The sequence below is a fragment of the Ursus arctos genome, unplaced genomic scaffold (genome assembly GCF_023065955.2).
Source record: "Ursus arctos isolate Adak ecotype North America unplaced genomic scaffold, UrsArc2.0 scaffold_4, whole genome shotgun sequence".
In the NCBI taxonomy this organism is placed as follows: Eukaryota; Metazoa; Chordata; class Mammalia; order Carnivora; family Ursidae; genus Ursus; species Ursus arctos.
This window is the reverse complement of record NW_026623056.1, coordinates 87110557-87398914: the sequence shown is the minus strand read 5'-3', so window position 1 is coordinate 87398914 and position 288358 is coordinate 87110557. Positions and strand designations below refer to the sequence as shown.

General features: G+C 41.4%; 1 protein-coding gene and 1 long non-coding RNA gene across 18 annotated transcripts; one reads left to right on the top strand and one right to left on the bottom strand.

Moving 5' to 3' along the window:
• The first annotated feature begins 64849 nt into the window (after window positions 1–64849).
• On the top strand, window positions 64850–78999 carry LOC123001924 (uncharacterized). Its single transcript, XR_008957347.1, has 4 exons — window positions 64850–66527; window positions 72354–72579; window positions 73126–73294; window positions 76242–78999. It is a non-coding gene; the product is annotated as an uncharacterized LOC123001924 (long non-coding RNA).
• A 14225-nt stretch (window positions 79000–93224) lies between these two features.
• Window positions 93225–238561, bottom strand: DYRK1A (dual specificity tyrosine phosphorylation regulated kinase 1A). 17 transcript variants are annotated; one of them, XM_057306773.1, is made up of 13 exons: window positions 237629–237671; window positions 206395–206522; window positions 186531–186616; window positions 133633–133829; window positions 126914–127006; window positions 124615–124803; window positions 120841–120988; window positions 116604–116890; window positions 113924–114070; window positions 111945–112085; window positions 102126–102432; window positions 101512–101636; window positions 93225–96521 (listed from the first exon to the last, which is right to left on the bottom strand). In XM_057306773.1, the coding sequence occupies exons 3-13, from the start codon at window positions 186538–186540 to the stop codon at window positions 95901–95903; spliced, it is 2265 nt and encodes a 754-aa protein (XP_057162756.1). In that variant the 5' UTR covers window positions 186541–186616; window positions 206395–206522; window positions 237629–237671; the 3' UTR covers window positions 93225–95900. The 17 variants fall into 17 exon arrangements, with proteins under 17 accessions (XP_057162756.1, XP_057162753.1, XP_026359785.1 ...); XM_057306770.1 differs by having other exon boundaries at window positions 126914–127033; window positions 237629–237652; XM_026504000.4 differs by lacking the exons at window positions 206395–206522; window positions 237629–237671 and adding exons at window positions 185021–185113; window positions 236784–237113 and having other exon boundaries at window positions 126914–127033.
• Between the last annotated feature and the right edge of the window lie 49797 nt (window positions 238562–288358).

The following is a 288358-nucleotide window of genomic DNA, read 5'->3' as shown; positions in this document are numbered from 1 at the left end:
AATACTAAATCAAGTAGAACATAATTAGGGAGGCAAAAAGCTTAAAGCACAAGATTTTAATTCAACTGTTTTATGTCAGGCATATCACTCTTTTCCACTATTAATTGGAAGGTTATTCATTGTATTTGCCTTTCCTAATAAAGTAGCACAACACTAAGGCCTGAAATACTTAATAAGGCCTAATAAAATATGAGTCATTCTGTAGCCATTTCCTGAGACAGAAACAAAATTATTCTGGAAATTCACTAGTTCAAAAGTCCAAAGCAGTACCTAAACTTCTGTAGTCTTTTTAATCCTGAATCTATAAGACTGAGGATAAACCTTAATCTGGTTTGAGGGCTGCATGTTATTTAGACATTCATCTTTCTACTGACCTGGAAGTTCTCATTCTTACCATCACACAGAACTGTTAGGAATTATTTAAACAAAACAAAGCCTAGCCACTCTTAGAACCAAATCATCAAGCTAGGGTGTCATTGTGCTGCATGTTGGCAGAAGTCCCCATCTGTTCCAGTTCCTGTATCCACTCCTGGAGAATAAAAGTCTTCTCAAAAAAAACAAGGCACAGACATATTTGACTTTCAACATTGTTCCGAGTTTTAAGAACTTGAGTTTTTGATAAAACGCTCACATTCTACAAAGAAATAAAATGTTTCGTTTTCAAGGTGCGTGAAATTCACTAATGCTGGGAGCAGGCAGGATTTGCATCTCCATTCTCAGGGATCTAAGCTGCCAACTAAAATTAGACAAGGACAGAACTCCACTCAAAATATTCTGAAAGCTAGAGGATGTCCCATATTTTATTGTTCTAAATTGACACTTGCTTGACTGAGTATTGACCCATGAACACTTATAGTATAGTAGGAAATTTCTTAGGCAGGTTGCTGTAAAGACCAAGAAATACTGACATCTTCCTCTGCCTTCCACAAGCCTACATAACCTCTCATGGCAACCAACTCTTACCATGTGACTACACTGTGCTGAGTGAATTGAACCACACAAAAGCCCTGTGAGCAAATGTTGACTCCCACTTTATAAATACACTGAGGCATAAAGAGAAATATTAACTTACTCTCGTTTTAGAAATAAGACAACCTAATAGGGAGGGTACAGCAACTGTTCTGAAAGAAAGCAGATCAGCTTCTGTGTAAGTAATCAGGAATGGTTTCCCGGGGAAGAGAGGGACATTTGTCCTGACATTCCTGGAGACTTGCTGGGATTTGGAAGATACAGACCCAGAAGAAAGTCTTCCTTTCAGTGTGAGGAACCAGCATGGGAGAGAGTCCAAAGAGCGACATACACAAATAAAGAGTGGGGGGTAGTGCCTAGGCCAACCTAGATGGGATGGGATGGCTTATTGTAGGATTTGATAAAATATTCATTTTGAAAACTGGTGCTAAATTGTAGAAGACTTGGGGTTTCAGGCTAAGGAAGACAAACTAAGGTAGGAATAGTAGGGTAGCATTTATTAATAAACCCACCATAGCATTTAAAAAGTTCTTAAATCCCCAGGATTGAGTTTTTTTAAATAATAACTTTCACTGGAAAAAAGCAAAACATCCTTAACAAAACTGTCAAGCACTTTGAAATGATTCAGTGCATCTGTGAAAAATAGAATAAATCATTGGTGAAATTTCAACAGCAATTAGTAGTAAACTACATGTCCAGCAAAATCATAAAACAAGGGTTGCTATAGGAGAGAATTATAGATATTAAACAACACATGAGCAAGATAAAGTTTCATTCAGCAAAACCTTTAGATGATCCTTTAGACATGAACAGAAAGATAATAAGAAAATTCATCTTTCAAAACATCCTACCAAGGCTTCTGACTTTTCCTTGTGATGAGTAACTAAGATTTGCTTCCGAAGTCAGTGTTGTCAACCTTCCCACCATGCTTTTTGGAAAGGAAAGCCAGGAAGGGCTCAAGTACTGGTTTGGCTCCTGACCCATCTTTTGGTCTTTTTGTACCTCCCTTTACTCAACTCCAAGTACATCTGTGCACGGACAATGAGACGAAAGCATGCTACATGCGAAAGCACAAATTATGTATTGAGAAATCACTACAATGCCAAATTTTTTTAGAGTAAAAAAATATATCTTTAAGAACTCGCTGTGTTAGGGAAACTGTTTACATACTGAGGTGTTCCTCTTTTTTTTGACTGGAACAATAAAAAAAAAATTTGATATGGCCTTGGTTTCTTCTTTGTGCGTGTGTGTGTGTGTGTGTGTCCAAAAAGTCAGACTTTTTTACAGGTGGGAATATAAATTGTTTTTGAAGCACCATATTCCGCCACAGGACCAGTCAGGATGTTGAACTTCCCACCATATAATCCAAGGAAAGTATCACAGGTTTGAAATGATCTCCTCTCGCTCTCTCCTCCCCTCTCTCTCCTTTTCCCTCTCTCTCTTCCTCCACACCTCCACCTCTCCCCAGGCTCTGCCTATGGCCAGATCCCAGCAATGAGTCAGCTCTGCTCCTTCCCACACCTGCCCATCCAAACAGGACCCATCTTATACCATATCCATTTGCCATTTGCACCTTGTGGAACTTTAAATAATGAAAGGGACCTATGGACTTTCAGGGCAGCTCATCTTACCACTTGCCATAGCTCAAAGTGTCTCGGTCTGAGGGCTTTAACAACATGATAAAGTCCAATGTTAAACTAAAGAAACATTCCTAAACATGAAACATTCATGTTCTCAGTCGTCCATTTTGCATGGAGTTGGCTTTGCCTGACCACAGCACCTCAGCTCCGGCTCCTCAACCAGAAGAAACCTGGTAGCATGGCCAGCCAGCTCTCTCCAGGGAGGCATGAATGCTGTCTCTGAGTCTAGCTGAGCTTTCAAGTGACGCTGATCACCAAACACCATGAGATGAACAAAAGAAGTGACATAAAAATATACCTAGGTTACATTCTTTCCCAGAGGCTGCCAGATATTGAGACAAGACAGGACACCATCACTCCTCATCCCACTTTTCCTAATGAGATCCCTGCCCAGTATCACTGTTGCGCCTGTTAGAGTTACTAATCCATCACCTGCATCCCTCTAGCCCTTTATGCATCTGTCCCACTTAGCACTCATTATGCCCAACAGAAACCCATGGAGATGCACCCATTCCTTCAGGCACCCAAAGGAAGAGCCCCCATCTGTGCTTCTTGCTGATTCCCCTGGAACCACTCCCCACATTACCCCAGAGCCATTGTCTAAAGCAACTCCCTGACTAAAGCCATACCTGGAGCCCTATCATCCACTCCAGTGGGTTTCAAACAAGCTGCAAAAACTTCCCTCTGAAGGAACTCTCAAGCAGAAGCTCAATATTTAAATCACACCAAAGCAAAGTTGCCCTGATACAGCAGGAATAGAGGTTCAGAAGCCTGCGCTTCAAGCCCAAGTGCCCTAGGGCCCCTGGTTAATAATCACAGGTTAATAATCACCACTGTGATTGGAGCACACATTAATAATCAGCACTGAGGAGCATTATGTCCAAACTCCTTGAATGGGCCTATAAGGAATGGCAGGTTCTGGGCCCAGGACCCTCTCCAGATCAATATTCCACCTCATTACACTCCTTATTAAATGTCCACATTCCCCTGACAGGACGCACCTTCCCAGGCCACCTAGACTCTGAAAACATTGTTCCTTCTTCATGGAATGTGAATCCAGAGCCACCAGAGGGGCTCAGACATGTTTCCCCAACTCCCCTGATCCCAGCTGGCTTCTGAAGCTAGGTCGTCAGAGCTCCTAAACTAGCACTGCACTGTGTTTTAACTCTTTCGTCTGTCTTACTCAGTAGACAATAAACTCCTCACAGCCAAAGATCATTTCATTCATCTTTGCCCCCGACACCTTCCACAAGGCTTGGCACTTAGTTGGTTCTCAATGCTTGTTTGTTGGAGGGATGGATGGATGGATGGATGGATGGATGGATGGATGGATGGATGAGTGGGTGAGTGGATGGATGAGTATGTGAGTAGTGGATGAGTGGTTGGGTGGGTGAATGGACAGGAAGATGGGTGGGCAGGTAGATGGATGGATGAGTGGGTGGGTGGATTAATGGACAGGCAGATGGATGAGCAGATGGGAGTGTAAATGGAGGAATGGAAAGAGTAGGACCTTCATAGTTTGCCATTCAAATGACTACAGCAGCCACTGAAACACCTATTATTGGTTCACAGTTGCATTATAGTTTGAAAGCTCACTCTTTGCTTGCTGGAATGATCTGGCACTTCCTTCCATCTATGGTTGAGTGGTTTCTTCTACCAAATCACATCATCTGACATCTTGACAAAACATGCTATACTGCTCACATCTCAGCACAGCCTTATGAGTGATTTCTACGAAAGTCATTAATTTACATTTTTTAAAGAAGTCCTCTTGTCTTATCATTATTCCTTACTGTGACCCAGCTATTTAAAACCAGCAGGCTATAATTCAGCCACCTAAGATCAGTATATACCCCCACAGATAGGCAAGTGCTTCCACATTCATCACTTGGGCAGGACCCATAAGATGGATGGACATTGTATCCAAGAGGACTCAGAAGAGTACAGTAGAGGGGGGACACTGAACATCCAGCATCTCTCACAGCTAATGCTTTCCTGAATGTCACTTTAGGCTTTCTTTAGCCAGCATAATGCACACATCTTTTCACAGGTTTTGCTCGCACAATATGATCTTTCTTCTCTTATAAAGAAATATATTATTTGGGGTCTTCTCAACAATTGCCTGAGCTACAATTTTCCTAAATCACAACTTCATGCTTCATTTTCTCAAAATGCTTAAGTCATGTCTAGAAAGAAGACTTCAGAGCTAACTTCCATCCCCAAAGGATGCTTTGAGCAGACCAGGCTCTTCCTCCCTGCACTCCAGCATGAAGGAATCCCAAAGACAAGAAAATGAGAAGACCAGCTCTTCAAACCATGCTTTTCCCTACCAGAGCGGGTAAACTGATGACAGCGCAGCCTTGTTGAAGGCCACAGTCAGTGCATTTTAAATCTCATTTCCAGCTTCTTTCCCACCAGGCTAGTCTCAAAAAACACTGTTTTTCCACTTTTACAGACTGAAGGCAAGCAGATGACTCCTCCCCTTTCTGGACTCACTGTATCATGGGCACACCCACAGCAATAACAACAGCCACTCATTAGCACATTAACATATAGGTTCAGGGTATTCCGTATACATTACCTTTCAACCTTACAGCCCTGCACAATCAGTAATAATAGTCCCATTTTCTAACTGAAAAAACAGGGGTGCAGAGATTATAATATTTAGTACAAAATTAGATTTTTGCGATTTGGTATTTGCTTGCTATAATTGCAAGCTACAATTATAATCACTCAATTATAATACTGAATTGAAAGTTATACTGTCAGTTACATATCAAACATTCTGAGATGATCCAGCATATTCGTCCATTCAGGTTGAGAGAAAGAAGCCAGCACCAGCCATCGTTACCCATGTGGTAACGGGGTCATTAGGATCCAGCCAGGAGGGGGCAGCAGAACATTAGCCAAGGAGTCAAGGCCAGCAGGGGCTCAACACTGGCTGACATTAGAGGAAACTAGCTGATGGGGTGTCCGTGACTTCTCAGCAGGGTGGCTCCACTAGCCCTGGTTGGGTCTCTCTCCAAGCTGGCCATGAAGTAGGACGTCCCAGAGCACTGTGTTACCAGGCAGAGATGGTACAGACAGACCAGGACATGAGCAGGTCTAAAGACCAAACTCCCAGCATGCCCACCCCTACTCCACTGCTACCCCACTTCTGGGCAGTGACTCCACTCTACATGGTCTTCCTCTCTGGGAGATATGCAGGGATTTCTTGGGACCGTCCACTGCACTGTAAGTCCCTGAGAGCTCAGCCTGTGCCTGTTTGGCTCCTCTTGTCTCAGTGGGCCTAGTAGGTACACACTTAGTAGGCATTTGCTAAGTGGCGAAACAAATGTTGAGACCTTGGGGGTGTGGATCATGTATGTTCATTGTTCCAAGTGCCCTGTTCATGCCCAAAGGCAGCAAGATCAGGGCCTCATCGGGACTAGCAAGATCGGGGCATAGGGATGGTATACCAGACCCCTCTCTTCACTTTTACCTGGAGAGCAGCTGAAATCTTGATCTACCATTTCATTGGGCATCTTTTGTTACAGCCTCCTCCCCAACCCAGCTGTGTGACCAGCCCTGTCTTGACTAAATGTCCCAGTTAATGCATCGCTCCATGTGAAGCCCCTCCAAACGTAGAGGCTTTACACAATCATTTATTTTGCTCATCATTTTGTGAGTCAGGAATCTGGGGAGGGTATGCCAGGATGGTGTGTCTCAGATCCTTGGGCCATCAGCTGGATGCCTCAGTTTCCTTAGCTTGTTTTGTCTCTAAGTGGCAGTTCATGGCCCAGGACATCCAAAGGACATGGGCTTTTCACAGTGTGGACCTCTCCAGGTGGCTCACCTCTCACAGGACAGCGTTTCCAAGAGGTGAGAAGCCCCAGCTGCTCAGTGAAGGGCAGCACCCGGAACTGAGCAATTCATCACCACACTGTGCTGGCCAGTCCCCACGCCTACCCTAGACTCGAGGAAGCCAAGACCCCATTCCACCATGGCGGAAGGGCAAGTTCATACACCACTGTGGTCATCTCAGAAAAACCCCAGCTGTCACATTGAAGGGCACAGTAATCCCTTCCACTCTGATGTTGGGCTTGCAAGGGTGCAGTGAAAGGTTTGACTCTCTCTGTCCGAGCTGAACATTGTCCCTGCCGCCTTCTACACCTGCCTGGGCAGCACTCACCAGGCCTCCTCCACTTCCTCCCCTGTGGTTCACATACCTCTTCTCAAACAAAAAATCACGACGAGAAAAACAGAACCTCATATTAATAACATTCCAGTTAGAGCAGTATAGTGGCTCCCTGATGACAGCACAACAGTCAAGATATCTGTTCCTGTCATTCCTGAGTTTCTACCTGTGTGGAAGCCACAACAACCTTGCCCTCGAAAAAGATATGCTCATAGGAGACGAACAACCAACTAATGGGCCTTAACAAGCCCTGGATGGGAGAAGCCCGAGATGAGAAATGCAGTCGGACAGCTGTTCAGGTGGCCCTAGGATGCAGCTTGACCAAGGTAATTGATGTCAAATGGAATCCAAACAAACAGTCTCTGGGGTCTTGTCCACACTTTGAAATGCAAAAGGGAGGCTGCCAGGGCCAAAGATCCAGGAAAAACAGATTAGGTGGAATTTACCCCACCACCCCCTGCCCCCTCTCCCTGATGAACCATATTGCCAGAAATTGGAGAATGAATACCTTGAGCTGTGCTTTCACCTACCATGGGCCAGGCCAAATGGGACACTTAGTCACCTGCAACTAACATATGTGTGCACGGAGAGATAGGCCTCTAAGACAAGTTCTGCCTCTAAGCATTGATGAGTTGCATAAGCCCATAAGGGCATACGAGCTCCTAAAAGGAAGGGAGCCTGGGCCATAATTATTTGCCAGAGCCTGGTCTCTGAGGAATGCCAAGACCCAGAAGCCTATTATGTGTGCACAAAGCAGGCAGCCTGAGATCCCCACAGAACCCAAGAGGGGTGCAGAGACGGATAACAGAGCTGAGAGGGGACAGAAGAGAAAGACCCGAGTGTGAGCCCCTCACCATTTCATCAGTTTATATATTGCGATTGTCTCAATGATCTTTTTGAATTAAAAATATTTTGCTTTTACCATGCTTTTTCTTCTTAATTTTTTTTTGTTTTTTTTTTTTTAAGATTTTTTTTATTTATTTATTTGACAGAGATAGAGACAGCTAGCGAGAGAGGGAACACAAGCAGGGGGAGTGGGAGAGGAAGAAGCAGGCTCATAGCGGAGGAGCCTGATGTGGGGCTCGAACCCGGAACGCCGGGATCACGCCCTGAGCCGAAGGCAGACGCTTTAACCGCTGTGCCACCCAGGCGCCCCTTTCTTCTTAATTTTTATCTTCTCAGGAACCACAGAACTCTGACCATGGCTTCAGTTCATTGTAGGCTGCTTGAAATGACAGAAAAAAGGAAGCTCTCAAAAGATATGTCTGCAAGAAGAGTCAGAGAGATGCCAAGGGGAGCAAAAAAGAACTCGGAGCTCCTTTGGTGCTGAAGGAGGGAAGTAGAGGGACACTCTCCTGTCCAGTCAGCATCAGTGGGCCTGTCTCAGAGCTGGAGGAAGGAGCTTCCAGGCCTCTGAGACTTGAATGTCTTGCTACCCCACGCTGACCCCAACACTAGCACCTGTAATAGGTTGCACAGTATTCCTGAGAAATGGATGTCCACCCAGAATCTCAGAATACGATCTTATTTGGAAACAGGGTCTTTGCAGATATAATTAGTTAAGGATCAAGATGACAGTATAAGGTGGGCTGTAAATTCAATGACTGGTATCCTTATAAGAAAAGGAAAAGACACACACCAAGAAGAACCAAGTGAAGGCAGAGGCAGAGACTGGAGGGATGCGGCCACAAGCCAAGGAGCCCACTGAGGTACCAGAAGCTGGAAGAGGCAGGAAGCATTCTCCCTTAGAACCTTCAGAGGAAGCGTGGGCCTGTCAACACCTTGATGTCAGACTTCTGCCCACCAGAGCTATGAGAGAGTACATTTCTGTTGTTTTAAGCTTCCCTCTCTGTGATGGTTTGTGACAGCAACCCAGGAAACTGAATACAAAGCCCAAACTCCCAACGTCAAATCAGCAAAGAAAGGAAAATTCAGAAACAGAACTACACACAGAGGCAGCAAAGATGGGGTTAGCCCCACTCCTGGGTCCAGGACCTAGCATGGTTTCCCTGATCTCAGGAGACACCAGGTCCATACTTCTCCCACCTGAACAGGAGCGATTTGATCTGTGTCTGGGCTCCACCGAGACGACATGGCTGTAGCATCCTGAACTGACAGCAAGGCGTCGGGACAATAATGGTCCATCTCTGTAGCTTTCCCTGACAGCCCCTGTCCCTCGTGTTTCATGGGGAATAAAGTAATGAAAGAGCTCATGTTACCTGTGCAGCCTCAACAGCAGGCGAGGTGGGAGCGGGTAGCACCCACGGTACGTGAGGATGAAGGCTCTGAGGGACGGAGCGACTTGCCCGCCTAGAGCCTCGGCCGGCGGCAAGCCCAGGGAAGGAATCACAGGGCACAAGGGCTTCAGGAATGTGGCATGACCCTCCAAAGGGGGTGTCCTGCATCACCTGGAGCACAATCTAAATGTCGACCAGTTCTATAGCACATGGCGGTCTCCACTGTTTGGCAAATAAAAGGCACTAAACTTTCCACACCACCATCGTTCAGCGTGAGATAATGAGAAGACCAGAAGGCCTGCCATGCTTGGAAGCACGTCATGAAAAAAGAGAAACGAGCCCACGGAGTGATACTTGTTCTTCCCGCGTGCCTTCGTGTTTAGTTACACTTTCCCAGTGCATTTTTAAAAAGAAAAAAAAAAAACAGCATTGAGATTCGTTACACCTTCCCTTCTGACTACACCCCATCCTCTAGGGGCCGCAGCCTGTCAGCAGGAAGCCCAAGCACGGGCTTAGGAAGGGCTTAGGAGGGGCTTTCTGCAGGAAGCAATGGCCCCCTTCTTATCCAAGATCTTAGGGGGCCCCATGAGGGAGAAGGGGATCTGGGGTCCTTCCTGAGTGCTTCATTCCTACGAGGAAGGAGGGCAAAGGGCATGCCTCCATCAGGAGGGAGGAAAGTCATCTAGATTTTGTGCCCCTGGGCACCGCGGGCAGAGCAGGTTCTGCTGGATTGCCGGACCAGCTCACCCTGCTTAGGTGGCATCAGCCTTCCAGATGTTTCCCAGGGGCTATGCAAAGGGCAGGCCTGGGGTTCAACCAGGTAAGTACCAGGGATCAACCTGGGCCTACACTTTGAGGGCTCCCCTGGGGGCAAGACCAGAGTTCACCTGGGGGCAGGACCAGGGAACATCTAGGGCAAGACCAAGGCTCATCCAGAATAAGACCAGGGCTTATTCCCCTGGAGCAGGACCAGGGCTCACTGGGGAGCAGGATCAGGGCTTACCCAGGGGCAGGGCCAGGGCTCACCAGGGGGCAAGACAAAGCCCAAAATAGTCTGGAAAACATACCAGGCTACCTATTGCTTGGCAGAGGACACTAACACATCCCTGACTTCGTCTAGTTATGTATGGCTCCTTTGTTTCCTAAAACCCTATAGAACCCTATAGCACACAGAGATCTAGAATTCTAAGGGCTTATACCAGGAGGACACAAGCCCATCTCTCATTTCATAGTTGAAGGCCAGAAGGAGATGCAGGTGGCCAAAAGTCAGAAGCAGGGACAGTCAGAAGCAGGACCTGGACCTCCTGCCCTGGGTCCACCAGCATGCTTGTGTGCACCTTGCACTCTCAGCCAGGATGACAGTGTTCTATGGCACCCGTGCACATCGATCCTGCCAGCTCTTTGAACACAAAGTTCAGGTGGCTCATGGCCCCGGAAAGAGGCCCAGCTGTCAGTGTCTGCTCTGAGTTTAGCAGGTCACCTGGGAATGCTGACCAGGGGGGAAAACCCTGGAGGACAGACACAGTGCAGTGGTGACACGCACCTGCTCTGGGCTCGGGGAGGAAGTAGGTTCACATCTGCCACACTCGGTTTATCTCTGGGCAAGTCACTCAACCTCCCTGAGCCTCGGCACCTCAGCAGAATCTGTATCAAGTTGTGTTGGCAGGATGGATGAGATACCATGAGCAAAAGCTTAGCTGAGTGCCAGGACCATACTTGTGTTCAACAATTATAGTCAAGAAATAGTATCATCAATTACCTTCCAAATTACTGCACTGGAAAAATCCAACTTGCCATCCTGTATTTCCACCTAAGATAACCTAAGCAGAGAACCCCAGAGAAGGGACAGAAAAGTGACCCACGGCTACTGCCTCATCCCAGTGCCTGCCTGCCATTACCCATGCTTCTACCCTCGTTGCCCAATGAAGACCAGGTCAAACCTTGACTTGGTGTCATTTTCCCCTGGCTACCCCCGCGCTGCCCCCGCATGCAGGGCTGGCCTCTGCACTCGCAGCACGGAGGAGGAAGGCTGCTCAACTCAAATTCAAAGGCAGATCCTTTTTTTTCTGACCCTTAAAAGTTTGGGAACACACCCCAGGAAGCTAACTAACCCCTTCTGGAATGAGCAAAAGGAGAAAGCAAATCCCACACCCTGACCTTCTAGCCTTCCTAGACTTTAATTTAATCATCAGCCTCCTGGAGGCCCTGCTTGGAACAAACAACTGCCTCTAAGTCTGGAGTGTTAAGTTCTTTTCTCATCCTTCCTTCAAAGAAAGTCATTTGGATGGAGAAAAACAAACTAGGCACATGACTGTGGTTAACACAGCAGGTTTCACCTGTGAGTGCCTGGTGTGTAGAGTGAAAACAGGAATCACCAGGCTTCCCACTGCCGGGCACTGAGCTCTGTGCTTCACGAACAGTCACTCATGGGATTCTGCACAACAGCTGATGAGCTAGGTTTACTTATCCCCATTTCCAAGATGAGATAACCGAGCTCAGAGGGTTTCGGGAACCAGTCCCAGGCCTCGAAGGTAGCATGTGGGGAGCCAAGAGTCTAGTCTACGTTCTGACCCAGCGTTCACACAAAGCAACCCAGGAGCCCTCCCCGTGTGTGTTCAGACCTCTCCAATATCTGAAACTAAGATTTCCATGCAACTGGTACCCATTTGCTGACAGAAAGTTCTGGAAGCTTTGAATGCCTGAATAGCAATAATTTATCTGTAAAATAATTGTTTCTGGTGGGTCTGGCTGTCAAAATGCCTGTCAGTCTCATCTGTCAGACCAAATTAAGAATGTCAGCATTATTAAGACTGGGAAAACTTCAAGCAGCAACTTCCAATTATTTCATTAGCAACCGTTTGCTGCTTATCACCTCCCCGAGACGAATATTTTGGGCATGATTGAAAGTTATCATTTCTTCCCCAAAGTTGCACTCATGTTTGCTTATTTAGCCCCTAAAATAAGCATATTACGCATATCAGGTTAAAAAGGACTGAGAATCTCACAGAAGAAGCACCCTTCTGCTTTCTAAGAGAGCTCTCTTCTCAGAGATGGGCCCCCCAGCCCTGCATGGATGGAGTATGAAACGGCAGGTATCTGAGAAATCAGAACGCTCAACATGTCATCACCAAGCTCAGTCCAGATTGCCCAAAGCCCCTGAAGCTAGCGGTGTTACGAGAGCCGGGGGTAGTGCATGGTTGTTCATCCCCAAAGAACCTGAAAGCAAAAGATCGAAGACTGCCCTGAGCACTGAACTGTGGTTTCAGCATGAGGGGGGAGCAGAGCAGAGCCCTTAGGACACCGGGCATCCTTACTGGGCATGACAGGGTCGAGCCAGTCTGCAGGATCCCCACATGGCCACCCCATCAGTCAGCTTGGCTAATTTTCACTGGGGGAAACTGAGGCCCAGAGAGGATGAATCCAGGGCAGAATTAGGACGCAGGGCTGTCTGGCTCTGAAGTCCACCTGCCCTCTGAGGCCAGGCGGAGGAGCTGGGGCTGTGACAGTCTTTACAGAAGGGGCTGCCATGCTCGTGCTGTGTGTTGAGACGATTCCTCTGAGCACAGAGGAGGCTGAGGTTGATGAAGCTGCGGGTAGACTCGCCGGGAGGTGGCGCCGCTGGCACAGGGCAGGAAAGCAGAGGCGGGAGACAGGGTGACACAGACCAGAGAAACAGGGGAGTGCGGTGACAGATGTGGTGGGTCTCCCAATGATTTGAGGTCAATTCAGGGCTGGCCAAAAGCTTGTGGAGCCTCTAACGTTTGAGACTCCATCTACGGGTTCCATTCGCCAGCCCTGCCTCTCGAACTTCTAAGTGCAAACCGCGTGTTCCCGTAAATCCTTGGCAGGCGTGTTGTTTCGGCTCTGTACAGGGAAAGCCTTCCTTGCATTGAGATGCAACTCGATGCTTCAGCTTTCGAAGAGAACCACACTGCACCCCTCAGCGGGTCCCCAGGGCACCAACCGCCCTGTAAGGCTGAGAGCCCATCAACACAGGAGACACTGGGGAAGTCTCCACGACTCGGCCAAACGGCAGCTAAAGACCATGGTCATCATACTACTCTGTGGCTTTCATGTTTTATTTTTAAATAGTTGATTTATGGAACTAAGTAAGTTTCCCCCTTTTGTCTTCACTGCCAGGAATTTCAGAGTTAAGGAGACAGTGAATTCAGTCTTTGGTGCATTCTTAGGGCCAGGAAGTAATTATTTCTCAGTCCTTTGATTAGATGTTTGTAATTGCCCTGTGGCCTGTGCACTTAACTTTGTAAGCTGTGTCCAAGGTTTTCTGAAAGCAGGCAAGGGATGCATTTCTAGAAAGATTAAATGCACCATCCCAGGCAGCTGCCTCTGTGCACTGAAGGGTACTGAGCAGGGAACTAGACACACAAAAGTGCCTACTGTCTAGTGGCCCCACCTCACAGAGTAAGGGCAAGGTCCTTGTGTGCTTTATATCATGTACTCCCCCCAAAAAAAGTTATGTTAAAGTGCTGACCTGTGAATGTGACCTCATATGGAAATAGGATCTTTGCAGATGGAATCAGGATATAAACTAGGATGAAGGTATACTGGAGTAGGGTGGGCTCCTAATCCCATAGGACTGGTGCCCTTATAGAAGAGATTCACAGACACACAGAGAGAGGAGCTCATGTGATAACAAAGACCTGCAGAGGGAAGGTGGCCATGAGACGCCGGAGCCAGAGACTGGACCGATGTGTCTACAAGCCGAGGGGAGTGGAGGACTGCTGATGACCACCAGAAGCGAGGAGAGAGAGCATGGTCCTGCCAACACCTTGATTTCAGGCCTCTAGTCTCCAAAACTGGAGGAGAATAAATTTCTGTTGTTTTAGGCCACCCAGTTTGTGTCCTTTGTTACAGCAACTCCAAGAAATTAATACAGTCCAACACCTCCATGAGCTCATTGGCCTCCTTGCTGCCCCTCACACCCCTGCAAAGCTCTCGGGCCTCCCACCTGCCTTGGCCGCTCTTCCTCTTGACAACCTCAGGATTTGCTCCCTCCTACTTTTCAGGTCTCAGCTCAGATAACACTTTTTAATAACAGCCCCCTGACCACCCTCTCTATATACAAAAGCCTACCCACTCTTGGCTCTCAATATTCTTCTCCATTACCTACCTATTATGAGCTGATTTGAGTCTCCCCCCACCCCCCCAAAAAAACTTACGTTGGAGTCCTAACCCCCGTTTACCTCAGAGAGTGACCTTATTTGGAGATAGGATCTTTACAGAGGTGATCAAGTTAAAAAGAGCTGATTAAGTGTAGCCCTAATCCAATATGACTGGTGTCCTTATAAAAGGCGAAACTTGGACAGAGACAGGTACAGAGAGGGGAGACAATGTGAAGACACAGGGAGAAGCCAGCCACCGACAAGCCAAGGGAAGGGGCCTGTAACAGTTCTCCCTCATAGCCCTCAGGAAGAATCATCCCTGTGGATCCCTTGATCTCAGACTTTGGGCCTCTAGAACTGCGAGACAAACATTTCTATTGGTTTAAGACACCTAGTCCGTAGAATTCGGTTAAGGCCGTCCTAGAAAACTAATATGCTCCCTGACTCGTTACATGCTTATTTAGTTTTTCTTTCCACCCTATTAGAATCTAAGCCCATATGGACAGGGACTTGTTATGTTTTATTCACCACCCAGTGTCTGGTGTGAAGCTGTTGTGCAATAAATATTTGCAGAATAAATGAGTGAATTTGTAAATTGCTCACTCTGTGACTGGCACCACACATACATGAGGTACCAACCTGAGGGCTGTTTTCCTCCTGATACCAAATACCTGGTATCTTTTCTGACACCACTTCTTTCATCATCCAACACCAACTGGGTGTCCAACAGTTCAACGCAATCTGACAGCATGTACCTGGTATTAGCGTCAGATCCCATGAGCTAAAGGGCTCAGTTCAAGACTGCTCCCCTGTTCAGACACAGAGCCTCCCTGCCTTCTCATGCTGTGTCACCCTCCCAACACCTCTATGTGCTCAGCAGTGTGGATGCTCCCTAAATCCCATTATTTAGGGGATTTCATGAAGATTCCATTATGTAGGCATGGTTGATTACATCACTGATTGATTGAACCTCCAGCCCCTCTTCCCTCCTTAGAGGTCTGGAAGTGAGGCTCTGCGTCTTTCTGCCCCCCTAACATCTCTCCTATTTGGCTGTTCCTGAGTTAAATCCTCTAGAACAAACTGGTAATCGTAAGTAAAGTGCCTTCCTCAGTTCTGTGAGTCATTCTGAAGGATTATCAAACCTGAGCAGTGGAGGTCTTGGGAACCTCTGATTTATACCCCTGTCAGAAGATTGGGGGGCCTGGGATTTGTGACTGATGTCTGAACTGTGGATGGCTGATGAATCAGTCAGAGGACTCAGTGCTCATTTCATGACCAGCACCATCCTGTAGCTGTTTCTCCACCAGTTGTGATTGGATTCTGCCAGTTGGAAAATAAGGAGCATTTCCCTCCAAGAGCATCTCACCTGCTCAAAATGATGCTAGAAATGAACCTACAAAGAATGTTGTAGGTCTGAGATATCTGCTCCTACCAAATTGCTCTCATAAGTTCTAAATCATAGAGCTCCGGACTGTATTAAGCATCATCCTGGGGGATCCCAGAAAGGTGGGGATTTGCCTGGGTCCTTTGTCTCTTTACAGGTTGAGAGGAAAACTGTATTAATATGGGTTCTCAAGAGAATCAGAACCCATATAGATAGATAGACTTATTATAGAAATTGGCTCACATGATCATGGAGGCCAAGTTCCACGATCTGCCATTTGCAAGCTGGAGAGTCAGGGAAGCCAATGGCATAATCCAATCTGAGTCCAAAGGCCTGAGAACCAGAGGAGTGGATGGTGTAACTCCAACTCTAAGTCCAAAGGCTGAGAACCAGGAGCACCAACGTCAAAGGCCAGGAGAAGATGGATGTCCCAACTCAAGGAGAGAACAGATTCAACCTTTCTCTCTCTTTTTGTTCTGTTCAGGACCTCTATGTATTAGATGATGCCCACCTGCATTGGTGAGGGCAATCTTCTTTACTCAGTCTGCTGATTCAAATGCTAATTTCTTCTGGAGACACACCCAGAAATGGTTTCTCTAGCTGTCTGGACATTCCTTAGCCCAGTCAGATTGACACATAAAATCAACCATCATAAGAACACAGCCCTATACCTGCTGTCCTGAGGGCCCTGCAGCCCTGGTTCTGGTTCCCCCAGCATCAGCAACTTGAAGTGCTGTTAAGTTTGGCCTCGGAGACCCCAGGGATGGAAGCACATCTCCTCCTGCCTCAGCATCACCTCCCATTTGAGTGAGCAGGGACCCCTCTCAGAATTGGTGGGCATCCCCTTGCTCTCTTGGTTACAGGTAACTTAGACATCCAGGGACAGCTTTGAAAAGAAGCGATGTTACACCGTACATAATAGTAAGTTGTTGTGATCATTATTATTGCTGCCATCTTTGTTTTTGTGCTAGCAAAATGGGTCTTACAAGGTTGTGCAGGTAACTGCAAATTAGGTTTTCCCATTAAAGATCCACAAGACACCTGCATCCTTAGAATCAGGAAGGAAGCAGAGCCTGTTGCCAAATCCTCACCCTCATCGCCTCTCCCCTTCTTCCCCTCTGCCCCTCTCAGTCACAGAGGCTCTAACTTCTGTGTGAACCATGTCTTCTGACACCTACTGATTAAAATGAGCATCTGTCACTGACTCAGGCCAACTGGTCTTAAGTTTGAAGAAGGTCTCAAAGTAGCAATCAAGCAAACAGAAACCTAGAGAAACACAGATCAAAGTGGCTTCAGGACCAGAACCTGTCACCACCAGTGTTCTCATACGACTCCTTCCTCCTGGGCAGGAGCATCACAGGCACAGGTACTGGAGCCCCACGAATGAGGACCTTGGGAGGCGACCTGGCAGGCCACAGGTGCTTTGAGAGTGGAACAGGTAGGAGTTTAAGAATGCCAAGGTCCATGGAAGGGGACAAGGTGAGGTTCAAGATCACCAGAGCATGAGCATAACGCCTGGGAGCTAAAATCAGGGAGCCTCTGGGGCAGGAAGTGCTGGGGAAATCCATAGACAACAAGAAACGTGTGGCTTAAGTTCTCCTGGAGAATTAAGTTCTCCTTAGTTAGAGAATTATAAAATAAAAGTTGAAACACACAATGTAGGTCATATGCTGATCTCATATAACAGGTCATATGTTCATCTCGAAGAATTTTGTCAATAATACTAAAAAATTTGTTGCTTTTATTCGTGAGGATGCCTTGCATTTGCTATATTTCAGGGGGCAATTTCTAAGAACTGGAAAAATGTATTTTACTTTCAGGAGGTCAAAGACATCCTGCCCTGAAGCAGGAGAGGAATATCACCTATGTTGGGCTGACAGATTCATTGGTTAGTAATGTATATGGAAACCAATAGAAGAGATAAACAAAATTCTTTAAAAAAATACTCAAACATAAATTCGGCAGGAAGGGAAGAAAAATGAAATAAAGAACAGATGGGACAAATAGCAAGATGCACAGTAAGATGATAGATTTAAACCCATTTATATCAATAAATATACATAAATGATCTAAACACTATAATTAGAAGTAAAGATTATCAACTTGATAAAATAAGCAGAACCCAACTATACGCTGTCCACAAAAAATGCATTTTAAAATATGGAGACACAAATAGGTAAACATAATAAAATGGGAAAAAATATGCCAAGCAAATACTAATCATGAAATAGCTGAAATGATTATATTAAAATTAGACATAGTAGATGTCAAGATGAGGAATATTACCTGAGATACAGAGAGAGATTTTATGAAGATAAAAGGACCAATTACTTAAGAAGCCGTAATGATATTAAATATGATCAATTACAAAGTTTAAAAATACATGAAGTAAAAATAAGAGAACTGAAGAAGAAATAGACAAATCTGCAATTATAGTTACATATTTCAAAATACTGACGCAAGAAGAAACAGAAAAAAATAAAAAAATATATATCATACTGAATTTATAGTTTAAGTTTTCACACATTGTTTGTCAATTATACCTCAATTTAAAAGAAAAAAAAAAGTCCTCACAAAGAAATTACTAGGTCCAGATGGTTTCACTAGTAAATTGTATCAAATAAAAATAAAATGCCAGTCTTTTTTAGCAATATAGGAGGAAACACTTCCCTACTCATTTTATGACAAAGATAAGATGAGAAAAGAAAACCACAGTACAATATCCCTCATAAAGTTAGATCCAAAAATCTGTAACAAAATAACACCAAATAGAATCCAGGAAAATATAGAAATAATAATACATCATGACCAATGGAGTTCATTCCAGGAATACAAGGTTGCTTTCCCCCTCATACTGGTAACAAAGCAAAGATGTTCACCCTGTTTCTTTCTTTTTTAATAATAATTTTTTATTATGTTACATTAGTCACCATACAGTACATCCTTAGTTTTTGATGTAATGTTTCATGATTCATTACTTGCGTATAACACCCAGTGCTCCATGCAATACGTGCCCTCCTTACTACCCATCACCGGCCTATCCCAATCTCCCATCCCTCTCCCCTCTGAAGCCCTCAGTTTGTTTCCCAGAGTCCACAGTCTCTCATGGTTCATTCTCCCTTCTGTTTTTTCTTTTTTCTTTTTTTATTTTCAGAGGTAGAATTTGTGATTCATCAGTTACATATAACATGCAGTGCTCATTACATTAAGTGCCCTCCTTGATGCCCATCACCCAATTGTCCCTTCCCCCACCCACCTCCCCTCCAGCAACCCTGTTTGTTTCCTAGAGTTCAGCATCTCTTATGGTTTGCCCCCTCTCAATTTTCATTTTTTTATTTTTCCTTCACTTCCCCTATGTTCATCTGGTTTTTTTTCTTAAATTCCACATATGAGTGAAATCATATGGTATTTGTCTTTCTCTGACTGACTTATTTCACTTAGCATAATGCCCTCTAGTTCCATCCACATAATTGCAAATGACAAGATTTCGTTCTTTTTGATGGCTGATATTCCATTGCATATATATACTCTTTCTCCATTCATCTGTCAATGGACATCTGGGCTCTTTCCACATTTTGGCTATTGTGGACACTGCTGCTATAAAGCTAGGATGACCCTTCAGAGATGTCCAGATGTAACATGGCAGCTGGGCTTTTCTATCCCTACACCTACCATTCATTGGGTCTAGGCTGCCACCAGGCTGAGGGTATATGGTTTAGCCAGGTGGCTCCCTTCCACTGAACGCGATGCCTGTGGAAGGTCTCAGCTGAGATCGATTAGCAACCAAACTCCTGACAAGTGAGAATGAGTGTTCAGTCACAAAGGGGGGATCTAAGTGGCACCCGCAGCATCACTGCAAGAAACATTTACTAAAGCTAAACACGTTCATGCCCTAGGAACTAGCATTTCCTCTCCTCATGCAACAAAAGACATGCACCAGAATGTTAATGGCAGCATTATTCATAATTGTCCAAAAACGGAAATTACCTGGATATTTTTAACAGTCAAATGGATTCATGAATGAAATATATGCATACAATGAAATATTAAATAGCAATGGGAAATTAACAACCACTGCTACACTCAATAATATAAATGAATCTCACAAAAATAACATTGATTGAAAGAAACCAGAAACCAAAATGTGTGTACTGTAAGATTTCATTCATTTAAAGTTCAAAACAGGACAAAATTACTCAGAAGTCTACATGGTAGTTAACTCTGGACTCTGACAGATCTTGGAAAGGTCTTGAATTGGGAGCTAGTTATATTCTAATTCCTTATCTGGGTGGTTATTACATGAGTGTTTTCACCTTGTAAAAAATCACTGGGCTCTATATTTATGATCTGTGCATTTTGTGTACCTATTAACTCAACTTAAAATTTTCACTAAAATCCTGTAAGTCATGGGCTGGGAGAAGATACTTGCAAACATATAACGGGAAAAAAAAGGATTCATATCTGGAATAAATAAGGAACTCTTGAGAATCAATAAGAAAAAATCCAATGGGAGTATAAAAGGCAAAAGATATGAACAGCGCACTCACAAGAGAGCAAAATACAGGGCCAAAAAGCATATAAAAAGATACCCAATATACATACTAACTAGGGAAATACAAATTAAAATACTGTGAAATATTTCGTAACTATCAACTTTGAAAATATTACAAAGTCTAACAACTCCAGTATCGTTGCAGTTGTAGAGCAATGGGGACTGCTTACACCATCGGGCAATTTGGTGAAGAGTAATTTGGTACAATTACCAAACTTAAAGATAATTTGGTACAATCTCTGTGGAAAGAAAAAACTTGCCCTTCGATCTACTTCTAGGAAAGTAATAGAAAAACTCTTGCAGAAGTTCCATAGGGAAAATGGCACAAGAAAGTTATTGCATTACTCGTTTAAAATAGAAAAAATATATCCAGTATGACATCGTATATTTTGAAAACATGCAAAAACATAGATTCATACGTGGATGTTAGTAGAATTTTTAAATGCCATTGAAGACAAACATCAAATTTGAGATGGTGGTTGCCTCTGGGTGGGGGAAGAGAAAGGCATCCTAGAAGGATACAGTGGGAGTTGTCCCAGCATTTGTGTTGTTTTGCTTCTTAAAGAAACAGGATGCAAACGTGGCAAAATGTTAACACTCAGTAGAGCTGGCCAGTAAATGTGCTGATTTTTTATGGACTTTTCTGTATATTTGAAATATTTCATATTTTAAGAAAACTATTCACCAACATGCCTACTAATCTGATGACTCTCTCAAGCAGAACTTCTCTTCTCAATCCCACCACTGCCACAGCACGTGCATACGTACTGTACCCCCTCCCATGTCTCACGTCTTGTGCTTTACGTGACCTGGGTCACTGCAAATGGGGAGAAAAGGATGAACAGATAACAGTCCTTCAGGCTTCTGCCTAGCAGAAGATAATATAAATTGTCTTCTCATCTCTTTTTGAAATGGGCTATCTCCCGCTGACCACTAGGTGGGACACCAGCTTGCCAGTTACTGAATAAATATAATGCATATAGAAGTCTTGAAACAGCCTCTGTTTCTGCAGAGAAGACCATACTCAGAAAGCTGTTAATGGAACAGCTTAGTGATGTGCTTCCGGTGTTTGGAAGCAGCTCTTCTTTGAATTTCTGCTGATGATATTTATTTTGGAGTGCAGTAAGTAATGTTTCTAATTTACACAAATTTAAACCTATATTCAATTAACTGGACTTTTCTTTGGTCCAGAATTGGATGTTTTGGCTAACTATGGTTGGGAAAAGGAAGAGAAAAATTGGAAAATGGCATTTATTTGGTGTCCATTATGTGCCAGGAAGCAAATTACAGCTTTATCTCATGTAACCCTCACACCCATCCTTCAAAAGGGGACATCATTTCACAGTTAACAAAGGAGGAAGCAAAGGCTCAGAGATATTAGGTGCCTCACCAACATCCCACAAGTAAACAGCAGACTAAAGGTTTGAACGCTTCCTCTCCGCCAACAAAGCTCCCTTTCTTTCTACCATGCTCCCTCTCCAGAAAGCCCTTGGACTGAAACTCTGAGTGGGGCTGGAGAGGAGAATGCAGAGAATATATTTAGTACAATTTAAACACTTTTAGGCATAGCTATAATAAGAACAGGTAATAAGAAAAAATAAAAAGTCAAACACCTCCTGGTTCTGCCTGAGCCAAGATCACAAAATGAAATAAAAATTATTGCAACTTATTCTTTCCACAAAATGAGTTTTTAAAGAAGTGAAATGTCTAGAGAACTATTCTTAGATACCAAAAGTGAAAACAGGGCCCTGGTATAATCTTTCAACACAGAGTTTGGTGAACTGGGAACAGATTCTCACAAGCAGTGAGAGATTCTCCCAAGCACTCTGTGTGTGTGTGTGTGTGTGTGTGTGTGAGAGAGAGAGAGAGAGAGAGAGAGAGAGAAAGAGAGAGAGAGAAAGAGAGAAGACAGAGAAAATTAGTTTGCTAACACTGCCATAACAAAGTACCCCAGACTGGGTGGTTTAAACAAAAGAAATTTTTCTCACAGATCTGAAGGCCAAGAGTATGAGATCAAGGGGGCAGCAGGGTTAGTTTCTTCTGAGGCTTCTCTCCTTGGCTTGTAGATGGCTGTTTTCTCCCTTTGTCTTCACATAGTCTTTTCTCTGTGTGTGCCTGTGTCCTAATCTTCTCTTCTATAAAGATACAGTCAGATTGGAGTAGGGCCCACCCATGTGACCTCATTTTAACTTAATTACCTCTTTAGAGAGTCTATCTCCAAATACAGTTACATTCTGAGGTACTGGGGATTAGGACTTCAGCACAATTTGGGGGAAACACAATTCAGCTCATAACAGAGAAAACACAAGATGTGAGAGAACCATAACAGGAGTTTTTTGTGGGGGAAGGTCCATACAAACAGTCACAGATGGTGACATGGCCTTGCCTAGCTACCAAACTGGGAGACAACCATCTTCTCTAGAATTTCCCAATTGACTGACATCAGAAGTGAACCATCACTGAATTCTTTTTTGTTGTTCTTTTATAATAATCCTTTAAAGATAACTATGACAAGGATTCTGGAGAAATTATAGGATATGATATTTTAATCCCCCCAAATTCCCACATAAAAAGAGACCGAGCAACTAGTATATCAAAATCAAAGACCTGGAAATCCTACAACAAAATAGGTCACAAGGTCTCCCAATGAATCTCACAAAATGAGCATGTAGGGTAAATCATCTACAGCCAAATGACCTGTGTGGTTGAGGATCTGAGTAGGAGGAAAGAGAGGGATTCCAACAGTCCAGAGAACAGGAAAACCACATTGATGACCCATATTCACTGAAAACATAGAGGTCCAAACTGAGAATAGTAAGATCCAATTCATGGGCAAGGCAAGGGGACCATGATACACTATTCTGGCCATGGTGGAGCAGTCTATAAACCATCAAAAATAGCATACTACAGCTTCCTTTCAAGACAAACTCCACAATGAGAAGAACAGGAATAAATGGTGCAGAGAAAAGAAAATCACAGAAAAAAAGTGGGGGAAGGGATCAGAAAGTCAGATCTCAGAAAATACAAGGCAATAATTTTTTCATCACTTTGCAAAAGCAGCAGAAGAGGGAGTGGTAGAGCCATGAAGCTAGAAAACCTATCATGACCTATCCTTCACTCCTACAAATACACAAACACTCATTTCAAAGAAAGAAAGAAAGAAAGAAAGAAAGAAAGAAAGAAAGAAAGAAAGAAAGAAAGAAAGAAAGAAAGAAAGGCGCCTGGGTGGCACAGCGGTTAAAGCGTCTGCCTTCGGCTCAGGGCGTGATCCTGGCGTTATGGGATCGAGTCCCACATCAGGCTCCTCCGCTATGAGCCTGTTTCTTCCTCTCCCACTCCCCCTGCTTGTGTTCCCTCTCTCGCTGGCTGTCTCTGTCTCTGTCAAATAAATAAATAAAATCTGAAAGAAAGAAAGAAAGAAAGAAAGAAAGAAAGAAAGAAAGAAAGAAAGAAAGAAAGAAAGAGGAAGAAAGAAAGGGAAAAAAAGAGAAGAGAAGAAAAGAGAAAAAAGAAAAGAAAGAGTAATAGAAAAGGATCATGGACAATTCTTATATAAATTTATTATAAGAGAAAAGAGAATAAGAATATAATACTGTCCCTACAGACAATGCAAGTATAATGAAAGATATGATATAAAAAGCAGATGCAAATGTAACTTCATATTTGAAATGAGATGAAAGGAATTAAGAAAATAATACATGTTATTAAAATATAACTTGGGTGTGCCTGGGTAGTCCCAGTCAATTAAGCGTCCAACTCTTGGTTCTGGCTCAAGTCATGATCTCAGTGTTGTGAGATCTAGCCCCATGTCAGGCTCCACCACTCAGTGCAGAGAGTCTGCTTGAGATTCTCTCTCCCTCTCCTTCTGCCCCTTCCCTCACTTGTGCTCTCTCTTTTTCTCTCTCTCACTCTCTCAAATAAATAAATAGATAAATAAATAAATAAAACCTTTTAAAATGTAACTTAAATCACCAATAGAAACATTCAGAAATACAAGATTTGAAAAGACAGATGACAGAACTCAGAACAGAATTAGACGTACAAGGGAAATTTTTCAGAAATAAAAACTAAATTAGAAGTCACATCAGAACCAATAAACAAAACAAATAATGGCTTAAAAGAAACTATGTAAAAGAGGGAATTTTAGAAAATCAAAAAGGGGGCGCCTGGGTGGCACAGCAGTTAAGCGTCTGCCTTCGGTTCAGGGCGTGATCCCGGCGTTATGGGATCAAGCCCCACATCAGGCTCCTCCGCTATGAGCCTGCTTCTTCCTCTCCCACTCGCCCTGCTTGTGTTCCCTCTCTCGCTGGCTGTCTCTATCTCTGTCGAATAAATAAAATCTTAAAAAAAAAAAAAAGAAAATCAAAAAGAAATGAATAGGTTCCACTTCCGGTTAGGATGTGAAAGATCATAAAAGACTAGCACTGAGCAATGAGAAAGCACTGGATAAGCTTTTACATTGTATTTTTCTTTAAAGTCATTGAAAAGCTGTAGATTCAAAGTTTAAATAAACTAAAATTTAGAGAGAGATTAGCGCATCTCAGGTGAGTGCAAACCAGTGGCCCCTTCCACTCCTGGGGCAAGTTGTTAAGCATGGGTGCATGGGTGGGCAGAAAATCAGTCTGCTACAGCCAGAGAATTGTTGGGGATAAAGGGAAGCTAACTGAGAATTTAACAGTTAATGTGTAGACTTGAATCCAAACAGAGTTGGACATCACTCGCTGCCAACTCTCTCCCACAGAAATTTCCTCAGTGAATGGCAGCCAGGAAGTCAAGAGATGACACAGAGGAAAGCAGAGAGGAATTCTGTGGTGTCATGGTGCTTAGATCTCACGGCCCTGCTAGAGGGAGGGTGATCCCATTCTCAAGACATTTGAAACCAGAGGTGAGCTTAATTAACTAGAGTAGCAACCCAAGTCCTAATTTGGCTCAACTAATGATTTGATTGTAGAGATCAGATCCTGATCCAAGATATCTGACTCACAAAAGGGCAAGCACTTCCTAGAAAAATTACTTCTCTCAGTCTCCACTACTCTGTTACATATAAACTGCAGTACTTAATGAAAAACAAACAAACAAACAACAACCTATGAGACATGTGAATAAGCCAGAAAATGTGCCCCACAATTAAAAGGAAAACAAATAGTCAATAGAAACAGGCCCACAGGTGACCCAGAACTGGCATGAACAAATAAAGACTTGAAATTTATTAATGAATAAGTGTAAACATTTTCAGTGGAAATATGGGCAAAATGGAAAAAAAATACCAAGAATTTCAGCAGAGAAGTGAAAACCCCCAAAAAGAACCAAATAGAAATTATAGAACTAAAAAATACAGTACCAAAGTAAAGAATTCAATGAGTGGGCTTAATGGCAGACTGAACAAAAAGTCTAGTGAGTTTACATCTAGTAGAAATGTCAGTAGAAATATGTCAGCATAAATTCTCTTAATTGAAACATAAAAAGAAAAAAGTATGAAAAAAGTGAGAGAAATGTGACACAATACAGAACAATCCAACATATACGTAATTGGAGTCCCAGAGGGGTGGGAGGGAGGGAGAGAGAGAGAGAGAGAATGAATCAGAATAATTATTGGAAAGATGCTAGCTGAAATTTGTTTCCAAAACTGATGAATGATATCAACACATGGACCCAAGAATTAGACCACCATCTCTGCCCACTTCTACTTGTCCTGTGTCACACTTCCCTTCATTACTGATAGAATTGGAGTGGCTGCAGCAATTTGGGGGATCTCACTAAGGGGGGTCGTGTTTCCCATTAGTTTGGGTTTAATAAAATAAATGTATGTGGTTCACAGTCACTTCCATGTAAAGTTCAGTTATTGTTAGCTAGTCTACTGCATAAACAATTTCCAGGAATACTCCACCTGCCCACTGTAACAACTCACCTGGCTTGGTGACACAAAGTTCACAATATCACAATATATTTGCCTTGTGCATCTCATTTCTTTAGTCTCCTAGGAGGAAAATCTGCCTGAACAAGACCTAAAGTTGTCAACTAGCATGATATTTTGCAAGAGTTATGTGTTTTCTTTTCAGGTTCGTTGATGGGGTATGTCAACCATACATATAAACTGGCTTCTCTTTGAAGAGTCTAATTATAGAGAGATGCCATTATAAATCTGTTCAAGCCTTGCAACTTGGATATAACAATATTACAAGTACTCTAATATATGTTTTTAAACATTCAAGAGAGAAACCCAAACACAATAGGAATTCAAAAAAAAATTATTCAAAAAATTAATGAAGCTTGAATATGCCATTTAACTGCAATTTGAAAAGATGTTTTGGAATGTTTCAATAAAACAAGCGAGAAATTATAGACCTCTTATATGATGTGTATGAAAAGGGCCTTTTTTGACACTTAAAAATTTGTTAAAGCATTGAGAGAAAGATGCATATAAAAATTAATAGAATATTTTTAAAGCTATACAGATGAAAATGAACAGAAATACTTCAGTATTGAATAGAGAATTTTAATAACAAAAAAGTTTAAGTTATACCAAAATAGTACATCATTAATACAAGTAAATTTATAACAGAAATAATAGACTTTTAATAATTTGATATCCAATTAATAAGAAGTGAATCACAAACACATTGTGACAAAATTTCGATTTCTTGCTTATACGACACTGAATACTGACACTAATAAAGACAGTCTAAAAGTCCTATAAAAGTTAGTCTAAAAATTCTGAGAGACTATTTTTATCAGTAACAGTATTCAGTGTCACGTAAGTAGTCCACATCACAACAAGGACATTGATGACCATCTGGTTAGTGACAGATGTCAATTCAAAGAATATTTAGGAAGAGTCATTCACAAGAAAACTTAAAATACCTTGAAATTGTAGAGCTCATGTGTAAAAGAAACTCAATAAATATTGTCCCATTTTAACAACAATCCTAAAACTTTACCTGACATTACCAATAATGAGTTGTAAAGCTAAAGCCAATCAATTGATCAATCTTTTCTCAACTGTCAATAATAAATATATGTTGGTCACAGATGCTAGAGGAAAGACTGCATTACCAATCTATTCCCTCTGTTTAAATATATTTTAAAATGTATTTTAACACCTTGTCATATGAGGAGGAAAGCAAAGAAAATGCAGCCCCAATAATACATAAAGAGAAAAAGAGGTGGTTCAGGCAGTTAATTAATAAAATGTTAGGATAAAAAGCTTTTGCACAGCAAAGGAAACAGTCAACAAAATAAAAGGCAACCTACTGAATGGGAGAAGATATTTGCGAATGACATAACAGATAAAGGGCTGGTATCCAAGATCTATAAAGAACTTATCAAACTCAACACCCAAAAAACAAATAATCCAGTCAAGAAATGGGCACAAGACATGAACAGACATTTCTCCAAAGAAGACATACAAATGCCAACAGACACATGAAAAAAAATATCAACATCGCTTGGCATCAGGGAAATACAAATCAACATTGCAATGAGCTACCACTTCACACCTGTCAGAATGGCTAAAATTAACAACTCAGGAAACAACAGATGTTGGCAAGGATGCAGAGAAAGGGGCACCCTCTTACACTGTTGGTGGGAATGCAAGCTGGTACAGCCACTCTGGAAAACACTATGGAGGTTCCTCAAAAAGTTAAAAACAGAGCTACCCTATGACCCAGCAATTGCACTACTGGGTATTTACCAAAGGATACAAACATAGTGATTTGAGGGGGCACATGCACCCCCAATGGTTATAGCAGCAATGTCCACAATAGCCAAACTATGGGAAGAGTCCACATCTATTGACAGATGTATGGATAAAGAAGATGTGGTGTACAATGGAATATTACTCAGCCATCAAAAAGAATGAAATCTTGACATTTGCAATTATGTGGATGGAACTAGAGGGTATTATGCTAAATGAAATAAGTCAGAGAAAGAAAAATACCATATGATTTCACTCATATGTGGAATTCAAGAAACAAAACAGATGAATATAGGGGAAGGGAAGGAAAAATAAAATAAGATGAAAACAGAGAGGGAGGCAAACCATAAGAGATGCTGAACTATAGGAAACAAACTGAGGGTTGCTGGAGGGGAGGGGGTCGGGAGGATGGGATAACTGGGCAATGGACATTAAGGAGGGCATGTGATATAAACAGCACTGGGTGTTAATATGCAACTCATGAATCACTAAATTCTACCCCTGAAACTGATAATACAGTATATGTTAACTAAATTGAAGTTACATTAAAATTTTTTTTAAAAAAGATAAACTAAAAGATATTTAAAAATAAAATAAAATATTAGGTTACTTTTCTGGACTTTTTAATGTGTATGTTATCTAATTTATAACTGAGGGTGATTTTTTTCTCTCCTATGTAAATATTTACTGTCATACCTAACTTACACTCATAACTTAATATTATTTGTTTTTAAAGTGGATCCCCCCAAATAATACAAGCTTCAGCTGGCCCAGGCTCCATGTGCATCAGCCATGCTCCCAGTGACAGTGGGGGGTAGGGAATGTGAGGACACACCCTCCTGCTTGTTCTAAATACATCACCAATGTCTCTTGTTTTTGTTTGCTGGTTTTCTTTTTTTTTTTAAGATTTTATTTATTTATTTATTTATTTGACAGAGAGAGAGCACAAGCAGGGGAAGGAGAGCAGCAGGCAGAGGGAGAGGGAGAAGCAGGCTCCCCGCTGAGCAGGGAGTCTGATGGCAGGACTTGATCCCAGCACCCTGGGATCATGGCCTGAGCTGAAGGCAGACACTTAACCCACTGAGCCACCCTGGCATCCCTGGTTTTCTTTTTATGATTTGTCTTTTTCCCTAAAGGGAGAGGTTCAGAAGGGGAGAATATTCAGTTGTCTCAAGTTTGCCAATATGGCTTCACTGTTTAATAATTAAAGCCGGGGGGTGGGGGGAGATGCCTGGGTGGCGCAGTCGTTAAGCGTCTGCCTTTGGCTCAGGGCGTGATCCCGGCGTTATGGGATTGAGCCCCACATCAGGCTCCTCTGCTAGGAGACTGCTTCTTCCTCTCCCACTCTCCCTGCTTATGCTCCCTCTCTCGCTGGCTGTCTCTGTCTCTGTCAAATAAATAAATAAATAAAATCTTTTTAAAAAATAATAATAATTAAAGCCAGGGGACAGGACTTTAGGCAAAACCATGTCCAATGATCAGATAGATTTTCAAATACAAATGTGGGACCGTGGGATTAGAACTACCAGGAGTGGTTTAAAACAATAGAGAAAATGTGAGTTGTTCTGTATAGCGCTCAGAGGGCACCATGGGGGAGGCTGGGGATGCGCATCCCCTTGAAGAAACACAGCGTGGGTACCCTATCGCGAGGTTACTCCTGGGACCATTGCTCTTTAATAGTGTCCATGATGGATAGTTTTCAAAACCATCTGTTTTGACAGCTGGGCCCACACATCAGAAGGTCTGCTGAAGAGATAAAGAGATGCTGGTATAATCCAACGAGACAATTCATCCAGAGAAAACCTGTGTTGGCGGGATGGCAGACACATCACTATTCCGTTGTGGAGGAACTGGTAACAAAAATCTGCGGAGGGCTCCCTCTGTGCCAGATGCTGTGCGAGGCATTTGATCAATGCATTATCTGATTTAGCCTTTGCCCAGACCTGAGAGGTGGGTATTATTGAGAGCCCACACGTGAGGAAAGAGGCCCTGAGAGATGCAGGCTGAAAGTTCAAAAGTTGGGACTGGACCACCCCCTGCCCGTGTTCCCTCTGCCACCCATTCCATCCTCTCCCCCAGTGCAAGTGTTGGGTGCATGCTGGGGTTTCTGCAAAACAATGCCATGTTCTTCCAGGCTGAGTAACAGACTTCCTCAGAAGCTGATTCAAGCAGCTGCACGACCAAAAGTCAAAAAGGAGTTGTGCCATAAGTGGAAAGGTAATTCCCTGGACTGAGAAGACAAGAAGTCTAGACTTCTAGAATGGGCCACTTGCCAGCTTGGACCTAATTTTCACTCCCTCAAATTCCCTTTCGCCATGAACCAAACACGAATCACCTCAGCCCACATTTATACAGACCTAAGAATGAGCCAGGCACCACTCCAAACCCTCACAACCTTATCATCATCCAATTTCACAGAGAGGGAAACTGAGGCATGGAGAGGTTAAGGAACTTGCCCATGGCCAGGATTTGAGCCCAGGCAAGCTGGACCTCAAGTCTTCACTCGCAGCCACTGTGCATATGCCTTATGTATCTGTGAGACAACTGAGGAAGGTGGTCCACATCAGTGCTTCCCAGAGCATGGTCTCTGGGCCAGCAGCACCCAGGAACTTGTTAGAAACACAAATTCTCGGGGCGCCTGGGTGGCACAGCGGTTAAGCGTCTGCCTTCGGCTCAGGGCGTGATCCCGGCGTTATGGGATCGAGCCCCACATCAGGCTCCTCTGCTATGAGCCTGCTTCTTCCTCTCCCACTCCCTCTGCTTGTGTTCCCTCTCTCGCTGGCTGTCTCTGTCTCTGTCAAATAAATAAAATAAAAAAATCTTAAAAAAAAAAAAAAAAGAAAAAGAAACACAAATTCTCAGGCTCCACCAGAGACTATCGGATCAGCAACTCTGGGGGCCTGGGATGGGACCCAGCAATCTGCCTTTAGCAAGACCTCTGGGAAATTCTGATGCTTGTTCAAGTTTGAGGACACTACTCTAAATGATCTCTAAGGTTCTTCCAAAGCTGAGCTAAGGAAAGAAGGGGGCAAAAGGCAGAGAAGTAGGAGATAAAACAGGACAACGAAGGGAGAAATGGACACGATGGGAACATATTTCATAAACACAGAGACATCTATCATGATGGGGACATTCTGCTCCAAGAAAAGCAGCCATGGGGGTCCCATGCACAAGCAGGAGTCTGAGAGGCGGATGTGAGCAGGACAGGAGAGCCAAGTATGCACAGATCAGGCCTCCAGTGAAACCTGGCTGACCTCACCACCCCCAACCTCTCTCGGTGCTGCCTTCATTGCTCTTGACAATCTCTACCCCAGGATGAAGGATACCAGTCATGTTAGTGAAAGTGACAGCATCCCTGAGTGGGAAGCATCCTGGGGACCATTTCACCCAGCAGGACCACTTCTAAAGCAGAGGGTAACGGTCATTCCACCACCAACCAGAAGGGCCCTGTGGAAAGACAGAACAAAAACTACATGTTCCCTAAGAGAAGTAAGCCAGATTGACCACAGAAGAGGTGACAGCTCCCCATGAGAGGGTCCAATGCCTGGGGCTTCCTGAGTGGGTGGCAAGAGCCTCCATGAAGGGACTTTGACAATGGGAGACAGAACAGGAGGACCCATGGGATAGATCCTCCCCACCTCCCTCCTGAAGGACAGTTCTGAGTCCATTCAGCCTCCCTGGAGGCAGTCCATAGGACCAACCAACCACCTGGCCTTTCTGGTGAAGCGAGGACAGAAGAGTAACAAACCATCTTGTCTGCTTGCCCTCTGCCCTGCTCAGTCCCGTTATCCCTCCCTCTGGCTTCTTGGGGATTTTCACGCACACACTCCAAAAAAAGTGGTGGTTCATTATATCTGCTCTTCAATTTAAAAAAGCATATATTGGGGCGCCTGGGTGACACAGTCAGTTAAGCATCTGACTCGTGATCTCAGGGTCACGAGATGGAGCCACGAGTCAGGGTCTGCGCTAGGTGTGGAGTGTGCTTGAGATTCTCTCTCTCCCTCTCCCTCCCCCACCCCGGCTCTAACAAATAAAAATTTAAAAATTTTTTTTTAAAAGTGTATCAAGAAAACTGAGCTGGGAGTCTAGAAATAAAGTGTAGCCAGATCTCAAACCAGTCATGGAGAGCGTGATGATCATGTCATCAGAAAACGGTCCCTTGCTGTCTTCAGCTGAAAGTGGAAAACGAAGTGCCCGCGTGCGACACAGGCTTGGGAAGAAAGGCCAGAGTTGTGGGGAGGCAGGAGCTAGCACAGACCGAGAGGAATGGCCAGGAGGGATCCCATAGCACGCGGGTGGGTTGGATTAGGATGGAATCTAGTGAGTGGTGAGCCAAGAGTCGTGCAAATCTGAATGTAAGCAATATAAAAGTGAGTTTCAAGCAAACGCTGACAATAGGTTCTGCTGCATATGACGGAAGACTGTCAAGAACAACTTATTCACAACTCTGGAAATTAACCAGACTTGCAACAATTCGAGGAGATTTCTTCAAGAAAAATGACTGAATTTAGGTAAGAAATGTGAGCTTTATAGCATTTTCCCTTGGTCCCTGGACACTTCCTCCTCTTCCCAGCAGGGCAGTGGGGGCATGGAGCTCCCCTCAAAGCCCCATTCCCAGACACTGTCCTGTCTGGAAGTTCCCTAGAAATCCCAGCGGCACACGTGACAAAGAACAGAGCCTACACGCTTAGTTCAGGGAAGTCAGTAAGCAAACACACCCCGGCTGCTGCCAACAGACCCTGGGAGATGCAATTTCCAGAGCCCCCACAACATAATATTTGCTATGTCCAGTTTTCAGCAAAAAGGTTATTAGATGTGTAAAGACACAGGAAATACGGCCCTCAGGGAAAAAAGTCAGAAACTGCCCCTGAGGAAGCCCAGATGTTGAACTTACAAAATAAAGATGCTAACTCAGCTGCTATTAATACATTCAAAGAGCTAAAGGAGGAGCACCTGGTGGTGCAGTTGGTTGAGCGTCTGACTTGATTTCGGCTCACGTCATGATCTCAGGGTTGTGGGATCAAGCCCTGCGTCAGGCTCCACGTTCAGCATGAAGTCTGCTCAAGAGTCTCTCTCTCCCTCTGCCCTCTGCTTCCTTTCCCAAAACAAATAAATAAAATCTACACAAACAAACCAAGAGCTAAGGGAGGCTGACTCGGAGAATGATAGGAAGGTGTAAGAACCATGTCACACCAAATAGATGATACTGATAAAGATAAAGGGGGATGAATATATTTCTGTACAGTACAGTAACTGCCACGAAAAATGGGTCAGTGGAGCTCAGGTCTGAAGACAGGTCAGTTGAAGTCACCCAGGCTGAGGAAGAGAAAGTTCTCCGTCAACTCGGGTGCTATGACAGAAGACTGCAGGCCAGGTGGCTTGAACAACAGATAATGAATTCTCACAGCTCTGAAGCCTGAAGTCCCAGGTCAGGGTGCCCACATGGTCGGGCTCTTGTTGAGAGCTCTTTTCCTAGTTACAGACAGCTGTTTTCTTGCTGTGTCCTCACAGGGCAGAGAAATCTGGTCCCCTCATTCCCTTATAAGGGCACCAATCCATCATGAGGCTCCACTCCCATGGCCTCATCTCAACCCAATTACCTCCCAAAGGCCCTATCTCCAAATACCATCACACTGATCATTAGGGCTTCAATATATGAATTTAGGGGGGTGGGGGAGACACAAACATTCAGTTCACAGAAGAAAGAAAAGAGAATTTTTTTAAATGAAGAGAGCCTCAGAGATTTGTGGGACACCCACAACTGTACCAACAGACACATAATGTGGCATATGTGCCAATGTGCCATATGTGCCATAAAACACCTGAAGGTGTTTTATGCCACAGGACATTTGCACTTACTGATCCTCTGCCTGAGTTGTTCTCCCTTACATAGCGTCAGCACTGCTCCCTCCCTTCCCTCTTCCAGGTCTCTGCTCAGATACCACCTCAACACTGAGGCCTTTCCTGAGCTCCTCACATGAAACAGCAACTCCCTATCCCTTCTCACCACTCACAGGTATTTCAGGGTTTTTTTAATTAATTTATGTATTTGACCACTCTCTCACACCACACACAAAGATAAACTCCAAATGGATGAAAGACCTCGAAGTGACACAGGAATCCATCAAAATCCTAGAGGAGAACATAGGCTGCAACCTCTTTGACATCGGCCACAGCAACTTTTTTCATGACACATCTCCAAAGGCAAGAGAAACAAAAGAAAAAATGAACTTGTGGGACTTCATCAAGATAAAAAGCTTCTGCACAGCCAAGGAAACAGTCAAAAAAAACTAAGAGGCAGCCCACAGAATGGGAGAAGATATTTGCAAATGACACTACAGATAAAAGATCAGTACCCAAGATCTACAAAGAACTTCTCAAACTCAATACACAGGAAACAAATAATCAAATCAAAAAATGGGCAGAAGATAGGAACAGACACTTTTCCAATGAAGACATACAAATGGCTAACAGACACATGAAAAAATGTTCAAAATCATTAGCCATCAGGGAAATTCAAATCAAGACCACATTGAGATACAACATTTTGCCAGTTAGAATGGCAAAAATTGACAAGGCAGGAAACAGCAAATGTTGAGAGGATATGGAGAAAGGGGATCCCTCTTACACTGTTGGTGGGAATGCAAGTTGGTACAGCCACTTTGGAAAACAGTGTGGAGGTCCCTTAAAAAGTTAAAAATTGAGCTACCCTATGATCCAGCAATTGTACTACTGGGTATTTACCCCCAAAGATACAGATGTATGAAGAGAAGGGCCATATGCACCCCAATGCTCATAGCAGCATTGTCCACAATAGCTCAATTGTGGAAGAAGCCGAGATGCCCTTCAACAGATGACTGGATTAAGAAGATGTGGTCCATATATACAATGGAATATTACTCAGCCATCAAAAAGAACGATTTCACAACATTTTCAGCAACATGGACGGGACGGGAGGAGATAATGCTAAGTGAAGTAAGTCAAGCAGAGAAAGACAATTACCGTATGGTTTCACTCATTTATGGAACGTAAGAAATAGGAAGATCGGTAGGAGAAGAAAGGGAAGAATGAAGGGGGGGTAAACAGAAGGGGGAATGAAACATGAAAGACTGTGGACTCTGGGAAACAAACTGAGGGCTTCAGAGAGGAGGGGTGTGGGGGATTGGGATAGGCCGGTGATGGGTATTAAGGAGGGCATGGATTGCATGGGGCACTGGGCGTTATACGCAAGTAATAAATCATGGAACATTACATCAAAAACTAGGGACATACCGTATGGTGACTAACATAACATAATAAAAAATTATTATTAAAAAATTAATTTATGTATTTGAGAGAGGGGGGAGGGAGAGAGAAAGAGTGAGCATGAGTAGGGGAGGGGCAGAGTGAGAAGGATAAGCAGACTCCCCACTGAGTGGGGAGCCTGATGCAAGGCTCCATCCCAGGACCCCGAGATCATGACCTGAGCCAAAGGCAGAGGCTTAACCGACTGAGTCACCCAGGCGCCCCAACCTACAGGTACTTCAAAATCCTCCTACACCACCTTGTTTTTCTCCATGGCCATCACTTATGTGATATTCTGTGCACCTACTTGTTTATTGGGTTGTGGTCCTCTCCCCCAACTGAAGGTCAGTTCCAGGAAGGCTGAGTGTTTGCTGTTGGGCTCACTGTCTCACTGCCAGCTCCCGGCATAGCCCTGCACCATAACAGATGTGCAACAAATATTTTTTGAATGAATGAACTCTGTCAGCCATACAAACGTCTATCTGCTTTGATCCAGCAAACTCACTCCTGGGAATTTTAGCAAGTAATTCAAGAAAAAGGTTACATGAATGCAAATGTCTGTTGCCATCAAATTGTGTTTGTCAGACCTCATTTTACCAACCACATAGGGAAAGCTAATTATTAAAAAAATCAGCATATGGAGTCAGGTTTTTAGGGAAGGTTCCTTGGAAAAAAGAGCTTTGAACAGAATCTTGAAGAGGTAGATTTGGTGAAGCAGAAGAAAGATCTGGGGGAGGAATGCGTCTGACAAAGGAACGAAATCCAGAAGATACTGGTCAGTCATCTGCATCGGGGGTCCCAGAGGGAGTGGAGTTCCAGAACCAGAGAGAAGCTGGTGGGTGAGAGAGCCCACCTGAAGTTCAGTGTGAACATGACTGAGCGCTTCTCTCAATAAATACTGGAGAATCCCAAAATATTATAAATGTAAAGTTTGCGTCTTACCACAGCTGTTTTAAAATACCTGCAAATGTGTGGAATATCTGAGATTTGCTCTTCCAGATCAGGAAAGTCATTCTGCACTTCCTGGCAGATGCTGTCAAACACACGCCCACCAGGGTTTCCGACACAGAACCTGTGCGGATAAGCAAGGGTGGGGCTTCCCCACCTGCAAGACACCTCCGCACTTATTAAGGGTCCCATATCAGATCATTTGGGGTTTGTCAGCGTGTTTGCAACTCTGTCAGAAAAGATTTGAGAGCAATCTCAACAGAAAGAACAAAAAGTCGTTCCTCTAGGTGAGAAAAGCCCTTTGACAGGTAAAACTCCCACAAAAAATATTTGAACACGTTAATAACAACAAAATTCTCAGGGCATGGGCTAAGTTGATCAAAGGACATTTAAGGGCCTCTGTCTTCGTGGGGGAGCAAATTAATTAGGCACACGTAAATCAGAGCAGTCACGTGAGTGTACCAGCACCCATACGTTCCCTCGGTACATCTTCCTGGGAACCTGTGTCGAATCAGGTCACAGACTTTGTGGCCCGCTGGAGCCCACAAGAACAGTTTCTGTGCTCAGCAGGTCTAGAGACGTAAAAGTTGTACAGGTCCCAAATCCCTTACCTGAGATTCTTGGGTGCTCTGTAATTCAGAATGTTTCAGATTTCTGGAAGACCCTGGCGCAGACCTTCTATTTATGGCAGTCCAGTGAAGTCCGCAGCAGCACCCTGTAATCAAGCACATTAGCATTTCCATAGCAAAACACAAACATTCATGCTAACTGAGATAAATGAAGCTATATGTAGCCCGAGTGCAGGTCAAGGATTTGCCACCAAACGAGCTTGCTGTGATGTTATGGAATGCTTCCTTTAAAACACAGAGCTTTCAAAAAAAAAAATAAAACAAAATCCAGAGCTTTCTGGACTTGAGAATTGTGAGTAAGGGGTGGTGGATTGTGGAAACGAGCTGTTTCCAGAAAGGCTTGAAACTACTGGAGACAATGTGTGTGATGCAGCAGAGTGAGGATCACGGGACCTCAGTTGCTCAGGCTCTCAGCCTCAGGCTCTGCATAACATTCACACATGACACACGTGTGACAGACCGAGGCAAAGAAACATCTTTGGTCGTGATCACCAGGAGGACCTTGGGTTTCCTCAGAATTGAACTGGAGAGAATGGGGGGGTGCGGCCGCAGGGTCTGGCGAGAAGATCAGGACCTGCTCAGGAGGGAGGCAGGTGGAGAGCAGCGGCAGATTTCAGTCTGGGAGACGACTAGAAGCCAGTTTTTGTGCAGTTTTGCTTTAGAGTTCGCAATTTCAGACCTTTCCTGCCTCCCCACAAAACCATCTGCCAACTCTCCATATCTCATTCATCTGTGACAGCATTGGATTTAACTCAGAGATGTACTGAACTGCTGAGATCCGCTTCAGGGTGAGTGTGAGCCAAGGCCAGAGTCGTCCAGCCAACAGCCAGGACACACCCACCCACCACCTGCACACCACATCAGTGACCGCAGTCTACAACTCAGTCTGACATTCACGACAGGAGCCCCTGGCTGCAGGGATGGTTTGCAAATATCCTTGGGAATGGGAGGGTGTGGTCTTGCTTCCCAGTGTAAGGATATCTAAATGAGTTTATCAACAACCACGCACAGGAAGCTGGGCCGTGTGGTTCAAGTGAGAGGCTAGTAACAGCAGTTACTGTGTAGCAGCTTCTGGGCACTTTACAAAGATTAACTCGCTAGTCCTCACAGCAGTCCTGCGAGGTGGACACTGTTATACTTCCATTTTACAGATGACAAAACTGAGGGGTAGAGAGGTTGAAAGACTTGGAGAGATGGGTGCTGGGATTTACACTCTGGCACCCATGTTAGTAACAAATACACTAAACGTGGTTCAAACACCTCCATTCGTGCACTTTCCAGCCCAAAGCTTCTGCCGGGCTTGCTGCCTGCACACTGATGGGTGACGGAGATAAAAGCTTATGAAAGACTAGTGGATTTTCAAAAATATTCAACAAAGAAAACAGTCCAGTTAACGTCTTCTACCTCTTCTTAGCAAACCCAAAAGTATGACATCCAAGTGATTTGGGATTTGCCAGTCTTAAGACTCTAACCACAGGAGAGTCCCTGAGTCCCTCTTCAGCACAAGCCTGGCCTTCTTTGCCGCTCCCTGGACCTTCCTTCAAACCCCACAGCCTTCACAGAATCTGCTCACAGTAGCAAAGGTGCTCCAGACCAAGCTCCTTGCAGAGATGCCAACACACAGTCCCCATCCTGAGCTCCCTAAGCGACCAGACACTGGGTGCTATGAGTGATCGCAAGCTGAACTGGCCATGCACGTCTAATTGGACCCTTTGGGGTTGATTTTGCAGCACCAATATTTGTAGTTGAGGATTTCCCCCACACGCACACACATACACACATGCATGCACAGACATAATCCCCTTCCCAAGTATAACAGAGCAAGTCTCAAATTCTGCTTCTCATACAGCCAAGGATCATCAAGCAGGGCCAAATAGCTTGCCACAACCTTATGCATAAACGCCATGACAATCCAGCGACCTGTCTTTTTAGGCGATCAGAAGACACTGTATGAAAGTCTCCTGAGGCTGCGTCTCGGCAGGATCCAGCTAAGCATACCAATGCGGATGGGAACTCTGGGGCCCAAGACTGTTGGGGGGGTCAAGTCTGGGCCCCAGGTCACGGCCAAGGGAGAACGGCCTACTTAAATCTAGTGAAAGCAGGGCAGTGTTCGTCAGCACTTCCTCCCAAGACAAGCCCTGTGACAGCCTGGAGCAGGGGTGGAAGCCGGATTTGCTACCTGACCCAGCCTCTTTCAGGCCCTATGATTCCTGGTAGAGCATTTAAGCTCGCTGCAGCCTCAGTTTCCCTGACAGTAAAATGGGGATGCACTGCTTACCCTCCAGGCCACCACAAGGACACCATGAGATAACACACAGCATGGGAAACAGCACCTCCTGCAGAGCTCGCGGTGAATGTGAGTGACTCGATTACCCAACATGCTCTAGTCCTTGCCTCGGGGAAGAGCTTCTTAACCTCAGCACGGCTGACTCTGGGGACCCAGTAATTCACTGCTGTGGGGGCTGCCCTGCATGTGGTAGGATGTCAAGCAGTGTCCCTGGCCTCTACCCTCTAGATGTCAGTAACATCCTCCCTCCCAAATATATTTGCAAATGACACTACAGATAAAGGACTGGTATCCAAGATCTACAAAGAACTTCTCAAACTCAATACCCGAGAAACAAATAAACAAATCAAAAAATGGGCAGAAGATAGGAACAGACACTTTTCCAATGAAGACATACAAATGGCTAACAGACACATGAAAAAATGTTCAAAATCATTAGCCATCAAGGAAATTCAAATCAAAACCACACTGAGATACCACCTTACGCCAGTTAGAATGGCAAAAATAGACAAGGCAAGAAACAACAATTGTTGGAGAGGATGTGGAGAAAGGGGCTCCCTCCTACATTGTTGGTGGGAATGCAAGTTGGTACAGCCACTCTGGAAAACAGTGTGGAGGTCCCTTAAAAAGTTAAAAATTGAGCTACCCTATGATCCAGCCATTGCACTACTGGGTGTTTACCCCAAAGATACAGACGTAGTAAAGAGAAGGGCCATATGCACCCCAATGTTCATAGCAGCAATGTCCACAATAGCTAAATCGTGGAAGGAGCCAAGATGCCCTTCAACAGATGACTGGATTAAGAAGTTGTGGTCCATATATACAATGGAATATTACTCAGCTATCAGAAAGAACGAGTTCTGGGGGCACCTGGGTGGCACAGCGGTTAAGCGTCTGCCTTCGGCTCAGGGCGTGATCCCGGCATTAGGGGATCGAGCCACACGTCAGGCTCCTCCGCTATGAGCCTGCTTCTTCCTCTCCCACTCCCCCTGCTAGTGTTCCCTGTCTCGCTGGCTGTCTCTCTCTCTGTCAAATAAATAAATAAAATCTTTAAAAAAAAAAAAAAAGAAAGAAAGAAAGAAAGAACGAGTTCTCAACATTTGCTACAACATGGACGGCACTGGAGGAGATAATGCTAAGTGAAATAAGTCAAGCAGAGAAAGACAACTATCATATGATTTCTCTCATCTATGGAACATAAGAACTAGGATGATCGGTAGGGGAAGAAAGGGATAAAGAAAGGGGGGGTAATCAGAAGGGGGAATGAACCATGAGATACTATGGACTATGAGAAACAAACTGAGGACCTCAGAGGGGAGGGGGGTGGGGGAATGGGATAGACCGGTGATGGGTAGTAAGGAGGGCACATATTGCATGGTGCACTGGGTGTTATACGCAACTAATGAATCATCGAGCCTTACATCGGAAACCGGGGATGTACTGTATGGTGACTAACATAATAAAAAATCATTATTAAAATAAATAAATAAATAAATAAATAAATAAATAAATAAATAAATAAAAAGATACTTCTATTAAAAAAAAAAAAATCCTCCCTCCCAGCTACAACAACCAAGCATGTCTCCAGACTTGGTAAGTGTCCCAGAGAAGGGGAAGGGAAATGCCCCCTGCTAATCCTTAAGAACCTCAAGGGACAGAAACCTCAGGGCCAAATGCAGTTGCAGACCTCCACTCCTGGGGAGCATGTGGTGCACAAGAGCAGAGAGCGGTGGGGAAGAAGGAAAACCTACCATCCCCAAGAAGTGGGACATTCGAGAGCAACTGGATTTGCTGAATGTGCCCGTCCTCATACTGCGCTTCTCTCCCTCAACTTGTACGTTCCCATGTATAATGATGGTATGGTGTTGAGCTTACATGGATACAGATTTCTGTCATTAATCTGTTATATCAAAGAGAAGGTAAACTATTTGTCTGTGAAAGGAACACATTGTATTTACTATCACCTGTTCAAGACAATGGAAGTGTACAGCTGTTGCCCAGGTGCTCAGGTGTGAAGCAGAGTGGACAGATCCAGAGGGGGCACAAAGGATCACCCTGGGAGGAAATGGGCCAGCGTTCCCATCCGAAATCAAATCAACCTCTGTGTGAATACCATCCACTTTCTTTTTTTTTTCTTTTTAAGATTTTATTTATTTGACAGAGAGACAGAGCACAAGCAGGGGGAGCAGCAGGCAGAGGGAGAGAGAGAAGCAGGCTCCCCGCTGAGCAGGGAGCCCCATGCAGGACTCAATGCCAGGACCCTGGGATCATGACCTGAGCCAAAAGCAGACGCTTAACCAACTGAGTCACCCAGGCATCCCTACCATCCACTTTTTAAAGCGACTGTTCTGGTCAGCCAGATAATGATAGAAGGGTATGCAAGAGAGAGGCAAGAAATAAAAGGGGGAAAGGGGCACCTGGGTGGTTCAGTCAGTTAAGCGTCCAACTCTTAGTTTCAGTTCAGGTCATGATCTCAGGGTCCTGGGATCGAGCCCTGCATCAGTCTCCATGCTCAGCAGGGGGTCTGCTTGAGATTATCTCTCTCCTTCTCCTCTGCACCTCCCCACCCCCCCCACACACACTCTCTCTCACTCTAAAAATAAACAAATAAATCTTTTTTTTTTTTTTTAAGAAATAAAAGGGGGAGAGCATGGGACAATAAAGGAATACACCAGAAAGCAGTATTTAGAGTTTGTCATTTGGACAAAGATTTTTTTTTTAAGTAGTCAATGACCCAGTGATTAGCTGCCATGCAGTGGGCAGCATGTCTGGCACCATGAAAAACACAAAAATGCATGAGGTCTGGATTCTGAATCAAGATGCCTGTTCAGACAACCACATGGGGCCCGAGGGACGATGCAACCAAATGCATCTGGGGACGATGCCACTGTGGAATATGAGCTGGATATTCAAGAACAGATATTCCAGTTAGTAAGTACCAGCATGAGCCAAGATATGAGGTCAGCTTGAGACAGAGCAAGCATCCTATGTCGGGGGCGGGGGCATAGAATGAACATGTGGAGAAGTTTTGAACATCAGTGTGCTGCTCATTACTGAGCTCTTGTCCCTCAGTTCCCGATGTACCTCCTGTCCTGGGCTTTGTGCTGCTGGGGCTGGAGGTCCGCAAACCACATTCCTGCTTTGCCAACTGCTCCCTGTGCCAACAAAGGGGGCGCTGGAGGGAGACTGCAAGGCTGGAGGAGGAGGCCAGGAAGGGCTGTTTCCTGTCTGCTTCCTGTTCCTGCCGGCCTCACCCCAACAGCCCTTCCTCATCCTGGCAAAGTCTGCTGTTGCTTCCCTTTGGACCCAGTTTGGGAGCTTTCAACCGGCAGAACCAGCCTTATTATGCACCCCATGAGAGACGCCAGCCCCGGCCTCAGGACCTCCTCCTTAGAGCCCTGAGGTTTACCTCCATGGGGCCCTCTGCCAATCTCCTAAAAGTTTTAATTGCAGTTTCTTTATTTTGTACCTCCAACTTAAGGGAAGAAGCACCTTCCTGCAGTTGTGTCCTCATAATATGGAATTTTTACCTTTCACTTGATCTTAGCCAAAAGTCCAAGAAGCAATTGAGTTTTTAACTTTCAATTACCTACTTTAATAAATAACACCTAGTTGACAGATCTTTATATTAAATTCTACTAAAATAGCTGCTTTGATTTCTGTTTCCTGGTTGGATCCTGACTAACAAAACCAAAAAGGAAATTAAATCTCTATGTGATGAGAACTCTTATTCCACAAATTTAGAAGTACAAGACTATCCTTTCATTCTTTCACTTAAAACAAATTAAATCCTACCCCATGTGTGTTCAACCCATCAGGCTAGATGTTATCAGGGCTCTGACTTCCAGCCCAGAGGCAAGTAAGGACCGAGGGAGGCTTACACAGCACCAGAACATTCATATGTGAGGATACTCTATGGTATGTACAACCTGGTCACTGAGATTCCTGCTGTCAACACACTAGCCTCATGGAAGCTCATGCTTTAGAATAAAGGCTAATCTGGTTAAAGAGTAAAGGCTACTCTAGATCTGAAACAACAAAGATTCCAAACAAGGAAAAAAATCTAGCCAAACTACAAGCCGATTAACCCCTTGCCAGAATAATGATCTGCACTATTCAAAGGAAGACAACAAAATCCAGATACTCAACAATGTAATATTCACAATCACAAATCACAGCAAATTAAAACCACAATGAGGTACCACCATATACCATTTAGAATAGTAAAAGTGAAAAACCTGACAATACCAAGTGTTGTGACATTGTCAGAAACCGTAACTCTCATACATTGCTGTTAAAATGTAGAACGGTACAACCATTTGGAAAAGTTGGACGGTTTCTTGTGAAGTTGCATTTACACCTACTGTATGACCCAAATGTCCCATTTCTAGGTATTTTTCCAAACAAAATGAAAAAATGCTTACAAAAAGATTCATCTTCATATGTTCCTAGTACACTTACTCATAATAGCCAAGAAATGGAAACAATTCAAATGTCCATCAATAGATGAATGGATAAACAAATTTTAGTGTATTTACCCAGCAAAAACTATTTCTGATACACAGAAGAAATTCACAAACATGCTGAGTGGAAGAAGTCGGGCACAGAAGAGCATCCTTAAGTTGACCCTTAAACAATGGAGGTTGGGATGCCACCCCCCAACACAGTCGAAAATCCATGTATAACTTTTGAATCCCCCAAAACTTAATTACTAATAGCCTACTGTTGATCGGAGTCTTTATTGGTAACATAGTCAATTAACACATACTTTGTATTGTTATATGTATTATATACCATATTCTTATAGTAAAGTAAGCTAGAGAAAAGAAAATATTATTGAGAAAATACATTTACAGTACTGTACCCTGTGGATAAGCAGGAAAACCAGTTTTCTAGGTACCGCAATAGGCCAGCTGCCACAACGTAACGGGAATGGAAATCACTAGAGTTTGGCAAACCGATGGATGTGCGAAGGAGCTCCAGAGACCACCTGGTCTTGGAAGCCCGGGTTCCTGGGTTCCTAAGAATGTTGGGGTGGGGGGAAGTCATTAACCAGAGAGACCCACTCAGAAGGACAGCCCAAATGTGGCAGAGAAGGGGAAGTATTTAGTCTGGAAAATTCTGAGCTCAAAGTGCCTACAGGACAACCAGGTGATGCCAAGCAGTGGCTGGGAATGTAAAACGCAGGAAGGACAACACATGTGGGTTTCTAAGTCTACTCGAATAAGCCTTGTTCTTTTATTCTAAGTGCCTCTGCACCTGCTGTTCCCTTTGCATGAAACTTTCCTTCTCCTCCACATCTATCAAGTCTACTTTGCCTAAAAGACCAGTTCAAATTGAACCATAAGAGTGGTCCTGGACTCCTGTAGGCAAAGTAAATAGCTTTGGCCCCCTCCCATCTTACTGTGCTAATTGGAGGTGAGTGGAAAGGCTGGACTGAGAAGGGCCTGAACTCGGGTCAGAGTGATCTGGATTTGAATCCCAACTGCCAATCATACCAGCGGTGTGATCCTCGATAATTCACAACGTCTTGAGTCTCGGAGTCCTCCTGGGTGAAATGGAGAGAACATCGAACTCATAAGGTCAAAAGACACTAACTGTGGTCGCTTGGCGGTGGAAGCGGTGACGTAGTCACTGTAATTGTTAAAGGACCTGTTTTCTCTCGCCCTCTAGACTGTGAGCCCCACTGGGCAGGGTCCCTGTTTTCTCCGGGTCTCCCTGAGTCCGGCGTTCACAACATGCTTGACGTACAAAGAGCACGAGGAAGATGTAGACGAGGGACAGCGCTCATGGGAATCCTGAGCGGTTTCCGCAGTAAATTCACTCAGAAGTCACATCTGTGATTCGGCAAACGCAGGAATGAGGCCAGCAGCAGCCTGCCACCTTCTGCCAGAAAGAAGAGTAATAACATCTGCAAGTGTGAGTCACTGTAGAGGTTTCACTGCAGATGCACCTTGGGGAATCCGGAGGCGGAGCCGAGAGCGGGAGGGGTCTTGAGGGCCGACCCATGTTCCCCAGGGCGGAACGAGACTGAAAGGCGACTTGGGCACAGTTCGGATACTGCGGGGAGGAGAAGATGGCCTCTGCGAGGATTTCCCTGAGAGGGTGCCCTGGGGGGCGGTGAGAACCCGCCTCAAGCACCACGACAGTGCGGACAGCGAGGATGTGACCCCGCGTGGCAGGCTTGCTTCCCTAGAGCACCTCTGGGGCCCTGGAGCCTTCTCCGGAAAGCCCCACTCCGGAGAGCTACCCTGCATGTTGCCGGGGACCAAAGAACAGAGTCCTGCAGGACGCTAAGCTCAGCACAGTTAAGGTATCCTGCGCCGGCCGGAGACCCATCAACTCGGAGACCGGCTGTGACGTGAATAGTGAGATGCCCTGGGCGACCCCACCCAAGTGCATGTGAGGATGCCTCTCCGCCAGCAGCGACACCTCCTCCCGAGAGGGAAGGCCCGCCCCCGGAGCGTGGCCCGCGAGCCACTGGCCAATCCGTGTCGCGAGGCTAGGTCACGTGGTCGCTGTCCAGGCCAGGGTTTTCCGGCGGCGAAAAGCCTCTGGCACCACGCCCTTGAAGATCTTCTCGCGAGAGCAGCCCAGACGGCTTGTCTTCTAATCGGTCCGACGCCTCCTGGCGCCGCGTTCCGGAACAGGGAGCTGCGAAGCTCTGTGGCTCCGGTGCGGAGTGCTGGAGGCGCCCGCCAGGACAGGACAGGGGCGTCGGAGCGACGGGCTGTAGCCGGCTTGGGCCTCCGCGCCAGGACAGCGGTGCTCGGCGGGGCCGCCTTGGCTTCTTGTCGCATCAGCCAGGCCCCGGAGACCCCGAGGCCCTGGATGTGCACTTCCCCGGGCCGGAAGCGGCGACCGGGTTAACAGGCGTCAGTGGGGGGCTCGGGTCCCGTGATTTCCCAGCTTCTCAGAGTCTTTGTCATCACTCCACCCACTGAAAATGTGAGGCACGGGAGAATATTCCAGCAGGAAATCCGGGGTCGACCTCATCTGAGAAGATGTGGTATGAGCGCAGATCGAGTTTGCGCATCGCACGAGTGCTCAAGCTCCTCCCCAGAAGGGTTCACCTATGCTTCAACTACCCTGCAGGGCGCGCTTTGTCCTCCCCATTTTAGAGATGAGGAAACAGGCTCTGACAGGTTTGTGGAACTTGCCCAGGGTTGCACAGAGCCAGGCTTTGCATCTCAGTATCTCAAACCGGAACAGTCGCTACTGCTTCTGAATGACCAGCCTCAGGACCCTGAGGTCTGGGGGGAAAGACTTGGCTACATGCCCCTGTGCACTGGTCAGGGAATGGGCTGCACACTTGATCCCCAGTCCCTGAGGTGCCAGCTGCTAAGCCTAACCTCAGGTGGCCAGCAGAAGACAGCCTGTCACCAGGACCCACCAGAGCCCCTTGCATGTTTCTGGCCTCCGCGCTGCCCCTGGTCCCAGCCTTCAAGCACCAGGGCCTTCCTGGCGTGGATCTGGAGGAAGGAGGAGGCACATGTGGACCCCAGCTGTAATGACCATGGCCATGAAAGGGCTACTTCTTTACCACGGTGCTGCCAGGAGTGAAAAAATGGGCTTCCTCAGATACACTTCTCTGAAGGAACTCCTAAGGAGATATTAAATTGTCCCAATTTATATTCATTCATATCAAATGAACATTTGTCTCAGGCCCAGCATGATACCTTCGTGGACCAAACGAATCTATTTCAGCCACCTCCAGGTGAGTCAGAGGCCACCACCACCACCACCACCATTTATGTTCCCAGGAAATGCCTGAAATTCTACCATTAGCAATTCTGTAAGATGAAGAATCATGCTGTCTAGATTCACAGATAGATGAAATGTTTTAACCCCTGAATTTCTGATAGGAGAGGAGGTAAATTAAAGCACTGGGTTCCTAGGGAGAGGGAAGAGAGGACACAAACAAAGGGGAAGGGGCTCCCTTCCCAGGAGGGACTCTGGTTAGGGATCTAAGAGGGATCTCTCCACTTAGTGCAGATCCCTCAGGAAGTTGTAAGACCTTGTGTGTCCCACTCACTTACTACTCCCCGAGCCTTAGAAGGGTGCTCTTCTGCCCTCTGTGAGTCTGAGACCAGATGAACTTCTGAATGCTCACAGCCACCTGTGGCCACATTCTGGGGATATGAATCCCAGCACTCTCTGCTAGCCAGACTTCCTCCGAGCGGCAGAAATGGGAACCCTTTCTGTTTCCCATTCCAAGAAGCAGAGCAAAGCCATATTCAGAAAATAATGAGAAAGAGCCATTAAGTCAAAGGAAAAAGGAAAACAAGCCAATAAATCAGCTGTGTATGGCACTACAGAGAGATTAAGAACCCCAAGGTGACATAAGCATTAAACATTATTATTAATGTGGGGAAACTTGATTCTAGTCACAGTGTTCTTTCCCCTCCCAGGCAGCATGCACCTCTACATGAATTAGGAAAAGGCATCCCTTCCTCAAGATATGTTATTGCTGTCTGCCAGAAGAAAACCTAGGATGACCTTAATGAGGATGGTGTCCCCGAAGTTGCTCAGTGCATGACATACACCACTGTACAGGGTGGCCTGGACTGCAAAGCACACTTGGATATCCTTCATGGGGGAGGGTCATACAGGCCACTGATCAGGCTGAGGCTCCCCAAGTGCCAAATACAGTTTACTTTGTGATCAGGAGCTAAGATAAAAGCCAGTGAGGTCTCACAGATGTCTGAGCAGCCCCAACATCTGTAGAGCTCAAAGACGTAGGGCTTCCTTTGGTGACGTCAGGGGCACTCACAATACATAGTCACACAGGGTTTGTGCACCCTGGCTTGTATGCAGCTGCTGCTTGCTATCACAGGACACTTAATATTGTAGGTACTGTAAGAGGACATAATTTATTAGGTTTGCTGTTTGCCGAAATAATCTCGGGCTCTTATTTGATGTTGATTTGGGTCAACTGGTCCAAATGCTATGTATTGTACTATAATTATGTTGTGTAGAATTATCTATTTTCAAAGGAGTAGTTTTTGAAACAGGAACAAGCCACATGGGGGTGATGGGGAGCGGTTATGGTTTTGTATGGCTTTTTACCCATCATCAGCCTTCTTGTGAAACAAAAGTCTGACAAGAGTGCTTTGTATTTTCTCAGATGATTAACACAGTTGACTACAGAAGTTTCAGAAAGTGCGTTTCTTGATGTATCCTTCGAAGGAAAGGATTATTTTAAAAGCAATTTTTCTACAGGTGAACAAAGAAAAAAGGTAAGGTCATATAAAATGAAGATAATGGGAAGGGGACTAACATCGGAGACAAGGTCTCCTAAAACCTCGTGACGGTGTTGTCCGTGTACTAAAGCATGTGCTGTATTTGGGTATGCAGTGAAAAGCAAGTGCAGTGGAGTAAAAAATAATTTTTTATTCAGCTCGCACTAGTCTATTCGAGAACAAATTTCTTGTTTGAGAAAACAACTGTTATGCTGTATGGTAGATTAATATTTTCCAAAATTGACCACTGTAATATTTCTGCTCTCACATGTTCTTCCCAGATGTTGCCATACTCCCTTTAGGGGATGGTGTCTCTTTCCACCTCCCCATGAAACTCAAAGGGCCTTTGAGAATAGAACTTGATGTCTAGAATGCAGCAGAAGCAATGTGGCCAGCTCCCGAGGCCAGGCCACAAAGGTGGTGGGGGCTCCACTCAGCGTCCTCAGTGTTCTGGAGTTTGTTCTCTCTCCCTGACCCCCTCCACACGCCTCTCCCCCCTCACCTCCCTCTCCTACCTCTCTCCTCCCCCCCCCCACACCTTGCTCTCTCTCTCCATCTCTGTTCTTTCCCCCTCTCTGCCTCTCTCTCTCCCTCTCCCAAGAAACCCAACACCTTGCTGTGAGGTGCGCAGAGGACAGCCTGGCCCTATAGGAGCCCAGGTCCGAGGGCTCTCAGAGGGAAGGCTCCAGGAGAAACACGTGAATAAGTTGCAGGACAGAGATTAAAGGCAACTAGAAGTCTGGGGAGAAAACGTTCTACAAGAAAAGGAATGAAATCTCAGTACATGAGTTGGCTCTGCAGGAAGCAATTATTGTTTTAATAACATACTGAGAGTACACGGGGAGGACGTGGGGTAAATAGAAATTCTCTTCTAATAATAGAAAATCAACAGATGATGTGAAAAAGAGGTGTCTCAGGAAATAACAGTATAAGCGCATATGGAAGTGCGGTTGACCGAGTCATGGTCTCCAAAGATGTCCAGGTCCTAATCCCTATAACCTGCGGGTATGTTACCTCACAAAAGGGGCTTTGCAGATGTGATGAAGTCAACGACCCTGAGGTGGGGAGGTGATCCCCAATCATCCCAGTGAACCCAGTGTAATCACAAGAATCCTTGAAAGATGGGAGAGTCAGAGAAGGGCCATGGAAGCGGAGACCCCAGGGACGTGCTTGTGGCTGTGACAATGGAAGCAGGGCCATGAGCCAAGGAATGCAGGCGGCCTCTGGAAGCCAGAAAAGGCAAGGACACAGCTTCTCCCCCGGAGCCTCTGGAAGGAACCAGCCCCGCCTACACCTCAGTGTTAGCCCAGTGACACTCATTTCAGACTTCTGACCTCCAGAACTGTAAGACAATAAATATGTGTTGTCTTAAGCCACTAAGTTTATGGTAATTTTAAAAGCAGCCACAGGAAACTAACACAGGAGGTAATGTCCAGAAGGAAGAGCAAGAAGGGTTGGAAGGGTGTCCTGGGAAGCGTGACCATGCGGGGAGAAAAGTGGCAGCAAGGACTGCTTCAGTCTATTACTCATCCATTGTGCGCCTCTGTTAGTTGGGTAAAAATTGTAGACTCAACAAGAGAGCCTCACATAGTAGTAACCTAGAGAGAGAAATAACGTGAGAAAACGGTCTGTGCTCGCTGTAGGGATGGAGCCTGAACCGTTAAGCCCATAGTGGTTCCACGTGCTCCTACTATGTGTACCCCCCAACCCCCCCCACACACACGAGGCATTCTGAGCAACTTTAAAAGATACTCAGGCCTCAGCGCGCAGAGGTCCGTCCACCCCACCTGCCTCCCAGCTCGGAAGACCCGGCACCAGGCAGCAGTGCCCGCGGGCACTGGGAGTCAGCAAAGACTGAGATGGGTTGGTCATCAGAACGAACTTCTGGAGCTGACCTTGAAGAATGGGAGGACTTTTGACGAGGGGAAGGAATAAGAAGACAAAAGCGGGGAGAAGGAAGTACGAACCATGTGTGTCGGGGAACACTGTGGAGACCAGCAGAAGGCTCCACATGGAAGGGATTCGCCCCGAGGACGAGGTATAGAGGCAGCATCCAATCCACAGCTGCAGATCTGCACACCTGTCATGTGCAGCTCGGCTTGCCAGGGACTCTGACATGGCTCAGGCTCATTCAGGGCATTACCTTGGAGATTGCCTGCTCGGGTGAGCAGGTCCCAATTTGAGTTCATGGCTCTTTCTCTGAGATACCTACCATCTACCGAGAATTCATTCAACTAACACTTCTAGGCCCCCAGAATCCTGTGATGAGCAGCACAGCCTGGGAGCCCCCTGGAGGCTCACGTTTCAGAAGGGGATTGGCGAGCGACTGCATTTATGCCAGAGGGCGCTGAGTGCTTGGAGGAAAAGGAAAGCAGGCAAGCGAAGAGGGTGTGCTGTTTCAGATGGTGGAACCAAGAAATAACTGGGAAAATGACATCTGAGCCAGAGGGCATGGCAGCTAGCTGCTTGGGACTTGTCTCAACTTACCTATAATGTCACCTTGGGTAAATCTCCACCAGAACCAAATGAGGTTCCTTCAAATCAGTCAGTAATACTAACAACAGCCCCATCACCACCAGAAATCATTCCAGATGTTTGCTCCCATTTGCGAAAGTTATGGCCCAGCTGCCCAACTCCACTTGCCACGAGCACTTACAGGCTGTTTGCCACACTGGGCTGGACAATCTCCAAGGACAGCCACAGACACATGGTGACCTTACGTATCAGGGCTCTGAGAACACGGCACGTGCAGGAGCTCACTGAACACACTGTGCTCCCACAGATCCTTCCCGGAGCCCCCACTCACTATATAAGGCTGTGCAGCCACACGCTCAGAGACATACAGTCATCAGCTCGGGTTTGCTGTTGCTATCTTTGGAAATAGTACACGTCTTTTGAGTCTCACTGAGGGCCCATCCACCTGTGGTTATCTTTTGGCAGGGCGTTAGCCTTATAAAGGCATGCACATGCCCATGCCACTCAGCAGAAGGAATTCGGGCATGTGGCCTTGGAGCTCTGAAATGATTCTCCCCTTTTCAGGGACTGTGGTGGTAAGACGGGGTTGAGAGTTCAACTCAACTTTCCGAGTTCAGCGGCCGTGGCTCCTAAATTCCACTGTGCTGAAAAATCAGTTAGGTGTGTATTGCAAATGCAGATCCCTAGACCCCAAGACCCAGAGGTTCCGATTCGGACAGTGAGTCCGAAGAGGAAGCTGGAATTCTGCAATTTACAGGCCCCCAGGAGCTTCAGATGCTGGTGGTCTACAAAGCACACTGTGAGAATCTGTTTTACAACCAAAACCTAGTGTTGGAGGCAAGTTTTTCGAGATGTCACCTCTAGGGCTACACATAGCTATAAAGAACACAGAACAGGGATGCCTGGGGTGGCTCAATCAGTTAAGCATCTGCCTTCGGCTCAGGTCATGATCCCAGGGCTCTGGGATGGAGTCCCACATCAGGCTTCTTGCTCAGCGGGGAGCCTGCTTCTCCCTCTCCCTCTGCCTGCTGCTCCCCCAGCTTGTGCTCTGTCTCTTTCTCTGACAAATAAATAAATAAAATCTTTTGTTTAAAAAAACTATGCTAAAAAAAAAAAACCCACACAGAACAGCTTCCTGTTAAAATCAAATCACAAAGTACAACCCTCCCCATCCCCCACTCTCCCCACAGTTTAAGCTGAGAAGAGGTCTAGACAGATGCTGGTAGAGAGGGGTGTATTTTTCCAACTTAGGTCCAGCGTTCCTAGGCTCTTCCCTCCAAGGTCTGCCTTCCCCTTGGAATGTTTGTCGTTGTTGTTTTTTAATCTGATTCCATTATGCCCACCAAACCAATCCCAGATCAAAGTCTCTTTCCTCTTATCTCCTGAGTATAACCAAAATTAGCTGATATTTGCAAAAGAATGTTAATAAAACACTGCAGAAAACTAGGAGAATCCTTATTGAAAATGCAAATAGCAATGAGCATTCAAGTTTTCAAAATGTAGGTTTCTGGTGCTAAGATGAGCCTTCCTCCCCACCGCTACTCCCACCCCCAGCGTCCTCGCCTCCTGCTGGCCTCCATCCCTCTCCAACGCAACCCTTCCCTCCTCTGAGAATGCACACAGGAAACAGAAAAATGGTTTCTTATCCACATGCACACCTCCCCACCCATGCTGGTGCCCCCGGGGGGCTCTGGTCTTCTGGCCCTCTGGGCTTCAGGCTCTGCAGAGATGATTTCGCGCACACCCCATTCATTGCACACCTGTCACTGCGTGGGTGAGCACGACATGCCTGCCACAACAATCCGCACACAGAGCAGCTACACGCGTGTTCCTGCAGAGCCACTCTGGTAGTCCATGGAATACAGCACAAACTTGAGAACTGGCCCCTTGGATTCACATCCAGTAAAAAATGTCAAGGTCTCCATCTAAGAAGTTCAAGTCTACTCTCCCCTTCACACTCTCTCAGGGATCCCCACTTCCAAGACCTGCCTGAATTCTTATCCTCAGAACTAGCTCTTCACCTGAAGGAAGAGACCATGGCCGCTGCGATGACTATGTTTGCATAACAAAAAAAGAGAAAGAAAATGAGTGTTGACATGATAAAATGTTTATTTGGATTACTGAATTAATTACTGGATTGGATTACTATGTAACGTCATATAATTCCCTAACATGAAATTGCACTTAGATGTTTAACGGATCACCTTCACTGAAAAGAATCAGATTCCATGGAATGGAGACTGCCCCGGAAAATCTGGGATGTGTGGTTGCCGTAGTAATTGATGCCTTCTAGAACAAATCCATGCTTGGCTAATTACAGCCTTCTATTTTTAAACTCATCTACATTCTTGTCCCCCACCCCACCATTTCTCACACTACTTCAGCAATAAAATACTATTACTGTTATCTGTACAGCCTGTGCTGATCTCAAAATAACTTGTTTCCAGTCAGCCCCTGCGTGAGGCAGAGGCGCTCGTTCCCCAAGCGCATGGAAGGCCAATCAGACACCTTAGAATGACCCCCGAACACTTCTCACGATAGGGATAAAACAGCAGCACCGGTCCCAGGCTAGAGCCTCCCTGTGGGGGTCTGGGGGCCGAGGTGAGGCCAGCTTGGCCGACTGCCCACCACGTCCCTGAGCCAGGCCCAGGAAGGCCCTTTGGTACAAGCCCCGGGGGGGAGAAGGATGGCAGGGAAGCACTGGGGCCGACCTGAAGGTCAGTCCGGAGCCTCTCGGACTATGTCAGCACATCACGCGGCCATATCAAAGCCCCAAACCTGCAGGCTGAGCAAAGCCTCCAGCAAGCCGCCTTCCACTCTCTGGCTTCCGACCCCAAGCCTGGCTGCCTGGGGTCCTGCTAACTCTGTCTGAGGCCTGTGCTTTCCGCAGCAAGGCTGGGGGTGCTGTGGAAATAGATGAAGACCACCCGGTGAGAGCTAGCAAAGGCTATTATCTATTCAGAGCGTGCTGTAGCAAGGGAATCCGCTACCACCACGGGCTCTGTTCCTTGCTAGGTCTCTTGTAATAAAGTACCACAAACCGAGTGCCTTAGACAAAACTGACGCTGTCACAGTTCTAGAGGGCAGCAGTCTGAGGTCACGGTATCTGAAGGGCCATGCTCCCTCTGAAGGTGCCAGGGAGACTCTATCTGTTTGGGCTTCTTGCCTAGCTTCTGGGGGCTTGGCACTCTTTCTTTGACGTTCCTTAACTTGTAAAAGCCCTCACCCAGGCCTCTGTCTTCATGTCCACATGGCATTCTCCCTGTGAGCACATCTGTGTCCAAATGTTCCCCTTTTATAAGGATACCAGTTATATTAGATGAAGGGCCCACTCTACTCCAGTATGACCTCATCTTAACTAATTACATCTGCAGGGATTTTATTTCCAAATAAGGTCATATTCTGAGGTACTGAGGATTAGGACGTCAACATATGAGTGTCCGGGGGACGCAACCCATAACACTTGCTCTGGCAGAGACTCAAAAGCAAGCAAAGCAGGGAGTGGGAAAGCTTTACAGTACACGAGAGGGAAGGCTCCATGTGGGCCCCGAGCAGAGGCTGTGAGCACAGGGAAGCTAACTAGAAGCAGGACGATTGGTCATGAGTGCATATTTAGCTTTCTCAGGTTGGTTGAATTGGAAGTAGAGGCAAAATTCTGGGAAGCTGGCAGTTATTGACCAAGTCCTGGCTGTTTTGGGCTCATTGCTTCAGAGGCTTTATATATATACCGTCTCTCCCCTGTCCATTTTCTGCGTTCATTCTCTCAGTGCACATGCTACCTCCTGGAGGCCTCAGGGTGCTTCTGGGGCTGGTGACCTCAAAAGATCTGCAGAGAGAGTCTGGAGCAGGTGGTCTGCAAGGCCCAGCACTGGAAAGGCTCAGTGCGCCCCAAGAGCAGACCCAGTGCAGACCTGCTCAGACCCTTACCCAGAGCAGAGGCCAAACACCCAGGGCACCCTTCTGCAATCTTCTCTTTCTCTCTCCACCAGGCTGGGCACAGCTGTGTAGTGGGAAAGTGTAGACACACTGACCCTAGAGCAACTGTCCTTAGGCTTTTAGGTCTTAGCACCCCATTCAGGACTCCAAAGAGCTTTTGTTTATGTGGGAGATAGCTATCAATATTTACCACATTAGAACTGAGAAATTTTTAAAATATTAAACCCATTACATGTTAATGTGAATAACTTATTTTTATGAAAAATAACTGTATTTTCCAAAAGAAAAAATTGCAAGGATGGCATGATTTTATTTTTGCAAATCTCTTCAATGTCTGGCTGAATAAAAGCCAGCTGGATTCTCATGTCTGCTTCTGCATTTAAACTATTATGTCACACATCATGTAGCCTCTGGAAAACCCCCATTACACTCATGTGAACAAAAGCTTATAACGTGGTAGAATTACCATGAAAAATATCTAGACCTTGCAGAGCCGCTGAAAGGGTCTCGGGGACCCCCAGAATCCCCAGGACCCTGACATAGACTCATGCTTAGGTACTGAATCAGGGATCGAGTCCACGGCAAGCCTGCAGGGAGAAGGGCCCCTGGAGATATGGGAGGAGGATTATAAGCCATCCCAGTCAAATAGACTCAAATCTCACAAATTAGGAAAATGCCCCAAACCTGAGTGAAGACATAAGAAGTTTTAGACCTGAGTTAAAGTCAAGCACTTTCAATATCTTAACTTCCCACTTGAAAATGCAAAGGCAAAAAGAGCAGAAATGAAAACAAATAATGTTTGTTAGTTCAATTTTCCTCCACTAGTTCCAAGATTATATGCAATTAGAAACTGATTTAACTGATGGATGCTGGGGGTGCAGCCACCCAGAGAACAGAGCCCTGTTTAGACCCACCGTGGCCCATGGAGCACAGGAATGTGAGCAGAAGATCAGCCGTGGAATAACCATGTGGGAGTGTCTTTCTTTTCCAGTCTTCTCTCCTCTTGGTCCAGCCTTCTCTCCTTCTTCTCAAATTCCTCTTGGCATTTTCTTTTTCCTTCCCCCTCCGACTCTAGTGTGTACCCCAAATTGTGGTTTGCCCTGACATTGGAGATGCATGAAGTAGCCAGCCACTTACTAGAGTAGATTAAAACTAGAGGCCTTCTTTAAAATGGTTGTTTCTATGTTATGTAAATTTTACCTCATTAAACAATATATGAATACCCTTATTTTAAGCCAAGCTTATTTTTGAAAATTTTTAATCCTACAAAAAGTATTACAGCCATTAGTTTAAATAGGGAAGAGTGATTTGGAACTTCTGAGTCCATAAAATATGACACAGGATATATGTGTTAATTTTTAAAGAAAAGTTAATGAATCACGTAATATTTCCAGAGATTATATTCCAGATTATTTTAAAACATAAAGAACAACTAATTAAGTATGGATCCAACCATAGAGAATCAGAGATACTCAACTCAATTGTCAAAATGCGGGCTCGTGTCTCCGGAAGTCACCTGCTTGACCAAACTTTCACTATTGAATGAATGAATGTCCAAGCAGGGCATTCATCTCTAGTCCAAAAGCACATAGAGATTCATAATGAATCACTGAGGAAAGTAGATATATACAAGGATAAAATTAGAAATTGGAAGTAATAGTCACCAATTGCTACAGTAACGCTGTGTAACAACCTCAACACCCAGTGTCTTCTCAATGAGTTTATCACGTGTTGCAGGTCCGTTGGGCTGTGGCTGATCCAGGCTGCAGTTTGGGTTGTGGTCTCTTCCCCATGTTCTTTGCATGATAAGTAACAGGAGCATAAGAGACATGAAAAACCACACAGGTACATTTAAGGCCTTCGCTTGCATCACATTGGCTAACATTCCTTCGGTCAAAGCCAGCCTACCTGACTGCACCCAACATCAATGGGTACCTTGTGTCCACAGTGAGAGGGGAATTGTTGCTGAACGATGATCCATCAACTTGGGGCAGAGAGGGCAGCTGAGATAAAATTTGTAGAGCAGTATCTTCCAGAAAACTTGAACAACATGTTGCTTTGATTTGAAGTCTGGTATGGAAGAGACCCTGTAGGGAAACAGTTCAATAAGATTCTTCTAAAATAATAGTATCTTGAAAAATGAGATTTATTTCTAACTCTGCATTTTGGAACACATATATGAAATTATATCAAATAGAAAGAATGTACTTTTTATATGAAAAACTCTAAATCAAGTCATCCTGCCTGAGGACAAATAGTGAATGTGGCCACCTTCACTTATTCATTTTTCATCCACACTTGAGTGTTATGGGGTGAAAGACATGTGCCAGGTGCTGTGCTGGGGCTGTGAGGGATACAAGGATGAAAAAGATGCCCTGCCAAAAGTACTTAGTCCAGTTCAAAAAAGAAGAAAGACATGTTCATAAATAACTGGAACTTGAGACACAAATGATAAATGCCAATTTTTAACACATAGATAAAATGCTCTGGGGGTTTAGCAGAGGGAGCATTACTTCCAGATGCTGAAAAATGATAATATCATGGTTGACAGGATTGCAAGAAACTCACAGAACATTCAAACCAGCAGATAATCAGTCCAAACTCTTTATTTTACAGAAGAGGAAACAGAGGCCCAGAGAGATGAAGTCAGGCATGTAGAGGGGGAGAACTTTTCCCTCCTTTCCTTCTAGGTTCTTTGGCTGGTCTAATAATTAAACTGATATAAGACAGGAGATATTGATAGGAGAAAATCAAACAAAGTTTAATAACATGTATACCTTCTGGTTACATGGGAGACACCCAGGAAAACTGAATAACTCTCCAAAGTGGCCAAAGCCATAACCTTAAATTCCATCTCCAGCTGAAGACAAAAGATGCTGGGGGCGGGGGGAGTCCATTGTGGGGGGTGACCAGGAAAAGCACAGTGAACAGGGTTAGGTTTTTATGCAGATTGAAGTCCCTGCCAACTCCACTGATTGAACAGTTTCTGGAGACTGTAGCCATCCCCCTCCTCCTGATACCAGGAAGGAGACACCTTACACATGGAGATTTCCCGCATACATGCAAATGTCTCTTTAAAAAGGGTAACTTCTGCTGGGTTTTCAGAGCTCCTCCCAGGTCAGCTGCTTCTCAAAAACAACCAGCCTAAAACAGTCCCAGTGCCAAAGAGGCACATTTGGGGGGGGGGGGGCGCATATTTTGCTCTCCTTCAGTCCCACCTTTGAAACTTTGAGGAATTTTCCAGTCCAGAAGCTGAGTGGATAGATTACTCCCTATCTCACTGAACCACTCAGTCCTGAGAACAGGTCAGTTCAGGTAAACAGTTGTGTCTCATTCCAGGAGGCCGTCCTAAAGGTGAGCTCCCAAAGCTAGGAGAAATCAGGTATTTAATAAGGCATTTCTATGGAAACAAAAGAAAAACAAACATTAATGATTGGAACAAATTATGTCAGTTTCTGAGCCCACAGGGCACCCAGTCAAGAACATTTCTAGATGTCAGGCTGGAAGCATCTTCAGATAGCAAGGGCAGGTAGTGGCAATTGGACAGGTCTTCTTGGAGAAGGGTTTGCAGTTTGAATGTCTCTGGTGATCCTTCTGATGGTCAAGAGGCATGATGATTTTCTAATAAGACCTGTCGCATTGATTCCTCTGAAGTTTATATCAAGTCGTTTATATTCAGTTGGCGGGACTCCAGGCAAAAGGGGAGTTTTTGTTCTTAGTGATTCCAAGTCAAAAGGTGGGAGAAACTTGGAAATGTTAGTTTGGAGATTTGTGGCCAGATATTTGAGGAAACTAGAAGAATTCAGAATCCAGTCCAGTTTAGAGGTAAATAACATAACCTCAAAGTAATGAACAGAATTGGAATTTAATATCCACCAGTTATATTAATAGTTCCTATTGAAACATATTTTTCTCTCTAAAATTACCCCATTTCTACAAAGACCATTACAGTAAAATTTGTTTGCAAAATTAGTCTAGTCTCAATAAATTTGACCTGATTACTTATGTAAGTCCAGCAAGAATAACAGTTAACCATATAGACTCTTAATCTGCTTCACTGGAACTTTTCGTAAGGAACCTTCAATGGGACTTTTAAAAGCCTCTCAAGGCCAGGAAGCCAAACCAAGGTCTTGCCAGACTTGCCTGCAATACTTATAGATTTGGGTGAATTCCTCTCTTCTTAAGGATCCCAAAATATCCTGAGGTTTCTGCACCTGCCATGAAGTGACCTTCCTCAAGCACCTGGCAAAACTGCTAGGAAGCCTGTAAGCAAGGTACTAGGCTGTTTTTAAGGGACTTTATTGGCTCCATAAAGTCAACTTTAGTTCCTTAAAGCTGTCTGGTCATATCTGAGTTTGTACATCTCTCTCAAATGTGACAGTCTAGTCAAAGCCTTGGTAATATAACCAATTTCCAATTGTGTCCTGTTACAGGGAGAACAGGTTCTAACAACTTATGCAAATAATTATATTCTTATAGTATAAGAATACTCACTGAGAGTTTCTGAATTCTGGAGAGATCTGGTAGGGGAAAAAAGAAAAATGTTTCATCTTTGTTCACAAAGGTATGTTTTATCAAGTTGCTCTAAGACATAGGCCACTAAATCAATGGTATGATCTTAAAGTTATCAGGTACCTGCATTCAAGAGTTCTTTCCATGAGTCTTCACTAAAGATGAAGCACTTTTGCAAAAACATCACAGTAAAACAATAACTGTAAATGGCAAAAGGTTTTTAAATGGCCATGGTTAAAGATTTGATGAGAGTTCATTATAATACAATTGACAAAGAAATTTGCTTATTCTGTAACATACAACATTTTAAAATAATAATAGAATTACAAGTGATAACATTGTACTGGGACGTATCAGAATTCTAGGAATTTTATAAAATTTCTGGAACACCGATGTGAATAACACATATCCACACAAACATCACAAACCATTATGAAACTGTACATAATTATCTGTTTTACCAAAGTGATAATAAAAGATTTCAAAGGCAAATACAGAAGGTTATATAGCTGTGAGCAAAACTTAGCTCTTAATATTGAAAAGACCCAGTTTTCTTCAGTAATCAGAGACCTGATGGTAAGGAGCACAGAAAATCATTTTTATAAAACACAAAATCTTTGCTTTTTTAGACGGATTACTTAAAAGGTAAAGAAAAACAATCTTTTATCAGGAGGAGATCAATGGTCCATGAAAAGTTAGTCTTTTTAGTAAATGAAAGAAAATCAAGTTTTAGCTTTACATAAATACACTACTGATTTTAAAGCTTAATTTTATAATCCTTATCATAAACTCATTACATTTTAGCCAACTTGACTAAACAAAGTAAAATTCTCTTTCTCTTCCCAACTTTCTATACTAGTTTTACTTTAGGACAATTTTACCTTCTTTGCCATTAACAAAAATGCATCTTCATATCTCATACATTTTCTTATCCAAAAACACATCTTACTTTCCTTGTATACGGAGTTGTTTTCCTTATTACTTCTAGTAGCTTTAATTACAAATGTTAGAATTCTTAACCCTTAGAAATTTTAATTTCTAGCAAAACTAACAAGTAAGCAGTAGTGAACAGCCTGTTACACCCACATTCTTTAGATTGGCAAATTTATGAATACATTTCATAATTTCTAGGAGCATATGCCTTTTTAAAAAATAGTACAGTCTTTCAGTGTGGCACAAGACATGTTTACTAACGGACCCAAATATTTTCAGTGCCTCTGTAATAAGAAGCCAAAAATAGATAAAATTATGTTCAGTAAATGATCTAGATATTCAATGAATTTCTCATCGTCTAATTTAACTCAGCACAACTTTAAATTTCCAAGTTACCAAAGAGAATTGAAATTATTTTTAAGTACATATACCATAAAATACAATTATTGCCAAAAAGTTCACCTAAAAACTCTTTTCCCACTTAGAGCTATCTCACTCATTTGTTCCCAATGATGATGCTTGGATTACTCACAAAAACTTCACAAGATATTAGACAAAGTCAGCCATCATCCCAAGTTATTCTTCTTGCTGACAAGTTTTGTAAGAGATAACATGAATTTGATTAAGTCAACATGGGTAGTTGTTTATCTGCATTACATTTAATGTCTTCACAAAGACAACTATTTTAATTACACTGACAAACTTCAACTAGCTTCCATTTACCAAAGATTACCCCACATCACATGAACTTGAGAAATGTTTGGCTTGTCTGTATTTCTGAGAGTTTTAGAGTACCCAGTCCTTAATTTATATAAGTGCTTGTTTGTCTTGAAGCCAATTGAAGAGAACACTTTACAAATGAATTTTGGCAGTACCATTCAGAGGTAGAGATGTCCCACATCCGTACCATACATATGTAGCCTCACATGAACATATAGACACAAATTTTATAGCTTCCATTTTAAAATTTTAACCATGAAATGGCTATAACAGGCAAAACTCACCCATTTATGAAGGAGCAGCTGGATTCAAACTGTGTTTCTGGCAAATGAAATAAATTAAGTTTACCTGTTTGGATGGCTAAAGCTTCCTCTACTAATATTTCTGGAGAAGACAGCTGAGATTTTTCATTAGCCCACTTTCCAAATATCTCCCTTTTTCTCTCTTTCTTCTGGTAAGAAACATCTCCCTAAAGTTTGAATTTCAAAAAGTGGCTCTTCGGTCCTAGACAGGATGGGGGTAGAAAGTCTACATCACAGAGGCACCTGGGTGGCTCAGTCGATTAAACTGCCACCTCTTGGTTTCAGCTCAGGTCATGATCTCTTGATCGTGGGACCCAGCCTGGTGGTGGGCTCTATGCTCAGCATGGAGTCTACTAGAGATTCTCTCTCCCTCTCCCTCTGCTCCTCCCTCTGCTCGTGTGTGTGCGCGTGTGCACACACATACTCTCTCTCTAAAATAAATAAAATCTAAATAAAATAAATAAAATCTTAAAAAAATAATATAAAATTATTCAAAAAAAGTCTACATCACAAAGGCACAGAGAAAGTATCCAGTTTTTCTCCAACAGAGAGTTTTGGGGGCATATTTGCCTATAATCAGGAGGTCTAGGATAATTTTAATTTTTCCTTCTTTTTCTTAAGTGCAGGACAATTCTCTTTCCAATGTCCCAATGTCTATAAGCATTCTGAGATGAATATGTGAGGTCTGGGGATTGGTAAAGATAGGTGGGATTGAATTGCTTCTAGAGCCCCATTTCAGATTTTGTAGAGATTTGCAAGACAAAGCAGTTGCTTCCAATTCCCCCCAAAATGGAGTGGTAGCCTGAATGATATCAAAAGAGTGATATGCCCATCCAACTACATTTCTTTTAATTTTTTCATTATCTCAGGGAGATTTCCAGCTAAGATAAAAATCAAAAAAAAATTTTTAATGTTCTAGAAATTCAGGGTTTAATGCATTGTCTTTAAAAAGCCTGTATAAAGTATTTAACAAAGGTTTTCATATGCTCTCCTCCTTTCTGAGTGCAAAATTCTACATTAGCCCAATTTATTTTAAGGGGGAAAGCCTCTAATATTGCTCCTATCAAGCCTTGAATATGAGCCTCCAGCTGAGCCATTTCCTGGTCATTTGTAGGAGGACCTGAGTGGCTCTGGCCATCTGTATCCTCTGTGAGGGAGGTTTGCCCCAGGGGGCCATCTGGCTTGCCAGATAACCATAGTGTAATCATGGGAGGAAAGAGCAATCCTTAGCAGCCAATCCAGGTCCAGGTGAATGGGGCTGTGAATGGCCAGTAATATTTCCAACTCCTTTCTGAATTTCGTAGGATCTTCTGAAAGTAGAGGTAAAAGGCTTTATAACTGAGAAGATCTGTTGCAGTCCAGGTGACATGAAGTTCAGATACATCCACCGAGAACACTGTATGGGAAGACCTGAAGCTGGCAGAGCCTGATTGCAGAGCCCTGGAAAGTGGGAGGGATTGTAACAGCAAAGCCAGCCCTACCACCCTTCTTGAGCGCTGCTGCTCAAGTCACTTCCTGGCCTTTAGTATTTACGAGAGTATCTGTATACCTTGAGCCTGGAGAGCAGGCTCTGCTCTCTAAATCTTACGAAGAAAGGGAGATCAAAACTGGCAGCCGGGTGTTTATGGATTTTCAGGGTATAAGGGAATTGCCTGAGGTGCTGGGGCTGGATTTGAGAGGGGTTTAGACGAGGGGCTCAGAGATTCAAAAGATCTCCTGGTGGGTCAAGGACAGGGATTTGGGAATAAAGGGGGTGTAAGGAGGGAGGAGAAGGGGATTTACCTTAGGTGTGGATGCTAATTTTTGTTCTAAGTCTCATTTCTGTTCCTGCATCTTTTTAAGGGCGTCCCTGAGGCTAGCTGCTATATTCTTTGTGTCCACTTTTAGTTTGGTCCTTCCATAGGTACCAATAAAACAATTGTTTAGGATAAGAGCTCTCTAGAAATTTTTTTTCAAATACAGAAGTTTGTCCAATAAAGATTCATCATCTTGCCTTTGACAAGTAGGATCATCTTTTTTTTTTTTTAAGATTTTATTTATTTATGTGACAGACAGCCAGCGAAAGAGAGAACACAGCAGGGGAGTGGGAGGGGAAGAAGCAGGCTCCCAGCAGAAGAGGCCGATGTGGGACTCGATCCCGGAACGCCGGGATCACACCCTGAGCCGAAGGCAGACGCTTAACGACTGCGCTACCCAGGCGCCCTATCTTTTTTTTTTTTTTTTAAGTAGGATCATCTTTTAATCTTGATAGCAACTGAAACCAATAAGCCTTTTAACCACTTAGCCTGAATGCAGGAGGCAGCCCAAAGGGGAGGGCAAAAGATGCAGCCCTTACAAGATCCAGCCAGTGAGTAAGATCCCAGCGTCAGCCTCAGAAAGCAAAGATGTCACAGGCAGTAAGAATGGTGTCTCACTAACAGTGTCTCCGGTGTCCCATGAGAATATGAGAGGCCTCCAGTCACAGACCCACTAATCTGTGACACCGGGCGGGCACCACTGGAGTGGGACTTTTCCAGCACCCAGCAAAGGTTGAGACAATGGACCCTTGCAGACAGGACGGCTATGACAAACTCCTCTGAGAGCTGATCTAGTCAGACAAAGAGAACTGATGCCAGCCAAAAGCCCAGGTTGTTACCTGGCTAACATCAGGAGTTCCCATGCCCCTCCTCTTTTCAGATCCAGTCGAGTCGACCGTCCACCAAATGCATCCCCTGGCTGGCAGAGACCAAAGAGAATATTCTCGCTGGTCACAAAGCCGAGCTCCCAAGACACAGAAAAAGACAAAAGGGAAACTTCACCCGGCTTCTCTTATATGCACATTAACAGCATTAGCGAAGCCTTGGGTCTCTTGGAGCCAAACTAAGAGCTCGGAGGGGTGTGCCTCTGGGTTGAGGATTGTGTGGTGTTTTATGGAGTGCCTCTTTGCCAGAAATTTCCTTGAGATTGCTGGGTGACCTAGTATCAATCTAACCCGTTCCATGACCAACTTATCCTAACATTAGGATCTTAGATTTGGATGGTACAGGCTCGAGCAGCTCTTAAGTGCTTGACTCTGCCCACCAATTTCGTGGCTTGGCTCCTAAGACATCCCTTAGCAACAGCTTTTACCTCACGTGCACGTTAACCCACAGCGAAGCTTGTCTAAGAGACCCCGGTCTGGTGAGGACCGTGAACCTGTCCGTCTGTGAAGCCGGCTCACACAGCAGGCCTGGTAGGGCCTAGGCCTGCGTTCTGCCCGATGGTTTTCCTCCTTACGACAAAAGACACAACAGACAAAAACAGTGACCATTTGTGTAAGGAATAGGATCAATAAATAAGACTTTTTTTTTTTAAGCAGAATTGCTAGACCCAAGGAACTAGTTGCACGAATATTTTCTCCTGCTAATCTAAATTTAGAAACAATGCTCTCACTGTGCTCACTTCCGCTGCACCCTTCAGGCAGGGGTCCAGGAGACTGACAAGGTCAGAGTCCTTGCCTTTGCCGGCTTTCCATCAGAGGCCCAGGATCTCTCAGCTGCAGCAGCCCCGCCCGTGAAAATCACATCTGGGTCACCAGAACTGTAGGGGTGGAAAAGGTTTCCCTCCTTCCCTGCTAGGTTCTTTGGCTGGTCTAATAATGAGGTTGATAGAAGACAGAGTAACAGGAAACAAAATTTCATAACATGTGGACCTTCTGGTTACATGGGAGACACCCAGGAAACTGGGTCTGAAAACTGAAGTCTGGAAACTGAAAATTCCATCTTCAGCTGAAGACAAAAGATGCTGGGGGAGGGGAGTCAGTTGTGTGGGGGGGGTGTGACCAGGAAAAGCACAGTGAACAGGGTTAGGTGTTATGCAGATTGAAGTCCCTGCCAACTCCACTGATTGAACGGTTTCTAGAGACGTAGCCACCCCCTTCTCCTGGTACCAGGAGGGAGACACCTTACACACGGAGATTCCCCGAATACATGCAAATATCACTTATAAAACGGTAACTTCTGGGTTTTCAGAGCTCCTCCCAGGACAGCTGCTTCTCAAAAACAACCAGCCTGAAATGATCCCTGTCCCAAAGAGGCACATCTCGGGAGGCACATTCCGCTCCGCTTCAGTGACATTCCTAAAATCACCCGGCCTGCAGTACAAGGGCCAGAATTCAAACTCCGTCTTCTACTCCTTCCATTGTTTTCTATGGCATCATTTCTGTGATCCCCGAAGCTGCTTTCCTGGCAACAGTTCAAGTCCATACAATGAAAAATGACACCGCTAAAGAGGATGGCATTTATAAGGTGGGAGGAGAGGCATGAAGAGCCAGAACGTGGTTAAATAAATACCAACCCGTCAGAAAACAACATAGAAAACATCAGCCGGAAATTTACAACCTGCAAGTATTTTCCCCTCCTTCTGCCATGTATATTCACCCAGACGCCTTGTTCTTGGACCGAAACACCCAGAAACACACCGGTCTTTTTTTGGCATGAGAAAGGGAGATGTTTTGAATGATGCAAGGTGTCTCTTGTTCTAAGAAACCTTTAAGGATGTGAGTTATGGGGCCTTTACTCCTGCCTTGGTTCCTTTAAATTATGCTCCTAGCTTGGCAAAGAACTCTTAACTGCCTGGCCCATTAATCAGGCCAAGCCATAAATTTCTTGCCTCGTTGCCCTGTGGAGAATCCGTCTGGAAGATGTTCATGCTGGAGTAGTTTGGGAAGCTCCCACAACATCGATGGCCTCGTCAGGTCAGCCACCCCCCTGCACTCCAGAACACAGGGGATGACGGGCAGGGCCACCCAGGACACACCCCTCGGCCCTCCGCTGTGGCCGTGTGGTCCCGACAAGCCACTTGACCACTCTGGGCTCCTTGTCTGCAAAATGGAAATAATCGTATTTCTCTTTCTGGATTGTGTTGAAGGTTAATGAGATAAAGCGTATGAGCCAGGTGATACTGCATCAGCTAATAACACCAGTACAACCAGAGCCGCGGCACAGCGTCCTTAGCCCCTTAGCCATTGCTCTTGCTCCACGGGAAAGGGCCCCCCCTTGCCGGCCTGGCTCCAGCGTCCACCTTTGTAATTCAGTGTGCTGCTTGAGGGCACCTGGCTGGCTCTGGCGGTAGAGCACGATCTCAGGGCTGTGAGTTCAAGCCCCACACGGCGCATGGAGCCTCCTTTTAAAAAGTTTAAAAAATTAAAAAATAAAAAGTGAGGCTCAAACAGGGAACCTCTGCGTCCTAATGGCTGAGGTAATGGTGGGCCCGGATTTGGCTGAAGTCCAAACCAATCCTGTCTCTTCCTGTCTCTCTGAAATGCAAACGAGGTAGAACACGCCACCCGGAGGACCAGGAAAATTGCAAACCCCAGCTTGAGAGGCCGTCCCGGTTTCCTAGGGCCCCTTCCTGCAGGAGCACCGCCCATCCTCACCACCAGACGGCAGTTTTTCCCTTTGGATCCTTCTGCTCCTGTATCTTTGGCAACAGCCCAGAGCTCTTCCCCCAAGTGCACCTCTCAGGGTGAGTCTTCAATGGCTGAGGTGTCTTTGCTCAGTTCAACTGTGAAATAATAATACCAAGATTTCAGCCCAGGTATGTAGTGCATGAATATGAATTGAGACTAAATTTTAGTTCCATCCGCAGCATCCAATGGGTACCAACCCGCAGGCGCTGCCTACTTCCAGGAAAAGCTGGCCCATCTCTCAGGACGCGAGCCCTTAGGGACGCCTAACTGGCGTATCCTTAAACCTATAACTAGATGGGCGGGGAAAGCAGGGCCAGAATGAGCACTGATCATGTCTAAGACCAGCGGATTCGGGTTGACTGAGTGTGAGATCTCTGTGCCTTCAGAGCTCCCCAGCGCTTGCCGTGGGGCAGGAATGCTGCGGTCCCCTGCTCTCTCCACCTTTGTAGGCCTGGTCTTTGGCCAGAAGCTCTGGATCTCTCGTTCTCTCTGCAGAGTCCTCAGACGGGATCCCCACAGTATACAATCTGATACACAGCCATCCTGGAGAGAGAGCATCTATAAGACCTAGTAACCCTAAAAATAAAACTGCTAGTGATTTTACCAGCAAAAATGGGTTTATTTGGGATTAGCCGAGAATTGCAATTAGGACAGGCAAGCATGGGAAAACTATACGCAAGTCCAATGAATAAAGGAGAGAACAACTCTTACAGAGGAAAGCGGCTCTTAGCAACAAAAAATCCATTGTGGTAAAGTGGGAGTTCAGGTGTAGCGGCTTCTCATTGGCTGAGCTGTGACTGTCTCTCATTAGCTGGGCTGTTGCGGGGACGGGGGTGGGGTGGAGAACACCTTCCTTCCTCCCGCCCAGGGTGGTCAAGTAGTGTCCCCAAGCAAGGCACCTCTCTTCCTGTTGGGTCTGCAACGGATGCCGAGTGCTCGCGTGAGAGCTCCCCCTGACAGCCTCCTGACTCCATCCTACATGAGGTTTCCTTTTATTAATTCTCACACAGCCATCTGAAAGTTAACATGCTGTGGATTTCTAACCCTACCTCAAGGAAAAGTGTGTATAGTAAAAAAAAAAAAATTTACATTAGCTTTCTATTTGTTGTGTTAGATGATTCTGTAATGAATGTAAATGGTTTGCTGCAGACCTCTGACCTCCTCAAATCTTTCTCAGAATGTACTCATAGCCCTATATTTCTTTTTAAATTAATTCCTGCTTCCTCCCCTAATTATTGTGTAATTCAGTGGTATCAGTTTGAAAAATCAAGTCATTATTATACCAACAGCAAACAATAAGAGAAAGAGAGAAAAAAAAGGATCACTTTTTGAAAAGCATTTTTTGGTGCCCCTTGCATCTCAAGTGTGGACTTACCAAGGATTTCACATTTGAGATTTAACCCTTCATCTTTTTTCTTTTTTTAATGTGTTAGATCTTTTCCTTATCCTTTATTTTTTAAGGTAAAACTTCTGTAAAGTGGGATGCACGGATCTCTGTATACCATTCAGTGAGTTTTGACAAATGGGTACAAGTGCATGACTCGAGCCCTGATCATCAGAGCGAGCATTTCCGTCTCCGAGGAAAGTTCACTCATATCCTTTCGATCCATCTTCCCGCTGCCGTTGTGGCTTCCATCAGCATAATTTGTCTTGTCCTAGAACTTCGTATATAGAACCAAACAGTGTGCACTCTCTTGGGTCTGGGTTGTTTCACTCAACATAATGCTTTTAAGATGCATACGGTTTCATGTATCCGGAGTTTGTTCTTTTCTGAGTAGTATTACGGGGTATGAATACATCACAGTTTCTTCATCCACTCTCCTGTGCACGGAAATGTGGGTTGTTTTCAGTCTTTAGCTAATAGGAATAAAGCCGTTATAAAGGTCCTTGTACATATGTTTTAAAGGGCATATGTTTTTACTTCTCATGGATAAATATCCGAGAGTGGAATTGCTTGGTCACAGGGAAGGTGAGCGGTTCACTTGATACGAAACAGCCATTTTCCCAAAGCATTGTGCCCGTGACCACAAATGACAGTTGTGGTGACCACATGCTCCACGATGCTGGGTGTTGGGAGTCTTTCACATCAGCCATTCTCCTGGGGTGTAGGAGAACCTCATTATAGGTTTTAATTTGCATAATTACTCATGAATATTGAACACTCTCTTATGAGCTTATTGGCCATTGATTTTGTTGCCTTTGTGAAGTCTATATCTGACTATCTTGCCCCCTTTTTAATAGGGTGGGTTGTCTTATCATCGAGTTGTAAGAGTTCTTTTCCTAGAAGTTTTTTCTTCTAAGCTTTCCTCTACAAACGTTATAGTTCTAGCTCTTATATTCAGGTCAAGGATCCACTTCAAGTCAACTCTTTTGCGTGGGTGAGATAAGGGCTGAAGTTCATTTCTTCCATATGGAAATCCTGTTGCTTCAGCGCCATTTGTTAGAAAAACTATTTTGCCCCCGTTGAATTATCTTGTCCCCTTTGTGGAAAATCAATTGACCATATAGGTGTGGATCTATTTCTGGAGTCTGTATTCCATGCCAAGGACCTCTGTCTACCTGTCCGTCGACACACAGTCTCGAGTGCGATATGGTGGAGACAGAGATGACTCAATAAGCTGACAGGAGGGGAACCTGAGTAATGGGCACAGATAGTAGGTGCATTACACTATTCTACTTTCGTGTAATAAAATGCTTTCAAAAAGAGACAACTTCGAAAAGCATGGGGGGTGGGAGGGATGTTACCTCATGTGTAACACCAGAAGTGTAAATTAGGGCAATCCATTTTCACATCACCAAGTTGATGTTTAACAGCCATACTCAATTTGTCTTGGTAATACATAGTTGTATTTTTACCTCCACACACATAAACACATACCGTCTATTCCAAACAGATGAAATATTTAAATGCAAACAATGTCATACAAGTAGAGGAGAATTTTGGAGAGTGCTCACATTATCCTGAGGTGAAGAGGTTTTTCTTAGCATGACAGAAAAGTCCAAAACTATAAAGGAAATGATTAACATCTAATGACACGAAGACATATAATGTCCACATCAAAAAAAAATCGTAGAGAAATTAAAAGATGAAGGACAAGCGGCAAAACATTTGCAATATATAAAACAGCCACAGGGTGGTTATTGTAATATGTAAAAGGCTCTTTAAAAATCATTAAGAGGTGGGGCTCCTGGGTGGCTCAGTTGGTTAACTGTCTGCCTTCGACTCAGGTCATGATCCCGGGGTCCTGGAATTGAGTCAGCGATGGGCTCCCTGCTCAGTGGGGAGCCTGCTTCTCCCTCTCTCTCTGCCACTCCCCCCTACTCGTGTTCTCAGTCTCTCAATCTCTCTCTCTCTCATGTGCACTTGCTCTCTCTCAAATAAATAAAATCTTTTTAAAAAATCATTAAGAGATGTGGATTTCAACTGCATTAGTAATGTTATTTTTAAGTGTCTGGTGAGTCAGTAAATCTATCTGTGGAATTTTTATACCTTTTTGTTTTTATTAGACATTTTATAATAAGTTTAAGATAGTGAAAACAAAACAAAACCATTAGAAAAAGAGGAGCAACCCAATAAAAAAAGTGAGAAACAGGTAAATACCACTAACCAAATGTGAGATGGTGATTTATAATAAGAAATATATATTTGACTTTTGTCCACTGTTCGTGGCACATCGTTCCAAAACTTGGAATTTCCTATATAAGAACCATAGGGGCACCTTTTGTTATAATATTTGAGGGGTTATTTTTAAAGATTCTATTTATTTATTTGACAGAGAGACAGCGAGGGTGGGAACACAAGCAGGGGGAGCTGGAGAGGGAGAAACAGGCTTCCCGCTGAGCAAGGAGCCCGACTTGGGGCTTGATCCCAGGACTCCGGGATCGTGACCTGAGCCGAAGGCAGATGCTTAAGGATTGAGCCACCTAGGCACCTGTAATATTTAGTTTTGTTCCCAGTTTCTGAAACAGTTCCAGGGTGGTAAAAGTGAAGTGGGTGTCTTTTGTTATTTACGACAAACCTCTCTCCCCCACATCTGAGTTTATGGTAACAATGTGACTTTTGGAGAACCCCTAAAGATTGGAAACTGGTTGCAAGGGAAACCAACCTGTGATTAGAGGGCTGGAACTTCAAGCCCCACCCTGCAGCTCTAGGGAGGGGAGAGGGGCTAGAGATGTGAGTTCAGTCACCCATGTCCAGTGATTTAATCAGTCATGCCTTTGTAATGAAGCCTCCATAAGAACCCAAAAGGACAGGGCTCACATAGCGTCCTGAGATTCGGGGAAAATGGGGCACCAGGAGAGGTCTTGGTGCCCCATTCTCACCCATTCTCACCCTTCCCCCATAGCGTGCCCTACACCTTTTTTCTGGCTGTTCCTGAGTTATACCCTTTTATAATATAATATACAGGTAATCTAGTAAGTAAACTGTTTCCCGAGTTCTATGGGCCACTCTGGAAAATAAATCAAACCCAAGGAGGGGTCATGGGAACCTCTGATTTATAGCTGATTGGTCAGAAGCACAGATGACAACCTGGACCTACCATTAGTGTCTGGGGTGCGGGGCAGGCTTGTGGGACGGAGCCCTAACCCTGTGGGACTTGACGCTATTTCCAGATAGACAGTGTCAGAATTTAGTTGAGCTCTAGGACCGCCCGCTGGTGTCTGGAACATTCCTTGGATGTGTGGGGAGCCCCTCCCTCACATCAGACTTTGGTATCTGAACTTTCAGCTCGATTCTAAAAAGCACACTTATTCCTTTCACATTTGAACAATTCTGGTATTAGAACAAGTCTCACAGTCAGTGGGTCCATGGGTGTCCCAGTTCTTATTTTAATTCTTCCCACATTGCTCTCCTAAATTAGTACCATTGACAATATCCGAGACTCAAGGACATATGGCAGAAAGCATTGGTTGATTGGTTACCCATAGAATTACTGCCTTGAAACAATAAACGGCTAATACTTTTGGTTAAGGAAACAAATGAAAAGCCAGTCCCGAGGAACTAAATTCCTCGCAGTGTCCGCTTTCCCACAGCTTTGTCCCTGGTCACCACACCCCCGGATCCTTGTCTTAAGGACGTTTTCTCCTAAGGCAATGAGTCTAGGAGTCTTCGGGAAGAAGGCCCAGTTCTCCCAACACCCTGAGCACAGGATGGGGAGGTGATGAGCCACAGGTCAGCAGGAGACCCCAGGTTAGAGGGCCTGAGCGACGGTGCGCTCCGCTCACATTAGCGCTGGTGAGGTCCCTCTACTGTTCCTTGTTCTGGAGAAACATTTCAGCTCCTCCCTCCCCCGCAGTGTCAATGAGAAGCCTGAATACTTTTGTTTTACAACAGATAACATAAACACTAAGAGGCTTTTCCCACAGTGCCTGGTTGTCCATCCAAATGTGCAATCTTTCTGATTTTAGAACCCAAATGCCCACTCCTCCATGCTGGCTCCTGGGCTTACTGGACTTCCAGAAATATGGAGCTGTTTGGATATTGGACATGGAAACGCTTTGTGTCGACTTCATTTTGCCTATTTGTTTCTCAACTCCCCTCCCGGGTGCTCAGGATGAAGGAGCCAACCTCGGACGCCCAGGTTAGCACCCTGGATCATGACCAGACATGCTGCTCACCTCCCAGGCCTGGGCCACAGCCTGCCTTCCGATCTCCACCTTTCCCTCCTCCACCCCAGTTCTAACTACTCTTGACAGGAATGGCCCTTTGGCCACATAGATGGACCCAGAACCCCCAATTCTTGCACTTTCTCAAGAGACACCCAGAAGAGCATTAGGAGGGGTGAGTTCCTGCACCCCTTGAGCTTCCGACAGTTCCCAGGTGGCAACAGAAATCCCAAGTCGTTACCTTAGACCCACGCTTTCCTTCTCTCCTCACAAAGGGGCTTCAAGGAGGATCCGAAGATCCGGGCAGAACTTGCTCAGCGGCCCCTGCCACCGGCTCCAGAGCCTACAAGGGCGCCACCAACCACTGTCTCGTCACACAGCTGTCACCCAGGGTCACCTGGAGTGAGTCAGGAGGGGCGGGGCCTCCGTGTCCGTTCAGCTCTGACCTCACAATGCACCGCGTCGAGGGAATTCCGAGCAGCTTAAAAATGGCAAATCCAAGTAAGGAGTGCACTGAAATGCAAAACCCACTACGACCTGGAGAATGACATTTGCGTAAAACAGCAGTTCCTAGAGTGGGCGGGGCTTGTAACCGAGCTCTAGCTGCCACCAAACAGCTAATACGTCGCTTGCTGTCGGCAACAAAAATCCTTCTGAGCAAACACAAAAATAATTACGCGTTGACCTGCCTGAGCCCTAGAATTAACTAAATGGGTCAGGTGAGCTTTAGACAGGAGACTTACATGTAATGACTCCAATGATAACAAGCCATCCCCCCTCCTGCACGGGGGGGTACATCCCCAGACCCCTAGTGGACGCCTGAACCCTGGACAGTACCGACCCTCCCTATACTATCCTTTTTCCTATATGCACATACCTATGATAAAGTTTAATTTTTCAGTTAGGCATAGAAGGCAATTAACAACAATGACTAATAATAAACTAGAACAATTAAGACAACGGTTTGTAATGTGAATGGGCTCTCTCTCTCTCTCTCTCTTTCTCTGTGTGTGTGTGTGTCACCGTATCTTCCTGCACCGTCCTCAGCCTTCTTGCGCTGACGGGAGATGATCAACTCCCTCCGTGATGAGATGACGGGAGGTGAGTGACACAGGGCTAAGCTACTGCCGACCTCCTGACGGCACATCTGAGTGTCACCCACTTCCAGACCGTGGCGGCCCGTGGCCAGCTGAAACGGTAGAAAGCAAAACCGCAGGTAAGGGTGTACGACGATAATAACAAGTAATAACTGGAATGTTCCTGAGTCTTTCAGTCACAAGGGAGAGACCCCCTCTGTCGCCTCTGCAAAGGGGGTTTCCAGGCACCGAGACCCTGGGACAGCAGCAGAGATGGCGGGCATGGAACAGGCCCCGAGGAGCCAGGCGCTGCCTTCCAGCCCGGATTCTGGACCATTCTGGGCAGCGCCTGTCACAGATGGTGTGTCAGGGGGCCCCTCAGTCCCTCCCTGCGTGGCCTCCCCTAAATTCTCTCCTCCTGGTGGCTCTTACTCCCGGAGCGCCCTCTGGCCCGTGGCTCTTCTGCCTCGTGACACCCGAGTCAAGCCAGACCATAAAAGGGGGGGGAGGTAAAGCAAAACTTGGTGGAAATTCTGAAATAAAAAGGATAGGAAGGGCAGGTGACGTGAAGAGCATGTGTCCCTTCCCGCACGACGGGAGTTTCCGGGGACTGTTCTAAAGAGTGAGGTCACCGATAGGAAGCCTGCATCACTGCCTAAGAGAGAGCTCACTCCCTAACTGCCTCCCTGCCACCTCATGACCCCAAATCAGGAGTCTCTGCCCTCCCCTGTGGCGCCAGTCCCTCAGAGGACATCCAAGGAGCCCGTGATCTGGCCCCTGACCCCCACTCCTTCGCCACCTCCATTTTCCCTTCAGATTCGACGTTCTACCAGTCTGACTCAGTGCTTGAATTGGCTTCCTGTGGAGGTGAACAAATTACCACAACTTTAATGGCCTCACACACCACCAATGCATCATCTTGCGCTTCTGGAAGTCACAAGTCCAAAATGGGACTTGCTGGGTTCAAATCAAGGTGTTGGCTGGCCTGTGTTCCCTTCTGGAGGCTGTAGAAGAAAATCCATTTACTTGCCTTTTCCAGCCTCTAGAGGCCACCTGTACTCCTTGCTCTGGGGCCCTTCCTCCATCTTCAAAGCCAGCAGCTTGGGCTGTGTGCTTCTCATGCCGCCATTTCTCTGGCTCTCCCTCTTCTGCCTCCTCCTCCACTTACAAGACCTTTATGATTATGTTGGGTCCATCCAGATAACCTAAGAAAAACTCTGCATCTCAAGGTCATCTGGTTAACCTTAATTTCATATGCTACCTTAATTCTCCATTGCCAGTAACCTAATATATCAAAGGTTCTGGGGAGTAGAACACAGATGCCTTTGGCGGGGGGGGGGCATTATTCTACCTCCATAAAAACACCATGGCTTTTGCATCTCCCTGCCTTTACGTATGCAGTTCCTTCTGCCAGGAATGCCATCTCCCTGACTGCTATTCCCATTTCTCAGACAAACTCATTTATTATTCAAGATCCTTCTCAAGTGTTACATCCTCCACTATCCACTCTATTCCTCTTCTGAACCTGTAAAACCTTGAATCAGGCCCATACTGTGGTAAGATGAATATTTATGCACCCCAGGCCCATTAGATTGAGAACACCCAGCATCCACTATGTCAGGAACCTTTTTCACTCAACAGAGCTGTAGCATGGCCGTGTCTTGACTTCCCCTTTCATCGGAAGGGCTGTATTTCCACCTTGTCTGCTCTTCCCTGGATCTACTTCTGTCCCAAGGCCAGCACCACTCTGATTTCATTGTAGTGGCTTTGTACATGTCCTGATACCTGAGAAAGCAAGTTCCACCGCCACTCGCCCTGTGCCCTATCAGTCATCTTCCTCCTGCCTCTCAGGGCCCTTCTCTCAGGCACCACTTCTTCTGTCCTCATGACGGGGGCTACACAGGTGTATGCCTGCACCAACACAGATCAAATCGTACACTTTCAATATGTCTATCAAAGCTGTCAGGCATGTTTAACACAATCGCTACCAAAATACCACCAGCATTTTTTACAGCATGAACAAACAATCCTAAAATTTGTATGGAACCACAAAAGACCCCCAACAGCCAAAGCAATCTGGACAAAGAAAAAAAAAAAAAAATATATATATATATATATATGGAATATTACTCAGCCATCAAAAAGTATGAAACCTTGCCATTGGCAATGACGTGGATGGAACTAGAGGGTTTTATGCTAAGCAAAATAAGTCAATCAGAGAAAGACAAATACATATGATTTCACTCACATGTGGAATTTAAGAAATAAAACAGAGGAACATTGGGGAAGGGAAGAAAAAAAAGAGAGGGAAACAAACCATAAGAGACTCTTTAACTACAGAGAACAAAGTGAAGGTTGATGGAGGGAGGCGGGTGGGGGGTCGGCTAAAAAATACCATAAGGCAATTTTTAAGAGTCTATGCTGACTGCAAGTAGCACTTCAGGAGTTTAGCACATAAGCAGGTGGTTAGACCGAAACTAAGAAAATTTCTTTTCCTTCTTTACGAAACTAAACGCTTGACCCCATGTCAGTAATTGGCTCACCTGGTATGACTTCGTGCTGCTGGCTAAGCACCTCTTCTGGGATGGCGTCCCAGGTACGCCCAGCAGCTTGCACCAACGCGTCCCCGGTCGCCCCTGCCCCGGGGGCTCAGGGTGGAGAGCCGGCAGCGGGGTGCCTGTCAATCACCCGCCCTCAAGCAGTGCCTTGGAAGAGAGTGGCAGCCAGGCTCCTCCTCTTGCACGGCTTCTGCGGCACCTCTTGGGGCGGCCTCTGGGATTCGGAGATGCGGCACCGCCCTCTGGACAGCTCCCGCAGCAGAGGGCGGGGCTCAAGCAGGTCGGACTGGTGCAGCATCCCAGCAAACTGGTCTAGGGCGCTGAGTCATGACCGCACCCTCTCCGGGTCTGCGGGGTAGCTGCGGGAGGGGCTCTTGCAGTCCCGGGGGTGGAGGCTGCTGCCGACATCCTACAGTCTTATATTCCTTAGAGTTCTCTCGTTGGCCAAGTCCCCGTTCCTCCGGTTACTAATTCTTCACGCTGAAGTTTCCCTGTAGCAATTGCTCTGTGGTTTCTGATTCCGAGACAGACACGGCCGAGAAAACCAATCTGCAGGACACGCTGTCAGTCTTTCATGGAAAAGGAAGGATGTTGGAGGAAGTGGTGCCGGGAGCCCAGAGGAACCCGCAGCCATGGAGATGCCACCAAGGATCCCAGAGTCCTGGTTCTCGTGCTGCTGCGAGGTCCCCTCCCACACTGACTAGGGCTGACGGGTGGACCAGGAGGACACTGTGGACACAGCAGACTGTCCAGTCGAGCCGCAGAGCTGTGTGGCTCCCACCTCGTGCTCCTCATCCGGCCAAGTGAGGGGCCAGGTCATGAGGCGACTGTAGGAGCCCTCCAGAGAGGCTCCTGTCCCAACTCCGTGAATGGTGGAGGCCTCCAGCCAAGAGCTTGTAAGGGAGATGACTTGGCAGGGACCCTCCAGCCCCAGGAAACCTTCAGATGACTGCAGGCTCCACTGGAGGGACCCCAAACCAGACCCGTCCAGTGGAGCTGCTCCTGAACTCCTGGCCCAAGGAAACTGAGCATAAGAAGTTATTAGTATTTTAAAGCCACTAAAGGGGGGGTTAATTTGTTACGTAGCATTCAAGGACAAATACACGTGGTCTCAAAGGGTCTCCCACAAAATGCCTATTACTTACAAAGGGAAAACGAGTAACTTTACAATGCAGAACACTGAAACCTACCACTTCAGCAAAGCAATCAGAGTGAACATCACCAGTACGGACATACAACGATAGCACCCACACCTGATACGAGCTACCGAGAACAGCCCATGATCACTTCCCGGTATTCTTTGCCAAACATGTATAATTTTGAGTTAATCACAAAAAGCATCACACAAACCGAAACTGAGGGAAACCAAAACTGAGGGAAGTTCTATAAAAAAAGTAGCCAGAGATCTTCAAAAATGCCAAGGTCATGGAAGGAAAAAAAAAAAGACCAAGGAAATGTCTCAGTAGGAGACTGGAGACATGCGACAAATCAGTGCAGCGTGTGGCCCTGGACGGGACCTCATCCAGAAACCTGGTGAAGTTTAAAGAGGTCTGTAAATCAGGGAGTCATCTAGTTTCCCCGTTTCGCAATTGTGTCAATGGTTACAGAGCGTGTTCAGTGTAGAGGACAGTGGACGAAAAGTATCTGGGAACTCACCACCTTACTTTTGTAACTTTTCAATAATCCTGAAATTACTTAAAAATTAAAAGTTAAAAATAATACCTTTCAAGAATGAGGGTAAGGACGCTTTCAAATATCAAAAAGCAAAATAATTTACTACCAACAGACTGCCAAAAAGAAGAAACTAGAAGGTGTTCTTCAAGTAGAATGAAAATAATTCTAATTAGAAGCTCAAATATGCAGGAAGAAATGAGTAAGAAAGAGAGTAAATCTGAATTTGGGGAAATCCTACTGTGTGCTGACTGTATGAAGAGCAATCATAATCTACGGTGGGTTAAAGTTCTACAGAATTAAAATACGATAGCAGCACATAAATTGAGGAGTGTTTACAGTTTAAAATATCCTGAAACCTTGCATTGTCTAGGAAAAGGGTAAATGTGCTAAAATACCATTAGTCTTTTGATAAACAAATGTCACACTGTTTAATCTCTATAGTAACCACTAAAAATAGAGTAGAACGTTGTATAACTTACAGACTAGTGGGGGAATTGGAAGGTTGAAATGGAAAAATAAAATTGAAAATAGCATTGAAAAACGTACAATCACTCCAAAAGAAGAAAATGCCATAGGAACAGAAATCATTAGGGGGAAAAGAACAGATGTAGAGGACAACCCCCAATGATAGATAATTTCAAATATATCAGTACTTATATTAAATCTAAGTGGACAGAAGGTCCAGTTAAAAACAAAAAGACTTTCAGACTGGATAAAAATACATCCATGATACACACTCTAGACTGTTTTGCAAAGACACACTAAAACCATAAGGATATGAAAAGGCTAAATATAAAACGATGGCAAAAGATACCTCACGCGAGCAGTAACCAAAAGACGACTGGTACAGCTGTACTAATGACAAATTTAAGGCAAGAAGGGTTACCAGATAAAGACGGGACATTCACTTCTTGGGGGAACACTGGAGGCATTCTCAGTGAAGTCAGGAATAAAAAAAAGACATCCACTCCGTCTCGGCCACTTCCATAACTGCACTGGGGGAACTAGCCAGTGTCGTCAGGCAGGGACAACAACAAAAAGATAAGCACAGGGAGGACAGTATAAAATATCCCTATCTGCAGGTGCTATTACTGCATTCTGGAAAAATACAGAAGATGCCATGAACAAGCCACTAAAAACAATGAGAGAATTTGGTAAGGTAGCAGGATCTAAAATTAACATAAAAACCGATAGCCTTCATATGTTCTTAGAACAACCAGCCAGACGATGGATGGAAGAGAAAAACCCCACTGATGGCAGAAACGAAAAAGCAAAACTATCTCAGCATAAAAAGAACAAGCATTATGGAAAGCTTTAGAAGAAGAACTTGAAAACACTCCTGAAAGACACAGAAGTGAGTTTCACAATTGAAAAGACGTACCATGTTCCTGGATACAGTGATGACTCAACATCAAAAGAAGTCGGTTCTTGGGGCGCCTGGGGGGCTCAGTCTGCTCCGCATCTGCCTTCAGCTCAGGTCATGATCACAGAATTCTGGGCTGGAGTCCCCGCACCCGGTTCCCTGCTCAGTGGGAGCCTGCTTTCCCTCTGCCCCTCCCCCTGCTCCTGCTCTCTCTGTCTCTCTGTCAAATAAATAAATAAAATCTTAAAAAGTCAGGTCTCAAGTCAATTCATAACTTACAGAATTTTCTTCTGAAATTAGGTGTATTTATTCAAAAATTCATTTGGAGGAAAATTAACACGCAAGGACAACCAGCACAACCTGAAAGGAAGGGAGCAGGGCTGCCAGACGGCAGAGCGCCCCCAGCTATTCAGACAGCAGGCTTGTGGCTGTGGAGGGACTTACAGACCAGCGTCTGGAAGACCCAAGTGACTGTGTGTTACCATGTGACAGATGATAAGTGCGGGATCTTTAACAAATGGGGAAAGATGGGCTTTTTAATGAATGGTGGTGGAACACTTGGGAAAATAGACAATTGAATCTGTGCCTCACGAAATACAATAGGATATATTCCAAACAGATCTAGAATTATTTTCTTTTAAGATTTTATTTTTCAGAGAGAGAGTGCACAAGCAGGGGTAGCAGCGGGCAGAGGGAGAAGCAGGCTCCCTGCTGAGCAGGGACCCTGGTGTGGGACTCGATCCCAGAACCCTGAGATCATGACCTGAGCTGAAGGCAGACGCTTAACCGACTGAGCCACCCAGGCGCACCCAGATCAAATATTTAAATGTAAAATGAAACCATTAAAAAAATATTAGAGTGGGGAGAGCTTTTCTGTTGCCCAAAATGTAGAGAACAAACTGTTTTAGATTTAAGGGGACTTACGTAACAGAACGAAATGCAATGCCTGGACTTCGGTGGGATCCCACTTTGAGCAAACCAGCACTAGAAGGTAATTTGGGGACAGTGGGGAAATTTGTGGACCTGTTATCTGGTGACAGGAATTATTGTCAATTTTGTTTGGTGTGATAGTTACATTACGGTTAAGCAAGAAATTGCCATTTAAAAAAAAAGATACATACTGAAGTAATGTGGGGTGAAATATGTTTTCAGCAAAAAAAAAAAAAAGTTGAAGTGATGTTGGTATATTATTGTAGGGACTCAAAAAGTCTCTGAATACTGCTAGTTTGGGAAGCTCATTGCCTTTTCATCCTCATCACAATTAGGAACTACCGTCCAGTCTGAATTTTGTCAGAGAAGACATCATTCTAGAAAATGCCAAAAATGGCTCCGAATCAAATGCTGGTGGGGACACCCAGCTATGCTTTGTGCAGTCCATGCCTAAGCAAAGCAGCTCAAAGCCCCAGGGTTGCCCCTGTCCCGTTGGCCAGCCAGGACACCTGCCAGGTGTTGTTAGCAAACGGGAAAGAGGAAATCATCCCCCTTCCGCCCCCCCCGGCCCCCTCGCCCCAGGAAGGAGCCAGGTCTGAGGACAGCAAACTGGTGGAATTGTCCAGGAGCCCTGCACAGGATGTGTGCCCAGAGCTTTCCTGGAGCAGCCTGGGAAAAAGAACATTGGGGTCAAGGGCTGCCCCACTCTCTGGTCTCTGCAGGGGTGAGGCCCAGGCCAGGGAGGAAACAGACAGGTGGGTCCTGCTGGAGAGTCAACTGGGATGCCTGGAGACGGGGCCCTCCCAGCAGCAGCGAAGACTTCAAACTTAGCTCCCCCCGTGTCTTGGGGAGAACTGAGGTGTTGGGCTTGGACAGGTAAGGCGGGAGGACCAGAGAAATTTGGTTTTGTCACCAAAATCATGCTTTATTCCCAGGCTGGTGTGGTTTGGGAGAATGTGGTCACGTAAGAACAAATCCTTTCTCAGGGCTGAACGTTAGTCTGAGGTCAGCAAGGAAAGAAGACATAGGCTCACTGGAAGCATCACAGACGAGCAGCCAGCTGGTGCCCACGCCCCTTCTAGAAAGACCGTCTGAGCTGGGCAATGTTGTAGAGGTAGTTTTAAGCCCCTAGAAGTTTCCTATGACAATATGCTGGCCCTTGCTGCCCCCTCCCCAACTGAGGTTTATATGTTGAATCTGGAAGAGGGTTTGTCTTCTTCCTTACAAACCCCAAAGCTGCCGCCGTGGCACGTGGGCACCATGCTAACACCCGGCCTCAGGCCCGCGTCTGCTCAGTGGAAGAGCCTCACTGGGTCCGGACGAGCACGCTTCTCGAGCCATCACGCTTCACAAGCCATCACTCTTCGTCATCGTGAATTGTCCCCAAGTGAGGCTTCTGAAACATGTAGCTGTTTATGAAATACTCAACGAGCCAAAGAAACTTGACCATTCTTTAAAAATGGGCTTTTGGTTCAAAAAACATTCCCTTGGTGCAATTCTCACCTCTTTCCCACTTATCCCTCACCCATGGTCTCACTCTTGGGGTGTCATCACATGCCCATGCTGCGCCCTTCCGGCCCCCACCCCCGGCCCCTTGGCAGCTGGCACCTCGCTGTCATTCAGGCGGAAGTCCCACAGGACCGGCCAGGATGGCTGGTTCCCCCTCCAGCCTGGGAATGTTCTGCCAGGTACAAGAGTAAAACAATGTCTGCATCCCTGATCCCCCAGCAGGTTGCCTGCTCCAGGGATTCACGTCCAGCCTGATTAGCAAAAACCGATTTCAAGAAGCTTTTGGAAAGAGAGCCGACTGGTCTGGCCAGATTCCAAGAGTGTCCTCATTCGGCATCTTACACTTACTTTTCACCAAGCGTTGGAGAGAGCACAGGAAGGAGAAGCCACTCCCGGGAGAAGAAGAGGCAGACGGACATTGTCCACTCTGACACAGGTCCTGGGGCGCTGCCTGGGGCACACTCCGGTGCCGTGGAACACAGGATCTCAGGTCCTGGAGGGAGGGGATGCTGGTGAGGACCAGAAGTGCCTCACAGAAGTCAAGTGAGGGGCGAAGGCTGAAGAGGGCACGTTTGAGAGGCTCGTGAGTTTGGAACGCTGGAGCCTGTGGGGAGGTGGTGCGTGGGTGTCGGGTCTTGAAGGAATTTTCCAGAACCTTCAATGATATCCCGCAGTGACAGAGGTAGGATTTCAAATAGAAGAGGGCAATGTTTGTATATGAGAATGCTATCAGGGAAAGGATGGACGGGGCGTGGGAGGTGGGAGACAGAATGGGGGTGCGTGGGGGCTTGGCTTGGAGGCAGTTTAGGGTACTGGCGAGTTAACTTGCTTCAGTCTACAAGCCTAGGTGTGAACCCGAGGAGGTTTTCAGACTCCAAAACTCACAGCTCTGTGTCCTTGGGCCGGTTACCAAGACTCAGGCACCAGTCCCTACCTCCCAGGTGGCGAGGACTCAGAACTGACATGTGTTAAATCCTACTACCCGCCATACGCTGTTCCAAGGGCTTCGGGTGTAGTAGCTCATTTAATCCCCTAAGAAGCCCTAGGGCAGGTAACATGGCCATCCCTGTTTTAAAGATGAGGAAGCAGAGACCCAGAGCGGCTGAGTACTTTCCCCAAAGTCCCAGAGCTAGGAAGAAACCCAGTGTTCGGCACAGACTGGCCCACAGTAACGCTTACCCGTGGGACCCCCATGATGACGACGGGCCAGGCTAAGACACGGAGAGGAGGCTGCCCCAGGACTGGCACATTGCATACCAATGGAAAATGCCCCTGTTGACTGTTGTCAGCCCCAAGAAAGGGGTTTCTACATATTCTAATAACAGTGATGCTACCTTGGCCTTCCAGAAGATCAGGAAAACATTGCCTGGTAATTCAGGGGTCTTTATAGTCCTAGACTGACTCACCCTCCTCTTGCCTCTGATCTTGCCAGCAACACCATAGACCAGGGACACTGGCTGGGAACTCGCTTCCACCACCAGATGGTCTCGCTGTTTGGGGGCCCCCTACCGCTCCTGCCCCAGGGGAGATCAGGATGGGGCTTCTCAAGTGCTGAAACACACAAGCTGTGGGCCTCGGTGAACACACAAACAGGGCACCTTAGCATCCCCACACCCTGTTAGTCCTCACCCCGGTGTTACACGCTCACATCCCACACTAAGGATGCTCCAACGTGGGTGTTACCGTCCCATTTTGGAGCTGAGTTAATCTAGCGCTCAGAGAGGCTAAGCAACTTGCCTAACGACACACAACTTGTCTAGGACAGGTCTGTGATTCAAAACAGGGTCTTCCTGACTCCAAAGCCTACTTGCTCAACACTTATTCTGTGCTAGGAATAGAGAAATGCCTCCCGTGCGGGGCACTGGTTTTGAGCAGTCCCTAGAAAGGAGTTTGGTAGAGGGGCTAAGAGCAGTGTCGTAGTCGGCTGCCTGGGGTTGGGAGCCAATGGACGCTCTGGCAAGTTTGGGGCTTCGGTTTCCTCCACTGGGAAATGAAGATGAGAGCAGGACCCATCCACCTCACTGCGTGGCTGTGTGCATGAGAGGCAATGCGCCCAGAGCTACTCCTGTTTCTAAATAAGGACTGTTGTGGTATCATAGAAAGATGCTTGGTCTCTGTCCCAGGTTGCAGACACAGAGCTCCTAAATCCCTGCTAATTTCCTGCGTGATAGAGTGTCTCTTGTTCCAATGTGATGACCCTTGGTGGGCCCTGGACAGGGGTTGGTCACCAGCAAGACCAAGCTGTGATTAGAAGCCTGGAACTTTCAGCTCACCCCCCTAACCTCCAGAGAAGGGAGAAGGGCTGGAAATGGAGTTAAAAATTGATGATGTCTATGTGATGAAACCTCCATAAAACCACCCAAATGGCAAGATTTAGAGCCTGAGTTAGTGAACACATCCATGTGCCAGGAGTAGCCATCCCCAAACGCCATGGGACAGCAACTCCTGCGCTTAGGACCCTTCTGGATCTCACCCTATGTACTTCCTCATCTGGCTCTTCATTCGTATCCTATATAATAACCAATACACACAAATACTTTGCTGAGTTCTGTGGACCGTTCTAGCAAATTATGGAGCCAGAGGAGATCATGGGAACTAGTTTAAAGCTGGTCAGTCAGAAGGGCAGCTGGCTCAGGACTTGCGTTTGGTGTCTGAAGCAGGGGTCGCCTTGTAGGACCGAGCCCCTTAGCGTCCTACGCTAACTCCAGCTGGACAGTGTCAGACTGAACTGAATTGTTGGACACCCAGTGGTGTTGGGAGAGGGTCAGGGTGTTGGTGGTATCAGGAGGGAAAAATAAATGTCTCCACTGCCTTTGTGCAGGCGAACTGATGAGCAGAGATCAGGAATCTGAGGGCCGAAGCTTCAGCTATCAAACTTTGAGGCACCAACTAGCCTCTGGGCTCTCACTCCTTCCTGCTGGACCCACAGCTGTCCCGCTGGTGGCTCTCTGCATCAAGGGATGCTTCTGAACCAGCAGACCAAGGCTCAGAGCTGCCATCCTCCACCCGGTTCAGAGACTCTCTGAGGACCAGAGCCAGAGGACCCTGGATCCCTGCCCCAAACTTGCCTTTCTAGGGTACTGATGTGGGAAGTTGAACCCACCTACTCCTCTTTTGCTACATCTATTGAAGGGATAGGCGGAATTTTTCTTAAGACGCTAGATCTAAAATATTTTAGGTTTTCTGGGCCAAGAGGCAACAATCTAGGATACTGTGGATTTATAGCATAAAGAAAAAAATATTTAATTGGTGAAATTCAAATATAGTAATAATTGAGTACAATTTTTTTTTTTTGTAATACAGGTTTACTAATGAGAATACTTTTTTTGGGAGAGAAAGTGAACGAGTGGGGGGAGGGGCACAGGGAGAGAGGGAGAGAGAATCCTCAAACAGGCTCCACGCTGAGCACAGAGCACGACATGGGGCCTGATCCCACGACCCTGAGATCATGACCTGAGCCACAATCAAGAGCCAGATGCTCAACCAACCCAGGCACCCCAAGAATAATTTTAATTTGGGGGGGATAACATTGCACTGAATCAAGGTTCAAAGCTAGAGTTGCCTATCACCAAAACCAACTGCCTGCATTTCTGTTTCACGCTGATCTGTAGTAAGATTGTACAGATTTCATCTTTGATAAAGTATTCACATGGGTAGACAGTTCACGGGATTGGTATCAGGATTTTCAGATGAGCATAGTTATTACTTGAAAGACATTTATGGAGTTTGATTAGATTTTTCTCTTGAGGTTTGCCTTGTAGCAGGTTAATCCCTTCAACTGAAGGTTAGGTGGGAACCCCTCAATTGATGTCAAATGGATCTTGCAATACGGAGATTTCTTTGGGGTTTGCATTAAGGTCTATAAAACAGTTTGAACTGCAGTTTGAGCTCAGATACTATGTCTGCCACAAACATGGGTGGGAATGGAACCCTTGCTTCTTGTGTTAACTTGACAACACCAGAAGTGTAATGATGCAGTCTAACATTGGTTGTGATTCCAACATTAGTTCCTGTTGAAATGACTCTACCATAGGATGGATTCCACATATAAACATTGTTTTGCCTTGTGATTTTAGATAGAATTCATTGAGAAATGAAGTCTGCAGCCAAAGCTAATTTCCAAAGCTCTTTGCGGTTTGATAACAGCGGTTGAGGGCAGTTCTTCTCATTCAGAAAAAGTTCAGTCTCGGTCCTAAGCTCAAAAATTGAAATAAAACTTTACCACGACTACACCACTGAGCTGCTGTGTGACAGACCACGTCAGGATATTCAGCTGCTACTGATGAACACTCAGGGAACTGTTGATAGTTCAGTCCACAAGAGCAAACGAAGTTCACTGTTGACAACACCGGTTGAGGAACACGATTCAAATGTTCTCCACAAAATTCCTGTTGACTTAAACTATCGCAAGCTCCGTGAGTTTGCCCTAGTAAGCCTTTTCCATTCCACACGTTACTTTTTTCCACCTTCGATTGTAACACATCTTAGCAGATTCCACTTCAGGTTGTACTGAACGCATTTTCTCAACTCTGAAGACATTTCTGCCTGTAGTTGTTCCGTGCAGACTGTTGGCAGAGCTGAATTCTTCGGTAACTCCTAGCTTGGCACAGGCTCATCAAACGTCTGAGCCGTGTAGGTAACATAAGTCAACTCTTGTAACGAGAGCCAGGGACAACCACTCAAACTCACTTGCTTGGTTTTGAATGGACACTTGATGCTGCTCGTAATACCCTCAACACTTGGAGCAGCTGCTGTCAGTGAGAGGCGAGCAGTCCTCAACAAATTCACTTTCTCTGGGCGTGTTTCTTCAGCGGCTGCATCCCACGTGCTTTCATGAACTCTCCTCAGGACAAGCGGTTTCCCTGCTCAGCTAACAAGCTCATCAGAAACCTACTTTGCTTGTAGCATCATTTTCCTTTATTTGTGTGAGGAAATTCTGTGATTAGATATTCAATTTTAAGTTTTCTAATTTTTCTGGCCATCGCTTTCTTGTGAGTTACAAATCTGCCAGGGCATGTTTAGCTGCAGAATGCCAACATCTGTGGTACTCCAGGACGGCTACGACATCATTGCATGTTACCACCTAACTCAGTAACGAAATAGTCCACCCTCCACCATGCTGGAGAAGCACGGTGATGCCCAAAGTCTCCTTTCCTCCTTTCTTGTGTTGACGATGGGTGGACAGTGATAAAGAATACAACACGGAGCCACAGTCATACACGTGGCATTCAGAATGCTGAGCTATGACAGATCGCAGCCATCGTGTGGTCCACCACGCAGCAAAGTGACGTGCCACGCAGCTCTCTGAGGCAACTACTCAACTCCATCATCGTAGCCCCAAAGCAACCACAAAATGATGTGCAAATTTTTAAAAATGTGGTGGTATTTCAGTACACACTTCACTTATAGATACTGAAATTTAAATTTCATATAATTTTCACATCATAAAATTATTCGTTTGATGTTTTTCAACCTTATTATTTATGGGGGGGCAGAAGGAGAGAATCTTCAGCAGGCTCCATGCCCAGCATAGAGCATGGGGGCTCAATCTCACAACCCTGAGACCATGACCTGAGCTGAAATCAAGAGTCGGACGCTTAACCAACTGAGCCACCCAGGCACCCCATGATGTTTTCAACCATTTGAAGTGTACAAACCATTCTTACCAGGACGGGCCACACACACAAACACACAGACGAGTGGCTGTGATCTGCTGAGACTTCATCTATGACAATGGACAGGAAGCAGGGGCCAGTCAGCCCTGCCTTTCTAGAGTTCTCCTGGTCCTGAAGGGCCCACCACCGTGGAGGATGTGCCCAGGGTTTGCTGCTGGTCACAAGCTGGGAAATTCAGGTAATGGAAGCACAAAAGCAAGCCGAAAGGTTTCAGGGAGACAAATGAAGCTTCCCTGGCAATCACTAGAACACGATGCATTATTTTCTCTCCCATTCCATCCCTATTTTTACCTTTGTTCAGAGTCCTAGAGCTCCTCCCGACCCCTTGGTCAGGAGCTATGGCCCCAGGGCCCTCGCTCACATGGAAAGGGTCTAACCACAGTGCATCTGGACGAAGAGTAACCTATGGGGCCTGGAGTTGGGGGGACGATGGGAGAAGACAAGGGGGACTGAATGCCCCATGGGAAATCACTGCAGCGAAGGGCTACCCAGCTTCGCATCCCGACACCCCTGGAGCTGCTGCCGGGAGAGGAATTCTTGAATCCTAGAAACTAGAAGGGACGAAAATGACAGAGAAAGGGCTGGGGGGGGGGTGGCGATAGGGAGAGGAAGAGGAAGCAACACAGTCTCTGCTGGATTCTTCGGAGGCTCCTGGAAGCTATTTTTGTTGCCCCATTAAATGAAAAAAAAAATCAGAGATACATCAGTTCATCTCCAAATTCACGAAAAGCCTGTTAAAATAAACACTTTCTAGGCACCCCAGCGGTTGAGGACAATGCAGATATTCTTAAATAACTGAGTGGACTTCAGCCCCTGAGCTGAGAATCTTAATTATTAACGGAGATTAAATTAGTCTCACCCATGACTCTGCTTCTAGGGCTCCACCAGCTGTTGGTTGTGCGAGGTGATCTTGAAAGCCAGTCAGCATGGAGAACCGAGAGCCGGCTGCACTAGAGGCCCCTTGCTGACCAGCTGTGGCATCTCGAACAAGCTGCTTGACCTCTGAGGCTTTCCCAAATGTAAAGGGCGGTGCGGACCATGCTTCTGAAACCGGATCACGCTTACACATCACCCAGGCCTTGTTAAGATGCAGATTCGGACAGTGTGGGCAGGACCCGAGGTTCCCAGGCTGGTGTTGCCAGTCCCAGACCAGCCAGGGTGACCCGAGAGACCCCGAGGGTCAAGGCAGGCATGATGGGGCTAACTTTGGGAACAGACAGGCTGGTCGTGCTGAACTGCACAGGCTCTGCTCTTTCCCCCTATCCATCACCTTGTCACCAGCACCTGCCTGAGAAGCACCCAGGCCCACCAGCCCCAGGCCCGCTTTCCCCACCTTCAACCCTTTCTCTTCTGGGGACGTACCCACTGGACCTCTTCACTTAGATGCCCTGTAAGCCCCCTCACTCCGCAACCTGTAACTGAACACACGAGTATCTGGCACACCGGTTCCCCCCTTGAGTGCTCCAGGCACCCACAATCAGCACTTGGCCATCTGCAAAGCCGCCTGAATAGGAAAGCTGGGAGAAACCCGGTTCCTCTCCTCACCACCTCTCACTCCGTCCAATCAATCCCTAAGATCAATCAACTCTCCTTCCCAAATAGACTCTAACCACTTAAAAACTTGTATTAGCAAGGCCTCTTGATTCCTCGTTACACCAGGCGTTGAACATACTGTTGCCTTCTCAATTCTAGAACATTCCTACCACCACTTAAGCCTCAATTCCTCAGGGAAACTCACGTCAGCCCCCAGACCAGAATACACTGGGCTTACTTGGGGTTATTCGCCAACTATCTGCCCCTATGCCCACAGTCAAACAGTGACACGCTGGTTGGTGTCATCCCTAGGACACAGCTAAGTGCCTTGCACAGGACGGGCCCTCATGATTTGTCTTCCACAGTCCTCCTATCAGCTGCCGCAAGGTTCCCGCTAATATTCTCTTCGGGGTAGACTTTTCATTTTTCAATTCTGTGTCCAGGATTAACCACTTTCTCTGATTTGGGGTGTCTTCCGCAGGAAGTAAGGGAGAGACTTCACGGTCTTAGCCCGACCAGTAGAGGAGCGCGCAGCCTCGCTCCTCGTACCCAGTGGCCGCTGGTCCCCTCTGCTAGCGCGACCGAGGCCGAGCTCGCGGCAGCAGGGCTGAGCTGGGCAGAAAGGCCAGTCAGTAAGGACCCACGCGGGACGGCCTCCGGCTTGAATCTTCTCGGCCACTACACCACGGGCAGGAGGGGCCTTCAGAAAAGCATGTCTCTGGGGAAGAAGACACAGTCTTGCCAGGGCCCACCCCCGACGTGGAGGAAGACCCAGGAGCGAGTCAGCCGTGGGGCACAGGGTGGTGGGAAGGAGACGGATGCTGTGTAAGCAGCCTGCACACAGCAAAGCACCGAGCGAGGCCGAAAGGAGGCTCAGCCTGGCCCGTGTGACCCCGGGCTGTGCAGCAGCGCCGGACTCCCCCTGCCGGGCCCCGCACGCCGCACACGGCGGGCCAAAGACGGGGCGCTGTCGGAGGCACGAACGCCGGCCCGACTGGACTCACAAGTAGAAGGCTGTCTGCTGCCTGAATTTTGGGTGTGTTGGGGGGCGGGGGTTAACAACTGCACCTCCCAGAAGAATTTTATCTACCTCAGGTGAACATTCAGATCCCACTGTCAGATCCATCATTCTCATCTTTTTCCAAGGCCACGGGCTGTGTAATACACCTGTCCCTGTGCGGTAATGTCAGTCACGTATATTCTGACGCAGATGAACGGGCTTTTTGCCCTAAGAAATTTTTGTCCATATGTCTGCTCAAAGGGAGGGAGGACCCCGTGGGAATGAAAAAGAAATCACACTGAAGGACCCCGAGCTGGTGGGGGTACACACTCCCCTAGGACAGCAACAAAGAAAATTAAAAAGCAGAGAACAGCAGCAGTTAGCCCCTTAATGCTTTCAAATGTGGCTTATAACCAAAGAAGTTCTGAAAGCTTCCCCAGTATTATCAGTTTATGAACCTGGGACAGATCATTTACTTATCCTTTTCTCTCCCTGATCTGAGTCACAACCCTGAAGGCTAAAAACACAACAGATAAGGCCTTGGGGTGGCAAGATGGACGAGCGGAGGCGGCCCCTGGCCACGTGACGGCCAGGTCTAACCTCAGCGCCTTTCCATAGTTACTCCTCCGGCTCCCTGAAGGTGTAGAGAATTCCACTTAAAAATCGTCCTTTACAAAACATTTAAATACCATACATTCTATCAAAGCAAACTTGATGAATGCTAAAGTAGATGTAAGTAGCAAAATCAAGCAGTAAAGTACACATCCAGTTACAGACTCCAGAAATAAAAGTAAACTGCAAAATAATCCCGTTTAATCATTCACAGGAAACACCACTCACCTTGTCTCCCATGGTGTTTGCTGGATTCATATAGAAAAAGTTGATCATTCACGCTACAGACTCAAGCTCTACGTTTAGTCCCCAGTTGTACTGAGTGCTTCCCATAGTGTGCTAGGACCCCACATGCATTAGCTCACGCCCGCACCGAATCCCATCCAGCGGACACCAGTTATTCCCCAGAAAGGGACTTGCCCAAGACTGGGCCCCAATTCTAGAGCTGAACACCACAGTCCCTGCATCGTGAGGCGTTCCCAAATGTTTGCTTGCCCAGACCAGCGCCCTGAGAACTCCTCCGCGGCTTCACGTAGACCACGTGAGGCTGATACCAAGGCCCAGGCCCCAGGCCCGCTGTTGGGAAACTGCACACCTGCCGTTCTCGTGGGACCTCTGGGAGCTGAGCTGTCGTCACGTCATCCCACTTCCAAAAGGGAAGATGACAAAACACAATTGTACGAAGTTTTATATTCTTGTATCTGGTCATTTCTGCCTCTCTTGCGGGCTTGTTAACATTTATAACGCAGCAGAAGTTGTGAGTTGTTGTTCATGCATATATTTTACACCTTGTTCAATTCCATATTAATGTATATATGTACAAAAACTTCAATAATAAAACTATACTTTAAAAAGCTCTTTCGTTCAGACTAGTGAGATGGGCCCCACGCATCTGCCTGCCCGGGATCACGCCTGGCTACAGGTGCAGGACCACCTGGAAGGTGGCTTTGAAAACGCAGATGCCCAGGCCCCGACCCCACGTCCCCCATCCTCCACCAGCAACTTTGCCGTTATTTTACCTCCCCATTTAAAAGGGGAAGTTTTTAGCCAAGATGATCCCCGCTCCGGCACCCTGCGCCTTCAGAACCCAGGCGAGCCCGGACACGTGACGGCCCGTGAAAGCCAAGGGAGGCCGGCCGGAAGCCGCGTGCCCGGGTTCCCCTGCGGAAGGCAGGGACGGACGCACGCACGCCTTAGGCCCCCGCACACCTGGCAGTAAAAGGACATACTCTCAAGGTGGGCAACCGTGACAACCAAACCTCTTCAGGGAGAGACTGTGGACGAAATCTGGGGTGTCCAGGGCCAGGCCTCCGCTGTCTGAGCACCGTCGTTAGAGCCCCAGTGGCCCGAGGCCTCCGCGGGCGCGGCCCTCGCTGACCGCCAGGAATCGCAAGAGGGTGTTCGCTCTCGGAAGACCGCTGTCCCCGTACTCATGTAGGTCGTCCTTTGTCAAAGCGAAGGCCAACTTTTGGGAAGGAGGGGATACCTGCACCTGGTTATCACGCGTGTGCTTAAACCTGAACGTTTTCGTTGGGGAAATAGCTTTTTGTCCTTTGAACAAGATTTAGGGTAAGAATTTGAGAAAATTTAACAATGGCAAATACCTTGTCCTCTCTGAGAAAGTTGTGAAGAACACCCGGTTCTTTCTCCCCGCTCACCTCAAGCACCTGAAACCTGGGACCATGGGTATCCACGCCCACACACACACACGCACACGCACACACACACGCCACCCCCCTTCCCCGATGGTCCACTTACCTTCCTCAGTGAGTCTTGCACAAAAAACACCTGGTGCTTGGAACACTGTGTTTAAATATGTAACAACCACTGGCACAGGGCGAAAGGCCAGATGACCCAGAGCACGGCTCTCGGTGGACACACTGACAGGGGACTGCTATGCGTGAGGAGGGACAACAAAGGATAAAATAAGCTGTTTTCTTAGGCTCTTCTCTTTTCTTGTTCTTTCTACTAAAAATGACTCAATGTGTATTTTCACACTAGAAAATTAAGTCTAGGGAAGGAGATCCAAGATTAAGAAAATGAGAACGTCTGCTCTACTCTGACACCCAAGGCTTCTCGATGCTGGGCCACCAGCTGTCCCAGGGAGCGTTCTCAGAAATCTGAATACAGTCTCAGTGCACCACAGTCGGCGTTCCCCCTGGCCTTAAGCTTAAAATTTCAAATGGTCTTCATAAATGGCACTAAGGCCAACCTCTGTATCTGGAACAAATCACCTGATCTATTAGTTATGGTCACCGCTACAAAAATGGATATAAAAATGAGTACTGAGCTTGTATTCCGACAGCGAACAAAGTAAAGGCCAAAAGGGAATTGGGGCACCTGGAAGAAATTGGGCATTTGCTATCTCGTCTTTGTAGTTTATGTATTTCCTTATTATATGACTTATTTTAACCATAAGTTTAACAACGCAGGAGCTGGAAAGGAGGCTACAGTCACAAACGCAACAGGCATTGTCCTTCTAGAATGACTGCAGCCGTAATGATTTTTTACAGATAGTTCTAACAACATTAAAATGGTTTCTGAAGTCTGATACCATAAAAATGTGCCACTTAACCTACGGAAAATGCTCATACCCTAAGAAAAAAACTAAAGCAAGTTTTTCTTTCTTACATGTTAAGTCTAACTCTGTGTGGCCAACATGCATTCAGCAGAGTCACATTTAACTTTTTTGAATAAGCTTTTTTTGCCTTTGTCGACAGGCACCTTAATACATACTTACCGATTAGTTTATAAAGAGAGGAGACTGTAGGCCAGACACAAATGCACTGGGGCAGGCGTTTCAGACTGTACAAGAAAGTCCCTGACTCACCCCCATACGAGGGTCTGGGGAAGGAGGAACAAGACGACGTGTATTTCCTCTTGCTTTCTCTTAGGGAAAACCACTGAACCCTCAAAGCCATTCTGAACACCACAAACTATTAGCACTTCGAACCAGAGAGAAACTGAATATAGTTCATCACTCATAGAATCCATCTTAATACTCAAAATGATCAAAGTCAAAACCTCCGATCTTTACTTCCCAAGATCTGGGATGCCTACCTAGGTCAACATAAATACTATTTTCCTTTTCACACCTTGGACCAAACTTACACTCAATATACCTACCAGACCATTACCTGGACCAGTTTACTTGCATAGGAAGATTTTTACTATGTTTACATTTTTCTTAATTTTAAAAAAGCATAGTAAAGAGTCTGAGGACAAATTATTCAACTGTTTATCATACATAAGACCGCATGACTATGATACAAAGGGGGGTTCTTTTCATTTAACGTTACAATATACACAGCAAGTCCGGACCAGATCTTACAATCTGCACACAGGTATTTAACCTTTTCCATGCTGTTTATGTTTTACAATGCACAGAAGTCCTGTAACCAAACCGTGTAGTAAAGCACACAAAACTGGACTGTAACATAACACAGTATGCAGAAGCATTGGATTTTATGATTTCCTTTATGTTAATAGCGGTTTAAAAACTGCTTTTGTTTTTTTGGTGCTTGCTAAGATGTGGCAACCAGCACAGAAAAAAATGACCTGACCCATGTACTATCTTCCCCTCATATTCCTCAACAGCAGTAACTACTGATTCCTTTTGATACTGCTATACTCAAGATGATCTCCTTTTATTCACTGTAAACCTTTATGAACTACCAAGTTCAAAAATCATCCACAGGCTTGACATTTAATTACAAAATAAATATGGATTTCCTGATTAACAACAAAAAAAAATTTGTGGATTATAAAAACGGATATTTTCCAAGTTTCCATTCACATTCACATAGTTTTAAGCCTTTCTTTTGTCACTGTTTACATATAAAAACCTGCTTTTGTTCAGAAAAAACTGACCTAGTCAGCCCCATGGAATTGACCAATAAAAAGTAATGTGGTGTTCTGCTGAGTTGTTCTGAACAGGGTTATCGGCAGAGGTAGATTACTGCTTCTTTCCTAGGCTTCTTTGATCTTGGACAGATAAATTACTTCTCTTCATTCTCCCAATTCAACCGCTCAAAAGTATAACACCCTAAAATTGGTCAATTTAAAATGGGAACGCAAATTTAGCCACTGCCAGCCTGTGTTACATTAAGGCAGCAGAATCTCAAAACTAGGCACCTGTTCGACACCAGCCCGTTCACTTCAGGTCACGCATGAGAGTTCTGCTTTACTCGTGCTCGGATTTTTGACCTGTCGGTGCAATCGAGGTCTTGCTTTCAAGTCTACAAGGAGGTTAATCAGGAATACACGAATCAGCTGCTGGCTCCACAGCTTCTGGATCCAGTGTCCCTTTACCTTCAGAAGCCTGAACACATTTAGAATGTAACAGATGTTGGGATCTTGAATTAGAGGTCAATCTATTATGCTCAGTACACAAGATTGCTGTAGATGTATTGGCTATGGATTCAACAACAGTTCCAGTTTTGTTTAAGCAATAGTACAGCCATAATTTTCAACTGACATTTAAAAATGGTCTAGTTACACCTTGTGTCAAAGTGCAGAACTGCTACATTATTGGTTACAGACATCTATGTGCTATAAAAACAGCTTTGGTACAATAAATTATCAAAAAAGAAAATAAATTTTTGTAAAATTCACAGCATAATTGTGAGGCAAAAAAGCAGTCACATAAAATTCTGCATTTTTTAAAAATGTTCAGGATGAACAGAAGACATCTTTGTGCAGAAGAAATGGTGGAGATACCACGTGCCGAGAAAAAAAAGCAAAAAAAAAACAAAAACAAAAACAAAAAAGTAAAAAGCAGGAAGGGACACAGCTGTAGCTATTTCCATCAAAGCAAACCACTACTTCTGTGACCTTCAACCAATAAGGAAGTCAACTTTATGACACACGCAAAGTGACCTTGCAATACCTTACAATTAGTGGGTCACAAAAGTCTATTTTAAAAGAAAGGCCTCTTGAATTACCCATTCTCTGTGTTTTCAGCATTAAGGACTGTCTGCAAAAGCATGTCCAAAAGTGATTGCATCTGAAATGGTAGGCTCTTCTAATTTCGAGTCCAAATCCATAAGGCCAAAGGTTATCCCAAAGACCACCACTCAGACCTCCCCAGGACTGGCCACGACTGACCCGTTGATTGCTTCTCAGTGCACCTTGGTTAGGAGACCGGTCATGTTCCATTACTATCTTACTGTGGCGTCTACAACAGGAGACCCACAGGATCCCATGTAATTGCTGCTTTGCTCCTCAGTAGGTTCAGACAGGAGAGTTCTGATCCCCGCCACTTAGCATGCTTACTGTGCCTTACAAACTCCAATACAACTGTCCCTTCCATAGAGCTGAAGGTGATGTTTGTGTAAGCTGGAGGTCCCTCTTCCTTACAGTACTGCATTTCCGTGCCCAAGTGTGTTTAGAGGACTTAAAAACCCAAATTTCCCACCCCCCCCCACCCAAAACAAAACAAACAAGAGAGGGGAAAAAAAGGGGGGGGGGAAGCAAAAGAAAAAAAAAAAAACACCCTCAAGGGGCCCTTTATGCAAATTATGTGCAGTGCCTTTTTATTTTAAAATTAGTTGGCAAATGACCAAGACCAACATCTGAACATTAACTTTTGTGGAACAGAAAGACAAAAAAAAAAACCCATTATGACTGGGGTGTGGCAAGTTAAAATGGGGGAGGCAAAAAGAGGACACCTCTGTGCTATCCATGACGATGGGTTTGGACATGGCTCTTTTAAAAACTTCATTGTCCCTTTGCAATCTTTTCAAGTTAAAAAAAAAAAAGTCAGCTTTGCCCTCTTGTAGCGGTTCAGTGTGTTAATCTCCTTCTGATGCAAGCAGCTTTGCACTTTGTTTTTTGGAAAAAAACACCACTTCTATAAAAACACACAAGAAACAAACTCAAGTTTCAATTTAGTCACGAGCTAGCTACAGAACTCTGTTGCACACAAACTCCTGTCATGGGGGACTCTTCTCTATCAGCCCCTTGCCTCATTGTCAGATGTCCTTCAGTCATGTAATGTGTAGGACCTGTATTAGCAGAAAATTGGTATGTTGGATGTCCAGCTATGCCAGTCTCTTGGCGGGGATTGGAGTAGACGGTTAAATTAACGTCCATAGCTCCATTCTGTCCAAAGTCCAAGGTATTAGCAGCCACTGGGCGGTTCTGGTAGGCCTGATTGCCTTGGTTACCAGTAGAGGAGGAAGATGTAGAGGAAGAAGTAGTTGAGGAAGACAGGGATGTCATGGAGTGGTGACTATGGCCAACCTCCATAGAATCCTGGGTAGAGGAGCTATTCGTTGGAGAATTGTAGACCCTTGGCCTGGTCCGGTTACCCAAGGCTTGTTGTCCATGGTGGTGGTGGTGGTGGTGGTGGTGGTGATGGTGATGGGAACTGTTTCCATGGTGATGATGCAATGCATTCTGCTGAGGGGCTACATGAAAGGTTGTTTCTTGAACGGGATGAGTTTCAACAGTGACCTGTGTAGGAGCTTCAGTGCCTGACCAACCAAGGGGAGCAGGAAATTGCTGACGCACCTGTAAGAAGATTTTTGAAGAATTTATTCAGAGTACTGTTTCCAAGCTTTAATTCATCTTCCATCAAAAACTATGACAACAGCATTACACTAATTAGAGAGAGGGGATTTTGAAACTTTCAGTGTGTTAGTTCTACAATGCAAAATTCCAAATATATTTAAATGAAAAGGTATTTTACTATGAAAGCTGCAATTTTTAGCAAGCTATACCCATTAATAGGCTCACATATTTCACTGGCCACTTTCGTTCCTTGGGAGCATTGTTTATGCCAGGGTTCAGCAAACTTTTTCTGGAAAGAGCCAGATAGTAAATATTCTTGACAGGTTCAAAATGAGTTCTTTACTTCCCCTGTAAAGCCCCTCTTCTCACCATCTTTCCTGTTTCGGTAAGAACACCCTCCCCATTAGCTGCTCAGCAATTCCTCCATCCAAACCATAAGCAAGTACCACTGAGTCGGCCTTCAAAACAGAGCCCCAACCTGACCTCTTCCCTTCGTGTCCACCACCATCCCTCCTCTCCCAGGCTCCTACCATCTAGCTCTTGCCTGCACTGGTCCAAGAGCCCCAGAAATCAGCTCCCAGCTTCCATCCTTGTGCCTTTTTCCAGTCCATTCTCCATAGTGAAGAATGAACTTTTTAAAAACACAGATCCAATCACTTCCCTATTTAAGATCCTTTAATGATCTCTCCGTGCCCTTAGAAAAACAAAATAATCCAAAATCCATATAGCAGTCTGCCTCATCTGGCCAGTGTTCATTTCTCCAAACTTCTCCTCTAGCTATGCTTCCTCTTGCTACCCGGGTTCCAACCACACCAGGTCTTCCTTCTAGTTGGTATTTTTCAAATGTCTCAGGGCATATTTGTGCCTACTGTTCCTTTCTGCCTAAACTGCTCGGATTTCTAATTTCTGCTTGGATTCTTCTTTCTCATTTCAGTTTGAGTCTTCTCTGACCACTCTGGATAAGGCTGCCCCAACTCCTGTGGCAGAAGCTACTAGCTGTCCACATGGCTGCACTATACTTCTCAGCCTCCCCCGTACTTCGGTATGGGCACATGACTAAATCTTGGTGGAACATGAATGAAAGCTTCTAGGTCATGGCCAGACCTGGCCCACAAATACCTTCCACGCCCTGCCTGGTAGATACAGCAGACAAGTAGGCCCTAAGGGGTGGTGGAGCCCAGGATACGGGACAGAGCCGTGCCACTAAGCTGAATCCCTACAGGACCATCACATAAAAAAGAAAGAAACCTCATACGCTTTAAGCTACCGTATTTGGGGGGTCTGTTATCAGTCTGGCCTACTCGAATCATAACACATCCCACCCAACAAATAGCCAGCTGTTCTATATCACGTTATCCAGCCCTGTTTTCTTTTTATCAATTAATGGTATTTGCAATTTCTATTAATTTGATTTTGTTTATTTACTGTGGCACTATAAGCTCGAAGAAGGCAAAGCCCGCGTTTCTTTTATCAGGAGCCAGCATAAATCATTAAGTATTTACTCAACAAAGGTAGTCTAAGAACCAAACTTCAAGAAACACCACTGAAAACAATCCAGTAGAAAAATAGCCAGAAAGTTTTCAGGAACTACTAATGGTTCTTCAACTATGAAGCTACTCAAATTCATGTATAAAAATAAATAATCAAAATAAAAATATCCTCTGTCCAATACCATTTTTCATTTCAGATTGATCGAAGGTAATCACACCTTCGGACTATTTCTCCGAAGTCTTGTTAGTGGAAGGCTATACTGGCGAAACTACATGGAGAGCAATTTGGCAGCAGCTGTAAAAATCACAGATCACATCACTCTCTGACCTGTGATGTCACATCGAGGGGTTTCTACCACAGTTACACTGCATGTGTGTGAGTGATATGTGTATGGCATTCCAGCATCATCTGTAATAGTAAAAAAGACTGGAGGTTAACTAACTGTCCATTAACAGGGACCTGGGGAAGTGACTTATGGCCCTCTAAACAGTAGAGTACCGTGTGACTATAAAGAAAGGATGAAAAAGTTCTCCATATACTGATATAGAAAAAGCTCCAAATATATGTTAAAAAATACATGTAAAACATGTTAAAAAAAACAAAAACACAACACTCAGGATGTAGAAGTGTGCACAGCACACTATTTGTGTACAAAGATTAAGAATATGCATCTGTACGTGGGTATGTGTAAAATATACCAAAAACCAGTAACACTAGTTCAGAAATTGGGTGACTAGAGGACATGGAAGGGAAGTCTTCACTGAATCCCCTTTTACACTTACATATTTTTTTAACGATATATCATCTATTCAAAAAATTAAATTAACAAGGGCTTAAAGCAAATAAGGCAAAATAATGACTTCTGTGAAATACAGGTGGGAGGTAAACAAGTGTCTCATGTTACTCCTGGCCCATGTCTATGTGTTTGCGCTATCTCATGCATTTGGAGGGCAGAAAGGTAGGTGGTTCTAAAGAATTCAACGTTTAAGCGAAGACATGAAGTATAAATGGTAGTGACTACAATAGAGAGAGGAAAAGTGTCCGGGCTGAACACAGTACATGAGAGAAACATGAAAGAACATGGGTGTCTTCTAGAAATGGAAAAAAATCCAGTAAGACCAGAGCAAATAAAGAAGAGAATGCCCTGAAAAGGGGTCAGGCCATGGTGGTCACCAAGACCTTCATAAGAAGTCTAAATTTCCTTTTAAGTACAAAGGAAAACCAAACGCTGGTTTAAAGTAGGGAAAGGCCACATCAGACTGCTTTACTGAATGTTCCGTGCCTGTGGAGAAGGGAACAGTGTTGACCGCTGGCTGAAACTGGAAGCTGGAGGACCACTTAGAATATTCTGTATAGTAAGACAGGCTGGAGACGGCTGCAGAATGGGGTGAAGTACAGAGAATAAAAGCATATTTAGGATATTCAGAATCCACACAACTTACTACTTGATTCAACTGCGGGATGAGGGAAAGAGGAGTCAAAAATGAGCTCCCTAACCCCCAGGTGTACGGCTGGAACAAACGGGCGCCCCCAGCGCCATCTCCATGAAGAACCCCCCAAGGGTGGAGAGCTGTGACAGGGTGCAAATGCAGTTATACGGCGCATCTGCAGTGTCCCGTCGTAGAGACTTTTGAAGTGATGGTTACAGTAAACAGAAAGAAAGGCCTCGGGCTCAGGACTGAGGTCTGGGTGAGAACTGAAGCTGGAGGAGTGACCTGCATCGAGACAGTACTACAGTCGGGGTGGCTGGGTAGCTCAGTCAGTTGGGTGTCTGACTCTTGGTTTCCGCCTGGGTCATGATCTCGGGGTCGAGGGATCAAGCCCTGCATCAGGCTCTGTGCTCAGTGTGTAGTCTGCTTGTCCCTCTCCCTCCTGCTCTGCCCATCCCCCTGCTCAGCTCTCTCTCAAATGAATGAATGAATGAATAATATCTTTAAAAAAAAAAAAAAAAAAGGATGGTACCACAGTCATCAGTAAGGGTGGGCAGAAGAGAATCCCAAAGAGAAGACGAGGAAGGAAAGCCCAGAGAAGTGGGGGGCAAGTCAGGCGGTGACCTGTCAAGGGAAAAAGAAGGAGAGAGCTTCCAAGGGGAGGGAGGAGCCAGGACTGTCAATGTGGGTGAGGAATGAAAAAAGGCGAGCATCTGAATGCCCACTGGCCTCCTCAGCAGTGATCGCAGCTGACGATGCAGGAACGGCTTGGAGGCAGCCTGACTGGAGCAGACTGAAGAATTCTTCAGGGATAAAATAGAGCCCACCCCCACCTCGCAGCAAAATGTAGGGCCAGACAGACACAGAAAGGTCTAGCTCCAGCTGGGAGAGACTTGGGGAGGATCAGACGCTGACAGGAAGAAAAATCAAGCAGAAGAGGAGAGGCTGTAGCCCCAGGAGCCAGAGGCTGAGCAAAGGGCAAAGTCAAATGCAAGGAGGAGGAGCGGGCAGGAGCTCAAGGGGGGCTGGCCTTGGGCAAGAGGGAAGACCCTGCCTCTGACAAGACACAGAGGTGGAAGAGAGGCGGACAAGCACTCAGGCTGGATGAGGCGCTCCTGGTCTGAAGACTCTCCTTATGCAGCAAGAGCGAGGTCACTGAAGGAGAGGTCAACAGTTTCTACAAAGAGTAGAAGCAGCACCTGAAACAATGATTAAAGAGAACGGAGAGACAGGAGGGGACGAGGAATGGTCAGAGTGCCCAGAGAGACCGGGGAATACTAATTAACGGTGGTACCAACCGACCACGCGTGGGGTTTTCTCCTGTGGCATCCAGCAGACCCGGCCACAAGAATGGGGGATGACAGTCAGCAACCTCAGCTCTACTTCGCTCAGCAAATAACACACTGGCCTCTCATTATAAAACACTGTAATGTGCTCAGTAGGAATTAACTTACTATTTTACAAGGAGCATTCAATATTTTTACTACCACCATCTGCTTCACCCATTTTTTAAAAAAACATTACTCAATTACAGCCTCTTCTTTAACAAATTTAAAAAACAAAGGAATAAAAAATCCTCAAAAAAAAAAAAAACACCCCACCCCAAAACCAAACCAAACCAGACCAACATGAAGGTTAAAATCAAACCACAAACTGACTTGGAATCAAGGACTGTTAGTGATGAAAGATCACAGGGAAGCAGTCAGAGCAAGTAATCAAGATCACGAGCCGGGAAAGTTATCTCACCCATCAAGTGTCAGTTCCCAAAGTAAAATGAAAACTCGAACGTGTAAGGCTCAAAACACTGCTGTAGTAAAGGAGATAAACACAGGAAAAAACAACTGGAGCAGTAGCTGGTATGCACCCCAGAAATGTTAGCTGTTTCTGAATAATGAGAGAGAAAACTGCACGGATGTGTTTTAGTTACAAACACGTTAGAATTCCCTATAAATGAGGAAGCTACCATGACCCTTTGGAGAAAGTGATACAACCCTCCGAAAGGCCCCCGGCCCCCACGGCTGCTCTCCCTGGGCACAGCAGGGGACGGCGTGAGCGGCGCGGAGGCTCACCTGGGGACTGTGGGTCTCACAGTCCATGGCCTGGACGGCAGCTGTGAAGTGCCCGCCGCTGTGCCGGTGCTGGTGCGTCGGGTCTGACCTGGCTCTCCCGCTGTTGCTCGTCCCCGACGATCCACCTTTGGTAGCACACACAAGACAACTTGTAAGTCTGAAGTTAGCTTTGCTCAAGTATATATCCTACAGCTGTAACACTGAAACTGAAAGCACGTCACACACAGAAAGCTGTAACAGCCTGAAAGCGGATCAGAAAGTTAGCCCACTCTCTAAGTTCTTTCCCATTAGCCACTGAACTATTTGGTTTTGGTTACATCAGAGGAGAATTCAACCATGTGAACAAAGTAGTTCTATTTAAAAAGCAATTAAAAATTTTGGTTAGTAGAGAGTTTCGTTTCCAACTGCCAAGCAGACTTTATTATGCGTAATTAAGTACTGGAGCTTTGGGGCAGGTGGATTTTTTTTTTTTTTTACTAACTACAAAGAATAGACTTAGGTCAAGTAATTTCTCCCTATCCCACCAACAAGTTTTTAAGATACTTTACAATAACCCCCATTTGGTAAAGAAAACAGTAAAGCCCTGCAGGCCTAACCTCGGGCTAAGAACCGACCTGAGCTTGAAGACGTACTGGAGGTGGTGCCCGAAGACTGGGACTGCTCCATCGCAGGGCTGGTAGACACACTATTACTTGTGTTAGTGCCTTCGTCAGCTGTTTTCTTGAAAAAACTGTGCTGCAGGGCATAGTAAGGTTGAATTCGAGTTTTGGGGTCATAATCAAGCATCCTTAAAATGAGGTCTTTGAACTTCAAGTAGTCAGCTACAGTATGACCCGATTCCCCAGCACGACGCCCACCAGGTCCTCCTGTTTCTACTCCGAGAATATTATGAAGTTTACGGGTTCCTGGTGGTTTATACTCCTAAAGAGAAGAAAGATAAAAAGGCTTTCTCTAAATTTGATGGAATATGTAAAAGCCTACATAACTTCAAATATGCTTAAATCTATTACGTACAGGCCCTTATTAAAAAGAATGCTTTATAGTTAGATCCTCTGTATTTTCATACATTACTACTGCAGATGCACTTAGAGAAATTCAAAATAATTTTGAGGTCAAGAATGACTGTAAAGATCACGGAGCCCAGGGCTTAGCCAACAATGGCCTGGCCTAGGGGGTGTTTTTGTCCAGCCTCAGCCATAAATGGTTTTTATATGTTTGGAGATTGTAAAACCAAATAAAACCAAGTAAGATGCCACAGAAGCCCACGGAGCCCACACCCTGTGCTATCTGGTTCTTCACGTGAAGGAGGTGTGCCAACTGCCACTCCAGGCATGTGGTTCTTAACCTCTTTTCTGCCTGATGCCCCAGCTACCCTGGGTGCCCCTTTCTTTCACAACGGCAGCTCTCCAGAGCTTTGGTCAACACTGCAAGTAGGCTCCAAGTTAAGATTCACTGGTTTAAACCTACTCACTTACACTTTTTAAAAATTTATTAAAAGTAATCTCTACACCCAATGTGGGGCTTAAACTCACAATCCCAAGATCCAGAGTCACACCCTCCTCCGACTGAGCCAACCAGGCGCCCCTTTGCATATATTTAAAGAAATTAAAAGCAAATTATTTATACCTCCCTTTAGAGTAGGTTGAATAATAAATTACCTTAATGCATTGAAATTTTCTGAAAATTCATTTTTCAAGAGAGGACAGCGTAACACTTAAAATCCCTATGAATACTGAATTTATTCAGAACAGCATCACTGGATTTTTACTTCTGGTGACAAGGTAGAAATTTGCAAGGGACATTGCTCTCACTCTAGAAGCAAGAACAGGCCAGGCAGGTAAGCCGGGCCACAAGAACAGTCCATTTTAAAAGCCCATTAGAGTGCCTAGGACTAAACAAACCAGAATTAACTAAATTCCAGAAAATGAAAAGCCCTTCTTGGGAAAGAAGGGTCATGAGATGGGCGAACAAACGCCAGAGATCTGGGTAAGCATCCAGCCCAACTCTGAACCAACTTGTGGTGGTGCGGAAGGACCCAAGGCTGAGGGCAGGCCGACAGCCCAGATGGGAGCCCCCAGGGCACTGAGAGGCTGGGGGCAGAGCAGCAGGCCAGACAGAGACTGCGTGAGGCACCGACACGAGCAGGCTGCTAGCTGGGCCACAATGTACGGAGCGCTCAGGTCTCCACAGACACTACTTAAAATCTATGAACACGGTGGAGAATAGAATCTAAGCTGAGCAGACAAATGAAGCAAAGCCCAGATTCAGCTTAACTACAAAGGAAACTGACCTAGCCCCACACTACGATCCGACAGAATGAGAGGTGGGTCTCTTTCTGGAGGGAAGCAAAATTTACTTCCATCTCAAGTGTTCTTAAATACAAAGTCTGGCACACATTTAAAAAATCAGATACAAGAAATATTAAAAAGATGGGTCCATAATCAAGTGAAAAAATTAGTAAGACGACCCACATAAATGACCCAGATGTTGAAACTGGCAGACAGGCATTATCAATAGTTATGACAAATACGTTAAAGAATTTAGTTCAAAAGGTGGACAACATGTATGAACAGATGGGGAGATTTCAGGAGACAAGATGAAAACCATACAAAAAACCAGAAAAGAGGGGCGCCTGGGTGGAATAGTCGGTTGAGCGTGTGACTGCTCTTGGTTTTGGCTCAAGTCATGACCTCAAGGTCATGAGATCGAGCCCCGTGTTCGGCTCCGCGTTCAGCATGGAGTCTGCTTAAGATTCTCTCTCCCTCTGCCCCCTGCCTGTCCCCTGCCAGGCGTGTTTTCTCTCTCTCTCAAAAACATAAATCTTTAAAAAAAAAAAAAAAGTGGAAATGTTAGAACTAAAATATGCAATATCAGAAATAAAGAATTCACTTAATGGTTTTAACATAAGACTGGACTCAACAGAAGAAAAAAATCAGTGAATAAGAAGACAGAGCAAAGAAATTATCCAAACTAAAACAAAAAAAGAACATAGAATGAATAAACCAGAGACCTCTAAGATAATATAGTGCAATGTAACATACATTTAAGTAGAAAAAGGAAAGGGGAGGGGAGGAGAGGAGAGGAAAGAAAATGAAAAAGAAAAAAAAGAAAAAGACTGAGCAGAACAAATATTTGAAAAGACAAAATCTGAGGATATTCAAGAACTGATGAAAGAGAACAACCCACAGACCCAAGAACTCTGCAAACTCCAATGAAAATAAATACAAAGAAAACTAGTGACATAAGAGTCAACTTACTGAAGAATTGAACATAAAGAGAAAAAGATCAAAATCAGCCAGGGAGAGGGAGAAACATTACACATGGGGAAGGATGCTTAGAAAAACCACTGGCTTCTCTTCAGAAACAACGTAATACGGAAAACAATGTCATTAACATCTTTAAACAATGTCATAATTTCTTTTTTCTTTTGCTGAAATGTCAACCTAGAATTCTATATCCATGGAAATTTCCTTATCTTCCTTAAGAAGGTAAATAAAGATATTTTCAGAGAAACAACGGCTCACAGAAAATCACCACCAAAAGTTATTCACTATAAAATAAAAAAAAAATTAGAAGTTCTGTTCTGAAGGAACATAATACCAGCTGGAAGCCAGAAATTGCAGAAAGGAACAGAGAACTGCACAGGTAAACAGAAAAGACTGTCTTATTACCTTCATTCTTTGGGTGTTTAAAATTTTTAAAAGTCATTTTTTATTTAAAGCAGTGGAGTTGTTTGTTTTGAGGGCTGTGACACATGCACAAGTGATATACGATGACAAGTGCACAGCAGGTGGAGGGTTAGGCAAAAGCACATGGTTGCCTACATGGTTTATCAAGTAATATTAGAGGAATGCCAACTGATCACTTAAAGACGCATATAACACTAAAAATTACACACAAGGATGCCTGGGTGGCTCAGTCGGTTAAGCATCTGCCTTTGGCTCAGGTCATAATCTCGAGGTCCTGGGATCGAGCCCTGCATCGGGCTCCTGACTCAGCAGGGAGTCTGCTTCTCCCTTCTCCCTCTCCCCCTGCTCATGCTCTCTCTCTCTCTCAAAAATAAATAAATAAAATCTTAAAAAATAATTAAAGAATAAAAACTACACACACAGTAATAGCTCCTCAATAGAGGAGATGAAATAAAATACCAGAAAGTATTCCATTAACCCAGAAGAAGGCAGGAAAGAAGGAATGGGGAGAAAGGAGGTAAGACAAGACAACACTTTAAAGCTCAAACTTCAGGGTTTTTAATGAATAATTAAATGGATTAAAAATTCATCATGAAAGAAGGAGACTAGCTGACTTGATTAAAAGGCATTGACAACTTACATTGCATATAAGAGTCATACTTCATATATAAAAATACAGGCTGATTTCAAGTTAAGGGGTAGGAAAAATATAGACTATGTGAAGAATAAGAAAGCTGGTACAGATATAGTAATATCAGACAAATCAGACTTAAAAATATTACTAGAGATAAAAAGGGACATTTCATCATAATGAAAAATGAATTTACCACAAAGTCACAACAACACTAAATGGGTACATACCTACTAAGAGAGCTTCAAAACACATAAAGCAACGAAAGGGGGATTAAGACAAATCCAAAATTATCACTAAAGATTAACATTCCTCTCTGTCATTGCTAGAATGAATATCTACAGACACACATACACACAAAGTAAGGATGTAAAAGATACGAAAAAAAAAATCAAACAACCCAACCTACACTGACATTTGTAGACCACTACGCCAAACAAACGTATAAAATACAATTCCTAGCAAGTGTACACAGAACATTCACCAAAGATTCCTCTCTCAGAGAGATCACCTGCTATAACATAAAACAGGTCTGAATTAATTTTAAAGGAGTTAAATCATGTTTTCTGACCATGATGCTACTGTATTAGCAATCAGTTAACAATAAGATGTCTAGAAAACCCTCAAATATTTTGAAATTATGTAACAACATTCTAAATAACAATGGGTCAATAAAGAAATCACAAGGGAAATTAGAAATGTTTCAAAATCAGTAGAGGTGCTGCTTGCAGTTAAAGCAGTAATTAGAGGGAAATTTATGCCTTTTTTAAATGCTATCAGAAGAAAGTTTTTAATAAATGATCTAAGCTTCCACCTTCAGAAACTAGAAAAAGCTAATTTAACCTAAAGTAAGAAGAAAAAGAATAATAAAAAGAATCAGTGAAATAGAAACAAGACTAAACAACAGTAAAAAAAAAAAACCAAAAAACTGGTTGTCTGAGAAGATTAGTACATTTGCCAAACCACTAGCAAGAATAATAGGGAAAAAAAGGAGAAAACAGAAATGCCCGACATTAGGAACAAAAAGAGACACCACGACTACAGATCCTCCAGAAATTACAAAGATAACAATGAAATATTATAGGTAATTTTATGCTAATAAAGCTAACAACTTAGATGAGGACAAGTTTCTTGAAATACATACCTACCAAAATTTACTCAAAAAGAAAATCTGAAGACCCACATATTTATCAAAAAATATGAGCTACAATTAATAACCTTCTAACAAAGAACATCCCCGGTTCCTGAGGGCTTCATCGATGAACTCTATTAAAATATTTTCAAAAGAAATAATGCCAGTCTTATACAAATTCTTTCAGAAAAATCAAGAAAGAATACTTTCCAATAGTTTTATGAGACCAGCATAATCCTGAGATCAACATCTAATGAAGGTATTATATAAAATTTTAGACAAATATCCATTTAATGACAAAATTCCTACAAATACAGACTAACGAACTGAACTCAGCAATACATATGTAGACAGTATATCAAGGCCAAGTGTGGTTTATCATAGGTTGAGCTTAATATTCTAAAAGTTAATTAATGTATTTTACCACACAACAGAGAAAAACCACTGTGATCATCTCTATAGCCGCAGTAAGCATGTGACAACGCTGGAAACCCACTCGTGGTTTAGAAAAACAAACAAGCAAAACACTTCTCTAAAAACACAGGAAACTATTCCTTCAACCCGACAGAGGGCTGTAAGAAACATACAATTAGTACCATACTTAAAAATACTGAATAAATGTATGCTTTTCCCACCAGAGTGGGAACATGGGAAGATGTCTGCTCTCATCATAACTACTCAACATATGGAGGTCCCAGTCAGTTAATAAAACGAAAATAAATAAAGGCATACAGATTCAAAGAATAAAACTGTTCATTTGCAGAGGACATGATTAAGCAGGAAGTCCTACAGAATCTAAAAATAAACAAAAAACTAGAATAGGTAAACTGAGCAAGGTCTTAGGATACAGAGTCATATAGAAAACTCAGTTCTATTTCCACATATTTGCAATGAGAAATTAGAAGATGATACTTCAAAAAGGACACTTAAAATTGCATCCAAAAAATTAAAAATTAAATAAAATACGCCTGAGACTTCTGCACAAAATACTACAAAATGCTGCTGAGACAAATTAAAGACTAAATAAATGGAGAGACCATGTTCATAGACTGGAAGACTCAATGCTGTTAAAATGTCTGTTCTCCTGGATGGAACTTCAAATGCAAACCAAACAAATTCCAGCAAGATTTTTTGGGTACAAATTTATAAGCTGATTCTAAAATTTATATGTAAATAAAAAGGACCTGGAGAATAGAAAAAAAAATTCTTGAAACAGAAGAAAAGGGCTGGGGGATTTATACTACTTGAACTTAACACTTACCACACAGCTACAGTAACCAGCACCATGGTACTGGTTCAAGGGCTGATCAACCAAAGCAACAGAACAGGGTGCAAATATAGACCCCCAATTCAACAAATGATGCTGCAATGCTTAGGTAAGCATCTGGGGACGTGAACATCAACTCCTACACCTCATTCCATATTCAAAACTTAATTCAAGATGAACCACAGAATTCCAACCATAAAAAACTAGGATCAAAAAATCTTTTAAAAGAAAGCACAGCATACCCTCACAAACTTGAGGAAAGCAAGTATTTCTTAGGATATAAAAACTAGTACTATTAATAAAAACCAGTTGATAAATTTGATTTCATTGATATTAAAATTTTCCACTCATCAAAAGAAACCACCAAGAAAAGAAATAGGTAAACCACAGTCTGGGAAAAAATACTTACACAAATGTGACAAAGGACTTATATTCATTACATGTAAAACAAAAACAAAACAAAACAAAAAAACCCCCTGCAACTCAATAATTGAACAACTCAATAATAAATGAGTAAAAGACTGGAAAGATGGTTGCAAAAAAAAAACCAAAAAAACAAAAAACCCAAAACAACCTATGAATGGTTAATGAGCACATACTATTAGTCATGGAGAAAGGCAAATGAAACCACTATATAGACCGTGAGAATGACTGATTTAAAAAAGACCAACCATACCTAATGGTGAAGATGTCATGCAGCTGGAACCCTCATACACCGTAGGAATGTAAAATGATAAAAACATGGAGAACTGTATTTTCTTGTGAAGGTAAACACACATATACCCTATGACCTGGCAATTCTACCTCTAGGTAGTGATCCCGGAGAAATGAAAACACACATGTACAAAAGATTTATACAAGAATGTTCCCAGTACCCTTATTCATAATAGGTCCAAATCAGAAACAACCCAAACATCCACTGACGGGTAAATATAGATAAATTAACAGTATTTTTATTCAGTAGAATACTATGAGGCAATAAAATGAAAGAACTTTCTAAACACACAACAATATGGATGAATTTCCAAAAACAATGTTTGTTAAGTGAAGGAAACAAAATAATAAATACTATAGGATTACATTCGTATGAATTTTGCATATGAACAGGCAAAGCTAACCTATGACGACAGTAATCAGGAAGTGGGGTGAGGTGGGATGACAAAAGAGTCACCAGAGAACTTCTAGTGTGGTGGAAATATTCTGTGCCTTGTTTTAGGTAGTGGTTACATTGCTGTACACAAGGGTAAAACGAAATGAACACTTAAGGTATGCATATGTTGTACAAAAACTATACTTTAACAAAACAAATCTTAATTCTTCATCCACGTTCCCCACCAAAAAAAATATACATACAGTAGGATACAGATTTCATTACCAGGAAGCTAAAATGCGCTCTTGAAACGTAAGTGAGAAACTAAAAGTAAAAACTAAATCATTGAGAAAATAAAAGCACAAAGAAACCCAATGACAGCACACGCACTCAGTTTATACTTAGGGTTAAATTCCCTAGTTCATCCTTTATAATGTAATCATTTGGTTCTGGATTTTTTTTTGTCATTGCAAAATTTATTTCTGTTCAAAGACAAATAGTTATTTTATACTTTAAAAATCAAGTCTAAATAAAATCTTTAAAAAAAAAGGGGGGGGGCGCCTGGGTGGCACAGCGGTTAAGCGTCTGCCTTCGGCTCAGGGCGTGATCCCGGCGTTGTGGGATCGAGCCCCACATCAGGCTCTTCCGCTATGAGCCTGCTTCTTCCTCTCCCACTCCCCCTGCTTGTGTTCCCTCTCTCACTGGCTATCTCTATCTCTGTCAAATAAATAAATAAAATCTTAAAAAAAAAAAATCAAGTCTAAGCCAGCTGCTAATGGCAGTTAAGGGAAATCTCATAAAACCTATAGCTAATTTGTATTAAATGGAGGTTAAGATACTCACTTTCAATTTTAAAAAGGGAAAAGATCCATCTACTCTTTTCTGAAGTGCCCCCTCAATAATTTTTTATAATAATAATTATAGCTCAATCTGGGAGAAATGATGGGTTACAGCCCACACTGGCTTAACTGTGGTTTTCTAAGACAGAAATATGAATGCAATGGGATGAATGTTTTATTTAGAAAAAAGAAAAAAAAAAAACTGGGGCGCCTGGGTGGCACACTCGGTTGGGCAGCTGCCTTTAGTTCGGGCCGTGGTCCCAGGGTCCTGGGATCGAGCCCCACGTCAGGCTCCCTGCTCAGTGGGGAGTCTGCTTCTCCCTCTCCCTCTGCTGATCCCCCTGCTTGTGCTCTCTTGTTCATGCTCTCTTTCTCAAATAAATAAATAAAATCTTAAAAAAGAAAAGAGAAGAAAACTGGCAGAAGAAAAAAACTTCAAAATGGAGAAAGTAGTAGCCTGTATTGCAGAGAGATAAAAAACATAAAGGAGCTTTCACATCCTCCATGCTAATTCAAATCGACTGGTAGGAGCTACACTGAATGCTGGGGAAACTAAGAAGGATTCCCAGGCTGTATTTTGGTTCAGGGGGAAAGGGGCCAGGCCTGATAAGCTAGCGATGTGGATAAAGGCAAAAGGACTCAGGAGGCCTGCACAGTATTTTCCACCCCTTTCTTAAGGGGAGTAGGCACAATTTGGCTGCCAGGTTTTACATTGCCTGGAACTTTAGAGAATCAGGCACGACGCAGTAAGTTACAAATCAGCTGTGAAAGATACAATTACAGATAGGTTTTTAAATATTCTAAAGAAAATCATTCAACATTAAGAGTTGAGACTCCAAGCTATGTGAAGGTGAGTTAAAGCAAATAACCATCATCTTCAGTTCACTGGAAATGACACCTGGTGGCAGCATCGCTAAAATGCAAGGACAAAATAAAAACTGGAGCAAAAATAAAATCTCATACGTGTTAAAAATGCAAAACTACAATCACAAGGTGTCTGGTATATATATCACATACAATCAGACATTTATATATTACATTCGCTTTATACTACGAACAAGCTAGATAACAAAATATGATTATTTTCAGATACAAAAAAAGTTAAATCAAGACGCAAAATTGCCATTATTTACTCTGTTAAACTGACATCGTTTAGGGAGCTGAAAAAAGTTCTCAGCTGAAAGAAACTTACTAAAACAGGTTACCTAATGATTTGAAAACCTCACTTTGAGGATTTTGGAGATGTGACACTCCTGCTATCTCTGCCACTGAGCTAAGAACCTGCACTGAAATCTATACAAGGACTCCAGTCAGTTCATATTCTTGTCACAAACTGCCGAAGTCAAAAATCCTTTTCTCCCATCTGAAAAAAGAAAAAAAAAAAAAAAAAAAAAGCAGCGATGTACTGCAATTATGACCTCTATTGCTCACAGCTGCAGTATTGTTAACTGTGACTTCATTACAGACCCACACTGCGAGGAAAAAAGGTCAAACTTACTGATTCTACTGCCGAAACGAGGCACGGTGGTTTGATCGGCTGTCTCACAAAGCAGACACAGAGTTTTCAAAATGAAGCCTTAACTCTAACCATGAAACAAACACTGGTCCATACAGACAGTTCAGGTCAAACTACACCCAACTAAAGAAATACACGCCTACATTATTAAAGAAGAAATTGTTAACTAAAACACGGATGGTCAAGTAAACACAAAATGAGCTATAAAAAGACCGCTCCAATAAAATAAACAACATAGGCTCAAAAAACAAAAAGTTTCCCTATTTTACCCGTTTTCCATCTTTGGTCTTCTTTAAGTTCCAAGTGCCATCTGGCAACTTCTCAAAGAACTTTCTTGCTTTTGGTGCTTGGTCAAGAATATGAGCAGGTGGAATACTCAGAACTTCCACTATTTTATTCATCTGATCTACCTGTATTAAAAATAAAAATAAAAAAGCCTGTAACTTCTACTGTAGTGCATCCTACATCTGCTCATCAATTCATTCATTCATTCATTCATTCATTCATAAATTATAAACAGAGTATCTCCTGTGTGTCGTGTGTCAGGCACACCTCCAAGCACTGAGCATACGATCATGAACAAAAGAGATAAAGTCCCTGCCATCCTGCAGTCCCCTCATTCCACACAGGACAGGGCAGATAATTAAAGAAACACATAAAATCAAATAACCATCCAAAAAAAAAAAAAAATCCCAGAGGCTTAATAAAGTGTGAACCGAATAAAGTATTCTTTTTGAAGTGCAGATTCATTCGCTCAAATACCAAGTGTCTACCATATGCTAGAAACCACACTCAGTAGAACAGAGCAATAAACAAAACAAAAATCCCTGACAAAAAGTTTATATTATAGGGGAAGAGATCACTAACATACAAATACGTAATTAAAAGTACTATGTCAATGCCAACTAAGAACTACGGAGAAAACTGAAGGGAAGGAGAGTGACAAGGGGCACTGCCACGGGTACTAGAGGATCATGGAGAAGACGTAGGAGAGCAAAGAGCTACGGCAGTGAGGGAAGGAGCCATACGCTCCCTGGGGACAGGGCCTCCCACACACAGAAAAGAACGAGTGCAAAGGCCTTAGTTAGCACGGGCCTGTGGCTACTGTGTCCAAGGGACCACACACCCAGGCTTTGTGCTGGGACCAAGACAGTGAGGTGAGGCAAGGCTGCAGAGAGAAAGCAGGAGTCAGAGGAGGGGATTTTCGAGCCACTCAAAGGACTTGGCTTTTACAATGAATGAAAAGTTCACTGAAGTTTCAGGTGATTTAACAGAATATAATTAACTGTATTTCATCATATTTTAATTTTAATATAATTAATACAATAGAATTTAATTAAGTACTGTTTAAGCTCATGAAAAAGGCATTACTTTACAGGGTAATATTACTGATAACAAAACAATACCAAACACACACTATGCCAGCTACTGCCCAGGAGTGGCTCACCAGCTGTAGTTCGAAGGAATTAACAAGATGGAGGGGACAGATTTCTGACACCACACCAAAAGTTGTATAACCCAGTATAAGTAAGTCATTAAATTTTGTTGGCCCTTCTTTTCTTATTTATAAATGCATGGACTTATCAAGATCTGTAATGGTTAACTTTCCTTTAAAAAATGAAAAACCCCAACCAATGGAAGTCCAATTCCTCTCTCTGACTGCCAGAGAGCACGGCCTCTCCCATGCCTTCCTAGGCACTGCCTCTGACCTCCAAATATCTTCTGAGAACACAGACTGAAAACCCATGAATTAGAACAATGACACATCATCTGCAGCCCTAAAATTCTATACTCCTAATTCACCCTCAATTATTCAGATCAAATACCCATCAAGGCTACTGGTCATCACTTCTTAAATTCCAAATCATACTCTCAAAATTTACAGCGATGTTTTACTGTTCTCAGGGTGGCCCTCATGCCTTTTATCATCATTTCCGTTATATTATACTTAAAACCTGTAAAATTTAAGCCAAATGCTTATTTAACATTTACTAACTTGCTATTCTCCTTAGTAGCAAATTAAAAGATCTCACTTCCCAACTCAAAGTCCTAAACTCACCATTATGATAAATGAAAAACTTTAAAAATGGATAATATAAATTCAAAACTGTCCCAACATTTGAATATTTAAATGAATAAATAGACATCTTTTTCTAAAAACAATTTTTCAGATGACACTGTCATAGATTAAAAACAAAAAGAAATTATGAAAACAGAAACAGAGTTTTGAAAGCAATCCATCATATACCTCATTGGCTCCACTGAACAGAGGTTCTCCAGTGTGCATTTCAACCAAAATACACCCAAGGGACCACATGTCAATAGCAAGGTCGTAAGGCATTCCCAGTAGCACCTCTGGAGACCGATAAAAGCGACTCTGAATATACTGGTATATCTGAAATATATTTTAATATCGTTATTAATTCCAACACAAGTTTTGTTTAATTATGCTCCACACTGAATTAAGTACATTTATCTAATATTAACAGAAAAAATAATTGGCTAACTCCTAAATTTGGGTTCTGTGTACTGATTTCAACCTTCTATTACAAGTATTGTTTAAACGACTAAACATTTCAAGAGAGTAGGTTACTCTGACTGTGAAATGCAAAACATACACAATTCAGGTCCTTCCATTTAGTCCAATCCTAAGTGGTAATCAAGATACACACCTTAAAACAAATAATTATGCCTCTTAGAAAAAAGACATTACTGAGAATAGTTTGTTTCCCTATTAATTATTCTTTCCTGCTATGGCTGGCACTTGGTTTACCATTAATTTGAAGACAAAACTGTATTTAAATTAACCTAAAGAATGTATTTCAGCATTACGTCAAATAAACTCTGTACAATGTAAATGAAAATTCAGGTATCTATACTGTATAGTCTCACAGATAAATCTGAGAAATGCTGCTATATAAAATTCAACTGGGAGTCGTTTCTGACTAATCACTTCTTCCCTGCCCTGTCCTCTTCCACCTCAATCTAAGACTTCTTAGAAAAAGAAAATCTTGAAATGGATAGTGTTCAATGAAGTAATCGGAGAATGTCTTAAGAAACAAATTCATCTTCACTTAGCCATTGTAAATTTGTATCTAGAAATATCGTGAAAGCAAAGAAAGTTCTATCTAAAAAGAGAAAGAAAGAAACAAAATCCTCCTAATCCTTCCTCACTTAACACTCTAACTAGGTAGCCAACAGCACGGTGCTGCTTTCCATGAATGCTTTTGTGGCTCCCACCTAAAACTCTAGCCAGATCTCCAAGAATAACCTGATGCCCCCATAAGCAGATCAAACCAACCTTAATGCCTTGTCAGAGCAAAGAAATTGAAATTCAAAGGGACCAGGAAGAAGTATTACCTTTCCAAGTTTCTACAAGCCAACAGGACTGGTAAACCCCAAAGGCTCCCTACTACTGAGATTGTCTTATTCCCCAGCTTATGCAAGGAAGTTTATCAATCACCTATTCGGTTTGGTTAAAGCAGTGGCTGGGTCATCTACAAGGTTGTGCACCAAAATCCCCCTGAAATACACCTGCCCTGCCACCTTCTGAGACTGAGCCAGTAGATCTCAGGTAGGGCACTGCATGTGTATTTTAGAAAGGATCTCTCATTCTAATTTGATACACTCACAGTTTAAACCTCACAGTTAATCCCTCACTGAGGGACAGTTGTCTCAGTTTGGCTAGAGAGACATAGTAGTGTTTGATACTGGTACAGAACATATGATTTTGTTTAAATAGAGGGGGATTTCTTCCAATTCTAAATCTATTCAAATGACTCTCAAGATGGGCACGTATTTTCCATTCACAATATACTTTATCCCATGTTAACGACTATGAACAGCTCCTCATTTTCAGAGGCATCCGGAACTGCAAACTTTTCTCCCTACTCCTTCCACTTACTCCAGGGATCTATATACCACCACCACTACCATGAGGAAGCTGCAGAAAAGAACAAGCCTGAAAATCCTGTTAGCAGACTACAGATCTTCACGATTAAATTAACCGTCATATTTAAAACACGGAAAAAAAGTTCCACAGTTCAAGAACTCTCACTAATTTGGAAAAACAAAAACTGGAGAGCCAGTATGAAAGAGTATCTGAATGACAGTTGTGTTTTTTCTTTTTTTCCCCAAAGAAATGCAGTTTCAGTACTTGCAAGTAAATAGGAACAGTGTTTAAAATGAATAAAATACTATCAAATGATGATTTTAACTCCTTTCAAGAAGAAAGCAACCCATCACTTCTATTTTATATGTGAAACACACTGTTAAGAGTAGCTTTCATAACACCAGAAAGAATAGTAGGAAAAATCTGCTTTCTTAAATCCGCTAAACCTAAAGCTATATTACTGCTAAGACAGGTCTGTTTTTAGCAGTCTGAGGAATAGGGAAAAAAAGATTTAAACTTATTTATCAAAACAAGTATGTCTAACCAACCGTGTAATTTCTATACTGTATCACCATGTGTAATGCAAAATTACCTGTATTTTTATAAACCCATTATTTTTTGAAGAAAACCATTTATCTTGATCTATTTTTAGAGAAGAATTTCACAGCAAGGATTCAATGTTCTAGTATTGGAATACCCCCAAATTCATCCTAAAACCTCTACTTGCAAAATATAGTTACAAATCACCTAATATTTAATTAACTCATCTATTACTCTGCCTTTTAGGCATACATGTAATTTTTAAAAATCTACTTTTAAAAAAACCAATACCTTCTAATTCAGAATCTTATATTTGCATTTTAAGAGATATGTCCCCAAAACAGATTTCAACACAATGTGATCAGAGTCGCACATTTTAAGGATAACCGTCCTGTAATTATCTCCTAACTGTATACACATTAATAACATTTCAAGTATCTACTGACACTGTTTTACCTAATTCTATTTTAATGCACATGTCCTGAAATATACTTACCCTCTGCCCCAATTGACAGGAACTGCCAAAGTCAACGATCTTGATTGCACTGCGTTTGGGGTTACAAAGAAGGATATTCTCAGGTTTTAGGTCACAGTGAATGATACTAAGTTCTGGAGTCGCGAGGAAAAGCAGTGCAGTGCACATCTGCTGTGCAAACTTTCGTGTTAGGTTCAAAGAGACACCTCGAAAATTGGTGTTCCTCAGCAAGTCATAGAGGTTGTACGACAGCATTTCAAAAACTAAACAGAGATGGTTTCGAAACATAAAGTGGCGTTTCAAATGCACTGGAAGAGAAAAAAGTTTCATTTTAAATTACACATACCAATAAAATGAGAATAATGTATGCATGAACTATCAAACAATCTACAACATTTCAATGTCAAATGTAGAGTGAAAATAAGGTTAAAATTTGCAGATAGGCATTCTGCAGTAATAGCACATTCTATAATCAGTCGGGAATATCTAAATTGTTCATCTGCTGAATTAAACAGGTGTGGTGTCTGCCAATAAACGATATAATGTAGAAGTACCACCAAAATGCTTTGCTTAAAAAAAAAAAAATGTAGTCAGGTCTGAAAACACAAGTAGCAAAGTGACAAACAGTACTGAGAATACTTCAGTAACTTTATGCTCACTTCTACGAGAAAGCATTTTTTACTTCCTCAGAGCCCAACCTCACAACTTCATCTAAGCTCCACCCACTGGGATCTCCAGGTTGTGACACTGCTGAACTTGGCAGCTCTCTCTGGGAAGGCTCTCAGGCTCTGATACATATCCACATTCCACTTTGTTGAGCCTTAGATCTGACTAGTAATTTCCTCCAACAACTGTCAAAGGAAGACACAGATCTTTTTTTCTTTTAGGCAAATACAGCAAATGTTTGAAAAGCATGCTTTACAAGACACTAGAGTTCATAATCAAGGCGTATGATTATGTTCATCGGACTGGTATATGGGATATCTTGTGCACAACTGAAGGTCTGGGGAAACTTGAAAATAAAGCCCAATCACAAGAAGAAATTATACATAGGCTTATGAATGAGACTGTTGACCCTCTAAAGAGGCTTAATACTCACTAAATTGCTTCAAAGATTGTGCTTTTAGTATTAACACTGCACATCAGATGAGGTCATTTAATAAAGTGCTGCCCTTCACTGTAAAATTCTTATATATGCCAAACTGAACACTTGTAACTCAACTGGAATGACATAAAACAACCATCTGTCAAGGTCACCTTCATTCTGGTCTTTTAGTTTCATAAAAACAGAGGTTTCTCTACAGATCTAGCTGGAGTAACTATGCTGGTATTCAAGGTCTGGTCCCTGAGAATGGGGGACACACTGTGTTGTCCTGGACTGCCTCCTGGGGAGCAGTGCACATCATTGTTTTTACATCATTCTTGATACACATGATCCAAAGTTAGGATAAATAACAATACAAATACTACACAGCTCTCTAGGAGTCTTCAGTACAACTCAACACTCTACAAATAAAAAGAATCCTTAAAGGTTACTTAAGAATGTATAATATCTGCTCTTAATCACTGAAGTTCATAGATTTAATATTAAAAACAAGAGCTCCACATGCAATAAAGACACCCCAGAGACATGGTCAAGAGTTTTAATTTGATTAAGCAATAGCCACAAAAAGAATGCAAAGAAGTAACTGATGCCAGAATTCCGTTGTAATTATAAAAATTCCTTTAAGAAGCTCTGTGATTAGAAAGTTCTTCTAATGGGGGCACCTGGCTGGCACAGTCAGTAAGCATCTGACTCTTGATCTCAGGGTCATGAGTTCAAGCCCCACATTGGGCCTACTTCAAAAAAGAAAAGAAAGTTCTTCCAGTGGAAGATCAATCCACTTGGTTCCACTTGACTTCCCAATTCATTATTCATTGACTGAGTACCTATGTACTGAAGCACTAAAGACATTTCAAAGAAATCTCAAACACAAGTACGTTTAACGTATCTTTTAAACCGAACTTTGGAGATTATGGAGGTTCAGCAAGACTCTGTTCTAGACCTAAACTGAATTTTCTTTTAACTAGATCATGATAGGTACCAAATAATCCAGGTGAGAAATTATGCTACGTGGTAAAGTAATAGACTTTTTTTTAAAGTTTCAAAGACTTAAGACTATTATAAAACTCATTAGAATAAATTATATTTATCAATCACTTCAAAACAAAAGTAAGTTATTTATATCATAAAAGAGCAATATGACTTTGAGACATCTTAAATTTAATATCAACTCTCCCAGTAGGGCTAGGTCTAAATCTGAAGTTCTTGTTTGCCTTCCAATATAGAACCTCGGTTTGAGACACTGTGCATTCACAACCTTCCTAAATAAGAACTTAAAAAAAATAACTCATCCAAAAAACATCATGGTTAATGCAACTAATAATCATTAAAGTCAGTTTATTAAAAACAAAAATGACAGGCATTACTATATACAATCAAGTGGCTAACATTTACCGACTACTATATACTTGCCATGTTTTCTTTTGGAAAGGCAGAATTAAAATGTTACAGTAATGCTATCAACATTTTCTCTACTACTTAAGCAAACACTCAAAATACAACACACACAAGTGAGGAGGAAGAAGTGGGGAGGCATGTCCACAGATTACTCTGTAAGTCAAGTATCCTTCGAATGTCCTTCTTGTGCTTCTATATAGGTCCCTTGAATGGAAACAGGCTCAAACTTACACTAAGTTGTAACTGACACTGAACAGTAAATGTTCAGTGAATATGAAAAAGTTTTAAATACAAATGTTATTACTATGGATTGTATCAGATATCTACAGAGAAAAAAAACTAAGAAAGAAAAATTAATAGTATAAGCTCATTTTATTGTAATAGTGGGGAATGAAGGGTGTTCATAAATGAAATCTAATCTTGGTATCTGAACCTTACATTTTTAAACAACCATTTTTTTTGTTTCCACTGTTTTGGACAGACTGAAGAACCATAATACCCTACTTACTCGTAAAAAGGTGTTTGTTACATAAAATTTAACCTCATGTTTATCAGGTAAAGCCAACATTTCTGAACAAGAGTTGCTAGGTATACAAGCCTACAGGAACTTCTATAGTTCATCAATCCTAAGGTCTCAATCCTAAAATTAATGGCATCTTATATTTATACTTGGCAGCAATTTCTTTCTCAGTGGCACATAAAACAATGGGGTCTTTTAATCATTAGCATCATAGATTTGACTGAGAATAGTATTAAAGAAGGAATAATTATTGATGTTATGCCCATTATATCAACTGATTCTAGACTTCCCTATCTTTTTAAAAAGATTTTATTTACTTATTTGAGAAAGGTAGAGAGAGAGCACAATGGAGGGGTAGAGGGAGGGGCAGAGGGAGAGGGAATGGGCTTCCTACTTCCTGCTGAGTAGGAAGCCCATCACGGGGTTCAATCCCAGGACCCTGAGATCAGGACCTGAGCCAAAGGCAGATGCTTAACCAACTGAATCCCCTGGGCGCCCCTTTACTATTTTCATAATTCTTCTATCTCCTTTTTGTTTTCAGGAAAAATATTGTAAGACAATGAAACAAACACAGAGTCTAGACTCAGGAGGAAGTAAGTAGGTTCAGATGCTGGCTGCAGAGCCCTGGGAACTTGGTTATGTTATTCTTTGTATAAACTGTCTATAACATAAGAATTCTACCACTTTCCTTACGGGACTGCTGTGACTATTACAGATGATGGAGAAAAGCACAAGGAATATGATAGGAGTTCATTAAAAAGTGGCTATTACCTCTTTGCTGCTATAGTTTTTAAGTCTTAACAGCTTCTAATGCTGCCAAACTGACAGAGCCTGGGGAGGAGTCTGAGATCTTGGCTCAGACATTCCAAAACTAGTTCTATAATACGTTAGCTTACTTCTAATTTCTAAGCTATATTACAAATGGTTAAAGTTACCAAAAAGAGGACCCCTGGATAAAAGTACATTATTAAAGCAAACAAATGGCATAAGTTGCAAAATATGACACCATTCTTGTTTCTAAATTATACACCACCTGGAATGCACATTCCCCAAGATCTAGAATATTACTGCCAGATCGAGTAACTTACATAAACCTATGCCCTCTAGCAGAAATAAACAGTTGAATTTTTAACCTAGCACTTTAAGATAAAATCAATGTATTTTCATACATAAATAACCGTTAACTCAAATTTCTGGTCCACGTGAGGACACATGGTTTTGTTTGCCTGTTTGTTTACCTATGTAGTATTTCATTTCAGTGTCATGTTTGTTCATGAGCTCAAGAAGTCGCACTTCTATTTGGGCTTGATTCAGAAAAGCCTTCTTGTTCTTTATTATTTTAATGGCAACCCATTCTTGCTCCACACGATCATATGCCTTTACAACCTAAAAGAGAAAAAAGATGAATAATTCTCTATTTCATTAATGGCCACAACTTCACAACATTTTACAATTCACCTTAATTGTATGTTTACCTAATTCTCATTTTTTTGACCTCTCTAAGTAGAAAAGGTCCTATTCATTTCCATTCAGTGTCATCCATTTACTACTTTACAGTCACCTTTAAGTCACTCTTTTTTTAAAAAATTTTATTTCTTTATTTGAGAGAGAGCGTGAGCATGATTGGTGGGAGGGGCAGAGGGAGAGCGACAAGCAGACTCCCCACTGAGCAGGAAGCACCATGCTGGCGGATCCCAGCACTACAACCTGAGCTAAAGGCAGATGCTTGCTTAACTGACTGAGCCACCCAGGCACCCCAAAGTCAATCTTTTCAATTAAATTTCGTTTGTAGCCTTACAGTATTTCTAAATATTCACAATATCGCTTTCTTTTAACAAAAGCTAGATTATCTCTTTTCCTCCAGAAATAAGTTATAAATCTTGTCAAGTGCTTTGGTTTTTTACCTTTCTTACTGAATAACACTGTAAAAACAATTCTTCTAACTATTCTTTTAATTGGAGAAAGAACCTGGTTTAAATCTCAAGTATACATGTAAAATATTTAAAAGGTTCTAAGTCATTTGATAAATGTAGATAACTTCCTAACCTTAAATTAGATTTTCATAAATTAAAACACAGGTATTTAACAAAAGATAAATCTAATACAGATTACCAGGAAAGTTCCATGATAAAAATTAAAAGCCACAATTAGATGGTCTTGATAGTCATAGAATCAATGCCAAGGAAAGTGGAATGCTCATGGGCAAATCACCACGTACACCTCTCATTTTAATTTTACTCATTTAAAAGGAGTTTCAGATTATTAACAAAGAGATTTACGTAAAAATTAGAAAATCAATGCAAAGATAAAACTATCCACAAATCAGAAACCCACTATAACTGATTAAATGTTCATTTATATTTATAATCTGTGGAGTTGGAATAGGCAATAGTTTTATCCATTTTCTAGCACATTCACAAAGTGTGGAGATGTAGGGAGAACTCCTTGTGGTTCCGATGTGTAGGCTGAGTCCCACTGGGGGAGAGGAAGAGAATGGAATGCACGTTCCAAGATTTACATCAATCAAAGCTAGATACATTGCCAAGGATTATAAATGGTTCAGTTAAAATGAAACTTGGAATGAAAAATGCAATTATTTCTGGTTTCACCCAATTCTAAAAAATACTATCTATTGTCTTTAAAATCAGAGACTGCCCATGTAATCGTGTGACCAAGTGGTTTTGATATTCTTCTGTTTCACTGACTATACTGACGGTACCAAGAGTTGCAGTTCCGTGCCCAGATCCCAATGGTCTCAAGGACAAAGGCCACCAACAGGGGCCCAACTATTTACTGACTTAGCAAATAGTTAACCGGCTAATTGCTAAAGCAATGGTTTTCGACCCTGAATCACACATTCGACAGGCAGTTCGAAAAAATACAAACGCCCAGGATCCAGTCACAGAGATTCTGAATTAATTGGTTTGGACCCTAGGCACCAGTCCTCTTCCCCCAACACACATACCCACACCCAAAGTTCCCTGGGAAATTTCAATGTGCAATAAGGACTGATAACAACCACTAGCTAAAGTAATGAAGGACCCCTTATATGATAAGGATATGGCAAAGAGTTTAGAGAAAGTCTGGCCAAGACGGTATGGAAGACATTACTTGGTGAGTGACAGATCTGGAATCTGAACACCCCTCAGCGTAAGGGAGGCATCAGTCTGACCTGATGAGATGGGGTGTGATATCAAACAGGCCTCGATTTTCAAAGATCTAACTATGCTCACTTGCTCTTAGGAATTAACGTATGAGAAAATTAAAGTGAAGAGTAGGAGGAAAACATCACTCTGAACTCAAAGACTAAGTATTTACGGAAAACTAAAAAAAAAGGAAAACGAAGTTGAGAGAGTTCTCTGTATGGCCACAATTTTCATGGTGGACAACACATTAGTTAGGAAAATGGCCTGTTGAAGGCAACTGCCTCAACAGGTGGTGTAATCTTCAAGATGGGAGGCAGCAATCATCCCTCTACCTAGGGTGTTCATCACCTTGTTAAAAGCTGGGCCTCAGAAATGCCTCTCCTTAAGAGACTGATAGAGAAGCAGAAGCTGCTTCTCACAAAAAAGTACTATTTCATCAAGAGGGACCCAAAATACTGAGAAACCCTGACTCAAAGAAAAAGAGCTAACAAATCAAGGAGAAGTTCTCTGAGTCACGTACAATTACCGAAATTCCTTGAAATCATGGAAAGGGCAGGCAGGTATTTTATGCATGTGACATGAGGGCCTTGCAGAGCCACACTGGAATTACAGAGGTCTTCTAACAACCCTGTGCATATCTCCTTACAGGCTTAATAGCTGTGATTTTTCTGGGTCTATACCTGTGGCTGCTAATGACCTACCATATACTTTTTGTCCGAAGCATGATCAGACTGACACACAAAGAATTTTCTCTCACAGGTTAAAAAGAGCCATTTTTTCCTTTATCTCAGGACAGGAACAGGTAAATAAGAGCATGCAGGTTCCATACTTAAAAAAAAAAACAAAAAAAATCAAAAAAAGGTAGTTCAGAAGTCATTTTGAACCCCATTCTATCCTCATCACTGAGAAGTCAAAAGAAGTGTTTAGACTGCAGGTTAGTAATGGACTCACCACACAAAGTTTGCAAGGCAAAGGAGAGTGGGGTCAACAGTAAATCACACCTCAAACCAAACCAAGAAGAGTGACTCGAGGAGATAGGACTGACAAGGGGGAGCAGCTGGGGGGGGGCGGTCCACAGCCAGAGAAAAAGTTTCTTAAAAGTGCAAGGATGAAGGTGTGATGGCTGTCGGTCTGAGCACAACTGATACAAGAGACAGACATATTTAGGATTTTGTGCTTTGTACTGAGGCTGGATGGGCAGGTGAGGAGGGGAGAGTTGTGAGTGGAGAAGAGGCCAGGAATGAAGAAAAACACCAGGTCTCTTGGGGAGCCCCTGTCTCACTCTCCCTGCTAGAAGCTGCTGAATGAGCCTTTCCATCACAAACATCCCCATCACAGCCATGCTGGTGCTGTGAGAACAGGAAGAAGAAATCCTAAAGATCATCCGCCCACTTTAAGGCCTGATAGCAGAAGATAAGATGCGAGAAAAACCCAAGGCACAGCCCCTGGCTTTCCCAGACTCCAAAAAAGTGACAGGGCACCTGCTACGCCAACGGAACTCTTATCTTTTTGAAGAGGAATGTCAGACAGGAAGGTAATTACTTCTAGCATCCACATCGAAGAATCATCCAGACTATACATAAGGGCAATACTACCTATTAGTGATTACAATCTAGCACTCAGTCGTTAGTAAGATAAGTACTAGGTAGCTCTGGAAAGTAAGTATGAACAAAGAAAGTCTAATGCAGTTTTTAGAGCTGATGTAGTTTTACTAGCTTTAAAGAACTATGATAATCCAAATACTCACACATCCATTGTTTACACGTATTTACAAACCCTGAAAGCATACTACTGAGGGCAAGGTGTACGAACACGATTCACTAGGAAGTTCTCATTTAGGAAATTCAGCATTTTCCATTAAATTACCTGTCCAAAGGAACCTTTGCCAATCAAGGAGTCAATTTCGTAACGATCCATCCACTTCTCTCCGTTTTTTACAATATAATCATAGTTATCATCATCATAACCATCATTATAAACCTTCCGCTCCTTCTTATGACTAGAATCGTCTCCCTGGCCCTGTTGGTGTCTTCGCTTCTTCTTTGCATAGTAAACCTGAAATGAGAGTATACGGTGTTTACTGTATAATTTAAATCTTTGGGGGTTAGCAGGAGGCATACACATATATACATACATACACACACATATATATGATGTATATGAGACATGTCTACCATCAGGAGGAAACTGATGAATTTTTATTCTTCATAACAAATACAAAAAAATGAAATAAAGAATTTTCTACAGTTGCTATTTGAATTACATAATAACACCGATATGTAATCAATGAAAAATGTCTACCCTGAAATTCACTTTTCAATTATACTGTTTGTACATTTTATAAACAGATGTTAAGTGACTAGTCCGAAGTAGCCCATTCAAGAAGACTAACAAGGCCGGACTTACATTTATTTCTTAAATGAGGGTGTAATTTGTATACAATGAAGTGGCATAGCTCTTAACAGTGGAATATGAGGGATTTGGGGAGAAAAAGATATATATAGGTGCCAATATAATCAGCAAATGCCAAACCAAATAAAGAGCATTTTCATCCTCCTCATATCAATATTCTGCATGCCTTCTGCCAGTCCATCCCAATTTTACATTTGCTCTGAAGGCAAAACGTTTTAAATATTAAAGTTTAGATATATATGAACTGAAATTCTAATACAAAAGGCCCTCTGAGACATGCCCAGTTTTTAAGCCTCTAACAAAGTAACAATTAATGAAAACCAGGCACTCCCTCCCCTTCCCCCACACTAAAGGCCACAAATCCTGTGGCTGATCACAGTTGAGTTATTTTCCTTCTATCTGTTTTTCTTAGAAAATTGTTCCTAAGACCAGTAAAAAATAACAGGTAGACTAGACAATAGTCCAAGTAATTGGTAACTAACTGAGGAAATTATAAGTTACATTGCACAGAATAACATCAGAACAACTCTAGTTTACAAGGTGGCAAAACAGTTAAAAACAAGCTTCAGCAAAGCTACTGTTAAACTTCTGTTTCACCAAAGCTTAACAATAGCTTTGTTAACAATTTACCAGATATTAACAAACTGACATGAATAAACAGTTAATAATTTATCAGACTTTTCAGGTTGTCAAAAGCTAGTTTGCCACATCTTTTCTAAACCATCAATTGTGTACAAAATCCTACTCAGAAATGTTCCTCATTGAGCTCATTCTCATCTTATCTTGCCACACTGCCACAGTAATATAACAATACTGGTGTTAAACAGCATCAAACTGCAGTGAAGTTTACCCGTGTATAAGAACATCGAACCTTGCATCAGAAACCAGGGAGGTACTGTATGGTGACTAACATAATGTAATAGAAAAACATTAAAAAAAAAAAAAAAAAAAAAAAAAAGAACATCCTTTTAGTTAAACGGCTCTAGAGCTGGAAGAGCATAAGCTTTTAGCATGACAGGACGCAGGGCTCCCATGAATTGGAAAGGAAGCACAGGCACGTCCACACTTCTCCAGAAGAGCTCATTTCATAGTTAATTACAGAGCCAGGGCTGAGGCTAGAAACAAATGGCAATCAAAGGTCTAAGACACCAGAAAAAATTCACGGAAGTGAAGAGCCAAATTGGAACAGGGATAATTCAAAATACTATGCTGGGTTTTTTTTTTTCACTCTATTTACATCCACCAAAAAGGCTTTCAAATACCTTACAATAAAAGAACACACATAAAAATTTTAACCCACAGAAACATCCATATATCAAACAAACTAGGAAAATGCCTGTAACTGGGTATTAAACAGATCTCCGAGCTTCCTGACATCCATGGCAAAAACAGAAACAGATACTTAAAAATTTAAGCAGAATTCTAACATACACGTAATTTTACAGTGTCATTATTCCCTTCCTTTCTTCTTATTTTGGAGAAGAGTTATTAGAGAAATAATATCTTACCATATATTAAATACAACTTTGAAAAAAGGGAGAAGTTATCCTCAACTATCTTAATTTTTGGCAGTCTCTGTTAATCGATGTTTTTTCTTTCACACGATTATAATTGTATTATCTATAAATCATTACCTAATCATCAAAATTACAATCACTGGGAATAAAGTTTCCTATGTTTAAAAGGACCACAAAATAACTTTTCTTTCCTGCTCTACTCAAGATACGCTGTTAAAACAAATCAATAGTCTTACCTCATTAATATGCTTATATGTTTTGATCAAGTCAACAGAAAGTTTTCTCAGGGGAGCAGTTGCTGGATCACGGAAGGTTTGGGGCATCCGCCTCTGTAACATGACAATATCAGGCATCACCTTAAATAGACAGAAAAGACTAGCACTTTAACTATACTTCACTGGTATAAATCCCCTCTCTTCTGTAACCTGTGTATACGTACTAAAAAAAAAAAAAAAAAAAAAGACATCTACATTAGAAGATTATACATTCTCTCTCAGTTATCTCTTTCAACTGGATTCCAATGAAGACGACCACTGGAACAAATAAATGAAATTAGAAGATAATGCGCCAGCCGCCCAAGGTTTTCATCTTGTTCCTCAGATTAAACAGTAGGATCACAGACACCCCTGGGGCCAGGAGACACACAGGATGCTGCCCAAAGAGGGCTTCTCCACCATACAAGGGAAAACTTCTGAATTATTCCTAAAGCCTGACCTGGGAGACAAGAGGCAAAGACAAAGACAAACCCAACATTCAGCTTCCTAGGGCAGGGTTTTAGGACCCACTTGGCACCACAAAGCAAAGCAAGGCGGCCGCGGAGCAGGAATGGAGCATGGCACTGCAGAAGTGCAGCCCCCAGCACCCCCAGACCCTAGCTGAAATCTGCACTGGTTTCTTTCTTTCTTCCTTTTTTTTTTTTTTTTTTTTTAAAGTGGGCTCCCCATTCCTGAGATCAAGACTTGAGCTGAGATCAAGAGTCAGACACTTAACCAACTGAGACACCCAGGAGCCCCTGCACTTGTTTCTTTAACACAACTGAGGACAACATGCTCTCCACGGTAACATGCCCCACCTTACCCTCCACCTTCCCTTTCCCCCTTAGCACCTATCACCACCTGATACACTGTATTTACTGATTTACTGGGTTTTTTTTCTCTTTCTCCTTCCACTACAGGAAAAACTCCTGAGGTCAGGGATTCCCCTTTGTGCAGTGCTATATTCCCTTTGCCTGAAACAGTGGTGGGCACAAAGATGTTTAATAAATATTTGTTGAATAAACAAACAAATCCATTATACCAAAATCTCTACTTAAAATTACATTAGGAGCTGACCACAAATAAGTTCCAGAAAACACCTTAAAAGCTCATGAAACTCTTTTAAAAACTAATTTCAATCATATTCCATTAACAACCCCCCCCCCCCCGCCCCAATCCTAAACTGCATCTCCTTCATCATCCACTAGGTAGTCAAGAGTTCAATTGTGAGCTTCCTGCTAGATGGGGGATAGAGCAGGGACCACCCTCCATACACATACCAGGAAGGCTGCGACTAGCATGTCAATGATCCTGGACTGCTGCTCATACCCAACTCTTCCACCAGTAAACAGGTGCCAACAGGGATCAAAAGATCCTCAAAACCAATTAACTGTATCAAGGTACCTATATTACCACCACTAGCCATCCATGGATTCCTGTCTAGCTCTCACAGACACTGATGTCAGTAAAATCTACTGAGCCAGAAGCCCTTAGCACAGCCCCTCTCCAACAACGCTCAGGTCAATTTGAGGAGCTGAGAGACAGTAAATGCATCATACCAAGGCCTCCCAGAAATGTCTGGAGTCTTGGGATAATTAACCAACTTAACCCACACTTACAAAACAGAGTTGGGTTGTAAGGTGACAATGGACATAACAGGAAAGAATCACCATCCCCTTGGTATGAAAAGATAGAGTGATTATGGCAGTTTCCCAGGTATATGTTTTCTGAAACCAATATTAACATTAGTTTCCTGTGCCTCTATACTCAAACTCTAAAAAGCTGTTATCCAGATGGGAAATTTACTGAATTACTGAAGTAAGTTATTAATTATCTTTTCTCATCATCCTCTGGGGTAAAAATCTTCAGTGGTTGTAACTATCTGTCTGAAAACATAGCAGCAATTAATAAGAAAATCTGAACTGCTGAATTTTTCAAATATATACTGTTTCATTTTGTTAAACATCAACGATATGTACCGGGAGGTTCACAGGATATTTTATTCTTATACTATTCCTCAGAGATGTAATTTAATGAATAAACAATATTGGTAATAAGCACCTCAATTTTTTTATGTGAATGAATGCTATAAGCATTTAAAATAATGAAAAAGGTTTCCCTTCACAAATTTCCTTTTTTATTTTTTGAGACCCTGGCATTGTTTTCATGCAGGGAATTTACTCCAACAAGACCCTTCTTGGGAGTGCTGGCATGCAGCCACGCCCCACTATGAGGTCCCACAGAACCTCAACCAGTGAGGTATTATGTTACTACTGTAAGAAAAGTTGATAGAAAGTATAACTGTTAGAAACGAATTACTTAAGTAGTTAATAATAAAGTAAGAGTAGCAAGTATTTGTTACCCACTCGGTTAGAAGCATACATATTTTTGTTTCTCTCATATAATACTCTCAACAATCTCCTGACAATGAGTAGTTTTCTTGTCACCGGCTTACAAATGGGCAACCCAAGTCTCTGATGTGAACTGCTTGCCCAAAGTCCCACAGCTCACAGAAGGCACAGGTAAGACGGGATCCGAGATCCTGCAAAGTCCCAGGCTCTGAACCATAACACTGGGCCAAGAGGTCCTGGTCACATTTAGGCCTCGATTCTACCCTTTCGGTTTTAGGCTACTTGTAGGGCAACTAACTGAGTTACGCTTAATAAACACCAACAAAATAAGCATATGAATTTATTAAAAATAGTCATATATAAAACTGTGAATGTGTTTTAAGTTTTTAACTTGCCCATCTACAATTCCACTGGTATTTCAAACATATGAAAAACAGAATCAGTGACTACCATCTTTGCAGGAATAATTATGCTCACTCCAAACACCAAAATCACACAATCAAGACACCCATTTTGAATATACAGGACACATAAGAAACTGGATAGGAACAAATTTTGACTGAGTAACGATGGTTTTCCTGCGCTCAATATGAGTGTGTGGTGTGTGCTTGGCATTTTATAAAATATCGCTACACCTCTTCCAAAGTTGGCCACTCTGACTCTGAGGCCAAACTGATTAATTCTAAATACCCTGCTTTCGTACATACTTCTCGCAACAGAAATGACTACTTCAGGAGCATCTGTATATATAAACCAGATGTATTCTGCCCACAATCGGCCTTCAGACCAGACTGCATTTCATTGCTTCAAAGAGCACCTTGTCCAGAGCAAGTGCACGAACTATATGGAAAGAACAAACTAAATTCTACAAACTAAGTAACACTCCCTTAACTAATTTTCATTGTGATTTCATGTTAGGTAGCTGCGGTTTGTTTTTTTTTTTAAGATTTTATTTATTTATTTGAGAGAGATACAGCCAGCGAGAGAGGGAACACAGGCAGGGGGAGTGGGAGAGGGAGAAGCAGGCTCCCAGCGGAGGAGCCTGACGTGGGGCTCGATCCCAGAACGCCGGGATCACGCCCTGAGCTGAAGGCAGACGCTTAACGACCGAGCCACCCAGGCGCCCCAAGGTAGCTGTGTTTTGATACTATGCTGCTGTAAGCACAAATCCGCAATTAGGAAATAACATTTCCAAACACTCAGTTACACATCTGCACTAGATTCAAGGTTGGCCCCCTTTTCTGCTTATCATCACAAAGCCAGGAAAATGTAGAGGAACAGAGCAAGCTCCCTTCTTCCCTTCCACAGTTAGGAGAAAACCCGTGGTGTTCAGAGAACCCAGGAAGGAGCTCATCCCCAAGTGTCCTCACAGCAAAATGGCAAGCTGATGAGCTGTCCTCCTGCTGCCTCAAGCTATCTGGCTCCAGAGCTAGAAAAACCCACATCCCCAGTGCTCACAGTTCTTGGACCCTTCTGGGTGAAAACACAGATCACAAAGTGAAGAAAAGCATAGTTTGCATACCCTGCTTAAATCAGTTACAAGAGCTAAAACAATCTTTTCTTCCCCCTTGAAAAGATTCCACAGTGTAAGCTTCAGGAATTTATTGAAAAACTGTTTCCTAGCTTAATAATACCTACTGTATCTGTTTTATTTATATTTATCTCATATTTTCATATATAATGAAGATTCAGAAACACTGTATTCTGCCTTTCTTGCTATTCTGAGAGCTACTGATACAGCTGAAAACCACAGGCAGCACCCATCCAGAGTACCGGTAGAGTCTAACAACTATGGAAGACACTGTGAAAATGCTCACAGCTCAAAGGCACTGAGCATTCCTAACATCAAGCATACTTTTCTAAAATTACTTTTACTACATTTCTCCTGCTTCCTAAATTTATCTTTTGAACAAAACTGGGTTTAAAAACTTGTATAAAACACACCACGCATATAGCCAGAAATAAAATGTTAACGTTAGCTCATTTCAATTACTTGTTTAATAAATCTTTTGGAAAAAAACAAAACAAAACCCTGATAGGATGATTAATAAGAAACCACTGAAATCAAGTAATAAATTTATAAAAGTTTACAGCTAGACTTAAGTCTAGAGAAGTTTAGGTTTGGAGAGGGGGGTTATAGTCTAAGGTCCTAATCTTACATTCAAAGAACAGAAGAGAAGGGCCCGTGTGACCTGACTCACCTCACACAACTACATCATGAGTCAAGACCTTGAGTCCATGTCTTAGGACTTGTAGACCATGCCATGTCAGCACACAGTTTTAGTGTTTTACACTTCAGTTATAAGAAAAACCTCTTCTAATCTGCCTCATTAGGTTCAGAAATTTCTCGGGTTGGTAGAAATATCTGGTTGAATACTGTTACTTAAAAGACATTCTTTTTACATCATATGAATCTTTAAAAATATTTTATAACTTAAAATGGAAATACTAAATGAATTATTTCTTATTTTAGAATCACCCACAAATAAGATGTTAGTTGTATCTAAAAACAGATACTGTGCTAACTGAACTACCTACTACAAAAGAACCATAAAAATAACTGTAAAGGACTGGAATTTTTTTCTAGCCCTCCGTAGACACCAGGTGTTCCAGGACAGAAGAGCACCGTGTCTAAGAAGAAAAGAACCTGGGCTGGACCTCCAAGTCTAGTGCTTCAACACTTGGAGAAGTCACAGATGGGAGGAGCTCAGTCCGTTCAGCTATAAAATATTAAAAACAGGCACCCTGCCTGACAGGCTGCTTTTTGAACAATTGAGAAAATGAATCCAAACGTACTGTTTCTTAAAAGTACAGGTGACTCTTGAGCAATGCGGGAGTTAGAAACACCAAATGCCCGCCCCATGCAACTGAAAACCCATGCATAACTTTTGACTCTCCAAAAACTTAGTTACTAATAGCCTACTGCTGACCAGAAGCCTTGGCAACAAACAGCTGATTAACACATACTTTGTATATTATACACTCTATTCTTAAAATAAAGTAAGCTCGATAACGGAAACTAAGAAAATCAAAGAAAGAAAAATACATTTATATTACTGTACTATATTTATAAAAATAAATCCACATTTAAAGTGGGTTCGCTCAATTCAAACTCGTGTTGTTCAATGGTCAGCTGTACAATGCAAGTGACTCACTGTGCTATTACTACTTTTTGGATGTCCACAGAACTTTCTTCTGGTATACAAACCCTTTCCAGCTTTGAACATTCGACCAACTGCTCGCTCCAATTCTCAAATATACACCTTCTCAATTTATTACATAAAACAAATTCTTAAGTCTTGTCATAATTCATCTGACTACTATGACTGTTATTCACATGCCTCATACGTTTTATAAATGTAAATCCAGATCAACTATTGACAAAAATCTTAATACATACAAGGGGTGTCCCCTAATTACGATGTTACTTTACTACAGCAAATTGCTCATTAAAACCACATATTATTGAATTAGAAATAAAGCACGTTTCCTTCAAATAATCCAGCATAAGAAATACATTGAAATTTTTCAAGTTTTTGATCATCACTTGATATATTAAACGACCTAAAGAAAACAGTGGCAACCCCAATTTCTAAATGCATGGAAAAAATCCTCAGTCAGCGTTCATCAAACCCTCCATCCTGGTGGGGAAAGAAATTTTACCACAACTATAGTTAGTAAAAAAAATCCTCCCAAACCAAAACTCAATGTAGTAAATGCAGTTAATTCAGGAACTATTATGAATGCGCACATACACACATGCACATACGCATACGTGTATGTATAGCGAGAGATTTACACATTCATTCTGTTAACTATCCATTTAAAAAAAAACAACAGCTGAATCTCTAGTCTGAATATTAAAATGATTAGCAAGATTAATCTTCATTACATTTCTTTTTCATTTTAAGAAGTTTTGTACTTAAAGGTCATAAATGTGTACTAAAGTAGTTTGAACAGGTTTAAAATCAGCTCTGTAGGTTTGTGATAATGGACTCTGACTTGTTTTCCTGTAACTTTTTCTACTTACCCACCTTTTCATAAAAATAAGCTTTCAGTTTCTGTATTTTAACTAATATTCTTTAAAAATAACTTTTTCCCTCCCTATTACAAAATCAGAGAATGTGCTTATGGTTTATGAGTGTTTTTTAATTAAGTAGGATACACAGAAAAAAGTAAAAGCCAATGAACTTTTAAATGTGTACTTCTTATCATCTCTCATCAATCCAGAATCTCATGTGGCACGTAAAACTGAAAACCATTAAACCATTTTTGTCTAGTTACTGTTCTCCCATTTTAAGGAATAAACTATCACGCCAACAAATCACTTCTGATACGTCGTAAACTTACCTGGTTAGTTAGAGGTTGCTGAATCTGGTCAGAATAAGATAAGGCAGAAACCTGTTGGTCACTTATGTTTGGCTGGCGACGGTCACTGTACTGATGTGAATGGGGCATCTGTCCAGCCATCTGAAGGCCAGCAGCATGGAATGAAAATGACGGTGCAAGCCGAACAGATGAAGGTTTGCATGCTGAAGTCTCTCCTCCTACAAGAAGACAACAAGTGAAGTTGAAAGGATGTATTTATACCCCGATGTCTGCATCTTTTGACCTGATAGTTCCTTCCATAAGGACCTTATAGGATGTTCAATAATATTAAAAACTTTTAAAACTACAAAGTGCAAACAAGAAACTACACTTGACACAACAGTTCTATGTTAAATGGTATAAAATATAGTGATTTAGGGGCGCCTGGGTAGCGCAGTCGTTAAGTGTCTGCCTTCGGCTCAGGGCATGATCCCGGCGTTCTGGGATCGAGCCCCACATCAGGCTCCTCTGCTGGGAGCCTGCTTCTTCCTCTCCCACTCCCCTGCTGTGTTCCCTCTCTCACTGGCTGTCCCTCTGTCACATAAATAAATAAAATCTTAAAAAAAAAAATCTTAAAAAAAGAAAAAGATATTTCTTTAAAAAAATATAGCGATTTAAGTCAGTGTCTATAAATCTGTAGTAAGAGAAAATCTTAAGTAAATCTTTTTGTAAAGCAATAGGAATAACAACCCTTAATACTTATTTTCACATATGAGATTTTCATCAATTGAGAACTGTTAAGTTGCACGAGTAATCTCTGGTTTCTTGAGCAAGGCCTCTCCAATGGATCAGCTCCTTAGAAACCAATTCAAAGGAACACTGCTGAGATGCTGCTTTGCACCTGCCAGGTGTATGCGATCAGTATTCCAGCATCCCCCAAACCAAGTGAAAGATTTGTCTTAATGGTGCTCACCACTGACACCGGTAATTAAAAGTTGAGCATACAAACACACAGGCACAAATTCACAGGACGCTAGGGTCCTTCAAACTCTTCTGACACAGTCCTAAGAACACCCAGACCTGGCAAGCTCACCACAAGTGTGAATGGTCAATAATTATCCCACAGGGAGGCTGGGACCACAGTCATGAGTTTCATCGTAGACATGGAAAATCAACACTCGGTCAAAGGTATTTGGTAGTTAATTAATAAAAGTTAATTCTTCTTTAAAAAAAGAAAAGAAAAAAACTTTCTTCTTAAATTGAACCACACTTTTAATCACAGACTAAAGCCAAAAGGTGAAGCGCCAAACCCTGGTCAACGAACTGAGGACCCAGAATTCTCGGGCTTGTCTTCCTGAATAAACCAGCTAACTCCAACCATACAGCAGACCGTACTGCTCAGTACCAGGGTACTTCTGGCTCAAGTACGATTTCTGAGACATATTCAGAGCGCCGGCCCAACAGTGCAGGGCACGGACGCTCAGCCAGAGTGCTGCCATTTGAAATCTCAGCTCCACGCCTGCCGGCTGTGCAGCCTTGCCCACCTAATTTCCTAAAAAATGAGAGTAATACCTACCTCCAAAGCCTGTGGTGAGGGTTAAGTGCTTTCATATGTGTAAAATACTTAGACTAGCTCTGGCAATTAATAAATGGCCCAATACTGGCTGCAACTGCTGTATGGTGATGTACAGTAAAGGACAATGGAGAGAGCACCCATTTCTGGGGAGCTACCAACCTCTAATCGAATGTCACATAGACTCCCCAAACTGAAGAGAACAAAGCTCTACAAGTTCCACTTCTATTTTCTACCACAGAGAATGACACCGTCTTCCACCCAGTGAACCAGAATCAAAGCTCCCAGAGTCAAGTGAGAGTTCTTTTCCTCCACAAACCAACCTCATGCAAAGAGCCACCCCATCTTGCTGGTTCCACCTCCCATAGAACATTCAAATACAATCACTTCTCTTTTCCACCAACCCATGTCTCACTTAAAGGACTAAAAGAGATTCCTAATAGCTCTACCTTTACTCTGCCCATTTCTGATTTCTTCAATAAGATACTAGAGTGACTTTTTAAAGCGCACATCTCAAGTCCTCCACCCCTACTGAAACGTGACTATAACCTGCCTTGGCACTGCCTTCAGACCTTAGCTTCTGTCTCCCTCCATTACAGCATGAGGTCCTTAACAGACTCACAGTACATGAGCAATAAATATTTGCTGAATAAGTAAAAGGACAGTGTTACTATCATGATAGATGTTGTAATTTTCTAAACATTTCCTTACTGATACTAAAAAACTACAATCAATTTAATTACATAGAACAACTGTGCAGTTAAAAAAAAAAAAAAACTGGAGGGGGGGGCACCTCGGTGGCTCCATCGGTTAAGTGTCTGCCTTCAGCTCAGGTCATGATATCAGGGTCCTGGGATAGAGCCCCACAGCATTGGGCTCTCTGCTCAGCGGGAAGTGTGCTTCTCTCTCTCACTCTCCCTCTATGCTCTCTCTCTCTCAAATAAATAAAATCTTTTTTAAAAACTGGGAATTTATCATAAGGATATAATCAAGGATGCTCACAAAGACAGGGAGGAATGTTTATCCTGGTATTGTCTGCAACAGCAGCAACAACAACAAAGGAAACCTAAATGTCAAGTAATGGAGGGAAAGGGAGGCTTTATATTTGCAGGTTAAAAATCACCAAAAACCTGGGAAGGAATATAAACATATATAAAAAAGATTGAGTTCTCTGACATATAAATAGCTCTTATAAATAAACAGTAAAAACCGTTAAGGCCCTGAATGACAAATTACTTAACCACTCTAGGTCTTAGTTTCCCTATCTATGCAGCAGAGTTATTATTATACTAACCCTATTCTCTTAGGTGTATTATGAAGTTTTTAAAATAAGACACCACAAGTAAGCCATGAATAATGGATCCTAGTACTTTAAAAAATATATTAGCTTCTGTTTCTATTATCAATGTCATTATTATAGACTATGTTTAAACTTACTTATAATATATAGAAATAAGGATAAAAATCATTAGTATATAGCTTAAATAATCATCAACTGAACCTGTGACAAGGAAAAACAAAATGACCATCATGCCAGACACCCCTCAACACCACTCCATGACCCTCTCAATCAATACCCAATTCCCTCTACCCCAAAGTTACTACCTTGACCTCCAAAATCAGACTAGTTAATAACTTTACATAAATGGGTTTGTTCATTTTATGTTTATGAACTGTGGTTTGCTCATTATTCATTATTTTATGGTATCCCATTATATGAACATGTGATGACTTACTTATCTCTTTGGCTTTTGATTGACATTTGGATTATTTCCAGGCTAGAGCTATTATAAATAATGCCACTAGGAAAAGTCTTGTTAAGTGTCTTTTGGTATACATTGAGATGCTGTTCTGCTGTTTCTCCAGCTTTTTAATTGCTCTGTTTTCCCCCTAGCAGTTTATGAAAAATCCCCTCTGTTCCACTCCTTCACTATCACTTGGAATCATTATTCTAAGTTTCAGCCATTTCACGGGTGTGTAGTGGTGCTCCACTAAGAGGCGAACATGCATTTTCCCAGCGACTACGATCACCTTTTCATTTATTTAAGGCCAGTTAAATATCCACTTCTGTGAAATGCCCATTCAGGTTCTTTTCCATTTTTCTATCAGGAAAGTCTTTCTCTTACACATTTCTAAAACTTAAAACATTCTATTTGTAACATTTTGTGTATGAGCCCTTTACTTGTTATATAAGTGGTTTGCACTGTCACCCACTTAATGATGTTTTTTAATCAGCACAATCTCTTAATTTCATCAGCTTTTGTTTTAGAATTAATATTTGTGGTGTCCATTTAAGAAATGTTCCCTTATACCAAAGTCATCAAGAAATTCTATGTTATCTTCTAGAAGTTGAGTTTCACCATTCACATCTAGATGGACAATGCTCCTGGACTGGATTTCTGGGCATGTGTACCAGAGGAATCAAGTTGCATTCCCCGCCCCCCAACCCCTCAATGGACATTTGATTCACTCAGGACCAATTATTTCCCTGCTGCTCTGCAATGCCATCTTTGTCATTAACGACATGCCCATATTTGCTTAGATCTGGTTTTAGATTCTCTATTCTGTTCTACTGGACACAGGCCTACCTAGATTTCTTAAAATTTTGTGTAAGAAACAGCTTTACGAGTTTAAATATCCAGCAGAGAATTTTGTGCCTCCTGAAGAATGATTTGGTTATTCTTAGCCCTTTGCATGCCCATGTATGACGACTTAGAATTAGCTCATCAAAATCACAAAACAAACAAACCTATGTTGGCACTGTGGCTGAAATTGCACATTGTCCAATCACTTGACTGCAACTGATCCAATCAATTATGTGCATTAAATTGAACAGTGGACTTTTTTGCAATGATGAATTCATCAGCATTGTCTAATAGGCAACTACTAGCACTACTGGACATCTGAACAGTTTTATTTCTTCTTCCTAATCCTTATTCTTCCTCTCGCCTTATTCTACTTGCTGTTGTCCCTCTAATACAGTGATGATCAGAAGAGGAGATACAGGTACCACTGTCTTACTCCCAAGCTTTCAGTACTGCTTTAGTATTGCGGTTGCTGTAGGCTTTTAACTGATAACCATTATCAGAGGAATCAAGTTCCTTTCTAGTCCTAGTTTGCTAAAACCTTTTCTTCACAAATGGATGCTGAATTTTACTAAATGCTTTTTCTGCACCCACTGAGATGACATCAGTTTTCTGATGACACTGTTAACATGGTGAAATACACTGACTGATTTTTGAATATGAAACTGACTTTGCATTTCCTGGAACACAATTTGGTCACGATTATCCTTTTGTGATAGATTCACTGATGAAACCATCTGGTCCTGGGAGTTTTCTTTGCGGGTAGTTAAAAGTTAATAATTAATTAAAAGCTGTCTTTCTTTACTCAAATTTTGCATTTCCTGGTGTGTCTGTTTTGATAAGTTGTAGTTTTCTAATAGTATGTCTCCATCTACATTTCAAACACACTGGCATCAAGCTCTTCATTATACCCTCTAAGCTCTTCTTTCAGTGTAGGTATAATTGTAGTGACATCCCCTTCAATTCAGCTCTGGTTAATGAGGCCTTCTCCTACCTTGTGATCAGTTTAATCAAAGGTTTACTAATTTTATTAAGTATCCTCTCTTATATAGGGTTTTCTATTTCTGCTCTCATCTTGTTCTATCAGTTAGCAAGAGGTATATTAAAAATATTCCGTTTAAGCATGTTACTGGATTCCATAAATTTAGAGTTGTTCTACCTTCCTGATGAATAAAACCTTTCATCATCATAAACAGCCCTTTTTTATTTCCAATAATACTTCCCCTTGTCTGATACTAGTATGGCCATACCACGCTTTCTCTTATTCTTTGTGTGGTATGCCTTCTGTTCACCCTTTACTGTCAACTCCCCATTCCCTTATTATTTTAGATTTGTCTCTTATAAACAGTTTGCAGTTTATAAGTTTATTTAATTTATGAATGTACACTAGTAAGTGTACATAAGTACACTATAACTATACTATTACCAGTACACTATAACACATAACTACTAGTTTATTTAACATACAAATGTACGCTAATAACCCTTCTATTTATTCCAACTGTTTTATGTTCCTTTCTTACCTTCTGCTGGACTGAAATTTCTATACCTCCCCAACACATAAACTATTTTATTATTTTTTAGTTATCTTATACATTATAATATAATTACTATCTTTGATTCATTAAAATCTAATTACTGTATACTATTGTTGACTTGGGTATGTATACATACACACACACATACACAATCACAAGACATCAACTAATCATCCAGCATGGGCAGAATCAGACTCAAAGATACATTTGGAGGGAGGGATCGATGGATAAATTTTGTGATATCCGGACAGCTATGAAAGAAATACAAAGAAATGGCTAGCTGCTACTTGATTATTATTGTGATATCTATTCTCCTAAAATATGTGTTTCATTTCCTGAACCTAGATCCAGTCGATTACGTGCATTAGATTCAACAAGCACTGAGAGGCTACTACTATGGCACTGTCTGGGAGCGACAATGACACCCAAGATCTGTAACAGCACCTCACAAACTTTAAAGTTCTTACAAATTGCCTTTGAATCCTATTAAAAACGCAGATTCTGATTCAGTACACCTAAGACAGAGTTTGGAATTTACATTTCTAAGAAGCCACCAGATAATGCCAATGCTGCTTCGAACAGCATCTAAAAACAATATAATCACTTAATTTAATAAAAGAAACCTATTTTCCAACTGATCCAAGTAGCAGATAACCCAAACGTAAGCTATAATCCTGACTACCCAACACACTACAGGGCTGTCCTCCCCCCCAATAGATCTGCCTTCCTAGTTAGATATTTGGGGTTTTTTTATTATTACTAAAACACTAATACGCATTCCTGTGCAAAATGGTGGTATGCTAGGTGACAAAGAATCCAATGTTCTTTTTAAATTTTACTGTAGGTAATGTGAACACAGGTTAACAAGAAGTTAACTTTATGTTTCTCACTTACAGAACTTTTTTTAGATGTTTACTATACCATCTATCACAACTCCTTAGCAACATTACCAGTTGTGAGGCTGTATACAGGTGTATTTGCCACATGCTCACTGTCCCCTTCCTTAGCTCAACTGCTGTGTGTGAAATGCAGAAAGATACTGAAGTTTAATTTCCTCCCACAATGCCAAAAAGTATTTAAGTTATCCACTCACTCATTCCTCTCTCTCTTATAAGACTCCAAGAAGGCAAACTAATATGAGAATTTCTTGTCAGTCCAATTTAATAATCAGGCCCATCACCACGGCTTTTATTCTTTCCAACGTTTCCATCTTCCCTTTCAATTCAAATGTTAATAAGAACAAAGACTCAGTTCATCCTATGATGTTAATAAAGTATTAGGTTGAACTGCAGGAAACTGCTAATACTACACCTCCTTTGGCCTACAAAATGGCAAGTTCGTATGGTTTAACCTGACATCTACACCACACTACATATAATCCTTGACCAACTAAACTAAAAACTAGCTCTAATATTTTAGCCCAAGAATGTATCAAAATACATGCTGCAACATCAAGTCTTGTAATTTAATGATCATCTTATAATACTTAACCCAAAAGTATCTTCATAATCATTATTTGTGGAGTTCAGTTCCAAAATAATAGTTTAAATTGCTGCCAAATAGTGTGAAAGACAAGTTGCAGAAAAATATGCAAGTAGGGTCCTATCAGCAGTTTTTATACCTTTCTGAACTATATGGATCTTTTTCTTTTACCATGAGCATGTTTCTAAAATTTCATAAGAATTGTGTTGGTAAATAGCTTACTTTAAAAAAAAAGAAGTAGCTTTTTCATTCCACTCAAGTTACTACGTTTCAGCAAAAGCCTGCTAATACCAGAGACCATAACACTAGTAGAGATTAGCAGTAATTCTACAGAGAAGCATTCCAAGAACAGATCTGAGACTGGGAGATGTCAAGCCTCTAAAAGCAGAGGTAGACATAGAGCAAACATCAAACAGAAAATCCTGGGAGCCGACCCTGAGTGAAAAAAACAACCATTTATTTATCTCTGATGTAAGACCCACAAATAACTCCACCTGTAGCTAACTTAAATTTTTTTTGTTATTAATATGTGGAGAGAGGACCATTCTTGTGGTTATTTTAATCCACATTGGATTTCAAAGAGAAAGAACAATATTAAAGAACAAAAATAAATGAAAATAATTCAAGTTAATTAAAACTATAACATCCAAAATGTGGAAACTCTTATGAGGCCAAGCTTCTGAGACAGACTCCCCTAATAAAGGAAGGGAGGACAACCAGGACTACATGGGGAAAATGTGCAACATCACTAGCAACAAGACATACCCATAACACAGAAGAAAAACGTCAAAGGAGTAGCCGGCTGCTCTGTAAATGAAGTGCTGGGAACACAGGATTAAGACGGTAACTGAACATAAGTCCATGAAAAAAGTTTTGTCCACCAAGATATCATCAGTACCAAGAACAGTGCCTGGCACGTGGCCTGCCTTCAATAAATATTTGTTCAATGAAACAATGAACTGAATCCATCAGGAATATTTAGAATATGAAGAAATGGTTGAGAAAGGGAGGGAAAGAGAGAGCTGAAGGGGGTAAGGATGAAAGAAATATTTTTACAATGGGGGCACATGAGTCAGAAATAAAGAACAGTCTAATCATAACACAGGCTAGAGCTACTGCTCAACAGTCAATTTCTCTCACTCATTTTTGTATCCCGAGCACATAGCACACTGCATGGCTCCACAGTAGGTGTTAAATAAATACAGATTAAAGTCAAACTATGTTAGGGCTCCGTCAACTATCTAATGATAAGGACAAATAAATTGATCTCTTATTACCCCCAGGTTAGTGGGCAGTATTTGTCATGACAGAATGCGGGTGCATGTGGACACACACGCGTGGTTTGTTGTAACCTACTAGCCCAAACAGCATATTCAGTTGTCTACAAACACGATGAAATTGCTCATGTAAGATCTAAATAAATGTTCAGGTTTTTCGGTCTGCAACTTTTTAATTAAATCTGTACGGTAAATTGTGAAGAATAACATGGGATAGAGATAAAAACATGTATCTTTAAAAGCCTGTAACATCAGACTTCCACTTGAGTGCCTCGTAACTGAACTACCTCACTCACCATGAATAGCTGTAAAACTGGTCAGACACGTGAAATAACTGTTTTTCAGATACTCGACAACAGGCAGTGCAGAGCTGTGATCACTGAGAAGAAGGAAACAAACCTGGTGAGCTCCAAAATCACCCTGGCTTTCTATGTGGGGACAATTTCCAGAGTACAATGTAGGGAGAGGGAGCCCAAATACAATAGCAGTGGTCTTGCTGAGTGGGGAAGACAGAGACCAGAGCTCAAGGCTACAGCGCTGGCCTCTTTGTGGCCTGCCTCACAAAGAAGGAAGATTTGCAGAGAAGGCGCTCCACTAATCTACACCTAGAAATCCTCCTGACTCTTCTGCCAAATACTAAGTTGCCCGAGTGCCAGGTGCAGGCCCGGGAGGCTGGGCAAAAAACAACTGCCAGGGAGCTAGGAGGTGAACTACTAGAACTTGCAGAGGACTGGGAGACGGTTAAGGGCGCCAATCAGCTGGACTGGAAGAACCCGGCAAACACCACAGACATTCAAAACAGACCCCCCAAAAGCCCACACTTCAGGAGCAGAGCTATCCTGGCCCCACAATGAATGGTGACCTCGGCCTGTCCCAACAGACACTGAAACATACCTCAAAGGATCAAGATGGTGCGCCATCCGCCAGGACAAAATTCAACACCTTGTAAAGGACAACAAGCACCGGTTCTCAACTACCTCGCACTCCGGATGCCTACATCCAATCAAAAATCCCTAGGCACAGGGAGCGCCTGGCTGGCTCTATCGGTACAGTATGCGACTCTTAATTTCAGGGTTGTGAGTTCAAGCCCCACGTTGGGCATGGAGCCCACTTAAAAAAAAAGAAATCACACAAAGAAGCAGGAAAATGCTGCCTGTATTCAGGAGGAAAACAAATCCATCTACAGATCTAGAAATGACAGAAATAATGAAGATAGCAGAGAAAAAAACAAGTATAGAAAATTTTTAAAATATAAAGGAAAATGTAAACAATATAAGAAAAAATAGCAAATCTTTTTTTTAAGTTTATTTGTTTATTTAAATAATCTCAAATCCCAATATGGGGCTCCAACTCACGACCCCAAGATCAAGAGTCACACACTCCTCCGACTGAGCCAGTCAGGAGCCAAAACAGCAAATCTTGATAGATAAATAGGAACTATAAAAAGAAATCAAATGGCAATTCTAGAAATGAAAAATAACTGTAAATAGGGGTGCCTAGCTGGCTCAGTTGGTGGAGCTTGCAACACTTCATCTGGGGTCATAAGTTCAGACCCCACATTGGGCACAGAGTTTACTTTAAAAATAGAGAGAGAGAGAAAGAGAGAAAGAAAGAGTAAAAAAGAAAGAAAAATAACTGAAATGTAAAATTCACTGAATGGATCAAATGGCAGATTAAACACAGCAGAAAAAAAGATCAGTGAAGGTAAGAACAATGCACTGTAAATTAACCAAACTGAAGATAAGTATAAAATATAATGGAAAAAAATATAAACAAAGCCTCCAAAACCTTCAGAATAAAATCAAGCTAACACTGCTATTTAGAGAAGGCATCAAAAGGGAAGGAGAGAGAAACTGGGAAGAAAAATTTATGAAGAACTAAGTCAAAAGTTTTCCAAATTTAACGAAAGGTATCAACCCACAGATCCAAACTCAATCAACCCCAAGCAGTGTAACAAGACACACACACACACACACACACACACACACACACACACACTAAGGCACTCAATTGTTAGAAACCAATGATGAAGAGAAAAACTGTAAAAGCAGCCAGAGTGGGGGGAAATACACAATTACATATAAGAGAACCACAGACTTCTCATCAGAAATCATGCACATGGGAAAAAAAACAAAGAAACATCTTAAAATGATAAAAGAAAGACCTTTAACCCACAATTCTATATTCACGGAAATAAACCTTCACAATGAAGGAAAAACACTTTCAGACAAATGAAAGTGAAAAAAATTTTCAAGAGCTGACTTGGCACTCCAAAAATGTTCACAGTTCAGAGAAGGGAAAGGATTCTAGATAGAAACTGAGATCTGTACAAAGGAATAAAGACAAATAGTAGAAACGTAGATAAATAGTAAAGACATTTCTCATCAGTATTTTTAAGAGATAACTCATTGTTTAAAGAAAAAAAAACAACATACTATAGAGTTTATAACGTATATATAAGTCATACAGATGACAACCACAGCACCAGGGACAGGAGAGATAAAATGGAAGTACACAATAGCATAACTTAATTAAGGCTGCACATGGTAAGCCCACAAGCAACCACTAAGAAAGACCAGATGGATAGATAACTAGAATACAGAAAACCTTACTTAACCCTAGAGTAAATGGGTCCTTAACCCTTTCAGTTACAAAAGGCAAACCAAATTCTTACAGGTGAAATAAGAGGTCGAGAACTTATTTTTAGTAATAGCATCTGGAACACAAAAAAGATTAAAATAATCACCCAAAATATAGCTGTTGGATTCCAGAAATTACTATACTGTACACACTGTAACATGTAATATGGTTGTATTTGTATGGCCCCCAATATTCTAAAATTATAAAGTATTTTTAAATAGTAAAAAATAAATAAGCAGATAATAATTTTATAGGTTATCAAGAGTCACGAAAATTCCAAGTAAATATTTTTTTCTTACAGTATCCATAATATAAAAATGTTTCATCAGTAATAAACCTATTTTTCCCCATTTTACAGGAAACAAGGTGTAAGCAACCTTTGATCCTTTAATTTCTAGGGATGGGGGGGTGCTTGAAACCAAAGACAGATATACAATGTCTCTAGAGATACTTTAGAGGTGAGATTAAATTTTTTATGAATCGTAACCCCACCAGGACCTCCCCCCTTCATCCTTCTTTGTTCACTACTGAATCCCCGGGACTTAGAACAGTACTCAGCACACAGTAGAAGCTCTTTAAGTAACTGCTGCCTAAGTGACTAAATGAGTAGTATATAAAGAGCACAGACATTCATCAACTGATAAATGTGAACCTGCTATTCGTAAAGTGAATCTGCCATTAGAAGATTTAGAAATGCCAATACAAAATGGAAGATTATTAATATGCTGCAATAAATTAAACATACAAGCTGCAGAATTTTAGGTATGATTACCTGATAACTGATTTGACATAACTGTGACAAAACTTCTAAAAAACTGAAAACAAACACTTTACCAGAAAAAGTATATGAGAAGGAAAGCCCTGTATTTAACGCAACTAAAATAATGGTCACTTGCACAAAGTGTTCACCAACATGCTTTTGAGGCAAATACAATAAAACTTAACTTCATGATTGTAGTTGCATGATCCTTGCTGGCTTATAACAGGCTTAAATTTACATATTCTCTAACCTCCCCCCCCCACATACCCCAGTCCTGTGGGGGACAAAAAAGCAAACTTGTTTCTAACAGAAGTTTAATTTTAGATGTTGTTTCACTGGACAGCCCTGCAGAGGGGCAGAAAACGATGCCTTTCAGACCAGCAGAATCCAGCGAACAGAGAGCAGCACGAGGGAACACCACATGCACCAGGAGATGCTAAAGCAGCCTCTTCAGGAGTATCAGTGTCTTAATACAAAACCAGCCTGTTGGTCCATATATACAGGATCTCAACTACGTGGGTTTCTTTCCAGGAGAGTATTAAAATAACATCATTTATTCAAGAGGTAACTAACTAATCGGGCTAGCCTGAGACCAAGCCCAAAAGAAAAACATCTATAACCACAGTGAGAATATCTAGAAGATGTACACAGGATGCGACGGTTGCTCTACCAGGCATCCAGACTAATACCACAGGAAAGGAGATCACTGGAGTCCCAATTAGACCATGTGTACAAGCGCCAGCCACTTCTCCAACGGAAGGAGGTGCCCCAACGGCAGCCACTCTGACTGCAGCCACTCGGCCTTCAGCCAAGTGTACCTGTCATAAACACGTCAAGATTTCAAGAGTTTTACAAAAATGATATGTCATTCAAATCGACAAATTATATTAGGTATAATCAAGGAACGAATTCTTTCAAGCAAGCTAAGAAATGATCATCACTCAGATTACATGGTCTGCCAGATCCTGAGATTCCTGTGTCTTTCAACAAGAGAAATGAGGACAGCAACCATACAGCTCAACACGATAGGTCTTGATTTCAAAGCTGTCTCTTTTGCAAGTACCTGTCAGATGATGTCTCCTTATTTGTGGTTTAGCAAATCCAGTCACCCGAGATAGGATTAGCAGCAGTCAGCCTAACTGGCAGTAGCATGATAAGAGCATTCAATGAATGCCACTTCCTATTTTCAATCAGAAGACGGGGTTTCCATTCACTTCTTCCCAAGTCAGTCATCTGTGGGACAGTAAAGGGGAAGCACTGGAACAACCTAGACAGGGTAAGTGCAGGTTTCAAGCCGTTCGTAATCACCTTTGTGAAAACCTTATGGTCCAGAGTCCTGTTTTCTACATCCCTACAGATTCCTCTGTAACATGCAAATAGCATATTCATTTATAACACAGGAAAAATGAGAAATACATCTGGAACGTTCAGCTTGGTATACAGAAATACACTGGACTAGGATTTAAGACCTCCTCTTGCTTGCCTTAGCACAAGCTTAAGTGCAGCATGGCGGCAAACAAGTCCATTTCCTCATACATGAAACAAGATGATTCATCACCTTGTCCAATCATGTAAATCCAAAGCATTCCCTCCCTTGTAAAATGCCACAGATCTGAAATGTTATACAGATCGTTGCCAAAGGAAAGAAAAGACTGTGCTCAAAAGTCTGTTTAGAGCTTAAAAGACACATTTTAAATAATGTCAGTTATATTCTAATTTCGTTTCTTTTTTACAAAAATCTATACAGGGCGCGCCTGGGTGGCTCAGTTGGTTAAGCGTCTGCCTTCGGCTCAGATTATGATCCCAGGGTCCTGGGATCCAGCCCCTCATCAGGCTCCCTGCTCCGCGGGAAGCCTGCTTCTCCCTCTCACACTCCCCTTGCATGTGTTCCCTCTCTTGCTGTCTCTGTCAAATAAACAAATAAAATCTTTAAAAAAAAAATCTATACAGAAACATAGTAAAATGCTACTTACCTAAAAAATATTAAAATGTTATGTATACACACACACGCACACATATATAACGTGGGCATGTGTGTGTGCACACACATACATACAAAACTGGAATTACCCAAAGATGAGCCCTCTCCCACCCTGTTCTGGGAGTTTTCTTCAGATCTCCTAACTGTAACTTTGTCAAGGCCTACATAAGCACACTGAAATTGGCTTCCCAAACCCTGGAAGTTCAAAAAGAAAAATTACATATTATATAACACATCTAAAAGATGAAATACTATGAAGCTGCTGCTTAGCTGCCTTCCCCTCAAGGGGAGAAGGATTCAAACACAGAAAGAGGCAGCTAGGAATACAACACAGGCAGAAATGTCACCTACCACAGGCCGCCAATCACCTTCAACTATGCCACAACCATGGCATTTTAAGAAATGTCTGAAGTTACTACTAAGTTTCAGGCACATAAGGTTTCTTTGGGAAGAAAGCTGCCTCCAACCTTCCCTGATCTTTACCTCTGCTTTTTCCCAAAGCAGGCAGAGCAAGAGCAGCTGAGAGCGGGAAAAAAACAAAACAACCCAACATATGTTTTAAAAACTTTCCCCCTCTCGCGTCCCAAGCAGAAAAAAGAACCATACACATACTCCCCACTCATTTTTAGTTCTAGCTAAACAGCTGTAACACACGATATTTTAAATCTAGTTAAGAACTTGGGTACCTATATTGAACTGCAGCATAATACTTAAAATTATCCAATGAGGCGATCATTTGGCTTTGTGATCCCAATTAAATATACAGGGATTTTCCATTACAAAAATGCCCAAAAGGCAAGGTATTCATCTGACCAAAGACCCTTTAAAAGTTAAGCACTGAGCAAACTGTTAACTGTTCAAGAGGTTATAAAATTTAGTAATATAAAAAAGTAACCCTTCATTAAAAGTATATTTATGTAGCAAATAAACACATCATTTTAGAGCTCATAATTAGTTCTCCTTTTTCCATGTCTACTGTGCAAAAGTGCCTAAAACTTGTACCTGAGTTCTACACCAAATGGAAACAGCATGGAACACATTACTGTCCAAAACACTATACAATATCCTTGATACATAAGAAAGCACTCTAACAATACAATTAAAAACACCAAGACATGCCACTTCAGGAAAAAAAAAAACAAACAGGCAAAAGATGCAATTCTTATGAACCAATAAGAAGCATATAAGAAAACTTTCAAACTCACTAAAAGTAAAAAAAGTCAGTCAATAAACAAGTAAAACAAGCAAAACATTTTCAGAGTACCCTCAGTAATAACTGTACAGTTAAAGCAGGTTTCTATGATCCTTTACCAGAATACTGAGTAGTCACATCTCAAGAAAAAGTAATCAAAATAAAATTAGTAGCGTTCACTGAACTTTTATTCCATGACAAATATTGTTCCAATATGCCCTCGTACTCCCCAGAAGCTCTAAATGAGGTGGCATTACTACAGCATTTGTTGTGTTTTATACAGAGAGAAGCTCAAGTCAAGCAGCTGGAGAGGGGCCCCCAGTGTGGTGCCCCATGTCCCCAAGCTCACAGAGGCTGGACCACAGGCTCCTAAGTGGTTAGGAAAACCAGACTGGCCGTCTCCAGAGAACACTCTCTTCACCCTTCTGAGCTGGGCCTCAAAGCAAAGAGTGAGCGGGACAGTGCTCAAGAGACATGAGAAACCCCTCCTAAAAGCTGAGACTGCTGAAACTCTACAAAGGAGTAGATAAACTGAATGAGCAAGGAAAAGAGGCAGGGGCTAGGAAACAGCACTCAGCTGCAGAATGTCCCTTCCCAAATACACCCTGCACCAAATCAGGTGAAAAAGGGACACGCAAGTGGCTGTGGCAGAAGAGAGGTGAATTTAAAAAGGAGTCTAGGAAAAAGGAGTCAACTTCACATCAAATTTTTTGAAGAAGAAAAAGCAAGCTAAGTATCCATGCATTTTATAAAGAGCTCATCCACATGTCCTGCGGGAGAAGACAAGAGTAGGAAGTGGGCGACAATCTGGGCCTGACCTCCACTCACAGCCTCATCTTGCAACATTCCCTCTGCAAGGCGCTAGGCCCTCAGAGGTGCTCCCATAACTCTCAAGCGCACCCCCTTGCTCTGCTTCAAACATTACTGCCTTATTGCTTTGCCTGATCAACTCTCACTTCTCTTCCAAGGAGCAGTTCAAATGTCGTCTCAAGGTTGGCTGGAGAACACACGCTGGGCCCAAGAGTCTTACTGCCAGGCTAAGGAATTTGGGTTTTGTAAAATACGGAAGAGGGTGCCAGGGAAGGTGTGACAGGACTCCCGTTGTGGTTTTAATTATAGCAATTAACACTCTAGAGCGTCTAGATTCAATTTTGCCACTTACTACCTAGCTACTGTGTGACTCTGGATAAGTTAATAAAATCTGTGCACTCCTTTCTCTCTGCAGAATGGGTTAGTAAGAGTACTTGTACCTCAAGATTATGAAAATTAAAGAGTTAAAGTTTAAAGTGGTATAGGGCACACAGTAAGTGCTCAATAAACATCCTATTATTTAAGCTTATCATAACAGAACTGATGTGTAATGTGGATTGCAACAGGGAGGGATCACAAGCAGAGATCAATCGGGGGCCTATTTCAACGGTCCAAGCAAAGGACTGTGAGAGCATTTAGGAGGGTAATGTTAGAAAAGGAAGGAGACATATGAAGAAGTAGAAGTGACAGGACCTGACCACTTGACCAAATATGTAAGAGGGGAAACAAGCTGGATTCAAACATGACTCAGAGGTTTTGAGCCTAGGTGACTCGGAAAACGGTGGTGACACTTAGAACGTCAGGCAAGGGGACTAAGCTGAATGATGGTATCTCCTTAAATGTATTATGATCTGAACTTTAAAGACTGACTTCTAGTATTTGTCACTTTATCAAGCATATGACAGTTTAAAAACTTTACTGAAAAGAGAAAGGAGAAAAAGTACTAAAGTCTTAAAGGAGAAGGAAAAGGATAAAGCAAAGAAAAAGAAAACTGGCCCTGGGAGCAGAAGGCCAGGGTACTGACCCAGGCTCAGAGCTTAGCGCCATGACTGTGGGGGAAACGTGCCCCATGTGCAGACGACCCCTATCCATCCCTTCCAGCAGGGGTGGCACTATCCATCCGAGACAGCGACAAAGTATAAACACCACTCTCCTCCTTCCCTGTCCCCAAAGCACTGTCCCGAGAGACACTCTTTCCGACAGAGATAACCTAACCTGCTCCAGACTCCTGGGCAGGAAAAACAGGTTCAACACTGCTGAATGACCATCCCCACAGTCACTTCCAGCTCGGACATTACCATATATGCTCGAACGTACCACCATCAGGAGTAAGGAGATCTCAACTTCCCCACTGAGATCAACATTACAGATCTATCTGTATATAATGTGAGAGGCACCCAACTCAGTAAAGGCAAAAGCCTACCTCCATCTTCAATACCAGTGACTTTGTGGTCACTAGATTTCCTTTAAAAAGTCATCTAAGTTTTCTAGAACATATAATCTTAACTTCTAAGTTGTTCTGGATACCACATTTCTTGAATCCCCATACAACACCATACAGGGACGCTGTAACGATGACAGAAAAAATTTTAACAATTAGAACAAATGATGTTTTCTATTACTCCTATGTATATATTCGTAATTTTCATTACAATACTTTTAAAAATGACCTTTAAAAGTTTCACTTACAACATCAACACTTGAAAACGTGAGGTCATAACCTCAAAAATTGGTGTTACGTTTCTCTGCCTCACTTTGTACACACTCATTACACCCAGTGACCTTCATAAGAACCTCAAACTACCATTCAAAGAGGTCCTTCCGTGCCTATGTCTTCTCCTCAAACAGAAGTTTACCTCACATGAACAGTACACCCCATAACATGAGAGACTGTGAAAAAACAGACTATTTAAGAACTGAAAATATATAATGGCTGAGGGATAATTGGGGGAAATAACCTCTTTATATTCAGCATGTATAGTACATAATTTTATAATGCCAAGTATCATCACAATGCTAAAAATCAAACTTGGTTAATTTTTAATACAAAAAATACTTATTTTTCTAGTTGAGTGACAACAAAGTAAAAATGTTGATACATGCCAATAACACTTCTCCCCACCCCCCATCTAAAAAGATACTTTCTTTTTAAAACTTTCTTTTCTAATTGAAGTATAAATGACATATAACATATTAGTTTCAGGTGCACAGTATAATGACTGGATCTTTTCTTTTTTTAAGTCACTAGGGGAAACCACTTTCGAGACTTTTATTTATTTATTTATTTTTTAAAAGATTTTATTTATTTATTCGACAGAGAGAGACACAGCCAGTGAGAGAGGGAACACAAGCAGGGGGAGTGGGAGAGGAAGAAGCAGGCTCCCAGTGGAGCAGGGAGCCCGATGTGGGGCTTGATCCCAGAACGCTGGGATCACGCCCTGAGCCAAAGGCAGATGCTTAACAACTGAGCCACCCAGGCGCCCCCACTTTTGAGACTTTTAAAATAACCCTCGGGGCGCCTGGATGGCACAGCGGTTAAGCGCCTGCCTTCGGCTCAGGGTGTGATCCCAGCGTTCCGGGATCCAGCCCCACGTCAGGCTCCTCCGCTATGAGCCTGCTTCTTCCTCTCCCACTCCCCCTGCTTGTGTTCCCTCTCTCGCTGGCTGTCTCTATCTCTGTCAAATAAATAAATAAAATCTTAAAAAAAATAAAATAAAATAAAATAAAATAAAATAACCCTCAACTATCTAATACCTATAATGAGGAAAAGGAATAGCTGTTAACACAATTCAATTAGAAGTTTACACTAAACAAACTGGATTTGGGTCTCTTAAAATGTAATCAAAGAATGTACCTCTTCAAAGGAGATGAGATAGCAAGACAACCTTCATCCCCTACCTGGCCTACAGAATCCATTCCCAACCACCTCCTTGGAGGCCTTCCTCCGTCAATGAACCCCTCTGTCTTCTGTTACCTAACACCTCTCTCTCCAGGTCTGTCAAACACATAAATATGCTCTATTTCCTCACTGTAAAAATAAAAGCCTTCCTCTCTTCTACATCCTCCTTTAACACCCAATCTATCTGCTTCTAATTTATTCATTCAACAAATATTTACTGGGCCCCTGCTATGCTCTAGACCTGAGTTGTCTAATACGGTGGCCACTGGTTGGTCACAGGCAGCTAATGGAGCACTTGAAATGAGGCTGATAGGAATTGAGATGTGCTGTAAATGTAAAACACATGCAGGATTTCAAGGACTTAGTACCAGGGGAAAAAACAAAAACCAGACTGTAAAAAGTTCATTCGTAATTTTTAATTTTGAAATAATGTATTTTAAATATATTCAGTGAAAAAAAGTATATTAGTAAAATTAATGTTACTGTTTGTATTTACTGTTTTTTAAACTGTGACCCTAGAAACTTTTAAATTACTTAAGTGGTTTATATTTTATTTCTATTGGATAGTGCGGTTCTGGACAAAGTTCATAACACTGAAGACATACATATGAAGATCGTGAGCAAAGTCTCTGGCCTCCTAGGCTGGTACCTTATTGCCAGTGACAGGGGAACTCGCAGATAATAAGCAAATCTGAGAATATAAGAAAATGATCAGTGTTTTGAAGACAATAAAACACGGCAAAAAGAAACTGGAGGAGGGGGAGAGGGGACCACAGAACAGGGTACGCCTCTTCCCCTTCCCATCCCGTAGAGCAGAGAGGGCGACCAGGCTTGCCCTCAAGTGCAAACTCCACAGACTGGCAGTGGCTGTCTGGAGCCGGCGTATCACAGACGCCAAGGCCAACCTGAGCCTCAGCCGGAAGGCACAGCACGCTTATTAGCCACGGCAGCCCGGGCTGGAGAGCAGGCGTGAGTCCCAAGTGCGACCCACTTCTACAAATGGTTATCTCCCCATCCATCCACTCAAGCTAGAAACCTCGGTCTTAACTCACTCTCTCATTTCCACCTCCTTACACACACACACACACACACACACACACACACACTCTACTTACATTCTGTGACTCTGGCCTCAGGAATGTCTCACAAATCTGTTCGCTCTCATGCTGTCAAGAGCCTAATTCAGAAGAAAGTGATGAGAGGGGACTCCACAGTAACTGCTCCGCCTCTAGGCTCCATGCCTTAAGTCAATTCTGCCCAATGCAGTCAAATCTGCTTCCTCTAAAAGTTACAGAATCAACACTTTAAAACACCAGAGTGTCCAGTTTTAAGGGTTTACACTTCTTGCCTCATTGGCCACCATTCTCTCCATCCCGTCCCTCCATACACATCTTCCTCTCAGGTGCACTGATGGTGCCTGCACAGAACTGTTTCCTGCCCAGAATACTGTCCCTGTTCTCCTCTTTTCTGCTCCTAGAAATCTTGAACTCTAACTTCAAGACCCAGATCTGACGTTATCTTCTCTAAGGAACCTTTCCAGAATCTTAAGAGTGAATTACTCCCTGCTTCATCCTTCCCTTACTCTTCTGCTGTAAACACAGCAAGCATGCTCTGTGCTGAGGTTAATCAGAATGCCCTCACAATCCGTACCCTTGAGGGAAGGACTGGCCTGAGCTGTGTATTCTCCTAACTGCAACAGTACAAAGGCTTCATGGAGACACGATTAAATGAATGGGTGCATAAAGCAAACAGCGACCTCTGAACCCCTGCCCACAACACTCTTGCCCCCTTGTCTGGATGAGGTACCCATCATGAGCTACCTTACCACCCTGGGCTGAGCTATTTAGAGCACTTCACCCAAATTATATTAGAATGATTCATCCACTCGCCCACTGAACTATGGTAAGGCTAACATATCTTACTCATGTCTATTATGCCAGAATATAAAGGCACTCAGTAAATGTTTATTTAACGAGTAGATAAACAGATATTATTAGATATCAACTTCCCCACCTCAATTTACAGAGGGGGCACTTGCTACCCAGAGAGGTTTAATGACTTGTCCAAAAAGGTCAGTGGCAAAATCAAGACTGAAAAACAGTCTCTCCTATCTTATACCACAACACGGGATCTGTTCTCCTGATGAAAAGGTCCTGAAGTGTTTGTCATTCTTTGGTCATTTGTTATCAGGGCACTCATCATAGTTTGTGGGTATCACGAAAGACACACACACACACACACACACACACACACACAAAAGCCATGCCTCCTACTATAAAACCCAAACAGTAGCAAAGATCCACTTTGCTTACATCTCGGTAAACAGGGCTTGCTAGTAACTAAGTTTGAACAGTCAAACGTTCCTGCTCAGTCAGAGTTTAAGAACTTGAGGGGTCACTCCTGCAAGACAGTGAGAGCACATTCACACAGACATTCACTGTGAAATGCCACGAGTGGCACCCTAACTAGAAGGGCCGATGGCTCAACCCTGGCTGTGTCCTCTGCCGCCTGCCTCTTTGGTTCCTACTTATTTTTCTAGCATAGTATCCAGCTTTCCAATCAATTCTCTGGCAAACTTACAGCCCTCCATTAAATTCATTTTCTTCTGCCCAAGTTAGCCAAGGATGAGTATCTATTGTCTGCATCCAAGAACCTTGACTATCACACATAAATGAACAATGAGGGACCATCACCACCACCCCCCAAAAAAGATTACAGGTGGGGGGTTGGTTATTTAGCAGAAACATGGGAGAATGAGTAAAGGAACAATGAAAGTAATAACTACGTAGAATAAATCAATGTCTTGCTGATGACATTTATGGTGGCTGCATTTGTCATATGGACTGGATTGTTCATCAATAACCAAAGGCATTTCTTTTTCCTGACTGATGCAACTAGCTCCCCTGCAGCTAACATAGCCCTGTAACTAAGATCTGGCCAATGGAATATCAACATTTGAGTGGTATTACAGGCCTAACCCATAAAAACCTCCCATGTAGGGGCACCTGAGTCGCTTAGTCCTTAATTGGTTAATGGTCAGGCTCTTGATTTTGGCTCAGGGTCAAGAGATCAAACCCTGCCTCAGGCTCTGCACTCAGCAGGGAGCCTGCTTCTCTTACTCTCCCTCTGTCCCTCCTTTCTCTCTTTCTCTCTCCCTCCCTCTCTCTCTTTCAAATAAATAAATAAATCTTTAAAAAAGAAAAAATCTCCCATGTATAACATATCTTTTTCCCCAATCTGATGACTGAAAGCTAAAACCTAGGGTGATGACCTCTGGACACTGTATGTATGTATATAGCATATGAAAAATGTCTACCATCCCTGAATAATTGTATACAGCAGGGCAGTTATCCCCTGGAATAGACGTCAATGGGCTATTACATGAGCAAGAAATAAACTTTACTGATTTAAACCACTGATAGGCTGGCTATATTTGTTATACCCATTAGCCTACCAAAATGAATACAGGTATTAATATATACCTAGAAAGGTTAATAAATACTTAAATGTTATTTCCACATTTGAAATCACTGATCAAATATAGGACACTTACCATCTGCACTAATATAAAGTTACCTCCAAGAAGTTAAGAATATGTGGTTTTGGTTTTGAGGGGGTAGACTTTTTCTTGGAGAAAAGGTACAAAAGCAGAGGGTGAGGGAAAGAACTGATATGAACATTCAAACCAAATTAAATAATCCCTGTTTTATACATATATTTCTCTCCTCTGTTCAGTATCTAAATTCAAAAAGCTCAGTATACAAATTTTCTTCCAGGAGAAATCATGACCTATACTAGAAGCATATTTTCCTACAAATTTACTTATTTTCCTATAAATTTTCATAATGAAAAGTTGTATTATAAAAAGTGCTACCTTCTCAATAGTTCACTTGGGGAGCTTTTAAAAATACAGAAGAGACCCCAACTTCTAACAATTTGGACTCTCTTAGATCCCAGGTGATCGGGTTATGGGTAGAATAAGAATTTTTATTAAAATTTGTAAGATTTAAAATAGTGATGATATCACACAAGTACTTTAATATTTGGAATAAAGGATAATTTTTAAAATCTACAGTGTCAACTCATCAATGGACAGAAAGGTTTCTATTAAAATCCTTTCTAAAATATTTTACATTAATATTATGTAACAAATACTCAACTATAAACCCATTATTCATTGCATTTTGAGGAATCAAGTCAACCAAGAAGTCACAATGGGGAAAAAGATCAAAAATACAGATTTTAAAAAATTATTTGGAAGAAGGTAATATTTAGACAGAAAACATCTCTTAACAGCTCTTAATAACAATACTTCTGAGGAGTGGGACTCTAGGGAAACAAGAGCAACTTTCATTATCTACCTTATATATACTTTTATTACTTTATCATTTTAAGGTACTGTTTTTAAATAACAATACACAATTCATACTTAACAGAAAACACCAACAATAAATGTTCTCTGAAAGCGTTAACAGGTTGCCCACCTCAAAGCAAAATTAGTCACCTCCACCTCTTAATTTACCACAGTGATCCATCCCACACCCAGGGGATGGAAACTACCTCTACACCCCAAAGTTCCAACCATCTGCCATCACCGTTGGCTACTCAGATCAATCTTTTATTTTCTAGCTTTGAAGCTGAACCATACCTTCAAGTACAATGGCTGTCAAGGTCTTGTGCAGGGGTCAGCCAACTTTTTCTTAGTCAAAGTGTGATTATTTTAGACTTTGTGAAGCACACAGTCTCTGTTGCAATTAATCAACTCTGCCCTTGTAGCACAAAGGCAGCCACACACAATACCTAAACCAGGGAGTGTGGCTGTGTGTTTATCAAAAAGGCAGCAGGCTGGATTTGAGGTCTTGAGGCATCAGAAGCAACATTAGTATGAGGCACTCTGAAATTATCATTCATATACATACGCATATATATATATATATACACATGCTAATATATTTATATATTACACATAGTTATATAAAATATTATTTACTTATATACATATTATATATTTCTACAATACATGTATTTCTGTTATTATCTCTTTCACCCCAACTATAATACAAGGTCCTTAAGGATGGAACTGCTGCTTCCATTCACTGACAAATCTTTGGTGAATGAGCATGTAATAGCACTCAAAAATTATTATGACTCAACTAAGTCAACCTCATGAGACTCAAACACAGATTGAGGAGGGGGATACAAAAGAACCAATTTCTCCTATTAGGAGAGTAGGGAGATTATTATACGTAAAGCTGTGCCCTCTCCTCCCCTCCCCAGCCATCACTATCACTGACGAGGAGGACAAGTGCTAAACAATGAGGAATGGTCACCAAGACTAGAATCTCAACTGGTAGAGCAGTGAGTCTTATCAAAAACTGCATACACCAGAATTACAGAGAGAACAGTAGCAGAGCAGGAACTCCTTCTGCTGATCCGGATATTGTGCTTTAATAGCAGAAGTAGGGGTGCCAGCCAGGACTAGCTAGTTTTAATGGCTACAATGCCTATGGCATACAAGAGGCAATGAGTAAATACTGCATTAAAAAGCATAAACAAATTCTAGCCTCAGTCCTACTAACACACAGTATGACCTTGACCTTCTCCAAGGCTTAGTTGTCCTTTCCGAAAAGTGGGGATGACAAATCATTCCAACATGTGAACATACTTTAAAAATTCTAAACCACCACACAAATTCAAAACTGAAGAATTTAAAAGCTGCTTTCATGCTATGAATTCTCTAATATCAAGACAGTAAAATATTTAATAGCTGGAAAGTAGTACCAATTTCCCCATTAACTACTTAATGACAATTAAAATGAAAAAAAAAAAATTCTCCCCATGGACGAGAACAGGCTATTTTCTTTTTCAATTTCTGAAAAATGCAACTTGTCAGCTGCATTGCACTTGCTGCAGTGAGCATTTAATCGTTATGCATGTAGTTCAATATGTTTTAGAAAAAAGTTAATATGCCTTTGTTTTCAGAAATATTCCAACAAGAAGGAAACAGATAAATGAGACAGCACAGTGTAATCTATTTTATGCAAAATAAGTGAACTGAGAGACCTATTGCTCAAGAAAACTTTTTCCAACTTTCAGTGATAAAATGTTCTTCCACATTAACTACTGAGGAATATGGGCCGTATGTATGGGTCACTAGCAAGACTTTCAACACCTAAATCTTCCACATACTACTACTTCCTTTTCTTAATGCCTAAGACATTTCTGGTGGCAAAATCTACTCACTGTTTTAAAAGCAGAGAAGCTCTTATCCCTAAATAAACAATAATAAGAATGTTAAGACTACCAATATTAAGACCAGGCCACTAAATTCCGGCCTCTTTCTTGGCTTTGTGACAATGGTCAGCAATTACATCTGGAGATTCCTGGGCTTTCATATGAACAACTGCCATTTCTCTACTCCCACTGGAAAAAAGTGTGGTTGTTCAGGACACAAGAATAGGTTTCCAAGAGCTTATGCATGACTGTGATTGTCACTACAAGCTGGAATAACCCATGGACACACACTCATCTGATACAAGTCAAATGAACCAGAAGTAAAGCACTCCCTTGGAGAGAACACCCCTGGCCCTCCTAGCAAAAACTGCAGCTCCCCCAACTATCTACTTGTTTAGATGTTTACAGTGTATCTCTATCCATTAGAATGCAAGCTCCATGAAAGCAAGGACTCTGTCTCGCCCACTAATACATACTCAGCACCGAGAGAAAAGCTTGGCACAATAAATGCTCAGTATTCGTTCCTGGTATCACACACCATTTCATTATCTTAAACCACCTGACACCTACCAGAATATTCCTTAGTTACTAACTGATCATAAACAGTTCCATTATTTTCAGGTATACATTCTGTACATTTCGTGAATTTAACAGAATTACTCTGGTTTTCTTACTTTTATTCCTGTCTTCCATCAGTGACAAGTGAGGCTGATGTAACTTTCTCATAGCATTCCAGTTTCTTTACGAAAGAAACTTGACATATTAAATGAGCAGATTTAAAGAAAAATATTAGCGACAAGCACAGAGTACTGCCTATAAGCACAGAACAAAAACCCATACAACCCAGGTTTGAATTCTAGCTCCACCACTTACAACCTATGTTCTTGAGCACCCTTCTTAGCTTTCTGTGCCGCAGCTTCCTCATCAGTGAAATAGAAATGATCATCCCAGTATCCCCTCCCAGTCTCTAGCCCTTGCACTCCTCCTTCAAACATTTTCAGGACATCACATACCCAAGAAGCCCTGCTCTTGACTCTATCATCAGCCCCTCCACCCAATTAACTGCTCATGAGCTCTCTTTCATGGGAAAGCAAGACCCATGTTGACCAATTCACTATTCATTTCTGAATTTTCTACAATGTGGAATTTTTACTTGAGTTTCCTTATTTTATCTTTTTATCTATCTTTTATCTATCTTCCTACCTAAAAAAGAATGTCTTTATCTGACTTCCCATTTCCACTAACAAAATACTCTCTCACTCAGCCAGGTTTGATATCATGCTTCTTTGACTCTTCTTCATTCTCTACCCTGAAGGACTAATCATTCTTCAAGTTCTGTCTAGGGTTCCATAGGAAATTCCTTCGTATGCATCTTCTCTGTTCTCTTACCTCGTAACTCTTCACAGACAGTAAATTCCATAATAGAAGACAGATTCTGATACTTTCACAGGTCTATCTATTCCTAACACCTATTAGAGGTTTCTGTACTTAGTAAGCTCAATGAGTACTTATTTAATAAATTCATGCATGCCTGGCTTACTATGAACACCTCCCAACTGGCTTCCCGACCTCCAGATTCCTAAGCCTCCAATCCTTCCTAAATGTTTAAATTAGTTTCATTCCTACAACTTGTCTACTTAGACACAATCCTTAATACATTCAGTTCAAGTAACCACTAGTTATAAAGTACTACTACACATGGTACTAGGGTGGGAGCAAAGAACTAGGACACAATTCCAAAAACAAGTCCTCTCCAGTTCTTCAAAACTATTACAAGTCTGTGCAACAAATAGCCATGTAAATACTTATAATAAAAGGCACAGTAAAAATGCCTTCTAAATATAGATTAATTCACTAGTAGGGGGTTCTTAAGTAAGATATGCAGAGGAAAAGAAAATGGGCAGCCCGAGAGAAGGGAAGAACAAAAAGTTAAGACTCTAAGAGCATAAAAGTGGTATGTCGGGCTGGGGGTGGATACTACAGGTTTAATTGTGCTAACCCCAAGTACCTCAGCATGTGACCTCATTTAGAAATAGGAACATTGCAGATATAATTAATTAAGACAAAGCCATTAGGGTTCGCCTTAATCTGACTGGTGCCCTTACAAGAAAAAGAAATTTGGACACAGAAACAGACATGCACACAGGGAGTACATCATGTGAAGATGAAGGCAGAGATCAGGATAATGCAACAGAAGCCAAGGAATGCCAAAAAAGGCCAGCAAACTATGAGAAGCTAGGCAACAAACTGGCTGGCTCAGTCAATAAAGCATGCAACCCTTGTTCTCTGGGTTGTGAGTTTGAGCCCCACATTGGGTGTAAAGATTACTTAAAATCTTAAAAGCAAACAAACAAACAAACACAACAACCAGACTGGGAAGCACCAAGATAAATGGTATAAAGGGCAGTATCTTCTCAGGAGTGAAAAATAATTAGATTAAATACTTGCTGTTCTCCCTTACAAAATCTCAGAAGTCTGACTCAAAAGATCAAATTATTTTCAAATTACCTGTCTCTGAAAAGAAGGTCAAGAAAATTTATAACGGGGGGCGCCTGGGTGGCACAGCGGTTAAGCGTCTGCCTTCAGCTCAGGGCGTGATCCCGGCGATCTGGGATCCAGCCCCACATCAGGCTCTTCTGCTATGAGCCTGCTTCTTCCTCTCCCCCTCCCCCTGCTTGTGTTCCCTCTCTCACTGACTGTTTCTATCTCTGTCAAATAAATAAATAAAATCTTAAAAAAAAAAAAAAAGAAAATTTATAAGGATGTAAAAATACTCAGCACTCAACAAAGTAAAAATTCACAAATGTCTGGCACACAATCAAAATTATTATGCATGGAAAAAAAATGAGGAAAACACAACCTATGATGAGAGGAAATCAATCTGGAATCAACACAGCCCATAGAATTAGCAAGTGAAGACATTAAAACAAATATTATAACCATATTCCACACATTCAAATAGTTAAGGGGAATTGTAGCAAATATTTTCTAAAAGACACAAACTGAACTTGTACAAATTAAAACTACAATACGTAAAATTAAAAACACACTGGATGAGATTAACAGATTAGACACTGCAGAAGAAAAGACTGGTGAACTTGAAGAGATAGCAATAAAAAGGATCGCAGAATTCCAACCCACTACTCAACACCTAAATTAGCTGTCAAAACAGAACGAAATAGGAAAAAAGGATTAAGGGGCACCTCGAAGGCTCAGCTGGTTGAGCACCCAACTTTTGGTTTCAGCTCAGGTCATGATCTGAGGGTCGTGGGCTTGAGCCCAGCATCAGGCTCTGCGCTCAGCGCAGGGAGAGTATTTCCCTCTCCCTCCCCAGCTCAAGCTCTCCCTCTCTAAAATAAATCAAATCTTTAAAAAAAAAAAAGATTAAAATAAATTTAACATTCTTTGAGTTCTGAAAAAACTTAAATACCCTAACATATATGTAACTAAATTTCCTTAAAAAAGAAGGTACACAGAAAAAATGTTGGAAGAACAACAGCCAAAATTTTCCAATTTTGATAAAAACTACAAATCCACAGTCCAGAAATTCAACAAATTCCAAGATCCAGAAACATAAAGAAAGGTACACCAAGGTAATCAAATTGCTTAAAACCAGTAAAAAGAAAATCTTAAAAGCAGCAGGAAAAAAAAAAAAAAAAAAAAAGACATGTATATAGAAAGGAACAAAAATAAGGATGAAAAAATTCTCCAAAGAAACAATACAAGCAAAAAAGAGCAACATCTTCAAATTCTTTAAAGAAAAAAGTAGCATCCAGAATTTTTACACACAGTGAAAATATCTGTCAAAAACAAAACTGATATAAAAACATTTCAGATATACAAAAGGTAAAGGAATGTGTCACTAGTAGACCTATGATACAAAACATGTTAAAGGAAGTACTAAAGGTGAAGGAAAATGAATTCAGATGGAAAGAGGACCTAAATAAAAGAATGAAGAACATCAGAAAAGGTAACTACATGGGTAAATGTGTAACAATTTTTCTAATTAGTTAAGTCTCATTAAAAGAAAACTATTTAAACAAAAATACTAATAATGTAGTGTGGGGTTTATAACATATGTGCAAAAAATCTACGTAAAAACAGCTAAAAGACCAGTAAAAGATAAATGAAAGTACACTATGGTAAGGTCAATACATTATATGTGAAGTGATGTAATATCACTGGAAGGTAGATGCGCTAAAATAAAAGGCAATCACTAAATTAAAAAACAAAGAGTTAAAATGAATAAGACAACAAAGGGGAAAAAAATCAAATCCTAAAAAAAAAAAAAAAATTCAATTAATCCAAAGAAAGCAGAAAGAGGAAGTGGGAATAAAGAATAGATGGGAAAAACAGAAAATACATAGCAGCATCATTTAAACCAAAACATACCACATCAATGACCTGTTTTCTACCTTAACAGAAAAAATGTAAATGAAATCCAAAGTTAAAGAATAAAAAAAATAATAATAATGAACATCCAGAGTAGACAGAAATCAATGAAACAGAAAACAAAAACACAGAAAAACCAACGAAACCCCAATTTTCATGAACATAAGATGCAAAAATTCTAAATGAAATAGTAAACTGAATCCTACCATCTAAAAAGAGGGACAATATATCATTACCAAGTGGCCTTTATTTCAGAAATGGAATGTCAGTTTAGCATTCAGAAATCAATCAATGTTATTCATCAAATCAACTTAAAAAAATACATGGTAATCTCAATAGATGCAGAAAAAAAAAACTTGACAAAATCCAACATCCATTGTTGATTTTAAAAAAAGATTTTCAGCAAACTGGGACTAGAAGGGATCCTCCTCAATCTGATAAAGGACAACGACAAAGACTCCACAGTTACCATCACTTAGTGGTGGTGACTGAATGTTTCCCTTTCTAAAATAAGGAAAACGACAAGGAAGTCCTCTTCCATCACTTTAATTCAACACTGTATTCTATGTTTGATATGTAGTCTACATTCCATGGAATACCAGACAGCGCAGAAAGGCAGAAAAAGAAATACAAGATAACCAAACTGGAAAGGAGGAAGCAAAGCTGTCTCTCATCACAGACAACAGAATCACCCACATAGAAGATCTGTTGGAATCTACCAAAAGCTTTTGGAGGGTGCCTGGGTGCCTCAGTCAGTTAAGTATCTGAGCCTTCAGCTCAGGTCATGATCCCAAGGTCCTGGGATCAAGCCCCAGGTCGAGCTCCTTGTTCAGTGGGGAGCCTGCTTCCCCCTCTCCCTCTGCCCCTTCCCATGCTTGTTCTCTATCTCTTCTCCATCAAATAAATAAAAATCTTCAAAAAAAAAAAAGCTATTGGCGTTGTGATTTATAGCAAAGTCACAGAAAACAAGATCAATGTACAAAAATCAGTTGTATTACTATGTACTAGCAACTACAATCAGAAACTAATATTTAAAAACCATTTATAATAGGGGCACATGGATGGCTCAGTCGGTTAAGAGTCCAACTCCTGATCTTGGCTCAGGTCATGATCTCAGTGTCACGAGTTTTTGGGCTCCACGCTGAGCATGGAACCTACTTAAAAAATAATAATAATAACAGTATCAAAAATATGAAATACTTAGGTATGAAGGACAAAAAAATGTCAAAGACTTGCACACTAAAAATTAGAAAAATTAAAGAAATTAAAGAAAAATCTAATTAGAGGGAGAGTTATACTATGTGCATGAGTCTGAAGACTCTATATTATTTAGGATGTCAATTCTTCCCAAAATTATCTATGGATTCAACACAATCCCAATCAACATCCTAGTAGACATCTTAACAGAAATTCACAAAATGATCTGACAGTTCATATGGAAATGCAAAGGACACAGAGTAGTCATCACTTTAAAAAAGAAGAAATTTGTAGGATGAACACTATCTGATGTCAATACATATTATAAGGCTATAGTAATAAAGACAATAAAGCATTGGCATCAAGACATAATGGCATCCATTAATCCAACAGATTAATGGAACAGAACAGAAACAGACCCACAACTGCTTTTCAACAAAGATACGAAGGTAATTCAGTGGAGAAAGAACAGTCTTTTTGCCAAATGGTTCTAGAATAACTGGATATCAATTTGCACACACACACAAAAAAGTGATCTTTTAGCTACCCCTTACAGAACTATTTATAAATATTAACTCCAAATGGATCATAATTAAATGTAAAACCCAACACAGTAAAATCTATAGGGGAAAAAAAATAGGAAACCTTTTAGATCTTGGAACAATTTGGCAAATGTTTTCCAAAGCATGATCCATAAAAGATCAAATCAATAATTATACTTCATAAAAATTTAAAAACACCTGTTTTTCAAAACACTTTGTAAAGAAAATGAAAAGATAAGCCATAGACTACAAGAAAATCTTTGTAAATCACGTATCTGGTAAAGGACTTGTATCCAAAATAGATAAAGAATTCTCAAAGCTCCACAATAAGAATAAAAGTCAAAGGTCTGGGTCGCCTGGGTAGCGCAGTCGTTAAGCGGCTGCCTTCGGCTCAGGGCGTGATCCCGGCGTTCTAGAATCGAGCCCCACATCAGGCTCATCCGCTAGGAGCCTGCTTCTTCCTCTCCCGCTCCCCCTGCTTGTGTTCCCTCTCTCTCTGGCTGTCTCTCTGTCAAATAAATAAATAAAATCTTTAAAAAAAAAAAAAAAGTCAAAGGTCTGTACAAAAACTTCACCAAAGACGACATGTAGAGTGCAAATAAGCACATGCAAAGATGTCGAACATCATTAATCACCGGGAAACACAATGAGATATCACTACATACCTCTTAGAATGGCTTAAATAAAAAGACTGGCCACACCAAATATGGCAAGATGTGGAAGAACTGAAATTCCTATACACTGCTGGTAGGAATACAAAATGGCACAACCACTCAGGAAAAGAGTTTAGCAATTTCTTTAAAAGTGAAGCATACACCTGCCATATGATCCAGTCATTTCCTAATTAGGTTTTTATTCAAAATAAATAAAAACATGACCATGTAAAGACTTGTACATTAATATTTTCATAGCAACTTTACCTGTAACAACCAAAAACTGCAAACAGCCCCAATGTCCTTTCAACAAGTGAATGGATAAATTGTGATATATCCAAACAATGACTACTCAGTAATAAAGAAATGAACTGATAGGTACTACACCACAGATGGACCTCAAAATGACTGTGCTGAGTGAAAACAACCAGACAAAAAAGGACAACATCGAGTATGATTTCATTTACCCAAAATTCTAGAAAAAATGAACTAATGTATAGTGACAGAAAACAGACTGATAGTCACCTAGGGATTGGGGGGAAGGGAGGAGGTAAGGGATAAGAAAAAGAATTAAAAAGAAGTACAAAGAAACTTCTGAAGGAGGAAAGGATATGTTCATTATTACAGTTGTGGTAAAAGTTTCATGGGTGATACATGTCAAAATTCATCAAATCATACACTTTAAATAGGGGGAAGTTTATTACATATGAAATTATTATATGTCAATTATAATACAATAAAGCTGTTTTAAAAAAGTTGCAACCTATCCAAAATATGACCTTTTATAGGTACACCCCAGCCCCCTCAGATCTGTTTCTCCCATAGCGTAGTCCATCTCCTGTGATGGCAACTCAAACCTTCCAGTTGCTTAGACCAAACATCTTGAAATTACTCGGTATCATATCTTAGTATTTTAAAATCAAGGAAAGGTCTATTCTGAAATTTGTAAACACTCACAGAAGACATGTTTTAGTAAAACTGAAATACTGCTAAAAGAATTTTTAAATCCCCCGCTTTTTAGAAGAGAACTTTTTACAAGTTTCTCTTCAAAGTCTATGCTGTCCGTCCTTTATGGCCCTCAACAACAGTCTCTTTACCATCAACGTTAGTCAACAAGATGTTCTAAACAGGCCTCCACCTTCAACTAGATAGCATCCTCCACACCCTGTAGACTTACAGCGTCACTTGCTAAAATCCTAACCATTCCCTAAGACCATGGACTATACCACTTCCACCATGAATCTTTCCTACTCCCAATCCAAAAAGGATCACTCCCACTTCTAAATTTCCACTTCTCTTATACTGTGGATACTCCACCATGTGATATAGGTTAAAGACATACCTCAATCACCTTCATTAGATTTATAAATTTCCTGAGTCCAAGAGCCTATGTTCCTTTGACTATGTAGGTGAATAAAGTATATATGCCTAGGAAAATATTTTAAATATCAAATGTTATTAATTGTTTTTATTCTTTGCAAGGCTATAAGACTGTCCAATTAGCTTGTCTATCTAATTTAACTAGGCTCTTTAAATAAAAAACAGAACAATTAAAGGGGTAAAGTTGCAGATGGGACAGACATCTAAATTCACATGAATTTTTTGTGGTGCCATCCTGTGTTTCATTGCTCTAGGGCCAGAAGGGAGGGATGAAAGAAAGTTAAAAAGTCCTATGCTTTAATCAACAGACACAAAAAGGGAAAAGCACTGGCTGTCACAAAAAAAGGTGAAGAAAAGCCAAAGAAAATGATAATAAGAACACTAAAACTGCAGCTCCTATTTTAAGGGAATGACAACCAGCCTGCTGGGAGCTCAGGCACTGAAACAGAGAAGAATCTGGGGGCCTTGACCAATCAATATGACTACCTATATTGGACAAATGAATAACACCAGAAAGATGACTTTTACTCAATTGCTATCTATTCTTCACACTAAAATGTTCTTCTTTCCTATTACTCTCCAGCTATTTGAATCGTAAGCCATATTTAAAACCTTAACACAAGTTCTATGGGCTTCCTCTTTAAGCCTTTCCCAGACTACTCAACCCATTTCCCCCGTCCATATCCTTAAAATGCCTGATTTTTTTTTTCCTATACTCTTCTAGATAAATCCTATGGCACTTTCTGTATGACTATTTTGTATTTTTATCTAACTTTGCAAGTATTTATTCTTTACCTTTTATGTTCCTTGAACAAAGCACTGAGTTTTGTATTTCCTACAAAATCTCCCACCAAACAGTACCCAGTAAAGACTTAATGTAAACCAAAAATAAATATAGTACAAGCAATAGTTAAAACATCTGACTTAAATTAGAAAGGTAGTAATAGCAGGAGGTGGTGAATAACAACTGATCTTCCATCTGAACAGGAGAACATGAACCATGAACTCAAGTTTATACTATTTGCTGGATTACATGGGCAGTACAAGATAAATTCTGCCCAAAACCTTGCACCAATTTATTAAAAACAAACATGTACCTTTATAAAAGGTCAAAAGCACAAGAAAAATTAAATATGCTACTTACTGCAACAGTACTATTTCTAATCTGGAAAAATATGATCAATTTTACTGAACAGGGTTTTAGAAAACCTGTGCATATAGTGCTGTTACCTGCGTTATATTTTAAGAGACAAAGCTACAATATCTCCCTTCAATGTTCTGAAGTACTTAATTAGATAAAGATTTTATATAAGTTAACTTCTGTAATATAATACACATATTCTGGTTACAGGTATTTAACAGAGCAATTAAATCCTTATTTCCACTTCTGTTCTAAAATCCGCCTGCCCGCAGTGAGTGGGAACTGCTGCAGATCATTAAACACTCATTTATCAATGTCTCTCACCAGGCAACACAATGCAGCAGAACAGCACACAGAAACCATCCTGAACCCCAGCAACAGCAGCTAATTAGCATAGCCTACCACTAAACCGACACCATATGATTGGAACTGTTAGTTCGAATGCTAGCCAATCAAACTAGGTTATGCAAATAGCCTATTTTAGTTGCCAGGGCAGAGCTACTTCCAATTGTCCAATAGGAAAACAAGCAATAAACAAGAAATGAAATTGGGCTTTGTCACATTTTCAAGTTGCTGTTAACACTTTCACGTTTAGAGCAAAATTAACAGCAATTGTAAAGGATTAAAATCATATTTTACCTTCGACTCCAAAAGCAATCCAATGGTAATACACCCAGAATACAGTTAAAATAGTGTATTTGTTGTAATTTCAACTTTTTACTATATAGATGTGAGTTTTTCTAACAGAAGCTTTGATCAACATTTCAACTTTTTCCCCACCTACTCAAAAGCAAGATTATGTAAATGTCTTTCTATACATTCAAATAGATTCTCAAACATTACATTTTAAAGGAATCCTACAAAGCTTATTTATTCCATTATGGAAAGATTAAATAAAAGATGGGCATAAGAGAACACATGGCTTGCTGAAGTCTTAAGCTTTATCAGATTGAAGAGAAATAACATTTTGGTTTTGATTATGACACATTTTAACATATAATTTCAAAAATAATCAAACCCAAATTAAGTATTAACCTATAGGGCTTAGAATAAGCAAAGTGGGACCAAGTAAATAAGACTCATCTTGAAACCAAGTTCAACTAAGATATAAGCATAATATAAACACATTATATTTGTATGTAAACTGTCTAATAATGAATAAAACATTCAAGAAAATCTCTGTCAGTACATATTAACAGCTACAAAGATAGTTTTAAAGAACATCAGTGTTCAGACAATTCTTAGTGGAGAGAGCATTCCTTTAATCTCACATATTCAGAGAAATGCTTTGAAACATGTCAAGGAGACACAGTTTCCATTTGTGCCTTATAATTCTAACTTCATAAAAGATACAATTTTATTTTAAAATAGATCAACTTGTCCCACCTATCGTAACAATTATCTCCTCCTAAATGGGAGTACAGATTCATCCCACGCGGAGAAATTAGCAATTTTTAAATATGTTTTTCCACACAATGTTTGTAAATGTCTCTAGAAAGACTTCCAGCACTTGTAAAATATACTGAATTAAGACACAGAGCAGATTTCAAGCATCAGATTGAAAGAGAACAGCATGTTGGTTCTATATCATTCCAAATTATCTTCCCCTTTAAGAAAACTGCAGCCACTTTTCCACCATCTTCAAGCACCCAACACCCACACTTGTCTCCTTATTTCTTCTCATGTCTCTCTACTGAGGTTTTCTGGATGAAAACCACTTAACCAGCGAAACCAAACCAGAGTCAGCTTCTTAGAGGGAGGAGAGGGATCAATAACCGAACTTTGAAGCTGGAAGAAACTTTAAAGATCATCTAATACTATTAAAAAAGAAACTATACTTTTAGAAAAACAGCGTGTAAGAGAAAGATCCTGTAGGTGAAAATCAAAGTCCTCCCAAACAATCTTCAAACACAGTATCTATGAATAATCAATATTATCAGTCAGGTATCAGTAAGTGTCTTGGTTTGTTGTACATATGAAAATTGTATTTAAATATACTTTCAAAAAAGATTTGCTCAAAATCATTCCCCATGCCATCACCTACAGCATCTACTGATCAAGGTTTAAAAAGGTTTGCAAATCACTCTAACCTAAAGCATTTAATCCATTCCCTGAAAGATTCAATCTCCATTTACTTCGAACTTTAGATATCATTTGGTGTGTTTTTTAACTACCTAGAGTGCTTACAAACCTCCTTTAATACAAAGGATAAAGACAAGAAGAGAAATAAAAAGGGAAGATTTTTAAACCAATTTAATTCACTCTTAACCCCTGGGTTATATTCTGGCTAGTTCTCCCAGGTTCAGGCTTCTCTTATTCCCTCCACATTGATAAAGCAATCCTAAGCCTGTCTTCCAATCAACAGCAGTAAACAAGGCATTTTCCGTGTAAAAAAGGCATTTCCCATGTAACAAGGACTGTTTCCTGGTCCATCTCATTAACCATTCTTCACATCACAAAATTTTCCCATCCTTGGAGGGGGAAAAATTAAAACCGTGGCACTCTTATTTTCCTTAGGGGCCTAGAGACAAAAGGAAACATCGTCTGGCTGGTGACAGGTGCCCCAGGATAAAACATCCTGAATTTAAATGTTGTTTAGTTTCTCATCGATTCTTTTTAAAGCTACTTATATTGTGGAGTTTAGGAAATGTGTCAGTATTACTGTTAGAATCCAAAATTAAACACTTAAAATGCTTAAAAATAGTTAATTCACTAAATAAATCTTCCTTCATTACATAATATTTATATTTAAGAATTCCTAGTAAAGAAAATAAATTTTCTAAGTATACAATTAATCATTCGTTTTTTTAAATAGAGTAATCTCAATTATAGTCCCCCTTATAATGTAAACAGAAAAATATTTAGAGTAAGTACCTGATAATTTCTTATCTGCAGTTAATGATGTTCAATATAAATAAATAGGCTCTACCCTCTATATGTCTAAACAGGCCATATTTATGCCAAGTAATAAATCATCCAAGATTATCTGAAATGACAAATCATACCATATTGATTTTGTATTTTATGGAGATATACAATGTACCTTTATAGTTTTGGAAAATGGTACGTAGAGAGAAACGTGTTTTCATTTTTTAACTTGAAGCCATCTAATGTAGAAAATATTCAAAAAACTTTGACCAACTACTTGGTCAAGTCTGTAAAACCACATTGCATTAATAAGCCTGCCACCATTTTGTTTTGCTAATCATCTTTTACAAAAAATTAAACCCAACAGGTTATCTGTACTCTCCAACTTAAGAGCTATCCTGCAGCTTTCCACACACCCCCTTCATTCTCATAAGTCCACTTATAAAAATGGAAGGTAAACTGCTATTTAAATCTGTATCAGAGACATAAATTTTTAAATCGTGGACTGTTCTTTACTTTTGTGGATGAACTAATTCAATTTGGGGTATGATGACATCTTCCTCCTCCTTCCTCTGGGGAAATAAAAAAGACACCTAGAACATTAACAATACTTGCTGTTGTGTATTAAATATATTTTTGCTCCCTTATCCAGGTATTGTGGAAATGTAAAAATTGACTGATCAAGCCTTTATTTAGTTAAATGTTATCATAATTAATGCATATTGCTAAAACAAAAAAAGATTCCTGCAAATTAACTTGGGGGTTAAAAACCCATTTTGTCTTGAGCTTATCAAGGCAATAAAACTGAAAGTTTCTTTATTTTCTTAAGTGCCTTCATCTTAAACTGCATTATTTTTTTAAAGATTTTGTTTATTTGACAGAGAGAGAGAGAGAGCACAAGCAAGGAGATCGGCAGGCAGAGGGAGAGGGAGAAGCAGGCTCCCCACCGAGCAGGGAGCCTGATGTGTGGCTGGATCCCAGGACCCTGGGATCATGACCTGAGCTGAAGGCAGACACTTAACTGACTGAGTCAGCCAGGTACCACCCACCTTAAACTGCATTAAATATTTACTTGTCAATTTCCATATCGTATGAAATAAAAGGACAGATTTAAGACATTTAGGGAGTATATTTAGTCTGACTTAAAAAACAAACATTATGAAAAATTCACCTTTTTCTTAAGCTTATTTATTTATTTATGTATTTTAAAGATTTTATTTATTTATTTGACAGAGCGAGACAGTGAGAAAGGGAACACAAGCAAGGGGAGTGTGAGAGGGAGAAGCAGGCTTCCCACCGAGCAGGCTGCCCAATGCGGGGCAGAATCCTACTGGGATCATGACCTGAGCTGCAGGCAGACACTTAACAGCTGAGCCACCCAGGTGCCCCTAAAGCTTACTTATTTTTAGTAATCTCTGCACCCAACATGGGGCTCGAACTCACGACCCCAAGATCAAGAGTTGTATGCTCTTCCAAGCCAGCCAGGTACCCCCCAAAAGATCACTTTCAAGAGTCTTGGGTGGGAAGCACCTCAAAGAGATAAGCAGCCATCCTCCAAAAATTGAGGTAACAAAGAGAGGCCATTTGTCTGTCCATGGGGAGGTAAAACATGTGACATCAAAGACAGAGAAAAAAGAGCTTCCAAACAGAGCCCAAATCATCAAAAGTCACAAAGGCAGAAACTGAAATACAGGTGCTGACTTTCAACAGAGCTGCTTCTCACACGGACAACTTTAAGTGCCACACTTCCAGTATACAACTTTAAGTGGTAAAAAGCAGGAAAGTTTTACTGAGACCAGAAAGGCCACATACTTCTTAATGTATACAGTTGACCTCTGAACAACATGGGTTTGAACTACACGAGTCCATTTACATATTTTTTTAAATACATACAGTAGAGTATTGTAAATGTATTTTCTCTTATGGTTTTCTTAGTAACATTTTCTTTCTCTAATTTTAAAAATACAATATATAATACAAACAACATAGAAAATACGTGGTCATTGACTGTTTATATTATCTGTAAGGCTTCTGGTCAACAGGAGGCTATTAGTTAAGTTCTTGCGGAATCAAAAGTTATGCTTGGATTTTCAACTGCATCATTCAAGGGTCAACTCTGCTACGAGAATTCACTAGTAAACAGAGTTGGAGTAGTGCTTGAAAAAATCCTTTTAGACCACCAGCAAGAAAAGGAACCAACACCATACCTAGAAGCTGAGTTTCCTGATGTGGGAGAAGAGGTGCTTCTAAAAAAAGAAAATCTAGAGCACTAAAGAGACTAACCATACTTATTCATATTATCCATTAATATCCACCAAAACAGTCAAGAGTCACATAAATAAAATCAATTAATTGAAGCATAGGATAGGGACTTAACAGTGAACCAAAGATTCCAACAGATTTCTTCAAGACAAAAGACCTAATGCAATCAGATCAATCATCAAAGGAATGCCAGACCTACAGCTCAAAGCTGGCACCAGGAACCACAGCAGAAGTGGCAGGTGCCGTTCGGGGGGAGAAAGGAAAACTGGAGTAGAAGAAGGGGCAGAAGTTGGCTGGATTTACTAGAGAGCTATCTGCTGTACAGTCAGTCCTCTCCTAATGGCTGTAAGAAGTACCCACTGCAGTCACTGCAGCCACTGAAACACAGTCACCCCCAGGCAAAAGCCAGAGAATGCCCTGTGAGGATGCTAAGCCACGTGCCTAGGAAGGGCTAGACAGGCAACAGCAGCAGTCCGCACTGCTCACTAGGACCCCTCCAACCTGGCATCGGAAGAATGAGAACCTTCCTGCCAGGACCCCAATTTACACTCACTGAGTCCTCTCACTTGGGAGAGAAGCTAATAGTGGCAGACGAAGTTCAGGCTCTTGAATTAGGCAATAGGAGCTCATGGGTATTTATTATTAGAATACTGTAATAAAAGGGTCATGCATAGACCAAAGGTGACAAGTGTCATAAACAATTACTCTGCATCTGACACTTTTAAAGGACTTACTAGTGAAAGTTGAATGCATATCAACTCATACAATACCATACAATTAAATCATTTCTCAAAACCATCACATTGCAACACTACACTTCAGTCCCAAGGTTAACATTTCTCCTATGAGTGGAACAAACTTAATGACACAGTATTACATCTCCCTCTCTACAGGTCCTAACAGACTATGTGGTTTTCCAGTAGTTTTTGGTTTTCAATATTCAAAAGAATCTCAAAACAATACATGGAATTCAATTACAGTTAAGGAAAGGTGGTAAGTGCATATACTTTTGTACACACAATGTAAAAGTAACTGAAAGGTAAAGTCTGAGGTAGGAAGAACTATAGAAGGTACTAAAACTCTGACTGCATATCTTGGGAAATCAAGAGAAACTGTCTAAAAGTGATAGGTCAAGAAAGACAGGTTTCAATCAATTTTATAAAATTTTAATAATAATCAACAGAAAAAACTTTAAAAGAGGAACAGAAATTGGCAGGAAGAGAAGTAGTATAGAGAACTATTTGATTTCAACTTTCTCAGAGGACAGTCATTAGTAAATTAAAAAATAAATAAAACAGCTATAAACACATTACTATATTTAAAGTGACAGGAGTAATTTAAAAAATTAAGATTAAAAGCAATTTTAGGAGTGCTTGGGTGGCTCAGTCAGTTAAGCATCAGGCTCTTGGTTTCAGCCCCGGTCATGATCTCAGGGTCGTGAAACAGAGCCCCACGTCGGGCTCTGAGCTGGGCATGAAGCCTGCTTAAGATTCTCTCTCCCTCACCCTCTGCCCCTCCCCAATGCACTCGCTCCCTCTCAAAAAAAAAAAAGGATTTTACCACTAAGGAGTGAGATAATAAAGTAAATTTTACTACCATACACATGTAAATTGAATAATTAAAGCATAAAATAGAGAAGTACAAACATGAATTTAACATGTCAACTGAACGTAGCCTGGAAAATACTACTTCCAGAAGGAGGAAAGAAGGCTGGTTGTAACGAGCAGATTAGAGAAACAGCAAGCACCAACACGTTTTTTTTTTTTTTTAGCTTTTATAACTTTATAGGAAGCAGATCTAGGTTTGTATTAGCAAGATAAATGATTACATTTTCAAGTGTCTGCTTACTGAGTACTTGATTCCACGTAGTATATTTTGTGGATGGTGTGTAAAAATGCAGATAAATTTGTGTTTCTCCCTAATCTAATCCCTAACACAGCTCCATTTAACGAGATCGCTACACTTTTTTTTAAAAGATCAGCGTGAAGGATACACAGGTCTTGATCAAACTTAAATAAAGACCACAAAGTAGCCTGATGTCAACCACCAAAGGAAAAGGGAGAAAAAAACCTGTTACAAAAAAGTAAAATCTTCAGTTATACCTTTGGAGGAACTGATCTACACTATCTAAACCTAAAACAGCAGTAACTTTTTACTTCAGCTTTCTTAATTGGGGCTTTCCTTTTAAAGGATTTTACTTCTTAAAAGTAAATCAAAATTTATTATTCAAAAATCTTTTGAAACAATGGCCAAATCTACCCATTTTCTAAAACTACAAAAACCAACTCCATCAAATTATTCCTAGAACCAAAACACGTATTTTATTTCACTTGAACCCATAATTCAAATCACTGTCAATAATACATTTTCACAATTCACACTTGCTTAAGAACACATGTTCCTTTTTAAAGCAGCAGTTACTCCCATACTTTCCAAAAAAGCTAATACAGATAAGCTTATCATATTTTATCAAAACCAAAGAGTAAATTATTTATGAAGCCCCTGGGAATCCTTTTATTTTTTTTTTCAGATTTTATTTATTTATTTGACAGAGAGAGACAGCCAGTGAGAGAGGGAACACAAGCAGGGGGAGTGGGAGAGGAAGAAGCAGGCTCCCAGTGGAGAAGCCCGATGTGGGGCTCGATCCCAGAATGCCGGGATCATGCCCTGAGCCGAAGGCAGACGCTTAACCGCTGTGCCACCCAGGCGCCCCCCTGGGAATCCTTTTAAAAGAGGAAATACAGAAAATAAAAGGTCACCACCAGCAGATTATTAATAGCTTTATTCTCATTTCTTCAACAAACATTTGAGAATCTATTATGTCCCAGGTGTTACACTAATAAATAATATGTAGTTTCTCCATGCAGAAACTTTAAAATCCTGTATAAAACGATACTGTAAAAACAATTTTAAATTTAATTAAAAATTAAAAACGCAAACTGGAAAATGTATTACTAGCAGTAAGTAAGCAGGAATATACTGGTTAAGAGCCTGGAATCAGGGGCACCTGGGTGGCTCAGTCATTAAGCGTCTGCCTTCGGCTCAGGTCATGATCCTAGGGTCCTTGGATCAAGCCCCACATTGGACTCCCTGCTCAGCGGGAAGCCTGCTTCTCCCTCTCCCACTCCCCCTGCTGGTGTTCCCTCTCTCGCTGTGTCTCTCTCTGTCCAATAAATAAATAAAATCTTAAAAAAAAGAAAAAGAAAAAGAAAAAGGAAAAAGAAGTCTGGAATCAGGCTCCTGGTTTGCATCCTACCTCCATCCATACTAGCTTTGTGACCTGGGCAGGCGACCTCATCTCTGGCTGGGTTAACCGTCATGCCTATCTCAAAGTTACCATGAAGAGTTAATGAGTTAAAAAATGTAAATTGCAAGTCCCTCAGTGGCTCAGTCGGTTAGGTGTCTGCCTTGGGCTCAGGTCACCATCCCAGAGTCCTGGGTTGAGCCATGCATCAGGCTCCCTGCTCAACAGGGAGTCTGCTTCTCCCTATCCCTCTGCTCGTTCTCTCACTCGCTCACTCTCTCTCCAATAAATAAATAAAATCTTTTTAAAAAATTGCTTAGAACAGTTCCTGGCATTATAGTAAGGATTCAATAAGGAACTCTTACAAATTAAAAAAAACAACAACACTAAGAGAAATACCAGCAAAGAACAGTAAAAGGAAACGCACAGAACATATGAATAATATGGAACATATTCAGTCTCACTAATATGCAAACAAATACAAATTAAATATTAAGTTGTTGTATCTATCAAACTGGCAAACATTTTTTAAATACCCAGGATTTTAGAGTATGGGAAAATTCTGATGTATAGCTGATAGAAGCATAAATTGTACTTTAAAAAGATATTTGAGGGGCGCCTGGGTGGCTCAGTCAATTAAGTATCTGCCTTCAGTTCAGGTCATGATCCAGGGGTCCTGGGATCAAGCCCCAGGTCAGGCTCTCTGCTCAGCGGGGAGTCTGCTTCCACCTCTGCCCCTCCCCCTGCTCATGCTTGGACTCACTCTCTCTGAAATAAATAAATAAAATCTTTAAAAAAAAAAATAAAAAGATATTTGAAAATATGTATCAAAAGTCTGTAAAAACGTACATATCCTTTAATTCAACAACTGCAACTTTGAGGAATTGACCTAAGGCAATAAATCAAAGAGGAACACAAAGACTACACAATAATGTTCACTTAAACATTATTTATGAATTAGCAACAATGGGGAGTAGGTTAAATAGTAACTGATTTGTAGAATACTAATTAGCCATTAAAAATACTATAAAAGAATATTAACGATGAGAAATGTTTAAATTTTGAAAACTATATAAAGTAAGTAAAATATGACCCCAATTTTATTTCTTAAAAATGGTCTGAAGGAGCCATACGCACATAAAGTAACAGACAATATATATATATATACCAAAAATTACAATGATTATTACCTGAATGTGAAAGGATTACTGGTGATTTTCACTTTCTTCTTTATAGAAGTTCTATCTGAACTTGATTTATTTCTAAGTAAAAATAGGTAAACTTGATTGTGGTGGTGATAACTGCACAACTATGTGAGTTCCATAAAAACTCAAAATTTACTCATAAAATGCATAAATTTTATGGTGCATAAATTATATTTCATAGAATAGTTGTGTATGCATGCAAGCACACATGCACACATAACTTATAAAAAAGATGAGGGTTTGGAAAAGTCCCTACTCTCAAAGAAAGAAAAACATTATGAACATGTCTCATATTAATGGGGAAAAAAAGAGCTTAAGTATTTCAGTTATCTTTGAACAACAGATCTGCATAACTACAATAAGATATCTTTCTACTATATTCAGATAAAAATGGATGTCATATAATCATTTCATAACTATGAAAAACCAAAATGTTTATTTTGAGCTAACTTGGTTCCCAGAAGAAAAAAAAAAACCTTTAACCATCACATTTTTTCCCTACTAACCTGCTCCTGGAAATGCTCTCTGCCTAATTCTGAGTCCAAATGGTAGGCCACAAAGTTGCATAATCCTAATGCCTAATAAATAAAACAGCCCTTCAACACAAATTTTAAATTACGTAAATGAGATATAAATTTGAATTGACTGTAACTCTGATAATACAAGCATAATATAAAATTTGAGACATTAACACATAATTTGAGAAGACATGTCAATTTCTCAAATACAGGAGAAATTTAAGAAAATGCAAGCCCCTGGGGTGCCTGGGTGGCTCAGTTGGTTAAGCATCTGCCTTCGGCTCAGGTCATGATCCCAGAGTCCTGGGATGGAGCTCCTCATCACCTGCTTCTCCCTCTCCCTCTGCTGCTCCCCTTGCTTGTGCTCTCTCGCTCTGTGTCAAATAAATAACTAAATCTTAAAAAGAAAAGAGAGGAAAAGAAAGGAAAAGAAAATGCAAGCCCAAAATGTGCATAGATAGTATGGTAATAATTGGATGGGGAGATAATACTAATAATAAAAAGTGCAATGTACGCAACCTGCACTCCATGTATTATGAGGTATTATTACCATCATTATGCTTCCTATTCTCCAGAGGAAGAAACTGAGAGTTGGAGCTTGTGCTTTGTTCTGATGGTTAGTTCGGTATTAATGTATTTATATCATACGCCCAAATCCCTTCTATTTTCCTTTCTTTTCATTACGTCTTAAAGTGAAGAAGTATGCCCTACTGATTCCCCTACTTAAAAACATCACAGAAATTTAATTAGTAACTTTTTCCCCTCTACCTTCCTCTTCTCCAAGAATCTGATTTGAATTAATATCCTTTCACTCCCCATTAATAACTATGAAGCGAACAGCAACTTTCTTCTGCTTTTATTTTCCTGGTTATTGGTACTGCACCCTCACTGCAGAGAGTACAGGCATTATACATTACACCTGCACATATCATCACTCAGTGTAAGTTCCACCAGCATCTGTGTGACACTTCCCTTATATCCATGTCCCTGCAGTCTTCCTGGTTGCCAAAGCTTACTCTCTAGTAGATTCCTCAAGAAGTGTTCAAAGAAACAAAAGTTCCCCAACTTCATACCTGTGTTCCTAACAGTTTGTCTGTTTTTATACTTTAGTCAATTTAGCTGGATATAAAACTCCAGGCTCTCTCTTGTTTTCCTTGAGAATACTAGGTGTTACTCCATTGCTTCTGGTATAAAGTGTTGCTATCAAAATCAGATAATCTAATATTCTTTCCCCCTAATAATGACTTGGGTCTTTGCCTAGATACCCCAAGATTCTTCTTTTCTTTCAAGTCCAGTAATTTTTAAAGAATACGTCTGCTGGGGCGCCTGGGTGTCTCAGTCGTTAAGCATCTGCCTTTGGTTCAGGGCGTGATCCCAGCATTCTGGGATCGAGCCCCACATCAGGCTTCTCCAATGGGAACCTGCTTCTTCCTCTCCCACTCCCCCTGCTTGTGTTCCCTCTCTCGCTGGCTCTCTCTCTCTCTCTCTCTCTCTGTCAAATAAATAAATAAAATCTTAAAAAAAAAAAAAGAATATGTCTGCCTATTGGTCATTTCTGGATCTATTTACACAAGTATACAACGTGCCCTTTCCAAAAGTGGTGGCAGATCTTTTTTTCATTTCAGGAAATTTACTTCAATTATAATTATTAGTACTTATTTTTCACTGCTTTGGTTCTTCCTCAGGATCTCTTATTACTCCATAGTTGAAACTTTACTGTCTTTAATAACTGTCATCTTTTTCTAGATGGTTCTTTATTTTTCTTCAATTCCTTTTAAATTTTTTTTCCTATTTCTCTTCAGTTTCTCTAAGATTCTCTATTGTGCTTTTTCACTCTCGTGTTCCTTCTAGATTTTATTAGTTTCATTTTATTAGTGACTTTTTAAAAAATTTCTCTTTCCTCAGTTATCACCACATTTCTAAGACTTCCCTATTCAGATTTATGTTGCTCTTTCGTATTTGTATCACTTTCTTTTTTTTTTTTTTTTTTTAAGATTTTATTTATTTATTTGACAGAGAGACAGCCAGAGAGAGAGGGAACACAAGCAGGGGGAGTGGGAGAGGAGGAAGCAGGCTCCCAGCGGAAGAGCCTGATGTGGGGCTCGATCCCAGATCGCCGGGATCACACCCTGAGCCAAAGGCAGACGCTTAACAACTGCGCTACCCAGGCGACCCTCGTATTTATATCACTTTCTAAATTTGCTTGGGTTTGTTATGAAACATTAGGTTATAGTTTTCACTAGTTTCATGGACATTTCTTTCTGGCACACTTTCACTATCTACATGATTATTATTCCGCTCTTTATTCCTTTCTTCTTACAAAAACTTTGTGGGAGGGGCACCTGGGTGGCTCGGTTGGTTAAGCATCTGCCTTTGGCTCAGGTCATGATCGCAGGGTTCTGAGATGGAGCCCCATGTCAGGCTCCCTGCTTAGCAGGAAGCATGCTTCTCCGTCTCCCTCTGTAGCTCCCCTTGCTTGTGCTCTCTCACGCACTCACTCTCTCTCTCTCAAAAAAACAAAACAAAAAAACCCTCTGTGGGAAATTTGACTATCATCCTTGTCTGTTGCTCATTTTCATAAAAAATAAAAAACTTTTAGAAAACTGGAAGAGCTAGCTTTTCTGTCATTAGTAACAGGCCTTTTCTATTTTTATGAAGGGTACTGAAATACAGCCTCATAAATGAGATCTCCTGTGAGCTCACCTTCTCCCACTTCATCTGACCTTTTTCCCTTTGCCTCCACTGCCTCCATCCCGCTTAATGTGGATTCTATTCCCAGCAGTGTCTCCTTAAGTGTGGGGCTTTGGCCAAGGGAGCTTTAGCTGGCTTTGAAAGTTCATAGGGACCAGATGGCTCTGACCCCAAAGAACTCCTGTGCACCCTTTGTATCCTGGGAATTGAGAAACATCTTAGTCTCTGCTGCTGTTCTCAAACTTGCCTGACACACTTTTCAGGGAGTTTTTGTTGGCTATCTTGAGGTCCTCCTGTTCTCAGACCTTTCAGATAGCCTGCTGCTTCCTTCTGCATCCTTCTGTACAAATGATGACATCATGCAGGTCTTGTAGTTATTGGAGATTTGTTCCCACCCGCTTATATTAGGGTTTGTGGGGATACCGTTTGCCCAATCTTGTAAGGTAGCTGAACATGAGTTTTTGGTTTTGCTGTTCTAGCTACTCTGTTTTTAGAGAAAACTGTAGAGATTCAAAAAACTGTGTCCTGCTTTCATCTTCTCAGAGCTCAAACATTCTTTTGGAGGTACCTTTAGTAAGTATCCCTAAAATCTAAAATTAACAAATATGAATTTATTTGCTTTCACTTTAGAATAAAGGCACTAAGGACTAAGAAATACAACTTTGCAATGTGGCTAACCTTGGGTTTCCCATCATTTCCATATATATCATATGTTCTCCTATGTGATATATACAGGATGTAATCATTAATTGCTTCCACTTAGAAATTAGAAGCTGAAATAATAAAAATATGAAATATAAAAGGAAAATGAAGGAGAAAATAATGTGGAAGTCTTAAAACCATTTTAAGAAATTTATTAGAGCAGACATTCACAGTAAGATATTTTTAGGGATCAGGATGGCAAAAATTATTCTTTCTGCAAGGATTCAATGAGCCACCTTTACGTCCCAGGAACCCTGCTACACAGACACAGGGCACACAAGAAAGATAAGCCACAGCCCTCTGATCTTGAGGAACTGTCAGACCAGGTGGGACAAAAAACTGGTAAGCAAATGTGTGCAAATGCTTTACAGGCATTAACTAGACATGATTTGCTAGAAAGAAATAATCCTGGAGGGACAATATCTACCAAACTATTAGGTTTGTTGCTTACTTTATGCATTTCTTTTTTCTTTGTTTAAGTTTTATTTATTTAAGTAATCTCTACACTTGGGGGCTTGAACTCACCACCCCGAGATCAAGAGTCCCATGCTCTTCTGAGTGTGCCAGCCAGGCACCACTTACTTTATTATACTTTTTGGAAGCACTTGGAACTCTTTCCTCCACTGAGTATACACTATTACTTTTGTACTTCCTAAAATAGGAGATTCTTCTTTTTGCCAGCTGAATTAGAAAGTTATTTTTAACTATAATACTCAATGCTCACAAAGATATATTAAAAGACACACATTCATGTAATGCTAGTAAGTGTAAACTGGTACATATTAACAAAAAGCTTTCTGAAAAGTTGTACCAAGGGCCTTAAAATCTTCCAAACTCTGTAACCCAATACTTACACTCCTAGGAATCAATTATAAGAAAGTAATTTAACATACAACCAAACATTAAGGTACAGATGTTAGTGCTTTTAAGAAATGGAAAGGAAAAATTTAAAAAATAACAATGTCTAATAAGAGATATCAAACTTAACTAGGAAATGATCATATAACGACACGGTCTCAAATCAGCACACTTTAAAATGAATTTCTAAAACACCCTCAAAAGACAGTTATAGTTCTGAATGCTCTAGACTGGTTCAAGTTTAAAATGACAGCACATCACTACAGTTAGTCAAGTTTTTGATGACATAGGAAAATACTTATGATACAATGCTAAGCCAAAAAAGGGAAGATATAAATAATATAAAATACATTCTAACCCAAGCATACCATCCTGAATGTCAAAAATGGCACAGAAAACCAAAAACTGAAAGGGAATGTGCCAAAGTGAAGTACATAGAATTTGGGGTATATATCTATAAGTTAGATAAGTCTTATAAATTTCCAAATTTTTTTCAGTGATTGTGTATTACTTAATAAACAGGGAGAAAAAGTAAAAACCTGAGAGCAAAAATAAATTCACTCGGTTTATCATTCACCAAAAACAATAAATCTATTGAATTATTAGGAATGGAATCTGATAGCCCAGGGTTAAAAAATGAGTAGGAGCTACAGAAGGGAAAACACATAAAGACCAGATGCACAGGACTGTGTGAAGAACAATTCCAAAAGGAGGCAACTGGCAATACGTGCCAAATATTTAAATGTATAAACCCAACGCACCCTGCATCTAAGCGAGATTTAAAAGCTCTTTTTTTAAATTTACAGATCTGGCTTCTAATTGTTCTGTTATAATATGCCATACTCCTATGATAGCTGAAGTATGCAAACCTTGCCCTACAAAACTCACATTTTTAAAATAGAGAATCAAAAAATTAAAATTCCACCATATTAGTTTTAAGCACTTAAATTCATACGTTTAAACAAATATGACAACGACCCCATGAACAAACTGGCACAATTTAAGATAAATTTCCAAGGCATTCCTCCTAAAAGAGTTGTAGTTCTGTATGTTCTAGAGCTATTTCAAGTTTTAAAGTGACTAGCCTATCACTGTAGTTCAAAGACCATTTTAATTGTTAAAGCAGCCCATGTCATCAAAATGAAGAGTGGCATCAACTGCTATATCCAACAGCTTTTCAGAAATTATGTTCCATTGGATGCTAATGAGCATAAATAACCAATAAGAGGGTGGGGAGTTCCTTTTATCAAATAAATTGAAAAAAATGCAAGAGCTTTTATGTTAATGTACACAGTAATCTCTGAGGCACTGCATCTTGCAAATGCAATCTCAGAAGTAAATGATTCTACCTCCTTTAAATAAATGAAATCTGGTTACCTCTTAATTCAAAAGGGTAAAGAATGCTCCTAGGTTCCCAGGATAACGGTAGGCTTAGGTAGAATGTCACTCATCTCTAAGGGGAATGAACAGGAGTGAAGGGGTGTGTGCAGAAGAGACATCTAGGAGGTAACCGCATGAGTCTGGACCTCAGGAGAAAGGAGTGGGGACACAAATGTAGATTCTGATAACATCGGCATGTGGATGTCAGGTGAGGCCAGTACTGTGAATGCTATTTACCAAAGAGTATTTTCTGTTTTTACTCTAGAAGCCTTAAATTCAAAACGTAAGTCTTAAAAACTTATCATAAATATCCACTACATCATTTCTTACATATCTGCCCCGTCCTCCAACTGAACTGTGCTCCTGGATTCCTAAGCACAGGGATCACTGTGAGCAGAGCACCTTTTACAGACTATTACAGTACCTGGTACAAAGCAAATGTTAACCAAATAAATGTTTGGTCACAAATAACTTTTCATCCAAAAATTTAAAAATAATCCAATTTTACCTTATTTATATTCTTATTTTTAAATATGCAAAAAGACCCTCAAATTAAACAAGTACAAGAATGCCTATATACAGAAGTATTAGAGATGCATCAAAGTTGGACTTTGGCTTGGTGTTCAGTAAAAATCTATTACTAAAGCTTTTGCTTTTGAAAGACCAATCATCAGTCAACACCTACATCAACATCCTTTCTGGCATCCCTGTACCCATGCTTAATCAATGAAATACTATGAGAGAGGAGGGTATCATCACATCTAACCAACATACAGTACCATGAAAGCCTTGGGAAAACAGAATATTCACTTTCAAGTATGCATAAGCATTCTAGAAATAACTGTCACTGAAAAACTCCTTATGAGCTTTTATGTGTTTAAGTTCTATCAGATGAAGTATAATAAATGTGTGCACAGTAATACAAGAGCAAACTGCTGCATTAATTAATGATGATTAGGACAGCTGCTAATTTTATGTTCAAAAACAATTATTAACTCGCAAATTGTTAAAAGGGAAATACCAAGAGCTAATACATATATTAGAGCAAGCTAGATCTTCCTTCTTGAGTTTCTTTCTTTTATAAGCCAATAAATGTTGACAGTTTTTAATGAATACAAGGCCAAATGAGAGAGACTGGATTGTATCACAAATCTAATCTTTGTAGGATTTTTTTTTTGTCTTCTAGCATTCATAAAACTAACTAGGTAACTTTTATAAATGGTATTCACTCTTCAGATATTGCATTTCATCCATAAGCCTTTCAAGAAAAGGAGCTATTTGGGAACACCTCATATCGTGTAAAGATTAAAGTAGAAATAAAATAGCAACTTTGCCACCTCAAACTTTCATTAGGGAAAATCTCCAAAATCATTAATATTCACGGATAAATCTAGATACCCCAAAAATACTTTGTTCCTCTACTGACCTCAGTTGACAGTGAGCATCTACTTGGTATAGCCAATGTGCAGTATAGTGCCCAACGAGCAATCCGGGAGCTGACAGTGCTGAGAAACTGTTCCTGCACCAAAAGGTCAAACTTATAAAATCTGACAACAAAATTTTCATAAAATTCTCAAATACTTCTCTGTAAATATTCCTATTTACTTCTCTAAGATGGTGATATTCAGCCTCAGCATCACGTTGACCTTCTCAGCCACTGAGCCAGAATGCGTACATGGCGCACCTCTAATTTGTACAGGCAGACACATACACGTGCCCGTCTGAGAGACGGATCACAGAGAGGATTACTCAATCACCTTTTACTTAAAAAAGAATTACCATCAGATTCTTTGAATCCCTCGTGAATGTGAAGTATTACTTGACCTCTAATTTATTGTAAAAATATATTTGAACATATTTCTTCATTCAAAATAGTACAAACATTTTTTTAAACCCCACTCTAAAGTCAAAAAGGTAATTTTTTCCTTTAGAAAACAAAGATCACCAAAAACAAAAACTAGTCACAAAAACTTTAAGAGCTACACCAATAATGTAATTAAATATCTATGTGAGGTTTATGTAGTTACTTCTTTTCCAGTTAAAGACCATATTTTCAAAGTTTATAAATGTAGACTATCCTGACAAAGTCTGTAGGTACAAGCCCCTTGGTTCAACAAAACACCTCACCATCAGCCTGATTTAAAGAACATGCAAGTTTAAGTTAACACTTTATCCATTAGCTACACTGTATTTTCAAGAGTCTGAACAGAGCCATAGATGTGCTGGCCTCCAATTTCCCATTTTCCATCAATAAGATCACCTTAATTAATAATAAAGCAATCCAAAAAATTCTTTCAAAAATGCCTTTATAGTGTTTTTCCTGCACAAATACAAATAACAGAAGGATGAAAGGAAGGGAGGAAGGGAAGATAGAAGAGAAAAAGAGAGAAGGATGGAGGAAAGGATGAAGGAGGGAACCAGGGAAGAACAAACAAAATCCCAGACCGTATTTTTCCAAGGAATCATACATACGGGTGTAATATCCTTTACTGAATTGTCAGAGTCTTATTTTAGATATACTACTAACACCTACTCCATATGCCTTAGAACATTTGCTCTATTTTAATGGGGATCCGAAGGACATATGCATTCAACCATAAAGGTGAATATTAGTGAATATTTTTATTTATTTTTAACAGAAACGCTTCAATTCTCACCAAAGTATTAGCCAACCAACCACTTTCAAAAAGGTCAAGACTAGCAATCACTATGCTGTACGTGTATTAATACCACACTGTAAGTCAGTAATTATCAAACGGATTCCCAAAGTCATTTATTAAATATCCCAATTCCAACTAACTTTGTATTTATTGATCTAAATATCATTCCCCCCACTAATGCTGTTTATCAGAAAGCTCCCCCATTCAAAATACAGCACCAGTTCCCGCATTCGCTCAGACAGCCACAGCTTTACTGTATTTCAAAACTTGAGTCACCTGTATGCATCGTCTTCTTTCAAGTCTCATATCATCCTGATGGGGTGGGGGGAGGGAGGGAAGAGTCCAGCAGCAAAACTATAACACTGTGTGAAGAAAAACAGATTATGATAAGAGATAAGGATGCAAGACAATTACCCCTATTGAGGAACATCTAACGTAACTACAATCCCCAAAACAGAGATAAAATTACTGCAAATTTCGTTTACTAAAATTTATTTACACTTACTTGAAAATAATTTTCATTAATGAAAATCAATTATATATATAAAATGCAAAGTACTCAACTGTCAGGGAGAAAAAGTTTCACAATCTGCCTACTACTAATGAAACTTCAGGCATTTCTAGGTATGAAATAAACAGTTAATATTCCACTACTCTATACAATTTATCTGGGAAAAAAATTACATTTTGTAATACCCATCAATTCACAAATCAGTATCAATAGGAATTCACTTTTCATCGTGGCTTACTATCAGAGGTCAGCAGAGGTAATGCAAGTTGCCTTACAGGGAAGGTAACATGTCAATCTACCAATGTTATCTGTAAACTGAGTTCTGAGACACTGTTCACAACTGCTCCCCTAAGCCCACAAGCCCTCTTTTGCTCTCCAAGTGGTTTCTCTTACTTTACTGTAAGTTTTTCACTGTACTTCCTACTTGCTGCTTCCATTGGTATTTTACAAATGACCAGCAAAATTTATATGACTGACGGGAAAGCAAAAGCAATCTCACTGTTGTTATCAACTGAAAGTGGATGATAATAGAAGAGAGGAGGACAAGCACAGGCTACAACCTAACTTATTTGTAAGTTCAGTTTAAAAATTTACTTTTTAAATTGATACTGTGGAATTCCATAAATATTACTAATGAAACAATGTTGCTTATGTTGGCCAAGTTCCCAAGCCAGCCAAAAGAAACTTACTGATACCAAAAAATATTATTGATCGTGGGCACTGGGGACCACTGAGAACACAGAAAGGTAACCAATTCTAGATCCTCTCTATCTGAACAAAGTCTAAAACAGGTTGTTTTCCTTTGTTAGAACTCTCTCAACTCCTGATGTCTCTAATTCCCTAAATTTCACTGTAGGGATCCCCATCATCCTGCCTCCTAATCCTTTCTCCTAAATAGTCCTGTGTTCCTAAATTACCATCTAAAACTCCTATTACCTCAGTGTGGTTCGTTTCAGGTATGTGATAGAAAGAAATCAACTGGACTGAAATAATTTATTCATATTTGCAATCTTCCACGAGGATGCTCCTAGTTAGTCCAAATGAAACCCTAATTGGTAGAATTCTACTCACATTACAAAATAAAGTTTAAAATGACCGAGGTAGCTTGAACAAAAACATTTTTAGGCAAACGGTCATAATTCGAATGTATATTTATTGCCCTCAAACATTTCTGCTCTTCATTCATTTCTCCTTCTGTTTTTGAACTCCCAGGTTCTTCAAAAGCTGGACATTTGTACTCCAAATAGCAGTAACTGGAAGAGCAGCTCAGGGACAGGGCTATAAATGTATGAATTATCTGTAACTTAGGAACTGCCTAAGTCTAAAATCATTACCTATATTCCAGATTCCATTCCTAAAGAACCACGTTTCCAGTTGAGATGCTGTGGTAAAACCTTAGACATGGGACCAACTGGTACCCATTTTGGGGGGTATATGGATAGATGGATGGATGCACATTAAATTACTACATCAAAACAGTTTTACTCCAAAAAATAATAGTATTTGAATCCTCAAGAGCAAGGATTTTTTTCTTCAAAGACATAGTTTTCTAACCATTTTTCTCTTATAAATGGTCTTTACCATTCTAGCATGGACCATGGGGACAGGAAATGTGAACTAAATCTCTAGCTCTGAATTATGTATTAGCTAATCTTTTAGGTTCTCAACATCCCATTCTTCACCTATAAAATGTTACTTACAAGGCTATCTACACTTTGCCAACTTCGATGGTTTCAAAAGGATAGATACTGTTGATACCAAAGGACTTCATAAGAAAAGAGCAGAATCAGATAAACCATTAGCATTTTTCATTCCATTAAAAGCAGTTACAAATTAGCAGATTATCCCATTTACAAAATATCTAAAGGTAAGAATACAGGCGGGCCAGTGGCACAAAGGAGAGCAAGCACATGTGAGGACCAGAAGAAGCATGCATCAAGACTGAACCTAAAATGGACATCTTTTAGAAGGTCAACCATTAATCACTACTCATATGAAAAGTGGCCTTTAGCAAAGGGTAAAGCATCTACACAAGTTACAAAACTTGCTGCTGACACAGGCAGCAACTAAACCATCATCTACCGAGCAATGCTAAAACTCCTTAAGTCTTGACCTTGGACTGCTTTAAATTCAAATCCAGGGATAATTTCATATACCCTTTCGGCTGCTCACTTTTCAAAAAAAAAAAAGAAAAGAAAAAGAAAAAGAAAATCTGTTTATATCAGGTCAGCGTTTTATGACAGTAAGTAGGTACCAGCGAACACCAATATACTTTGTAAACTATAAATACAATTTTCTTTCTAAAGAAGCCTAAAAATCCAGCCATATTTTAAATTTTTCTGAGAAAAACCTACAGTGACTTTTTCACCTTTCCCCTCACAAGTGGAGTCATTCACAAATTATGGAGCTAAATTAGATGCTAATGAAAAGCGTCAGACTATCGTCACCACAGGAACCTCCTATAACCCTCAAAATCTTCCACAGTATGCTTTAGTTCACATTTTGCTAAAGGCAATATAACAGTCTACGAACAATGTAGAAACTGAGCTTAACTGGTTTTTGAAGCTAAACCTACAAACCATTTTTTAGTTGTCTGAAAATCACTGCATAATAGTAGTAATCTGCAGCACATCAGCAGGGAGAGGATTTCAACAGGCTGAGTTTAATCACGTGGAATGCCCAGGTAGGTATCAAACTGAGTCTCCTTGCACCTATCTCTCTTGACAGAGGGAGGTGGAAGGCGAAGGAGAGAGAGGGAGAACACTGAGACACCTAATTTAGAGCAGTGACTAACTGAGATTTATAAAATTAATGCTAATCCTCAAAGATCAAGATTGGCGAAACTGTGACTGAAATGAATGCATTAGCATGATACGGCAAATCCAGATTAACTAAATGGTCGCTATGACGTTTTCTCTCTCACGTCACAATGTTTTATAATGACATAAACTACAAATTATATGTAGTTTCAAAATAACTAAATTAATAGGTTAAGTATAACAAGCAGCAGGTGAAAATAATCAGTATGACACAGGCTTCAGAAGTACTGATAGGGACTGTTAAGTTGGGTGAAAGCACACAGCTGTTTTTTAATTATCTTTTAATTTTACAGGTTTGTATAGTCTTGTATATACATTTCAAGATTAAAAAATTTAATCCACATGGAAAAAAAACAAAATATAATGCACAATAGTATTTAAAAGGACAATTCAGATAGTTTAGAAGATGCCAATTTAAGAATAAGCTACCCACTCCCAAAAAAGAATAAGCTACAAAAATGAAATCTGGGAAAACTAAGCTGATAGACCTACAATTTGATTCCATGCATTAAAACTGCATGATTACCTAAAAATTACACTGTGACAGGCTTTCCTTATAAACTTCTACTCATTTACACTAACATTAAGGAAGCAACGGAAGTGTCTTCTTTTTCCATGTAACAATTTTAGAAACAGGTTTTCTAGAATCACAATAGCCAAAGAAGTCAAAGCAAAAAGAAAATAGAAAAAAATCACAGTCTTACACCTAACACAAGAAAAAAAAAAATCTATTAACTCTAATTTCAATAAGATGATCAAGTGGCATACAGAGAAAATGCATTTTCACTGACCATGGATTTCAAGTGAAATTCTTAAAACCAAGATGATTTATGACTCCCTCCAAAACCCCTAGAAATAGTCCTAGTCATAAAAAAATTAAAAAGGAAAAAAAATTTAAAAAGCACAAGACTTCAGAATGGGATATCCAAGAAAATTCTGAGTAAAACTGCAGGGAAAAGAGCATTTGCTAAACACTTACTATGCAGCAACTACTCTACTGAGACACTTTGTAGAAGTTGACACATTTAATCTCATAACGACCCTAAAAGTAGGCAGTGTGATTTCCATTTCATCAATGAGGAGAGCAAATTCAGAGAGATGAACCGGCCTGGCCTAAGGTCACAGCTTGTGAACTCTGGTCCCACACCAAAGTTCATATTTTCCATCACACCAACGTTCATGAATAAGCACTGAAACGGTCATGGGAAAATTTCAAAGACTCAAGAATCTAGGTGTGTCTAGGTCTGATTTTAAGACCCCATACTCAATCTTCCACCTCAACCATCCCAAACAAGAAGTAAAGTTCATAAGTAGTAAATTAATTTGTAAAAAGCATTTCAGTTTAGGATAATGGTAAAGAAACTCTCCTCCAGTTAGTCCAGCAGAGAAAACTGGATCACAGAATATAATAGTTATTACTGAAGTGATGGCTTATCTTTAACGGATACATATTTTCCTTTTGTTCGCTTAATTCCCAGAAATAATTATATAAGGTAATTAGTACTATTATCCCCATTTTACAGGTGAGGAAACTAAAGCCCAGAGAAGAAGTTGCCCGAAGTCGCAAATGACTAATGGTGAAGAGAAAAAAATTCAAATACAACCAAAATAACTCCATAACTAATGCCTTTATTTACTATCTCCTCACCCTTCTCCCGTGCCCCCCAAATGAGGGAGGAAAGACGAGGCAGGACAGGAAAAAAAATCCGTTTCTCCTTCCTGTATTCCTACTCTTGGGTGACAGGTGTCACCATCACCCAGGACCTCTTTCCCAGTGATTACACCACATCCATCCGGCAAATTCTTGTGTTGGATTCACCTTAGAAAGGTCTTCGCAACTGGCCTTGTTGCTCCATCTCTAGTGTGCCTGCCTCAACCAACGCTCTCCCTGTCCCATCAGCACACCCTGCTCAAATCTACATACAAGCCACTCACCCCCGAACTGCAGGCCTCAAAACACATGCTGTCACCATTTCAGCTCAATCATGCGCCATTAGGCTGTTCTGAAGCTGGAACTCAACAACAGTCTTCTCTCCATTTAAAAGTAAAAAACTCAAGTTCTTCACCCATCATTTATCTGAAATAGACTGCATTCTGATTATAACACATTACACGCTCCTCATTTTTAAAAAAGGGAAGAAGAATGGGGCGCCTGGGTGGCACAGCGGCTAAGCGTCTGCCTTCAGCTCAGGGCGTGATCCCGGCATTATGGGATCGAGCCCCACATCAGGCTCCTCCGCTGTGAGCCTGCTTCTTCCTCTCCCACTCCCCCTGCTGTGTTCCCTCTCTTGCTGGCTGTCTCTATCTCTGTCAAATAAATAAATAAATAAAATCTTAAAAAAAAAAAAAAAAAGGGGGAAGAAGAAGAAACTGAACAGGAGGATTAAAGAGCCAAAAGTCACACAAAACTCCAATACCCTAAGGCATCTCTGCTCCTATTGTTGTTTATTTCACATCTTTACATCACACTTTAGATTCGCAGCATCTTTCATGGTTGTATAGTAGTATCCCACTACACAGACCTAAGTTTACTTGAAACAAATACCTATTAGGGGATATTTGAGTTGTTTCCAATTTTTCACTACCATAAATTTTGACCCTTGGAGCCAAGTTTTTATCCATTTGCTAACAGGAATTAAAAGCAAAGTAATATGAACACCAAGACTTTTTGAATCTCTGCTGATGTGCTTGCTTATGATACATTTTACATCACCTACATATAATGTACTCAAACTTCCTATTATTCAATAGATCCTAACTTATAAAAGGAATTAAAAAGGAATTAAATGACTTCTAGGTACTCTGAGAGTCACACTAGAGCAAGATCTAATGTGTGGTGATATCCCTGGCTACATTTTCCTACCCAACCTCAACATCTGGGTTGATCTCATTCATTTATATATTCCTATCACACAGAGGACACTTAGGAAGAATATGTTCAATCAGGAGCCTGCAAGCCCTTCTCATAACTAGTTAAGGAATGCACTGGAGGGGCGCCTGGGTGGCTCAGTCAGTGAAACACCTGCCTTCATCTCAGGTCATGATCCCAGGGTCCTGGGATTGAGCCACATGCCAGGGTCACCCCTCAGTGGAGAGCCTGCTTCTCCCTGTCCCTCTGCCCACCCCCTGTGCTCTCCCTCTCACTCTCTCTCACTCGCTCACACACTCTCATTCTATCTCAAATAAATAAAATTAAAAAAAAAAAAAAAAGGAAAGAAATGCATTGGAAAACCACTCTGCTCTGTCCTTTCTGATAGCACTAACTTTTCTAGAGTGGTCATATATTTTTATATGCACACACACATATAATTTTACTTATAAAATATACATTATGTATAATTAATTTACATAAGTGCATGCACACATATACTTAGTCGATTGTATGTACTTTTATACATATATAATTATATATAATTTTAGAAACCACTGCTTTTAATTATCCTTGCATTTCAAAAATACAGAAAAATAACCAGGCCCAGAAATAATCAAAAACACACGCTGCTATTAGCAGCTTACATCTTCCTCCAACAAGCCTATTACTAAGAGTAGTAAATGAGTTTAGTTTTCCTTATTTTTCCCAACTACACTTTTGAAAAACTCAAAAATTCTTAAAATGTGTGTGGCCTTGTATCTCAGAGCATCAGTTATCCTCCAAATATTCCATGTCTCTCATTTGTAGCCCCAACCTCAGGTGTTACCTCCAGTTCCATTCCCTGGCCCCTCCACTCATTTCTCTATCCATCTTTCCCTCCAAAAGAAATATTCCAAAGTTTTACTCTACACGAATCATGCTGAACTACTCTTTTCTCTACGCTAACCTCTAACTCAGTAACTAGTCCAACTGGTGCTACATGTGGCCTACAGCGCCATTACTACAATTCCCCATGCCTGAGACACATCCTCACCTCCTTCCTCACAGAACTCACCTTCCCATCTTTATCCCCAGTGCCACCGTTCTTCCACCAACTTCACTAGAAACTGCTGGCTTCTTTCTTTACTTGAAATAGTCTCACTAAATCCCGTCAATTTTCAAAATACCTCCTGCCTTAATTACTCTCCATGCCCACTGCAATCACCTTGGTCTAGGTCCTTATTTCATACTTGGTATTACAGATCCCCCTAGAAATAAGCATCTCCTGGGCCGGGTGGTATGTCAGAAACACTATGGGAGGTTCTCAAAACCACACTGCAGACTCCAAACCCAAAGATACTGATTCAGGAAGCATGCGGAAGAACCCAAGAATTCTGCAACATCCCCCGCCCCGCCCCAGGTGATTTTAGACCACAGCCCGGTGTCGAAGCTACCAAACTTAAAGGCAGCTTATCCCTTGTCTCAATTCATCTGGCATACAGCTGCCACACGTATCTTCCTGAAGCACATGATTTTCAACCTGGATTTAACTTACCCTCTGTAACTTAAGAAAACTCTATCAAATCTTACTGGCCCTGAACAGAGACTTTAGCATGGCATTCTATAAAATGCCATTTAACCTCCTCCTGCACCAATGCTCAAATGATTTTCCCTACCCAAAGTTTGCCACTTTTTTACCTAACCCTTTTTGTAAATCCTGTCCACCCTTCAAGACCACCACAATTCCCCCTCATCCAGCTTCACTCACTCCAGCCTCTGAGTTTGCATTCAGTGATCCACCACTATTATTTTAATTATTTATGTTATATTATTACTCCAGTGACATAATCTCCTGCTTGGTGAGCTTCCTATTTCTATTTCATCAGAGTAGATGTGCAATGAACACATTGGTTAAGTGAGTAACAACAGGGAAAATACTGTTCTATTTAGAAAAAGTAAGTTATAAAGTAGTATGCAGACACCATGTGATTACATTTGTTTTTTAAAAGGAGAGAACAGTGTGCATTAAAACACACACACACACACAAAACAAAATCTGACAGGTTATCCACAAAACGTAAATAGTAGTTATCTCTGGAGAGAGCAACAGAAGGAAACTGTTATTCTTATCTTTTGAATTTTCTAAATTTCCTAAAAGGAACGTGCATTTTTTAAAGAAACCAAATCTTCCCAGAATCTTAAACCTTAAAATCTTAACCCAGAATTTTTGTGATCAATGGAAATCCTGTAAAAATGACTGGCATGGGTATCAGCAGCCATACCGTCACAATCCTAACACTTAGGACTTATTTGTTAATGTTAACATTTCCCAACCTCTACTTCAAATTCCACTGGCCTCACCAGGTGGATGTCCAACTTCTGGGACCCTGTTCACAGCTGTGGAAATCAATTTTATACATGAGCATGCTATTCTCTAGCTGTACAGAAGTGGGGTTCTGTTTATTCCCTTGCTTTGTCCTTTCAATCAAAACTACAAATCTTAACATAGTATTATTGCTCTCATTTCCACATAAGACCAGGAGACATATAATAGGTGAGAAAACTGAAATTAATATTACAATAAATCTTAGGAATGAAGGTCTAGAAAAACCTCTAAAATACCATCTTAAGCACTGTTTCCTTCTTAAGCAGAAAAGTCCTGAATACAGTGAAAACCTACACATTTCAAAGATTAATTCTCAAGATAAACTACAGCAAAACGTTCAATCCTCAGTTACAAATTCTACGCTAAATTCCTCTATACCAACTTAAGTTTATGATGTTCCTCCTGTATACTGAAGAAACAGAAAACAACTACACACAGCCTACAAAATACCCTTCATACCACACTCCTCAGCTTTTCTCCAACTGCACATCAAGACACTCAGTGTGTCTTCTCAAACTGAATTAGCCAGCCTCTGTCCATTTTTCCTGCTCAAATCTCCTGTTTTCTCCATTTATGATGTCCAAATTTGTACACAGTATACTTAAACATGAGCCTTGACACTAAGTATTGTTCCTATACAGTTTTCCTTTCTTCACGTAGCATTGATTCATGGCCCATTTGTGGTCTATTATACCTCATGTTCAATCTCTTTTAGAGATCCCTTTCATGAAAGAAAATACAAAATTTATATATAAAAGTGTATCATTAAAAATAATTTAAAAATCAGGAACCATGAAAGTTTTCAACACTAAAAAGAAAAGCTGACATAGATTATGGTACATTCACATGACAAAATATTATATAACCCTTTCAGCTGTTCTTACGGTAACTGCATGGCATGAAGGAAAAAGTCATACGCTAAAAACCTTCCCCAAAGCAAAATCTCAGGAAAGTAAAATAAATACACTGAAAAAACTCTGGGGGAAAATATGTAACGTTATTAACAATGAGTGTCTTTGGCTAATAATTCTGGGTGACTTTTAAATTTTCCTCTTTACACTTTCCAGTACATCACAACTTTTACAAGTAAGCACATCTCTTATAATCGGGAAAATATGGTCCAAGAAATTCAACCTCCACATGAAACATTAAAGTCATCATGGTATCTGGCTAACAGCCACAACCATGAGAACACCCTCTAAGTGCATCCAATTTTTAGAACTCCAATATAGGTAAAAAGCTCATGATAATAAACTGTTAAAGATCTTTGTTCAAAAAAAACCAGTTACGGGGCACCTGGGTGGCACAGTAGGTTAAGTGTCCGACTCTTGGTTTCTGCTCAGGTCATGATCTCACCGTTGTGGGATCGAACCCTGTTTGGGGCTCCGTGCTCAGCACAGTCTGCTTGAGATTCTCTCTCCCTCTGCCCCTCCCACTCATGCTCTCTCTCTCTCTCCCTCTCTGAAATGAATAAATCTTTTTTTTTTAAATGTTAATATACTGCTACGTCACCGTCCACGATAAGACCAAAAAAAGTACATACTTAGTGATGCTTACCCCAATACTCAAGGCCCTACAGCCATCAGGCTCCCAAGCCAACCTGCCCTAGTTCAAATTCTGGCTCCATAATTTAATAGATGGGCTCACACAAGGTTCTAAACTCTTAGATGACTAAGTGTCCCCATCTACAAAGTGAGGATAATCCCATAAAATTGTTGTATTATCAATGAAATAGCACATGTAAAAGCATTTACAACACAGTACTTAGTGTTCAATATACATTCAGTTCTCTACGCCAGTGTATTTTACACTGTCACTACCTTCACCTTTCCAGTCTTATCTCCTACTATAAAAACTTTCCCCAAATTGACACTCCAGCCACAATGGACAAATGCCGATTTTCTGCTCGGGCTATTCAATGAGCTCTTCTCATCCTTTCCTGCCTTGTCAACACCAAGCTCCAAGCCCAAGACCAACCAATTCTGTCTTCTCCACAGAAGTCTCCAATCAGCACTGCCTATAGACACCAATCCCTCCGCAACCCTGCATAGCAGTGTTTACACCAAGAATCCAGCCCTCACACCACTCACCCTGGATGGTAACTAACTGTATGCATGCCAGCATCCAGCCCCAGAAAATATTAAGAGGCTTCTTTGGCTCGCCACTGAGGAAGGCCAGCTTCCTCAACTACAGCAGACTCTCAATAAAGGAGAGAAAACTATAATCATCAAACCACGTCATTGCCTAAAACATCTGCTTTGGGTTGCTTTGTTGAAACAACTAAGCTAAAATTCATCAGCATTTGGGGTGCCTGCCTGGGTGGCTCGGTTGAGCACCGGACTCGGTTTCGGCTGAAGTCATGATCTCAGGGTTGTGGAATCAAACTCTGCAATGGGCTCCATGCTCAGTGTAGGGTCTGCTTGTCCCTCTCACTCTGCTCTTCACCCCACCCCCTGCCCACTCACACACATGAGCTCATGTTCTCCTAAATAAATAAATAAAATCTTTTTTAAAAAAAAAAAACCTCTTTAATATTTAAGACAAGATAGTAAGTACAGTTAGGTCATACCTGCAACCTATCGGTGGGGCAACTGAGTTTGCCATGGTTTAGTTCTAGAACTCATTTCAGTGAAAAAGGCACAAAATCTAGTGGTTTTGCTACAGAGAATGTTATTTGAGCTAAGAAATATTTTACGTAATTACCAACTCCATATAAATAGCCATAATCAGATAAAGCTTGGGCACAGTTGAGGGTTTTGTTTTCTTTTTTTTTTTAAGATTACATTTATTTATTTGACAGAGAGAGAGAGAGAGAGCGCGCACACGCAAGCAGAGGGAGCGGCAGGCAGAGGGAGAGGGAGAAGCAGGCTCCCTGCTGAGCAGGGAGCCCAACCTGGTGCTTGATCCTGGGACCCTGGGACCATGACCTGAGCCGAAGGCAGACGCCTAACTGACTGAGCCACCCAGGCGCCCCTAGTTGAGGGGTTTTATTCCTGTTAAATACCAAGCCTCCTTTTTTAAGAAGAATAATTTTAACTGTGGTATTACTTATACCGAAAATGCTATTAAAAACACACACAAAAAAACAAGTGGACAAAATACTGACAACTGTGAAAGCAAGGATGACAGGGATGCAAGGGCTCATGTTACTCTCTCTACTTCTGTGTATGTCTGCAGTTTTTGATAATTAAAGTTTCTTTAAAAGCAAAAATGGTGATATACGAAAAAATGCAATTCTTTAAACCATAAACTAAGTGAGCTACTTAACAAAAGAAGCTAACTAAAAGAATTGTGAAGATTCAGTAACATTTAATGACAAGAGAACTTACAACAAGCCATGACTGAGCAAAATTTGCTTTACTCTCGTTTCTCTTTGTGGAGAGGAAAAAGGGATTGAAGTAACTTGGGAAACTATTTTCCATAAAATATTTTTAAATAAGTCACTAACAAAGATTTACCTATGTAAGTTTTGGTTTCTATACAACTCTTTCAGAAGAATTCATTGTGTTACTAAATGTACAGTTGTGATGTGAAAATCCAGGGAGCTGGGTGAAATTCCCTTTAGGATGTCACTAGCTAGCACTGCAGGATCAATAAAGTGCAAATTCCCTAGTGCCAAAGTCCCCAAGAGAGATGATCCCACTACTAGTTCCAGCAGCTGACATACTCTAGCCACTCTTAAAGGACAAAAACCAAACATTTTAATAACTTACCCCAAAATTTCCTTTTGCTACCAAAGTCATATTTGATTTTTATCTTCCTATTTTTTTATATTATTCAGATAGCACATTTTTCATGATATCTAATAGATGACTTATACAATAACATTAAATTTATTATCAGATTGAGAGCTAAGAGGACTTCAATTTCACTTAATTCAAATCAATCCTTAAGCAGATGTGGAAACTGAAGTCTAGAGGTTATGTGCCTTACTTATGAGTATCTGAAAGAAAAATAAACACTGAAAAGAGCTGGTTGTCAAACCAATGATAAAAGCAAAATAATGTTTAATTGCCATTTTAACCAAGCATTTAAATTCCACTGCTACACAGAAGTATGCTACACAAACATAATATTTATGTCTATAACAACATAAGCATCCTTACATAAAAATGAAAATATACAGGAAAATGTCCAGAAAGATTAACTGCAAAGCTTTAAGAGCAGTATCTGTGGTTGGGACAATGGGACTGGGAAGGAAGTGGGATAGGAGTGGGGAGAAGGTGAAACAGAGACAGTCATACATCTGTACACACTGCAGAAGTGCCATCAATTACACTTACTAAAACAAATGAAAAATAATGTTAAATAACAGCATATTGGCAAATAATACCCTAAATATCAGATGATGTCTTGACATAAGTAGACTTTCAAATTCATCATTCATTTCTTCAACAAATATGTGCTGCGTACTGGAGACATAAGGGCAAGATTTACTGTCACAAAGCCTGCCCTCAGAGAACTCGAGATCCAACATGGGAAACAGACAAAAATCACAGTAATACTGGACTACAAACTGCGCTAACAGTTATGAGGGAAAGCAAGAATTACTAAGAGAATATAAAAAGGGGAAGCTATTTAGATTTGAGAAAAGAGTATCAGAAATACTCTTTCCAAGAATTTCAGAGGTAAGATCTGAATTTGTAGTCTTTATGTCTGTTCGGCTTCTGAAGCTCAGAATTCTTTTTTAATTTCTAGATCCACATAATGAGAGGCAATGAGACAATCCAAAACTTCTGAGAAAATAATAGGGGATCTGGAAGTACCGAGGCTGATCAGTTAAGACTGTGAAAGACCAGAGGAACAGTGAATAGATGCCTTCAAATAATTAAGCAAGTCTCACAAATATGGAATGCATTAGCTAGCTTCCTATATTTCAAGAACACAGGACTCAAATTGGAAATAAGTAAAATGTTACAGGAGAATACGTAGAGAACAAATAAAAGAATGAAGGCATCCAGTAATAGGGCAGCTGCTCCATGAACGACAGCCCCCAATCCCCACATGTTCCTGCAGGGCCTCACACACGTAACATCTGCCTCAGCCATGATTTCAGCACTAAGCTGGAAGCAGAGTTCAGTTACTCCAGAGTCCAACCTTCTGGCCCAAAGTCCCACATCACTACATTATTAAAAAAAAAATTGTCCACTCCATGAAATATCATCAGGGCTATGAATAGCTAGTATTTCGTAAGAAAATTTTCTCTTCCACTGAGCCTGTGTTTTTGCCCTGGTTCTCTGAGGACAGCTTCTCAACATGGCGGAGGGAGCCGGAGTCCAAAAAGCATGGTAGTTCTGCTGAGATGTGAAGTAAAGATCAGAGTTCCAAATGGCTGAAGCAGCCGGACAGGGTAATAGAGAGGAGGAAGCCATGCAAAAGGGGGTCTCCAGAAGTCTGTGTGGGGGACTCAAAAGGACCAGAATGTACATGGACAGGGTGAGTCTACCCACAGCTTAGCATAGAGTGACCACTAAGAGATTGAGAACAGAACAGAAGTGATAGAGAATGAACAGGTCTGGGGACTCTGGGAGTCCCTACCCAGGCACAGTGGGCAGATCTCAAAGGTTCATTTAGTATGTCAACTTGACTGGGCTATGGGGAGTCCAGACATTCGGTCAACCATTTTTCTGGGTGTGTCGTGATGGTGTTTCCAGAATTAATGTTTGAATCAACAGATTTCTCCCTAATGTGGGTGGGCTGTTAGCTGAGGGCCTGAATAGAATAAAAAGGCTGATCCTTCCACGATAAGAAAGAACACCCATCTGACTGCATTAAGCTGGGATCAACCTTTTTCCTGCCTTTGGACTCAAACTGAAACATCGGTTCTTCTTGAGTCTCAAGCCTGCTGGTTTTCAGACAAACTTAAGCCATTAGTTCTTATGGTTCCCAAGCCTCTGGACTCCAACTGGAACGATACCATCAGCTCTCCTGGGTCTCTAACTTGCCAACTACAGATCTTGGGACTTCTCAGCCTTGATAATCATGTGAGCCAAATCCTTATAATAAATCATGTATCTCCTATTGGTTCTGTTTCACTAGAGAACCATGACAAAAACACACTTTAACTTCCTTTCTCCATTTCAAGACTAAGGACCACATCCTAGCATACAGCCTATGAACCAATACTAATAATGTCTAAAACCAAACCCAGGACAAGATCTGAAGGAAAACTCAGTTTGGAAGTCATGTCCCATATTAAAGAGGCTAGGATTCATCTTGAGCTTTCCACAGATCTTGCATAATAAAGTATAAAACCAAATACATATAAATTCAAAGTAACCAGCCTTCTAGAAGAAACATTAACACTCTTAAGAAGAAAAAACAAACAGTATTAAGTCAAGTATTAATAAACAAGAAAAAAACATGTGATCCATAATCAAGGAGGGGGGAAGGAGTCAATAGAACACCAACCCCAGGATGGACCAGATGTTAGATTTAGCAAACAAAGACTTTAAAGCAGCTATTTTACACAAAGAATCAGAAGAAATACATTCAAAACTTTAAAGAACATATGCTCTTTAATGTGTGAACAGAGAGAATATCTGAAAAGCAGAAAAATTAAAACTACAAAAAAAGAACAAAAGGTAATTCTAAGAATGAAAAATATAATAACTAAATGAAAATTGTGTTGGACAGATTTAACAGCATACTGAAGATACCAGGAAAAAAAAAAATCAGTAAACTGACAGAAAAATAGAAATTATCCAATTTAGGGGCACCTGGCTGGCTCAGTCAGTGGGGCATGTGACTCTTAATCTCAGGGTTGTGAGTTTGAACCCCATGCTGGGTACAGAGATTACTTAAAAATAATTTTAAAATCTTTAAACAGGGGCACCTGGGTGGCTTAGTCGTTAAGCTTCTGCCTTTGGCTCAGGGCGTGATCCTGGCGTTCTGGGATCAAGCCCCACATCAGGCTCCTATGCTGGGAGACTGCTTCCTCCTCTCCCACTCCCCCTGCTTGTATTCCCTCTCTCGCTGGCTGTCTCTCTCTGTCAAATTAATAAATAAAATCTTAAAAAAATAAAATAAAATAAAAATCTTTAAACAAAAATTATCCAATTTTACTACAAAGGAAAAAGAGACGAAAAAAATAAAGAGACTCTCAAAGACCTGCAGAATATAAAATGTTCTAACACACATGTAAGTGAAATCACAGAAGACTCTGAGAAAGGGCAGAAAAACGAAGTGAAGAAATCATGGCTAAACAACTCTCAAATTAAAACCACACCAAGGCACATCGTGGGCAAACAGCTTAAAACCAAAGATAAAGAGAAAATCCTGAAAGCGGCCAGAGCACAAAAAGATACTACAGATACAGAACAATATAGTAAAGTCAACGACATCTCATCAGAAACAATGGAAGCCAGGAAACAGTGGAACACACCCATTCATGTGCCGAATGACAAAAACTATCAATCTGGAAATCCTACATGCAGTGAAAATAATGTTCAATCACGAAGGCAAAATAAAGACATTTGCAAGATTTTTAAAAATCTGAAAGAATTCTCTGCCAGGAAACCTACACTATGAAAAATGCTAAAGAATTTCTGACTGAAGGGAAATGAGAGTGGATGGAAACACAAATCTACACAAAGGAGTAAAAGGTGCCTGAAATGGTAAATAAGCAGTTAAATTTTCAAAAATACATTTTCCTTCTCATAATTTAATTAAAAGATTATTGATTGTTTAAAATAAAAACTCTAAGTTGGAGTTTAAAACATGTACTTAAAGCAAAAATCATAAAATTGTAAGCTGGGGTTTATAATGTAACAAGTACGTAGGAATAAAAACCATGGCAGCAACTGTACGAAGTACAACTAGAGGCAGGTAAAGAGACTGATAATGTTTATGGTTATCACATCTGGGAAATGCAGAATAAGAAGTAGAAAGTCAGTGACTTTAACATTTGAAAACAGAGATGCACTGCTCTCAAAATACAGAACACCTTCAGCAGTTTCATGAAGATTTCATACACGTAATTACAACACAGAAAAAAACCCTCCATCACAACAGGAATCCAACAGATAAGCCAAGGAACAAGAAATAACAGGACTACCTCAAAAGATCTTTAAAATATACATCTTGAGATGTTTAGAGAAATAAGAGTCTATTTTAAAGGGTGACAAAAATTAGGCAGGTTCAAGAAAGATTAAAATTAATACACACACACACACACACACACACACACACATTTATGTTCATGACTAGCTCACAACTTCAAAAACCCTCGACTGGTACCTTCCATTCTAAGTGTGAACATTTTTTTTTTTTAAACAAAACACTGTTTAATGTGTGTGTTCCTATCTTATCCAAAGTGAGCTAGCTATAGTTGTCCAAAATTAGCTAAAATACAGTATAGCTTAATAATTTAAAAAAAAAAAACAGTCCAACTATAACATATTTTCAAGTTTGAAAAAAAAAACAGTCCAACTATAACATATTTTCAAGTTTGACACAACCAAGCAAATTTAGAAGTATAATCATAGTGTATTTTTCACTACCACCCTGCAATCTGTACCTTCTCAGTCATTAAAATTCCTAGATTGCTAAAATAAGTGCCAATAATTTAGATCATTTTCCTAAATTTAGATTCATTTTTAATAAACACTTGATAAAAATTACCACTGTCAGCTTGAGCCAGCCCTAAAAGAATAACCTCTGTTATTTAGAGACAAGCTGCTTAAAACCATTATTATAAATGACACGCAAGGTGGTGAAATTTGGGGTGAAGTCTCCCAATCTAGCTAACAAGACTGGATAATCAAGCCAACACTGAAAAGTTACAAAATATACTGTGAATTCTTACTGTAATGGGAAGCATACTCATGATATATCTAAAAGTTACTCTTTCAAAAGCCACCTTCCTACTCTTTCAAATAATTTATGGGAGTGTAAGTTGAAAATGTCACCCCCTCCAAAAAAAAGTCCACATTCAATCTACAGATGTTATCATATTTGGAAAAGGGTCTTTGCAAATGTGATGATGATTAAATGAAAGATCTTGAGATGAGGAGATATCCAGGTGGGCCCTAAATGCCATCACAAGGGTCCCTGAAAGAGAGGGATGGGGGAGATTTGACACATAAGAGAAAGTGATGTGACCACGGAGGAAGAGACTGGATGACGTGGCCACACATCAAGGAATGCTGGCAGCCACCAGAAAATGGAAGAGGCAAGGAAGAGCTGGTGTCCTAGAGACTCCTGCCTCAGGAAGCAGAGCCCTAGCCCTCCAGACACTGATTTCAGCTCAATGGTTCAGATTTCAGGCTTCTGACCTCCAGAACTGTGAGAAAATAAATTTCTGTTGTTTTCAGCCACAAAGTTTGTGGTGATTTGTTACAGCAGCCACAGCTAACTAATACAAGAAAGACATTTTTAAATTTTCTTAAAATATGTACATTCTATAGACATCATGTATAAGAAATGTTCTAATCTGTATCTGTATTCATGGATGATGTAAAAAAAGTGTGCTTAATTTATGTCAGCATCTCATTTGGGATGATTTGCAATCTTACTGCTTTCTGAGGAGTTCCTTTCAAGCTTTAGAAAGACATAACCACTGGAAGACATATAGTGTAAAATCCACTCCCCCTCAACTCAGACTCATTAAAACCCAATATTGAGCTACCCAATCTGGAACAGTTCAAGAAAGTTCTCACATCATCTAACACGAACACCAAATGTTAAAATGCTGCCAATACCATGAGAGCACCAACCGTATTTTTCTTTTTCACTACTTTAGCCCTAACATTTGGTACATTATTTGTCAAATAAATCAAACTTCCTATTTCCTATGAAGATTTACTGCTACCAAATGTTGCATGTTTTCCATACCACTCATCCCCTTAATATACTATGCAGCTTCATAATCAACCCACAGATCTCTAGCCATAATATCACGAAAGGAAGGAAGGGAAGGCCTGATATGTCCTGTGAAGCTATTTCCCCAGGAAAAGCCACTTTTTTGATAATATATGCACAAGCCAGGGCTGGCTCCAATACCAACAACAGCTTCTAGGTTTTAAAACCCCATGCTCCTTGCACTAACGAATACTGCCTCTCTCGACTCACAGAACCATTGGAACTGAGTAAGGTGACACACAGCACATAGTCTGCACCAGTGAATTCAGTTCTGCTTCCCTTTACTTCAGGGAAGGAGACATATCCTTAACCTGCGCAAGCTTCTCCATTATCTTACCTGCCTACAAGGTCCTAGCAACTGCACTAGGGGAGAGAGAAGAGTCCTCCGGGTACCTCGCAGAGGCTGGGCTCTCTCAGGGAAAAAGAAAAGGGGAAGTCAGTCCTGTCTCAAGCTGTGCTCTTCACCTCACATGACCTCTCCCCTCCTCTGAGAGTGAACATCATATTCAGAACCTGCCCTGTTACAGTTGTAGGATTCATTCTTGAAAAAGAAAATGTTTTAAGAACGTTATCCTGATTTGTTTTGAAGTCTTCTCTTCTCTACTAGGTTGTAACTTCCCTATGGGCAGAGACTAGGTCATATTCAGGCTGGCACAGCCAAAGTGCAAAGCACAAAGTTTCCCCACACAGATGACACTGAAGTCATCAAGTTGACATGTGGTGTCTTAATCATGTGAAAACAGAAGTATGTCAATTATTTGGCTGCTTCTGCTATCGGTAGTTATGCTGGCCAGATAACTTTTGCTGAATCCCTGTTCAATTATGCAATATCAAGAGACCTAGATTTCTACCTGCCAGTTATTTCCCAGTTTTCTTCTAAATGGTGAGAGCAGCACTTACCTTTCAGGACCATGGAACAAACAAATTAGCTCAATAGCTGGTGTAGACTTGACTAACACCACCACCTAAAATTCTTGATGGTACTTTATAGTGATGAAATAATTACAACTACAACTCACTTCGTACTCTCTGAACCCTATGAAGCCAGTAGGTATAATTCTGCACTTTCACATGTGAGGCAATCGAAGTGCAGATTATCCAAAGCAGTGGTTCCCAGGCCCCTGCCAGCTGCATCAGAATCACCCCGAGGGGCTTGTTAAAAATTCAGATTCAGAAACATAACCATCAGCCCTTCCAGAGGGTAGAATCTGAACATATATTTTGAACAAGGGCCCCAAGGCAATTTTGACACATGGCCAAATTTAGGAATGTATAAGAATTCGGAGCCCAAGAGGCATAATGGTATTTCAGAAGGAGCCTCCTCTTATTGGACTAGTTTACCGAAATGAACTATGGGCTATTCCACCAGAAAATAGAGCCGTGGCTTGCAACTGAATGTGTACCTAAGTGTTTCTATGAACACAGACTGCCCCAAAGATTAAACAACTCTTACTGAGCTTACACTTTGAGGAGACAAAGGTATCATCAGTTAGAGCTGGCTACTTTTATGTTTCTAATTAATTTTAAAACGTGTCTTTTGATATATTCTACTTAGCATTTTAACCCATCACTTGCCAAAGTTCACTATCTCTTTATATTATAATTTTAACATAATTTTAATAAACAAAAACATTAAGTAAAAAAGCTTCCCCCAAAGTATATTAAGTATATTTAGTATATAAAAGTATATTAAGAAAATTAAATAGCTTCACCTGTACGATTTGTGGCAGAGACAGTCATCTCCTTCTTCCATAATTATAGCCCAGCACCCAGTGAGGTGTCACTTCCCAGCCTCCCTTTCCCCAGGGTATGGCCATGGGACTAAGTTCTCATGGACGAACTGAAAGTGAAAAAAAGGGTGGTGTGACACCTTCAGGCTTTGAGACGTGGAGTGAACACTTCTGTCTCTTTGTAAGCTGGGGCAAGGACAACACAGAGAGAACCAACCATACCTTAGGGTATGGTAGAAAAACAGGGGAGAAGAAATTTGTGTCTCTGAATGACCAACTCAGGCAGTACCCCCCACCAACCAAGCCATTCACCTCCAGCCAACTCTGTTCTTGGAGACACCCATTAGCTGGCTCTCAGTCACACCAGCTTAACTGCGCACCCTAACACACGGCTGTTTGTCTGACAACGAGAACTAACTCCCTCTCACAACTCTATGGGCTGAGGGTATTTCTAATGTGGTCACAATATTTGGTAATAAAATTCTGGACCTGAAGGGCCCTTAAGAAATCATCTATGAGGGGAGACTGGGTGGCTCAGTCGGTTAAGCGTACAACTCTCGATCTCATGGCCGTGAGGTTCAAGCCCTGCACTGGGATCTGCTCTGGGCACGGAGCCTACTTAAAAAAAAGATCATCTACAAAATACCTCAAAAGTTTGTAGACAAGGATACTGAAGTCTAGGGAGATTGAAAAACACGGCAATAGGAAGAGCTATTGCCACTCCTAACTTCCCAGTTCATTTTTCCTTCAATACTACGCTACAGACTGGATTCTAAAATCACAGAAAAGAGAACTACATTTTTCAAAAGAAACTTCGGATTAATTTCATTCATTGATTCAACAATTAATCTACCCCAACATCTTGTCAGCTGCCAAACAATGTGTTTTCAGGTGAATGCAAATTTTAGAGGCCTTCAGTTTTCTGGCTGTACTATGCCTTTAACTCTCTTGAGCCTGCACAAATTACACAAAACAAGTACACATAATTTTAACACTACTCTGAAGGACCTAGAAATACCCAAATCAAAATGTGGGAGTTTTCTTTATAGAAGGTAATATATTGTAAACTTTTCTTCTACTTCTCCCACTACTATCCTCTCATAACCTTCATCCCAAAAATGCATTTTCTTTCTTTCCTTTTTTTTCAAGGCTTTTTTTTTTTTAATTTTAAGTAATCTCTACACCCAACATGGGGCTCGAACTCACAACCCCAAAATCAAGAATTACACGCACTACCGACCGAGCCAGTGGGCGCCACCAAAAAACGCATTTGCATTTGTACCCAGCCCAAAGCAAAGGAAAAAGCCAGCAAAGCCAGGAAACTATCATTCCTACACTCTTTCTCCTTCCCACTGAAGAGGGGCACTGGAGGGCCTGCCTTCCACCTCTCAAAACCACCTCCACACCTGCACGTCACAAGAAACAAAAGCAGAGAAGCAGGCCTCACTCCCAGGAGAGCTGGAACACCTCCTTTACTGTGGCATATGAGGGATCCTGGTGGGTTTTATGTCAACAAGCTAAAGAACATGAAGAGTTTTTGCTAATATAAAGCTAAAAGGTTTCTAAATCCCAGAACAGAGTCCAGTCTAGTAGTGCTTTGTTCATAAAGATAAAAATCCCCAATCTGCTTGGATGCAAAATGCCATCAAGTAAAATGTTTTCACTCTCTATACATTTTAAAAGAAACTCCATTTAATGTCAGTAAAATCTTAGTATTAAAAAACATTAACCGGGGTGCCTGGGTGGCTCAGTCTTTAAGCGTCTGCCTTCGGCTCAGGGCGTGATCCCAGAGTTCTGGGATCGAGCCCCACATCAGACTCCTCCACTGGAAGCCTGCTTCTTCCTCTCCCACTCCCCCTGCTTGTGTTCCCTCTCTCGCTGGCTGTCTCTATCTCTGTCAAATAAATAAATAAAATCTTTAAAAAAAAATAAAAATAAAAATAAAAAATAAAAAACATTAACCAAGTCACATACTCCAGCTTCCCAAGATGGGTGGGATGGCACAGTCTTGTGGGGGAGGTACGATGTCAGAATAATTCTTATAGAACAATGTTTCTCAATCTTTTTAAAATTATTCCCATTCCCGGGGGGAAAAGACTTAATTTAAATTTCTCCTTGATAAGAAAAATGAAACATTTAACAAATATTTTGTCAGGAAGGGTTGACTTTTTAAAGGGCCACAAACCATTGTAATACGTGATTTTTTCACTCCCCCACACCCAAAAGCAATTTTTACCCTTGTGGGGGTAATATTACCTCCATGGAGAATGTATGCTATACGGCCTAAAAATATTGCTCCTCAAACCTTACATCACCCAGATCCCTTCTAAGACTTTTGGATATGTTAAGTCTGGGGTCAGCCCCCAAAATCTGCATCTCACATTAAGCTTTCCAAAGAACTCTGATTATATGGTCTATGAGCCACAACATTTCTGACACATTTCCACTGTAACACCCAATACCTATAACAGAATGACCTCAAAATGGAATCCAGATGAGAGCCATTTAAACGAAATAAAATGCTGGGCATTTTAAAATTCAGGGCATTAAGAAACAGAGATCTGTTTGAGGGCAAAACAGCTGCAATAATGAAAGATCTGAGATTGTCTCTCTTCTTTCTCCTGTACAGAGGACAATCACAGGATTACTGGAGGAAAAAAAAGCTTGAGATGTTTTATGGATTGTAACATGTGACCCAAAGGTAGGTTTATGTCACTTACTTCACCAAGTACATATTTGGGCTTTCTATCTAGTACACTGGTTAGGTGTAAATTGGAGCCGAGAATCCCATAAAGTACTCATTATCTTTTCTTCCCCACACCCCAAATCTGTATTTACAAACCCTACCAAAATTACCAATACGTGTTCTAACTGAATTTGACAAATTACATTAATACTATACAGCTATCTGAACGGAGTTATAGCAAACACTGCATTATAAAATGAATTAAGACCATAAGACAATAAGAACAAAAAGAACAGAAAAGTCATCTTTTTTCCTTTTTTCCCTTCAGAAAGATACTTGGTTCGTGTGGTGGAGTGTTCCTTGGTGGCCCCGATAAACCACTCTTGCCAGTGTCCACACCTTGTACAGTCTCCTCTGCTTGAATCTGGACTGGCCTATGACTCACTTTGGGCCTAATCTGGTGAAGATTATACTGTGCCAGTTCCATGCACAAGTCTTCAGGGGCCCAGCAGTTTCTGCTGTTGGCACCTCTAGCATCCAGTCACCACCTCTAAAATCTAGTCAACCATGTATGGAGTCCAACTATCCCAAGATCATACTGTGAGAAAGCCAACGCTAGTCAGGTGAGGCAGCCATGTGGAGGAAGATGCACCAGACACCGTATGCGTGGCGTGAAGGAGTTAAGTCACCGCAGACCTTCCAGTCCCAGCAGATGCCACGAGGAATGGAGGACGAAGCCCTGCCCAAACTGGGGAATTGTGAACAAGGAAATGAATATTATTACTTAAGCCACCAAGTTTTGCACTGGTTTGTTAAACAGCTATAGATAACCTCAACACTTTGTATGCAAACAAATCTAAAGGAAAATTATGATGTATCTGTCTGCAAAATGTTTGAAAGTAAATATTCGACATCTTCTGAAATAATTTATAATTTATCTTCTTGAACTTGAAGAAGGGCTGATAAATTCTGACATACTGTATTAGCACACTTCTTTGACAAATAACTCAGAGTTCCTACCAGATGGTTAGTACTGGAGAGAGAAGCGGGTCAAGACTCCATCTCCAGACTAGACACCTTCAGATGCACCCACAAACAAAATAGTTTATTTATTAAATTTCACGAAAAACCTACCCATAGATGACCTCTTTCAGAGTATGCCCACCTAAGAACATAGAGTGGAGGTTTTGAAGCTGGTTTGTATACCTACGTAGAGGCAGTAATGAGTCCTGTTACCTGCTATTAGTAAATGACAATCATGGGTAAATGTAAATCTCTATTAATGAGTTCAGAGACTCACTGAGAATATTATACACTATGTGCCAAGCATCCTGGATACCCCCCGCAAAAAAAAGTCCTGCCCACAGCAGTTCAATTTAGCAAAGACCCCAAATACAAATAATGATTTTATAAATACTTTCTAGAATAAAGCTGTGCACAACATAAACACAAAAAGGAACCAATGAGAACACAGAAGATGAAGCTATTCTTTTCACCCCATTCTTGCCTCCTTCCAGGAGGGGTAAGAAAGACTAAAGGAGAGGACATCTGAGATGAGTAAAGTTATGGAAGACCTCCCCTGAAACCCATCCCACAAGGGCTGGAAATTAAACATTCGAATATGGGTTCCATTAGGGGCACGTTTGTCTGGTTTTCTCCCCCCAAGGGTCTCTAGCGTCTAAATTGGGGCCTGCCACATAGTAAGACATACAAAATTTGTTAAATTTAGTTATGACCTTGGGCAATTCACTCAGCATCATTTATAAAGGATGAATAGTGGTGTACAGAGTCACTCTGGAAATTAAATAAGATACCATACAAAAACAGTATGGGTGCCATTATTTTAGAGGAAGTATTATTTAATGGATCAAATATGCCAGGATCTGTGCTCTACAGAAAATGTTGTAAAAGTGCAATGTGCTGAAAAGGAGAAGAATATAACACATGTGGGGAAATGTAAACTACTTAAATAGCTCTGGATGCAACAAATATAGGAGGATTGCAGAAAGAGATCCAATAAGTAAGCAGAGGTACGAATATAAAGAGAACCTAGGGACGCCTGGGTGGCTCAGTCGTTGGGTGTCTGCCTTCAGCTCAGGGCGTGATCCTGGAGTTCCGGGATCGAGCCCCATGTCGGGCCCTTCCGCTGGGAGCCTGCTTCTTTCTCTCCTACTCCTCCTGCTTGTGTTCCCTCTCTCACTGGCTGTCTCTGTCAACTAAATAAATAAAATCTTTAAAAAAAATAAAAATAAAAAAATAAATAAAGAGAACCTAAATTAATAAATTGTGTCTTCATTCCATGGAAATGAGAATGATGGAAGATTACAAGCTGTGGAATAGCAGAATCGGAGTGGAAGGAGAAAGGGCAACAGGACAAAAAAAAAACAATCAAACATAAAACTGATTTGAAAGGGGACTATTCCAGCCTCAATAAATACACATTCAACAGAGAGGCTAATCCATGCATTTACCTCTGTTCTCTCACAAAACTCCACTGAAAATAAAATCTACCTAAAATCAGTAAAGAGTAATATAACAAGAAAGGAGACAGCGATAGACAAACAGGCTTTTAGATAATACAAAGCACATGGACTATGGTAGCAGACTTAGGAGAATGAAGCCACAGACTAAGCGCTGACACTTGGAGGTCCTGAGAAAACGAGCTAATGAACACCAAAACCTGGAAAGGCTCAGGACACACACGTTCTCTGGCCCTGTCCGCTGCCTGAGAGCATACACACGATAACAGCAATGAGCCTACCTGATGCTCACAGACATTTCCATGAAAAAGAACCAGAGCTTTAGGCAGAGTTCTTACACTTAACACCAAATGCATGAAACATAAAAGAAAAATTTACTGAACTTCAGGGGGGCCTGCCTGCGTGGTTCAGTCCATTAAGCATCCAACTCGTGATTTCTGCTCAGATCATGATCTCAGGGTCATGAGATCAAGCCCCACGACAGGACCCATACTCAGCAGGGAATCTGCTGGAGATTCTCTCTCTCCCTCTCCCTCTGCCACTTCCTTCATTTTAATGAAGGAACTTCATGAAAATTCAAAACTTTGGCTCTGAAAAAAAACTTCTAGAAGGATGAAGCAATAATCTACAGACTGAGAGAGAGCATGTGCAGACCACATATCCAACAAAGACCTTGCATCTAGAATATATAAAGAACTTTCATAACTCAACAGCAGAAAAAAACAATCCAATCAGAAAATGGACAAAAGACATTAACAGCTATTTCGCCGAAGAGGAGACAGCAAATAAGTACAAAAAAAGATGTTCAACATCATCTGTCATTAGGGAAATGTCAATTAAAACCACGATTAGGATATCACTACACCTTAACAGACACTAAATGAAAAAGAAGAATAACACCAAACGGTGAGAAGGATATTGATGAATGGGATCCCTCATACATTGCTGGTGGGAACAGAAAGTGGTACACTCTGGAAAACAGTCTGGCAGCTGCTTACAAGACTAAACACGCATTCACCATGTGACCCAGGATTCACACTGTCAGGCATCTACCAGAAAACGGAAAACTTACATTTACAAGAAAACCTGTACTCAAAAATTCAAGGTGGTTTTATTCATATTATTACATAAAATATTGGAAAACAACCAAAATGTCCTGCCATAGTGAATGCTTGAACAAACTTGGTCCATCCATAAGATGGAATATTGCTTAGCAACAGAAAAGAAATTATTGATACACTCAACACCAAATGGCCCTCAAGGGCATTATGCTTAAGTTAAAAAAGCTGATCTCAAAGGTTACATACTATATGCTTCCATTCATATGGAACATATGGAAATGACAAAACTACAGACATTGAGAATAAACTAATGGTTGTAGGGGTGCTTGAGAATACAAAAGGGTTGCCGAGCAAAAGAGAGTTCTTTCGAAGTGATGGAACAGCTGTTATCTTGATTGTGGGAGTAGGTACACAGACCTATACATGGTATCAAGTTATGGAACTACATGCAGGTACACACACATGTACACACACACACACACACACACACACACACACACACAAATGCAGGTTTAAAGAACAATGAAAAGTGAATAAGGTCTGTTGTCTAGTTAAAAGAAATGCACCTGATATATGGATTTCCTGATTTTGCCATCCTCCTAGCACTACATAAAACTCACCACTGGGAGAAGTTAGGTAAAGAGGGTACATGGAACTTTATAGTATTTTTGCAACTTCCTGTGAGTTTATTTCAAAATAAAGGATTATTTAAAAACAAAAACAAAAATAAGGCTCCACGGAAAATGGCCAATTCCAATTCCAAGGCTGTGACAGAAATTCAAGATAAGCCTGGAAAGTGCTCAAAATATGACGGGGACATGCCAAACGGACAAAGACACCAACTTGAAAGAGTTTCTACTGACAAAATCCTGGACAACTGGAGCAAATTATTACCATTATGGATTATCACTCAATGCATAAAACAGAAACTCAGGCACCCATAGTGATATAAAATAAGTGAACAAATTAGAAGTCTGATTACTAATGGGATATTTACATAGTCTTAAAGTACCTCTACACAAAACACACATTAATTACAAAGGAAGTAGCTTTAAAATCGGAAGAAGTCTGAAGGCACCACCGTAATCAAGTGATCAAAGTGAACATTACCAGAATTAGGACGATCTGAAATCATATGCCACATGTAGTTGGCACAATATCACCCCCCCCCCACGATGTCCACATCCTGATCCTTAGAACCTGTGAACAGGTTACTTTACAGGGCAAAGGGGAATTAAGGTTGCAGAAAAAATTAAATTTGCTCATCAGATGACTCTGAAATAAAGGGGCTGTCCTGGATTACTCCAGTGGGCCCAGTATAATCACAACAGTCCTTAAAAGTGAAGGAGGAAGGAGCAAGATCGCAGCATGGAAAGAACAAGGCCCAAAGTTGCTGCTTTGAAAATGGAAAAAGGAGCCATTAGCCAAAACAGGCAGCCTCCAGAAGCTGAAAAAGCAAGGAAAGACATTCTCTTGCAGAGTCTCCAAAAGAAATGCAGCTGGCTTCACATCTTGATTTGAGCCCAGTTCAGATTCATTTTGGACTTCTGAACTAGAGAACTGTACTATAATAAATCTGTGGTTTTTTATGACACTAAATCTGTGGTAATTGTTACAGCAGAAATAAAAAGCTTGTAATACACCACCTAATAGAATGCAATGAGGAAAGTACAGCATTACTTGTACTTTATACCTGCAAAGATGCCTAACATACCGTCTAATATCAAGAAATATCAGGGGCACTTGGGTGGCTCAGATGGTTAAGTGTCTGCCTTCGGCTCAGGTCATGATCTCCAGATCCTGGGATCAAACCCCATGTCAGGTTCCCTGCTCAGCAGGGAGTCTGTTTCTCCCTCCCCCTCTGCCACTCCCCACCTGGTGCTCTCTCTCAAATGAATAAATAAAAATCTAAAAAAGAAAAAGAAGAAAGAAAAGAAAAGAAACAAACATCAAACAAACTCACAAAGTGGGTAACTATAAAATAACTGGCCTGTGTTCTTCAAAAATATCAACGTCCTAAAAGAACAGTTGAGGAACTGTTCTAGATCAAAGCTGTTGAAAAGACATGACAATAAAATGTGTTAGTAATCCTAGACTGTATCTTTTTCCCATAAAGAACACTCCTGGGACAACTGTCACAACTTGAATGGAGTCTTAGGGATCAGACAGCTGTAATGTATCAATGTTAACTTCCTGCCTTTGGTGGCCGTATTGCTGTTGTGCAAGAGAATGTCCCTGTTTGTAGGAATTACGTACTACAATATTCAAAAAAAAAGAGACATCATGTCAACAACTTTCTCTCAAGTAGATCAGGAAATAGAAATTATCTGTATTATACCTGCAACATTTCTGAGTTCGTTTCAGTAAAAAAAGTAAATCAAATAAAGGTAGGAAGATCTCAAATTGCAGCCCAAACTCCATCCAGGCTGGCAGTTACCATGTCTCCAAAGAGACCAGAGGCAAATCTCTGGGGGGAAACGAATAGAGCCTCTATATCCGGAGATACCAAGCACAACAGAGAATAGTTTTGAGGCAAGAGACTAAAAAGAGAATCCATTAAGAGACTTCACACAGAATGGTGGACTCCAGTTCCCTTCTCCAGTTCTGCTTGCAGAACACCAGGGACAGGAATATATGTTCCTTCTCCCCCAGGCATGGGATTTAGTTTCAGTCAACATCCAGAACCCTGGAATGAAAGCACTGGGGATACTCCTATTCGTCACCCCTCACAAAGAGCTTTCATCAGCGTTATCACACCCTACTCTCAAATAAAAGCCACCAGCCCAAAAATGGTCAAATATTTAAGGAAAGGTACCAACATTAAAGACAGAAATCAAAACAAACAGAAAAACTGGAATCCAGAGTAAATGGAGACAATGCCATGGGGGGGGGGGAAGGAGGGGTTAAACTATATTATCAATGTGCTTGAAGAGGTAAAAGAATACATGTATCCATGAAGTAAAACAAAATGCTAGCCAAAAAAAAAAAAAAAAAGCAAAGAACAAAAGATAACCATGATGGAAGATAAAAGTTGAAAAATATCTCCCAAGAAGAGTAAAAGAATTAACTACTAGAAAATAGACAAGATAACAAAATTGTATGTCACTTGAGAAGACCAAAGAAGTTATCAAAGAAAGTATACAAGAAACTTTCCCAGATCTAAAGAGTATGTACCTCCAAAGTAAAAGGATGGGTCCAACACAACAAAACCACCCACACCAAAGCACAACACTGCAAAACTTCAGAACACCAGAGATAAAAAACAGACTCTTAAAACTTCCACATAGAGAACAAGAACAAAAAAAGGTGGGGGAGATGTCACATAAAAAGGACCAAAATTTACTAATAAATTAATAGATGCATGCAATATTTAATGGCTGCTAACAACAGAGAGTCAGATATTGTGTGCCTCCAAAAGGAAATACATCACCCACGTAGTATTCTCCCCACTTACCACTCCCCTCCCCAAGAAAAATAGAAAGGCTTACAAATGGAATTTTATCAAGCCTCTACATCTTACTACGAGTACCAGAAAATACATGGGACAGGGGAACATGTCAATGACACCACAGGGGTTCACTCAACAACATCCAGACTATAGGAAAGACAAGAAGGATGACACGGTTTCTTCAACAAATAAAGTTAAGGAGCAAAAATAAGATGCAGAGGGGCAGCCAACAGATTAAAAGTGACTTAAGAGATCTCTCAATGAATGACAAGTTCTGGACCTTACTTAGATTCTGATTTGAATAAAGTGTTTAAAAAATATACAATTATGAGGCAATCAAGGCCACCTGAACTCTTCCTAGATATGTGAAGAATTACCGTTAATCTTTTTAAGGTATGAGATTGGCACTGAGATTACAGTTTAGAAATCAGTCATTTTTCAGAGATACATACTGAAATATTCACAAGTGAAATTATGTATCTGGGTTTTCATAAAAACTCAAATGGAAGAGGGGTGGAGAGGAATACAGATTTCTTCTAAAAGTGGCCTTGAGTTGATAAATGCTGATGCTGAGAGATGGGTACGTGGAAGCTCATTATGTTCTCCAACTTGTCCATACTTTTGGTTTTAACAGAATCCAGAATACAAATTCTATCTGCTAGGGGCGCCTGGGTGGCTCAGTCATTAAGCCTCTGCCTTCTCCTCAGGGCGTGATCCCGGCGTTCTGGGATCAAGCACCACATCAGGTTCCTCTGCTGGGACCCTGCTTCTTCCTCTCCCACTCCCCCTGCTTATGTTCCCTCTCTAACTGCCTGTCTCTCTGTCAAATAAATAAATAAAATCTTAAAAAAAAAAAATTCTATCTGCTGTATAAGCTAGAAGGCCATGAATACATCCAGAGTTCTCAGTAAAAACTATATTCAAACTGCAATTCTGTACCCAGCCAAAACTTTTAATCACCAGGGAAAGCAGATGAAAGACACTTTCAGACAATGTCTCAAAAAATTAACCTCTCAAGTACCCGACCAAAGGAAGTACTGAAAGTTGTACTCCAGCAAAATGAAAGATAAAAACAGGAAAGATAAGGAAGAGGTCTGGAAACAGGAGACCTGAACCTGTTGGAAGATTTGCAAAAGGAACACTATTAAGCCCAAAGAGCAAGAATTTCATACAAGTGAGGCTTGATGAAGGGTCCCCTAAGAAGACTGGGGACAGACAACTAGTTATCTGATATGTTTGTGCAGAAAACTGTATTGAGAGGCTATTGGAATGTATGGGAAAACTTAGTCACAAGGACCTAGAAAACAAAGCAAACGGAAATACTAGACAATTGTTAATTCCAGGAAAAACAAAATTATACAAGGAGGGAAATGTAATCATAGTATAAAATATAGCTCCACGGTGAACATACATCATCATAAGTAAACACTGAATATGTTTAAGGAAAATATTTTAACTATAATGGGTAGATGGAAGAAGAAAAGTGTAAGGCAGATGATTTAAAATTAAATATTCGCCTACCTTAATAGAAAGTCAATAAATTATATCCAAAATTTTAAGTTAAATATAAAAATAGGGTCAGGGTTGCCTACTCAGCCTCCAACCTCCCCCTTCTTCCTTTGTAACAGAAGGCAGTTTTGTTCAGGACCCATTTGCACACCATCCCCATCAGGCATGTGCTCAGGGAAAGTGTGGCCAGCTCCATGATGATGCCCAATTGGTCTACACACAACCCCACTTCCTTTCTAGTGAGTGTTTCAGAAACAGTCCTATAACGCGCCAGGAGACAAGTCTGCCAAAGAGTTTCGAGGCCAAATTTCCACATTCTCATATAGCTACAAGAAAAAGTTCTCTCTTCTTTCTCTGGACACTGCCGTGTCTGGATACAACTCCTCAAACTACTGCAGCCTATTACTCTGTGCATGTAGCCAGCCAGTGACTCGAGGGGTGATGGAAAAACTGCGTACCTGAAGACATTACTGTGCACCAAATCAATCAGCCCTAGAGCCCATCCCACCTCTAGACTTGCAACTCTGAGTTAAATTCTCTTATCTGAAGCCAGTTTGGGTCAGGGTCTCCCTACCTGCATCCAAAAGCATCCTAACTGGTACAATAAGCACATTAGAGAAGTCAGGACAAGAAAGAGCTCAGAGTTGAGGTAAAAGAGCTTACCAACTAGTGGGCAGGGCACACCATGCCATGAATGCTTCAGATGTGCGAGATCCTCTGAAGACCTCCGGACACCCAGGCGGACTCTTCTATTCTACCATGTCCGTGCAGACCCTGAGGTGACAAAGTTTGGGAAGACCTACTCTGGGGAGCAGGAGAAGAACTACCGAGGGATATGCCTGGAGACAGCTTTTTTCATTGGAAACCTTTCAGTAGTATTCAATGCATGCTAAACTGAAAATTCTTAAGAAAACTAATGCAGTAAGCAAAAAAGAGACAAAAGATCTGATCTGTGGAGAGGTCATTAACAATAACATGAAGAAAGAACTTAACTGAAGACTGTTTCAGAAACAAAACTCAAGAGGGCTGGGTAATAGAGTAAATTTAAAAGTGAGAGGAGACCAGGATGCCTGGGTGGCTCAGCCGGTTAAGCGGCTGCCTTCAGCTTAGGTCATGATCCCAGGGTCCTGGGATCAAGTCCCGCAGCATCGGGCTCCTTGCTCAGTAGGGACCCTGCTTCTCCCGCTGCCTGCCGCTCCCCCTGCCTGTGTGCTCTCTCACTCTGACAAATAAATAAATAAATAAAAATCTAAAAACAAATAATAAATAAATTTAAAAAGTGACAGGAGAGGCACAAAGACTACAGAGATGTTTCTTGTGGGGGGACAGAACTCTACTAAAATCACACAAAGTAAAAACCTAAGATTACTTTTTGCTGTGCATATCACTGGTAGGATTACGCTAGCTACTATCTACCAAACTCTCAAGTTTTCCAAGTACAGTTGACCCTGGAACAACACAGGTTTGAACTGCATGGGTCCACCCATACAAGGATTTTTTCCAATAAATATATTGGAAAAAGTTTTTGGAGATTTGCAACAATCTGAAAAAACTCAGATGAACTGCATAGCCTAGAAAAACTGAAAAAATTCAGTAATAGGTATTACTGTAAAAATACAGCATAAAACATATACAAAATATCTGTTTATCAACTATTCATGTTTTGCATAAGGCTTCTGATCAACAGTAGGCTATTAGCAGTTAAGTTTTGGGGGAATCAAAGTGTTAGTGTGGATTTTCAACTGCACAGGGGGTCAGCACCCCTAATTCCCACACTGTTCAAGCGTCAACTGTAATTCAACCTGGGAAGATGAGATACAGCATAAAATCATACCAGAAACCCAACACTCAGCCATGTATTAAAGGCTAAGCAAGATTCTAGCGCTAGTCACAAAAGGCACAAAAGATACATGGTTCCTGCTCTCATGAAATTAACCTAGTATTTGCTAAAACATATTCCACAGAAGCAATATAGAATAGTTAAGAGTGAGGGCTGAGCCTGGTTTGAATCCGACCTCACCAACCACTACGAAAAATTATTTCACCTCTAAGCCTAAATGTTATCATCCACTAAATAGTAATACCTTACTAGGTTGTAGTATGTGTATGTTTAGTGTGCAGAGCAAGCTTAATGAAGACTGCCCTTCCTATGTTAACAGGGGAGAAGGGGGTTCGCTATAACATGCTAATGTGCATGGTGAAGCTTCAAGAAGGTAACTTTCTCCAAACTTCCTTCCTCCACAGCACACCATCTCAAAGAGTGGTCTGCAGAGCACATTTACAGAGAAGAGAAGCTCCCTACTGCTTTCTGCTTCTGACCCACTAGGACTGATTTTTATTAATGTCTTCATCCGTTCAGCCTCTAAGTTTGTGCGTGCACATGCGCGTGTTAACTACTATTTAGTGTCCACTCTGCAAACCTTTAAAATCAGTTTAAAGACTATTATGCCTCAGTCTCCACTGCTAGACCCTGACAGTCTTAGAAACAAACGGGAGTATGTTTTAGACTGACTGCTCCAGTACCTGGGAGAACATAGTATGACGACACTAAAAATGCCCTCTCAAAGAAACAACACATGCATTTTAACCTCATTCGTTGTCACTCAGCGAACACTTACAGAGTCTTCTATGTGCCAAGCCCTGAAGATACAGCCGTGAACAAAATAGATACAACCCTTGCTCTCAAGCAGCTTAGTCTAAAGGAAGCAGGTACCAAATAAATAACTTCATAGCTATAAAATTCAGGTAGAGCACATGTGAGGTGATGAGAAGAAAAAGTTCAGGGTTTTAAACCTAACCTAGACAAGAAGGAAGGAGGAGTCAGAGTCAGGGAAGGCTTCCCTAAATATATGACATCTAAATTGAGACTGAAAAGAAGAGCAGGAGTTAGTCGGACAAAGTCCTAAGCACGCTATATGCATTCAATTATTCTTCATAATACTATAAATAGTAGGTACTTATTATCCTGATTACATAAATGGGAAAACTGAGGCGCAGAAGTTTACACAACTGGGAAAAGACAGGGCTAAGATTCAAAGCCAGATATCAGTATCAGGCTCCACAGAACACACTATTCACCACTACACACTACTGTTCTTGAGGGACAGATTCTAAGATGGGTCCCAGGACATGGCCTTCTGCTGCTCGTGCCCTTGTGTAGACCGTTCCCCTTGACCCAGGTCCCATGACTTGCTTTTAACCAAGAGCATACAGGAAAGGCGATAGGGTGTCAATTCTGCAGGTAGGTCCCTTTGTCCTGTGGGGAGACACTCTCCTTTACCGTTTTTGATAAGTAAGTAGCCATGTTGGAAAGGACCACACAGCAAGGAACTAAGGGCAGATGCCTGCTAACAGGCAGTAACAAACTGAAGCCCTTAGTCCAAGAGTGCACAAGAAACCAAATTCTACCAACTGTCAAAAGAGCTTAAAAGAGATCTTTCCCCCATACCTCACATGATACTACAGCCACAACCAACAACTTGACGACAGCCCTGAAACCCTAATACAAGAAGACCCAGCTAAGTCGTACCCAGGACATCTGACCCCAAAAACTGTGACATCATAAATGTATGTTTTAAGTGTCTAACTTTGTGGTAATATTGTTACATATCAAAAAATAACACACTGTTGCATAATAAATTTCCTTCACCATATCCCAGCGCTTTACTGAAATACTGACTTTCAACTATTCTTAACTACACATCAAGCCAAATTCAGGTAGCAGTCACAACTGTTCTTTTTAAGCAAATCTCATGTACGAAGATGTCAACATTAACCACAATCTGATCCTATGTTTTATAGCAGCCACGTTGTTCGAACAACCCTGTCCACTAATTCCATTATCTCTGTCATTTCTGCCTGTTTCTGCTGAGTTTTCTCTTCTATGTCTTCAAATTCACTAATCTTTTCTTCTGTAACATCTAATCTGCCATGTACGCCATCCAGTGTATTTTTCATCTCACATATTAGTTTTCATCTCTAGAAGTTTTATTTGGGTCTCTTTTTTACCTTTCTTGTCTCAACCTTTTTGAACATATTGAATACCCTTATAATAACTGCTTTAATGTCTTTGCCTGTCCATTCTAACACCTGTCAGTTCTGGGTTGGTTTCAACTGACTGACATCTTAACTATAAGTTATGTTAAGCTGCTTTTACACATATTTAGTAATTTTTGATTGGATGCCAGACAGTTTAAACTGTTAAGTGTTAGGTTTTGTTATATTTCTTTAAGGAGTATTGGACTTTGCAGGCAATTACATTACTTACCAATTAGTTTGCTCCTTTCAAGGCTTGTTTTTAAGCATTCGCCAGCCATATCTAGAAAAGCCTTTATTTTAGGACTAATTTAGCCCCACTACTAAGACATGACCCTTCTGGAGTCTCAATGTACACAGCATTTAATGAGTTCTACTCTGGCTATAAGGTACTCAAATATTTCCCAGCCTTATGTGAGCTCTGAGAATTGTTCTGCCTAAAGTTTCCCAGTGGATTCCTTCCTCAGGAACTGTTTCTTTATGAAACTGCATCCTACATGTGCACAGCAGATTAATATTCACTCAAACATTTAAGAGGACCACTAAGAAGACTTACGGAACTTTTTCTGCATAGCTCCCTTCTCTCCAGAAGCCTGCTCCTCAAAACAGAACCATCTTGGCCTCCTCCTGATCCAATCTTCACTTCCTCAACTCAGTGAGGCCAAATAGCTCTATGTGGGATCACCCTCCCTGCACTGAAATCTGAAAGTTGTCTCCAAGAAGAAAGCTGGGCCATCAGAGGGCTCACCTCATTTGCTCCCTGCCATCAGGGATCACACTTCTGCACTGCCTGTTGTTCAATATCTGAAAATACTTGTTTCACGTATTTTGTCCCGTTTCCTAGCTATTAAGGTTAGCGGGTAAATTTAGAATGTTACTGCCTCTAGTCAAAACTAAGTCATGATTCCTGATAAAGTAAATGTTTTATAAGATACAACTCCTAAACATACAGACACAAACACACACACACACCATTATCTATTACATCATCCCATCTTTATTTTTATCATGGCATTTATCACTATTTGTCACTGTTACTTACTTTCTTGCTTATTCTACATTTAAAACAGAATGTAAGCTCTGTGAGTGCAGGGATCTTGTCTATCTTGTCACTCCTATCTCCCCAATACCTAGAACATATCCTGGCCTACAACAGGCACTCAAATCAGCAGATTCATCAAATCAATAAGCAAACTGCATATAACTATTTCACTTAATATATACTGTAAACTCTTCCCACTGATAAATTTTAATCTAGATGCAGGTAACCCTGACCCTGGAGAGTTCCTTAGAACTGTCCATTATCTTATTAGCATCCTCTAGGTAAAGGTTCTTAGTTACAAACAAAAGAAACTAATTCTGGCTTTACTGAAACTGAAAAGAAAGTTATTAAAGCACATTAGGTAACTCACAGAAAACCCCAGGAGGGCCAAGCTGGAAGGCTACATAATCAAGAACACCCACAATTCAAACCATAGATCTGGTCCAGTGGAGACAACATAGGATTCAGTCACTGCAGCTTGTACAGACACCAGTGACACAGGAACGAAATGCTACAGATGAATCTTTGTCACTGCTCACCTCTAGAAACAAATGTAGCTGCCATCCCCCTGCACTGCAGAACCCAGATTCTACAAAGTGCCTACTTCTGCAAATAACTAGCTTATGAAGTAGTGCAGTAGAGCCCCCAGGTCACATAATTGCATCACAACTCCAAAAGATGCAAAGAAAAGTGAGCAACTGGCTCTCAAAGTTGAAGATTTCCACTTCCCATCAAGATCCTCAAGGTAAAGATTTCCCCAAACACAGACAGCTTTTGAATATTTTTGTTTATTATCTGACAAATTAATGAACCAGGAGCACGAGGTATCAATCCCCGTATATCAGAACTTTTCTCTGTTTCTTCAATTAATGGATTATAGAAGCTCTAGGTTTCTTTCTTTTCTCTCTCAATGTTTAACTTTAGGGCACTTAACTCTTCACTGTGTTTTTTATTATCTGGAGACAGTATATGCAATCTGCTATGATTTTCCTTAAGCAAATTTACTTCCCTGCATTTCAGTTTTTTAGCTTGTAAAACAGAAATGCTACCAACCACCTTATAGAGTTGTGGGGAATATTAAAATAATAAAGAATATGTACAGCGTCTGGCCCACAGCAGGCAATCAATTAATAATAGCTGTTACCATTATTATTAAATACAAGCATATTTTTAAGAGGATAAACTCACTGATCTATATAAACTTCTTAAAAAATCTGCCAAGTTGTTGAAGATCCAAGGTTTCTATTTTCCATGGTATTATAAATGTTCTCACCTTAACTCCTATGTTACCAAAAATAAAGCAACAAGTAGCTTAAAGTAGCCTAACATGTTGCCACCAAAACTAAATTCAAAACATAAACAACCAAACAAACAAATAGAAGGAAGGAAGGAACAAGGAGAGCTAACTGCTCACCCTGAACACAATGAACACAAGCCATGTTTCCTTTACATTTCTCTCCAGTGAGCTCGACTACACTGAAAAGCTTCAGGACGGCAAGGACCATGTATGACCAGGTGACTCACTACTATGTCCCAAGGGCCTAGCATGGGTCCCAAGAGCTTCAATACCTACTGAATATTTGCTTTTCTAAATATTTACTATAGAAACTAGTCACTGAGAAAGGTTTCAGAACTATGTTAAACAAATCCCTTATAAGCTTTTAAAAGCTCATTCACCTGACAAGATCAACAGCTTCAATAATTTTCTAACTACAAGACTCATTCTTTTGAAAAATCCATCCATACAATGAACTTCCTCGATTGTTCTCATTCTGTTGTCCAAACTTGAAAAAGTTAAAGCCAGAGGCGCCTGGGTGGCTCAGTCAGTTAAGCTTCGGCTCAGGTCATGATCCCAGGGTCCTGGGGATCAAGCCCCTCATCAGGCTCCCTGCTCGGCAGGGAGCTTGCTTCTCCCTCTGCCTGCTATATCCCCTGCTTATGCTCTTCTCTCTCAAATAAATAAAATCTTTTATAAAAAATTTAAAAAAAAAATATGAAAGCCAAAATGCATCCAAACAAACCACTTTCTTAACTTTTCTGTCACTTTTTTGATGAAGTCAAAGCTAGCACTCATTTTAAATGTGAAGCTGACGCTACCACAAATGCTGGATTGACATTCCAGACGTCACTGCTGAATGGACCTCACTTTGTTGGCCAAGGATCATTAAGAATATCCAGGCTGATTCCCTCCACAATTTAAAACCTCTCCAAATGAACACTAAGGAATGTGTTTATTTCAATAAACTACTAAAATGATGTGCGCCTTTAATAAAGAAGGCACAACCTAACTAACACTGCCAACTATACTCTCATGAAAAATAAAATCTAAAAAGGCACAATGTTTCTACTCCATATTCCTAACACCTGGCTTCTCCCACATAGTAGGTATTTCATATGCATTTGTGAAATTAGTCCAGGAGTAAGTAATTTCTTCCTGGCTATACAGTTTTCCAGTCCTATCTTTAAAAAGATAGTGCTTTGGGGGCACCTGGTTGGTTCAGTTGGTCCAACTCTTGATTCTGGCTCAGGTCATGATCACAAGGTTCTGAGATGGAGCCCCGCATCAGGCTCCACACTTCGCATGGAGCCCGCTTGGGATATTCATTCTCTCTCTCTCCCTCTGCCCCTCCCTGTCTCAGGCATGCTCTCTCTCAAATAAATTAATAAATAAAATTTTAAAATATAGTCCTTTGGTCCTTGAGACCAACTAGTTTAAAGATCAAAACATGTAGTTCATTGATTCATTCAACAAATGTTTACTTAGTGCTTACTATGTGCCAAGCCTTTGCTGATCCCTGCGACTGCAAGGGGGAGCAAACCACTGCCCCTATTCTCTGAAAGCATTAATCAAATAAGCATTACAAAATTATCAACTGTAGTGGACATGGGGGGCTCAGCGGGTTAAGAGTTAACTCTTGACTTCGGCTCAGGTGGTGATCTCAGAGTTATGAAGAGGAGCCCCATGTTGGGCTCCATGTTCATCATGGAGTCTGCTGGTGACTGTCTCCCTCTGCCACTTCTCTCCTCACGCACTCTCTCCCTCCCCCTCTAAAAAAAAAAAAAAAAAGATTTATTTATTGAAAGATTTTATTTATTTGACAGAGAGAGAGGCAGCCAGTGAGAGAAGGAACACAAGCAGGGGGAGTGGGAGAGGAAGAAGCAGGTTCCCAGCGGAGGAGCCTGATGTGGGACTCGATCCCAGGACCCCAGGATCACGCCCTGGGCCGAAGGCAGACGCTTAACGACTGAGCCACCCAGGTGCCCCCATAAATCTTTAAAACTTTAAAATCTTTAAAACCTTAAAATCTTTATCAATTGTAGTAAGCATTATGGAGGAAAAGTACAAGACATTAGATATTAAAAAAAGAAGAGGTGACAGGAGGGGGGTACTTTCCCTGACAAAGTGACATCGGGGCTAAAAGTGAGGAGGAAAGAAGTTCACTGCAAGAAAGGTGATGACTGCTGGCTGAAGAAGCAGCACATGCGAAAACAGGGTCCAGAGCCTCAGAAGGTAAGACTGTATAAGTGAGCTGGGGCCGCATCATTCAGGTACAGGGTCCTGTGACTAGTGTGGTTTTTACTCTACAAGTCACCATGTATCTTTAAAGAGGTTTCTTTCTTTTTTTTTTTTTTTAAAAGGACAAAGACTTCCTATTCATCATTTGCTCAAATCACTCTTCCATTCCTGTCCATTCCACTAAACCTTCCTTATTCCTTGACTTTCCTTATATGCCCACAACCTTTATTTTCGATGTCTGGATCTTTGTCTTACTCAGCAAGAAGCCTTCCTCCAAGCTGTCTCTCATGAATCCTAAAACTCCCCTCCTTCAATTTCTTCCCTCTGCATAGCTAACTCTAATACTGCTGAGTAACTGTAGCCTTCAGGCCAATTCTTAGGTAAACTCACCTAGCTTTACTGACGTTTTGTTTTGAACTATACCACAGAACGATTATAGAGAAATTCAAAAAGTAAAATTAGATTATAATATACTCAAATGAGATCCTAATAATTTCCCTACAACTGCTAATTTGAAAAAAACTTTTATAAAATCTTCTGCACCACAGAAGTAATGTCATTCTGTAATGAATGTGTTTGATGTAAAGATGAAGTAAAAAAAAATATATATATATATATTGTTCTTTTCAAGGGGAAATGATCAAATCAGAACAAATTTTTCAGCACACAATATTTGTCTTAAAAACTGGGGTCCTATTTATACCCAAATAAACTTTAACTCAAAATTAACTGTCACAAGGACTCCAGGATGGGACAAAAACTTGACCTTCAAAAAGCAACATCAAAAATTACTCAATTTCATGGGCTCTGTGTTCCCATCAATGAAAATGTATGTTCACTCTACACGAAGCCCATAAACCTACTCTGGGGATTACTAAAGATTCCCCCCACCAGATGGTAACTTCCATGATGGCACAGTGTAAGCTTTGCCGTAGCACTGATTCCCAGGCCCTAGTTCCATGTTTGGCCCTGGTATGCAATAAATAATTCTAAATACCCCACGAGATAAATGCTTTTTAGATTATTGGTCTCCCGGTAAGGATACATGTGAAAATAAAGTGAATATGATATTTTTCAGGAAAAATATAAAGACACTCAGAATAAACTAAACTCTCTCCCATGTTCAGTTACTCTTTTTCAAACCATGTATCAAAATACACCTTTTTCTTTCCAGATTCACACCTTCTAGCATTGCCTTCTCCCACTGCCCCATTTTTAAGATCATCTTTAATGGTGCTAGAAATGACTTCCACCTGTCCCTAATGGAAGTCTGAACTACAATAATAATTCTATCTTCTGTTCTTTAACAGTTCCTTCAGGCCCTCGAGGAAATGCTCTCAACTGTCCCATTAAACGAATCGTTCCCATACTATACTGCTACCAATGTTTAATTCTCTCCTTACTACATCCAAAAATTTGACCACATTGCTGTTTGAACTCAGAAATATTCGCTTATCTGTTGAAAATTAAATCACTGAGAATTTTTTAAGGCGCTCCAAACTTGGCTCTCCCATTTGACTTCTACTTTTTATCTCTTACTCTTTCATACCTACACACCTAGAATGCGCCTGCCTTCCAGGCCCTTCTTACTGTGTCGTCTTCCTAATCCAGATTTGTCATCACAGTCCTACTGAAACACCTTCTATTGCCCCAATCAAATGCCTCATAATATTTAAGACCCATCACTCTCGTTTCTCAGTGTTAATTGTCCCTATCCCTCCTCTAGCATCTCACATACACACACTCTCTGAAACTCCGGGTACACAAATCTGTCATTCTCCTAAAGCACCCCTCACTTCCCCTGCCACCACAGGACCCCCTCCAGCAGACTATCAAATCTCCAGGTTCTACCAAGACTCAGTCCCTCCTCCTCAAGGCAGGCTCAAATCCCCAGAACTCTTACTGCCCTGCTTTCTTCCAGTTCTTCATATGTCAATACCTCTCACTGTTAGCAGCCAGGGTCTTACCTATGTTGATGGTGCCTATATACACACAACTACCTCAACGCTAACAGCACAGGTAACCAAATCTCACTTCTGTAGTCAAAGCTCCTACCACCACAATGCACATACCTCACATAGAGGACAAATGTTTACGCAACTGAAGAGGAATAAGAAATCCCTTTTACAATTTATCAAAGCATTTACAACTACAAGCATCTACAAGTCATCAAAACATCAGTTCTTCATTCAGCAGAATAAAGGAATACAGGAAAATCAGAAAATGTTTTTAATTATATATCTGACAAAGAATGAATATTTTGTTATTAAAGTACAAGACTTAGAGTACAACTTAAGATGTTCAAACTCACTCGTAATCAAAGAAATGCAAATCTAAACAACCAGACATCATTTTCACCTATTAAACTGACAAATATTTAAAACTCTGGTAACACCAATGTTGGTGAGATCTGGGAAATTATGACTCTCAGACACTGCTGATCAAGTATAAACGGGTGCTATTTTTGAGAAGACAATTTGGCGAGGCATATCCAAATGTGCATATACTTGGTGAACCAGCAATTTCCCTTAGAAATCTGTATCATGTGGCTAAGGCTCACAGAACACAGTTAGGGATGTACACTGCAGCACTGTTTAAAACAGAAATGCAAAAACAATTTAAATGTTCTTTAATGGAGAGATTAAATTGTGGTACATCCATAACATGGAATACTTCCTAACCATTAAAAATAACAGGGAAAACTATCAGCTGATGTGGGAATATTTCTAAAATAGATCAAGATGCTTAAGGTGCAAATCTGTGTGGTTAGCATGATCCAGTTTGCTTTTAAGTGCACAGACACTGTACACACACACATATCCATGACAATGTTTACACACTTAAAAAAAATAAATAAATAGGATCAGGGGCACCTGGCTGGCTCAGTCGCTGGAGTATGTGACTTGATCTTGGAAGTCGTGAATTTCAGGGCCACATTGGGGTTAGAGTTTACTTTAAAAAAAAAAAAACTAATTAATTTTTAAAAAATAGGATCATACTGAACAATACTGCTTTGTAACATACACATAATAAATGTTTAAAATATATATACTTGCACATATATGTACAGGACATTTCTGGTAGGAAAAACAACTATTACCTATGGGGCATGAGACAGGGGGTTGACAGGACAGCATCCTATAGGGCCTGAGCTTTTTTTTTTTTTTTTTTTTAACCATGAGGACATATTACTTGATGATCTTTTAAAAACTAAAATTCCCTACGTGATCATAACGATTCCTTATATGTTTGATATGGTGTCAGACTGCTCAAATAGGAATGATGAACACTAAGAAAAAAAGCCTTCTACTCCAATACTCAATCAAGTGGGTCTTCAGCTAAATTACCCACAGTCCCATCACCAACACTCTTAGTGACAGGAGGCCAGAAGTCCATCTAATACTACCAACCTCTGGCCACAAGAGAAGCCTCCATGAACCTTTCCAGGATTATGCCACAAGCTGACATTTCTCAAACATGCCCTTCATCCTCCTTTGGGCAAGGGCACGTGTGCCGACTCTTCCCCCACTTCCCACAAAGCTCTCTTACTAGTGCAGGTGCTATCTCCAATTCTTAAAATGACAGCTGGCTAATTCATAAAAATAAAGTGCTAACCTGATATACAGATAAAGGACATTCCTCTGGGAATATTTCCATTTTAAATTAGGGAATCCAACTCTTAGCTTAATCTAAAGGAATGAATTCAACAGTGAGAACTGCAGATGAAAAAAAAGTAGTAATTTGGGGACAAGACCTACACGTCGGTACCTTCTAATCATGCCAGGCTAGCACCTACCTATCATCTACCCTAATGTTATAGGTACACTACCCTATCCACCACAGCACTGACATTAACAATACCTTTAAAACCTCAACTTCCCATCCTTAAATATTCATTTGACTATTTGCTAAAAGGACAATTAAGTGATCCAACTATTCACTACCAATGAGCTCACACACAGAAAACAACTATTTGAGAATGACTAATATCCCTATAAAATCTCAACACAGTTGGTACTTGGGCCTCTTTCGCGTTCATATAAAGAACGAAGAACCAGGAGTCAGAAAAACTACACTAATCCTCCAGCGGCTCATTCTGGAGTACTGGTTAGTCATTTAGTTTCTCTGCATCTATTTCCTTCTCTAAAATGAGGAAGATAAATTATATCAATGTTTCTCAAAGTCTTTCTACTGTACCAGGATTACCTGGAATCCTAATTAAGAAAGTAGATTCCAGAGCATCACCCCAAACCTATAGATAGAGAAGCATCTGAGTTTGGGAGTCCCACAGCTTTGCAAAGTTCTCCAGAAGTCTGTTCGAGAACCACTAGTTTCTCAGGTCTCCACTAGGTCTAATAATAACACTCTGTAGTTCAAAAGAATCCTAGATCTTCCTCTTCAAACCCACAAAACTGAAGAGGAACATACTTGGATAGTAAATGTATTTCTAAACATCACTGCTATCACCCTCCTTGCAACTTCAGTGACTCAAAACATTTACTAAAAACCTGAAAAGATTCAAGTGTTATTCCAATAGCTTGCTGAGGGTACGAGTATGAATACATACAGTAGGAATACATACTAGGAAACTATTAAAACAAAATCCAAAAGCTTAGATTCCATATACTGTTTACATACAATATAGTCACAGCAATCAAGAACCATGTATCAGGAAACTGTCAGTAAAATAATGTGCTATTAGAGCCAAAATTCACTCACTACTAGAAGTTTAACTACATTTTTTTCTAATCTGACTATATATGTATACATTACAAATACTGAATAGTGATCTATTTAAATTTACACACCACAGTTCAGAAAATTAATGACCAAATATGAAAAGTAAGTCTTATTAATTAGTGCAGTTGTCTTTCCAAGGTTTATTTCTGTATGTTTCTTCCAAAACATATGAAAGTGTGACAGTAAATGTTTCATAATTCCCCATTCTCCTCTTCTTCAGTAGAAACAGATTTTCAACCAAACAGCCACCCTGCCAAAGACCACATATCCCAGCCTCCCTTGCAGCTAAATATGGCCACCTGACCAAGTTTTGACCAACAGATATGAACAAAAGTCATGTATGCAACTTCCAGGTTTGTCTTTTAAAAGAGGGGATGTGCTTTCCCCACACCTGTTCCTAGATGGTGGATATGGTGGGGAGCAGTCTTAAATCACACAGAAGATGGTGTTTCCCTAAGCAGAGGAAAGCAATAAGACAGAAGGAACCAAGGTCCCCTCTACCATGGAGCCACTATATCAGCCTTAAAATTACTTACATGAGAGAAATAAGCTTGTTTAAGCTACTGTATTTAATCAGAACAAAGGCCCAATCTTGTACTCTAATTAATGCACAAAGTTTAAATTTATAACAAATATTAAATAATAGCTACTTACTAATTCAGTAAAGTTGAAACTATAAATTCTTGGGTAACCCCACTACTGAAATTATTGCTACTGTACCAACTTATGTTTATATGGCACTTTACACTTTTGCAAAGCACCTCATTATAGTATTTCATTCCACATTCTCAAAACTCTGGGCAGGGCAGCTGGTGCTGTGTACATTTGGCATATAAAACACTGAAGCTCAGAGAAGCTACTTTACCCAAGATCGCACAATTATGGAGTGGTACTAGGACAGGATTCGACATAGAAGTTCTTCAGTCCATCCTCATATACATATACATTTATCTACCCTTGCTGTACTGGAACCGTGATCAAAAAAGTATTATTCCTGTCTCGATGGATTTTACAATCTAATGGAGAGAGGAAGGGAGAGACATTAAATAAGTATATCTGTGAATATGTATTACTTAATTACACAGCTATTTGCAGTAAGAGCTATAAAAAATCAGTCCTATACGAATGCATGGCTAAGGAACCCCACCTCAACTGGGGTTTTGGGGAAAGCCTCTCTAAAGAATCAGCTGTATCCTGGGACCACAAGGATGAGTATGAATGGAGAAGAGGAAAAAGAGGGAGAACAGAGAGGAAGAGGCTATTAAATGTATATGTTACCTCAATCTGCACAAGAGCCCTACGGTAAGTACCGCCAGCCCCATGTTACAGATGCAGAAACCAATGCTGAACAGACTCACACTGCGCAGGAGTGACGGCACCTGTTGAGATTCTGGATCTGCCTGACCCCAGAGCCTCCACCCAGCACTCTCTCACAGGCCTGTACTCTGTCCACAGCACCGTGCTGCCTCAACTGCCATCTGTAACCAGATATTATGCAGATTCTGGATGGGTGTCAGAGCATCTTTTTACCAACATGCATATGCTAGGATGCCAACTCTGACCACAAATATCCATAAAACTTAAAAAAAGAAAAAGATTCAACTCTTGTCATTGGAAATCTGATATACTTAGAAAAATTACAGGGTTATTTAATGAACAGGGATGTTATGTAAAATAGAGGTGATGTTGAAAACCAGATTCATTCCATGTTAAACCAGTTCCCTAAGCTCCTCCCCACTGATTTATACAACCATTTTAACTACGGGAACATAAAACTCAACAATTCATCAAGAGTAAAAATCCATTTTAAGTGATCATGCAGCATATATTAGATACACGCATACATCCCTCAAACAAAAAATGAATGTGTGGTCAAAACCTTAATAGTATAAACTTTTAAAAATCCCCTTCCGGAGGAGAGGATTATATAACTCTGGTAGAAGAATCAATTGTCAAGAAGCCCAAGTGGTTCTACTTAGCAAAAACTATGCCTACAAGGAACTACATCATTCTAGATATCCAATGTACTGTAGGCTATTATCTCCAATAGAAAATTTTCACTCATTAAACAATTCTGAAAGTATGATTTCAAAGTAAAAGCATAACTTTTGAAAAACACTTAGCTGGTCTATACAATGCAATACTTCCAAATCATGTTGTTTTCATTAATTAAAAAAAAAAAAAGAAACTAAGTCTGCCTGTAGCCACTGAGGAAACAAGACTTGTCTTTAATTATTAATATGAACCTTAGATTAATTATTTTCGTCCTGTGAACCCAACATTTCATTTTCATGTAACCAACGATAAACCTTATAGCTCTGGCTTAACATTGCAGGCAAGATTTCAGATTTCTTCATCTAGGGGCAACTGAGGAGAAGTTTTAGGTAACTTAAAATAATTTGATGTTTTTTTCCAAGTAATTAAAAAAATTTAACGCCCCAATTTTTAATCAAAAATTGTGCAAGCCGTGGGTTAAGAATTACAATTTCTCTAACCATCGAAACACTGCCCAATGGTTAAAATAATATATGGTAAGAAGTCTTTTAAAAAGCATAATTACTATGTATACATGAGGTGCTCTTACACAAGTCAGTCACACAATACCTTTTGACAGGGCAAACTGTGTACCAAGTTTCAGGGGCACTGCGTTTGATAACTTCAAGTAGTATCTTTACATCTAAATAGAAAACATGTAAAACCATCAAAACACTCAACAGAAAGAAGAGGTTCTTAGCTCACAGTTGAAACTACTGATAAGGAATACAACAAAATTGTGAGAGTAATAAAATTTTGTGAAGGAAGAACTAAGTTCTTTATACTCTTCCTGGAAGTTTTTGGGTTGTGCTGGGTTCAGATGGTTCATTTCTTTCTTGGAGGAAAGACAGAAATTGCTGGGGGTGTGGGTATAGGAAATGTGAAAGTTCTTTTAAGTAAGAGAAAAGATAACGCTAAAGCAAAAATACTGACACCTTTATCACAAATACCATGAAAGTCAGAAATTAAGCCCCCTCTTCTATGAATCTTACTTTTAGTCTTACATAAAAGGCAATTCCCTTCACACTCATAATAAAGCTACCTCCTTCCAAATTTTCTTCCCAAAACTAGATACTTGCCAACTATAAACACACGTGAAAACATCCCTGAGTAATCTAACTAGCTAAGCTAGTTCTTATTTAAAAAAAAAAAAAAAAGTTTTCAAGCAGTACCCAAGACTAGATACAAATTAGCATTTTCTTTCTTTATGTTTTAGTTTCAAAACAAAATGCATGCCAAAGGTCACCGTATACCTTGTGTTATAAGTCATCCTGAATTTTGCTTTTGCAGATAAATATTCATAGTACTATAAAAATCTATGGATGTAAATTCTTTAAATACCAGTTGCTGCACTTAACCACTCCCTACCCCTCCCCATTGTGTTTATGAACACAATAACTCTCCATAAATAAAACTAACGGGACAAACATCTGACAACATTCTAGAGGGGGAAAAATTCTAACCAAGGGTCTTTTTCACTTTACACGTTCCCAAACAAGACACTGCATTAAAATGGAATATTTTCATTTATTTTGAATGTTAGTTCCCCTAAAGACTGGACTAACTGGTTAATTTTTTAATCCAAGTACACAGTAATTCTATCTCTTAACTTTCTAACTGGTCCCACCAAAATGTTTTTAAAATGTTTAAGAAGCTATCTTATACCTGTATTACAAATTCCTAATAACAAAGATCTCACTAGATCATTTAGTCCACTTCCCACCCCTACCAATAATGACCATCCATTCATTCAACTCTATTACTTCAAATCAAAATCATTTTTAGATTTTAAAGCGTGCCTTCACCTTACATAGGGGTGACCCCAGAATAACTAATTTCTGAGCTTATGCCTCTTATCAACTTTTTATACTGTTTTACAATAGAACTTGGTACACACGTTAACAGAAGTCCTTAACTTTTTGATAAGGTTTGAACTCTAAATGAATTTGGACAGCCAGCATAAGCACCAGGGCTATTTCAAGACCAATCCTCCAAAAGCACTGGGGTACTTGAAGTATAAATCATGTGTATATTAAAAATCTTAACTGTAACCGAATAAACTTTTTCTTAACTGCTGTTTCTTTAAAACTATCTTCTTCAGTTTAAAATCTTAGCACATGGAATTTCAGTTCCAGTCTCACATTTAGTCTATCTGAAAATAATACCTCTCAAAGTAAACAATCAAGACGTGAGAATTTAAGAAATTTTAAAAAACAAAAACTAAAGGTAATTCCACTGAATTATTAAAACTCCCCAAAATCAAAATATTAAATATATCCATTCTTAAACACTTTGTATATGCAAGGTACAAGGGGTCATACAGGAAATCTAAGTATTCAAAGATTTTGAAATGACTAAAAATAACTTTTACACAAAACTTTGCTATGACTCATCAATACTTAAGCGATGCCTACCAATTAAAATTAAGTGTGAAGAACAAAACGCACCAAAAAATATCTTTTAATTCCTTCCATTCAGTACTGTTTACATACTGGGGGGTGGGGGCTGACAAGTTTCATTTAAGAGGGTCTCTTTTCCATCTTTCCACTTCGACAACCGACAAAGTTAATTCCATGCTCAACACTGTCAGGGGCACAATCTCTAGGTCAGAACCTGAGTCATTACACACAGATCGCTCCAAATCTGCCTGTGTTTATAACAATCAGTTATAACCTAGTGATTATGAGCAAAGGCTGGCTACAGACTCCGGCTCCTGGAGTCCGAGCTGTATGACCTTGGATGAGTCACGGCTCAGTTTCCTCATCTGTGAAATGGGTTAACAGTTCCTACCGGTAGGAAATATGAGTTCATACATGTAAAGCCCTGAGAAGACTGCCTGGCACTCTCTGTCCTCGTCTTTAAAAAAATCTGTGTGAATAACAATGCTACACAGGGTATTTCCTGACAACTTAGGCGGAATTCAAAAACCAAACGGTGCTGGCATTCAAGGGCTGCACCTAGATTACAAGGTTCGTATAATCTAGGGTTGGACGGAAAAGCACAGACCAGTAGTCGGAATCACCCACTCGCTAATTTTGCCATTTTTAACTATTTCAGGCTAGGGAGGGGCCTTTCGCTAGGCGTTAAGATACTCAGCAGCTTTGGTGGATCTAAGCAGGAGCGGGTTTGTGCCTGTAAATAGACTTGTGAAGTTTTGTTGCAATAACCAGGTATCAATTATAATTTACGCATTCTCAACCACCAACTCCTCCGGCTGCTAAACAGGTCATTACTCCACCTCGAGCGGCCGAGATCACTTGCACTCACTGCACAACTTAGGAGCACGCCGAGTGCCCTCGCTCCAGCACACACCCCAAAGGGCCGCTGAGGGACCCGGCTCCCGACCTTCCCCGGCGCCTCGCCCAGCAGCCAGCCCCGTTTTCTTAACCCGTGCATTGTCCTTGCGGAGAACCCCGGCGGTTCCCACACTGGTGGGGACCGAAGAGGAGGGACGAGGGAGGAGCTGGGGGAAGAGGATGAGGAGGAAGAGGAGGAGGAGGAGGAAGACAACCTCCTCCCCTCCGCTCGGGCGACCAGTGAAGGTCTGGAGCTTTCTCCGGCCCCCAGGCCCCGGCTCCCGGGAGGCCGCGGCCCCGGCTCCCACCCTCCGCAACTTTCCCTCCGCTCGCACCCGCCTCTCCTCCGGGACCGGGCCTGTCGGGTTCCCTCCCCCGGCGGCCGGCCCCGGGCCGCGGCGCCTCCTCCTAAAATGGCAGGTCCCTCCCTCCGCCCGGCCGGCCTCGGCGCGGGCCCGGCTGCAGGCCGCGGGGGGAGCCGGGCGCCGGGCCGGGCGGGGCCGCGGCCGGGCCGGACACTCACCGGGACGATGGCGGGGCGCTCGCGCCGCTCCCTCCGGTGAGTCTCAGCCTCGGGCTCCCGCCGCTGCGCTCCCGCCGCGGCCTCCGCAGCCAGCGCCGCCCCGGCCGCCTCTCTCCGCCCCCGGCGCTCCCGGCTCCGCGGCCGAGCCGCAGCCTTCTCAGTCTCTCTCCGGCTCCGCGGTTCCAGCGGCGCCCGGGGCCGGGGAGGCGACAGCCCCCTCCCCGGCAAATACCGCAGTCCCCGGACCCCGACTCCCGGCGGCGGGGCCGCGCGGCCCGGCCCGGCGCGGAGGGCGGCGGCGGCGAGGCCGGGCGCCGAGTCGCGGCCGCTCCCGGCGGCTTCTTCCCGAGGAGGATTTTGTAAATCTCACAAAATGGCGCGCGCTCCAAACCTGCGCAGCGAGAAGCGCCGGGGCCCGAGCGGCGGCGGCGGCAGCGGCTCCTCCGCCAGGAGAGCCCGAACCGCCCGCCCCCGAGTCCCCGCACAGACAGACAGACACACACACACACTCACACACACACGCACGCACACTCGCCCTCGCACACGCTCACTCACACACACACTCTCACACTCACACCGGTCCCGCCCGCTCGCCGGCGGCGGCAGCGGCACCAACAGCAGCAGCAGGAACAGCAGCAGCAGAAGCGGCGGCGGCGGCGGCACCCGCACCCCCCACTCGAGGTGTCCGCTCCCTGAGCCCGACCTGGGCCGCGATCAGCAGCAGCGACGGCAGCAGTCTCCCCGGATCCCCCCGCCGCTCTTGCCGCCGCCACCCCCGCCTCACTCCAATGGGGCTTTTTATTATTATTCGGGCGGGAAGCGAAAGGGTTTAAAAAAAAACCAACCAACAAAATGGCGACGGACCGACCCGGTCGCTATAGCAACTGTCAATCAAAACGCAAAACCCCGGCTGACGTGCTGACGTCCTCCTCCCGCCCCCCGGCCCCAAACCGGCGGGCGGGGCCTGTTGCTCGGGCAACGGCAGATTCCGTTCCCTCCTTTCTCTCTCCCCCTACGTCCCCAACCAACCACCCAACCCCCTCAGGTCACGTGAAGGATAAATTCGGAGCTCGGGCCCGCTACGAGTGTCAGAGGAGGGCGCGTGATTCGCTCGGGGGAGGGGAAGGGAGGGGGACGGCCAGGCCGAGGGAGGGAAGGGAAGGAAAGAGAAGGGAAGGGGGGCGAGGCGGCGGCCCGGCCTGTGCGCGAGCGCCCGCCGACTCCCCGGCCTCCTGGCCGCGCCCCGCCCCGCGCCCGCGCTCGCGCCGACTGCGGCCCAGGGAGCGCGCGCGGCCTCCGCGCCGCCGCCCCCGGAACCCCGCGCTTCCGCGTCGTGCGCCCGCAGCCCCGCCCGCGCCGGGGGGGAGGGGGCCGGGCTCTGTGGCCGCGCGGGGACCCGGGAAGCCCACCCTCTGGCGCCCGGACCGGGGGCTCTCACCTTCATCCCCCGGGAGCGCGCCGGCCGCGAGAAGGCGGCCTGGGTGCGCACGGCCGCGCGTTTCAACTGTTCTTCGAAGGGCTCGCGTGCCCCCCTCGCCGGAAAATGCCCACGGAGGCCGCGGCGGGGGTGGGGAAGAGGCCGCCTCCGCGTTTCAGACATCTCAGGAATTCCGGACGCTTAGCCCGAATCCGGGATGCCCCTGCGGCTGACACCTTGATTAAATCCTGCCTCTCGATTTTTGCAGCAGCCAATGCCAATGATCAGATATTATGCACGGAACCATCACAAAAACTTTTTTAGGCTGTGCACGCTCTCCCAGGCTTTACCACCTATTTCCAACCCCTCCCCACCTTTTTGGGCGCAGCCTTTCCTTCCTGATCGGAATGCCCCTTACATTAATTCTCTTGAGCTATTACTGTATCCTTGCTGCCCAACTCCCTGTTTTTCTCTTTGATGCACCATCTCAGCTTCCCCATTCTTAATTCACCCACCACTCAATATTCTGGCTCTCGTTTATTAGTGTTTTATCTACCCCTCTGCCTGACTATATGTCGCTAGGTGTGCTTCCCAGGCATTAAAATCTAGGTATGCTAGTAGCCATGCTGTGCTGGCTACTTTGTAATTAGTAGACTGCCACTGGCTAAGAATTGTATTCTGTACCAATACTAATAAAATGGCACTTGACAAATGTTACGCTGAAAAGGATAATGTAGATATTATTTTACACCACGTCATTGATTTATTGATTAATGTCTAAGCTTATTTTTCCATCATATACTAGTGTTCCTACCAGTTTTTTCTTAAGCTGTTCACAAATACATTAGCAACAGATAGGATCTCATAGGTGTAAAGAAAAGCCTCCCTAATAAATACTGGTCTCTAACCCATGTGACTCAAGGAAAGACGCTTGCTTTCAATGATTTACAAGTGTTTCCCTCCTACAGTTATTAGAACATTGTTGTAAGGCAACAATTCAAATTAGCACAAGACCTAAATCAGACTAAACCTAAAATAAATGAGCTAAAACGTAGTCAGGCAAATAGCTTACGTCAGACTGATTCTCCATGTTATCAAAAGTTCTTCTGAATTACTGTCCCTCAAAATGCCCCAGTAATGTAATTAAAATCCACTTTCAACTTGATTATTTTTGAAAGAAGTGGCCAAGGGTGGCCGTATTGAAACAAGAGATCCTACCTTGACTCCTCCCCAGCTCACACTTCACTTACACAACTTATGCGATCAACTCCTTCCTGGCTGGCTCCTCTTCTCCCTGCTCCCCACCCTACCCCATTTACCACAGTTTCACATCTATCGGAACACATAAGCATTTGCAACCTGTAACACTAGATTTGAGTCAAATTCTTCTTGCTGGTAATAAAGAAGACTTGCATAATTAAACTTCTAGGTAACACGGAAAAAAAATACGACCATGTCTCAGGAAGTGTGCCCTTGTCTTCAGTCAAATCAATCTGGAAGATCAGGTTGAGGCAGAATCTTGAGCTAATAATGATGCATAATAGAAGGCATTGCTGGTCTCCATATCTAGAAGGCTGTACCTCTCCTCCCCAACACCGCCCCCCCCCAGCCTGACAGCCTTACACAACATTGATCAACGAACCATCGTGTCCAGCTTGGAATGCTGTAACATAGTTTTATATAGGCTTCACCTAAAAAGTAACCTGTAAATTGTACTGGCTCCGTACAAATGAACACACGTAGGCAGGAAGGACTCTGGTAGAAAAGCCAGTTTAGTGTTGCCCAGGTTCACCAATGTCACCTGAGACTCTCCTTACCAGACCCAGTGGCAGATGGATCTATTCATAGACGTGAACCTCTAAAAGCAAAGACCCCCCTCCCTCAACTCACAAATAATAACAGCTTCCATTTAGCCAGTAAATTCTAAGGTATCTCTAATCTCATAGCAACATTACATCCCCATTGTACAGATGAGAAAATAAGTCCTGAGTAATTAACTTTCCCAAGGTCATACCACCAGTAAGTGGTAAAGTCAAAATTGAAATCCAGTTGTAATTGCAAAGCCCATGGTCTTTCCACCGCACCAAGATGGTTCAAGAGTATTAGGAGATTGAGTCTTACCAAAGGTAATCAAGATTAGGTCATTAGAGTAAGCCCTAATAAAATATGACTTATGTCCTTATAAAAAGGGGGAATTTGGACAGAAACAGAAGTACACACAGGGAAAACTAAGGAAAGATACCGAGAGAGCACCTTCTACAAGCCAAGAAACACCTGCCAGACACTAGGAGAGAAGTTTGGGACAGATTATCACAACCTTCAGAGGGAACGAAACTTCCAACACCTTGATTTTGGATTTGTAGGCTCCAGAACTGTGAGACAGTGAATTTCTGTTGTTTAAGCCCCCTCGCTGGGGTACTTTGTTTTGGCAACCCTAGCAAACCAGTACACATATCCAAGCCAAGACTCCGGGCCCTTTGGTTTGATTCCACATGTGTTAATGACCAACCTATGCTAATCTGAAACGTTCAGTAGTTGGAGTCCTGGTGGGAATTATAACCGAAACTTTCCAAAGACAAGCAAACTAACAAATATTCCCACCTCTGCCCCCTCACACCAGCTGAGAAGGTGAACAGTGGACAATTCATCCCGGGACGGTGGTGTAGCTGGAATCTGACACCCTTCCTCTTCTTACAGACTTCTGAGAGAAGGTCCCTTGATTGATCCCTTTATACAAGACTTATTGTTTGTTCTGAATGTAATAGCAATTTGTGTATATCCAACAGATTAAAAACAAGCAAAATAGGGTGCCTGGGTGGCTCAGTCGGTTAAGCGTCTGACTCTTGGTTTCCGCTCAGATCATGATTTCGGGGTCCTGGGATGGAGCCCTGCACTGAACTCTGTGCTCAGTGGGGAGTCTGCTTGTCCCTCTCACTCTCCATCTGCCCCTCACTCTCTCTCTCTCTCTCAAATAAACAAACTCTTTAAAAAAATAAAACGAGAGGGGCGTTATTTAAACTGATAATGGTAGTACGTTGTGAACGAAGAAGTTAATACAGTTGACCCTTGATCAACACAGAATTAGGGGTGCTGACACCCCCTTCCCCACTGTAGTCAAAAATCTTGTATAACTTTTGACTCCCCGAAAATTTAGCTTTTAATAGTCTACTGTTGACCAGAAGCCTTACTAAAAACGTCTATAGATGATCAACATGCCATGTGGATTATCTAGTGTATTCCTACAATAAAGTAAGCTGGAGAAAGAAAATGGTTTTAAAATTATAAGAAAGACGAAATTCATTTGTAGTACCGTACTGTATCCAAAAAAAATCCACATCTAACGGGACCCATGTTGTTCAAGGGTCAACTCTTCTCTACACCTGAGGTCCAAAAACAAAAGAAATAAAAGTAATATATGGTCATTACAAACAGTTTTACAATATGGAAAACAATAAAGAGGTACAGATTATTCATAGATACCACCAGAGATAAACCTTATTAATGTCTTCACGTTGGCATACATGTTCCCAGACTTTCTTAGGGAGACGGGAGTGCACACACACGTACAACACACGTAGGTGTATTTTATGCCTTCTTTACTCCCAATTGTTTTATGAACACATTTTTCTGTTAATCAAGTAAAATGTAGATAATTATTGTAACAGCTACAAGTATTCTATCAGTTGAGTGGGCCATAATTCATTTCGCTGCTCCTTTATTTTTAAGGAAGTTCTCCCTTTCTTAATTATAAATAAACCTGCATAAACCTCACGTATATCTATTTTACACACCTGTCCAGCTATTCCTTAGGGTGAGGGAAGGGCATGCATCCTTAAAAAGCTTTGATTCCCATTGCCAAAATATCCCTCAGCAGTGATCTCACCAATTCGCAGGCCTGAAAGTAGTATGTGACAATGACTTTTTCCCACACTCTGCCACTCTCTTGTTTTAATTTGCATTCTTTGACTATTTACTGTCTTCTGCTTTTATATATTTTTATTGGCTACTTATGCCCTGCCTGTGTTATACTCCATGCTCCTCTGGGAGACAAGTGAGATTTTTATTGATTTTATTTTACTTTAATTTTTTTTATTTTTAATTTTGATTTTTTAAAAAATTTTACTGCAAAAAAGAAAAAAGGAACAAAGAAAAGAAAACGAAATGGGAAGGCTACATGCAATTGTGAGGTTCGTGTCCGATATCAACACCAGACACCCATCACTCTGATTTACCTGCGGACATCTCTGTTCCTAACCATCTCCCAAGTCCACCTAACCTGGACCTTTTCCCTGCCTCCACCTCTGCCCTCACTCTCCTACCTCCTCTCCACCAGGCACCTGACTGAGTGCCCTGCCTCCATTCTGCCATCACGAGGTTGCTTACAAGGTGTTCCATGCCAAGACGTGGTTTTAATGGTGCCATTTTTTAAATTTTAATTATTTATTTGAGAGAGAGAGCGACAGTGACAGAGAGCACAGGTGGGGAGGAGAGGAAGAAGCAGACTCCCCGCCGAGCAGGGAGCCCAACATGGGGCTCCATCCCAGGACCCTGGGATCATGACCTGAGCAGAAGGCAGATGCTTAATGGACTGAGCCACCCAGGCACCCCTGGTGCCCTTTTTTAAAAGGACAATATTCACTACTTTCCTATCATGTGAGAATGTTTACTAATATTATTTCATGAATTATAGTTAACATTTTCTTTTCCCATGACATCAAGGTAAAGGTTAAATAGAAAATGTGAAAGGTTAAAAAGAAAATGTAATAGTATATATTTTGCTCTGTTTGGGAATAGCTTGAAACAGTATTTTGCAACATTTTGGCAAGACTTGAAAAGAAATACACTTTAATACATTGATTCATACCTATATAATAGCTTCCTCGAAATTAACAGGTTGGGAAAAAATGCCCTAATGAAACTGTGGAAAACAATTAAGTACATGGAATTAAAAATTAGGTAGAAGACTCAGAATTCTACAAAGGTCACTTACTTCAATGGTTCATTAGCTCAACAGTTCTTGAGTTTTGGCTTATTTTGTGGCTTTTTAATGTAGATATATAATGGACATCATTTCATATTCCTACAATGTTTACTGATATGTCCATTTACTTCTACTATCCTCAACATTTTTGCTATTGTACTTCGATTCAATTCAAAAGCCATTTATGTGGTGGTGGCAATGGTATTACTTTATTATCTTGTATTTGCATGCCTCTTTCTTCACTATCAGCACTCTAAGGGCAAGGATCCTATATTTTCATCCTAACATCACTAGCACCATATCAGGCGCACCATAAATACTATTTTGTTTTGTATTTTTTAAATGAATGATGAGCTCTTGCTACTTGCTTCCTCTCTTTTCCTCCATCCTATACGACGTTTTAGGCAAACATAAAACTTTAGGGGAAACTGTCCAGTGATTTGTATAGAAGCAGGAAATGTTCTCTTCTGATCTTAAAATGGATGGCATGTCTCTAGCACCAGAGGAAAGATTGTTGCAGTCAGCAAAGCCAGAAGAAAATTCCATGGAAGAGATACAATACTGTTAGTGATTACCATGTAGCTAGTTAGTCCTACCACTGCAGTAGTTCTCAAACCAGTGTTCCTGCACAGTCTGCGGTTCAGCCCAGGTATCTCTGGTTTGAGAAACTATAGCTTTGGGCATTCTCATTGCACAGAGTATTTAAGGAGGACCTCTGTGTTGCTAAGTCTTTCAACTTCTTGTGTGTAGGTGTGTTGCTGTGTATGTGTGTGTGTGTGGTGTGTGTTTTCTAGTTTTATTTTTTTAATTAACATACAGTAAAATTTACCTTTTCCATATGTACAATTCCATAAATTTTAACACATATATAAATTCATGCAGCCATCACCAGGATTAAGATACAGAAATTTCCACCACCCCAAAAACCGCCCTCATGTTATCCCTTTGCCATCACTGTCTCCCCCAACCCCTAATCCCTAAAAGATCACTAATCATTTATCTCTTGTCCATCATGATAATCCTGTCGCGTCTGTTAACGTCTATATCCCAGAAGTAAAAATAATAGCTTTCCACCTGCGTGCACTGTTAGCAGCTTAAAGGCGGGGCCAGATAGTCAGAAGTCCATTTATGAAGGAAAACAAACGTGTCTGTCCATTCCCACATCTAATTTACTTCCAGACTTTTAAAAGCAAAAGTTATTTCATCTTCTTTTTAAACATAGATTATCAAGAGCATAGAGGACACGACAAAAGGAACCACTAATCCCATTGCCCGGATAATGAATGTTTCATTTTTAAAATAAAAACAATTCAAGTATGTGGCTTGAAAATCCAAACAGAAGAAAAAAGAGTAAAATAAAGAGTAAAAGCCCCCTTGTCGCGTCCCAGTCTCCTTTCTCTGTCACCCTCTTCCCTGGGGCTGCAAGGACTGTTTCTCAAACGTATCACAGAATTACCTGCTGAACAAGCAGAAGGACTCCCATTGCTTTGGGTGTAACACTCCTACTTGTTAGTTTCCCACCCAGTCGATTCATGATCTGACCCGTCAGTCCTTCCTTCTCGACCTGTTGAGACCCCAGAACAGGACTGGGTCTTTCCTTTGCGCTCTTCTCTCACCTGGAAAGCCTTATTCCCTGGTCAAAACTTTCATCTCCCTGCATTTTCATTGCAAGCTCCCTTTCCCCTCAGCCAGGAGAAAAGGGAGCTCTGTAAGGCCAGAGACTTAACTCACTTGGCTTTTTTTTTTTTTTTTTTTTACCCCCAGTGCTTGGCATATACTGGGTACCAAATAAATGTTTTGGTAAGAATAAAGCCACCGTAGAATTGCAAAACAGCAAGAGCTGGCTTCAGTAGGCAATCAGCTAAAAGCAGGAAATGGTTAAAAGCAAGAGGAATACATTTGACTCCAGGCTTGAAAGGGGGTGGCCATCTGCTTCCGGCTTTCCTCTCCCTCCCACAGTGGATGCGGGTTTCCTGAAGATTGGTGGGGAGCCTGACTGAGAGGGTTGTAAACCCAGAGGAAGGGCTGTAGTGGCATTAGTGAAGCACTGAATGGGGGTGACTTGGGGGGGGTGAGGATGTCATTGTCACAGGACCCTCTGACTTGCTCTGGCTGGAAAGACCGGTGGCCAGGGGAGGGGTTGGGGTCTGGAGGACAGTAGGGAGCTGGTCACCCTTAGGTGGTGCCAAAATGGGACCTTGACATTTCCTTCTAGACTGTCTAGTCCAAAAAGGACTGGGGTGAAGGCAAGAATTCAGGGTGGAAGCAGAAAACAGGAATAAATCCCTGGGCTTTGTGCTTTGCAACTAGACAGGTAGAGTGGACAGTGGAAGCCCAGGGTTCTGAGTTGAAAGGGTCCAACATACTCGAGCTATATTAATTCAGACCACTAAGGAAGGGGGCCCTGTCCTGAGCAGAAGGCACCCGAGACATCATAAACTCACAGGCTGTTAGAGTGAGAAGGAGCCCAGCCCTCACCTATCAAAACCCTAATCCTGAAGTCACTGCTATGGGGTAGAAATGACACAGGAGACCTTCTCTGTTAACTGCACAGTGACATGCCATTCACATTAGTCATTGAGAAGATTTTCATTTTCTTTCAGTGAAACAGGGCATAGGCAATGTCCTGTGAATCTAGACTTTCTAGAAGGGATTGGTAGCCTTAGGAGTCATAATAGCAACTGGGGAAAAGGGGGTGGAGGGATGGGGAATGTGGGGATCTAGTCTAGTGTCAACCACATCTTAGCTGTAAGGTCTTGGGTGGTTTACTGAGCCTCTCTGAATCTGTTTCCTCGTTTCAAAAGGGGATTCTTTATCATCTTTATAACGTCAATCATTATGCAAATATTGGGCCCTGATGTAAATAATAAGAGGATTACATTCATATTTTCACTCTTGAAGCCTTTCCCAAAATGCTCTCCCCTTCCAAAAAAAAGGTAACTAAGTGACTTATTCCACACTCTCAAACGCTTAGATCTCTCTACTACGAACATAGTAAAGGCATTATATGCACATAAGTGATTTAAGCCTGTGTTTAAGCATCTTCGTGAGTTGGAAACTCACTACCTCCTGAAACTGCCCAGACCTTCTTTGGCTGCCCTTCACTGCAGAAAATCCATCTTTAGACACCATAAATCCATCTCACCACAGTTTCTACCCACCCTCTCTAACTCTTCCCTTTTGGGACGACACAAACTAAGTCATACGCTCTTACAAACATCAACCTTCAGGGTGGATGGTCAGTGGAGTACGCGACTGGCTGGTCAGTGGAGTATGCGACTCTTGATATCGAGTTGTGAGTTTGAGCCCCACGTTGGGGGTAGAGATTACTTAAAAATAAAATCTTTTAAAAAAATGTCAATGTTGAAATATTGGAAGAAAATTTTGACTTCCCCACCTGGATCGAATCCCCTTGTCTTCCAGCACTTGCTTATCCAAAAAATTTCCCCAGGAAATGTCCCTTTAAGGACATCCTCAAGTTAAAACATTGGAAACAATCTAAATGTCCAGCAGTGATGCCTCAGTTTTAAAATGTGGCACATCAGTGGCACCTGGGTGGCTCAGTCGGCTGGGCATCTGCCTTTGGCTCAGGTCTTGATCTCCAGGTCCTGGAATCTAGCCCTGCTTGGGCTTCCTGCTCAGCAGGGAGCCTGCTTCTCTCTCCCTCTCCCTCTGCTTCTCCCCACTGCTCATTCTCTCTCTCTCTCAAATAAATAAATACAATCTTTAAAAACAAACAAACAAAAAAAAAGTGGTACATGATGTCAAAATAGAACACATAATAAAAAATTTTTCACAACATGAGAAAAATGATCACAGTCTGTTAGAAAATAAGGGAAGCTACAAAGCAGTAGTAAAGTAGTAATATTGAATTTTGTAATAAAATGCATATATGAGCTGAGTCCGAAATGGTGAAAGAGTAGGAGGCCTTAGGTTTGTCTGATCCCAGGAACGCAGCTAGATAACTATCAAATCATTCTGAACCCCTCCGAACTCAACCAGAAATCAAAGAAAAGAAGAGCTGCAACTCTCCAAATAGAAAAGCGACCACTTTCTGCGAGGTAGGAGATGAGAAGTGAATCCGAGGCAATATATGGGATGATAGACCACAGGGGAGGGAGCTTCCGTAAATCAGCTACTGGACAGCAACATAGCACAAAATCAGAACTTTAAGAAGCTGGCTCCTGTGAGGGCTGTCTCTGCCTGAAAGGCGCTCAGGTGGTGAACAGGGACAGTGAGGTCTCAGGATCCCCGGGGTCACAGGAAGACCAGGGATGCCTGAGTGTGGCAGATTTCCCAGGTATTGATGCGGGGAAGCCAGCTGCAATCAGCGAGCCCAGGAGTGAGCTCTCAGCTCGGGGTTGCCATAAACCCCAAATCGCGGCTCCGTTGGGCAACTGGTCTCCAAGCAGGGGCCCCCAAAAATGGCAGAACCAGCGAGCATCCCCTTCCTCCCCAGGGAGGAGAAGCACACGAGTGCTCTGCTGGAGTCTGCAGGGTGGAGACTTGAAATGGGATCGCCTGCCTGAGACAGAAGTGCTCAGTCACAGTCCAGGTGAGCACAGAGTGCCGACAGAGACCAGGGAGACAGGAGTGATTGACTGCTTTTCCCTGAGGGCGCACTGAGGAGTGGGGCCCCAAGCTCTCGGCTCCGGGCTGGAGATTGGGAGGCCATCGTTTTCATTCTCATCCTCTAAAGCAGCACGGTAAGCCTTCAGGGAACAAAAGCCACAAAGAGCAATCTGGGGCAGACTGCTTAGCCTGACCCCCTGGCAAGGGGTTGCAACTCCATCTGGGGCAAAGACATTTGAGACTCAGTGCAACAGGCCCCTCCCGCAAAGGTTCAGCAAGAACATCGGCTGAGACCAAGGTTACTGATCATAGAGAACTGCCATACTCCAGTGCTAGGGGAAAACAGTATATAGAATTCATGGGTTTTTGCCTACGATTCTTTAGTCTTTCAATTTTATTTTTTTCTCCTTTCAATTTTATTTTTTTCTCCTCTTTCTTTCTTCAATGAATTTCATATTCTATCAACTCTTTTTTAAAATATTTTTTAATTTTCATTTTTACAATTATATTCTATACTTTCATTGTATTTAATTTTATTTTTGTATATATATATATATAAGCTTTTCTTTCTTTACAATTTTGGGATGCAGTTTCTTCTAACAAAAAGACCAAAATACACCCAGAATCTAGCGTGTGGCTCTGTTCTCTGCACCTGTCTAATCATTTTCACTCTTTTCTTCTTTTTTTTTCTCCTTTTCTTTGTTTTGCTTTGTTAAAGCCTTTTTAAATTTTCATCATTACAGTTATATTCTCTTTTTGATGTATTTAATTTTATTTTTGTATATATATATAACTTTTTCTTTCTTTACAATTTTGAGATGTAGTTTCTTCTAACAAACCGTCCAAAATACACTTAGGCTATAGTGTAATGCTCTGTTCTGCTCACCTGTCTGTTTATCTTCTTTTTTTTCCCCTCTTTTTTTTCCTCCTTTAATTTTCATTTTTACATTTACAGTCTATCCTTTCATTGTATTTAATTTTATTTTTGTACATATATAAATTTTCGTTCTTTACAATTTGGGATCTACTTTTCTAACAAACAGACCAAAATATACAGAAGATCCAGTGTATTGTGCTATTCTGTTCACCTCTCTGATTATATTCCCTTTCTTTTTCTTTTTAATTTTAATTTTTTTTTTTCAGTTTCAGGTCTCTTTTGATTTGTTTAGTCAAACAGGTCTCTTTTTCAGGTCTCTTTTGATTTGGGGTCGTTGCTGCCATTTTAATATTTTGTTCTCTCATTCATCTATTCCTCTCCAGACAAAATGACAAGATGGAAAAACCTCACCTCAAAAAATAAAACAAGAAGCAGTACTGACTGCCAACGACCTAATCAGTATGGATATAAGTAAGATGCCAGAGCTAGAGTGTAAAAAAATGATTATAAAGATATTAGCTGAGCTTGAAAAAATACAGAAGACACTAGAGAATCCCTTTCTGGAGAAATAAAAGAATTAAAATCTAATCAGGTAAAAATAAAAAAAGGCTATTAACAAGATGCAATAAAAAATGGAGGCTCTTACTATTAGGATAAATGAGGCAGAAGAGAGAATCAGTGATATAGAAGATAAACTTATGGAGAATAAAGAAATTAAGGCAAAGAGAGATAAACAAATACTGGATCATGAGGGGAGGATTCGAGAGGTCAGCGATACCATAAAGCAAAACAATATTAGAATAATTGGGGTCCCAGAGGAAGAGGAAAGGGGGGGCAGAAGGTATATTTGAGCAAAGTATAGCTGAGAACTTCCCTAATCTGTGGAAGGAAGAAAGCATTCAAGTCCAGGAGGCACAGAGAACCCCCCTCAAAATCAATAAAAAGAGATCACTACCCTGACGTATAATAGTGAAGCCTGCAAATTTCAGAGACAAAGAGAAAATCCTGAAAGCAGCTCAGTACAGAGGTCCCTAACTTACAGAGGTAGAAACATAAGGCTGGCAGCAGACCTATCCACAGAGACCTGGCAGGCCGGAAAGGACTGGCATGATATATTCAGGGTTCTAAATGAGAAAAATATGCAGCCAAAAATACTTTATCCAGCTAGGATGACATTCAGAATAGAAGGACAGCTAAAGAGCTTCCAGGACAAACAAAAACTAAAAGAATTTGTGATCACTAAATCAGCCCCACAAGAAATATTAAAAGGATCCTTTAAATGAAGAGAGAGCCCAAAAGCAACATAGATCAGAAAGGAACAGACACAATATACAGAAACAGTGACTTTACAGGTAATACAATGGCACTAAATTCATATCTGTCAATAGTTACTTTGAATGTAAATGGGCTAAATGCCCTGATCAAAAGACACAGTGTATAAGATTGGATAAAAAAGTAAGACCCATCGATGTGCTGCCTACAAGAGACTCATTTTAGACCCAAAGACACCACCAGATTGAAAGTGGGGGGTGGAGAACCATTTATCATGCTAAGGACATCAAAAGAAAGCAGGGATGGTAATCCTTATATCAGACAAATAAGAGATGAGGAAGGACGCTATATCATACATAAAGGGTCCATCCAACAAGAAGATGTAACAATTATAAATATTTATGCCCCTAATATGGGAGCAACCAATTATATAAACCATGTAATAGCAAAATTAAAGAAACACATTGATAATAATACCACAACAGCAGGGGACATTGACACGCCACTCACTGCGATGGACAGATCATCTAAGCAGAAGATCAACAAGGAAACAAGGGCTTTGAATGACACACTGGACCAGATGGACTTCACAGATATATTCTGAACATTCCATCCTAAAGCAACAGAGTACACATTCTTCTTGAGTTCACATGGAACATTCTACAAAATAGATCACGCACTGGGTCGCAAATCAGGTCTCAACCAGTACCAAAAGATTGGGATCATTCCCTACTTATTTTCAGACCACAATGCTTTGAAACTTGAACTCCACAAGAGGAAATTTGCAAGGAACTCAAATACAGGGAGGCTAAAGAGCACCCCAGTACAGAATAAATGGGTCAGCCAGGAAATAAAGAAGAATTTTTAAAATTCATGGAAACAAATGAAAATGAAAACACAACTGTTCAAAACTTTTGGGATGCAGCAAAGGCAGTCTTATGAGGGAAGTATAGAGCAATACACAATACTCAAATACACAAACTAACCTTACCCCTAAAGGAGCTGGAGAAGGAACAGCAAATAAAGCCTAAACCCAGCAGGAGACAAGAATTAATAAAGACTAGAGCAGAAAGCAATGAAATAGAAACCAAAAGAACAGCAGAACAGATCAACAAAACAAGGAGCTCGTTCTTTGAAAGAATTAATAATATCAACAACCCCCTGGCCAGACTTATCAAAAAGAAAAGAGAAAGGACCTAAATAAATAAAATCATGAATGAAAGAAGAGAGATCACAACCAACACCAAGGATATACAATTATAAGAACAAATTATGAACAACTATATACCAACAAATTAGACAATCTGGAAGAAATGGATGCATTCCTAGACATGTATAAACTACCAGAACTGAAACAGGAAGAAATAGAAAATCTGAACAGACCCATAACCAGCAAGAAATTGAAGCAGTAATCCAATATCTGCCAACAAACACGAATCCAGGGCTGGATGGCTTCCCCAGGGAATTCTACAAAATATTCAAAGAATTAACACCTAATCTTCTGAAGCTGTTTCAAAATATAGAAATGGAAGGAAAACCTCCAAACTCGTTCTATGAGGCCAGCATTACCTTGATCCCAAAACCAGACAAAGACACCATCGAAAAGGATAATGACCGATATCCCTGATGAGCATGGATGCAAAAATTCTCACCAAAATACTAGCCAATAGGATCCAACAGTACACTAAAAAGATTATTCACCACAACCCAGTGAGATTTATTCCTGGGCTGCTACGATGGTTCGATATCTGCAAATCAATCTATGTGATACACTACATAAATAAAAGAAAGGACAAAAACCATATGATCCTCTCGATAGATGCAGAAAAAGCATTTGACAAAGTACAGCACCTTTTTTGATTAACACTCTCCACAGGGTAAGGATAGAGGGAACATACCTGAATATCATAAAAGCCATATAGGAAAAGCCAACAGCAAATATCATTATCAATGGGGGAAAACTGAGAGCATTTCCCCTAAGGTCAGGAACATGACAGGGATGTCCATTATCACCACTGCTGTTCAACATAGTACTAGAAGTCCTAAACTCAGTACTCAGACGACAAAAAGAGTTAAAAGGCATCCAAATTGGAAAAGAAGTCAACCTCTTTCTCTTCGTAGATGACATGATACTTTATGTGGAAAACCCAAAAGACTCCACCCCAAAATTGCTAGAACTCATGTAGGAATTCAGCAACATGGTAGGATATAAAATCAATGCACAATAATCAGTTGCATTTCCATACACTAACAAAGAGACAGAGGAAGGAGAGATTAAAGAATCAATTCCATTTATAATAGCACCAAAAATCATAAGATACAGAGGAATATACCTAACCAAAGAGGCAAAGGATCTGTACTCAGAAAACTATAGAATAATGATGAAACAAGTTGAGAAAGACATAGAGAAATGGAAAAACATTGCATGCTCATAGATTAAAGAACAAATATTGTTAAAATGTCTATGCTACCCAGAGAAATCTACACATTTAATGCAATCCCTACCAAAATACCATCAACTTTTTCACAGAGCTGAAACAAATAATCCTAAAATTTGTATGGAACCAGAAAAGACCCCAAATAGCCAGAGGAATGTTGAAAACAAAAACCAAAGCTGGGGGCATCACAATTCCGGATTTCAAGCTCTATTGCAAAGCTGTAATCATTAAGACAGGATGGTACTGGCACAAAAACGGACACATAGATCAATGGAATAGAATAGAGAACCCAGAAATGGACCCTCAACTCTATGGTCAACTAATCGTCGACAAAGCAGGAAAGAATATCCAATGGAAAAAAGACAGTCTCTTCAACAAGCAGTGTTGGGAAAATTGGACAGCCACATGCAGAAGAATGAAGCTGGACCATTTCCTTACACCATGCACAACGATAAACTCAAAATGGATGAAAGACCTAAATGTGAGACAGGAATCCATCAAAATCCTAGAGGAAAACACAGGCAGCAACCACTGTGACCTCAGCCACAGCAATTTCTTGCTAGACCCGTCTCCAAAGGCAAGGGAAACAAAAGGGGAAATGAACTATTGGGCCTTCGTCAAGATAAAAAGCTTCTGCACAGCAAAGGAAACAGTCAACGAAACTAAGAGGCAATGAACGGAATGGGAGAAGATATTTGCAAATGACAAATCAGAAGAAGGACCAGAATCCAAGATCTATAAAGAACTTATCAAACTCAACACCCAAGGAAAAAATAATCCTATCAAGAAATGGGCAGAAGACATGAACAGACATTTGTCCAAGGAAGACACTTAAATGGCCAACAGACACAAGAAAAAACGCTCCACATCACTTGGCATCAGGGAACTGCAAATCAAAACCGCAATGAGCTACCACCTCACACCTGTCAGAATGGCTGAAATTAACAAGTCAGGAAACAACAGATATTGGCAAGGATGTAGAGAGAGGGGAACCCTCTTACCTTGGTGGGAATGCAAGCTGGTGCAGCCACTCTGGAAAACAGTATGGAGGTTCCTCAAAAAGTTGAAAATAGAGCTACCCTACGACCTAGCAACTGCACTACTGGGTATTTACCCCAAAGATACAAATGTAGTGATCCGAAAGGGCATCTGCACCGCAATGTTTATCCCAGCCATGACCGCAATAGCCAAACTGTGAAAGGGCCCAGTTGTTCATGATGAATGAATAAAGAAGATGTGTTATATTTACATGATGGAATATTACTCAGCCATCAAGGAGGATGAAATCTTTACATCATCATGGATGGAACTGGAGGATAGTATGCAGAGCGAAGTAAGTCAATCAGAGAAAGACAATTATCACACGGTTTCATTCATATGTGGAATATAAGAAACAGCACAAAGGATCATAAGGGAAGGGAGGGAAAACTGAAAAGAAAGAAATCAGAGAGGGAGACAAACCACGAGAGACTTTTTTTAAAAAAAGATTTTATTTTATGTATATGACCGAGAGAGAGAACAAGCAGGGGGGATGGCAGGCAGAGGGAGAGGGAAAAGCAGACTCACCGCAGAGCAGGGATCCTAATGCAAAGCTTAATCCCAGGACCCTGGGATCATGACCTGAGCCGAAGGCAGACGCTTAACCAACTGAGCCACCCAGGTGCCCCATGAGAGACCCTTCACTATAGGACACAAACTGACGGTTGGTGGAGGGATGGAGGGGGCGTTGGATAAATTGGTGATGGGCATTCACAAGGCATCTGATATGATGAGCACTGGGTCTTATATGCAACTGATGAATAACTGAATTCAATATCTGAAACTCATGAGGTACTCAATGTTGGCTAATTGACTTAAAATAAAACGTTAAAAGGAAAGTTGCTTATCAATAAATAACTTTGCTTTTTGTTTAAAAAAAAAAAAAAGACCAAAGCTACGGGCACTTCTGTTCCCTGCCCTTCCTGTATGTCTCACTTCAGGCCCGACAGAGTCTGCCCCCTGAAATAAAGTCTCTGCCCAGTCTGGGACCACTGGATCCTCTAAATGGGACGAGACAATAAGGGAGCTCTTCCCTATCTGTAAGATTTGTAAAACCTGATGCTGAGTTCTATCAGCTAACTATCTGAGGGAGCCGAGGCCTGGGGGGAAGGGTATTTGTGGAATCAGGGATGTGCAGGAGGCCCCGACCCCCAGGCCCAGACCGGACTGTTCAACCACACATCCCGCAGGAGAACGTCCAGGGAGATGCTCCCGGGCACAGGTCTCAGAGCCACACCCCGCCCAGTCCTCAGGTGCATGACGTCACAGTGAGGACACAATCCCCAGGCTCCGCCCTCCCCTGACAGAAAACCCCACCAGAACTCTTGCCGCGGCACCAAAGGTTGACTCCCGGGAAGCCGCGTGAGTGGCTGTGTCCTGAGTTAGGCTTTGAAGGGTCCTCCATCCATTGCTAGGGTGACAAATCCAGCATGCTCCCTCACCCAGGACTCTCGGGCAGGACACCCTCCTGCAAGGGCAGGCCGTTCCTACCCCTCCCAGAGCGACTAGCCTCCTCCCAGGCTCCATGATGGACCCAAACTATGGGGGGAGGAGGAAAGGCTGCTGGCCACCCCTAGGCCCTCCTTGGGGGCACAGGCTGTAGATGGAGGGCCCCACAAGAAAACAGGCCGGGTCACTGGGTCACCCTGTAGCAGAGTCACCCCGTTGCAGGGACGCTTGGATTGTTCAAGGACAGGCTGGCTCCATAGAGACTATGAAATTGTGAGACCCTGCCAGTTCCAGCTGATTCCTCCTGAGGTGTTAGCATTGGAATGCTGGTCTCTTAGGTAATAACTCTGGGGACATCCTCAGTATCAGACCCACAGGGATCTGCCAGCCCACAGCGACCACACAGAGGAGGGAGGGAGCCTCGGAGGAGGGAGACTCTGGGAACTTTGCAGAAGGACCAGGAGTCCCTGCAGCAGAGGGGATCTTCGGATCAGGAGAATGGGCCTCGCCCAGGGAAGGAGGACTTAACACTCTGCCCTGACTTCCCTGTGTGCACAGACAGACAGACCTGGCCCTGCCTTGAGCCCCTAGCTTTGCTGTGGGGCCAGGTGTGCCCGGAGTGGCTAAGCTCCAGGCTGGGATCAGCCCTTCCCACCTGCCCCAGTGCTTGGGTGATTGAGACAACTCTCTACTGCACAGCAAAGTCCGGGACAACTGTTTTCTAGAACCTGGCTGGCCTCCCCTCCCCCGGCCAACTGCTCTGCTCTGGTTGCCAGGCACTGGTTGACCTCAGAGGTGGAACTCTCCGCAGGGTTCTGAGCGGTCAGTTGTGGCCATAGGATGCTGGCACTCGCAGGCATTCCTGTGGAGCCCGACGCAGCCATGGAGAGCCCGCCTTCGGCCAGCGGATCCGCTTTCCAGCTGGTCCTGGAGCACCTGTGGGGTGCGCTGCGGCTGATTTCTCGGAGCTGGAGACCCAGCCCAAGTCTCCTCTCTGTGTTGCCCTGGGCGATGCTGGTATGCACCGTGCTGCTGGTTTTCCTCGTGAAGAGACGACTCACTCTGAGAAGTGCGAAGGCGCTGGGCCAGAAGTGTTCTGCCCGCCACGACGTCTGTGCAGCTGGCACTGAGGACACTGGCCCAACCACACAAGCCGATGACACCCTCCAGCCACCCCGGGTGGTGGCCAGTCCTCCCACGTTACAAGCCTTGTGCTTGTCCGCGATGAACACAGACCTGAAGTTGCTACATTGTGACACTGTTGACTTTCTGAAAAAGGCATGGAAGAGCCAGCCTCCTCCACTCCCCCAGGTCACTGGTGAAGAACCCATCCTAAGAGATGCAGAGAAGGATGGAGAACAACTTCTGAGGGAAAGAACGAATGACTGGAGTGGAAACTCTCCTTTTCCAGAACGAGCAGAACTGTTCAACCCAGAAGTTTCGAGATGGAGGCAGAGAGGGCTGGAGAAGGAGAGGGAAGAAAGGCTGGAGCCGTCGAAGACACTCATGGAGCCGGTCCCCGAAGATCAAGCCAGCCGGTCACCATCCAGGGCAGGACCCGGGCTGCAGGCCGTCCCCTCGCCCGACCTCACTGCACATCACGCCGGGGCCGGGACCTGCGGAGTCCAGCCGAAGAGGGGAGCAGGAAGTGGCCATCACCCCGCCCATCGGGCCGCAGTTCATCTGAAGGGTGTCACTGATGATGCTGGCTTCCCTGGGTCCCCTCCAAGTCCCGACGGCCAACAGCAAGCCAGAGCCACACAACCGTGGGCAGAAAGGGCAGAGATCGCAGTGCTGACACGACGAACACACAGTCTGCAAACCCAGGAAGCGTCTTTGCGGGAGGAAAATTCCCAGCTGGACCGTGAGATTCGGCAGCTGAAGCTGAAAGTCCAGAATGTACCGGATGAACAGGACCAACACATCCTGCAACTTCACAGGAAAATGTTTCAAGGGGAAGATCAGTGCTTGGCACTGAAGAAGAAGCTGGCCGGCCTGTATAGGGAGATGAACTTCACGCACCAGTTTCACAACCTCTACAAGAAGAGGGCCCAAGACCTGGGCGAAGAGCTGGAGAGAAACGCCTGCCACCATCACAAGACTGTCGCCTTCCATCAGGACAGAGTGGCTAAAAGTTGGGCGGCAGCTGTGACCAGCAAGAGAAAGTTCGAGGAGCTAAGGGAAGAAAACGATCACGTGAGGCAGATGCTGGCCGGCGTGGAGTCCCACTGCCCGCCTTTCCTGAGTGACCCTCTGGCTCCTGCAGCTCCGCCCGCAGCCCACAGAGGCTGGCAAGTGTCAGGGGGGTCCCTGGGGTCATCAGGGCCCCAGGAAGGAGGGAGGTCCCCCTGGGAGGGCACCGAATCCGGGGTCGCCTGCAGGAGGGACTGGGCTCAGGGCAGCCGGGCCCCGAACAGCCACAGCCCGGCTCAGCCTCTGCCTGGAGTTCTGTGAATCCCGTCTCCCTGCTCTGTCTCTGCTGGGGCTGCTACTTCTAAACTGATGCCACAGTCACTGTCAGCGGTAGAGCCTAGAACTCTATGCTGCTGGTACAGACAGAGCTTTGTGCCTATTGTCATATATACATAGTTTCCGCCAACAGATGCTTTAGAATTATATACTGTAGGTATGGTATTCGGATTTAAATTAATGCCACGATGACCTAAGACATGTCTATTGTTGACATGGATAGAGACGTTCAAAACAAGACCATTTCCATGCGCTAGGACCAGCGTTACGATCTGCAGAACTAACGCAATATTGATGTGAATAAAATGGGATTGGTTTTAAAAACAGAAAAAAAACTTAAAACAACATCCCACTCAAACTGTATAAAGTAGTTAGTGTAGTCCTAAATTCAAATTTTAGTCCTAAACTCATATTTTAGTCGTAAATTCAAATTTTAGTCCTCAATTCAAATCTTAGTCCCAAATTCATATTTAGTCCTAAATTCATATTTTAGTCCTGAATTCATATCTTATTCCTAAATTCATAGCATTAGGTTAGTCTTAAATTTATAGATAGGAAAACTTACGAATTTGCAAACATTTCTTCCTTGTTCTGCAGTTTTTTTCTTCACCTCTGTTTTGTTTAAGATACTATTTATTGTTTAACGTTTATGAATTTTATGCAAAGTACAAAGTTTTCTCTTGATGACACACGTGCACTCCCGGGCACGTGGACGTGCACACACACCCCCCATGATACAGAGTCTAGACTGTTGTAGTTGTTTTGTGAGTACCTGAAAATGTAAAAATAGAATTGAAAATTTTATTTGCTTATTGATAAATAAATTACTGAAAAGAAGAAACGTGTGTGTGCAATGTGTAAGAGAGGAAAGCCTCCTTGGTCTCCCTCACAGAGAGCACAGTGCCCTGATAGACCAGGGACGACCCCAGGCAGGAGCACTTCTCCCACATGGTGCAGAGGAGGGAGGAGGCCAGGGGACAGTCCCCACCTGCAGCAGGAGGAGGGCAGGACCAAGGAGGGGGCTCCCAGCCTCCAGCCACATGGCAAGGTGGTCCCATCCCGAGCCTGGAAGGACAACAGGGAAGTGGCATCAGCTGAGCCCAGTGGGGGGCTGTCCCAGGAATGGGACGAAGTGCCCCCCTCTGTCATCCAAGCCTCCATGGACTGCTGGTGCAGGGCAGCCCCCGAGGGCCCGGAGTGCTGGCGGGGAGTCAGCCTCAGGCACGGAGCAGGCAGAGCAATTTGGAGAAGCACCCGCACACGTGACTCTCTGACCCGAGGTGGGCTTGTGTGTTATGCCTTCATTCGCACCCACATGTGTAGTGAGTGTCTCTGCAGCTTCTCCCATGTCTTTGGTGCTGTTCTGGCACGTGGGGTGCACTGATGGAAAAAACAAACCACTGAGGCCCGAGGACCCCAGTTCTTACGTCCTACCTAGTGAGAGACAAGGCCAGGGAATCAAGAACAAGGGGACAAGGAATAGCAATCTCTGCTCTGCGGAGAATTCCAATAGGGTGATGGCGAACGGGGTCAGAGGCCACACCCAGAGGTGACCTTCAGGCTGCGATGAAGGTAACAGAAGGTAGTCTGGGAGAGCAGGGGGCAGAATGTTCCAGGCAGAGAGCACAGGAGTGTAAAGGCTGAGGGCTGTGCTCCTGTGGCTGGGGAAACAGGGCAAAGGTGACGGGGAAGGGGGCAGGGGGCAGGGCCCCTGCACAGAACCTACTTGTGCAGGGTAGAGACACCAGGGGTGAGTGTAGACCTGGAGACGGGGTGGTGGCTGGGCACGGGTGTGATGTGTGTTCTGCACAGACCTGAGTGGTTGTGGGGACGGGAATGAAGGGTCGGGTAGACAGGGCTGGATTATTCTGGGAGGGGGCTCCCAGGGTCTGCATGGAGCACAGCGGGCTGGCACAGGGGTGGTCATCATGGAGATGGACGAGTAGGACAGATTTGGGTCTCAGTAGTTGGGGGGTCAGTGGAGAGGCAGGAAGAAAGACTCCCACCTTTTGTAAGAACCCTGTGTATTCTGGGCATCCTCAAGTAATCCTTAGAAAATCTCTGCGTGGGGCCCTGAGGAAAGTCAGCAAGGCTCGGACCCATTCCACGCAGTGTGAAGCCTGCTTTCTGAGGAGTGGGGCGTGGAGTAGGCCTGTCCATCTGGGCTCCCACCAGGTGTCCACCGTCCCTGACGGCCCTCGTGAGCAGGTGGTGTCACCTCTCAGCTGTTCCCGCAACAGGGACCTCAAGGGCAGCTTGGGAGGGGCTGGAGTGCAGGGTGAGGATGCCCAAGGGGGTGCACGTCCTACCTGATGCAGCCGGTGCTGCTACCAGTGGGAACCATGACAAACAACACGTGTCCTCCCACAGAGTCACAGGCCACAGGAGAGAGAGGCTCACGGACTGGACGTGCTCGTGACTGTGGCATGTGCCCTCATTGCTGGGCCACCCCGGCATTCTAACTGTCCCTGCTGTAGGCTGGGGTGGGGTGGCAAGGCCGGAGGGCTCCCTGGAGGAGGCAGCCTCTGAGCTGAATACTGACGGATGAGAAGGAGTTACCAACGGTGCTTTCACACTTTAAGGACCATGTGACTCTCCCAGAGACGTTGTCACAGAAAGATTCTGGTTCCTCAGGTCGTGGAGCTGAGACCCTGCACGGCCCACATGTGCTGTCTATCCTGGGACTAGACAGGGAGTAGCAAGGATCCTTAGTTGACGATGGGATAGAAGTGGGGGAAGTTGGAGGGGGCAAAGGCATTTCCGGCAAAAGAAAAGCACAGGGAAAAACACAGAGCAAAGAACAGCCTAGTCTGGGTGAGCAAGGCACGTTTCTGCAGTAGCTTTCTGGAGTCCATGCTCATGGGTTGGAAGGACATATGTTGTTAAAATATCTATGCTACCCAGAGAAATCTACACATTTAATGCAATCCCTACCAAAATACCATCAACTTTTTCACAGAGCTGAAACAAATAATCCTAAAATTTGTATGGAACCAGAAAAGACCCCAAATAGCCAGAGGAATGTTGAAAACAAAAACCAAAGCTGGGGGCATCACAATTCCGGATTTCAAGCTCTATTGCAAAGCTGTAATCATTAAGTCAGTATGGTACTGGCACAAAAACGGACACATAGATCAATGGAATAGAATAGAGAACCCAGAAATTGACTCTCAACTCTATGGTCAACTAATCGTCGACAAAGCAGGAAAGAATATCCAATGGAAAAAAGACAGTCTCTTCAACAAGTGGTGCTGGGAAAGTTGGACAGCCACATGCAGAAGAATGAAGCTGGACCATTTCCTTACACCATGCACAACGATAAACTCAAAATGGATGAAAGACCTAAATGTGAGACAGGTATCCATCAAAATCCTAGAGGAAAACACAGGCAGCAACCACTGTGACCTCAGCCACAGCAACTTCTTGCTAGACCCGTCTCCAAAGGCAAGGGAAACAAAAGGGGAAATGAACTATTGGGCCTTCGTCAAGAGAAAAAGCTTTTGCACAGCAAAGGAAACAGTCAACGAAACTAAGAGGCAACGAACGGAATGGGAGAAGATATTTGCAAATGACAAATCAGAAGAAGGACCAGAATCCAAGATCTATAAAGAACTTATCAAACTCAACACCCAAGGAAAAAATAATCCTATCAAGAAATGGGCAGAAGACATGAACAGACATTTGTCCAAGGAAGACACTTAAATGGCCAACAGACACAAGAAAAAACGCTCCACATCACTTGGCATCAGGGAACTGCAAATCAAAACCGCAATGAGCTACCACCTCACACCTGTCAGAATGGCTAAAATTAACAAGTCAGGAAACAACAGATATTGGCAAGGATGTAGAGAGAGGGGAACCCTCTTACCTTGGTGGGAATGCAAGCTGGTGCAGCCACTCTGGAAAACAGTATGGAGGTTCCTCAAAAAGTTGAAAATAGAGCTACCCTACGGCCTAGCAACTGCACTACTGGGTATTTACCCCAAAGATACAAATGTGGGGATCCGAAAGGGCATCTGCACCCCAATGTTTATCCCAGCCATGACCACAATAGCCAAACTGTGAAAGGGCCCAGTTGTTCATGATGAATGAATAAAGAAGATGTGTTATATTTACATGATGGAATATTAGTATTACTCAGCCACCAAGGAGGATGAAATCTTACCGTTTACATCATTGTGGATAGAACTGGAGGATATTATGCTGAGTGAAATAAGTCAGTCAGGGAAAGACAATTATTATATGATCTTACTCATATGCGGAATTTATGAAACAAAGGGAGGATCATAGGGGAAGGGGGAAAAATAAAAATTTAACAAGATGGAACCATAAGGGAGAAAAATCATATAGATGCTTAATCATAGGAAACAAACTGGGGGTTGCTGGACAGATGGGGTGCGGGAAGTTGGGGTAACTGTGTGATGGACATTAAGGAGGGCACGTGATATCATGAACATTGGGTGTTATATAAGACTGATGAATCCGTGACCTCTACCTCTGAAACTAACAATACATTATATATTAATTGAATTTAAAAAATATAAAAAACAAAGAAGTGCATATATTAAAATAATTTTGTAACATTTATCACTGGGCAGTAAAATTACAAATGTTATTTTTCTTCTCTGTGACTTTTTCTCAAATTTTTTACAATTGATTATTGGTAATCAGCAGGAAAAATAGGCCCTATATCCATATAGGTTTTACATAATAGCCCAGATTCTCAATCTTTGGAATATCATAAAATAGACTTCTTCCCACTTCTCATTTCTGAATTAAAAAACATGTAACCGTGAGTCCAGAATAGCTGGAATCTAGCAGGCATCCAACAATTATTGGTTTCCTTGCTTACTTGTCTACATTCTTAAGAACTACTCTCTTATCATCCCTTCTTATTAAACTTTCTCTTATCTGCTTTCTATGACTTGATTTCAATTTTACATGTGACATTTGCTGTACCTCCAGCTTTGTCCAAGCTATTGATTGGAGGTCCCTGATAGACACTGGCTTCAACAACAAAAAGCAGACATATCTTTCTATGAGGGAGAAAAAAATATGAAAGGAATGTCAGCTCCAGCATTTTGTAGTATTCTTAAGCCAGAAAAAACCCAGGATATATTAAAGCCAGTCAGGAGTTAATCGTTCCATCATATCCATAATGCTGTATTACAGCACACCCTTCTTTCTGATCTCCAAACGAACTGGATCAACAAAGCAAGTATACACACCATTCACAACTTTGTATATCAATTTTTTTTGTCCAAAAGGAAGTCCGGACAGTGAGTGCTTAAACATCAGTAAATGGAACAAAAAACCAGAGGTCTCAACTTGTCAAACCAGAACTTACCTTTCTTCTATATTGCTCTCTTAGATGACACATCCATGGATATAGCCGCCATATTTTCAAATTGAGTTCTAAGTTGCCTAGAGTGAAGTGAATAACTGTTCGTTGACTCCACATGTTATTGTTGAATGTCTGCCCCCCATCATCTGCCTGAAGACAGCTCCTGCAAAAGGACCTTGGTCATCACCAATCCCCTCCCAGGAGTGTCTTCAGCAGGAAAGATGGACTCTCATCACAGAAGACAAGACTAGAAGTTGGCATCCCACCCAGACACACTCTGTCCCAAACTGTCAGACCTGCATCGAGCCTTCTAGGGCCCCTTCTGCTTTCCTACAACCATTTGCTCTCCCCTGAGTTGGCTACGCCCCTCCCCTTCCCCTATGAAGACATATATAAGCTTTCAAATCTCACCCATTCTGTGGTATTGTCTTTTTTCCCCTATGATGGCCCTGAGTGCATAATACTAAAGATGAATACATTTGCTCACCTTCTCTGCTGTTAATGTGCCCGTTGTCTGTTTATTTCATACACCTAGCTCTGGGGCCTAGGAGGGTAGAAGAAAGTTCTTCCTCCCCTCCAGGAGAACCTCCAGGTTCCTGCCTGTTGGTGATATCAAGTTACCTTTATGGCTGGTGTTATTTCCCTCAGATCGCGGCAAACACTTTGTAAATTCTCTCTCAAAACCTGACGGAAGGAAGGCAGAAGGGTGGCGAGCAGCCTGGAATAGGCATCAGGTGGCCTGTGTGTTACCACTCCCTCCGTAGTTAACTGGCTCTTCAACTTTGGGCAACTCTTCTAGCCCCTCTAGGCTGACCTTTCTCATCTGTGAGAAGGATGGGGCTGGGGGTGGGGGGAGGACAGCGAGTCATCTCTCAAATTCTTTACTGCTCAAAAACCTCAATGAGCCAGTTCCTGAAACGTTGGTGGAAGCAAGGGATCGTATTGGTTACATCATTGGTACTATGGTCATATTGAATAGCTGGTTGGATACCTACTGAATTGGTGTTTCCCCATCTTCCTTTCTTTAAATGATCTGTTCTTGAATTGCTTTCCCTCTTTTAAGTGGGTATTAGGGAAATATCTGATTTTTTCTTCCTTGGCTTATAGGCATGGCTTCATGTCCCAGAGTTTTCTGAGCCTGTGGATAATTACCTGGTTGAACTTATGGATACCCTGAAGGTAATAACATAGATTGCTCATGATTCAGTTTTGCTTATACTTCCCCATGCAAAGCTCTCCCTGTCTAAAACACTCTGGAATGAGAACACTACCAACAATACTACTTTTATGTACTTAATGTACACAGAAATTTCCACTAGAGTGTCTTTCGTGTTCATTATACCAGTGATCAGTGCAGGCTTTAGTAAGGAGTGAGGAAAAGTAAATATCTTCAGTAATGTTGGAAGGACTCTTTAAAACGTTTTTCTCACTTTTTACATTTCATTTTCCAATTTTTTTTGTGTGGCTAATATTTAGAAACAATCGATTTTTGTATGTTGACCACATATCCCACAGCTTTGCTGAATTCACTGATTAGTTCTAATAGATTGTTTCTAAATTTCTTCTGATCTTCTATGTATATAATCATGTGAATAACACTTTTAACTTCTTCATTTTCAAACTACATTCTTTTTGTCCCTTTCTCCTTCCCCTCTTGCACTTACTTGAACCTCCAGTATTATGTTCAATATAAGTGGTGAGAGCAAACAATTTTTTCTTCTCTGGCCCTAGAGGGGAAAGCATTTGCTACTTCCCAATTCAGAATTTTCTCTATTAGCCAAAGGCCTTTGTAGATACTTTCACCAACTTGAGAAATATCTTTCTCTTCCTACTTACTGAGTGTTTTTGTGATGAATAGGTATTGTATTTCACTGAATGACTTTTCTGCATCTATTGAGATGATCCTTTGTTTTGCTTTCCTTTATTTTGTTAGTGATTTTGGCTAATAATAGCTTTTCAAATGTTAAATATACTCGGTAATTATATGTTAACCCTTTTATAAATTGTTGGATTTAATTTGCTAATATTTTTTTTAAGATCTTAGCATTCATCAGGGATATTGGTCTGTAACTTTCTTTCTTTCTTTATGATACTTTTGTCAAGTTCTGTTATCAAAGTTATACTGGCCTCATAAAACGAGTTAGCAAATATCCCCTTTTCCTCATTTCTGTGAAAAAGTCATATAAGATGAGTATCATTTCTTCCTTAAATTTTTGAAAGAATTTACCAGTGAAGTCACCTTAGCCTGGAGTTCTTATAGAGGGACTACTTTTAATAACAGATTTCATTCCTTTAAAAGATATGAGAATATTTAGATATTACATTTCTTCTTGTATCAATTTTGATAAATGGATTTTTTCAGAAAATTTCTCCATTTAATCTAACCTGTCAAGTTAACTTTGTTTTGAATTTCCTTCTATTATGTTCCCGTATCTGTAGGATCTGTGGTAATATCTCAATTTTAATGACAGCTATTGATAATTTGTGTTTTCTTTTTTTTTTTCTCTCATCAGTCTGATAAATGTTATATTATTTTTATTAATCTTTTTAAAAGACCAACTCCTGGTCTTGTTGATTTTGTCTATTGTTGGTCTATTTTTCTATTTCACTGATTTCTGTTCTTAAGTATTTCTTTCCCTCTACTTTTTTGGGGGTTAAATTTGGTCATATTTTTCTAGTTTTTTCAGATGGAAGTTTAATAATTGATTTTCAGTGTTTCTTCTAATTTATTCATTAAAGTAATAAATTCTCTTCAATTTTCTTTTAAGGTAGGCTCTATGACCAATGTGGGGCTCAAACTCACCAAAAGTCACATGTTCTACCAACTCAGCCATCCAGGGACTCCATAAATTCTCTTCTAAGCACTGCTCTAGCTACATCCTCCGCATATTGCTAGATTGTATTAGTAATTATTATTTGAATTCAAATGTATCTAATTTTCATTCTGCTTTTTGTTTGACTCATGGGTTAGTTGGGAATGTGTTGCTTAATATTCAGATATTACTGGTTAGTTTTTGTTATCAATTTCAACTTCAAAGTCACTATAGTTAGAAAGTATTCTCTGTGTGATTTTAGTCCTTTGAGATTTGTTAAGACTTGTGCGTCCCTATACGGCCCAATATATGGTTTATTTTGGTGACCGTTCTATGTGTGCTTGAAAATAGTGTTATTAGGGGCACCTGAGTGGCTCAGTCAGTTAAGCATCCAACTCTTGATTTCAACACAGGTCATGATCTCAGAGTGGTGAGATTGAGCCCTGCATCAGCTCCATGCTGAGATTCTCTCTCTCTGTCCCTCTGCCCCGCCCCCAACCCCCACACCACCCCTGCTTGAATGCACGTGCTCTCTCTCTCCCTCCTTCTGAAAGAGAGAAAGAAAGAAAGAAAGAAAGAAAGAAAGAAAGAAAGAAAGAAAGAGGGGCGCCTGGGTGGCACAGCGGTTAAGCGTCTGCCTTCGGCTCAGGGCGTGATCCCAGCGTTATGGGATCGAGCCCCACATCAGGCTCCTCCGCTAGGAGCCTGCTTCTTCCTCTCCCACTCCCCCTGCTTGTGTTCCCTCTCTGCTGGCTGTCTCTCTCTGTCAAATAAATAAATAAAATCTTTAAAAAAAAAAAAAAGAAAGAAAGAAAGAAAGAAAGAAAGAAAGAAAGAAAGAAAAAAGGAAAAAAGAAAGAAAAAGAAGAAAGAAAGAAAATAGTGTTATTCTACAGTTTGGGGTGAAATGATTCATAAACGCCAGTTGGGTCAATTTGGCTGTTAATGCTGTTCAAATCTGTGTCCTTACTGATTGTTCTTGTTGATCTTATCGGTTTTTGAGATCAGTAATTGTGGATTTATTTCTCTTTAATTTGTGCCAAATTTGTTTTTCATGTTTTGAACATATGCTGTTAGATACACATACATTTATGATTCTTCTGTCTTCCTGTTGAATTCACCCTTCCAGTATTATGAAACCTCCCTCTTTATCACTAATAGTATTTCCTGCCTTCCCATCTATTTTTTGTGATATTAATTTACCAGAATTACCTTATATTGCTGGTGTTTATATAATATATAATTTTCCATCTTTATACCTCTGCCTTTGTACTTAAAGTGTGACTCTGTGAATTAGTACACAGTTGGATATTTTCTTATTGAGCCTGACAATCTTTGCCTTTAAGTTATAATTTAGTGCCTTTTATTTTCATTTAATTTCTGACATGACTGAGTTTATGCCTCCATGTTGCTATTTTCTACTTATCCCACCTGTTCTTTGTCCCTTTGTGTTTTTCTTTACTCCTTTCTTTTGGATAAATCAAATACGTTTCTAATTCCACTGTATTTACCCTCATATTTTTTTCAACCTTATCTTTTTCTAACCTTAATAGTTTAAATGGACACGGATTCTTGATTGACAAGGAATATGGTACTGAATAAAAATCACACAGAAAAGCCATATTTGCAGGAGAGGCATTTTGTTGGTGAGAAAAGGCAGAGCAGAGAGACTCACCATTCGGAATAGCACTGCAGAGCTGACCTTTGATGATTGGGAGAAGTGACGGCAGAAAGAGTGCACTCAGGCACGCTATCCAATGTTCAGGAACATAACCCTGGCCCCTCCTCCATCTGAATCATCTGAAATTTGCTTGTCCATAAAAAACTCAGTGTACTTATGTGAAATTCTTAATTTAAAAGTGAATTAAAGTAGAATCGATATCATATTATCAGAAATACATGATAAAAGGAAAAAATGACGAATGAACAAATGATGAACATTAACTAGAAAAATATTGCCATAAAGAAGATGAAAATTGTGACAGAGTAGATGAAAACTGAACAGATAACACTGAATCACAAAAGCTCAATGAGTTTGTTTCCCTTATAACGCAAAATCACAAATAGAGATACAAGAGGCCAGGAAAAATGCACAGACAACCACCAAAAATGAAAGCTTCAAAAGGAAATTGAAAAAATAATCCTGGAAATGATGGTCAAACTGAAAGCAACATGAAGAAGAAAGAACGTTGTGGAAAACATAATGATGGAAATGGAGCATAGGAAAGAGAAGAGCAAGGAAAAATAAAATAAAAATGAATAAATATTTTAATGGATTAGAGAGAATATGTTTTATATGCAGAAGACCAATGAGATCCAACATGCATAGCCTTCATCCTATTAGAAGAAAACAACAACAACAAAAAAACAAGTGGAGAGTGGGGGAGTATAGGAAAAATATTTAATGATACAATTCAAGAAAACTTTCTAAAAATTAAGGAGGGCTTTAGTCTTCAGATTATAAGGAAATAACTTGTTCCAGAAAAAAAAATCACATAAAATGATAAACATAAAGATATTATCTCGAAGTTTCTGTTCTTCAAAGATACCTCTTTGGGCATCCTGTAAAAATATCAAGTTATCCAAAAGTAAGATGACTGTGTAATTTGTTTTAACTGGAACAGTTGACAGACTAAGAGTGGGTATAATTAGTCATTACATTGGTACAACAGCATAAGCTGGTGTTGTCCTCAGCAACCAGATGAATAAATATATAGTTATTCACCCTATAAGGAGGAAGGACCAGGCTAACCCCAGACTTTTCCACAATGGCAATCAATGAGCATTCCTGGCATCCTCAAGGAAAGTGTGTGTAACCTCAGAATTTTACACCTGGACTACAGTTCCCATGGATACTTTATATTTTTTACTTTTTAATTTTTTTTACTTTTTAAATTATTATTATTATTATTATTATTATTATTATTATTATTATTATTATTATTTTATGTAGGCTCCACACCCAGAGCAGAGCCGAATGTGGGGCTTAAATTCACAAGATCGAGACCTGAGCTGAGATCAAGAGCCAGCTGATTAATCAACTGAGCCAACCAGGTGCTCCCTCATGAACACTTTTTAAAGAAATTACTACGAATGCGATTTAGCCAGCTAAGATAATGTAACCACATATAAAGCACTGATGAGCATTAAATTCACTTAACTGTATGATAAATAGGGAGATTGTGCTTACCAACCAGAATAATAACACTAAAACTTCGGAGAATGTAAAAATGAAATAACTCAGAAAAACTGTGGGCAATGTGGAAAGAGGGTGGGAAATATTTCTTTCCCTTTTCATAACCACAAATAAAAAGATACCATTTAGAGCTGACAAATGAAGTAGAAACATAAAAATATAAAGGTAAACTTAAAAAAAACTTCATAATTAAGTAGAATTGCTTGGTAGAAGGGAAAGGGAAGTAGGATGAAGTGAAAGTATATTAATTACACTGCTTATGGTAAGGAGTCAAAATATGATATCTAAAGGGAAAAAAATCATCTCGATTTGGATCACTAAGCCAAACAAGAAACATCTAAAACATAGTGACTCAGGGAGGTTTACCTGTTTATTAATAAGTGTTTATTGTCCTACTATGTGCCAGGCGTATAGTAGGTGCTGGCAAAATACCCATGAACCAAAATGACAAAGCCCCTACCCTAAAAATGTTTCATTTTAGGAGAAGGAGATGGATAGTAAAGTAAAAACAAGTAAATATATGGTGTGCCAGATGGGGAGGAGTCCTACAGAGAAAAATTAAGCTAATAAAAAGCACGAGCAGGCAGGTAGGGGGATTGAGGAGGGCTGTTATATATAGGGTGGTCAGGGAAAGCCAGACCACATAGGACTCTGCAGGCCATCAGAAAGACTATGTGAGATGGAACACTCTGGAAGGTTTTACACGGTGATCGCAAATCAAAGACTCAATAAAGGAATATGAGGTGAGTGCTGAAGAAAGATAGCAGGTGCCGTGATTTTTATATCACACATTGGTCAATTCAGGGTAAAAAGAGAAAAAAAAAAGAATATTCTTAAGAAATTATTAGCACTCACAAAACAAAAGTTACTAGAAACATAAGGAATGAGACAGAGAACTGTCTTTGGTCATGACAGGTCAAATTAATAAAAATGAGTAAGTATGTAAAAGGCCTAAACAACATAATTATTGAGGTAGAGGAAGATGATACATATACTATATTCTTAAAAGAAGCTGCTTTTTAAGTGCTCACAGGACATCCACAAAAACTAATAACATAGTGGGTCACAAATAACATCCTAATTCTTCTCCCCATATTACCAATAACTCCCCGAAATAACAATAGCCCCCCCAAAAAACCATTTCCTAATCACAGTGCAATATAACTAGATATAAACAATACACTAAAACCCAAAAAAGCTTCTACTTCCTGGAAGTCGAGAAATTCTTTCATAAACAACTTTTGGGTATAGGAGACACAACACCCTAAACTGCATATCTAGAGAAATAATCACAATAAAAAGACAAAGTCAGAACTGAGCTGCCGCTAAACACCAAGCACAGGAAAAGCATAACTTTAAATACATTGCTCAATTCTATGCAAATACATAGAAAACCAGGATGAAATGGATACTTGTCATGGAAAATATAAATTACCGAAGTTGACTCCACAAGAGCCAGGAAACCAAAATGATAAAGCTTCTCACAAAAAAATGCCAGGTGGTTTCACCCTAGAATTGGACCCAATCTTTAAGAGATAGTTAACTCCAGTGCCACTCCAGTGCCATCTAAATTGTCCTAGATTACAAAGAAGATCTCCCGCAAATTCTTCGTAACATCCCTGCACCATTCAAGGTGGATAACACAATAGATTGTCTACGAAGGTTTTTTGGGAGGACTTGGAGGGGGCCTCCCAGTCCTGCTCTCTACACCACCGCCAGCTAATTGGACTGGCACACAAGAGAATAGGTCATACCAAACTATCCCTCTCACTTTTCACTAGGTTCTTCTCATCCCCATCAGCCATCCAGCAGTGCCACTCGTTTCTACAGAATGCACCTGGCCTTGTCCCTGCCTCTCCCCCGTGCCACTGCCACCACCGGGCTGAACTTTCCTCTCCTGACCACCTCATGCTTCCGGCTCAGCCTCCCTGCATCCCAAGGTTGTCTCTGTCCAATTAATCCTGCAAACAGCAGCCTTCGAGCAATCTTCTAGAAACATAATTTTTTAAATCATATTAAGCCAGTTCAGAAATCTTCAGTGGCTCCACACTGCAGACATAGGAGTCCAAAATCATGAGCCTGACCTTGACAGCCAGCACCCACCTTTCCATTCATGCCTCTTGTTCTTGCCTCACGCAATCTTCAGAGTCGGTCAAACCATGGACCGCAGCCAAATTCTCTTCATACGTTCTCAGCTCTCTTTCTTGCTCGTATTGCTCTTTCCTGCCTTGAAAACTCCAAGCCCACTTGAAATTCTACCCATCTGTCAAGGTTAAGTTCAAACCCTGAATCTTCTGTGAAAACTTTCCCAACCATCTCTGCTCTGGTATTTTGTCTGCGATACATTAGCACTAATACCCACTTGACTTACCATCTGCATCATCTATCACCTACTTCAAGCATATTTTTTGGTAAATCGTAATTACACTGTAAACTCATTCAGGACAGGACTCCTGTTCCATACTCTTTTGGAGCCTTCCCATGAGGCGGTACCACACCTTATTCATTGGAAGCTTCAACAGTAACTAGCTAAACAATTTCCCCATAAAAGACTTAATATATAACACAGTATTTTCTAATACTTCCTAACCTCAGTGAATCACTCCATATTCTAATTGTAGTTCCTAATAGGAAGAATCAAATATAATCTTGATCAAAGAATCTGAATTTTACTATTTCTACCATGACATCCTTTTGCAAGGAAGAAAAGAGCTTTAAATTATTTAAATGTAAAGGTTACATCCTAGCTGTCAATTGGAGCTTTCTCATATCCTGCCAGGTTAGTGCTGTTAACTGTTTGACTCTACTCTTGGATGTCCGCTTGGGGCCAAGCCCATCGAACTTAAATGCTCATTTTAAATGTTTTCGTAATGGGGTAATGAATTTTATAATCAGCATTTGCAAGATACTCCATGCTCACGCTGGCAAGTTTTCAGTAATGAATCTTGAATGAAATTAAGGTAACCAGCCTTAATTTCCTTTTTTTTTTTTTTTAACTGAAGGAATAACTGACACATGGTCAGTGCACAAGTCTTCAGTGGCCGGCTTGATGAATTTTCCCATGTGTGTCTCCTGTTTGACCACCACTCAGATTAGCACGTAGAGCATTTTCACCTAAATTTTATACATTTAGATGTACTATAATTGTGGGCTTAAAATTTCTCATTTTACCCCCAGGGAACAGTGGCTGATCAAATGGATGATTCATACCAGTTATGAAAGGCAAAATCTGGGAATATTTCAGTACAACATGATCGATGGCTTTTGCCTTAATGACCCAAGAAGAGACTCAAGAATATTACTAATATGGCCTTTAATGTGTATTTTAGGAAATATTGGTGAGTTTTGAGGACGGATTGTCTGTAGATGTTATCTTAATTATTGATTGATTGGGTAACATTAAGCAAGTTAAAATATATAACTCACCTTCTTCACCTCACTGCTTATGTTTGGCCAGGGGAATGTAATATTTCTAGTGCTCTGAGCATCACAGAACAATCACCCAAAATTCAAATCATCATCATATTTGTTGGCTGTCACTAAGTTATGCTCTAGTAACAAACCACCCCATGCTACAGCATCACTGTGTTGTAACAAATCTCAGCTCCTTGCTACAACTAATCTCTCCTTCATGATACAGGTCTGTCCTCTACAGCTCTGCACCACATATTCTTCTTGCCAGGACCTAGGCTAAAAGCAAGTCTCTATTGAGACATGTCAGACTCTAGACAGGGGGAAAAGAGATGTGATGGCTCTGTATGTTTCTTCTGCATGACACCCACTCCTTGGGCTGAAGCAAGTCTTATAGCCAAGTGTGCTATGAAAGGGGAAGGAAAATCTTCCTGTAGGATGAGCCCTACGGGAAAGGAGGTGAATACACTGACTGCGAGTTCAGTCTACCTCAGCTGGTATCATCAGCACTGTCACCACTACCATACGTGGTCAGTGCCATGCGAGATTTTACCTGCACACGCGTCTGAAAGTCTGTGGAACTGCCTCATTAATGAAGACAACTCCCCACAAGAATGGCTAATTTAAAAGTAACATGTGGATACCCCAACATGTCAAAACATTAACTCATTTTCCTAGCAGTTGCCTTTTCACGCAGGTGCACAAATCTTGGGTAAGCAGTCATTAAGGAGGAAAATCCACACCCAAAGCCACAACTAACACCAGCAACTGCTCTTTACAGAAGGAGAAATAGTACGTGTGAACTAGTAGAACTCCTACTATTATGTATTACCTGGCTCTGGGTTCAAGAATAAACGAGCTGAATGAGTCAAAGTGATTGCCAAATAGTCTAGAAGGTGTTCCTGGTCAAATTGACTCAAATCTTTCCCAGTGGAGAGATATTTATGATGTTAAGATGTGGATAAACACCTGTACCACCTGTCCAAAGTGAGACTATCAGCTTTAGAGAGAATGAACTCGAGGTCACCTCGTGGTTTGAGAGTAGTTGGTCACTAGCTGCTACATAGAACTGATGGGTAACCTTTCTTGACTTTGTCTTGCAGGAAACCTAGGCTGATATGGATAATGGATGCCCTGTAGTTGTCTAATTCCCAGGTTGACACCATGTCTTGGCTTTTCCAGTTGGAAACTATATTGTTTAAAAGGCAGAAAGGAGCACCCTTGAGAAATATTCAGAGATCCTAAGGGGTTGGCATTTGTTATAAATAGAGCAGAGTGTACCTGGTCTTTTATCCAGTTGTACTTTCCTTTTTTAAGTAAACCTCTGGAAGAAAGAGAGAGAAAAGGTTGGTATAAAACCAGTTGTGGTCTGAGATAGGGGTCAACACATTTATCAGCAGAAGACCTGATAGTAAATATTCATGGCTTTGGGAGACATCCAGGCTCAGTCCCAGGAATTCAGCTCTGCCACTGGAGTGTGAAAACAGTCAGAAAATGCATAAGCAAGAGGATGTGGTTGTGTTAAACACAAACCAACAAAAAAACCCACTTTATTTACAAAAAGAAGGAGCAGGCCAGATTTGACCTACAGGTTGTAGTTCACCCACCGTTGGTATAAGATAATGCATGGAGGATCGGCAGTAAGATAAGCTTTGGAAGACAAAGTTTTAGGCAGTCTAGAACTCTAAAACAGGGAGTAAATGCATGAAAGGAACTCCGAGTCAAGTGAGGTTGATGATTATGCCTCAGTGCTGTGGCACCATCAAGAATACAGTCCAGGGAATGCTCCTAGAAGGGAGAATACCCTTTCCCCACTTCTGTTTTCCATAACGAGAGATTTTTCCCTTAACACTAAGGAGACGGAGCTATTGCTTTGATTACCAAACTTAAGAAGATTACTTAGCATTCTTGGCTCAGCTCTGCCCCATCTCTTTTTGAGAGGAAGTTGCTTACAAGGACGAAACATTCTCTGCTGTGCTCTCATCCCTAGACACTACCCCCCTATAGGGAGGCTTGATCCCATCCAGGACTACCTGGTACTAGGTAAGAAAGTCTGCCTAATCTGAGATTTAATTTTGCCAAGCTAACTTGTTGAACAAGTCTAAAACCTTGTTTGCTAGTGTGGCCTGCATTATTAAAACAGATAACAGTTTGGTCTTCCTTGTTTTTCTTGAAACTGTTTACAAGCTGAGTAGGGGAGGATGGCATTCATTGGGCACTAACTAAGAGGCCCCAACATATAAAACAAAAAATTTTAATTTAATAATCTCATTTGAGAGAGACAAATGAAATACTATAAGTCAGGTTGGGGACTACCAAGATAGAGGGGTGAACCAGAGGTGAACTGAGTCTTACTGAACCTGCAACCCACCCCTGATCCATCTCAGTTCCTAACCGGATTGAGGCGATTAGTTCCTCACCCTGTATATTTCACATACGGAAAATGAATTCCTTTGTGGTAGAAGATTATATCACTTGGAGAGTCTATAGTCCTTTTATATACAATGTCTGACATATAATTAAAAAAATAGATTTTCAAAGAGATCAGACTATCTAATTAATAACTGATAAAAATATAAATAAACAATTGAAGCAGATCAAGAAATATTCCAGGTATTGTAATTAGCAGACAAGGGATTTAACTATGAATATTGTGTAAAAAGTAAAGGGAGGAGAAGATGGATGAAATGGGTGAAAAATGGATAAAAATGACTTTCAGTGTAGAATTCATTTATAGACTGAAATCTGTAAAAAGAAACATGGACATTTCAGGATGAAAAATTATGACTGAAATTAATAACTTATGAGAAGAATTTAACAGAAGACTGGACATAGCAGAAGACAGAAATAATAAAATAAAAATGAGATCAATAGGAAAAAAATCTAAACTGAAGCTCAGGAGAAAAAAACAACAGAACTTGACATAAGAGACTTGTGGGACACAACAAAAAGTCTCACAAAGATACAACTTGAGTCTCAAATGGAAAGGAGAGGGAGAACAGGGCAGAAGCCATAGCCGAGAGAGAACGCTTGAGCATGAAAACATTAATCTGCAGGTTCAAGAAGCTTACAAAACTGCAAGCAGAATAAATACAAAGGAATTCATATTCAGTTACATTACATCCAGACGACTGAAAACCAAAGACAGAGAAAATACCGATTAGAGTAAACAAAACAAAACAAAACAAAAAAACATATCTTTAGACCCTACAATTAGACTGACAGCTGATTTTTCAATGAAACTATGGAATCCATAAAAATAATGGAGCCATATCTTGAGAGTGCTAAAAGTAGAAATCCTGACAGCAGACTTCTATTCCTAGTGAAAATATCCCTTAGAAACGAAAACAATGCAAAATTGTCTTCAAATGAAAATGGGGAGACTTTGTCACCATCAATTCTGTATTCAATGAAATGCCATAGAACTTCTTCAAACTGAAGGAAAATGATCACTGAAAGCAGACTAGAACTGCCAGAAGCACTGAAGATCACTGAAACAGCTAAATAAAAGAAAATATAGGGGTGCCTGGGTGGTTCAGAGGGTTAAGCATCTGCCTTTGGCTCAGGTCATGATCCTGGGGTCCTGGGATTGAGCCCCACATCAGGCTCCCTGCTCAGCGGGGAGTCTGCTTCTCCCTCTCCCTCCTCCTTTCCCCCTGCTCATGCTCTCTCTCTCTGTATTTCTCTGTCTCAAGTGAATAAATAAAATATGTAAAAAAGAAAATAGAAAATAGAGTTATTGACTGTGTATAAACCAGTAAAAATGCTGTCTTAGGTGTTCTCTGCCGTACACAGGAGGACAGTACATGACGACAATAGCAACAAAGAGCAGGAAAGTAGAACAAGAGTTGAGGTGTCATGAGGTCCCCGCACTGTTCATAAATGGGAAAAGTACGAATTCAGACTCAACTGTAATAAGTCAAGATTGAATGATGTGATCTCTCTCTAAAAATTATATAAGAATATCTAACTTAAAAGATAATAGAGAAGAAAAATGGAATATATGATGGAGATGATGAGTGGTTATTTCTGTGGGAAGAAGGGGCACAAGTCAGGCTGATGGTAGGCCAGTAATATTTTATATTTTGATCTGGGTGGTAGTTATGAGGATATATTTAAATTATAAATGTATGTGTGTTGTATATGACATACATCCTTTATTCTACTGTAGCATATGTAATTTAATAGATACAATTATATAAATTTTACAATTCATTATAAACATATGAACATATATATGATATATACTATGTTTATATTACATATAAATATTATAATATGATATGATATTTAATAGTATCAATAGAATAAATTCATTGAGCTGTTCTCTTATGGTTTGTGTATTTTATTAAGTGCAAATCAAATCTTAATAAAATTTTTAAAATATATCAAAAAATAAGAAAAACCTTGCATCCATGAAACAAGAATAGAATGCTTAAAATGGAACAGATTGGAGAATAAAAATGAGTCTTTGAAAACTAAAAATATGATAGATATAAATATATATAATAGCAAAAAAAAAAAAAAACCCAGTAAAAGAGCTGAAAGATTACGTCTAAGATATCTCTGTGAAAGTAGAACAAAAAGAATATGTCCCACTGGAGAAAAAGGTAACACAATTAGAAGCTCAATGTGGAAGCTGACTATCTGGCTAACAGGAGTCCCAGGAAGACCAGAGAAAATGGGGAAAAAAGGAAATTATTGAATAAATAGTTCAATGAATTTTCCCAGAACCAAAGAACATGAGTCTCCGAATGAAGACTTCCACTGCATGTCCAGCAAAATGAATGGAAAAAGACCAGCATCAAAGAACACTGTGGTGCAATGTCAGGACATCAGATAGAAGAAAATATCCCAAGAATTTTTAGACAGAAAAAGAAGGTCACATACAAATAGTCAGGAATTGGAATGGAATTCAACTCCTCAACAAAACACAAACAGCTATAAGATAAGGAGGCAAAAGAAAATAGGTGATCTAAGAACTGGGATCCAGTACAGGAAAGATGCCCTGGGTATTCCCAGCACGGTGATGAAGGAAAGTCCCAGTTAATGATTGTGCAGTAGCCCTGGCGGTATGCAGTATACACCAGCTCAGGTGGTCAGAGAATTCCACACCAGCTGTCCACACAAAGAAAATGCCACTGGTAGCGATTACCTGGGGGAAAATGGCATTGAGTGGGATTTTACAGAGCTGTTATTTTTAGGTGAGAAAAGATTTAATAGCTCCTAAAAAGCAAAGCAAATGAAGAAATAAAACAATCAAGTCCAATAAAAAAATAATTTTTACAATATAGGAACTGTAATCATGATATACTCTTTTGCTAAACAGTATATGGTCCTACAGGATTTAGTTAAAATAGTGAAAATGTTGAATAAGGTACCTAACACAAAAGAGCTAACATTGTCACCTACTATCCCAGAGAGTTATTAGATCTAAAATTGTAGGTCTCAAGAAATAGCAGTATCTGCATTTATTTTTAAATCGGGAGGTGAACACCAGAATTAGCAGCTAAATAACGCTGAGAGCAGGTATCCTGGGAAACAGGAAGTGGGTAGAAAGAGAAGACCACATTTTTTGTAATGAGACTTTTTACACTAACCTTTTTTCTCTTTCATTTTGAAAAATTTAAATCTATATAAAAGTTAAAGAATAGTACAAGGAATATCCAGATACTCTTAACCCGGATTCCACATTAGCTTTATCTCTCCCTTATTTTTTTTCTGAACCACTTGAAGTGAGTTGAAAACATCACAATGCTTGCTTCGTAAACACTCCAGCTGGTGTCTCCTGAGAACAAGGACATTCTCCTCCACACTCAGAATATCATCATCACACCCAAGGAAATGAACACCAATCCCCTGTGATCCCCTGTGTGGATTGATATCCATCCCACAGTCAACTATCCTCAATAGTCCCCCAAATGTTGTTTATATATCTTTTTTTTTCCCCATCAGGACTTAATCAAATTTCACAGTTTGTGTTTGGTTGTTTTATCTCTTTGAACTTTTAAATTACAGAATAGTCCCCACCCGCTCGGGTCCTTCTTGTTTTTCATGACGCTGACTTTTTTGAGGACAGGACAGGACTCTAGTCGTCTTGCAGAATGGCTCCCATGCTAGATGCTTCCTCACGATTAGGGTCAGCTTCCTGTGGAACTATTCTCGTGCACATAGACCACTGAGGTAAACAAATTCAAATGGAAAAACTGGTGATGGCGCTTGTTTACATTTATGGAGAAGACGACTCTCTCTCTCAGGTCACCTTCCGCTGGAGTTTGCTGCCTTCCCTGGGTTAATTGGGTCAGCAGGTGCTTACTAAGTGTTCCCTAACACAAGTCACTCCAGGAAGCAGGTTAAACACGTTTTCTCAGAGAGGCATACATTTTCACAGCTTTTCATTTTAAATGTGTTCCCCGTGGGGATTTTTTCCCCTCATCTCCCCAAGAAATTCCGTGACTGAAAATTCGCATGTCAATTATCTCAATTGCGAAGAGAAGCTGTTTCTGCCCAAATCCCTCGGTAGCTGAATAGATTTGATTCTCTTGTGTGAAGCAAGACCCAAAGACAACGCTGCAGAGATGAAGGTTCTGTGCCCAGATCTGACGTCGACACCTAGGGTGACCTTGAGGAAGCCCTCTGCCTCTCTAAGCTCCAGAGTTCTTTTTTTTTTTTTTTAAGATTTTATTTATTTATTTAACAGAGACAGCCAGCGAGAGAGGGAACACAAGCAGGGGGAGTGGGAGAGGAAGAAGCAGGCTCATAGCAGAGGAGCCCGATGTGGGACTCGATCCCAGAACACCGGGATCACGCCCTGAGCCGAAGGCAGACACCCAACGACTGCGCTACCCAGGCGCCTCTAAGCTCCAGAGTTCTTAAGAGGGCAGAGCACGTTGATAATAAAAGTACCTTTCAAAGCATGATTCTGAAGTGAGCAGAGAGTTCAAGGACGCGTAGCCCTGGTGATGGGTCAGTGGATGGCCCTTTTTACCCTCCTGCCACTCAGCTTGGCCACCGTCTGCACCCAAGTTGTCCGTGATGGGGAGACGAATAGGTGAGGGATGGCACTGAGAAGAGCAAATCAGGGGCACTGGCGCAAATACCAGTGCTAACGGGGAGGGCAGAAAACCCCACTTCCAGGGGAATCTATGTGGTGATAAGCAGAGAGGCAGAAAAATAGTCTGAGAAACAAGTCTAAAGTTAAAAGCAACAGAACCTCAAAATAGTCTTGTGGCAGAGAAGTACTCAACAAACGCTTAATAAATTTAATGGCAAAGGGCTTCAGGACACACCACCCCAAGAGGTGCCGCTTTGGTACACCGATTACTTTGAGCTGAAGGCACTGAAAAACAGTGGGTGAGGGGTGAGGTTCTCTCTGATCTCCCTCATCTGCCTGAAGACAGCTCCTCCAAAAGGACCTTGGTCTTCACCAATCCCCTCCCAGGAGTGTCTTCAGCAGGAAAGATGGACTCTCATCACAGAAGACAAGACTAGAAGTTGGCATCCCACCCAGACACACTCCGTCCCAAACTGTCAGACCCCCCATCGAGTCTTCTAGGGCCCCTTCTGCTTTCCTACAACCATTTGCTCTCCCCCGAGTTGGCTACGCCCCTCCCCTTCCCCTATGAAGACATATATAAGCTTTCAAATCTCACCCATTCTGTGGTATTGTCTTTTTTCCCCTATGATGGCCCTGAGTGCATAATACTAAAGATGAATACATTTGCTCACCTTCTCTGCTGTTAATGTGCCCGTTGTCTGTTTATTTCATACACCTAGCTCCGGGGTCTAGGAGGGTAGAAGAAAGTTCTTCCTCCCCTCCAGGAGAACCTCCAGGTTCCTGCCTGTTGGTGATATCAAGTTACCTTTATGGCTGGTGTTATTTCCCTCAGATCGCGGCAAACACTTTGTAAATTCTCTCTCAAAACCTGACGGAAGGAAGGCAGAAGGGTGGCGAGCAGCCTGGAATAGGCATCAGGTGGCCTGTGTGTTACCACTCCCTCCGTAGTTAACTGGCTCTTCAACTTTGGGCAACTCTTCTAGCCCCTCTAGGCTGACCTTTCTCATCTGTGAGAAGGATGGGGCTGGGGGTGGGGGGAGGACAGCGAGTCATCTCTCAAATTCTTTACTGCTCAAAAACCTCAATGAGCCAGTTCCTGAAACGTTGGTGGAAGCAAGGGATCGTATTGGTTACATCATTGGTACTATGGTCATATTGAATAGCTGGTTGGATACCTACTGAATTGGTGTTTCCCCATCTTCCTTTCTTTAAATGATCTGTTCTTGAATTGCTTTCCCTCTTTTAAGTGGGTATTAGGGAAATATCTGATTTTTTCTTCCTTGGCTTACAGGCATGGCTTCATGTCCCAGAGTTTTCTGAGCCTGTGGATAATTACCTGGTTAAACTTATGGATACCCTGAAGGTAATAACATAGATTGCTCATGATTCAGTTTTGCTTATACTTCCCCATGCAAAGTTCTCCCTGTCTAAAACACTCTGGAATGAGTGTTTTACCAAAAATACTACTTTAAATGTACACAGAAATTTCCACTAGAGTGTCTTTCTTGTTCCTTATGCCAGTGATCAGTACAGTAAGGAGTGAGGAAAAGTAAATACCTCCAGTAATGTTGAAAGGACTCTTTAAAACAGACATGTCATTTACTCCTAGACCCTAAGTTTTTCCTAGATCCTCAGAGCCTTGAAAGCCTGGAGAAAATAGAACAGGAAGGAACTCAGACGTATAGCACTTTTTCAGGCAGAGGGTAAAATGCTGAGTCAACTAGGTGGTCTCTGGTTCTAGGTCAGACCTACTAGAAGGTGAGGATTGAGGAGAGAGAGATGTATCAAGGTAGTGCCCCTAGATTTAAAAAGTCCTGGGGCGCCTGGGTGGCACAGCGGTTAAGCGTCTGCCTTCGGCTCAGGGCATGATCCCGGCGTTATGGGATCGAGCCCCACATCAGGCTCCTCCGCTATGAGTCTGCTTCTTCCTCTCCCACTCCCCCTGCTTGTGTTCCCTCTCTCGCTGGCTGTCTCTCTCTGTCAAATAAGTAAATAAAATCTTTAAAAAAAAAAAAGTCTTAAGAGATACATCATCAATCACAATGAATGGACCTTTTTTGGATCCTGATTCAATCAACGTGTTTAAAAAATTATGTGATCAGGGGAGTGAGCACTGACTAGACTTTGGTGAAATTTAAAAATTATTTTTATTTCAAGATGCTATAATGATATCGAGGTTCATGTTCTTTTTGAAAAGTATGTATCTTTTAAGATAATTCCAACTGAAGTGATAACTGAAATGATAGTGAGGTCTGGCGTTTGCTTCAAAATAATTTGAGTTGGGGGCCTGGGTGGGGTTACAGGTGGAAAAAGATGGGCCCAAACCTAGGAGCACTGAAGCTGAGGAACGAGTCTAGGGAGTTCATGCTAGATTCTTCATTATCTGTTTGAAATTGTCCATAACAATTTTTTAAAAAACTACCGGGAAAACAGATCTTTTCACAACTGAACAGTAAGAGAAGAAAGAGAAGTCAGATTTTGTGTATTCTGTTTTACACTCAGCAGCCCCTGGGGTTTTTTGGGTAGAAATAAACTCTTGCATTTTAATGTAAGGAATGGAAATGGGAGAAGGGAGAAGAGTCCTGACGCTTTTATTCTCCCCAGCAATGCCAGCGTTGCCCTACATTTTAATAATGTTTTATAGTCTCAGAGTACTTTATATCTCATTTGATCTTGGAAAAAGCCTGGTGTGTATATTTGTTGTCATATGTGACATCTGATAAAATATCATCTTTGTTTTGTTTTCGCGTTTTTTTTGAATAATTTACTTTAAACCTCTGGAAATATTCTTATTATTTTATTAGTCTCTTAGTTGATACTTAAGGATTTATTTCCTGTTTGAGTGTCGCATTCAGCCTGAATGTCTATTTACAATATTAGAATTCTTAAATGCTCCCTTATCGTGATTTGGAGCATTTTTATTTTTCCTCTTAGTTCCTATTTGGGGGGATGTACGGGGGGAAAAGCCATTCTTATTTCCTTTGAGTCCACCCAGCTGTTTTATTTTGTGTTCCCTTATTTCCCATGCTTCCAGCAGGAATGTGAAGCCATCAGAAGTGTTCTGTTTTTTCAGTACTTTATCAGCTTTTCCTTTATTAGCGACATTATCCTTTATCTCTTTCCTGTGAAAGCTTTTAAAATACAAATTGTGAAGCCATGTCTTTTGTTATTTAAATATTATACACATCAACATTTACAAGTGTTTTACAAAAAGATTTAAACACAATACCCTACCCTAATTATGACAAACCCACACATTTTTAAAAATATGACTTTCCTTTTTCCTTTTTTTGTGTGCCTGGGGTTCCAGGATTCCACCCTTTTAGTGCATGAAACTACCAGAGGCTCTGGTATTAAAAATTCCAAACTGGTCACAGACCTTTGACAAGGTCAAGAGCAGTGAGCACCTTATCTTTATAAGAACAACACATTCTTAAGTTAATACGAAAGTCATAGCTGGCATTGGTCTTTATGCAATCACAGGACCACCAGTTAAGGTTGCAATGAATTTATGTGCCATACGAAGATCAGCCTTCAAGGGTCTCTAAGCCGCACACTGGCAGAGAAGGGATCCTTTGGGTGAAGGCTTCCCTGGGCTCCGACAGGAGTCACTCTATGACTCTGCAAATATTAAATATAGCTACATGAATCACACTACAAAATTCCAGTCCTGAAATCTGGTGTCAGGCATAACAATTTGTTCTCTCTCCTTGCTCATGAATAACAAAGAATCAATTGAAGAAATTTTGGTCTGTATAAAGAATACTCTGATGCTTTTTTCCTCCCTCCAGGAGACACATTCTGTATTTGATATGACATATGCTTCTCAAGTGTTATTTTGTGTTTATTAATCTTTGAACTAAATTGTCAGTCCCTGTAACTAGAAAGACATTTCCCCAGAACCCTCCTGACTCATGCTAAGGGTACACAACAGCTGATAAACTCTAGTGACCTCTGAGGAGACAAATGGGCAGTGTGGCTTTCAACACCCACGTGGCTTTCTGGACCATGGATGACAGCATAACCCAGGTTAAAATGCTTGGCAAAAATGCTCAGACCTTTTTCATATGTATCAAGTCGATAGTAGGGGTTGAATTACCTGTTCTATTTTTCTACCAAATCTCTTTATTTTAACTTTCCTGGTTACTTTTCTTTTTCATTCGCTTATGCCTGTATGCATTTCTCTTTATAATTCACAAAATCATCCATGCTCATTGCAAAAGTAACAACAGCTAACATTTACTGATTGCTTCTAAGGCACTCTGCTAAAAGCCTGAAACTCTTCTTCACTTAATCTTCAACAACTCTATGGGATAGGCAATATTATCACCATTTTACAGATTAAAAAAGCATGGACTCAGAAAGTTTATCACCCGTTATTCATCCTTCCTGAAAAAATTTCCTTCGGGGGAAAAAACAAGGAATCCAAGAAAGAGAATAAAATTCAAAACTTGTAAAAGTGGTGAGAAAAATAAACTAATAAAATTCATACTTAAATCTTAATGGTTAAGGTGTTTAAGAAAGAGTTTTAAAAAGATGAAACAGAGTAATATGAAAAGAACTCTAGAAATAAACTGGAACTAAAATTTCAGATTATTGCTACAAAACATGAGTTGCTTAAGATCTTATCTTGTTCCCCCCAAAAAGTTACACTGACTCATTCTAAATGCTTGTAGAAAGCGTGTTTAAAATGTGTTATTAAAATTAAGGGCCATCTCCAAAAATTGCCAGGTCATCAAAAAAAGGAGGGACTGAGAAGCAGTCACAACCAAGAGGAGTCTAAGGATAACTGAGGATCAGATAAAGGACATTTGAGAAAAGCTGAAGAAATATGAATAAAGTATAAACTTCATTTAACGAATGTATCAATATTGGACCATTAGTTTTGAGAGATGTGCCATATCCAGTATACAGGAACTCTCTGTACTGCCTTTGCCATTTTTCCGTGAGTCCAAAATTACTCTAAAATGAAAATTTTATTTAAAAAAATAAAACCAACCTCATAAAATTGTTGTAAGGATTAAATGAGATGATCAAAATAAAAAGATCTCCACAGAGACTAGAATACAGTAAGTATTCAATAAATATGAATTTTTAATATTGATTAAAAAGTTAAGGGCTGTCAATAGAAGAAAAGGAATAGTATGTATACTTTTCCAAACTATAGGAGGAGGAGGAGATTTTAGAAAAAGGAAATTCAATCTATCCAATAAAAAATAGAAAAGTTAAAGCACAAAAAAAGCAATGTAAATAAAAAACATAAGACATAAGGAATCAGTGACTATATTAAATGTGAATGAGTTAAACTCATTATTAAAAAGTAAGTTTCTACACTCATTAGGATGGCTACTTCAAAAAACAAAAAACAAACAAACAAAAAACCACCAGAAAATAACAAGTATTGGCATATAAAGTATTCTGCACCCAGTTCCAGTGGACAGTGCAGGGTGGGGAGGGGTTCCAATGCAGCCACCAAGCAATTAACTCAATTCTAATAGTATCTACCTGGGGATAGCATCAGATCCCACAGGTTAAGGGTTCAGTCCCACAAGACTAGTATCCCCTCTTCAGATGCCAATCACAAAATCAGGTTGTCACCCATACTTCTGATCTATTGGCCATAGATAAGGGTTCCAGTGACCCTCTCCTTGGGCTCTATTAATTAGCAAGAGTGGCTCACAGAACTCAGGGAAACATTTACTTACTAGATCACTGGCTTATTATTAAAAGTTATAACCCAGAAATAGCCAGATAGAAAAGATGCATAGGGCAAAGTACCAGGAAAAGGCTCAGAGCTTTCATGCTCTAAGAATACCACTGTCCCCAAATCTCGAAGTGTTCACCAACCAGAAGTTCACCGACTTAGTCCATTTGGATATTTATGGAGACTTCATTATTAGGCATGATCAACTAAATCATTGGCCATTGGTGATCAGTTCAGCCTCTAGGCCCTCTCCCCTTCCTGAAGGGAGCTAGGGAGGGAGTGGAACTGAAAGTTCCAATGTTCTAATCACATGGTTGGCTCTACTGGCAACCAGCCCTCATTCTTAGGTGGAGTCCAAAAGCCACCTCATTAACATAACAAAAGATCCTTTTACCGAGCAGAAAAGGAAATTCCTTAGGAAATCACTTAGGAAATTCCTGAAAAGGGGGCAAAGGCCAAAAATGTATTTATTATTATACATCACAGTATCACAGTGAAGATGTAGAAAATTAAAGCATTTGGGCACTGTCATCAGGAATATAAAATGATGTTGCAACTATGGAAAACTGTAAGGCGGGTCCTTAAAAACTAAAAATAGAGTTACCATATGAACCAGCTATTCTACTCCTGGGTATGTACTCCAAAGAATTGAAAGCAGAGTCTCAAAGAAATATTTGCACACCCATGTTCATAGCAGCATATTCACAATAGCCAAAAGATGGAAGCAATCCACGTGTTCATTGATAGATGAATGGATAAACAAAATACGGTATATATATATATACAACATAATACAATGCTTTATACATACAGAATTAAAAAGAAAATACATTCTTTTTTTTTTAAGATTTTATTTATTTATTTGACAGAGAGACAGCCAGCGAGAGAAGGAACACAAGCAGGGGGAGTGAGAGAGGAAGAAAAAAAAAAAAAAGAAAACAAAAGTGAGCTTCAGTAGTCCGCTAAAAAGAATGTATACATTATCCAGAAATACATAAAAAGGGTAATATATCACTACCAGGTTTTATCACACACAAATATTTTATCATAGTACATTCATGAGGCATAGGAGTAAAAATATTTCTGAATTATATTTGGTGGTACTTTGAAATTTTTCATCTACATGTATACATGATACAGGTCCACATATTTTTCTTGACTCTTCATTCAGTTTTGGAATTAAATATAAGCAACAGACAAGAAATATCTTAAACTATTATAATTATAAGGAATTCTATATAATAATGAAATATTTAGTATTTCCCAAACTGTTTTGCTTTATAGACCAGTAAAATATACTGACCAAACATTATTTGTATTGTTTGGTATTTGGTTATTAATTTTTACCTTGCCAGGTATGACATTTTTTTTAAGTAGGCTCCACGCCCAGCATGGAGCCCAACATGGGGCTTGAACTCAGAATCTTCAGATCAAGACCTAGGCTGAGGGGCGCCTGGGTGGCACAGCGGTTAAGCATCTGCCTTCGGCTCAGGGCGTGATCCCGGCGTTATGGGATTGAGCCCCACATCAGGCTCCTCCGCCGGGAGCCTGCTTCTTCCTCTCCTATTCCCCCTGCTTGTGTTCCCTCTCTCGCTGGCTGTCTCTATCTCTGTCGAATAAATAAATAAAATCTTAAAAAAAAAAAAAAAAGACCTAAGCTGAGATAAGGAATCAGATGCTTAATCAACTGACCCACCCGGGCACCACAGGTATGACATTTTAAAAGTGATAACAATCACCTATATCTCTAGGATTTCATTTTAAAAAAAGATGTCTTTTAAGTTTTAATTCCAGCATAGTTAACATACAGTGTTATATTAGTTTCAGATGTACAATACAGTGATTCAGCAATTCTATACATTACTCACGACAAGTGCACTCCTTAATCCCCATCACCTATTTCACCCCTCCCCCATCCACCTCCCCTCTGGTAACCATCAGTTTGTTCTCTGTAATTCAGAGTCTGTTTATTGGTTTGTCTCTCTCTCTTTTTTTCCCTTTGCTCATTTTTGTTGTTTCTTTTTTTTTTTTTTTTTTTAAGATTTTTATTTATTTATCTGACAGAGATAGAGACAGCCAGCGAGAGAGGGAACACAAGCAGGGGGAGTGGGAGAGGAAGAAGCAGGCTCATAGCGGAGGAGCCTGATGTGGGGCTCGATCCCAGAACGCCGGGATCACGCCCTGAGCCGAAGGCAGATGCTTAACCGCTGTGCCACCCAGGCGCCCCTTGTTGTTTGTTTCTTAAATTCCACTTATGAGTGAAATCATATGGTATTTGTCTATCTCTGGTTTATTTCACTTAGCATTATACTCACTAGCTACACCTATGTCATTGCAAAGGACAAGATTTCATTATTTTTTATAGCTGAGTAATGTTCCATTATACATCTATATACCACATTTGCCATATCCATTCATCTATTGATGGACATTTGGGCTGCATCCGTAATTTGGCCATTGTAAATAATGCTGCAGTAAACATAGGGATGCATGAATCCCTTTAAATTAGTGCTTTTGTCTTTTGAGGGGTATTTACCCCGTAGTGCAGTTGTTGGATTGTAGGGTAGTTCTATTTGCAACTTTTTGAGGAAACTTCATACTGTTTTCCACAGTAGCTGCAGCAGTTTGTATCTGCATCCTTGCCAACCCTTGTTGTTTCTCGTGTTTTTTATTTAAGTGATTCTGACAGGTGTGAGGTGATACCTCATTGTAGTTTTGATTTGCGTTTCCCTGTTAATGAGTGACGTTGAGCGTATTTTCATGTGTCTGTTGGCCATCGGTATGTCTTCTTTGGAGAAATGTCTGTTCATGTCTTCTGCCCATTTCTTGACTGGATTTTTGGTTTTTTCGTGTTGAGTTGTATAAGTTCTTTATATATTTTGGATACTAACCCTTTATCAGGTATGTCATTTGCAAATATCTTCTCCCATTCAGTAGGTTGCCCTTTAGTTTTGTTGAGTGTTTCCTTCTCTGTGCAGAATCTTTTTATTTTGATGAAATCTCAATAGCTTATTTTTGCTTTTATTTCCTTTGTCTCAGGAGACACATTTAGAAATATGTTGCTATGGCCAATGTCAGAGACATTACTGCCTGTGCTCTCCTCTAGGATTGTTATGGTTTCAGGTCTCACCTTCAGGTCTTTAATCAATCCATTTTGCGTTTATTTTTATGTATGATTTAAAAAAAAGACATTTTTAACTTCAAAACTTTTCACAATAAAAGACTATCCTTTTAATTGTCCTTTATGATAATTTCACTTTGGTGCACTGATTTTTCATTTTTCATTAATGGGTGAAAACTTTGGCACAAATTGATAGTGGTTCACACTGTGGTGTTTGTTTCCTCTGCATTTGGAATTTATGTTCCTACCAATAAGCTGGTTTATTAACCAGAGGTGGTGAAAAGGCCCATTGAAATATTCTTGTTCCCTCCACAAAGTACCCTCCACCTTTGTAGATAGTCTTCTTAGTCTCCCCCTGCCTTTGTCCATGTTTCTTGAGCCTCCCCTTTTCCTAGAGACCCACCTCACATCTTTTA

Excerpts from the sequence above, each read along its gene's own strand:
- DYRK1A (XM_048215183.2), bottom strand. Across the intron at positions 114,071-116,603 it reads CCTGTCAATTGGGGCAGAGG|ATATACCAGTATATTCAGAG; the intron begins GTAAGTATATTT and ends AATATATTTCAG. Across the intron at positions 96,522-101,511 it reads GTGAGACCCACAGTCCCCAG|GTGCGTCAGCAATTTCCTGC; the intron begins GTGAGCCTCCGC and ends ATCTTCTTACAG.